Raw genomic sequence first — 288,358 nt, forward strand, 5'->3', positions numbered from 1 at the left:
TTTAAACCTGAGAAAGAAGTGTCTCAAAACACTAAATATTTTAAAAGTGTTGGCGAACACCTCCTGGAGTGCAGAGCGTTGCTCCATGCTTCGCATTTACAGAGCGCTTATGCGCTCTAGACTGGACTATGGCTCAGCTGTTTATGGATCTGCTCGCTCATCTGTTTTGTTAAAACTGGATCCTGTTCACCATCAGGGTTTGCGGATTTGTTCAGGAGCTTTCAGGACTTCTCCTGTACACAGCCTATATGTTGACTCTAACGAACCATCACTTTATCTGAGGCGTGAGCAATTGTCCCTTTTACAATATTTTAATATTTTATCCCAACCTGAACATCCCAATAAGCTGTGCTTACTTGATAATGAATGTAACACACTATTTGAAACACGTCCATCCTCTGTTCCTACTTTTCCTTTAAGAGTTCGCCCTGTCATTGAGACATTTTCCCTCTCTGATATGCACCCCCAAGCAGTACAGGATTTTGAAATTCCACCTTGGGAAAATTCACGGATTCAGCTCCTTGATGTTTTCAAACATCACGTGAAGGCGAGCACTAACGAGATCGTTTACAGAGAACTCTTCGCTGAGCACAGGCACAGATATAGCAGTTATTATCCGATATACACAGACGGATCAAAGTCAAATGATCATGTCGGGATGGCTTTTGTATTTGAAGATTACATTGAGGGCAGATGCCTACACCATGCTTGCTCAGTCCTAACATCTGAACTAACTGCAATATATTATGCTCTTTTGTACATCTCGAAACTCTGCCACAAGAAGTTCATAGTTTATACAGACTCGTATAGTGCTCTTAAATCTTTGGAAGCTTTTCCCAACACTCAGAGTCCTGTGGTAGTGGATGTCCTGAAAATTCATATAAATTTAACGATTCGCGGATATGAAGTCCTGTACTGCTGGGTTCCTGGACATGCTGGAATAAAGGGAAATGAGCTTGCAGATATTGCAGCCAAATCTGCTGATGAACTGACTAGTCGCCTTATCCCTTTTAGAGATATCTGCTGTGTCATCAAGGGAAAAGTCCGGAAAAAATGGCAGCAAACTTGGGATGTTCAGCTTCAAAACAAGTTAAGACATGTAAAACCTAGAATTGAGCATTGGGAATCAACTAAAAATCGTAAGGAGGAAGTTCTTTTGACTCGCCTCAGAATTGGTCACACTAGAGTTACACATAACTATCTTCTCAAAGCTGAAAATGAGCCTGTTTGTTTTAATTGTAATGTTTGTTTATCTGTTCGTCATATTTTAATTGAGTGTCCATGTTTTAATAGTCTTCGCCAGAAATATTTTAATAGCTGTGACTTACCTCTCGACCGTTTAATCGGAAGAGAGGTCAATTGTAATTTATTTTATTATTTGAAAGAAACTGGCTTTTATCACCTAATGTAATTTGTTTTAAAGATTGTATCTTGAATTTTAAATGTGTGGTTTTAACTTGTGTTTATATGACTTCATCCTCTGGATTTGATACATTTGTCTACTTGTTTTTATTTATTGTATTTTAATTTCATCAATTGTACTCACCCCATCACGTGTTTGGCGCACTATAATCATCTTTGGTTTTGCGCCATAATCTCTCACTCACTCACTCACTCACTCTTGGTGAAATGGGATTCGCGATCCTGGAGCCCTGGTGATCTTTCTTCCTTTCTTTTTCGTCTCTGCTTTTCTGTTCTATTTTCGTTTCTTGCACCTTAGTGGGTTTCCTTTTCGGTTGTTGGGACTGAATGTGTGATTCTGTTACATCACTTTCTTTCCAGTTTCTCATGAACAGGAAACCGCTTACGCGTTTGCCGTGCCTTGTCACCCATAAAGCTGGAAAGGAGGATCCTGGTAGTTGAGGGGTGGGGTACTGTCCCCAACACACTACTTTGCCCTCTGCTTCAGATTAAAACAGGAGTCTCTTAGCTGTCCCCTGTAGTGTCAGTCGGTTGGTCACTAGTCCTTGGTATCAGTGGTTTCGGGTGTTTCCGCTTTTTGGAAAGCTTACTGTGGGGCTTCAGATTGCGTATAAAGTCAGTTCACCCTGTCGCAGGAATTTGCATCCCTATGTTGGACTCTGTGGTGGGCTGGGCTGCTGCCGGGGCTGAATCTTTTATTTCACTAAATATGGCTTCTAATACACAAACAAATGAACAAAATGAAAATTGTCCTATTTCTATAAAAGTTAAGACAAATGCAAATTCTGACAAGAATAAAAAATAAACTGTAGTTTCTGATAATTAGTAATCCATCAGGAAATCTTCAGAAAGTGACACCGTTTTTAATGTGTGTGTGTGTGTGTAAGAACGCTAAGTTCTGCAGCCAACAACCTGATAGGCAGATCATCGCCTGCGTACCTGAGACAGACAAGGATAGACACTATGCGAAGGTGGAGGCTATCGACTTCCGATTTTGTTCTGATTCCGTGAGGGCAAGAAGTGACTGTATAAAAAAATGAAAAATTTCCTTGTGTTTATCTAGCGCGAGGAGCCGCTAAACAACTGTTATATCTCTATTTAGTCTGTTAACTTTTATCCGTAATTAAATAAATGCTCTGTGACGTGGAAAACATTCCAATTTTCACTCAAAATTTTTTTAAGGCTAGAAGTTTTCAAGTTAGAATTGGCTCTGTTTTTTTTTTTTTTTTTTTTGTATAACTTTGAACAAGACGAGGTTTGCTCATGGGTGTGTTTTGAGTGTTATCTTAATCACGCTAAAAATAAACCGTATCTTAAAGGAACTTCCTCTTACTGTTTCAGGATAATTGTACATTGACAATCTTCAAGTTACCAAGGGGCAGATATGAGATATGTGGAGAGGCAATTACGGATCACTATTAATAAGATCCAGATATAGTCAAAGAAAAATGGATTTGCGTCTTCAAAACGGAAGGCTGTCACAAGCACTTTTGCAGAAAGGGAAATCTGCATCCTGAGATTTAACTTGAAGGGTCATTAATTCCAACTACGCCCGAAGGGAAATTCCTAGGAGTGATTGTTCAATCGGAAACTTACTTTCCTTCCACGAATGATGTACCTGAGGAAGAAACGTTTCAGAACTTTTACCTTCTCAAAGGTCCTGAGGAACACCTTTTGGGGTGCAGAGGATGGGATCATTGTCCCGCATATATAGGCCATTCATCCGCTCTAGACTGGACTCCCGATAAAACGTGATTAGGTCTTTGTTTGTACCTTACTTCAACCCATATTATTACTCTCAACATATTTTATTATTCTAGTGTTAGCGCATTTATATACTTTGCATATAATTTTCAATCCTCATCGCTAGAATACAGTGTCTTAATCTAGATACTAATCTAAGTCGCGCAAAAGCGTTTATCCTTCTATTTCTAGCCAAAGGCCTCAGAGCACAACGCCAACTAGAGGTCAAAACTCCTAGTGGTTGATGCCTCAAGAGCCACCAGCGATGTCTAGACTGGCTCAGAAGTTAATGATTCGGTAGAGACTTCTGTATTATTGAAACTTGATTCGATTCATCATTGAGCTCTGCGGATTTGCCCTAGAGCCTTTAGAATATCTCCTGTATAAAAACAGTACATTTATTGCTTAGAATCATCGTTTAAATTAAAACGTGAACAATTGACCCTTCATCACTAGTTTCGTATAATGTCGCAACCTAAACATCCTTGTCTGAGTACTCTTGATGACTGCTATAGCTTATTATTTGCAGCACGGCCTCTCTGCATTCCTACGTTCCCTGCAAGAGCTGAGCCTTTGATAGAAAAATATTCAGTGCTTGATGTGAATAACCGTGCCCCGAGCAGAATGACGTGATATCCTACCGTGAGATGGTCCAGAAATTCGGCTCATAGAAACTTTTACGATTATGATAACAGAAACACGAACGAGTTAGCTTACAAATAGCTTTTCTATGAACAAGGAACGAACACTGCAATTACATTCCAATATACATTAATGGCTCAAAAACAGCAGGTCATGTGGAAGCATCATTTGCGTTTCGACGTCACGTAGAGAAAAGAAGGCTGCAATGTGCTTGCTGACTATTTAAAGCTGAAGTAACTTGAATGTATCGGTATTACAATACATTCAAGTTACTTCGTATATTTACTTTGATACTTACGTATCGGTATTACGAACTTAAATAATTCGGTGTATGACGCTGTTAAATATTCATCTAAGCCAAAAAAAGTTTATAAAGTTATTTCTCCGGCCTTTCTATCATTCCTTGGTTTGAGTCCCGGCTAGAGCATTGCTCATTTTTCTTGTCTCTTGCTTCGAAATAACCTAATGTCTGTACAACTTACACCGATTTGTTAAGTGCACAAAAAGCTTTTCAAAGTTTCTCTAGACCCAGAAACCGATGGTGACAGAAGTGTTATTGACTACCTTAAAACTCAATAAGCCGTGAGTACGAGATCCTTTACTGCTGGGTTCTTGGACACATACAGATAACGGGTAACGAACTGGCAGATATCACAGCAAAATCTGCCGTGGGACTGTTTAAATCAGCTTGTTACTTTGAGAAATATTAAAGTGATTATCAAGGGTAAAATCCTGAGTCTATGGCAAGGACCTGCAAGTGAATAATAAAATTAGAAGCATAATGCCTAGAATTAAATATTGGGAATCAGAGTAGGAGGAAGTCATTTGAACCTGTCTGACAAACGGTCACTTCCAAATTACGCACAATTATCTCTTAAAAGCGGATAGTGAACCAGTATATTCCAGTTGTAATATTAATCTGTCCTATATGACTGGCGGGTGGCGATTGGCCTCCCGAGGACAAATGTCCAAAACCGGCTGGAAACCACTGTAGGCGGTGTGAACCGTGCGCTTGAGATCGTCGTAGGCAGTGGCGGAAGGCAGGAGACCTGGCGTTTGATCAATGGGCGGGGACTGTGGGAATGGCTTTAGGCTTGCCTGCTTGCGTCTCCCACAGCTTAGCGTCAGCCTCCTCGTGGTCCCGCTGGAAACTATGCTGTGCCTTGGTCCAAGCCTTTGCTCGTATAGGCTAATGACGCTAAGCAACCAATCCCAGGGGATCGACTGGTGGGAATTTCCGGAACCGACCATTTATGGGAGGAGACCCGGGGTTCTCCCAGACCACTGGCTGGACTTGTGTCCTGCCAGCTTCGATTTGTTGGGTAAATAATCAGACTTCACAGGACTAGAACCACAGGTCCATCCTATGGTAGGCGCGGGCTTGGCAGGGACCGTACTGGTACTGTCGTATCCGTTGCCTTTGCTGTGGGGGCGCTCTCATGTAGATTTTGAGTGCTGTGCCGAGGGGGGGGACGGCTCCCCGCGTAGCCCTCAGTGTGATGGATTATGGCGATGAACATGAGAAGTCCCTGCGGGCTGTTCGTGGGTTGGCGCCCCGCCAGCGCAGTCAACTGGGGAAGGCCTCTGTATCATGTTAAGGCGCTCTAGAAGCAGCCAGGTAATGTTGCCCGAATCGGAGTTAATGTTCTGTATGACAGATTTTGTTAGAAATGCTCACGTTTTGATAGACTTCAGGAAATACTATTTCACTTTTTCAGGTACTTCTCTCGACTTTTAATTGGAAAACCAATCGGGTCTCACGAAAATTTCCTGCCACCGCAAATATCGTTTGAGCAAATAGTTCGCGTTGACGTGTTGAATCATATTTTGTCAAACAATTTTTGGCGTTTGAAAGGAAGAGACTTGCTTTAGAACACTATATTGTGAAATTTGTAAAAAAATATCATTATTATTATGTACAAGATGTCTGAAATGGAACTATCACGCTACGAGATTTAAACTATCATTTACTTCCAGTTTTATCGCAAAAAGTCAGCTACAGAATGTCACCAAATCGTGTGTATAGCTTTAGGTGTGTGTGTGACTATGGCAAAGCCTCGAGGGCTATCTGCCTAAGGGGAGGAATGCCTTCGTGGAGGACTTTCTAAGGGAAACTGTCTCGTAAACATGTTACACATGGGGAAAACCACGAAAACACCCATGCAGCCAGCCCATTCACGGGATTCGAACCTCGTATAGCTTTAGGTACTACTAATGTTTGACATTGTTAAGGTCAGTGCCGGATTTATGTATAAGGTGAACATAGCTTAGGGCCCTCCGAAATATTGTAGCATATCCCATATAAAAAAAATTGACTGATATCCCTCATAAAGGGCCCCATATTTCAAATAGCTTAGGCTCTCGTCAAATCTAAATCTGGTGCTGGTGAAGGTTTGGTATCGAAATTTCAAAAACAAGCATTACGACATTCAAGAGGCAGAGCATTCGAGTCGGCCTGCTGATGTTGATGAGGTCCGCCTGCGAGAGTATGTGGAAGAAGTGCAGTATGCAACCAATTGAGAGCTTGTTAATGAGTTAGTGCCATGTCCATTGGTCGCAGTATGCATCTCATACACTTGACGTTAAAGTTGAATCGCTGGGTGCCACATGAGATGATTCAAGCAGATAAGGACGGACGTGTTTGGGCCTGCACTAATCTGCTCGAATATCAACGCAAGGATAAAATTCTGTACCGGATCATCACTTGTCATGAAAAGTGGACTTCAACAACACAGGCCAAAAAGAGGGGTTGGTCTGCACCCGACGAGCCCATCGGCAGCATCGCAAAGGGCAATTTGGCTAACAAAAAGATAATGTTTTGTATCTGATGGGATTGCCGGGGTATTATCTGCAATATGTATCTGGAAAAAGTTAAAGAGCGAGATGCTAGTCTGTGTTGACGCTGCTATTAAGGGCAAACGTTGAATTGAGTTCCGGAGCAAAGAGGTAATGTTCCATCAAGATAATACAGGACCACATGTGTTTGCTTTCACTGACTGGACTCTGTAAGGACTCGAATGGAATCTTTTGTCACACCCCCCATATAGCCCTGACATTGCTGCTTCGGATTTCTACCTTTTTTCAAATCTGCAGTTACATCTTGCTGGTGCTATCTTCCATTCGGCACAGGACGTCTGAAATGAGGGTAATGTTTTTTGGATTCTTGGCCAACAAGTTTCTATGCCGAAAAACTACCAAAACTTTGGCAGAAAATCATAGATTTGGGAAGTGATTACTGCCCGCACTAAAGGTACTGGTTTCATGTTTTCTCCCTAACTTTAATGAAAACATTAACCAGATATTAATCCATTTAAGTTTTTAAGGGAGACTGGGTTTTATTCCTTAATCTGAAGTGGTTGTAAAGCGTTTTAATGTACTTTAATAATTAGAGATTTTACTTGGCTTTATATTTTATTTGATCTTGTGAATTTTATGCATCCCTTCACATCACGGTTTTACTACGAGGCGTTTCATTATTTTGTTGCTTTTATGTTGTTTTGCATTTTTCTCATTACATAATGCATTTTCAACATGTGTTAGCTGATTTTTATAATTTCATACCATTTCTAAAGGAGAGAATAGATTATCATGCTTTTGACCCATTATAGTCATGTGCCAAAATATCCACCAACTAACCAACAGTATATAGTCATAAACAGACCTAAAATTGTATAAGCTTGGTTTTTTGAGATGAATCATAATTCTAGACGGAGCGCACCGGAGTCCTAAATAAGAACGCTCCGGCACTTCTATGTAACTGAACAATAATTTCAGTAGAAATATGGTCTCGAAAATTTTATTTTTAGCAATAAAATTATATTAAAAATTGCTTATTAAATTTTAATTCATCTCTGTACATTTCAGTGCTGGTTTAAGCTCATTTCCGGCGCTGTGCGCAGAGGATCTAGGGGGCCCCTTGGCACTGGCAGATCCAAGGAGGAGCGATAACATATGAAACAAAATTTTAATTTTTATTGTAAAAATATATATAAAAATAAACAGTATTCTTAAAAAAATAAAATAATTATACCAGCATTTGCTATGACTACACATAAAGCACAAGGACAATCATTCAAAAAAGTGTAGGTATACACTTAGCTGAACCTTTTGTCACATTAAGTAGAGTAAGAAATAGATACAATTTAAAAATCGCATTGCCCGTAGATTCAAAAGAACATATTACAAATGTAGTTTACAAGGAATTATTGTAACCAGATTAAAAGAAGCAATACTTTTATGAAATATATATACTCAAAAAAAACTTTTAAAGATGAATACTATAAAATCCATTCTCAGAACGGGTAGCTCTGCTAGTACTACTACTAATAATTTACCTTATTCACTACTATCTGCTATCTTGCAAACCAGTACAGTAATCTATCGTTTTGTTTTTCTGGCAGTCCACACTCCATTATTTATTTATAATGTTTGTGTCGTGTTACATATTTGGTAAGGTACTGTCTGTAGTCTAATTCATCTGCCTGCTTCCTGATGTAAGACTCATTATAGTTGTCATCCCACTCTTACCACCCGGAGCCGCAAATTTGATATAGACAAATAATATGGACATGGATGTGCAGGTGAGAGGCGTGGATTATTTCCACAAAACTCTTTATAGTTTTTTTATCGAAATTTATAACCAAAAATTCTGGTTGGGTCCAGCTTATCCGGGCTATTTTATATTATTATTATAACTACTTAGGTTTTTAAATTATTAAAGTTTCTCATAGCCATTTTATTTATTTATTTACTTTTGTTCCTCTTTCCTGATGGTCTTGCATAGGGCTTCGGCATTTTAGAAACTAAACCCTGGTCATAAAAGACAAAAAACAAAAACATAGCATTAAAATGTATCAGATTTTGCAGATGAATTAAGGCTGTTTTCCCCAATATTTCAATAAATTATCAGCAGCTGTCTAACTATACTACATTACAAATATGAAAATAATTTGGGAAACTTTTCCTCTGGTGCATCCCAATATATAAAGCCTCAGAAGAATGCAGTTTTGTGAAGCCAATAAAAAAATATTCACGATTTTCAACAAATGATGGAAAACTAACAGTTCTTTCAAAAAATAATAGCATAGGAAAATGAGTAGTTAGTTAAGGCATTTTCTGCTCTAAAAACAAGAAAATTAATTAATTTAGGAGGAAAATTATTCAAAGAGAAAGGAAAGAAATAAAAGGAAAAATTATGTAGCATTTGTGAATGAACAAGACAGATTTTAATGCAAATTGATCAAAAGCATGTATTGTGATTTGCTAGATTATACAGAAAGTATGCCAGACATTTTGAGATTTATTAATTCCTACAAATATTTTCCATTAGATGCTATTTCACTACCTTGTTGTAGAACAGCAATTTGCAACTGGAAAGCAGGGAAATGTGATTAGTTGCAGCTTTTCAGCCACATACCAGCAAGCCATCATTGTACCTTTTACACGAATTAGATGACTGGCTATTAATATCATATTGATCACCAATACGACATTCGACAGTTGCGACAGGATTCACTTTTTCTTCATAACTAGACTCGGACATTGCGACTCTTGTTTAGTACAACAAAAATTATTCCTTACTTAATAATGTCCTGAGCCATTCATTTCATTACACCAAGAATCTTAGCACCTTCACATTAATCCAATCTCTCTTGTCAGAACAGCTGTTACCAAAGGGTTTTCAAAGATCTACAGCAAATCACATCCAAGCAATCTTAAAAAAAACTGTCTTCACTTAAAATGGAATATCTGCAATTCCTTGTCAGAATGTCAAAAAAAAAAAAAAAAAAAGCATTATGTAATTTTCAAAACATATTATAATTATGAAATAAATCTTACCATTTCTTTTATGTCTTGAAATGTAGTGTTTCCCTTGTGCTACTTTAATTGAAAGTAGTGATTACACATTTCCATTTTTTGTTTTCACCCCATGCAAAAACTAACATATTTTTTTGTCTATCATTTGTTAAAATCAATTCCTTCAAAAATTTCGGTACTGTTCTGTTATCAGGATCAGATTCAGAAATGTATGTGTTCATGTATGCATATATATATATATGTACACATGAATGTATGTACATTTCTGAATCCAGTCCCGGTAACAAAACAGTACCAAAATTTCATTATAAAACACAGTTGTTACTAATAAATGCACATGTGTAACTGATGTTTGACAAATATCATTATATTAAAAAAATATTTTTATTTCATATAATAATCAACAGATGATAAAATAACAATCAAGAAAAACTATAATAAAGCAAAACTGAGCATAGGTGAACTTGCTATCCTAAGGAGGGTCCAGACACCAGACATAGAACTAAGATGTCCTAATTTTCACAAAAGGGAAATCTGAAAATATCCTAAAAGCACTTATTTTTTGAAAGCTATCCAAATGTACTACATAGACAATCATAAAAACAAGTGCCATTGGGATTTCATGAAATATGGTCAAAACTATATTGAAATCTACGTAAATTAATTTACATTTATATCTTTAAACAGACACAAAAACATCATGTAAGCTCTTATTTCAATATTAATAATAAAAAAATGTCAGTAGAGATTTTAATGGCTAACAGAGAAAAAGAAATTGATTATAAAAAAAATCCCTCCTGAAACAAAAATTTAAACTAGTTTTAGGAGACTATTTAAAATTATTAACATTAGAAACAGTCCCAACACTGACAGACATCAAGGCCTAAATATGAAATCGAAACAAGATTCATCACAGCAATTTAATTATTAAATTTCAATATATAAAATTTTGAATGTATCAAATTGTATGGTTTTTCTTAATTTGCATAACATATTTATTTTAAGTTTTCCTGTTCTCAACTTCTCAAATTTCCCTTCACATTCTCTCCAGGACATAAATTTAAAATTAAGTGAAGTGCTATTTAAATGTGTGATTATATCAGTTTATTCAGAGCGTGTTTCGCTAGCCTAGCACACGTTTCGTAATTTCGCGGTCACTCGAGTAAGCCTTTTGGCCTCATCCGTTTAGTATCACACCGATTAGAATTCTGTGATTTATAATAACAAAATTATCGAAAAAAAATCAGATTTAAAGTTGTTATGTAAAGCTTTATTATTGCTGTAAGTTCATCTTAAAATCTAATTGTATTGAATCTCATTCTAATCGTCTAATGGTAATAAATATTATTATTATTATTTCATTAAATTAGTCATTACCATTATTTTGTTAACGAAAATATGTTATTAAAAATCACATTCTAGCCTGCAGACTTACAAAGCTAGTTTGTATTTATTATGTTTTGTTAAATTTTTCTCTTGTTTTCTTATTTCTAATACGAAAATACGCGAATATAAATGAAGAGTGAAAACAAAGTTAAAAAATTCACAAATTATTGACGAGATTGATCAGAAATAGTGAGTGAAATATAAACATTGCATACATTTTGTTCTAAATAAATAGTGCACTAGATATGCATCCAGTACTGCATATTTATTTAGAACTTCATTTAAATGAAAGCAAAATAAATATTGAAAAAATCACAAATCTAGCAACTCATCTACTATGGGACAGCGTCTGACAAACATGTAAATTTTACTGTATCCATGGGGGGGGGGACTAACGACTTTTCTCATTAGGAAATTTCAAAGAGGAGGCAAAACTGTTTCGGATCACGCCGGTCTGAAGGCTATATTATGAGAATTTCGGCCCAGTTTTAGAAGGTGAATAAAGGGTTATTTTGCACCCCCTCTACTGTGCTGGTATTTATTTCACACCTGTGACAATTTGCCAGGTTCATTGTAGGATCTAAGTCAGTGTATGTAGAAAAGTAAATAGATCTTACAAAATTTAATATTTAGAAATAGCATAGCATAAAAATACACAGGTTTCCATGCCACTCAGGAGGTACTGTGTCAGCTCGTTACCATAATGGTTCCCCAAAACTTGCATTTTTACATTCAGTTCTACATAATTACTATAATTTAGGTTCTAAAAGTAAAGTTTGTAGCTAGCCAAAGTAAAAATGTTTGTTAAAGGCCTATAATAAATTAACTTCATGAGATGGATTACAGTGAAAGTTTCAGAAAAAAAAATTAAGCTGTTTAAATTTTTTAAAAAGTGTTTACTTATATGATATAAAATACTAATAAAAAAATAAGTTTAGGACATATTAATTATTTTGAATATGAAAAACAGGATAAAATACATCACTTACATAAATTTAATACTACAAGAGAATTAAAATTTTTAAAAAACAAATATACTAAATATATCATTCAAAACCAGACTAGTTAAAACTTTAGCTCTCATTATCTCAGACACATCCATTTACTTGAGTTTTCAATCTTTAAATTTTTTTTATCATTTCCAATGGCTTGGCAAAAAATTACAAAAAATTAAAATTTTATAAACAAAGGTTACAAACAATAGAACTATGGTTAAACAGATTCATGGTTTTTTTATACAGACACAGTATTTTTATACAAATAAAGCAAAAATAAATTTTCTTAAAGCAAACTTTATTACATGAATATTAAATTGTACTAAAAAAAATCATTAAACATTTTAAATCATGACCTGCAGAAGATTTTGGCAAGCTTCAGAAAGCCACTGTTATTTCAACATAATGAAGGTATTAAAAAATGAAACAGATTAAAACTGTGTAAGATGAAACCATATAACCTGACTAATGTACTTTGGTGTAGGAATAAAAACTCAAAAATCTTGGTCTTCTGTTTCTTATCATTAAAACATGCAAAATTATTTCCTGAACTTACTTTCCTTCATTTATCTTCCCACCTAAACTAGTATAAATAAACTTTCTGAAATCATATGTATTAAAAGGCTGATCAATATCCAAATGTCGGCTAAGTTGATGCACAAAATAGCATATAAATACACCACAACTCATACCATCATTTTGAACAGTGTGACTTGGAAATGAAACACACCAACTATCACTAATGTTTAAAATACTATTTATGACTTTTTGCCACAGCTGAATTAATGAAGATACTGAATTTTGAACCGAGTTAAAACCAAGCGGATCATAAAATTGAAACATTTTATCTTTAATTCTTGCTACCAGTAAAACCCAATGATTATTTTTTACAAGAACTGGAATAAAAAAGAAATCAACAGAAGCTAAATCCTCTTTTTGCCATACAGTTTGATCTTTACTACCTGATTGAAAGAAAGGTGTATGATAACACTTGGCTGCTACTGAAGAAGAACCACAAAGACTAATAAAAAGGAAAGCATCAATAACATTGTCACTGAGCCAACCAGGCTGAAAATTTAAAGATGCAGATTTTAATGTTTGAATTTCCTCACATGGAATGTATGGATCCAGAGATTTTACATCCAAAAATGTTAGCGGTGTTTCTCCAACATATAAAATGCATTTCGAAATATCCTCATCAATAAGCTTGGGAGTAAAAGTACTTTTATTAATTGTGCATGCTAAATTAATGCCTAATAAATCTTCTTTAACGGTTTTTTTATTCTGAATATTCAGGTAAGTTGAAATTTTACGCTTTGCACTTTTTGAAGCAGTTGTACGAAACAAAGTCTGACGGGCTAATTTTAAATTTGGGGGAACACTGACAAATGGCATTTTGTCAGGAAATTCTTTCAGATAGTTCGACTCTATTACACCTTTACAATTAGAAACAATTTCTTTCAAATTTTTTGTTATAGTAGGCAACAATATTTTTTTAACTGTTGGATTAGGCAGCATAACCTGTAATTCAGATATTAAAGTCTTACAATTATCAATTTTATGTTCTAAGTTACATGCTACTGCATTCGAAATAACAGACTTTGTACCTGTTTGTATGGCTGATGAACAGCTTTCGCTTTTATAAGTATCTGTTACGAAGAAGGATGGATCTCTTTGTCTGACTGAATGTACTTTATGAATGTGTTTACATAATGGACTGAAATCTGGACAATTACAATTATATAAATGACTACACAAATTAAGGCAAGATAAGCTAATACATTTAGAGTAACAGTGATCAGTTTGAGGACATAACTCATATAAGCATTTAACTGTATACTGAGGTTGTAGGAAAAAATGTCACCCGGAAAAAGGGAAACGGAAAGAATATCCCCGGAAAATAAGGAACGGAAAAAATGTCACCCTTCGTTTGCAATGGGAAATATAAGGTATGTTTAGAAAGATCGCCAAGCTGGGTGATAAAAGTTTTATCTCAACAACCGTAACTTCGGATGACCGGAAACATGTGCGAGTAGAAGCAAGAAGATGTGTTGGCTGCTTGTTTCTTCCATGGAGCCTACCTCCATGGTTTCTTCGTTAAGGTTAAAAATAGAGGGTTGTTTAGAGAGGGAAGCTTCGCGATGGAAGCCAGGGGGGAAGGCGGGTTGTCCAGCGTCGGTCATTGTCAGGTCTTTAGTAATTACTCTCCTGTCACCGCATGTTGTTATAGCCTTAAGCTGCGGTTTAGTGAAACATTTATTGACGCACAACAGAAAACTAATTCATCCAGAGCTTTGGTATAAGAAACAGTTGTAGATGCAATTTCAAGTTACGGTTTGCGATAAGAATAGGACTAAATTTTTTACCTAATTAATTTTTGCATAATTTTTTTTCTCATTTGATTTTAATTAAAAGTAACGCATCTGCACAGGAAACAATTGTTTAATTTTGCACTTAAGTTTGAAAACAAGAATACCACAGTTATTAAAATTAAGAGGTTTATTTCAAAATTATTAGTCCTTGAGGGACTAATGTTTTCATTTTGCGATTTTGCGTCGAATCACTCTGAATGTCCGTTTCACTTTTCAAACTGTTGCCACCAAATATTGTGATAAAACAACGGTACCTAGAGCCATCGAGTTTCGAATGACGTAATCCTACTGCGAATATGGGCAACTGGAAGCCCAAATTTGAAATTTGGAATTTGTTTTATTATCGATTTTATATTTTGTAACGGATTTTTGATTAACAAACTCAAGAAATTCAAAGCGAGCCATGGCAATGTTGTACAGAAAAAACATTTTTATCTCCAGCGCGTGAGCCTGTGAATCGGAAATTCTAAAAATGTGCTCAATTTAAAATTATTTTGCGATACTGCTCTTGAACTGAATTTTATGGTTTAACCCGGCGGAAGGCGCACCAAGAAAAGTTACTAGAGTGGGCGCGTGGGGTATCACATACCCCGATATTTAAAATACGATAAAAATAGTTTTATTTAGTTTTAAAGCTGTTTTTCTTATTCTCGAGTATTATAAATATGAGAAAAATAATTGGGTTTCAAAAAATTAATTTCCAAAAGAGTTAAAATTAAGATAAATGAAAATAATAAAAAATAAACATCATGCCTCTAAGTTTCATTGCATCTCTAATACAGAATGCTTATTTTATTTCTTCACACTTTGAACGAAATAAGTTCACGTGTTCTTGGAACAGAATGTTTTCACATTTTAAAAATTGCATTCACGTTCTTCTGTCCTTGGCGCGAGGGCAAAGAATTTATCTTTCATACTTAGTTGTTTCGAATTTCATGTATTCGTTTTAATTCTTCGTCAAAACTTCTGCATTTGTTTTGCATGCAGTACGTTAGTTTCTCGGTAAAGTATTAATCTCTGATCTTTGTTCAATACTTTTTTCATTAATTGTAATGCTAAGTCCTTCAAAAACAGACTTCTGTTTCTGGTTGGTGGATTAGCAGATGAATGTAATATAATTCAAGCATTTATTACAGCAACATTCAGTGCAGGAAAGAAAATTACAATTGGCCACCTCCTTGTTATTCTGGCAATTGAATACTTTTGCTGACATTTCATCCCCCATATCCACTGCTCCTTTAGTCATAATTATAAAAACATATAATTCCTGACGTTTTATTTTCTCCGATAGTATCATCTATAGTATGATCGTTATATAATGTTGAAAGCATAAGAACGGTTTTTGCTTTTTTAGGAACATCAGGAATTAATGTTTTATCTTTTCGAAACCAAAACACTGTAGAAAATATTCCTAGTTTCATCTTCAGTTTCCGAAATGAAATCTTCATCGCTTTCAAATCTTTCTAATAAATCTCACAGGCGTTGCATCTCCAATTTATAGGGAGTCATTCTTTTCACCATAATGCATTAGAAAATTACCATTGGAAATTTTTAAGAATTTAATGTCAAGTACTTTAAAATCCCTTGGGAGTAGAAATATTTACTGTTACACTCTAGGAATAAATTTCTGAACTAAATATTCAATCAGAAAAACGCTTACGCGGAGAGGCGCGTGGTGTGTGTCATACCCCAGTTCCAACAAAATACCGATAAATCTTTTTCTGAAACACACAGGCAAAGAAAAAGTGGTTCTGAAAGTCAACCACAACCAGAAACTCAGCTACTGAAAGTAGCACAGAATTTCAGTTTCACAAGTTAGGAATATTCCACTTTTATGTAGGGTTGGGGTATGATACACCCCACGCGCCTTCCCGCGGGTTAAGTGCGAAGAATATGATATTTAATAAATAAAGGTAACACACAAAATGTTAAAAAAAAGGCCCCTTCGGACGTAATTTAAAATCTGAAACCTTTCAGATTTTTTATTTTACTAAAATTTTAAAATCTAAGTAAAATGGATCCTATAACCACGCGATCTGGATTTAAACATTTAATATGCAATGAAACCTTTTATGGCAACCTCTTCCAAAATAATTTCTCAGAGTAGAAATTAACACTTGTACCGAGCATTATCTCTTTAAGACGACCACTTCCACCAAAGATCAAAATAATTAGAAACGTGAATGAACGTGGATGAGAGTATTTAATGCATTTTACAATGCACCAATGCGTAACCTATTCAGAGCTGCACCATCTAGTAGCCCATAAACGATTGGCAACCATCTCCTTAAGACGATCACTTTCAAAAGTGACAGGCATTTCTATGGGTATAAACAAACGCTTGCACTGAATATCATCTTTCTAGGGTGGTGATCTTCACAGAATACCAAAAATCAACTAGAAACATGGATGGATTAGGACTATTCAATTATGGCAAAGCGCACGAGGGCTATCTACCTAAAGGGAGGGATGCCTTCGTGGAGAACTTTCTAAGGGAAACTGGCTCGTATACATATTACACATGGGGAAAACCACGAGAGTGCCCATGCAGCCAGCCCATTCGCGGTATTGGAATCTCGAACCAAACTACCAGTGTTCAGCGTCTTTACCGCTCGGCCGCTGATAGGCTGAAATCTGATGGATATCTTAGAAATGATTTTTACTTATAGTAGTTATATTAATTACAATTACGTGTAAAGCTTATGGAAACTTAAAAGCGGCCGAGCGGTTAAGTTGCTGAATACCCTGGTTGTTAGATCTGGGTTCGATTCCTAGCAAAGCAGCTTTTCGTGGTTTTTCCCCTATATAACGTGGTTACGAGCTAGTTTTCCTTAGGAAGCCCTCCACGAAGGCAATCATTCTCTTAGGCAGATACCTTTCGTGCGCTTTGTTATAGTCAAGTAAATCAAACCAAATTAAAGAAGCTTATTCATTCTACTCTCCAAATTGAGCTCCAAATAAGTCATACGTGGGAGCTTTTCGTATTCATAACGTAAAACGTATCAAAACGGAAAATTAAATAAATTTAATTATTTAAATTGGTTATCTAGAATTCCAGTTTTTAATTTATCTCTTGTTTCCAAAAATCTGAGCATGAATAATTGTGTAATAAAGCATAAACTGATAACTTTGAAATTCAGAGAATAACTTAAATGGCCTTTGACCACTAGTAGCCGAGAGGTAAAAATCGTTGAATATTGGTAGTTCGACTGGCGTTCAAACCATGGCGGATGTGCTGCTTACCAGGAAATTTTCGTGTTTTTCTCCATGTGTAACATAAATACGAGTCAGTTTCTATCCGACGTATGAAATAATTTTTGTCAACTACCCGCTATAAACAGTCCTCCATGAAGGCATCCATATTCACTTCGGCAGATAATCTTATGGTACTTTGCCATAACCTAAATAGTCTGATTTGATGATCATGCTAATTTTTTCTCATACTGAAGCCTGTGATGCTTTAATTAATGTTTTATTTATCATAAACTGTGTTAACTGCTTTAAATTAACCAAATCAGGATTTTTTTGTGTTAGATTTCCTTTTTGAAATTTTTGACATCATTTTAGAAGCCTAAATATGTCAGATCGTTTTAGTAAGACGTATTATTTGTAACTGTTTTACATATAAGTACAGAGAATCTCATGACGGCGAACTCTAAAAGTGTTTCCTACAACATAAATAAACAGGCTTTTATACATTTGCCTCTCTAATGCAACCATCTATATAAGTGGCCTAAAAATCGCTTGAAGCGGCCGTTAGTGGTCGCATTAGAAAAGTCTCATTATATTTGCATTTTTGTGGCATTTAATAATTTCATTTACATGTCTGCCTTATAAATTATAATATTGATTTTTCAAGGTCGTGTAACAACTTTCAATATAAATTAGAATAGTAATAATCTTTTACATTCCATTCGGATTATTGTATTCGTATGAAAGCCTTGAATCAATTGTTGATCATTATTTTGTACGTATGCTATTGCAAAAATTTAAAAATTCTTAATTATGATATTTTCCAATATTCGGGCTTTAAATGCCCAAGTTATTTAATTTTATGCCAAGATTTAAACTTTGTGCATTTACAATAAGAAGATCTTAATTATGGAACTTTTTAACATCTTAAGCTGGTTAAAACTGGTTGAAATGTGTTGCAGTCTCAGTTCGTATGCAAAACCATTCTCGCACTGATTTGTTTTATGCTCAATTTATAGCAATTTCCCTAAGTAATCAAATTTTAGATTTATATAATTTTTTTTTTAAATTGTGAAAATAAACAAAAAGAAAGGAGAACATTTTTCTTTCTTACATTATAATTATTTTCAGTTCATCTTTTATGATAAATAGTGTATTTTCCAGTTTTCCTCAACTGTCAAATCTTGTTGTATTTCTAAATATCTTTAGATTATTTACAGTCCCTGCAATTTTAGAGTTTTTACGTTAAACTCTAAAATAGCTATTAGAAGAATTATTAGAAGCATTTGATGTAATTAATGACGCACGTCGCCCATAGTTTCGCAAATTTTGAATTTTCAATATTGTTGAATATTGTGCACTTGAGCAGAAAATTCGTCTTTTCTAGCAAATTGCAAATTTTAAAATTCAAAAAATTCAACTCCATCAATCCAATTAAGGCACTGAAGTTATTTAACATTTAAGAACTCTCGGTGATTTAGAACTCCCCGGAATTGGTACTCAAGAAATGATTTCAAAAATGCTCTTCTACATCTATTAATAATTGTTCTATCCCTTGAATAGCTAGTATCTACTGCATTTTCTCCTCATTTCTTCTTTGGTGGTTATTTGAATCATGGCAAAGCACGGGAACTGTATGTCTAAGAGAAGGGATGCCTTCGTGGAGGACTTAACGAAGTATGAGAAAGGGAAACTTGATTGTATTTACCTTACACATGAAGAAATAACTAAATTATCTTGCAACCAGCTTGTTTGCTGGGATTTGAGCCCCTGTCGAACTATCAGTGTTAAGCGACCGCCAGAGTCGTAGCTAGGGTTTTCAGCGCCCAGGGACAACTGAAGATATCGCGCCCCTTACTGCTTGCCAAGGATGGAAAACATTTAATTCTACACTGTCGTAATATCAATTTGGCGCCCCGTGGATTCTGCGCCCAGGGACAGATGCCCCTCCTTGCCCCCTTCTAGCTACGGCCCTGGCGACCGCTGGAGCGCTGATGAGCTGCATTATGTATTCTGCTTAAGAATATAGAACACAAATTACTGTCAATTTTATTATATCATCAGTGTTTGGTAACTTTCCCTATGAAAATAAAATTGTTAGAAATATGAGTGAAAAGACATGTAAATATTTTGAATTTGGATTCAATTTAATCCCCTTCATGTAACATATAATGCTGTAATTTACGTGATAGCATTTAAAATTTTTGAATATATTAACACAAAAGGCTACGGCAATGCTGTTACGGCATTCGACAAAATAAGTCTCGTTTACGTATATACCAATCTTTGCAGAAGGAAGAAAATTATAGCCAATGCAGAAAATTTCTAAATTCAATTTCGCCAGATAAATTTTACATAAAATGAAAAAACAATTTTCAGTACACATAAATAATTAATTGAATGAATGTAAATTTTTACTGCAGAATACATAAACTTATTTTCAGCTCAATGTAAAACTGTTCCCTCGCAAAATTTATATTATAAGAAAAAGTTAAATGTCTGTTATGTCGAATATTTCTTCACTTAGATTGCAGAGACATTCGATATTTTATGGAAGCAGGAGACTTGAAAAATGAGCAACCCCCTCTCCGGGAATCGAACCGCGGATCTTTGGAATATGCGCCCAGCGTGCAGACCACTACACCACGAAAGCACGTCAAGAAGGCTCAAGTCTAAAATTTATGCATATTTAGTATTAATTCTATATTTTGCATATTAACATTTAAAAAAATACCTGACTAAATTACTCCTGGACGGTTGTGTATAAGCCTATGGTTTGTTTGATCAAGTGCGACTCATTTGTAAAGTATTGAATGGTGTACTCGCTTGCAAAACCTTGTGAATTTTGTGTTTCTTGAAAAATCGGCAATACTAAGTATGATTGCTAAATATTACATTCTTTTTAAGGGAACAGTATAGTATAATAAGAAGAATATTTTCTCCTGGGATATACTTTTATCAATGATATGTTACTGCAGCGCAGTTTTGCTAAATTCCTATAAATCAGTTCTAACTAAAACACAATAACACGCCGAATAAATACTAATTCAGAAGTCAAACAACAAAAATCAGCGTTATATTTACAAAATTTTTCACAGGACTAGTTTCGATGGTTTTACCGAACCACCATCCTCAGCTGCAAAACCGCAATATTTCTTACCATTTGCGGTTTTGCAGCTGAGGATGGTGGTTCGGTAAAACCATCGAAACTAGTCCTGTGAAAAATTTTGTAAATATAACGCTGATTTTTGTTGTTTGACTTCTGAATCAGTTCTAATTATTCTAAGCTGATTTACTAAGACTTGGAATGATGCTCAAGGCCGGCGCTAGACGTTTTGCCGTACGGTGCCTGCTTTACAACTTCAAAATTCTGCTGCCCAGCTCTTTCCAAAGTTCTAAAAATTTTGCGTTCTCTCAATTCTGCCGCCCGGTGCGGCCGCACCGATTGCATATGCTCTGGCACCGGCCCTGATGATACTAGGAATGACTAGGAAACGATAATACTTATTATCTGAGTTGTCATTTCCTCATAAACATGATGCTTATTAAATTACAGACGTTTTAATTAATAACAACCTTTAAAACTGGTTGTTAGTAGCTTTAATTTTGACTCCATACACTTCAACAATTAAAAAAGCCAAAAGATAGGAAGTTTCCTTGTCAGCTCTTTTTGAGTCCTTTTCTAATACTGCTAAAATTCTGCATGATATTTGTTTTAGAACTGCTAAGAAACTGCTAACAAAATTTTAAATACAAAAGTTATACTGCAATTTTAAGTCTGAAAAGTAATTAATTCAGACTTGAAAGCTCTTGAAACATAGAACTTGAGCTCAAAACAATAAGAATAGAATTTTGCATTCATTTTTTTAATTATACGATTGTTGCTTCATTGATAACAATGTTATAAATAGTTCATTTAAAATTACACTACAATTGCTGCATTAGAATCCATATTTCTTACTAATTATTTAAACATGAAAAATGAGAACTATAATGTTTATATGTACTTTTTAATCTCCTAAGTCATAATAAAGTTTTCTCATAAATAGGAAATTGACTGTTTTCAACAGTTTTCACCTCTTCGTCAAGAAACATTTCTTTTACAGTCCTAATTAAAAATTAGAGAACAGCAGAACATAATCTATCTCACGAAATTTGCTAACACAAATTCTTTCGCATTAATTTTGAATTTTATTTAACTCAAATTTATTCAATACTTCAAGTTCTGGATAATCAAATTAACGGTATCATTCTAAAGCTGCAAAATGTAATTAAGAAGCTCAGCTTCGTTTTTAATGATTCATTTTACCACGCCACTGGGGAAAAAAAAAAAATATCTGAGTTTTCAGATTTTCAATTACGTCCAAAGGGCGTTTTTTTAATGTTTTGTGTGTTACCTTTATTTATTAAATATCATGTTCTTTGCACTTAAACCATAAAATTCAATTCAATAGCAATGCCGCAGCATATCTTTAGAATTTCCGATACACAATTCCGCGCGCTGGAATCTTCATTATTTAGTTTTTTTAAATATAATGCATGGCAATAATATTTTTAGCAACAGTTTGAAAAGTGAATCAACGCAGAAAGTGAAACCACGCAAAATGTCGTTTTGAGACTATGTACCGTTGTTTTATCACAATGCGAGAAATATGCATAAATATATGCAGATTTTGCATTATTTAATTTCTTCGAATATAATGCAGGACTCTAACATTTGGTGGCAACAGTTTGAAAAGTGATTCGCCGTTTATAGTTATTCAACGCAAAATTGCAAAACGAAAAGAATAGTCCTCCAGGATCAAAGTCTCTTTGGACTTAATGATAAACCGTTAAAGTGGGAAAAAAAAATGACACTATAAAATATCTGTCGTTTTATAAATTAACTGATGAAAAACCATTAGTGTTTAGAAAATTATATTTCATATTACGGATAGATTAAATAATAACGGAATGTATAATATAATATTATTGCTAGATTCGTTAAACCGTAATAAAAAATAACAGACTATACTATGCCAATAGTTCTGTTTAGCAGCTTTCGTGTGCCGTCTTTACTAACAATTCGTCATTTATCAACACTTTAACGTGAACAAGCTGTTAGCTTCCAGTTAGGGATGGATGAAATTTAGTTTAAAGACCGGCAATCATTATTTAAGAGAGGAGAAACATTTGCTCCCCGTGAATTCTTTCCTTCCGGGTGAGGTGGGTCGGTTTCTTTAAGGAAACGGGTGAAGCAAATCACGGGGGAGAACATACGATTTTCCCGCAAGCAAGTTGGAAAAACCTGCTGTCGAAATGACCTTGCTCAGCTGCAGCCAGCTCAATGTCTTACCCTTAAAACCTCCCTCAAGAGAGCCCGCTATAATCCTGCCCGTTTGGCAGGTTTCCCCATCTCCAATCGGCGACATTATTTGGCGAGATTTTAGAGTTCCTTTTTTTCCGTTCCTTATTTTCCGAGTGACATTTTTTCCGTTCCTTATTTTCAGGGGACATTCTTTCCTTTTCCCTTTTTTCCGGGTGACATTTTTTCCGCACACCGTATACTGAATATTAGAAGTCTGTGATTTTACAATCCACAACAAAAAACCAGCCCCTGTTACATCACTATCTAAAATTTTTATTCCCGAATCATGCCGCTTATTGTATGTTGGCGGACAAGTACTCTGCTTGTAATTAGTTTTAATTTTATAGCTGTGAGCCATGTATGTATCCTCTTCAATTTTTAAAAGTACTTCAATTAATTTATCTAAACGCCTGTTAAATTTTCGTCTAAAATATGTAGTTTTTAATTTATTATGAAACGATTCACAATACATATTGGTATCTGTGAACGCATGAGGGAAGTTTCTATGGGCCATTGACCAAAGAATAGCACGGCTATAGTAATGTTCTTCAAAATATTGTATTAAAGATGGTGCAATAGTTCGAAACTTCTGAAGGAAATTATCCATCATCACTATGAATCGAGCAGAATTGGTTTCTTCAAGTAATACTACCATATTAAAATAGATTTCATCTTTAAGTTTTTGATTAGAAATCATTCGGCACAAATTACGTTGCCAAGCACGATGCACATGCCATTTACATAACAAATGTGTAATACCAGGACCAAATACTTTATCAAATGCAGGATGGGTAGTCTTATCATCATCTGTCATAAGACAATTGACATAAAGTTCCGGTATTACACATTTGATACTAAGGAATAAATTATACATTGTATCCTGGTCTAACTGATTTGTAATGAAATGCGCTACAGGATAACCACTACCAAACTCATCAGGAACGATTAAATTTAATAAATAAAAATCATATTGATTTGTTTTGTGAGTAGAATCAATACATAAAATCCTGGAGCAACCTTTAATCATCATATCTTTCTGCTGTTTAGTCTGCAATCCTAATGCAAAAGACTCATTTGTAGAAGAAAGTTCATCAAGCCCTTTTGGACCGTACAATGTTGGCTTTCCTTGTGGTTTATAAATAAGTACTGGATCATATGATTCTTGCCTGAGTTTTTCAACTATTGTGGCAACTGAAAGTGAATCATCACCAGGAAAGGAACATACTAACCGCTTTTTGTATGTGTTTATCACTCTTCGTGTTACAAATACATCTTTATCATATATGCTCTCCCTATTATCCCGCAGTCCACTTCCATCTCTGATAAATTCTTGAATTTGATCCGTGGATACACCTAACTGTGCATAAGCTTTAATTTTGTTACGGCAACTCTGACTAAGTTGGTGGAACCTGCTATTTTCAAAAGACAATTCATGATTATGATTCGAATAAAATATGGCTGTGACAAGGTGCGATTCTTCACAAACTAAAATTTTTGACGGACACTTAAAGTTGGAAGGTAAAGTATCTTTTAGATTTTTTCTACTGGAAACAGGAACTTTCTTTTTATGCATTACATTAAATTGACAAAAGTAATAATGAAAAGTTTTATCATTCCTACATCTACTTCCAGCACACTTTTTATAAGAACTGAATGTCTGCTTACTATGCGATTCTAACCAGAATTGAAATTCTCCTATTGATGAAAATGTAAGTTCTTGCATAGCCATCTCATAATCATGATATTCAGCCAAATGTTTATTACATTCATTATCAGAACAAAATATTTCCTTACAATCAGGAATAACACATGGCTTAGAATTGTTAGATGTAGGATTTTTAATACTACAGATCTTTTTATGATGAAAAAGGTTACTGCGGCTTTTACAATCTCTCTCACACCGGTCACAAATATATGCCTTTGGAATACATTCAGCTGATGGTGCTTTGCAACATTTTTTATGATTGGAAAATGATTGTCTAGTGGAGTACGACTTCATGCAAACTTCACACACTCTGGGATATTTCATTTCTACAATACCTTTACAGTTACGTTTATGATTAGATAAGGACTGTTTAGAAGAAAAAGGTTTCTTACATTTAGGGCAAATCTTAGATTTTCCATTAGAAGCACAATTTTCTTTATCATAATTACTCACGAGTTCAATTTTATTGTTATTTTCAGATTTATTTGGACTCTTAGCACCCCCAAACTTAAAGTTTGAACATTCATTATCATCTTCAAAAAGTGAAATCGATGAAATGGTTGAAAAACAGCCGAGAGATCGAAGATCAACAACTGTAAGATCTGATGAGATGAAAGAAGCCGAGTCTGAAACAGGAAAACTAGAATAGGTGAGAACCTGAAAAGCAGAAGATTCAGAATTGAGCACAGAAGCAACAGAAAACTGAGGAACAGATGCAATGGCATCAACATTATTTGGACCAATGTTAACAGCACTTTCAAGAAATGGAAAATCTGATAAAGCAGATGAAATGGAATTAATTGCAAGCTCAGAAGCAACTGTAACAGGATACAAAGAACCAGAAAGCTGAGAAACAGATACACTTGGATCAGCAGAAAAATGAGAAACAGATGGAGTACTGGAATTCTGAGAAACTGGTGCAGTGATGTCAAGAATACTCGAAACAGTGTCGGCTATAGGCTCAAGAACTGGAAAATCCGATAACAAGAAACCACTGGGATGATTATCCAAAGACGTGTTGGTAGAACCATATTTTAAAACATCTGAATAAAGAGCTTTAGAAAGAACATCAGGAGAATCCAACAATACTGAAATACTGGGATGGTTATCCAAATCAGTCAAAACACCTGGTAATGCTAAAGCATTAGGGAGACTATCCAATGTAGTACAGACATGCGAAAGTTTCAAAACACTTGAATAAAGTGGTTTCGAAGGAACACTTGAAGGAGCACACAAAACTGAAACACTAGAATCTGATAAGCCTAAAGTATCAGGATGACTATCCAAAGTGCTGCAAACAGAAGAAACCCTTTTCAAAACACTTGAATAAAGAGGTTTAGAGTGAGTACTTGAAGTATCTGAAATGACAGAAGCACGAGGATAATTATCCAAAATCGTGATAGGTACAGAAGGATGTTTTCCTGAAACAGTGGATAAAGCTGGAAACTCAATAGCAGATACAGAGGAAAAAGATGCAGCACTTACCTTTGGAAGGGATTTCACACTCAAAACGCTCTTTATGTCCTTCACAAAAATTCTCCCAAGCTCTGCATTACCCTTACGGTTCAGATGCAATCCGTCTCTTGACAGACAAGTACTCCAATAGTACTCACCAGATCTGCAAAAAGAAAAAGCTTCTCGGCCTTTGAATGCTTCGAAAAGATTAGTGTTTATCCGAGCTAATTTTCTGTTCAGCTTCTTTAAACTGTACGGGTTGAAACCATTCTCGAATAAATTTCGTCCACGCGGGAGGACACATGAAAAGAGAATGATCTTCGGGTTTAAACGCTCAATAACCTCATACAGACAATCATATTTATGATGAATATCATCCAAAGTGTCACAAGAGTTATTGGTACCAACGTGAACCAAAACTAACTCAAATTGATTGTCTATCAAGGTTATCTTGCGTGTCAACCTTTCAATCGTAGCACCCGGAAAACAATGAAAATGAACTTCATAATCCAGTAAATTCAGCAATAAATATTCTTTTAAATATTTTATCATCGAATCTCCGATTATAAGTATTTTCATTTTTCCTGTTTGTTTAGACAAAGACATAATAAAAATAATACAAATAACAAAATCAAATTAAGAATTAGCACGTGCAGAAAAAACACTCACCGACGAAAATGGCGGAATATGATTTCTATTTTTACTAGATTTACGTATTTGGCGCCAGGTCCAGTTTGGCGTGAAAAAGATAACCCTCCAACCAATCACAGCAAAGTACATTTTTCCGTAAACATTTGGCGTTTGGCCAAAGAATCTCTAAAAAGAAGAAGTAAAGGTTCCCCGGGGCAAATGTGGCTCCGTCAAACCGAAGAGACACATTATGTATATCCCTGAAACTTACTTTAAAGGGGCAAACCATTCCAAAGCTATCCACCCTCCGTACCTCACTGCGCATGTGCGAAATAACATCAGGGGGCAACAAAGCAGCATCAAAGAATGCAGCATGCCGTCGGCCATGTTAGCAATCTTTTACCACGTTGTTCGAAAACGTTCTTTGTTGTTGTAGTCAGAGGTACTTGGTTTTTAGCTATGTGAAATTCTTTTAAAGACTTTTTAAATGTAATGCTGTAAGTGAAATGGTTTTGGCTATTGGGTGAAAACTTTGCTCTTGGTTTTTACAATGGTCATTCCAAATAATTGTCTAAACGTTTTCATGGTAATTTGTTTTTAAAGTTGTTGTCGGATAATTATAATGTATTTCAGTGTTTTCAATTTATTTAGGGGTGCCTTTAATTGTCTTTAAATATTTTTTTCTGTTTCAGTTAGTTATTGCAAATTTTGCTTTTAAAATTTCACTGTAAAATTTTAACTATGGATCCATAAAAATTTATTACGTTTTGTATGGCATGTGTTTTGCCCCTTTTTAAGTTTACAGAAGAAAAGAATTAAGAAATTTATTTCATTTAAATTTTGTCTTCGTACGGCTTGCTGTTTAAATTGAAAGTAAAAATTGGACAGGATTTCTATAATTCGCCCCAAAATTGCATCTAACATCCACTCGAACTGCGCTGTTTAAATTTCACCCTGCGCTGGTGTTTCACTGCATAGCCGTGGCTCTTCGATACAGCGGCGCAGAGGCGAAACAGGTTTACATTGCGTCTATGGAAGCTTTCATTCTTCTCCTTAGAGATTCTTTGGTTTGGCTGTACATAATTGTTCAAACTCCCTTTGCGGAGGTCCGCATATAAGTTCTTATCGTGGGTGTGAAATGCACCCTGATAATATAAAAGAGAAGATAGCCCAGCAGAAATCAAGCAGCATCATCATTTTCATTCGAGGGGTGACGCCATAGGAGAAGGTTCGTCGTTGATATTGTGCCTGCCTCCGATCCTGTATCACGTGTACGCCCTGCCCGATCTACGTGTGTTGCGGAGTGCGACCACGTGCAAACTCTTATCCGCATGCATCAGCATTTTTAAATGCTAATCTTCGGTTTGTATTTATTTTTAAAAGCCTGGTTGCTTTTATAATTTTATTATTTTAGGAATTTTCATGTTATTTTGCCTTTTCTTGCGAATTATGCCTAATTCCTGGTACGAGTGATACCGCGCTATTGTTACTGATTTTTCTGCGCTTATTTTTGCGTATTGATTTTGCAATTTAAATTAATTATCAGATTTTAAATTAATTGCGTGCGCGTAATTAAATTTTTCGGATTTTGGTCGTTGTGTCTGCTTAGTTACCCCCAGGCTCACGCTGTCAGGTGTGAGATAGGGGCCTAGTAGACTTTCGTCCGCTCATCCGTCTGCCGGAACACCTTCGAGTGGGTCCGGTTCCGGGGCGCGGGACTCTGGACTGCTGATTGGGCGCAGGATTTCTTAATTATGTATTGCGATTATGGATACGATTTTGGATGCCGTGAGGGTACAGATTAGTGAACTTGATACCATCCGCCAGCAGAATGGTACACTCACTGACACTGAAAATAAGATGTACAATTTCTTACAAAGTATGATTGAAATGCTAGTTGCTGTTAACACACAGTTAACACAACAGGATAAAACTCAGGATAAATCCTCACAAGGTAAAAATCCAGATAATGATAGGGACAGAAGTCCTATTAAATTACACAACAACTTTAATACTCTGAATGAAATACCATTGGATCAGCCCACGAGTTCAGATGATGATTTACCAAAGACTGAAGGTGATCAAACAGTCAGAATTAGATCTCAAAGACAAAATTTTAAGAAAATTAAGCTTAGTAGTTCCCCTAAAAGTACTACACAAAAACAACAAATTCAGGACAGTATCCCAGATACACCAGCTACTGAGGTAGCAGTTAATCAAAATACTCATACACAAATTAATGAGACAATGGATACCACCTCACCAGATAACGAAAACCTCACTGACATGAATACAAATAAGCAAAAACAAAATAATAGGAATTCAAAAATTCCGCCAATTACTCTTAAAGAAAATAAATTGAAATGGAGTGAAATTCGATCTATCTTCCTACAGCGAAAAATCAAATTTCACGGGGAGCATATTCCTTCGGGAAGTATCTCAAAGTCATTACTGAAACACCTGACGATTATCGGACTGTAGTCCAAATACTTAAGGAAAAACAAGTAGAACACCATTCGTACATCCTCCCGGAAGACCGATATTTAAAAGTTGTCCTTCGAGGACTTACTGAACATACTCTGATCGATGATATCAAATCTGAACTTGAACAACTTGATTATCATATCAAAGATGTTAAACAGATGACAAGACGGCGTAACGGAGAGGTTACCAAACTTCCTCTGTTTTTAATTTCGCTACCAAAAAGTGACAAGTCCAAGGAAATATACAATGAGAGATTTCTGTGTCACATGAAAATTAAGATCAAAGAGTATTTAGGTCGACAAGGACCCCTGCAATGTTTTCGTTGCCAGGGGTTTAATCATACACAAGCGGGCTGCAATTATGCACCCAAATGTGTCAGATGTGGCAAAGGACATTTTGTTAATGAATGCCCTGATAAAAATAACAATGACAAGCCTCCAGTCTGTGCCAATTGCGGGGGTTCCCACACTTCCAGTTTCAGGGGGTGTGAGAAATTCCCCAAAACAAAATCTGAGAAACCAATCAATTTCCCCAGTAGGGTGATTGAAAATAAATCCTATTCACAGGCGCTCTCCACAGGCCTATACTCTGATATATTGAGTGAAGCTAAACAAGTTTTCACGGACCTTGCGGAACTTGTTTCCGTAATAAAAAATGCGGGATTTCAGATCTCGCAATAAGTCAAAGAAATAAAAGAAAATAACCAAGAGAAAAATACTTCTACTACTATAGATAATGGGTCAAACTAGACCAACAAAAGTTCCCATCTCTATCATGACTTGGAATGCCCGTAGCATTCATTATAAGCTCACTGAACTGTCAAACTTCATCACGTGTCATAATATAGTCGTGGCGCTCATTACTGAAACCTTCGCTACGCCAAGCACCCCGATGAAGATTCCTAATTATTTATGTTATCGATGCGACCGTCTAAGTCACCGAGGTGGGGGGGTCGCGATTTTTGTACGCAACTCTCTCCAATCTTGTCTGATCTGCGAAGAGCGATATAATGGGCATGAAATTGTGACTGTGTCTGTATTTCTGCCGCATTATGGTAACGTATACTTCACTTCTATGTACAATCCTCCACAGAATATGCTTGATATAAATTATCTCGCAAAAATACTTGACATCAATAAACAAGTCATCCTTGCAGGGGATTTAAATGCCAAAAGTCAGGAATGGAATTGCAGGAGAACAAATAAAAATGGAATCAAGCTTTCCGAATTCATTAATAATCACCCTATTTATTTTCATGTACCAAGCGAGTACACGTATTTGCCGAATAATCCCAATACAGGTGACATTTTGGATATTTTCATTTCGACCATCTCCCTCTCTTTCAATCTAGAGGTGATTCAAGACTTAGATTCAGACCACTGCCCGGTCATTGCGACCCTAGGTACAAACAAAGATATTATGGATGAACAAATTAATTCAACTAACTGGAATGTTTTCAATGAAATTCTCTCAGAATGTAAAACTAACAGTATATTACGCACTCCGGAGGATATTGAGACTGCGACCAAGCATCTTACAAATGACATACAAAGTGCCTACCATGCGGCCACGAGAAAAATTCCTAGAAGACAGGTTACTAATAAGTTACCACAAAGGATTAAAAGTCTCATCAGAGATCGAAATAAGCTCAGGAAAAGGTATCATCTCATTTGCAATCCTGATACCAAAAAAGAGATGAATAGACTTGGTAAGGAAATTAAAAAACAGATAAACTCCCACCGTAAAGAGCTCTGGGATGAGAAAATTGAGAGTTTTAACGAGCCTAGTAGCTCATTCTGGTCGTTTGTAAAACGTCTTAAAAATAAACCCACAGTTAATAGGCCGATTTACCATGAGCATGGCATTGCGCTCACAAATATTGAAAAATGCAATACGCTCGCTGAGCACTTTGAAAAACAATTCATCACAAACACTTATCCATGCAATCAGGATTTTACAACTCATGTGAACTCCACAGTGTCAGAATGGCTTTGCAAAAATAACCTGCAAAATCACTTAGAACTTACCTCGCCACAAGAAATCATGAATATAATTAAAAAGCTCAGGAATAGAAAGGCCCCCGGGCAGGATAATGTTAATAATGTAGCACTGAAATGGCTGCCAATAAATATGATTAATCGACTTACAGGTATTCTGAATGCTTGCCTGTACAATAGTTATTTTCCGAATATATGGAAGTCTGCTAAAATGATAGTGATCCCAAAGCCGGGAAAGAATCTGACGAAAACGGATGGGTACAGGCCCATTAGCCTGCTGCCCAGTATGGGAAAAATACTTGAAAGAATTGTCCTCAGCAGAATACAACCACACCTGGATAAATTACCACTTGAACAGTTTGGATTCAGGAAAGCCCTATCCACGACAAAGCAACTGGTTAGACTTAATGAGTTCATAGGTAGTGCACTGCACAACAAAAGATATGTTGCCTTACTCATGCTAGACGTGGCGAAGGCGTTTGACCGCGTCTGGCATGAGGGGTTAATTTATAAATTAATCAGTTTGCAGTTCAGCACTGAGTTAATCAAAATTATTCACTCGTTTCTTTCAAACAGAACATTCAGTATTCACATTGATGATAGCACCTCAGATAAGAAGCAAGTACAGGCCGGGGTCCCTCAAGGATCTATTTTAGGGCCCGTGCTCTATTTATTCTACGTGGCAGATCTACCTGCAGAACATCTAGATCCAAATTTTTTCATGGGCTGCTACGCAGACGACACAGCTTTTGCTGTCAAGTCTGGGTCGCCAAATTTTGCGATTAAGAAACTTCAAAAATTTATGCCGAAACTTGAAACCTGGTGTGCCAATTGGAAAATTGCAATTAATGCAGATAAATCTAAGCTTATGATTTTTAAAAAGAACAAAATGAATCACCCATTAACTGCACAACTGTTGTTATTTGATACTGTTGTACCAGTTGTAAAAACTGCTACTTACTTAGGTTTAAAATATAGTGCTAATTTCCTTTGGAAAGAGCATGTAAAATGCGTCAGAGGTAAGACTATTGGAGTAATTCAAAGTCTCAAGCCGCTCCTGTCTGCGACCTCCAAATTAGACATCAAGAGGAAGAGACATATTTATAACTCCATTATACGTCCTATTTTTGCGTATACTTCTCCGGCCTGGGCAACAGTTCAGAAAAAGGAGTTGAACACGCTACATATTACTCAAAATAAAGTACTTAGAATGATAACAAATGCTCACTACTATGTCTCGAATCAAACCCTGCACAATGATCTGAAAATGGAATCTGTAGAAACATATCTACACAAAGCAAATAATAAATTCTTCAATAAAGCACAAGAATGCAACCATATGACCGATTTAAATGTATTAGATTATGTTATTCTCGAAGAAGATGTTGCACTTAGACCGCTCGCGGCCCACCTCGCCAGGGACTTAAATTTTCCCACGTAAAATTATCATGATGGGAATGCACAGTGCCTGTATATATTGTATATAGTGTATAGTGTATTTTATTTTATTTTATTTCTCATTTATTATATTGTATGCTTAGTTTGTATGTTCTTTTCACTTGTTTTTATATAATAATGTATGCTTATGTTTAATTGTTATGATATATATTAATTCAGATATCAGGATTGAATCTATTGGATTATGTCTGTGACTTCTTTTATGATACAACGCAAACATATCATACAGACCCTCATGGCTCCTGCTTTGCAAATTTCTTGATGCGCGCGCCACTCTTTGGCCTTGCGACTCATGGTCGCCCCCTGTAGCCACCTTTGACCTCCTTGAAACTTGTCATGAAAAATTCAAAGTCTTGCGCCCTTCGGGCTTAATTTTCAAGAGCCCGATAAGTTGCGCAGCTGCGCGACACTTCGGCAATAACCGTGCAGACTAGACTAGACTAGAAATCAAGAGAAGAAAATCGTAATACCAGAAGAAATAACCCACCCCCACCTCCAAGGCACTTAGAAAATTTTCCGCCGCTTCCTACTCAAAATCAAACCCAAAATGTTGAAAATAATAACAACGAAAATAATACAAGTCAAACCAATCGGAACACAGAAAGTTCAGGAGAAGCACAAAACTCCGCCCCCGGATTCATATTATGGCTAAAAAACTTATTCAACCAAGGCAAATTACTTTTCCAAAAATTTATGACAGCAAAATCACTAATTGACAAAATCCAAATCGGATTTGAAGCATTTGAACTCTTAAGCAATATGAACTATGAATTCTAATCCTTATATTAATGTTACTAGTTATCATATCACTGCCTCGAGTAGTTTAAATGTCGCATATTTTAACGCAGATGGTATAAAAAATAAAAATACCGAGATACTTAATTACATTAATCGCCATGATATTGATATTTTTCTCGCTAACGAAACTCATCTCAGAGCATGTGACAAATTTAAAATACAAGGATTTAGAACTTATCGTTCTGACCGCTCTCATAATAGAGGAGGCGGGACTTTGATTCTTGTTAAAAATTATCTTCGCTCCACTCCATTTAGCCTCAGCGGCAATACCAGCATCGAACACACAGCTATCATTGTGCACTCTCGTACCAACGAACCAGTGGTTTTTATCTCTGCCTACAATCCACCAAGGAACACCATCAGTGGTCACGATCTCATCAGCTTTAGCAACATCGCTTTTCCGGTTGTCATAGCCCGCGACCTTAATGCCAAACATAATTCATGGAACTCAAGAATCAGGAACACTAATGGTAACATACTCTATAATTTCGCACTAAATAACGATCTCAGAATTTAAGGCCCTACTGACCCTACCCGTTACCACCATACAGGTACAGCTGATGTTCTTGACATTGTCATTACGAAAAATATTCTTCAAATTCCATATCTTAAAGTGAATAATGAAATGAGTTCAGATCACCTTCCAGTCAATTTCACATTTTATGGATATGAAAGGTCACTCCCTCTCAAAAGCATCACTAACTGGACTAAATTTAAGGAAATCCTTGAAACACTACCTGCACATCCGGTTTTAGCTGATATTTCACACATCGAAGAACAAATCACTAAAATCAACAGAAGAATTAACACTGCTATTATCAATTCTACTACTTTTAAAGAATATCAGAAGCCCAAATTACCTGACTACTTAATTGATAAAATTAAAGACAAAAATAGGACTGCCAAGCAATGGAGAAGGACGGCCGATCCTACTATTAAAAACGAATTAAATAGAAAAATCCGTGAAATTCAAGAAGCTATCTCTGAATATAGGTCAAATTCTTGGGATGATCTCCTTGATTCCATGGACTTTAACCCAGGAACTGTCTGGAAAATTGCAAAAACACTCCGTAAAAATCAAGACTATAATATTGGTCCTATTAACACTAATTATGGCATCGCCTACTCTGAAAAAGATATTGCAGAAGCTCTTGCCGCCCATCTGGAAAATACTTTTACTAACAACAATTATTACAATGAGGAAATAGAAGAGGATGTTTATAATTTTAATTTTCACCTCTCGAACCGCATTGGTAATGAGGATATTAATCCCACCTCAATGAAATTTATGACATTATCAAAAATCTAAAAATCAGAAAAGCTCCGGGTTTCGAGGGGATTTCAAATAAAATTCTAAAAATTCTGCCTAAAAGCTACATTGTCCTAACAACTAATATCATAAATGCATGTCTCAAGTTAAACTATTTTCCACAGCAGTGGAAACATGCAAATATTGTTACTTTCCTTAAACCAGGGCAAAATCCAAGAGAGCTTAACTCATACCGTCCAATTAGTCTGCTTCCTGGGCTGGGCAAAGTTTACGAAAGGGTCATACAAAGAAGACTTACAAAGCACCTTCAAGATAAAAATTTCATAAATAGTGAACAATTCGGCTTCAGAACTGGACACAGTACTGTTCATCAACTGCTTAATGTAACAGAGTATATCGCTGATTCATTTGTTAAAAAGAATACAATTGCAAGTTGTTTTTTGGACTTAGAAAAAGCATTTGACAAGGTGTGGCATGATGGTTTAATTTACAAGCTACACCTTGCTCATCTGCCAATTAACTTCATTAAACTTCTAAAAAGTTATCTGAGAAACCGTACCTTTCAAGTAAAAATTAACAACACTTATTCTACGAAGAAATATATCAAAAGCGGAATTCCACAAGGAAGTGTTCTTGGACCCAGTCTTTTTTGCATTTATACAAATGACATGCCCGTCCCACTTAATTCAAAAATAGTTAAGTTTGCTGATGATACAGCGAAATTGACCAGATCAATGAAACCACAACTTGCTGTTGATAAGCTTGAAATTGCAGTGAATCATGTTGTGCATTACCTTAAATCATGGAGACTCAGCATTAATCCCTCTAAAAGCAACATTCTACTTTTTCGCCTACATCGAAAATTCACCCCAGTTGAAGTGAACATTAAAATTAATAATCAAGAAGTTCCTGTGGTTAACAGCACTAAATATTTAGGTATCTATTTTGATTCACAATTGCTCTTTAAAGAACATTCCGAATATGCACTCAGAAAAGCGACTGTCGCAAAAATTGCTCTTCAACCCTTGATTGGCAGAAAATTCAAGTTAAATGTGAGAATTAAAAAGAAAATATATATTACACTTATTCGTCCGATACTTCTGTACGCTATCCCTGTTTGGGCCACCGTTTATAAAACCTACAGAAGAAGACTACAAATTTTTCAAAATAAAATTCTACGCGATATCATCAATGCGCCGTGGTTTGTCAGAAACTTACAGATTCATAACGAATTGAAGATCCGGCCCGTTCCTGATGAGATACTCACTACAAGCCACAATTTCTTTCAAAAAATAGCTAACTCAAGATATGACGATATAAGGGAGCTTATTAATTATGATCCTACCCTGGAATGTGCTGCAAAAAGGCCCAGAAGCATCTTCCATAATGTGAAGTGGTGAATTGTAAATAGTGCATATAAACAATTTTATTATATGAGACTGTACAATATCCCACAGCATCGGACTTTGGATTAAAGCTCACTTATTCTTCGTATTTTCAACTACCTCAGATGAACATTGCGACATCCTAATGGATAATGGCATTGCTCTTTGGTAGCTTTTTATATTTTTTATGTTCAATTTGTTTTCTACTACTTATGATTGACTTTGCGACACCCAAATGGGTAATGGCTTAGCTCATAGGTATCTGCTTTTGTGTACATATTGTGTATATAGAGAAATTCACCACTTCGCGTTTTGAGAATAACAGCTACAGAGTACAAGACTAAAACCACTGTCTGTTGGTTGATCAAGTGTTCTCTTGCTGTTTCATTGTGTATACATTTAATTTACTATGCTTTACAAGTATTGTGTGTCTTCAAGCGTGAATTCTTCATTTTCACTTTATTATTTGACTGTGCTTACCTGCAAGTACTGATTTCTTTTTCCACCGGAGTGTGAACTTTCAAGAAACATTGGCCGAGATCAGTTTACGGGAGGGTGACTCCTGTCGTAACTGCCGCCGACCTACGACGTTTCAAGCCACACCCACTGGGTAGAACTCATTGCAATTCAGCCTGGCAAGTGCCATTTGATTTAAATTATGAAATTCAAAGTATTAGTGATTTAATTATGATTGTTCATCACTAGTTTACTACATAACTTAATATATTTTCATATTTTATTGCCAGCTCTAACAGTTTCCCAGATGCACTTGTAAATTCTAAATTTCATTGTGTACTCATGTACTATTCTAGCTCCGCCTATAGAGACGTGGCGATTACCGCCTTATTCTCATTTTTCCAAGCCTTAGGGCAATACCATGACAGGCAGTTAAAGCAGTGGGCTGCTAAATGCTGTCTAAATCAGATAACTGAACTGAACTGAACTCTCTTCTATTGCAGTACGAAGAAAGTGAAGCCAGGGGGAAGGAAATAAGCCACGCCACGTGAGGGCAAGAAAACGATTACCTTACTAAGCGAAGTGAGGTAAAACGTCAGCTGGTTTCAAGTTCTCAGTGTGTTTTCTGATTTTGTATGCGTAGATCTGAAAGGCCTAAAAGGCAATGAATCGTTACAGCGAAATAATGTCTACATTTCCGACTCCATGTCCATGTAAAAGAATGTTTTAGAACGTGCATATACAAGTAGAATAATCGAAACTTGTGTTTCAATGGCCTTCAAGAAAGAGTTTGAGTATTTTCTTTGTGTAAAGTACACGGAGAAACATATATAGTTCTCAGATTTACCTTTTCATAATAATAATAAAAGCGATATTCGTGATTAACTTATAGCAAATCGATAAGTAAACAAGGGCAGGGGGAGTGGCTAGCTCTCCGTGAAAAAGAAAACAGTTTACTTTATTGTCTGATCATAATTACATTACAGGTCTTACTTTTTATGTGTTTAACTACATTTTATTTTGTGCTAAGTAGATATATAATAACTCGATTTGATTTTTAGTCACATTTGTTGTGTGAGTTTTAAAATAAAAACGTAAAGTTTACATATTTCTATCATTGTTTATTCAAATTACGTTTTTTCGAAACATAAGTAATATTTATAACATGAAAAAGTTGAGACTTATATATACATAGAATAAGTAAATTAGAATCAAATAATAGTTACTGTTCTGTGTTCACAATACTTTTAATGCTAGCATTCATTAATTACAGGAATTACATAATGTAGAAATAAAATGAAATGGCGAGAAAAGTGCGGGTAAGAGGACGTGAAGAATCTGCGATCCTTTACGACTGGGTGTGGTTAGAGCACGTCAATCTTTCTAAGCCAGGAGTACTAAGGGCATGCTTCCCCCTTTTTTGGCTTCACTTGGACTGCGTGGAGGGCATCTCCATGAGTTCTAACCTCCTTGAGTCAAACATTTATAAAGATTTTTGCTTAATTGTCTTGCAAAAATGTAGATTGAGCTTAAAGAGCTAATTTAAGCTTAAGGATTATTTATTATATCATTTAAGATCCAGAATCAAAGTATTCAAGATTCAAGACTATTAAAGGTAGTGGTATATTAAAAAATGGAAAATGAGTTCAAGTCCCGCCTACTAAAGGCATGCTTTGCCACTCCCTTTTTGGCTGCACTTCGACTGCAAGGGCTTCTCTGTGTATTCTATCTAACCTCCTGGTTTGAATGGGTTATTCAATTATGGCAAAGCACAGGAAGGCTATCTGCCTAAAGGGAGGAATGCCTTCGTGGAGGACTTCCTAAGGGAAACTGGCTCGTATACACGTTACACATGGGAAAAACCACGAAAACGCCCATGCAACCAGCCCGTTCGCGGGATTCGAACCTCGGACGGAACTACAGTGTTCAGCGTCTTTACCGCTCGGCCGCTGGTGGACCCCTGGTTTGAATGAAATCAGTAGAATGACTCTGTGTGCGTGTATCTGTTGAGAAGGAAACTATGAGAGTAACTAATGTGGAATTCAAAATAACTGCTCTACTTGGTTTCATTATGAAAGCTCTAAGTGAATAATTTCTAATCATTTATTTAATACTTGTTTGCATTTATGATTTAATATACGAAAATGTTGCGGAATCGGTGACATTATTTTACACGATACTACGAAAAAAAAAAAAAAAATCACCGACACCAAGTCTATCCATACTATATTACTTAAATGAGTGTTTTGATTCGATTTTCTTATCGGATGGAAAGTTTGAGGGAAAAATTTTAAGCTTTCGCAGGATGTATGTGAAAAGCATATTTAAGCACATAAAAGAGTTTACCTACACTATTAGGATACAAAATTCGAAATGAAATGAAAAATAAAAATTGTGTTCGCAAAGGAAATTCACTTTTACACTTCTCTATCTGGAGAAGATAGAAATTTTAATAGATTTTTATACCTTACGCAGATGAAAATCAATTCTTTTATGAAGTAATATCCACCAGTTGTTTGAAACTGTATAATTTTAATAGTATTTCAAGTTACGATGATCTTTGTTAATCGTTACAAACGCTTTCTTTAAGTAAAGCTACGTACTGCTATGCAAGAAGCGTAGCTGCTGAATATACAAAGTGGAAACGAACCGAGCTGCTAGAATGATTTGAAATCAACCTCCTTGGATTTGAGCAATTTGGTGAAGCAATTTTAACCGCATTTCTCATAATTAGGTCAGAATCGATTAACAAAACAATGCTAAACCAATGACTCGGTGAACTGTGAGGGATCAGTGAAAACGGGTTCCAGGTTAAAAACCTATCCCAATAGAACAGCATTATTCCATTTTTTTAATGTCCACGAACATAGTACTGGAAAAGCAGGAGGAATGTCCAACATTATCGAGAACATCTAATAAAACCAATGGCGAGTAGCAATAGTCCGAATAATAAAAATGCTAAAATAACCTCTTTATGGCATTTACCTATGAAATTAGCTGCTACACAGCCGTAATGATTGTTACATCCTTGAGTACTCCATTCACTCATTTTATCTCGCTTGTAACTGGTAACTTGATGGTGTAAAGCAAGGATGTCAAACTCGCGGCCCACAACAAATATTTTTGCGGCCCGGCCAATATATCGGCAAATAATAATATATAATAATAAAATAACATATCGACGAAGAAGAAAATGAAATGTTTACTGCTAAGTAATTAACGATAATTTATTCACTGTTGTTAGATTACTCACAGCGAGCTGACACACACACGACTTAAATTACAAATGCGTGTGAGTAGCTTGCGTTCAGCTTTTGGGGGACACGTGCACTCAGAACTTGTACGCATCCCCCGAAAGCCGAATGTGGCCGAACTCATGGTCTTAGTTTTCCAATCATAGTTTTGTACGATATATTGGTGCATGCATTATTATTAATTATTACTTAATTCTTATTGTTACGGATTTCATAGTTATTTATTTATTTAGTTTTTATTATTTTTTTATTTAGAATTGTAATTAGATTTGCTTCATGTTGGGTTAGGAACGCAGACGATTTTTGAAAAGACAGCTGCCTTGGAAGGTTAAAAATAGAACAGCGTGTGCATTTAATACCTAATAAATAAATATCTCGTAATTGCTGTTGCCATCCACAAAAATCCAGATATCCAGACGGTGATTTCATCAAGAAATGCCTAATGAAAACTGGAGAAATTGTTTGTCCTGGAAATGTGAAGGCTTTTCAATCAATTTCATTGTCTCGAAATACAGTTGCGGAAAGAGTTACTGATTTAGCCGCGAATTTAAGTGATCAGATCAAAGCAAAATCATCTAGTTTCGAAAGTTTCTCCATTGCCTGTGACGAGAGCACGGACATTAGTGCCAAAGCTCAATTAGCAGTGTTTCTTCGTTCTTGTGACAAGAACTTTAACATTTTTGAGGAATTACTGGGACTAATACCGATGCCTGGTACTACCACAGGAGAAGATATATTTACTTGTGTTTTTGGACTTCTGCAGAAATACAATCTACCCTTGGCAAAATTAAATTCTGTAGCTACAGATGGCGCTCCATCAATGACCGGGAAAAACAAGGGTTTCGTAGCATTACTAAGGAAAAAATTTAGTGAAATTCACGGTTCAAACATTCATCATATGCATTGTATTTATTATACATCAAGAAGTTCTATGCACAAAAGTAATAAATGTCATATATAAAAAATTCTAAATTTTATAAGATCTCGAGGTTTAAATCAGCGTCAATTCGCTGCTTTCTTAAGTGAGTTAGATAGTGAATATTCGGGTTTGTCCTACTATACCGAGGTACGTTGGTTATCTTGCTCCAAGATTCTCAAACAATTCTGGGATTTGAAAGAAGAAATATGTCAGTTTTTAAAAACGAAAAATCAAGACTTAAGTTTGTTTTACGATCCAATATGGATACAAGATTTATCTTTCTTGGTTGATATAACCAAACACTTAACCGATTTAAATTTATCGTTACAAGGAAAAGATCATATCATTACGAACATGTTTGACATAATTAAAGCATTCAACTTAAAAATGAAGATTTGACGCACTTCCCGACGTGCAGCATGAACAAATCAGGTTTAGATGGTAGTTGTTCGTATCAAAAATACGCAGAAAAAATTGCAAATTTAACAACTGAATTTGAAACGAGGTTTAATGATTTTAGTTCCCTTGAAGACAAATTTTTTTTGTTTTCTTCGATTTTCTCAATAAGTATTGACTCAGTACCCAGCCATATGCAAATGGAGGTGATCGAGATTCAATGCAACTCAAATTTGAAAGCAAAATTCATTGAAGTGAGCGTGCCTGAATTTTACAAATATTTACCAGCCAGGTTTGAAAATACTCGAAAATTCGCATATGAAATTATTTCCATGTTTGGTAGCACTTATCGGTGCGAGCAGTTATTTTCAGTCATGAAAGGTAATAAGTCTCCTATTAGAAACCGTATTAATGATGCTCACCTTGGGTCAGCGTTGAAAGTTATCACTGCAAACAAAATTTCTCCCGAAATAGGAAAGATAATAGCAGAGAAGAGATGTCAAGTATCAGGACGTAAACATTAAATTTTTCTTGTTATTTTCTATATAAATATATATATATGTTTATTATTGTATTATTCGAAATAAATCTACGTTTCTATGAATATTGATTTTTTTTTTTCGGCCCGCCTAAAGTTAAACCTTGTTTGTTTGGCCCAAGTTACCTATGAGTTTGACATCCCTGGTGTAAAGGGTGTGAGCATCTCTGCTTCTACCCATAGTTTTGGAAATATGTCCTGAGGCGCTGGCAGATATAAAAAAATACAAGCTTCGCCGATACGGAGTAATGAAAAGTGTTGACATTGGCGGTCCGAGCTGGTGACCCAAGATGGCGGAAAGGCGTGGCTACGTGGAATTAAAATTGCTAGAAATAAGCACTTCCTCCTCTGCTAGTACTCTTTTAGATGGATTCCGTCCAGCAAGCGGCTGGAGAGAGGAACTTCGGATGATTTGTGTGTAGCATAGCCAATTACTTCAGATGAGCACTTAAAATATTCAGAAAATCCAAATTAAATTTAATGATAAAATTACTGGACTAAATTTGAATTAATTTGGAGTCGAACTTTTGATATAACTTCAATAGTTTTCATTGCAAGGAAAATATTTTGAAGTCCATTTGCATTCACCTCTCACTAGGAGACGGTGTAGACAGCAAGGTACCTCGTCCGAGGGCCCTACCCTTTATCGAACAAAATTGGAATTTTCCTAATATATATGCAAGAAAATAGCTGTAATTATTTATGAACAATTTTGAATAAAGTTAGGAGAAATATAATCTATTAAGATTAAAAATATTCTGCCGAAAAATAAGCGGGTTGATAACAATGTTTTTGAGGGGGGCGAAGAGATTCAATAGACAGAAACAAAATAAACATTCATCTGCTAGCATCATGAATTCTTTAACGAACGATCTCCTTGTAGCATGCATCAGCTACTTGAATATTTCTTTGCGGGAGAAGATTCGTAAAGAGATGTTCCCGTTTTGTCCGTTTGTACATATTTATTAAGTATAACCTCTCAGGAAGTCACGAAGTAGCTTGTCATCAGAAAAATATCAACTGTAAAATGTTTCATGTATCATATGTCTCAAAATGAAAAGAGTACAGGAAGATATCTATAATTATTTATTTTATAAAATTACATAGTATTTCAAAATTGGATTCAAAGAATTTCTGACGAGAAATGCAGAGTGCTATAATTGCTTATCTGTTTGCTATGCATGGTGTTAACTGAATGGACCTTATAAGAAATAGACCAATCCAAGTGGGTTTTCTCCCTTGCCCTGGCGCATTGCCGGCTGTCACCTTGACCATATCCGGAGGAGTAGGGACGACTTGCAGAAACTTAACAATAGTTGGCTATTGCAGCACGCATAATTTTCAAGAAAAAGCTAGTGATAGAGCCTCATTTTACAAATTAGACTTTTTAGATATTTGAAACAGTGACTGATTTTTAAAAAGTTAGCATGTTTATCAAGCATAATTAATATTCTAAGTAATTATAAAGCTGTTGCATGCTTTCAGGTCTTGATTTATTTCAATAATATTTCATAATACATCATAGTGATAAATACTTTTAACACTTTAATAATTTTTACGCATTTATTCTAATGTTAAAAATTGTATTTAACTGTAATAATTAAGTGTGCTAGTATTTTAGAGTGATTATTTTTTAAAATTTATTTCTAGTTCTGCATAAGTTTTCTTATTTATTGGGAATTTATTTTATTAGCACAAAGGGGTGGCAGCTCAGAAAAAGTTATTAGTTTCGAAACGGCATTTTGCTTTGTTTCACTAAGCAAAGTTCCACTTTGCAAACTGTTGCCACCAAATATTATCACTCTGTATTATATCTAAAGAAATTAAATAATGAAGAACCTGCATCAATGCATGTATATACTCTGGAAAATTGGATTCAAAGAATACTCTGGGAAAAAAAAAAAAAAAAAAAAAAAAAAAAAAAAAACGGGATTTAGAGCATCAAATTTTGAATAACATAATCCTGCATCTGAACATGGGCACATGGACGGCCTAATTTCGAATTTGTTTTAATCCACTGCATATTTTGTAACTCTGACGAAGTTTTGATTAACAAACTCAACGAGTTCAAAGCAAGCAATGGCGACCCTGCCATTTTCAAATATTTTAAGATATTCCTCTTGAATCGAATTTTATGTGGTGTACTCGCGAAGAATATGATATTTAATAAAAAATGGTAGTACACAAAACGTTACAAAAAACGTTCCTTTGGGTGTAATATAAAATCAAATCTGAGAGTTTCCAGAGTAATCTTTTTTTCCCCTTATTACACTCAGAAAACTTTATGCTCCGAATTTTATGAATTACTAAAATAAATAATCATCTTGTAATGTTAATAATTAATGATCATATAATTAAATAAAGGATCGTCTTGTTGTGTTATAATAATTTAAAAAACTACTGCCTGAAAATGCTCTTAAAATCAAAGAAAATTAACTGATCTTGTTTAAGTTTACCTTATTTGTTTCAAAGCATCATGTGCTATCAATATTAATTTATTTATTATTTACTTTATTTGTACACAGAAATAAGTTCATAAGTTTTGCGTTTAGAATTTTTACCGTTTTACTACAGTAAAATAATTTGTACAAGAATTAGGGTTGAAAAAAATGCGAAAAACGCAGTAAAAAGTGCTTTTATGAGCTATTTTAAATCTTATTTGCAAAAACTGTAACTTTCATAATTTCATCACTTATACAACGTATCACATTTAATAACTGAAAACAGTTATGTGACACAAACGCCATAGGTTTTCGTGTTAAAGTAAACCAGATCGACCCTACTCTTTCTTGCGGATGTCCGCTGGGTTAGGTCAGTCTATCCAAGGCCAACTTCTACTCAACGCCTGCCAGACTGAACGAAATTCCGGTTCCCAGTTTTCAGTGGCTTTCGCAAAATTCATCACTAGGTGGCGCTCGCATTCTGCTACACGTTCTCTATTTGTAATCTGGCTCGTTATTGACAAAAAGTTCCGCTGTAACTAATAGTAGCGTAGAATGATATATCGTTGCGTGCTATACGGCAAAGTTTTCTTCCTTTTAAAAAAATTATACGATTGTATTTAAATAATTATTCGCAACATATAACTGTTGGAAGCATTTCTATCTGTTTCATGCAATACAGATTTAATACAAATACAAAATTTCTTAAACAAAAGCAATCATCACGTAAAATTTTAAAGCTTTAAAATTCTTTTCTTACGTTTTTTCGCTGCTTTTGAATGTAAACAAGCTTCTTAATATGTGTAAGTACGTGTCTTCAGCTTCATGTTATGTTTTCGTCTTCCTGAAATAAAATTATCATAATATTTTTTTATCATTCTGGAGATAATCTCTGTTTTCTGCATAAATGATATTTTAACCTTTCATATATATATATATATATATATATATATTAATTTAATCCAATTAAAATTTAAGAATGCATCCACGTATATATTTTATAAGAAATGCTAATTGCGTTAGCTTTTTTACGAAATTTATTACTTTTTAGCTCCCATATTCGTTATCTTTGATCCAGAAACATTTGAATGCTGTCTGTACTAGCTTCAAAATTTTAAAGCGCATCTCTGATTTTAATTAGTGTGATGCTGTACATAAATTTCAGTCTACCTGGATGAGTGTTTTGTGGTTGCACTTGAAGTAATAGGGATTCATGTCGAATCCATAGATATATATAATTAATAGATGTAATACTTTTTATTTTAGGGAATATGGTTTTATTTTTTAAAATATGCTGTTAATGATATTGAAATTAGCAGTCTCAAAATTGTTTTTTCCCTTCGTCCCAAACTAGTTGCTACACTTCGGTTGAAAGTTTTGTCTCAAATGCTGCTACATTTCAAGTAGGTGGAGTCATAAAAAACTTTCGATGCAGTTTAGTACATGGACATCAGTAAAATTATAAGGCGTACTACAAGGACTCTAATGCTTGCATACTAGGTTTTCATTCTCAGTTTTTACTTTCCACAAAGGTAGCACTTATTTTAGGACAATTTTGTCCACGCAAATTTAGAGGGTTCGCACGCTCTTAAGCCACGCCCCATTTTGAAAGGACTATACCGCCCGTATTTCAGGAAGATCGTGTTTATGTGATTATGGCCTCGAGTGGTGTCTGCCTATGCTGAGGGATGCCATTGTGGAAGAACTTCTAAGGCGAACTGGCTCGTATAGACAAGACAGATAATTGAATTGACATTTAATTAGCCTGAAGATTTTAAGCGATTACTTATGGAAGAGTCCGTATGAAATGGGGCGTGGCTTAAGGGTGTGCCAAAGCTGGATTTTTGAAATTATTTTGATACTGATTTAAGGAGGAAATGCTTGGTATGTAAAGTTGATGTTGATTGATTACGTACCACCCTGAAATTTCTGGAAAATGTGCAAACAAAATCATAAAATTTTCAGTATCAATAATCAGTACTCAAATGTAGCAACTAATTTGGGACAGAGGGAGTATATGATTCATTGTGATTAATGTCATACATGTTATTATTATATGCTGTAGGTGATATTGAAATGCTTGGTATTATTTCGAATATCAATAGTGTCACGTTTTCTCTTCAGAGCTCTAAATCTGCACTATTTAAAATTTTATTTTTTAATATTTCCGAAAAATGTATTTTATATTAATTAAAAAACAGCAAAATTTTCAGTACGTAAAACCAAATTTCTTTTAGAAATACTTTTTCTCTTATGTATTAACAGATTTACTTCCATCATTTCTTAATTACATATTTAATAGTGGCTCCAAATTATTTTGTTGCACAGCACAACTAATATTAATACGATGAGGAATTTGCGCTGAAATAGTTTATGTTCTCAAGCTACCTCCTAACTTCATACTCTATAAATAATTTTAGTAGTAAACATGTGCTTAAATTAAATAAGTAAAACATGTGCTCTAAATTACTCTTAAATTAGAATACGTAACTCTAAGAAGTACAATTAAAAATAGCGTATATCTAGATGCAAGAAGGAATTAAAACCAGACTCAAGCATCCGACGGTTATATATGAAAAAAGAAAAATGGGATAACTTGAAATTTCATGCTTCCTTTCTAAATAAAAATATTTTTAATAAAAAGAAGTGTATAATTTCTGACTACTACAGATTAATCGTTTTTAAATTTTGCATATAACAAGACAACTATTTGTCTCGGGTACATTCTGCTCATTGGGTACATTGGCCAAACTAAGAGAGCCTTAAAATTTCGCGTCAAAGAACATGAGGCATATGTTAGAAAAAAGGAAACACAGAAGTCTTCTGTTGCTCAACATTGTTGGTCCGAAAATCACACTTTCAATTTTTCTGCTGCCAAAATTATTCAAAAAACATCTTCCATTGGAGAACTGGATTTTCTAGAGGCATTTCACATTCATAAAAATCTTCCTGTTCTAGTTAACGATCCTAATTCCAATCCAAATTTGCCTTCGGCTTTTAGAGAAATTATGTTTTAGTTCTGGTTTCGCCAACAGATGGCGCCACTTGCTTATTCTTGTCCAGGCTTTCTTATCTTATCTAATCATTATTTCCTATCTTGTTCATTTGCGGTTTTGCAGCTGAAGATGATGGTTCGGTAAAACCATCGAAACTAGTCCTTTGAAAATTTTGTAAATATAACGCTGATTTTTGTTGTTTGACTTCTGAATTAGTATTCTGCTCATTGTTAACGTCGCAAAGCGTAGCGGAATTGTAGCGCCCTCCTGCGGTCAGTAGAAATTTCACAGAGGCAACCGAAAACACAAAAGAATATTTTCACACTGGCAGGCCTTGAGTGTAAGTTGGCCTTGGTCTATCTCTCACCACTGGGTTAGTCTATCTCTAGCCATGTCTCTATAAGGTCCATGGTTAACTGCTGCTGACATTTGTAGATGGCAGCACCTACAAGCCAAGACAGTAGACTAACAACACAAAGTGCATATGTACTTAGTGCACTTATTTGGATTAAACGATTCTACAAATTTATGCTTATCATTTGACGTGAAACAGGGAAGTAAAGACCACAAGGTGATATGCTTCACGAAAAGGGACCTCATCCAGTTATCGCACCATACTAACTGTGCAGCTCCTCCCGAATTTTGAGGAAAAACAGCCCGGAAGGTGGTCCGCGAGTTCCCCATCCTCGTCCCGCCCCCCCCCACTACCCGTTTTCTTCTCACCGTATAATTTGAATGCCTTCAGTGCTGCACAGACCTTTTGGACACTTTCGATTCTGATTTGGAGCTGGATTGACGTACATCGCTGTCCTCAAAATTAGAAAGCATATTTTTTTATGGGCATGCCTGGCTTGAGATACTAGTTAGGGTAGCTAGCGACTAACATGGATCTTGATTGGATTCTGCCTTCAGCCTTTGTGGGCGAAGGACGCTGTTTTTGCTTATGGCATCAGCCCATGATCCGACGTCGGCTTGCACCGCTATACCGCCGGACAAACCTACTAGCGACTAGAGTATGCCTAATACTGCTGACCAAGATTCCATGGACACCTCGACCGCATCGGAAACCGAACAATTGGATATTAAACCCGAACTTATTGTTATTATGCAGATAAAGAACCAAATTCACGCACTCGAAGCCAAGATCGAAATGACCAAATCCTTCAAGAAGCAAATGGACGCCGTTCGTGCTGTTTCGGATCCGGACCAGTATACTCCTCTAATGGAACAAATATACGACAGATGAAATTGGAAATGGAGCACCTTAGGGGTAAGTGCGAACATTTTATGTCATTGTGCGCTAGGACCCCCGTAAATAACCCAAATCGTTGTTCACCTGAGGAAAACTTAGATAATTCAAACGCTAATACTTGTAGCATTAATCAAAAAAGAAAACAGCATTACATTTCTGAAAATTCAGATGACTGTAATGAGCAGAATGCAGGATTTGTTAAACCAACCAGAACTAGAACAGACAAAAAAATTTGCCAATTTAAAAGACGCATCAAACTACAGTGCCACCAAAAATAGATTTAGCCCCCTTGATAACAATAATGACAGCACTATTTCCCAAAATGATAACAATCCAGAAATACAAAATGATTCTGACATTCAACAAACAATTACACCCCCACAACACAAATCTGTACCCCCTGTCATGGTGAAACCACCAGATAACATAAAATACAACAACTATTTAAAACAGCTAGCGGACCAATCCAAAGCAAAATTCTTTGGCCGTATCAACGGCGAATTTCTAAAAATACACCCAAATTCACCCGAAGATCACCGAATTCTCACACAATTTCTCAAAGACTACATCACAGAACACTACATCATAAACGCACGACATCTTAAACCTGTGAAGGTTGTAATCAGAGGATTACCCATAGACTTGGACACAGATGAAATTCATGACATTCTCACAGAACAAGGATTCAAAGTACATAAAATTACTCAGATGACAAGAAATCGTACACGACAGCCCATGCCTCTATTTCAAACACAACTAATACCCACACCCAACATTGAAGAAATTTACAACATCACACACATATCACTATTCATAGTACAAATTGAAAAATAGTATGTTAACAAAAATCTCATACCACAATGTCACAACTGCCAGAAAATGGCATCAGTCATCCGAAAACTGCTTTCCTATACCCCGTTGTGTTAAATGTGCAGGGGATCACAAATCTATTGCCTGCCCAAAAAAAGGATTCATTGAAGATCCAGTATGTGCCAATTGCCCAAAATTCACACCCTGCTTTCTACAGAGGATGCGAAAAATTCTCCAAACCACGAAACATTAATTCACAAGGCCCCAGAAAACTTTATTCTGAAACTCTAAATCCAAAAACTCAAAAAACAAAAGAAAATACACAATTTGTCACTTCAACCAATCAGAACTCAGCTCCGGCTGCTCACACCCCCAACAGTAACAAAATTGAACATAATCGCTCAAATAAAACCACAGGACAAATTAAATCCAAAGGAAATCAAAATTTAAACACGTCTGTATTTTTAGAACTTTTTCAAATTATGAAAGAAACTGAATCCATCTTTGGCAAAGGCAAATCACAAAACGAACAAATTTACTCAAGAAAAACCTTAACAACCTCAGATCAGCACAAACACAAATGGAAAAAATGTACATTTTATTTCTCATTATAGAAGAGCTCAACGAACCCGATCATGAATAATCACACCAGAGATACGAGAATAATTACTTGGAACGCGCAAGGCCTCAACACGAAAATTCCAGAATTAAAAGAATTTATAAATGAGTATAACCCTGATGCACTCCTCATACAGGAACACATCCTTGGTCCCAACTTCACTTTTCACGTTGCAAACTATGATTTACATAGATATGACAGACCACGCACGAATCGTACAGCTGGAGGTGTCATCATCTTGATTAAGCGCTCCATCACTCATTACCGAATCACAATTCCACAGCTTTTAGCCACCGAGGCAGTAGCTATCACCATCATACCACCCACCACACCACCATACACTTTAGTCTCCCTCTACGTACCACCATCCAACCTACTGCCGATATCATTGCAGATTTAAGCATGATATTCAAACTCAACAATCGAACCATTATTGGAGGATACTTTAACGCCAGACACCGCGCTTGGAACTGCAGCTCTACTAATTTCTTAGGCACCACACTACGAAAATTTGCTAATACAGCCAACCTTCATATTGCAGCTCCACCCACTCCAACACGCTATGGATCTAATGCTTCTACCCTCGACTTCTTCATTTTAAAAATTATCCAAGCTCTATCTAAAATTCAAACATTAGATGAGCTTTCCTCGGACCACAACCCAGTCGAAATTGAATTAGACATAAGTTGCCATAGCACACCAGACAAAAGAGCCGTTATCACGAATTGGTCAAATTATACCAAAGCTCTAAACAACACCCAGTACTCTACCCCCACAATACACACGAGTGATGAGTTAGACGACTTAGTCAAAAAATTCACTAATGACCTCACCACAGCATACCAGAATAATACCAAAACAATTCCTGTGAGAAACCTCACTCAGAATTCTGACATAAAAAACCTAATAAAAAGAAGAAATCATGCAAGAAAATCCTGGCAAAGAAGTAGACACCCAGATGACAAAAAACTTGTAAATAAATTACATCAGGAAGTCAGAGTTCAAACTCGCTTACACACACAAAAATGCTGGGCTAAATATTTAGAAGGGCTTACATCAGATGATTACTCCATTTGGAAAGCCACTGCTAAATTAAAAAGATGCTACAAAACTATTCCTTCCCTTAAAGGCCAAAACGGGATCGCATACACAGAAACTGAGAAAGCTCAGTCTCTTGCAGATTACTATGCTACTCAGTTTGTCACAAACAACATTTCTGACCCATACACTGAAAACTTAGTCACAAGCACCATTAAACAATTTTTCTCAAAAACACACGCTAACAACAGCATCGCAGTCAATCCATCGGATGTTCTTGGCTATATTGAAAAATTAAAGACGAAAAAGAGCCCTGGATATGATAACATTACCAACATTATGATAAAAAAATGGGACTCCTGATGATTTGTTGCCTCATTAAAATCATTCAACTCATCATCGACTTACGCTACTTTCCTTCATGCTGGAAAATTGCCATTATTTCACCGATCCCAAAGCCTGGAAAATCTCCTCATGAACCTGAATCATATCGGCCAATCAGCCTCCTGCCATCATGTAGCAAAATTGCTGAACATATCATCCTCCTGGAAATAAAGAAATTTGCCGAAAACAGAAGAATTATCATCCCACAGCAATATGGTTTTCGCAGCAAACATTCCACAGTTCATCAATTATTCAGAGTGACTGAATTAATGTCATCTGGATTTCAAAATAAACTCTGCACAGCTTCTATCTTCCTACATATAACCAAGGTATTCGACCGTGTTTGGCTCGATGGCCTTATCTACAAATTAATCATTCTGGGATTCCCAGAATTCATCATAACAACACTTCGCTCCTATCTAACCGATAGATATTTTATCGTTCGTATCAATCAAACACTCTCCACTAAACGAATTATCCACACGGGCACGCCTCAGGGCTCGCTCGTCACTCCTTTTATATTTAATTTATGTACGAACGATATTCCACACATGCATAACACAACACTTGCTATGTACGCGGACGATACAGCGATCCTCGCACAAAATGCATCTCCCAGCTCAGCTATCCAACAGCTACAAACACACATACATGCACTTGAACTCTGGCTCTCTCAGTGGAAAATTAAAGTCAACGTCAATAAAACTGTTGCTGTCATGTTTTCTAAGAAAAGGAAAATCGAAGGAAATCTAGTGTTCTATAATACTCCCATCCCTTGGGCCAAGGAAGTCAAATACCTAGGCGTAGTACTTGATCAGAGACTCACATGGAAGCCCCACATTAAACACATAATTACAAAGTTTCGAGTTAGTAAAATAACACTTCCCCCCCCCCTAATCGCTCAAAACAGCATTTTAGCACTAGACCAAAAACTACTCATTTATAAAGCCATGCTCGTTCCAATAATTACTTATGTTTGCCCAGTTTGGGGCTATGTCTGTAATACTACACTGATAAGACTACAACGACTTCAAAACATCACATTAAGACAAATCACCAATTGCACATATTACATAAGAAACGAAGCCTTACACAGAGAAACAAACACACCTCAACTAGTTGAGACTATGATTAAAATCGCAAAGTGATTCCTTGCAAACATAATTAAAGTTAACAATCCTACCATTCCCTCATTACAGTATAACGTTAATGACCAGTGCAACAGAAGAAGGCTAGGTGCCTTATTAAGAAACTATCACTAATTAATAATAAAATAATAATAATAATAATAAATATATAAATAAAAATAAAATAAACAAATAAATAAAAATAATTAATATATATTAATATATTATAATTATAACTTAAATGCACTGTCAACCAACTACAAATGCTTATGTGATTTCAAAGTAATGCTTAAAGGAAATATTCCTCCTCAGACAAAATGGAAGTTAGAAATTATTTTACAGCCCAAATTATTTTCTAAGTCCAGCACACTTTCTTCAATTTTAACCCCCTCCTCCATTACTTTTTGGCCTTCCCTTCAAAATTTCGTATGGACTGGAATGAGCCTTTGCCCGTCCCCCCTAGCACACGTGACTAACGCACCAGAATCAACGCTCTTCTCCTGGTCTACTCCGATGCTTTCTAGACTTCAACTGATTCAGCTTTCAGCCGCCACCACTGCTGCCTGCGAGCTCCACTAGACCGTCAATCTCGGAACGCCTGCTATTGTTAGCTGGGCGAGTTCAATATACGCAAGTGAGAGGAATAGAAAGGAAAGGTTCCGGAAGGGTAATGGCAGACCACACATTGAGTTGAACAATGTTAAGCAAATTTCGCTTACTGCGCATGCTTGATGGTGTACCTTTGGCACGGGGAGAAATTTTGGCGACTAAGCAACCCTACGCTAGCTTATTCGTGATCACCATGGCTGTCGAGTGTGTTTGAATGATGTTTACAACTGTAATGTTGTGGAACTTTGCTTATTAGTTATTTTAACGTCCATACCGATTGCACTTGCTTATTTTTCTAATATATATTTCACTGTAATTTGTCAATAACAGTGCATTTAAACTTTGTTAACATATGTTCGTAATAATTCGTTATTTAAATGTAATTTGTTTACATGTTATAATTCAATAATTGTAAACTGGAGTATCTCGCTTAGTTTGTTAGCGTATATACGCTATTTATATTATATATATAATTTTCTCATTTCAAAGAATTTATTGCTTAAAAGTATAATGAATAAATTTTCAAGTAATATATCCTAAATTTCAGTCTTTTTCTGAACGAAAATTTGTACAGTTCCAAAGGAATGTGCAGAATTTCATAGGTATTATATTTTACATTTTGAATGCAAACACTGCTTCACATTACTTCGCAATAATTTCAGCTTTATAGTTGTTTGAGCAGTACAGCAAAAAATAGTATTTTAACACAGTAATTAATTTACATTTACATTATACTCTACGAAGATTTAAACGCCAGATTTGTTTACAATCAGATGGCGGTACATCTACCATATACCGTATTTATCTACTTTTCAAATCGCGCCAACATACTAATTACGCCAAATCGTTTTCTGGGCATGCGCAGTATGCGACATTCGTCTAACACTGTTCAACTCAATGTACGGTCTGCCATTACGCGTTCCGGAATAGTTACCAACGGAAATAATTAGATCGTGGAATGGCTTTCAGTGGGTAATAGGGAAAAAAGGGATATGCTCGCTGACTTATTCCCGAACCGTAGAAGGAATTTCACTGCTTATTTTTATGCTCCATGTTTTATTGAACATTTTGTTTAAGGACAGATTAATATTTATCAATTTATGAAACAAAAACAATATTTCGTAGAGAAATACGTGTTTGCAATGTAAAATTGTACGCTTATTTAAAATTTGCTTAAAGGCATAACGTTTTGGCGAAATTACATAATTTTGTTTATTCCAACGAAATTTAATATTTATTAGAACTGTTATTACGGTAAAGTAACAGAGTATTACATGAAGTTACAATACGTAACTGTAAAGTTTTTATTTACTTAAGGTATTGTAGAAAATTGTAATTGTAAAAAAAAAAAAAAAAAAAAAAAAAAGGCGGACAATCAATAAGAATAATAAATAATACACTTACTAACGAAACGCTAGCTACCCTCACAAAGCAGGAGCCCGTTCATAGTAGGCGCTCAATCCCGGAACGAGTTAAATTCCCTATACTCAAAATCCCTTTTCCTTTCTCCTCTTAGCTCATCCCTACTTTCGCGTACCATACCTATAAATCTTGGACTTTTCCAGCAAACAATAGAATTCGTTCTTCTGGGATTGAGTGCCTACTGCGAGCTCCTTCGATCGACACTCTCCGATAGTAATCATCCTAAATCGACGTTCCCGTTGCCATATTGCTTGTTCTGCTTCCCAGACTCGAAATGAATCTCAAGATCTTCTACAACATACATGAAAAGGAACTTATGCCTTACCTCAATGCTTATCTATGTTTCATTCACGATCGACAACGTTCGGAAACAGATCCATGTATTCGACTGGGATGAGAGTTTTCTAACCCAGGAGCCCACAGAAACCTAAAATTCGTTCACGCATCGGGATTAAACGTGATTTGAGTATTCGTTGACCTAATAGCACTTATTATGGCGGTAAATCGTTATTAGCCTGAGTTCATTTTTCATGGTCAATGAAAGGAAACTCCAGAATTATATTTTTCACTTTTGCTGCCCTACATTAATTGGTGTTGCAAATTTTAATATATTAGTTCTTTATTAAAAGTTAAATTTGACGCTCATGAATTCAGTACATGAGTGTAATTTCTTGTTATAATAATGTAAACTTCTAGTTTTTATATATGTATTTCATCTACTCTTGTTTTTTGGCTATTCCTTGTAGAATGTAAAAATAATCCTTAGGTGTTATTATTTTAACTAATGAATAAAATTCTGCTTTTATATGTTCCACAAAACAAGAATTTTTTGGAAAAGATTTCATTTAATTTAAATATCCTGAAAGTGCATAACAGGCTAGTCTAACAATGTGACTTATAATCTTTACATATAATAAAATAAAGAGTCTGTCTGTGTGTGTGTGTGTGTCTTTCGTTCGAGCTGCGCGTAAGCTAATAGACCCACGGCTACGAAATTTGGTACATAGGTGCATCTAGATAAGAGCCATTGCACCTCGAAGCGATTTTTTCGAAATTCAAATTCGTTTTGATTTGCATTATGTTTTGTGACGAAATCGCGTCATTTTGAGACATAATGGGCTATAGGAAAGCGAGATTTTAATCTACGCGCTCCTTTTTCACATCGTCACCAAACGTAGGCACTTAGCTATTTTACGAACTTAAAATAAATTTCGTGTTTCAATAAATCGATTAAATACGAATTTATTTAACAAAGGGAGCTTAACACCTTTTCAACGGGATTTTTCTAAGAAAGTTTGTTTAAAAATGTACAGTTTATTTTTCTTTCATTTTTGGACACGTTAAACTTTCATCCTTGCGACTACTTTTACAAGAAGAATTTTGGAAAAATGATAATATTTTGTATTTTTAAAAAAATTTTTAAATGAATCTTCCGAGTACACTTCTCACATCTTTAAAAATGTGATTTTGGCAACAATTTTCCTTTCTTATTGTTGTTGATAGATTTTTGATAAAATCACATCATTTTGAATAGTTTCATTCTTTTAGAAATGTGGGTTTGGCAACAATTTTTCATCGTATTTCTTATGTCACTGTTTTTAAGAGATTGGCACATTTGACTGTCATATTTACTTTCTTGTACGAACTAAAAAGGAAGTATTGTAGTCGCGAAAAGTTTCAGGCAGCATATTTCAACGAAAATATCCATTTTGACTCCTATCGAATGCAATTTAACGATGTTTTTGCGTGATATCTGTACGTAAGAAAAGAATAAAAGACTCGTTTCCTCCAAAAAAATTATAAAACTGCTTTAAATTGAATCTTGATGAGAAGATTTCGTGGCGTCTGTACGAACGTATGTACGTACGTATCTCGCGTAGCTCAAAAACGAGTAGCCTCAGAAAGTTGAAATTTTGTATATAGGTCTGCTATGACATGTAGATGAGCACCTCGTATTTTGGTTGCAATCGGCCGCAGCAAACGTATATAAATATATTTATATATATATCCACTCTGTTACCCGGCTCAGTGATCTCAGTTTCTTTACTCTTATATGTTTGTAAATTGTACATTTTTTGCTTTAAAAATGATTGAATTATGTTGCTTTTATCTTCCGGTTAAGATTTTTATGCCTTTAGTAAATCTGTATGCAATATGTTTTAGAATTATCAACAATTTTAAAGTTGTTTAAGTGCCGCTAAGCCTTTTCTTGATGGCGGCCATTGATTGTTTACATTTGAAACAGCAGACTGGTAGATTTGTTGCCAATCTAGAGAAACTTAGCTTCGCAACAACAAAGATAACGCCTTCATTTATTATTGCCAATTAAATCATGCTTAATCCTTTCTGGAATTTTTTCGAGGAAATAAGTTTTTAAAATTTACTTCGTAATTTTTAATATAGATATTTTGAGTTTTTATGTATTTTTACCTTCTCGCGAAGTCAGAACTGAATTAATTGAATAAGAAATACTCAATCGTCTGTGAAAAACTGTTACTTTTTTGTTTTGTTTGCTTAATTTCTTTTATACATCATTCTAGCTTTATTATAGTATTTGAATAGAACATGTGGCAACGATTAGATAATTCTATTCTTTAAATTATATAAATTTTGTGCATTATGAGTTATAATATGAACGAAATATAATACTGTTAAGTTAATCTAGCGCCAGAGTGTCGCTATGGTAAACAAATACTAGAGTGAATTTTAAAGATGGCATTTATTCTATTGTGGTTTATGCGCTGTCGGCGAAGTAGATTTAATTCAATCCAATAAGTTTAAATGAAGTGCAAGAAAAAATGCGTATAATTTAATATTCCATACAACGAAGTCATGTGGTGTTCACATCAGATTTTTTTATATATATAATATATTTTTATTGATGGTTTTTATAAAGATGTTCTGCAGAGTAAATTTGTGCGCGGAATTTTTTGTTTTTTGAGTTTCTTTCGTGTTATTTTTTGCTTATTTCACTGTTTGTAAGATATTGAAAAGTTTTGCATGATTTTTTTTCTTCAACAAAAAGTTGGTTAAGTTTTTTATTATGATAATTAATATATTGTTGCGTGCGTACGGATTCGTTACTAAATGAATGCACAAGTCCGATGAAAAATGAACAAAAATTTATTATTATCACAACAAAAATGCTTAAATTTTCTCAAATTATCACGCAGTATTACAATATCTCACAGTAGTTTTCTTTTAACTACTCAAATGTCCAATAGAACGTAATTCAAAACAGCTAAAGAACGCTAATCCGCGAATTCGCTACAATCAACAACAGTAGTTTTCTAAACAACAACAAACTAAGCAACTACTACAAACTGAGATGTTTTCCTCCTTTTATAAGATTTTAAAATCACGCGCTAGAATTTTCCAGTACTTTCTAAAAATCAAAAAGAGATATTTATTTATTTAACGCACGCGCTCTTGTATTTTTAATTTTTCCGGCTTAGCTTTCTTTTAATATTCGTCACGCGCTGCACTGCGCGAGAAATAAAACCATTTAATTTATAATTGAACTAACATTAGCTTTTTAAATACCAAATTCGTAACACTGCCCCCTTCCCAAGGACTGCACGTCCCGGGCAGTACAATCCCTGGACAGGAAGCTAAACTTACAACTGTGACATAAATGCAACTGTGACATAAATGCAACTGAGGCATAAACATTACATTACAATATCAAACAATATAAACAATAAATGCAATAACTAACTTAAGCAAATCAAATGCTATCAAATACTAAATACAAAACAAATACTAAATGCAAATCAAATACACATTTAAAAACAAAAAGGACCATGGTCTGATACTATTTACAATTATTTACATTACGTACTATGGCCATAGTAATAAGCTAACCTGTCGTAAGAGTTCGAAGACTCACGGATCCGAACCACGACGTCATTCGTGTTCAGCACTGTATATGGACCATCCGAAGGTGACTGTAATTTAGGACTCAGTCCTTTTCGTTGAATTGGGTTCCACAACCACACCTTGTCTCCTTTGTTGGATCTCTGTCTAGTAGCTCTTGTGTCGCATCTGATCTTCATTTTCTCCGTCGCCAAGTTGACTCGCTTTCGTGCAGAACGGTGCATCCCCTCAAACCGGGCCTGGGCATCTTGGATGTGTTCCTCAGGCGATGAAGGCGCATCCGTAGGGCGACTAAACAGGCGAGCACAAGGCAGACGAAGGTCTCGACCGAAGAGCTTCTGGGATGGAGAATAGCTGGTAGTCTTGAGTTTCTTTTCGACCCTGGTATGATTTCGGCAGCTTCCCGAGCTCGATCTTTCGGACAAGGCGTCGACATTTCCAGGCGAGGATCCCTTTTGAGGATGGATAGTCATGCCATCAGATGCTGAATGCAGCTTATTGTTTTTGAAATCTAAGGAAAAATTGTATTTCCTTAAAATGTCCAATCCGAGTATGCATGGATCTGTAATATCCGCCACATATGCCGTGTGATGGTAGGCGGCACTTCCAAACGTGATGTTTACGTTTAACTTCCCAGTTATGTCGATCTTGTCACCAGACGCAGTCTGAAGGGTAACACAGGATGGCGTCCAAATAAGTTTATCTTTAAACTGTTCAGCTAAATCTTTCCTAATGATGGTAACATTAGCTCCTGTGTCAATGATCATATTGCAAGGAACTCCATCGATATTCCCATTGATGGACAGTCCGTTATTGTTGCCACTCACTATAGAGATCTTAAGCGCTTTAAAACAGGGTTTTTCATTATCTGGCAACCTCCGTTCCTTGATATGATCATTAATTTGTTTCCTGCGTCGTTGCTCAGAAATTGTCTCAATTTTCGTACCCTGGGGTGTTCTGCAATTCTTTCGTACGTGGCCTTCAGCTCCACAGTTCCAGCACTTTGGTTTCTTGTCAGTCCTTTTCCTTCCCGTGGCATTTAATTGTCTGTTTAAATCGTATGCCTTATTTTCCGTGCTCTGGGGAGTTCTGCAGTTCCTTCGTAGGTGGCCTTCAGCACCGCAATTCCAGCACTTTAGGGTCGGTTTTGTTTCACCACTATTCCGTCTTAAAGCATTCACTGGTCTTATCAACTCATCTGTTTTATTATCCATGCCCTGGGGTGTTCTGCAATGCCGTCGTAGGTGACCTTCAGAACCACATCTCCAGCATCTTACAGCCACTTTGTTCTCACTGCTACTCCGTATCAAAGCATCGACTTGTCTGGATAAATCATCTAAACGAGCCATCAATTGGTCCCCTGGGTCGTGGACTCGCACAGCTCTGACTGGGTAGCTATCCCTAAGAGTTGCTTGCTGGGCTGCCTCAAATTTCATGGCATACACTAAAGCGCTTTTCAGATCTTTAACATCCGCCATTCGCAGTGCTTTCTGTATTTCAGGGTCCCGGATGCCATCGATGAAATATTGCAAGGACAGGATTTCCCTTGTTTCTGTCGGGCACTCCGAAAAGGCGTGATGTGACAGCCTTTCAACATCCGTGGCGAGCTCCTGAAGCGTTTCGGTGAGCTTCTGTTGACGAGATTTTAATTGGAGCCTGCTGTAGTCTTTTAAACATTTCTCGCCAAAGTGCAGCTCCAATGCGCCGGATAGAGCTTCGAAGTCAAGTCTTTGGTTTTCGGGAAGCGTCTGCAGTATATCCGCTGCGTCTGCTCGCAGAGAAGCGGCGAGATGACAGGCCTTAGCTTGGGAATCCCATCCATTCGCATCCGCAACTATAGAAAATTGGGTCTTATACACTTGCCAGGATGTCTTCCCATCATATGTGGATAGCTTCAGAGGTGGACGAGCAGGCATCGGTAAGAATTTAAAATCATCATTCTTGCTCCCTGCCGTCGCTACGAATTTCTTTAACGTTTCCATTTCTTTGGCAACTTCAGAAACTCTCTCATCAATTTGTTGTTCGATTTGGTGTTGGACGGCACAAACTCTTCCTTCAATTCGTTCCTCCACAGCAGAAACTCTCCCTTCTATATGTTCTTTTACAGAAGAAACTCTTTCTTCTATTTCTTCTTTCACCGAAGAAACTCTTTCTTCAATTAGTCCAACTTTATTTTCAACTGTGTCAATTCTGCCTTCCATAGCTTCAAATTTATTTTCTATTATGCAGGTAATCTCTCTTTTCATTTCTTCTTGACCTGCTTCAATCTTTTCTTGACCAGCTTGAACGGCTTTCATTTCGTCCTTAACAGAGTTGACGGCCCCTTCCATCTTTCCTTGGCTAGATTTCATCTCTTCTTTCATTTCTTCTTTAAACGAGGCAAAGGCTGTTATCAATTGCCTTAACTGCTCTTCCATCGCTCTTGTTATTGGCATTCAAACCCCACTTCTGACACCAAAAATTGTTGCGTACGTACGGATTCGTTACTAAATGAATGCACAAGTCCGATGAAAAATGAACAAAAATTTATTATTATCACAACAAAAATGCTTAAATTTTCTCAAATTATCACGCAGTATTACAATATCTCACAGTAGTTTTCTTTTAACTACTCAAATGTCCAATAGAACGTAATTCAAAACAGCTAAAGAACGCTAATCCGCGAATTCGCTACAATCAACAACAGTAGTTTTCTAAACAACAACAAACTAAGCAACTACTACAAACTGAGATGTTTTCCTCCTTTTATAAGATTTTAAAATCACGCGCTAGAATTTTCCAGTACTTTCTAAAAATCAAAAAGAGATATTTATTTATTTAACGCACGCGCTCTTGTATTTTTAATTTTTCCGGCTTAGCTTTCTTTTAATATTCGTCACGCGCTGCACTGCGCGAGAAATAAAACCATTTAATTTATAATTGAACTAACATTAGCTTTTTAAATACCAAATTCGTAACAATATGTATTAAGGGATATAGCTTATTTCATTGTAATTTTTTTTCTTGAAAACATAAGATAAAATATCGTTAATTATACTTTGCTTTTCAGAATTTTTTGTTTTTTGTGTTGTTTTATTTTATTTATTGCTGATTTCACTGTTTTTAAGATATCGAAAATTTTTGAGTGATTTTTTTAGGAAACAAAGTTCTTAACCTCCTTTATACCATTTGAGTTCTTAAGATTTTGCAAAGGGAAGTTGGTTAATTTATTTATTAGGATAATTAATATTTGTATTAACCCTTTGAGGGGCGGTATATAATATAATTTAAACTGTGGTAAAATTTTGCATAACTTTTGGACCCTAAGGACACAAAATTGAGACTTAAAAAAATTCTAGAGCGAAATCCTGAATTTTGAGAGCCGGTATATATTTTATACCGGCGCCCCTCTAGGACATTTTTTTCCAGGTAGTTGCCAACTGTTAATCTTTGTTTTTTACATTAATTTTGGGTACTTTTGATGTGCGTCTATAGTGATGAGTGCTTGAATATAGTTATGTAAGTCTAAAGACAAAATTTTCTTAAATTTCGGCAGAAATTTAAAATTTTAAAAATAAAATTTATGTTTTTATGCACTTTGATGATGCAACCCAGCTGAACATACTTATGGGTAAAAAGCTCTTCAACTTGATTTAAATTCAATATTATTTTATAAAAAAATTAGCAAATATAAAACTGCATGTGTAAATCGTATCATACTGTAACTGAACTAGTATAATATTACAAGCAGATGTAACTTAGAGTAAAATTCTACCCAGTTTTTAAATTGAACGTTTGGTGTTCCCTTCAGCCATTTTTCCGGTACATTTAAAAGCCAGACAAAGGCTGTCACAGTAGAGCGGTGCTTTGATACACCAGGGTACCTGGGCCGAAGGCCCTACCCCTTGTAGATTATTTTAGACATTACGAACAAAATTAAATCAATTAACCTGACTGAAATGATATATATATTTATAAATTTTTCTCTTTTTAATTTTTTAATTTTTTTATACTTTTTTTTAACATTTGAATTATTAATAGCATAGTAATGGACGAAAATTTTAAAAAATTGAAAAATGAAGCACTACGACCGACTCAGCTAAGAAAGTATGTTGCATTTTTGAAGTTGTATTTTATGCTTTAGATAATATGTGGAAAAAACCATGCTTCATACTATGATACGAAGAACTGCCCCCCCCTCCACGCACACACACTTTAGATCACGGAGGACCGTAAGGGTCCCTTTTTTATTTTTTGTAAATATAGGTTGTAATATATCTTTTTGTTCAGGAACAAACACCGTTAAACAATTTTATTATTTGATACACCTCAAAGCTCTTATTCTGATTTTCAACCCCTTTGGCTTCATAGGGGATCCTTTTCAACTTTTGGATAAATTTTAGTTTGCATCTAAAACGGGGCTTAGAAATATTTTTCCTCCTTTCACCAACTGTGAAAATTTATTTCCGAAACAACCTATTTGTATCAACCAGAGCGCAAATTTCTCTTGTGTTCTCTAGTCTTTCATCTGAAATTAACAAAGAATTAAAAAGAATTTCCCTAAAGAATAAAAGCATGCTTTCAAATCAGCAGTTTTTGTGATTACACTTAAGTACATTTCCATTCTAAGTGAGCTTTCCCTTTGTGTGATCTTATCACACTTCACAAAGGGAAGAAGGCCTGGCTCCCGAAAGACAAATTGGTTGTCAATCACCTCTTTTCATTTTCTTACATTCTAGGATTTTGGAAAACAGGAAGCAACAGGTGTCTTTTGGGGGCTAGCATGCAACGTTTAACCCCCACAATTGTGTGAAGTTTTGACCCCAGACGGCAATTTTGAAATCGATAAGTCTTTCTCTTGGGAAAGAGATAAGTGCTGAAATAAAAATTTTAGCTAAACACAGACGAATGAAACTTGAGCTGAGTACGCAAAGAATAAATGAAACTAATCTACTTGTATTCAGTCCTAGCGCAGGGTCCAGGAAACTCCCCATTCCTCCATGAACATAATATTTAATCCTAAACGACTTATAAGTTAATCATGAAATATTATTACATCATAAACTGTTATAATAATAAAGAAATTCTGTCACGTCACAGAGTAGAAAAGGAGAAGACTGGTGCTGCCGTGGTACCCTCAGTGTGGGCGCCGGTATATATTATATACCGGTTTTAAAATCGTATAAATAATCTGCTGTTAATCATCACTTCTGACTGAAATGAAGTAAATATATAAGATTCAGCATGTGTACGTCATATATTTGCAGATTTTGAATTTTTTCTTTACCTCCAATAGAATTTATCAATCTTCCAACATGATACCTTGGAACGACGTATATTAATTTCATAACTGTAAAATACTGAGCATTCATAGGGTGATGTTGCCATTTAGAATCGAAAGAAAATACTAGACACTTACGATTATAGCTTTTGGTGCAGAAAAATTAGCATTTTTTCGGAGGTTAAAAAATTGACAAACAACCGGTATATACTATATACCGGTGCCCTTCAAAGGGTTAAGGGATATTGCTTATTTCATTGTCTGTTTGTTATACGTAATAACTTTTTTTTATGAAGTTTTTCTGCAGAGTAAAATTCTACTTAGTTTTTAAATTGAACGTTTGGTGTTCCCTTCAGCCATTTTTCCGGTACATTTAAAAGCCAGACAAAGGCTGGCACAGTAGAGCGGTGCTTTGGTACACCAGGGTACCTGGGCCGAAGGCCCTACCAATTGTAGATTATTTTAGACATTACGAACAAAATTAAATCAATTAACCTGACTGAAATGATATATATATTTATAAATTTTTTTCTCTTTTTAATTTTTTAATTTTTTTATACTTTTTTTTTAACATTTGAATTATTAATCTAATTCAAACTAATTTCTATTTATAGCTGTAAAGAGCAGAAATCTGCCGAGCTGTGTGTCCTGAAAGACAAGATGTTATTGGCAAAAGGAGTGCAAAAGTGTTACATGTCCTTGATCAATATGGAGAGGTTGCAGGTAAACAAATAAAAGATATATATATAAAAATGCAATACAGTAAATAAAAGATATAATATAAAAATGCAATACAGTAAATAAAAGTAAAAGAAGGTGCTCAATACTAAACATATAAACATGATATCAGAAATGCATTACTATGCTATGCTACAAGCTTACATTATCCATTCGTTGAGAATGGCCAGTGGTCTATTTTTATTCTCAAGATTGTACTGGTCGTAGTCAGGAATCTGAATGGTAGGGTTGTAAATTGCTAGCTGCCTGCTATGAAACCTCTTGGCAATACTATAATAAAAGGATTTGAGGGGGCGTACACCCAGTTCCTCGTGTATCCTGTTATTGCGCACATACCGTGGTGCGTTTACACTTTGACGCAGCATACAATTTGGTGCTACTTGAAGTTTTCCTCTGTATCTGTTACATGAGTAAGCCCAGACAGGGCATGCATAGCATAGTAATGGACGCAAAATGGATTTATAAATGAGTAGCTTATTATCTATTGATAAAACACTGTTTCGAGCAATTAAGGGGAAGAGTTTAGCTTTACGTGCTCGAAACTTCTTAATAATTTCTCTAATGTGTGTGGGTTCCATGACAAAGTTTTACTGAGGGTCACCCCAAGGTAAGGGACTTGCTTGGCCCAGGGAATAGAATTTCCATACATCACCAGGTTTTTCTTGAATTTCTCCTTTCGAGTAAAGAGAATGGCTTGTGTTTTGTTTATATTGACTTTATATTTGTTTATATTGATTTTCCATTATACAAGCCAAGCCTCTAATGCTTGTATGTAATTTTGTAAGTGTTGGATAGCTGAACCAGCAAATGCACATTGTGTGAGGATTGCTGTGTCATCTGCACACATAGCCTGTGTTGTGTTGTGTGTTGTAGGGATGTCGTTCACGTAAATATTAAAGTAGGTGGGCCCTAAAAGGGATCCCTGAGGTACCCCGGCCCTTATGGGATGCACAGTGGAATTTCTTCCAGATACGTGAACGACGTAGTTTCTACCTGTTAGGACTTTGTGATGTTTGTGATGTAATCTGGGAAACCCAGATTGTGTATTTTGTAAACAAGTGCCTCCAGCCAGACTCTATCGAAGGCTTTGGCTATGTCAATAAACAGTCCTCCTGTGACTTTTTTCTCTGAAAATCCTTCAGAGATGATTTCAACTACTCTGTAGAGCTGGTTCGTAGTTCCCAGCCCTTTTCTGAATCCGAATTGACATGGGATAAGGATGTTGTTGCTTTCCATATGACTATTGATTCTTTGTAGTAGGGTGGCCTCAAAGAGCTTGCTGAGTGAAGATAATAGACTTATCAGCCGTTAAGCTTTCGGATCAGATGCAGTTTTCCCCGGTTTTAAGATAGGGATGATTTTTGCCGTTTTCCATGCTGTTGGGAAATATTGCTGTTGCAAAATTTTGGTGAAGAGCTTGGAAAGCATGAAGACTATCTTGATAGGCAGTTTCTTCAATATGGCGTTGGTGATGTTGTCCAGTCCTGGACTCTTCTTCTTTAGTTTATTGACATAGTCAACAACCTCCGAAGGCATAATTGGAGGGATGTTGTTTATGCTTGTTTCTGTTGTGAGACTGTTATGAAAGGTGTAAACAAGATTTACTATGTTGTTTGTGAAAAACTGAGATTCCAGCTGCTGTCTAACAATTCTGCCTTCTCAGTTTCAGTGTAGTGAATCCTCGTAGGGCCTTTAAGGGGCGGAATGTTATTGTAGCATTTAGTATACCTAGAGATTGCTTTCCACAGTGAATTATCATCTGTGGAAAGTGAGTTAAGGTAACTGTTCCAGCTGTGTTGTGCTTGTTCACGTGTAAGAGACTTGACTGCATCAGACAGGCGATTTAGCAGTTGTTTAACCTCTCTATGCTTGGTCCTCTGGAATCTCCTTCTTGCTACATATTCTCTGCTTGACAAGTTGTGCCAACTCTCTGTTACGTACCGTTTTCCCCTTAGGTACTTCTACTTTGGCATCATCTCTTTCCATAATAATTTTTTGAGTAATCTCCTGAATAAAACTTTCAATGTCATCCCCTGACTGTATCGTAGGAAGAGTGTAGTGTATGTTGTTAAGAGCTTTGGCAAATTTTTGCCAGTCGATCCGAAAGGCTCTGGTGTCTGTTGTGTTATACCCACTAATGTCCAGAATCATCTTAACCGGGTTATGATCCGATGATAATTCATCCAGCACGGAAATATCCAGTGGGACACTGGTATTTCCGAGCAGGAAGAAATCGAGGATTCCAGTGGACCTAGTGGTGTACCGTGTTGGGGTTTTTGGAGCTGCTATGTGTAATCCTGCCTTCTGGGCTAAGTTTAGAATTACACGTCCAGTGTCGTTTGAATTATAGCAGTTCCACGCGCGGTGTCGTGCATTTAATTCTCCACCTAGGATAATGTGTTTTCCAAGACTGAGTAAAATTGGTAAGTCAGCCAGGACTGCAGAAACATGACGTCCTGGATGTATGTAAGTGGAGACAAGAGTGTATGTTATGGAAGTGTTTGTTGTGAGTGAAATAACAGAGGCCTCTACGACAGAAAGCTGCGGAATTGTGACAGGAAGATGTGGGATGCAGAGTTTTATCAGGAGTGCAGTGCCAGCCCCCTTGGGCGGGAGATGGTAGGAGATCTGTTTGATCTATGCACTGCATAATTCTGTACATAAATTGGTGAGGCTGGGCCAAGTTTGTGTTCTTGAAGGAACATAACATCAGGAGTGTACTCATTTATAAAATATCTTAATTCATGAATTTTCTGAGATAACCCATTTGCGTTCCATGTAATCACATTCAAAATATTACATACATTATTCATGATTTAAAACATTCACAGAAACAAAAATATCTTCAAATAATTCAAAAAGTAGGAACAATTTATCAATAGTATTTTGAGTTGCCTGTAATTCAGGCATTTTACTAGTGATTTTCTTTAAAACATTAAAAAACGAAATGCCATTAAACATGTTAACAATATCCTTAATTAGTTTGGTTACTTCATAGAGACCAGAGAGGCTTACATCATTACTATTCTTATTATTATTGACCTTATATTCACTATCAGTTTTCTTAATGTTTACAACTTTATCATTTGAGACAGTAGCCTCGAGTTATTTAGTAGTTCGCCCACCAGCGACATTTGCATAGGACACACCTGGTTTAACAGGATTACTATTTATTGTTACAGATTTATTTTCAGAGAGATTAGTTTTTCCTCTGTTAGCCTGGTTTTTCGCACCCTGAAGAACTGGAAATTTGGGACACCCACGATAATTCGCAGGATGCCCCGTTTGCCCGCAATTGCAACACTTGACATTATCAATATATTTACTAGAGCAATCCTCCGTTTTATGAGTGCCAGCACATTTAACACAACGTGGTTTCAGTTTACAGTTGTAAGAAGAGTGATGGAAGTGCTGGCAGTTATGACACTGCACAACACTTCCATTCACTTGGTAGGGCTTAATACTGACATAGAATCCCAAAAGTTTCGTAATATCATAAATTTTTTCGACTTCCGGCATTTTTTCAATCTGAATTTGAAACAAGGGCATAGGGACTCTTGTTCGTATTCTATGCATCTGTGCAACACTTCTGACTTTATATCCCAGCTGCATCAATTTCTCGTGGATATCTTCTACCGGGCAGTCTATGGGCATTCCCCTTAATACCACTTTTAGTGGTTTGTCCAATTTCGATAGAATGATATAGTGGTCTATTTTTTTTTCATCCAAATATCTAGTAATTGCACGATGGTCGTCCTCGGATTCGGGAAAGATCTTCAAGAAGTCCTCCTGCACCTTGCCTGAAAATTCACATTTAACCTCGTTTTTGAGCACCTTCATGAAGTCGTTAAATTTGATATCCGGTTTTACCATAACCGGTTTTCGCTTAACAATTTTTACATTTACATTATCCTCCATATTTACATCATTTACATTATCAATAATTTGAATATCATCATCATTAGTGCTTAATTTTTGGAATTTATTTTCCAATGGTATTTCTACATTACATTTTATCAATTTACTCGGGCGGTATTCTTGGGTAGAATAAACCCGTCCACGTCCCGGTCGTCATTTATGGATCGCTTGGCCACTTTTTTTGAGGGCCGCTTGGGCCTAGGTTTAATTAATACATCATCATTAACATTCGGACCAGCTTTAACAGAAACATTATCATTAGCATTATCATTAGCATTACATATCTCATTTGCAACAGAACACAATCTTTTTAGCAATACATTATTTGGTGCAAATTCATTACTATTTAAATCAAGGGCAAGAACACTTTGGCACTTACCTTGAATTTCATCCTTGAGGGCACTCCCGATACTTCGATGTTTTTCCAGGTTCTTCTTTATTGCTGCAACGCTGGTTTCATCCTTGACGGATTTTACGAGGTTAGCACAGCAATTACCATGTGCAGTCAAAACTTTATCGATCGTGTCCACGAAGGCGAGGGCCCGGTAGACATCATCTTTGGCCCATGGGTCTTTTATTAGAAGATCTTGCCAGTACAGGTCGAGCGTGAGATTTCCGTATTCCAAAACATCAGAACCAAGTCCACAGAACGTTTTCCTGCATGCCGAGATCACTATATCCATATTTGATTTATCCGGTAGCGGGGGAAACTCATTTCCTTCCATGTGGAACAATCACTATCACTACACCGTCGAACACACACTAAAATGCAGAAAAAACACACAAAAGCACTAAAGGTGGAGCACTACACTAGATCCGAGATAATTGCGTATCCAATTTTTCGTAGAATCACCCCACTGTAGGAAAATATCATCGAAAAAACAGATGAAACACAATCACATCCAAGATGGCGGCGAAAATGGCGCACAGAACACGAGGTAACACGGAGCTAATCCAAAATGCGTCCTACACTCACCAAGTCCACCATTCGATTCCAGTCCAAAACCCCACAAACTCCCAGCCAGACAAAGGCTGGCAGCGAAGCTGCTAGTATAATATATGAGATACGTTCCTAATATCCTACCTATCATGCGTCATGATTATTGACTCCTTGAGTGAAGATTAATCTTATGCTTGTTGTAATGAGCAATGTTAAAAAATATTTTTTATCCTGCCAAAATTATTCACTGCAAAAGTACTAAATCTGCTTGTTGAGAACCATTTTTGGAATAAATACTGTAACACCGCCATCGTCTTTATAAATATCTTTTCTCAAATTTTAGTCAAAAAATCATATATATTCGAGTATTTTGATACTTTCCTATCTGTACTATTTTTTCATTCGTATAAAAATACGGAAACGAAGATAAATACTTTTATAATATAAAATGCTGTTGAGCTGCATTTTAAGAATCAAGGATACAGAAGGTACAGTGAGATTATCGCCTCATAGACTCAACCTAATCCAACTGCACGCTGATAGCAACAACAAGTGTAATAACAGTATTATTGCAAAATAAAAATAAGAAATACGTAAAGACTTCATACCATATTCAATTCGGAACGAACCATATGCAAAATCTAAAATACAGAAGCAGAGTTGAAAAACTGCAAGAAACAGGATGCAAAATATGCCAGCACCAGAAATGATAATGGAATTTACATCTTTCCATAAATTATCATCGTCATCAGCCCGATTTATTTTGCATTATATATATGTATATATAATTATATAAGTTCTAGTGTAAGCTATGACTCATAAAAAGAACGTAACATTTATTTTTCTGCTTCAGTTTAAACATAAAGCAATTTTAAAATAATTAATTAATCTCTATATATAAAGAAGAAAGTCTGTGTTGTGGTGTAGTGACCGAAACCTCGACGCAAACCCTGGGTTGTGACACAGGGTTGAAATGAACTTCAAACTCAAATTTTAACAATAACATGAAAACCTTAACAGTTGCATATCTTGACAGTATAGGACTTGGGTACATTTCGCCACGTAATTTCAGAATTTTGTTACAGGAAAAATGCTCTAACGCATTTATACACGAGGAATAATCTTTGTTAGCAGGCCAACATACCCATAGCTCTAAACAGGAAAGATTCTTCTCTTATGCTTATGCTTTATGTTCACTACGGGCATCAACTTCTTAGAGTTTAAACCTGATCATTCTAACTTACCATACGGCCATTCACGTTTGTAGAAAATATTTAGGGCGCTATCACGCCACTCACCCGAAGGCGAAAATAAGAGTCTGAGAGATCAGGCAATCAGAGCTTTAAGGTGGTAAGTCAAGATGGCGTACACTAACATAATAAAATTTCAAATGACTTGATCATCTGAGTCCTGACTGAAGAACATAAAACTGCTTAGTGAGAGATTCGAGAAAATAATATCTAATTCTTGAGAATGCAGGGTGTGTGTATCACGTGACCGGTACTAGCCAATACGGTTGGATCCACAGTGGTAGGCGGGGTGAGTTCAATTAATTACACTTTGTACAAATAACATTAAAACTCTTTGCCTTCCAGGGACTAAGTCCATATTTTTAGTAGTAAACACAAACACAAATTCACAAATATGAAATAAATCTTGGTTAAATACTCGGATAAATACTAGGATTAAATGCTTGATTAAATACTTCAATAAAATGAGATGAGTTCAATAAAATGAGTAAACTATATACATATTTACAAATACCACTTTACATTGTGGTGAATTGACCTAGGTCGTTTCACGACGCTTTTCGCAGTGGGATCATAGTTCGTAAGTTCTCTCAAAGTATTGACTGGTGAATTCTCCATTTTCTCAAAAAAGTTGTGAGCATCCATTAGGATCTGCTGCGGTATTGGTTTAATTTTTAAATCTTCATAAATGATAGTATTTCTAACATACCAAGGCGCATTAACCATCGCTCTTAGTATTTTATTTTGCAGGAGGTTAGCTTTCCTTCGTTCAGTCTTTAACGCCGTGGCCCAGACCGGGGCTGCATAAAGCAAAATTGGTCTAATAAGTGCTAAATACAGAGTACGTTTAATTTTTAAGGGCTAAGATTAGATTTCCGTCCTATGAGATTATATCTCTATTTCCTTTGGTAACTTGGTTAATTACATGGTCTTTAAAGCTAAGTCGTTCCTCAAGAATCACTCCGAGATATTTAGCGGACGAAGAGACTGGGATGATATTTCCAAATTTTATGTCACTATTTGTTCTGTCATTTTTCCCTAATTCTTCTCTTCTCAGGAAAACACCTTATATTGTATCTCCCTGTGTTTACTTGCCGTGAACTGGGGGGGGGGGTTAGGAATGATCCTTTCACTCATACATAACAAAAGGTTCATCTCCTGACTCTGATGAAAAGACTTCTTTTACCTCTTTGTCCCCTGGCGTGAACTTCGAGGCTGCAAACGGAATCTTTTACAAAGGCACATGATTTCATCAATGATAAAAATTATTGCACTCTGAAATCACTTATCCTAGGCAAAGAACCTTTATGCCACCTTATCACAACTTCCTCCCCTCATAGAAGAATTTTTCCTAGACTATGGAAGGGAAAATTCTAAATACATTTCACTACTTTCAACACACAAGTGCTACCCATTTAAGTGATAATAGAGAAGCCAGTTTCATTACCCTGCACTTATTTCTAGATAACATCACCTTGAGCCAGATAAAAATAAAAACAACAAAAATAATTTAAACTACTCCTAATGTCTGCCTCATACAAAGTACATTCCTCAAATTTTACAAAATGCTAATACTTAAGATAAAACATTTAATTCTAACAATTTTAAAAATGAAATAAGCGATGCGATCAATTTTAAATCTACAAAAGTATAATTCCAAAACGCTACAAAAACCTTTTACGACAACTATCATTATCCAAGAATTAGGGCACTGATGATAAGGTTCAATCAAATTCCCTTGACAAATGCTATAACTATTATACTTACCCGGAATCTCTACCGTGTAATTGGTCTCGGAAATTACAGTAGTTACTTTTCTGTTTCCTAAGCACCAAGCCTTCAATACTCTTTTCAGGGTGGAATGCAACCTTTCAACAGAATTGCTTTGAGGGTGACACACAGAAGAATGACACACTTTAATTCCGAACTTACTAAAAAACTTAGATGTAAATTCACTTGTAAGCTATCTACCCAAATCGTACTGAATTTCCTTAGGGTAACCTGATCTAGAAAAGATTTGTATTAAGGCTTGAATCACACTTTTAGAGCTTAAATTCTGTACAGGAATGGCATCTGGATATTTGGAAGCAACACAAATTGGCGTAATTAAGTATTTATTTTCACATAAACTAGGCATCAGAGGTCCTACTGCGTCAATATTTAATCTGCTAAACACTTCTGATATAACGGGCACAATCTTCATTGAGGCTTTCTTTTTATCCCTATTGTCACCTACACGCTGACAAATATCGCCATCCTCAAAATTTTTCAATTTCCTGATATCAATTTGGTCAGAAATAGTGTGTCAAAACTCTATCCTTGGTTTTTGTTACTCCTAAATGACCAGAGATTTCCTCTTGGCATAACTTCAAGATCCCTTTCCTAAAAAAAGAGACACACACAGCTGAAGCTTAGCTTATCTTCCCCTTTTTTTAGAACCTGCCACTCTGAGTAGTCTCTCCTTTACAAACTCTTTTTCATTTTCGATTTCCCCTTTTTTCCAGAGGGCCCCTAAACTAGTGCATGTTTATTGTCCTTCCAAGAATTCTGCTGGCGAAACTTCCGCAAGGATAGACCTTTCTTCTGAACTGATGACTGGAATTTCAATAGATTCTTCCGTACTACTTGTTAACTTCCGTTCTTCCGAAAGCTCATTATCCACAATACTTTCACTTTCTATCTCTTCCTCCTCTTCCAATCTGCAATGTAAGTCTTCTGCGCTCTCTCTAAACTTCTGCACGCATGCGTCTGACTACGGTTTTCCACAGCATTTAACCGGTCGTTTCCTAATTTCCTCTATCAACTGTGCAGTTTTATTTCCTAACAAATAGTACTCTTTAGCTAACTCTACCGAAGTAACCGCTGCTTTTGTGATGACCACACCAAAATCACCTTCAATGGTGACTTTCGCCAAAGGTAAATATTTGTATCCCTTGTACAAAGGCTGTTTCACCCAAACCGTTTCCCCTAATAAGTCACTAGTATTAATCCAAGCACTATTACACAGATCTATTCCAGCTCCAGTATCTCTCAGATATTCTCTCTCTATCCCATTAATTACCGCTTTCTTGAAATACGGCTCAAAACACCTTCCTAAACTCTCCGTTCCAAATTACTCACAAGATTAGCCTTATTCTTTTCCAGCGATGGACAGTTAGGTCGGATATGCCAGTCCTTTCCACATTGGTATGACTTTATTTTCCGCCGTTTTTTTGAAATGTGCTTCCTTGAAAGCTTGCTCTTTTTTAGGAGTCTACACTTTTCTATGCTCCTCTGATTTAATTCTTTGATGACCACTACTTTTCTGATTATAACTAGCATTGGAATTTACATACCGCTCTCTAACTTTCTCAAATGGTTTCTTAAGCCCGCTCTCTGTTCTAACCTCCTCGTATCTCTTCTCAAAGCCGTATACCTGTCGCATTTCTCTGCTAAAATAGAAGCTGTTTTAAATTCTTCCCAATTGTCTAAGTAGCGTTTTCTTATTTCTAGAGGGAGTCGCCGCTTAATTTGCTCGGTGAACATAAGTTCATTAAGACTTTCAAACCCTTGAACTTCCACCAAATCCAACCAATTCTCTAAATACACTCTCAATTGATACACTAAATCCATCCATAACATTCCGTTTTTTCTAGAATGTTCCTCAAATTTTGTTTTTTGAGCCAAAGAACTGAGCTTGAATCTATGCATGAGTAATTTCTTAACATGCTTATAATCATCCCCTTTATCCGCTGGTTCTTTTACTGTTAACTGAGATACATCATGAAGTAATAAAGGAATTAACCAATTAATTGAGAACCAATTAATTTCATTAACGTTCTGTTTTTGAGCCTGTTTCTCTAAAGAATAATGAAATATCTATATTACTGGATTCAAAACGCGGTACTAGATCTTTCAAATTAACCATTTTCTCTCTAAGTTGTTCAACTGTCGAAACCGTGGAAGTTAGGTTATTAATCTCAACCACATTCATTAGTTTTAACTTCTCCAATTCAAAAACTCGCTCACGTTCCCGTTGTTCGCGTATCTTTACTTACTCCCTAGGAAACACAATCCGCGACTAAATTTGGCGATTAATCATGTCTTGGCGAAATTGTGACACCAAGCGCATGCGCAAAAGGAAATAACGCTGTCGGTTTATGTTTCAAATTTGTGATGGCTGAGAGTATGTCAAAGGAAGTGGAAAATGAATTTTATAAAATTTTATTTGATGGATATTCCTACGAAGTAGTGTCTTCCAAGTTCGGAAGAAAAGAGGATTTCGACTTTGAGATCAGATGTGATCTTAATAGTGAAGATAGATGCGAGAATTGGGAAATACATTTTGAAGCTGTTTCCCAAGTGCATTGGATTATATTTTCCAAAACAAAACAATGCAAATCGGAAACAGCAAAGTTTATTTTTAAGAAAGATTATGTGTGTCAACATGCAAGAGTAATTAAGAAAGAGGCTAGTTTGAGAAATAAAGAATGTTTAGCTGCTTTGCATGTCAGAATTAAAAAAAATAATAAGGTCGTAATGAGTATGTAAAAAAGAATCTGTGCACTTTTGATTAAAGTTTTATTTCGGCATACACATCGATGTGATGTTGCTGAAGCGTGGAATTGCTTACGCCCAATTGATTCGGTGAAAGAAGTATTCATCAACCACTTTTGTGCCGGTAAAATAATAATTAATAATATAATCTTTTTAGTCTGCTATACATACACAGAATTCATTGTTAGTAAATACGGTCAAAATGGTGACGATAAAGGCAGTCTCATAAACATGTACAGTAAGACCCCGCTTAACGCTGTTTCGTTTAGCGCTCTTTTATTTCAACCCGGGGATTCTCCAAAATTGTGCGCAGCGCTAGGTTTCCAAATAACATATCCTAAACAGTGTAGTTGTGTTTCTTGCTTGGTGGACGCATTTTTATCATTTGAAACATTTGTTGACATTATTGTAAGTTTAAATTTGTATAATAGTATAACGATTAATACAGTGACAAATATTATTATTTTTAGTTTTTATCATAAGTGAATAAAAAACAAGAAAAGAAAGCAACCAAAAAAAGAATTTCACTAGAAACTCAAATGCAAGTGATTAGAAGATTAGATTCTGGTGAACGTCAATCTCAAATTAGCGCTGCATTGATTTTGGCAACTTCAACAATAAGGACAATTCTTAAGAATAAAGAAAAAATGCTGTCATCGGCAACTGCAACTACGTCAAGCTCTGCAACTAGAATTACCCGTTCTAGAAATAACATTATAGAGGAAATGGAAAAACGACTGTCTATATGGATTGACGACGAAATTGAACGCAATATGCCATTAAGCCAATCTATCATAATGCCTTCTTAACAAAAAGGCAGAAAATTGGAAACCCAGAATAGACTGAATGATCTGACTGAGAATTTTATTTGTTTTTAAAAGTATATGCGTTTATATTGTTTTTATTTTTGTAAGAAATAAATGTTTGATTTTATTTTTATTAAAAAAAACAATATTAAATTTAATGCCTAACCATTTTTTATCCGTCTTCCCCTAACCCCATTATTTACATGTTAAGATAGCCTCGCTTAGTGCTGTTTCGCATTACGCTCTACTTCGATGGAACGTATCCCCCGCGTTAAGCGGGGTCTTACTGTATCTGAAAATAGAATTGTTCTACCTAATGGCCAATATATTTTATACTTTTCGTGATATTCAGTATCTCATTATTCGTACAATGAATTTTACTTAAGATATCGGCATTATTTTAATTGCCCTAGTTAAGAAGCTTTGAAGGCATTTTTTGCAACAGCTGAAAGCATATTAGATTGCAGTTGTTAAGCATATTAATTCATCCATTACATTATGGAATAATGACTAAATTTATAGTTTGTATATGTATATTGAAATGACAGCCTCAGAATATAAAATTATTCAGACACGATAGAAGGAAAAATCACTTAACTAATTGATTATTTAATAATAAATTAATTGAATGTTGAAGCAATTAATAACACACAGTAACTTTTGATTCAGTTAAATTCTAAATATAATCACAGACTCCTTTGATAGTAACATCAAAAAGTCTACGAAATCATTGACCAAGAGCGCACTTGGTTATGTCTGTGATTAGTTTAAACCTTGGACACATTATAGGTGACGATATGAATTTGCCCAGCTCTATCTCATTTTGAAACAATGACCAGGAGACAGATCCAAAGATCATCTACCCCTTTTCTGTTTCCATTAACTCTTGAGAACTTATTGTTCCATGCTATATACCAGGGCTTAATTCCTAAAATTAGAAGTGCCAGAGCCCTATGGAAGACTGTGAGGAAGAAAAGGAAAAAGAAATAAATAATTAAAATAGCTAATATTTAAATAATAAATTAAAATTAATATTAATTAATTTGATTAAATTAACTAATTTAATTAAATTAAGAAAAATGTAAAGATAAAAGGAAATTTAATAAATTATTAAATTAATATTGAATAGTTAAATAGAAAAAAAAGTATCGGACCTCGTCTTATTTGAGGCATTGTCCGAAATTACAATTCCACTTAGATGCTGCGAAGCAGCTCAGCCAATCTCCGTCTCAGTTTAAGCCCTGATTATACGTAAAATGTATTATATCAAGGGATGACAAATATCAGTCTTTTTTTGCAGCCCACCAAGGAAAAAGATAAAACGATTAAAGCTCCACTAAGGAGAAAAGTGAGAATTCTAGAAAGATTATGAGGGTATGGAAAGCAATTTAACTGAAAAGTGTAGCTTTGAAGATAAAGAGGGAAGAGTTCAAGACTACCTGATCGCGATGCCTTGTCTATATAATTCTAACCGTCGACGAGAAGTTTTCCCTGATTAGTTTTCCTTAATACAACGTGAGAATAAACGCAGGACTTCTCGGTACAAGTGGCAGAAGTGGTCCCGCCGTTTGGTTACATCATTCAGAAAGTTCAGCTCTGCAGAAGGAAGTCACTAGCATGGAACGTGCACAACCAGAGTGTCACTTTTAGTTCTTTGGGGAATACAAAATTTACCCGCTCTCATAAATTCATTGCATATCCTGGAGAATAAGTCTTTGACATATAATTGGGGGCTTTTCTTTCCTCAAAAGTCTCAACCTCTGTGCAAGGCTTGAATGCGATGGAAAGACAGGCTTGCATTCAGAAGTTAGAATCCGATTTTTATGACATGTTTACTATTAAAACAAAATTTCTGTGTTAAAATTGTGGTTCACTTGCATAAAAAGAGTGCCTGAACCCTTTAATTTAGGGCTCCGGCTGAAATGATAATTTATCTCGAAAACTAAAAAGTACCGGAGCCGGGTTCCGGCTCTATTTAATGCCACAAAGTGAAGAGAAATTTAAATGCCACCAACCTGCACTCCTTTAAGTCTCATTCTAAACTTATCAAAATAAATACAGATTTATCATATGAATACAGTGCATCAAAACAAAAGTATGTGTGGTACTCAATTTTTTTTTGTTCATTCTTCAAAAATCTATTATGTGACCTCAATAATTTGAAAGAAAAAATGAAATTATACCTGAACAATGGCAAGGTCTGTATTTTTAGTAGAAAGCCCACTCAATCCCTAAATATTAAAAATAAATATTTAGGATTAATAAATATTTTTAATATTTGAAAATTTATTATTCCCGAATTATGTTACTATAATAACTAAATCCTTTATGCCATTTCTCTTTTACAAAGGTCTTAAATTTACTCTCAGAAAGAACTAAGGGTTATAAAAGAAAGCATGGATTTTCATTTTTCAAGAATGAAAAAGTGAAATTATTATTTAATATTTTTATTTAATATAATGACTGCAAAAATGTACGCCTTAATTTTAAGAAAGTATACTGATCTAACACAGTGTTTTCAAAATGCTTTGATCATGTATGAAAACAAATTTTTGTTTCTTGAATATATTAATTTTAATATTTTATGCTAACCATAACTGAATTGCCAGTGCTGTGAGCAAACAGGCATAGAAATCATAGGAATAGTACACACTCAAGCAATGGTTAAGATACTACTAAATGATCCTCGTTCTTCTTTCTGCATAAAAAAATTGCATGTGAGACATCTTTGACAACTCAGGATACCAAAAATAATCACTACTCAATCACCACTAGACCGTCAATCTCGGAACGCCTGCTATTGTTAGCTGGGCGAGTTCAATATACGCAGGTGAGAGGAATAGAAAGGAAAGGTTCCGGAATAGTTACCAACGGATATAATTAGAGCGTGGAATGGCTTTCAGTGGGTAATAGGGAAAAAAAGGATATGCTCGCTGACTTATTCCCGAACCATGGAAGGAATTTCACTGCTTATTTTTATGCTCCATGTTTTATTGAACATTTTGTTTAAGGACAGATTAATTTTTATCAATTTATGAAACAAAAATAATATTTCGCAGAGAAATACGTGTTTGCAATGTAAAATTGTACGCTTATTTAAAATTTGCTTAAAGGCATAACGTTTTGGCGAAATTACATAATTTTGTTTATTCCAACGAAATTTAATATTTATTAGAACTGTTATTACGGTAAAGTAACAGAGTATTACATGAAGTTACAATACGTAACTGTAAAGTTTTTATTTACTTAAGGTATTGTGGAAAATTGTAATTGTAAAAAAGAAGGGGGGGCGGACAATCAATAAGAATAATAAATAATACACTTACTAACGAAACGCTAGCTACCCTCACAAAGCAGGAGCCCGTTCATAGTAGGCGCTCAATCCCGGAACGACTCAAATTCCCTATACTCAAAATCACTTTTCCTTTCTCCTCTTAGCTCATCCCTACTTTCACGTACCATACCTATAAATCTTAGACTCTTCCGGCAAACAATAGAATTCGTTCCGGGATTGAGCGCCTACTCTCAATCACCTGTAATTATAATGCACTTGCTGACCTTTTAAATGCTAATTAATTAGGCTATATATTTATTACATCATTTTATATTATAGTAATTTTAATTTGTTTAAATATAATTTAAAAGGTTTTTTTTTTTTTTTTTTTTTCTAATCCGAGAATCTTCTTCCATTTAAATTAATGGTAAATAGTTCTTTGATATATACCATTTTGTTTATAAAAATGTTCAATGAAAGATTGCATTCATTATGTATTAAAAAATCTGATTTTAATTAAAATTTGAAAATTGTTCTGTAATTATATCAGCTTGACACTATTATTTAAAATAATTGCCATAATTTTCAAAATTTAAATTTCAAGATAGTTATTTCTTGTAAGTGCATATTAATAGCACATAACCTAAAATAGCAACAATATGCCAAACTTATGGTGTATACAATCCTTGCTGTATAATAAGTGGGGGGGAATATTAAAAACAAGTGTCAAAATATTTTCAGGCTTTTAAAATAAGATATATTTCTTGCAAGAGAGGTAGCACATAAAATTGTCATTTTGCCAATGTAATTAATATTTAAACGCTACAATTGTCAAATTACTTAGCTGACACATTAGAAACAATTTTTCTCCTGCAGAAATAATTTTTCTCTTGCTTCTCTATTGTAAATCTGATGTCGATTAAGAATTTTCTTAACCTGTTCAATGTCCATACGATTGCCATTAACTCCTTGCTGGCATGATAAATGCTTCTATATATTTTTTAACAATTTTCATAAAAATTAAAATTTGTAAGAAATAATTTCCAACATTTAGGATTGTGCACTGTTGTAGTTTCAATGAGAAATCAACTAGGATTTGATAGAATAAAATTATTAACAGATTTCAGAAACAAGCATGAGACATACCTAAATGTAAAATGGTTAAAAAAAATTTCCGCACAACTGTATTGCATATTACAAAACTCAACTGAGTCCATGGTGTTAAGTCCCTCTGAAGCCAGATGGCGCTGCCATCGTTACTGTTTACAAAAAGAATGTGAATTACTTTAGAGTTTGCTTCAATGGCGAAGCGGAGAGTGATTGTGGGAGCCTGAGCGTCTCTCAAAAATTAGTATAATAAAGATAAAGATATGTTACAAAGTAGTTTGTAAATTAGTTTAATTGAGAGTTACAGTCCATTTAGAAATCGCCGGACCATTTGAATGGTCCAGTAGAGCCGCAGAGATATCAGCTAAATAAATAATCTAGTGTAAAAGTGAATTTGCCATTTTGTTTCAATGGAATTTGTGTTTGTGGATTATAGCCAGTTGCTGAAAGAAAGGGGTAAGTAAAAAACCCTTGAAACTCTATTCATTGTTAACTGTTTAGTAAATTCTGAATTAAGTTTGTGTGATAATTTATTATTAATAAGTGTAGCGAAAATGGCTACGAAACTGAAAGATGTTCTCACTAAAAAGAGAAAACAAAAAACTATCTTATCAAAGTTGCAAAAGAAACTTTGTGAGCCAGATTTAAGTGTTAGTGATTTAGAATTGTTAAAAACTAAATTTAACAATCTGCAAAATGAATTCGATAATATTTTTGATTCTATTATCAATTTAAGTAGTGAAGAAAATATCGAAAAAATCTTCAGTGAGCAAGATGAAATCAATAGTAGTATTATTGATATAGAATTTGAAATAAATAATAGATTGTCGAACGTTGTTAAAGAAAATAAAGTAGAAAATGCAGTAATTTCTGAAAATACTGTTGTGCGTTTACCTAAGATTTCGTTACCGACATTTTCAGGAGAAATGCATTCTTGGCTTTCCTTTAAGGACATTTTTAAAGCGAGTATTGATCAAAACCCAAATTTATCAGATGCTGTAAAATTGCAATATTTGAAATCAGCACTGAAAGGAGATGCTTGTAGAATTATCCAAACGATAGCTATAACGGATAATAATTATAAGTTAGCGTTCCTTGAAGAAAGATACTCGAATCCTAGAGAACAAATGTATGCTCATCTTAAAAGATTTATGAGTATTCCCGTTATTCAAAACGAGTCAGCTTCTGCGATTCTAAATTTAATTGATGTTACAAGTGAAGTTGTAAGATCGTTAGAATGTTTAGAACAAAAGTTAGATGGGGTTTGATCCGCTATATTTGCCTTTATTCTTAGCCAGAAACTTGATCAGAATACTAAGTTATGGTGGGAAAGGAATTTAAAGAAAGAAAAAATACCGAACATTACAGAGTTATTAGAATTTCTAAAGGATCACGCGAGGACATTAAACGCTTCTAGAATTTCAGTAATGTCTAAATCAAAAGCTTCAGTAAGTCAATCAAAGGTTTCTTCAATGGTTTCATGTGTGACTGAAAAACGTGCTTTAATTTGTAAACTGTGTAATGTGGAACATAAATTATTTAAATGCCCTAAATTTCAAAAATTCAGCTTAAAGGATAGAGTCGAGTATGTTAAAAAGCACAACTTATGTTTCTGCTGTTTTGGAAATCATGGAGTGAGAAATTGCCCTTCAAATTACTCTTGTAGGCTATGCAGAAAAAAGCACAATTCGTTACTGTGTTATGAGCGAGAAAAAGTTTCGATTTCCCAAAATAGAGAGAGTTGCGAAATCGCCTCTCTGTCGGATCAAAAGTCAGACGCCAGTTCGTCTACGGAAGTAGCGAAGCCATTTATAAATAAGGATAACGAGTGTTTTATGACAGCTAATGTAAATAAAAATTGTAATGCAGTTAATAGAGTCCTACTATCGACAGCGATTGTTTATATTAAGGGAAATGGAGGAGAAATATTTCCAGCCAGAACTTTGCTTGACAGTGGAAGTATGATTCATCTTTGTTCATCGGAATTAGCTGAGCAGCTTCATTTGCAGAGAGAAAATGTAAACCTATCAGTAGGATGTTTATCTGGGATTTCAACAACGGTGAAGTCAAAAATAAGTGCGGTTATTTTAAATAAAGGAAACACATACAGTCGTAAACTAGATTTTTTCGTAATTCCGAAAATTACTCATTTGATGCCTAGACAAATTGATGTCTGTAATATTGAGATTCCACAAGGAGTTACGTTAGCTGATCCAGACTTTCACAAACCGGGTAAAATTCAGTTACTTTTAGGATCTCAAATATTTTTCGATTTGATAAGATCCGGGCAAATTTATGTACCAAATACAAATTTAGTGTTACAAAACTCAGCATTTGGGTATTTGGTAAGCGGTAGCATTGAAGATTTACCACATGAGAAACAATTAATGCATTGTGGGTTAATTTATGACAATGTCGAAGCACAGTTGAAGAAGTTTTTTGATTTGGAATCAATTGGTATAAGAGATGATCCCAATTCTTACGATGAAGATAAAGTTTTAGAGATATTCAACAAAACTGTTAGTTTCAAAGATGGTCGTTATATTGTTAGTCTGCCTTGGAAGAAACGTTGGGAACATTTAGGCGACAATTTTGGTGTCGCAGAAAAAAGAATAAAAATCCTGATGAGAAAAATGCAGCATGATAATACATTATACCTGAAATATAGAGAAACTTTAGAAGAGTACCTAAATCAAGGGATAATAGAAAGAGTATTAGATTCTACGAAACCAGTAAACAAGCCAGTTTTTTATATGCCGCATCAGGCAGTTTATAGAGAAGAAAGCATTACAACAAAAATGCGTATTGTATTTGATGCGAGCTCACATGAAATAGGTAGTCTGTCCCTGAATGATTGTTTGTGGCCGGGTATTAATCTGAATCAAAATTTATTTCACTTGCTTAATAGACTTAATAGAGTTGCAATCTTAGGAGATATCGAAAAGGCATTTTTACAGATCGTGTTAGCTGAAAAAGATCGAGATGCAGTTAGATTTTTATTTGTTAAGAATATTGATACACCTTTGCAGAATACCGACGATCAGCTAGAGGTGTATAGATTTAAGCGTGTACTCTTTGGTGTTAATTCCAGTCCTTTTTTGTTAGCGGCAACTATAAAGCTGCATATCCAAAAGTACAGAAATGTGTATCCCGATACCTTTCAAATTCTTGATACATGCATGTATGTTGATGATCTTGTTACAGGAGCAGATGATGTATCAGAAGCCTTAAAAACTTCAAGGGAAGCAAAGGAAATTATGCGTGGAGCTGGGATGAAGCTACGCAAATGGGTGACGAATGATTATCATTTAGCTAAAAAATGGGAAGAAGAAAATTTTGATATTCATCCCCTAAGCTCAAATGAAAGGATACTGAAGGTATTAGGAATCCAATGGAACATTCAGGAAGATAGTTTGAGTATAGAGACTTCTTGTTTGACGAAAATTTCGAGGAGAAAGAAAAGTACCAAACGCTTCATCCTCCAAACAGCTGGAAAAATATATGATCCTCTTGGACTCATCACACCATTCACTGTTAGAATAAAACTTTTACTACAAAAGCTATGGTTACGTAAATTACCATGGGATGAAGAGCTTCCTTCTGATTTGAACGACGAGTGGTCTCAGTGGTGTAGCGAGCTTTCAGAACTTAGTAAACATTAGTGTTCCAAGATTTGCTTTGGATTCATGTGATGAAAATATAGAGAACCATGTTTTTTCTGACGCAAGTCAAAAGTTGTATGGTGCAGCCGTTTACGTAAAGGTACAGAATCAAGAAAAAATTTCTGTGAATTTGCTGGCTTCCAAGAGCAGAGTTTCACCTGTCAAAAAAGTTTCCTTGCCTCGACTTGAATTGCTGGGTGCACTGATTGCTGCAAGATTGGGAACGGAAGTTAAAAAAGTTTTAGATCATAAAGGTTCATCTAATATCTTTTTTTGGAGTGATTCCAAAGTTACACTGTATTGGATCAAAGAATCAAGCAGGAGATGGAAGACTTTCGTTCAAAATCGCGTCGACGAGATTCAGAAGTTGACTAATCCAGATTCATGGTTTTATTGTTCAACCAAAGACAATCCAGCCGATCTTCTAACGCGTGGAGTTAGTGCCTCTTCTCTAGTGAACAATTCTAAGTGGTGGACTTGTGCAGAATTTTTTACAGAGCCGCATCTTCCCTACAAGTGCTTACAACCAATAGTTCCAGAGGTTGAGAACCTAACACCAAATGAAAGGGAGTCCTTTGTGCAAGAAAGCAAAAGTTCTAGTGACATTAATGAGATTTCTGAGAGAACTATGTTGATTGACATGAACTCTAACGTTTTAGATGAACTCTTGAATATTAGTAACAATTATTATAAAATAATTAATGTTCTTTCTTATATTTTTAGGTTTATTTGTAATTGCAGGAAAGGTGAATCAAGAAAAGTATGCCCTCTTCAACTAGAGGAGGTAAGAATAGCTGAGGAAATGCTTATTAAGCATGAGCAGAAGGTTCTATTTTGTAAAAAGGACATAACAGGTAACTTAAAAAATTTACATCCCTTTGTTGATCGTAAAGGAATAATTCGCGTTGGTGGCCGTCTTGAAAAAGCTTCTTTACCATTTTCTCAGAAATATCCTGCAATCCTACCAAAAAATTCTAAGCTAAGTAAGATTTATTTTTCTAGTGTGCACAGAAGATTATTGCATGTTGGCCCCCAAGGATTATTGAATGCAGTACGTTTAAAATTTTGGCCATTAGGTGGTAGAGATTTGGCGCGAAAAACAGTACATCTTTGTGTGACATGCTTTAAATGCAAACCGATTTTGTCTTCACAGATTATGGGCAATTTGCCATACGAGAGAGTTAATAGATCACCCCCATTTAGTGTTTCAGGTTTGGATCTATGCGGTCCCTTTTATGTGACTTACAAGCATCAGAGAAAGGGCGTGCTAAATAAAATTTACATTTGTGTATGTATATGTTTTGTGACACGAGCTATTCATCTTGAGCCTTTGTCAGATTTAACTTCTAGTGCTTTAATTGCCACTCTTAAGCGTTTCATGGCCAGACGTGGCAAATGTGCGAAAATATTCACTGATAATGCCCCTAATTTTGTAGGAGCAAATTATCTGTTGAAGAAATTTTACAATGTAATTAATTTTCCTGATAAAACTTTGGCCTCATATTTCACGTCCGAAAGAATAGACTGGAACTTTATACCTCCCAAGTCCCCTCATTTCGGAGGGCTATGGCAAGCCGGTGTAAAGTCCGTAAAGTATCATTTAAAGAGAACGATAGGAAATTTGCGTTTTACATATGAGGAGTTTGAAACCATAATTGTGCAGTTAGAAGGAATACTAAATTCGAGACCTCTTACACCTATTTCCAATGATTTTGATTGTTATGACGTTTTGACCCCAGGTCATTTTTTAATAGGGAGATCAATACAGACGATTCCGGAGCCAATGATAATAGACGTAAATGAAAATCGGTTAAGCCGGTGGCAGAGAACAATGAAAGTAGTTCAAATTATTTGGAAGAAATGGTCAAATGACTATTTAGGAACTCTGCAGCAGAGAAACAAGTGGATGATAGAGAAGGACAATAGTTCTGTTGGTACTATGGTACTCGTTAAGGAGGATTATCTGCCAATTTGCAAATGGATATTAGGTCGGGTTATTAAAGTCTATTATGGATCTGACAATAAAGTAAGAACGGTTAAAATCAAAACAAAATCAGGAGAATTGAAAAGAGCGATAACAAAGATCGCCGTTCTTCCGATAGAAAACTGAAATGATATTTTTGCATATGTATTGTATTGTTATAGTATTGTAATAGCTGTAGTTATAGTAATAGTTATAGTAATAGTATATTATGTTGTTTATAAGTATATTAACTTTGTCAAGAATGTTTGTATAATTTCTTGAAATTTTGTAATTTCAATCCGGGGGAGTGTTAAGTCCCTCTGAAGCCAGATGGCGCTGCCATCGTTACTGTTTACAAAAAGAATGTGAATTACTTTAGAGTTGGCTTCAATGGTGAAGCGGAGAGTGATTGTGGGAGCCTGAGCGTCTCTCAAAAATTAGTATAATAAAGATAAAGATATGTTACAAAGTAGTTTGTAAATTAGTTTAATTGAGAGTTACAGTCCATTTAGAAATCGCCGGACCACATGGTACCAATGGTACATAAATTTTACAGCTCTAAGGAAATTTAGATGCGATCCCTTCAAACCAAGTGCGAGATCTGAGACATTTTTCTGGGCAAGGTCTAAAATTGAAACGTTATTTTGGTGTATCGTAATTGGTAAAACACATCATTTCAGGATTATTTTTACAAAATTTTCAGCTATGAGAAATCCCTTTTTTCTGTACTAATTTCACTGCTTCTTTCTATTTTTTTTTTATTTTATTTTTTATTTATTTATTTATTTATTTTTTTTTATGTGTGTGTGTAAATCCCAGGCAACTTTGCTATTGAGCAAGAATTTCTATTTATAAAATTAAAGAGAAAGTGTTGGCACAAAAAATTAAACAAGTTACATTGAAATAAATGCTTAATAAAGCAAACAACTAAATATTGAGAGTTTCTTTTTTTGTACATTTTGATTCCCTTTAGGTCATACATACTTTGTTATTTCATAAATCACCATTTCATATTTTTAATTTTATAATTAACATCTTATTGGATTTAAACTTAAGATCTAATATGCAGCAAATCCAATCAAATCTGAAATTGCCAATGCAGTGGCGTAGCGACGGGGGGGGAGGGGTGTATGATGCCCCGGGCGCCGCTCGCAGAGGGGCGCCAAATTGTCTCCAAACAAGATTTTCCGGAAAATTTCAGTTTTTATTTTGATCGATTTTTGGAAAATGTACTTAAAATTAATAATTATTGTAATATAATTAATTATTTATTTTCTTGATTTGTCTGATAAAATGTATAATAAATGTTTATGCTTGCAGTACGTCAATCAAATATCTCCGTATACAAAACTTTTTTTCTGACCACTTTATTCTTCTAAAATAGAGAATTTTTTTTTAAACGAAATGCATGTATAGCTCCCGCTTTTTATTTTAAAACGATAACAAATAGTACAGTCTCATATTATAACCCTTCGACCTTGAACTATTATTTATTCAGAGGCTGAAACTATAGCTATAGAAATTTTTGATATGCATTTTACTTTTTAGCATCAATTTGACGATTCCATTTTTCAGTGAACAGTGTAGTGCGTCTGAAATTGTTATGTGATAACCACGTTCCGCCACGTTCCGGGCACGTTCCTTCCGTGCCCGTTTTTCTCACACCCGCAACGTCGACGGATACTCCACCGTAGCAAATCACGTGGTGTGTGGTGTTGCTGTTAGTGTGTTTATGAAAGAGACCGAAGAATGCATAGGAATTTTTTCCAAGTCCAGAAATCGTTATTGTTGACTTTCAGTTTAAAAATACAAGTGCTTCAAATCTGTTCAATCGAAAACAGCCACGCTAGGCTTATATAGTACACTCATTTACTTTTATTTCTGTCCTAACTACCGTTCTTCAATGTGTAGCGTGGTTTAAATATAATTTTCCAATTAATCTCAATCTCGCTGTTAAAAGTGTCAGCCATGTTTGTTTAGTAAGCATGACAATAACGATAGCATTATAGCCCTTCACTAACTTTTCTTCATTATTATGCACTTAGGCATATTTAATTGACTTCTTCTGTATAATCTTGGGCCCTAGTCTGGACACCGTCGAGATAGAAGAACGGGTCGCTTTTTGCGATCTACTCGACAGAGAGCGAGTCTGGTGTCATCGTCTCGATCATTACAGAGATCGACGCGTCGGAAATTTTTCCGTCAGCTGGACAGCTGCCGTTTAAGTTTCTAACTGTCGTTTTAGAGCTAAACTGAGGACGGCGGAGGTCACGGATTGTTTTTGAAAGTGTACGTAATAGATATTTTAATTTCTTAAGATTTGTGAAAAACTCGAGTATTTCGCTATAGAAATAACGCATTTGATGCTGACGATTCTACATTATTTATTTATTCTACATTACCAATGCCTTAATTAAATTTTAGTGTAAATAATATATTTGGTGTTTTTCTATTTCACATATAAAGAAGGGGTGTATACTTTTAATTTAAAATTGTAATTTTTAAACTAATGTATATATCAATGTACTTAATTTCATGTTTTGATGAGTAATTTATAAATTTTGAAATTTTATGTTTTAAATTATAATGTATTTCCTTCTACTTTTATTTGAATTTGTAGTGTATAAAAATGTAATACATTAGACATGCATTAAAGAATATTCAGTATATAATTCAAACTATGCACATCCTAAATTCAACATTTACATTAAATTGCTTTGAGTTCAAAAATTTATTTAAGTAGTTTTAACTGTACCGATATCGTCAATTTCCAATAGTTTCTAGAATCTCCTGTATAAAACAAGTTAAATTCCTGTATAATTTTCGGTTAAATTTTTGTCAATATTATAATGCAAGATTTATAATTAGTTATCAGATTTTTTAATGTGGTCTACTTTTAGATATTACATCAGTTTTGTGTATATTTATTCAGATCTAAAAGGTGCTTAGTTTTAGTTTCATGTAATTACGGCAAAGCCACAAGGGCTATCTGCCTAAAGTGAGGGTTGCCTTCGTGGAGAACATTCTAAGGGAAACTAGCTCATATACACGTAACACATGGGGAAAACAACGAAAACGTCCATGCAACCAGCCCGTTCGCGGGATTCCAACCTTGGACCGAACTTCTAGTGTTCAGCGATTTTACCGGCCGCTGGTGGGATCGATTTAAAAAGGGTATAAATATATACGTACTGCAATTCCTTTCACTGCATCTGTTAATATATTTATACAGTTATATATATATATATATTTAAAACAGATTTTCTGTGCCTTAAACTTCTATGCTTCTGGAAGTTATCAATGATATATCTGTCTACGCGCATGCGTCCAGCCCGTTCGCGGGATTCGAACCTCGGACCGCATTACCAGTGTTCGGAGATTTTACCGCTCGGCCATTAGTGGGATCAACTTAAAAAGGGCATAAATAAGAATATGTACTGCAATTTCCTTTCACTGCATATATTAATATATTTATAATACATTTATATATTCATATAGTTATTTATTTAAAACAGGTTTTGTATGCCTTAATTTTTTATGCTTTTGGAAATTACGAGAAGTATGTTGGTAATGACAGATATATTGGTTATCAGAGATATGTTGGTAATGCAACAAACCCGTTAAGGGGCTTCTATATCTCTTTAGTATTCGGACCTCGGACCGAACTACCAGTGTTCAGCGATTTTACCACAGGGTCACATATGTATTGAAATTTCCTTTCACTTCATATGTTAATATATTCAGTAATTCAGTTAATATATTCAGTAATATATATATATATATATGTGTATGTGTGCAAGATAATATGTTTTATGATTTAACCTATAGTTATTTATTTTTTTTTTAAATTTTTCTTCCTATTACTTTTGTTAAATGTTTGTTATATTTTTACTCACTACTTATTGGTATCTACGATACATAGTATATTTGTACCTACGTGATAGGTATAATTCCTGAATAAATAAAATTATTGATATAATCATGGGTTGCTAAAAATTAAAATTTTTTTTTTGATTCAAATTCATTAGGAATATTAAAGACGCGTACGCGGTGCTATATTTCAATGATTTGACTTACGACGTTGTTGCATTATCCTTTTCAGACAAAATAATGTATTTTAATCATAAAATTCCTGTTAACAAATAGTTTACAAACATGTAACCTTTTAGAAAATTTCCATTTTGTAAAAGATCATAGTAAATCATTTTGTAAAAGATTGTAAAATTATGTTTACGTTTCTTCACATACCTGAAGTTTTGAAAAGGCCATTTCTTTCTACATTTAAAATATCCATTAACGTTCCCCATTTCTTTTTTCCATACTCTTTACTAAATCCAACAGCGTATTTTTTCAAAAAATTTCACTATTTACTCAAACACGATTTTTTTTCTACCGCCATCCTCAGTAACAAGCACGTACGAAACAGTCCCTTTGACAACAAACTACCTCCTTCCCCTGAGTCTGGAGCAATGTAGAGGTGAGATAGACTGGTTGCTATGCAATAAACGTCACTTCCGCACGGAATTTCCACTTCACTTTCCGCCGACGGAATTTTGAAGGGGCCAGACTCGCTCTCCCTTCTGCTGTCGAGTGGAAAGAGAATCCCAACTGGTTTTCCGATATCGATCTCGATCGATCCTTTATATTATGTTATACTCAGCAACTCTTTATTAGTATTTGTGCTTGTTTGCAAGTTATCTTTGTAATAGTATAATTAATTGGAATTCTGTTAAAGTAGTTGTATTATTGTTTAACAAATAATTATCATAATGTGAATTTAGTACTTAGCTAACATAAAGGGGTCTAGTCTGGACACCTGTCGAGATCGATATCGGAAAACCAGTCGGGATTCTCTTTCCACTCGACAGCAAACGGGAGAGCGAGTCTGACCCCTTCAAATTCCGTCGGCGGAAAATGAAGTGGAGATTCCGTGCGGAAGTGACGTTTATTGCATAGCAACCAGTCTGTCTCACCTCTACATTGCTGGAGGCTCAGGGAAAGAGGGGTAGTTTGTTGTCAAAAGGGCTGCTTCGCACGTGCTTTTCAATGAGGATGGCGGTATAAAAAAAATTACCAATCTGTTGGAGTAAATGATGAAATTTTTCGAAAAACTCTGCAGCTGTTAAGTGATAAACTTGATAGAACATTTAGTAAAGAGCACAGAAAAAAGAAATGGGAAGAGTCAATGGATATTTTACACAAAACTGCAGATATGTGAAGAGAGTAAGCATAATTTTACGTATGATCTTTTGCAAAATGGAAATTTTCTAAAAGGTTACATGTTTGTAAACTATTTGTTAACAGTTTTATGGTTAAAATATTTTTTGTCTTAAAAGTTATGTAACAGTGTCCTAAATCAAATCATTAAAATATAGCATCGTGTACGCGTGTTTAATATTTCTATTGAATTTGAATCAAATTTTTTTTTTTTTTTAAATTTTTAGCAGCCCATGATTGTATCAATAATTTTATTTACTCAGGAATTATACTTATCACGTAGCTACAAATATACCATGTACCGAAAATACCAATAAGCAGAAAACTTTGGATTGATGCAGTAAAAGACGATTTACTAGTAAGTAAAAATATAAGAAATTTTTAACAAAAGTAATGGGAAGGAAAATAAAAAGAATTAAATAACTATAGGTTAAACCACAAAACATATCATCTTGCATATAAATGCACACACATAAACATATATATATTATACAAAATGGAAGGGAAAATTGCATAACAGCTGCATATTGATAATGGAAAGATTTTTCTGTTTATATAAATGAACTCTGGCATTCTTCCGTGTCAGTAGGTGCAATTATAGATACGTGGGTACCAACCTACAGCGCTGATGACACCAGAAAATCCAAACTTTCGATTGAATCGTAATTTGATTTTGTTTTGTTGAAAGCTATGTAAATTTATCTATTTGGTGAAAATACCAGAACAAATAGCATATGTATCCTCTCAAATGCACCAACTTGACATTTATTTCTCAGCCCAATATATCTGTTATTAACAATATATCTCTGGTAACTTCCAGATGCAAAACAATTTAAGGCAAACAATTATAAATATATAATTGTTTAATAATATTGTTTCATAATTTGTATAATATATTATAAATATATCAACATATGCAGTGAAAGGAAATTGTAGTACATATTCCTATTTATGACCTTTTTAAATAGATCTCACCAGCGACCGTGAGGTAAAATCGCTGAACACTGGTAGTTCAGTCCGAGGTCCGAATATCGCGAACGGGTTGGCTGCATTACCAACATATCTCTAATAATCAATATATCAATATATCTGTCATTACTAATATATTTCTCATTACCAACATATTTCTGGTAACTTCCAAAAGCATAAAAATTTAAGGTGTACAAAACCTTTTTTAAATAAATAACTATATACATATGTATAACTGTATTATAAATATATCAGCATATGCAGTGAAAGAAATTGCAGTACATGTTTCTATTTATACCCTTTTTAAATTGATTCCACTAGCGGCCGAGCGGTAAAATCTCTGAACACTGATAGTTCGGACCGAGGTTCGAATCCCGCGATCGGGCTTCCTGCATGGGCTTCATTAAAAACATATTTCTCGTAAATTCCACAAGCATAAAAATTTAAGACATACAAAACCTGTTTTAAATAACTAAGTAACTAAATGTATTATAAATATATTAACATATGCAGTGTAAGGAAATTGCAGTACGCATTCCTATTTATGCCCTTTTTATATCGATCTCACTAGTGGACAAGCAGTAAAATCTCTAAACACTGGTAGTACGGTCCGAGGTTCGAATCCAGCGAACGGACTATCTGCATGGGCCTCATTACCAACATATCATTGGTAACTTCCAGAAGCATAGGAGGTTAAGGCACGCAAAATCTGTTTTAAATATATATATATATATATATATAAAACTGTATGATAAATATATTATCAGATGCAGTGAAAGAAATCGCAGTACATATTCTTATTTATACCCTTTTTAAATCGATCCTACAAACGGCCGAGCGGTAAAATCCCTGAACATTGGAAGTTCGGTGCAAGGTTGGAATCCCGCGAACGGGCTGGCTGCATGGGCGCTTTCGTGGTTTCCCCATGTGTTACGTGTATACGAGCTAGTTTCCTTTAGAAAGTCTTCCACGAAGGCAACCCTCACTTTAGGCAAATAGCCCTCGAGGCTTTGCCGTAATTACATAAAACCAGCACTTTAAGATCTGAATAAAAATACAAAACTGATGTAATATCTAAAAGCAGACCACATTAAAAAATCTGATAACTAATTATAAATCTTGCATTATAATATTTACAAGAATTTAACCGAAAATTATACAGGAATTTAACTTGTTTTATACAGGAGATTTTGGAAACTGACATTCATATCAGTACAGTTAAAACTACGTAAATAATTTTTTTAACCCAAAGCAATTTAATGTTAATATTGAATTTAGGATGTGAATAATTTGAATTATATACTGCATATTCCTTAATGCACGTGTTAATGTATTAAATTTTTATACACTACAAATTAAAATAAAAGTAGAGGAAAATATATTATAATTTAAAACATAAAATTTCAAAATTTATAAATTACTCATCCAAACATGAAATTAAGTACATTGATATATACATTAGTTGAAAAATTAAAATTTTAAATTAAAAGTATGCACTCCTTCTTTATATGTGAAATAGGAAAACACCAAATATATTATTTTCACTAAAATTTAATTAAGGAATTGCTACTGTAGAATACATAAATAATCTAGAATCGTCAGCATCAAATGCGTTATTTCTATAGCGAAATACTCGAGTTTTTCACAAATCTTAAGAAATTAAAATATCCATTAAATACACTTCCAGAAACTATCCGCCGTCCTCACTTTAGCTCTAAAACGACAGTCAGAAACTTAAACGGCAGCTATCCAGCTGACGGACATCAGACTCGCTCTCTGTCGAGTAGATCGCAGAAAACGACCCGTTCTTCCATCTCGACGGTGTCCAGACTAGGGCCCAAAGTTTCTGCATCAGTTGAAAGCCTACCTTCACCCAAACTACCTTATACGCATTATAACGTTTTATTATTATATGCTAGTTGATTATTGAAATTTAAGAACAGTGTATTTATTTTTATGTAGCATATGCAATATATTCTAGTGCTGAAATAGATTTCTTAGAAAAAGATTTCTTAGATCAAATACTTTATAGCAATGGAAAATCAAAGGGATTATTAATACCAGAGGCTTATAAATCCTTTTAAACAGTAATTGACCTAAGCTCCCCAATTTTCTATTTCAAGTCTAGAACCCCCAAATTTCCGCAGTAGCTAGCTTGTAAATATTATGTTAATTTTATTAATAGTTAAATTTTGAGTTAAACTTCCTTTCCTATCGCTTCTTATCTTCAACTTACCACTTCCGGCCAGAACATAGTTTTAGAGTCACGTCTGAATACTAATGAGGAAGAGCGGTATATAACCGCGAAGTTTTACTGTCTGAGGGAGAGAGATACCAGAGATTCTGCTTAGCACGCGTCCGCCTTTTTAGACTACTCTCTCTTAGCTATTGTTACGCTCGGCCGTACTTTAGGCCCTTGATAACTTCGCAGTCAATTAGCGTTAAGGGGCCAATTCCGTTAGAATCTTGATAGCTTCTATATCTCTTTAGTTAAGATTAGTTTAGTTTAATTCTTAGTCTCTTCAGAATTCTTATTCTTTTTCGACGAATCGGTAATGAAGAAGAAGGAACTGAAATAAACCGATCTTGGTTATTATATTCACCAAAAAATAATGCAGCGTACTGCTTTTGTTGTTTACTGTTTGTTACATCAAACTCCGCTACACAGTCATCTTTCGCAACAGCATCTGGTTTTAATAAATGGAGGAAAAATGATAAATTGATTAGCCATGAAAGAAGTCAAATTCATCGAAAAGCGTTTACAACGTGGAAAGAAGCGGAAAGAATATTAATTAATAAAACGGGAATCGATGAATCATCAGAAGCAAATATACAGTCTGAAAAAGAACAGTGGCGAAATATATTGCAACGGATATTAGCTTTTATGAAGTATTTGATTATACAAATTCTTCCTCTACGTGGTCATGTTGAAATTCTAGCGCTTCAAGACGTTACAAATTTCGGAAACTTATTATTTTTATTTAAACTTGTAGCTCAGTTTGATCCACTGCTAGCTACTCATCTAAAAAATGTCACAAATACGCCAAGAGCTGTCTCATACCTATCACCACAAATCCAAGATAAATTTATTCATCTTTTGGCATTCATAGTTCGAAATCAACTAATAAGTGACATCAAAAGAAATAAATATTACTGACTTTTAGTTAATTCGACTCCTGATATTACTCATTGAGAACAAATGTCGCAAGTCTTTAGGTATGTAGATATTGATTTTACAAACAGAAAAGTTTCCATCAAAGAATCTTTTTTAGGATTTATTGAAATACATGCTAAAGATGCAGCCTCTATTGAAAATATAATTTTAGAAAAATTAAATTCCGATCAGATTTCATTAACAAATTGTATATCACAGTGTTATGATAATGCTGTGTGATGTCAGGTCGCATATCTGGCGTTCAACAAACAATTATGGAAAGAAATAATAAAGCATTGTTTGTAAATAGTGATAACCATTCATTAAATTTAGTAGGAGTCACTGCAGCTAAGCAAGATCCAATCGTTATAACATGCTTTGGAATAATTGAAAACATATATCTCTTTTTCTCACGTTCAACATTACGATGGGAATTATTAAAAAATGCTTTAAAGAAAACTGTTAAACGTGAATATGAAACACGATGGAGCGCCAAAGCAGAAGCGGTTAGCGTTATTGTTAGAGAACTGGAAGAATTAGTAGAACTATTAGAAAAATTAGCAGAGGATAGTACTACCACAAGTGACACCAGAAGTGACGCTGAACTTTTATTGCAAAATATTCTGAATTTTAGTTTCATAACTTTAGTCCATTTCTGGCATAAAATCTTGAGGAGAATTGATCGTGTGCAGCTTAGGTTACAAGATCCCAAATTGAAGAGTAGCGTTCCATGATCTTGAGTCCTTAGCGACTGAACTTGCAGAAATTCGAGACGAGATCTGTAAAGATGCAATAGAAAAGGCTAGTCTCTTTGTGAAAAATGGGGTATTGATACAACAATACGTGTTAGAAAACGCCGAATAATGCCCGGAGAATTGTCTAGAGACGTTGGCCTTTCCGCAGAAAGTGAAATTTCTCGTCTTATGAAAAGCGTTTTTGATCGTTTGCAGCAGGAAATAAATAAGCGATTTACACGACTAAGTGGTCTTAACTCCAAATTTGGATTTTTACTGGACGTTGAAAACTTATTAAACAAGGGTAATGTTGATAACGATCTTGAAAAGAAATTTGGGTAAAGTAAATTGTAAAAATTTGGGTGAAGTTTATAATACAGATTTTAATGGAACAGAACTCGAATGTCGAAATATGTGATTGCAAGATGTTACTCCACAGTAGAAAAGAAATTGAATTTAAAACTCCATTACAGCTTCTTACCTTTATAATATCGTATGGAAAAGATGTTTTTCTAAACCTGAGAGTCGCTCTACAAATTCTTCTTACTATTTCAGTATCAATAGCTAGCTGTGAAAGTTCGTTCAGCAAATTAAAATTAATTTTGACACTACGATAAACGATGGGACAAGATCGCCTAAGTGACCTAGCATTTTTAAGTGTAGAAAGAGAAAAATTTGAAATGATCGACTTTGATGAAGTAACTGACAAATTTGCTTCATCCAAGGCAAGAAAAATATATACCTAATAATTAATTCTATTCATTTATTATAATATAATGTTATATTATTATTAAATATAGCGATCTTATATATATTAACGTTTAAATTGTTTAAAAATTGTACGTTTTTTTTAAAATTTAAATAAGTATGTAATAAGGATGTAAAATAAATAACATCTTTAACTTATTCTACACTCATGTCCATAAATTAAGGATAATGCAAAATCAGGCAAAGGAAGAGTTAGAAGAAAAACAAATATAACTTATTTGTAAAGCTTATTTATTAAACAGAAGGTAAAGAGCAAAAAAAGATGCTATATGTTTGATATTATTAAAAAAATTAGCGATTTTTCCTCCCTGGAGCAAATTACAAAAAAAAAAAAAAAAAAAAAAAAAAAAAACCTATTTACAAAAAAACAATATTACATGGTTGGTATGATTGTTAATACATTGTATGTCTCCTAGACAATGAAATACAGTCCGTACAACGCCTAGGCATGCTGAGTATCAAATTATCGATCTGATCTTGGGGAATATTACACCACTCAAAAAGCAATACTCTCCGAAGTTCCGGTAGACATGTAGGGGACGGGCGTTGTCATCCATAAACACAAATTATGCGCCCATGGCGCCCCGAAACAAACGTACATGTTGTTCCAGAATGACTTCCCAATAGATTTGGCTTGTCATGGTTTGAACATGCAGGTCAGTTCTGGAACCCAGAATAATTTCACCCCAAACGAGCACTCCTGCATCACCGTAACGGTGTCGTTCAATGATGTTTTCTTGGTGGTAACGGGTACCTGGAGCTCTCCATAGGAAAGTTCGGCGAGAATCAGACTGCAAGCTAAACCTGGACTCGTCGGAAAACATCACACAATCCCACTATTGCGGTGTCCACAATGCATGCTCTCTACTCAAGGCTAACCGCAGACGACAGTGAGTTGCAGTAAGTGGAACGCATATGACAGGTCTACGAGCTATAGACCAATCTGCCCTAACCGTCTGTACACGGTCTGCCTTGAAATTGTCGTATCAGTGCTGAAGAGAGCTGACGAGACAGGTCTGAGGCTGTGCTCCGCCTGTTTCTTTTGGCAGTAACTGCCAAATACCGGTCCTCATTCGACGTTGTAATTCTGGGGCGACCTGTGCTGTAATGTCTACTCACATTACCATCATCTTGGAATCGTTGCCAGAGCCTGGAGACGACACTCTGGGCAATTCCAAGTTCGTCTGATACTTCCAGTTGTGTACGCCCACATTCCAGACGGACGATAATTCTAACACGTAAAAAATCATCCAAATGCGTCCTTTGTGTCATAACTATTCGGTTATTGCACTGAAATGCTTATAAAGCGCCTGCGAACAATTTTACTTCTATGCCTGTATTCCTTATATATCACTCTCTTACACTCTCGTCATTGTGACGTACCATCGGTGTCATCTGGTTACTTCCTGAAATTTGCATATGATTCTTGAAGATGTGTGTAGTGATTTTACAGGTGATATATTTATTTTACAGTTCGATTTCGGCGTGACTCCGAATTATCCTTAATTTATTATACACTCTAAATTAATAATCAATAATAATAATCAATAATAATAATCCTTAATTTATTTATACACTCATAATTATCCTTAATTATGAGTGTAGACGACCGTATGACCGATTTTTCTACTGACAGACAGATTTCCGAATCCAATTCCAGTCTTAGTTTTTTGACAAGATTCTTTTGTCTCAAATTTAAAGCCTAATCTGAGCCTGTGTTCCTATATATCTCGAAAAACAGTACGGTATTTTGTAGACGAGTACTTGCAGTGACTATTCGTAATATTTTATAGAATATTTTAAGCTAGGTACTGTAATCTTTTATTTTTGTCTTGTCTTATAATTCTTATTACGATTATATTCTATATATTACAGTACTATATGTTTATCGGGGGGGGGCAGAAAGATATCGTGCCCCGGGCGCCAGTTATGCTAGCTACGCCTGTGCCAATGTCACGAATATTCTAGATCTTTGACTTTGTACTATAACAGCAGTCAGTATAAAGCCATTCTATACAGGATATAAAAAATTGCAGTGACAGTTTCTTTTTGAAGGATGTTTATGGTTTGAACAACATTTTGTTGTTTCGGAAATAATGAGAATAAGAAAGTGTAATAAACACATGAATATTTGGCTCAGTTCACCCATAAAACCAAGATGACTTAGCTGATCACATTGTTCCTATCTTCATCAAGTTTCATATATTTTAACACTGTTTTTTGCAGTGCCCATACAAAAGAAAAAGTACCTACATTTCTAATAACAGTTTTTAAATGGAACACTATCATTATGAGTTATAAAATATACTTTTTATGTCTCATTAGGTCAAGTTATTAAATTATAAATTATAGAATTTAAAGTGTGAAAACCAACAGTCTCTTAATGAAGAAAAAGTTACAGAAATGATAATTACTTATAGCAAAGTAAGAAAAGCTATAATTTATTTAAATTTGTTATTAAAGGGATAGTAATAATCAATCACTCAAGTTATATGTTAAAATCTAAAATAAATCTAAATGGTTTGGTTTATTAGATTACGGCAAAGCATTCGAGGGCTATCTGCCTTAAGGGGGGATGCCTTCGTGGAGGACTTTTTAAGGGAAACTGGCTCGTATACACATTCATGGGGAAAACCACGAAAACACCCATAAATTTGTTATTCATGATTTAATTCAATTTCCCGTTCAACATTTTTAACAATTTACATTCAAGTTACTTTAAAACAATTTTCAGAATTAATCTTACTAACTATGGATTCACTCTTTTTAGATAATTCTACTAAAATTAATCTTAGGAGATAATATAATCAATATTTGTTTAGTAAATAATCTATATATATATACATATAAAGGAAAATATATCACACTTGGTAAGTGTTTGTATATGTTACAAACTAGGCAAAGGAAGATGAAATGAGTTAAATAAAAACTGTTAAAAAGAATAAATTATTAACTTTTATACATCCACTTGATATTTTATACGAAACAATACATATCTTAACAGAATTATTTAATAGGTAAATATATACAATACATGTTATAGTTACAGAGTTATTAATACTGAACTATATAGGCTAAACTAAGAATAGTCATTATTAAATCAGAAAGAATTATTATTATTTTATTGTTCACCTTTCAACCAAATATAATCATTATTAAATGTCATGGTTTACTAAATCCCAAAAATTTACAGGAGATGTACTAACACAGGTGCTGAGACATGGTACATACAACTCCAGCATTCCATAAGCAAAAAAAAAAGCACTTCTACCTACATTGCTATCATATCATATGAGCTCATGCTCAGCTAAAGGAGATTTTTTTTTTCCCCATGTATACCTAATATTTATCTTTACTGTAATGCAACCAAGCTAACCATATGCAGTGCTAGTAACTGCCAATAGCTTGACACGTAGTCAGGCTATAAAAAAAAGCACCTTAAGTACATTCTGTTCAAAAAGGAACCTCCATTTTTCTGCATTTAATAATCCCCACTAATCACATATGAAGTTTGCTGCTTCAGTAATTATGTTTGACACATACACAATTACATATAACCCGCCATTAAGAAATATCGGCGATCATCAAGTATCACGGTACAAAATACGACATATCATCACGATAGTTCGTCCATCTATGCGCATGCGCTAGCCACACAATTTCGCCAAATTTAGTCGCGGGTTGCGTTTCCTAAGGAGGAAGTAAAAATACGCTTCCCTTTTTCCTTCTGCTCTCACTTGTTCCCGTTCTGCTCTTTCTTGCTCAGCTATTTCTTCTGCCTTTTTTTGTGCTTAGCCGCAGACCAAATTCTCGCCGCATATTCTTCCGCGCACTTTTTAGTCCTCGGCATTAAGAATAGTCTGCCTAATTTATTGGCCTGAGACACATTTGATGAAAATCCTCCGCTAACTCGAATGGCAGGACTTTAGTAAATTTCCTCATAAACTCACCCATTATGGAAAACTAATGCAAAATAACCTACCCCAAAATTCAAAAAGACCAAAACAACAACAGGTCTATTTCTCCAAACTGAGTAATACCCTAATAATTCTGAACACTAATTGCCTTACAACACTTAATGATCTCTAACTAATTCACCTATGCATATATACAAAACATAAATCACAAATGTTAAATAAGATGCAAATTTTTCCTGCACTATCTCAACTATACAAATATTGTCCTCTATAACCGAACTGATTTAAAAATTAATTTTTTTAAAGCATACCGTTATAATACTTCATACAATTTAAATAGTTACTAGAACAATAGAATAACATTTAAATTCCAATTAGCAAAAATAACCACAAGAATAATTTTCAATAACCACAAGAAAAGTTTTGATCCCCAATAACAGATGATATTAAGATAATTAGGGTACCACTGCACCTCGCCGGGGGCGTGACATTGAAACAAGGTGCAACAAGGGGGGATGATTCTTTCACTCATACATAACAAAGGGTCCATCTCCTGATGAAAAGACTTCTGTTACCTGTTTGTCCCCTGGAGTGACCTTCGAGGCTGCAACTGGAATCATTAACAAAGGTACAGGATTTCACCCCTGATGAGAATTATTGCACTCTGAAATCACTCATCTTAGATAAAGAACCTTTATGCCACCTTATAACAGTGTGTTTGTTTGCTAATAACTCAGTCACTACTATAGGTAGCGTCACCAAACTTTCTACAATTCTCTTCTGGTCCTGGAAAAAAATTGATGTTCACTCCCCCCCCCAAAAAAGCTAAAATCAGATATATTAATTAAAAACGCTTAAAATGCTAACTTGCGCCATAATTTTTCCAAGTGGCAACAGTGCAGATATCAACAGTGATATATCAGCAACAATGGCAACAGTGATATAGTATCTCATTATATCAGCAACAATGTTTGTGTGCCATTGTTGCTGATATAATGAGGGAGAATTAGTTTATTTTTCTGTCGAAATTTTTATGTGGGTTCCATATCGCACCAGACTGAAGAATGTATGACTATGAATCGTACCTTTTGCTCAAAATAACGATGTTTTCGCTTTTATTTTTGCTGACCCAAATGGCAGTTCCATATGTCATATTCCATATACCATATGATGGTGCTACTTTGGTAGACGGTTGCACGGATTTTTGGCGATTTACGTTGGCCGAATTGTTGGCGCGATTTTTACAAACGTCAGCCATCTTGAAAAACGCTGTTTTTACGCATAGTAAAGTATTCGAAACTTAAAAAATAAATAAAAAAATAAAAGTAATGGATTAATTTTTTGTTGAAAATGTCGTTTTTTAAGATGGCAGGCAAGTGTAAATAAATACATTTACTATAAGTATAAAATACTAAAGTAAGGTTATTATTACTTTCATATAGCAAAGAAGAGAATAAAAACACCGCTATAAAAACATTGGGCCAACGTTTAATTAGATTAAAATATTACTGAAATTGAATATCGAATTAAAAACCATCATACCAACATTTAAAAGAATTAGAATATTATTAAATTCAAATACTTTAAAATACGTTATATAGAATATAATTAACATTAAAACATATGGACAATAATTATCTCAGCAATTTCTGAAAATAGTGTATTAATTTTTTTAACAAAAATTGAAGTATACAATTATAAAATAAAAGAAAAATATGTACTTACATTTTTTTGAGTGTTTAACCTGTTGTTTACTGATAAGTACCACAATAAAAAATCAAAATCATAATTTAGATAACATCTTTGAAGACATCTTTGAAGGAATTCGAAGATATAAATTAAATTTTAAAACGGCGCGGAAATGCACAAATTGTCAGTAACCAATCAGGGAGCTGATTACAGCTCGTTAATGCACAAATATTCTATAACCAATCAGAGAGCTTATTACATCACGGCTAGAATTAAAATTATTTAAAAATTCATACATAATAAAATAATTTTTTTAAAAAATGCAAAATTAAATTGTATTTTAATATTTAAAAGCCATAAATAATATTTAAAACATTAGATTAAAATTATACATATTAAAACGAATTACTTTTAAAGTAAGGTGACGTCATTGATTACATCATCCACAACATAAAATTTCATAAAATATGATAAACAATAAAATTTTTATTTCAAATAAAAATGCAAAATTAAATTTATTTTTAATATTTAAAAGCCATAAATAATATTTTAAACACGGAATTTATGCACAATAAAACGCATTATTTTTTAAATAAAATGACAACAAAGTATCGGTTACCATAAATAACTTATCCAGCAATGGGTTTACCATAAGTTGTATTACTCGCCAAAGGAAAATCGCCAAAATCCGGGCAACCGTCTACCAAAGTAGCACCCATATGATTCTATGTTAGTGTGGTACATGTATTGAATATTACTTTGTGTCTTTGGAATTTTTTATGCATTACAGTACGCATCATATTCCTTATGACTTGTAATATGCTAGTATACGAATTTTTAAATATCATCAGTAAAATAATGCATTACTCTCAATCTAACCTAACTGGCATCAGGTACTTCCGCTAGTAATTAAATAAATGTGAGATCAAATTATTTCCTAACAATTGTAATTATTACGGAGTTCTATCATGTTTTCTTCTAAAATATTTCCGGTTTTAATAAAAATCTTAATATCGAGAACATTTATCTTACTTTTTATTAAAGCCATCAAAAGTTTGTTGTTTATTATCGTGTTTAAATATCTGTTCATGTTATTGATATTATTAAAAATCTGCATTTTTGCAATCTATAAATAATTTATATGCAATGAAACGAAATTTATCGATCGAAATTTTAATTTTAATTTCTGAACAAGTATTGTGTTTCTTTATCTTTTACCTTTGATATCAATCAGTTGAAGTGAAATTATCTTTTGTTGCTATGAGTAGTTATTTTCCATTATTGCTGTTTATCAAAAGTTAAGGGTTTAAAAATACAGCTATTAAAGATCAGTCTTCTTTCAGCAGATCAAATGAAACATGAAGTTTTCGCTACTATCATTTGTAGTTTTATTAATTTCACCAAATTCGGTAGCCGGTAAGTATTATAATTTATTCGAAATTTTGTGTCATAAATATTTAACTTATTATGCATGACTTAAGCAAATTAAGGAATAATATTTAAAAAAATGAGCATCATTATGTGTTCCCACTTTTTTTAACATGTATTTCAAAATACCCTTGGATATTTATCCTTTCAAAGGATAGGATACTTATCCTTGGAGATAAAAAGCTTTTAAATTTTATTATGGTATTCACATGTGTCCAAACCTTGAGCATGATCATCAGAATGCAAAATTATTACAGAAAGTTTCCAATAATATCCAACGAAGGAACGTTTGTGATTTGCATAGCTAAAACATATGCAAATATGTGATTTTTGCTTTAAGGGGTCACATGCAATTTAAAAGCAGATAACGAGGAAATTAGGTCATTCGAAGAACTGAGATTGAAAAGAAAGGTCGAGGTGAAAAGTTAATCGACAAGGAAATTATTCTTATGGTCTCCAAAGGTATTATTTGGATGATTACTTGCCATTTTTATATGTTCAATAATTATTTGCTGCTTTTCAGTGAATTAATAGAATCAGCCACTTAACTGCAATGATTAATCAATTTATTTTTTTAAAAGGAAAAAGCAATTCTACGAAAATCTATAGCTTTAAAATTGCTTAAAATTTTGCAATATATTTAAAACTGGACCAATAAAGATAGCTATTGCCTTTTTAGAGACTCTGTACAGGTATCGGCATTCCTGATCGACAGTGAGGATTTTTTAATAATAAGAGAATCATATTTAAAGATTTGCCAATTATATATGTGCAGTAATTATTTGCTGCTTTTCAGTGAATTGATACAATTTGCCACATAACTGCAATGATTAGTATATTCACTTAAAATAAAAAAGAAAACTGCGAAAATCTATAGCTATAAAATTGTTAAAAATTTTGCAATATTTTAAAAATTAGGATAATAAAATATCTATTGCCCTTTAAGAAACTCTGTACAGGCTTCGGCATTCCTGATTGATTGTGAAATTTTTTTTTTTATAATAAGAGAAATCACCCATCATATTTAAAGATTCGCCAGTTCAATATGTGCAGTAATTATTTGCTGCTTTTCAGTAAACTGATGAAATCTGCCATTTATCTGCAATGATTATTCTAAGAAAAGCTATAGCTATAAAATTGTTTAAAATTTTGCAATATTTCTAAAATTAGTATAATAAAGAGAGCAACTGTTTTTTAAGATACACTGTACAGGCATCGACATTCCTGATCGATAATGAGGAGTTTTTAATAATAATCACTCGCCATATTTAAAGGTAGTCTAGCTCTAGGATGGAATATATTTTATTACTAAGATTTGCTAAATGTCACACCAGAGTTAAATCAAAAACCTTAAAATTTCCTTCCGTGCAGTAATTTGAATAGAAATATCAGAGTACGTTAATAATCGCAGGCTGACCTTTCTGTTTAGAAGAGAAAAGTACTCTGGCTTAAATTGTATTGTATAATGCTAAATCAAAATTTCTTCAAGTAATTAAGAAGTGAATTATTAAGAATTTGGGCTGCCTCCCAGTCACATTGTGTACATTCAAACAGCTTCGACGTCTGTCGAAATCGGGATAAAGTTATTACAGATTGCATTAGAAGACTGGAAATGTTGAACATTGTTGACACATCTTAAAACTGAATCCCATTACATGCTTAGATGCTAAATAAAAATTTGAGCAACTGATTTTTATAACTGTGATGAATTTGTCCTATGATATATTACGTCTTATATTTGATTCCGAGAATATAAAATTAAAGTAAAGCACTGTTTCACATTAACTGAGATTTATTAGTGACAGAGGTATTCCTATTTTTAAATTAGCAATTTGGAAAAATATATTGCCTCAAAATAATTAATAAATTAGAAAAAAATCCACGGATATAATCAATTCTAAAACACTCCTTGTTTTAACAATGTTTACATGGGAAAATATGCGCATCTTTACAATCAAAAGATACATCGTATTATTCTTTTTTAAAATTTGCATAGGTGAGTTATGACTAATGAGGTCCCACTAGTCGCCGAGTGTTTAAGATCACTGAGTACTGGTAGCTCAACGTGGCTTCGAAACCAGATCAACGGGTTGATGACATGGTTGTTTTTCGTATTTTTAACTCATATTAATCTGAGTACAAGAGTTTCCCTCAGAAAGCCGCCCAGTCAGGCATTTCTTCTCTTGGGCACTTATACGTCTTTCCATATTCAAATGAGCTGATTTAGAATTAATGGTATTGTTTATTGTATTAACTTAAATCCCTTTTTTGTGCGATATCGCTTAAGGTGCACTAGAGGATCGTTTAAATAATTGCGTAATTTGAATTAAAATAGCTTCAAGCAGTTTTAGAATATGAACATTAGGGAGTGATTTCTTATTGAAACTGCATCATATTTAAAGGCAGTTAATATTTTGTAAAGGATCTAAAAAATAATTCATGCATTTACTAAAATTTACCTATCTTATTTAACGTTACCGGCAGCTTTCAGTTGTAAATGAATTTCAGTTGTATAATCGTTGAATGCTGGTAGTCCGACTTAGATTCAAGCACAGCGTATGGTTGATTTTTGTGGTTTTCTCCATGTGTAAGTGTATTCGAACCAATTTCCTTAGAAAGTCCTCCACGAAGTCATACTTTTCCGTAGGAAGATGCCCTCATATACTTAACCCTCATATTCAAAACAGCTAAAATAACTAAATTCAGAAATAAATACTTTTTGTTTAAAAATTAAGGCAACGATTAAAATAAATAAATAAATAAAAATTATGGCACGGTTTATTTAAAACAGCTTTTTCCAAACGTTTTAGCTTGCAACCCACATGTACGGCGGCGAATTATCACGATCCACTTTCATATAGTTGCCGTGAAGAGTTAAGGGAAGGAGAGAAAGCAAATTCTTGGAAGATACTTCAACTTCAACTTACATACATATTGCCGGAACTATTACATGTTCATGTAGTTTTGCCGGTTCCGTGATGTATAAGCCCAAAGGGACATGATAATAAAAAGTTCATGACGTGATAATCTCGCTAAGGAGACGTACTAGTAACATACATATATATTCCTAATACAGTATTAAAATAGTAATGAATAAATTTTAAAGATTCAAAAATCTAAGGCTAAAAATAGTTTCTGTGCGCATGAACGTATCGCATGGCGCAGCGACAGATAAACCGTGACCTTCGTCTCTTCACTAAGGTCATGGATATTTCTAGGAGTTACAAAACTTAGCACACATGTTTGTTTTAACGGTGAAGTTATTCATCTCTAAGCGAATTTTTTATTTAATATTAAAAAGTTTTATTTTAGTTATTTACGCATTTGTTGTGGCGGAATTTTTACATTGCGTTATGGCTTAGAAAGGAAAAAGAGAAAAAGAAAGATCTTTTAAACGCAGTTTATTCTGAATCGCTGCCGTAGACTATCGATTTTCGAATTTTTACATGCTCGTATTTTAAAATTGCAAGTGCTAAATGTATTCCTAACAAAATTTTCAAAATTATAAAATAAATTATTTATCATGTTTTAAAATCAGAATATTGAAAAAATGTGCTGATTTTTCTGTCCCCCCTCCCACAAATATGAAATATTAAGAGTATTTAATTAGAGAAAAAGTTTTTCTTCCGTTAGGAACCTCGTGATCTCGTTTGGATACTATCTTTATCAGCAAGTTTGCGTGACTTACAATCACTATTAATCCGCATATAAATAAAAAGCAGGGCGAAGACGGGAAGAAAGCTACCTATATTGCAGTTCGCACAAAAATATTGTTAGCAATTTTACTTATGCCTGTGAGCAGTTTAACTCAGAAGTACATTTATTAAATCAGTATTAAAAAAAAATCTTTCTTATGCGCGAGCGACACTCTTACTTTTTAATATCTCTCTCTTTTCCCTCCCCCACGCCTTTCACTTTCCGGTGCAGCTGCTGTTTATCTTTGTTTATGCTACTCTCGTATTTCGGAGAAGTCGATAGTGAAACAAAGAATTTATTTTTTAAGATTGTGCGATTCCGTTTCTTAGATTGAAGAATTTATTTTTAGCGAATTATTTAGCAATTTAATTTATACATTCCGTATTGCGTAAAATTAAATTATGTGCACTATGGTCGGGGAGGGGGAACTTTTAAATTCTGTAGCATTCCATACTATTACTGCTGTTTTCCTAGTTGCATGCAGTATTCTTTTTTTTTTTTCCTTCATCTTGCACAGACAACTTTATTTTAAACAAGTAGTTTATGATAATAATTTCTCTATCGTTCCACAATAAACAAATTCATTTTTTCCATAGGCCGTGGTTAATCAAATCTCAGTTAGTTAGGAGTTGATTGTATGTAACAAGAGTTTTCTTCCTTTTTATTTTCGAGATAAGTGTCACATTTAATTCTTGCTTAGTTTTGTTGCTTTCATTTCTTTCTTTGATGTAATTTTATTTACAACTTAGATGTACACTGCGCAAAAAAAAGGGGGGAACAGTTCTATATCTCCCGTTCTACTGGGCCGATTGACGAAATTCAAACTGCGTTTTTCATGTCTCGAAAGCACGACTTAGTATATATATATATATATTAGATTTATACATAGCATCATTCTAACATAGATATTTTGACACAAAATTGGACTTTTTCTGAAATGGCATGCCAATTTTTTCCTATATTTCGATTCTAGAACTCAAATTATAGCAAACTGTCCAGTTTTGTGAAAAATGGCACGAGCAGTTTTTAAAAACATATCGGAATATGGTGCAGTGGTGATTGGGTTTTTCCCTTAGGCTTGTAGTGTTCCAAAACAACACTTCATTCTTCCCAAAAGAGAATCAGCATAACATTTCCTGCACAACTTTTCCCCGGAATTTCTTGAATTTATTTTGGTATTTTAGAGATTTTTTATCTTTCAATCTCAGTTGGTTTTACTTCATTTAAATGTACAAATGTACATTTATTAAAATTTTGGCTAGTTTTACACTTGCATTCCTCATAAGAATTTTATTCAGCTTCTCAACATAACATTATTGAATTTTCTGTTACTTATTTTAATTCATTTCATTTTTGATGTTGTACATCTTTTTCTTTATTTGCATTATTTAACACATATTCATCATGATAAAATTAATAAATGCTTTGTAAGTTTGTTTTAATACCTGTTAAATATTACCATTTTTAAAATCTATTTTTCATAAAATTCACCTTCTGTGACCTACCATGTAAACGTTCATTGTTAATAGCACAATAACTTTTTTCTGTTAGGTGGCGGACTTCCTACGCGCAAAAACCTTTCACGCGTAGGGCTCTGGAGGGGCCGAGGGTTTGGCTACTGTTCCGACTCCAAAGCAGACGTGACGGATTCGTTCATATGCTTCTCTGAACTTCTTCAGGGGAGAGGTGCGTTCGTTTCTTCTCATGATCTGACTTTTACGAACGGCATTCAGCTTCACGAACGGCCCTAAGCTATATGTATAGTAGTTTTGTTCAGCCCGCCGTTCCATCGCAACGTCAGGCTAGTGGGCAAGGGACAAGATACTGGACGGCGGTTGAGAAATGGCTACCGTTGCTGGTCCGGACTTGTCTTTGACCGGTTTCACACAAACTCGTCGTTCTTGGATCTTGGATCTTCGTACACATAAGTAGTTTTCAATCTTTAAAAAGACTTTTACTACTATATGTCTCATCGGTTAGCGTAATGGCAGACCGCACATTGAGTTGAACAGTGTTAAACGAATGTCGCATACTGCGCATGCCCAGAAAAGAATTTGGCGTAATTACTATGTTGGCGCGATTTGAAAAGTAGATAAATGCGGTATATGGTAGATGTACCGCCATCTGATTGTAAACAAATCTGGCGTTTAAATCTTCGTAGAGTATAATGTAAATGTAAATTAATTACTGTGTTAAAATACTATTTTTTGCTGTACTGCTCAAACAACTAGAAAGCTGAAATTATTGCGAAGTAATGTGAAGCAGTGTTTGCATTCAAAATGTAAAACATAATACCTATGAAATTCTGCACATTCCTTTGGAACTGTACAAATTTTCGTTCAGAAAAAGACTGAAATTTAGGATATATTAGTTGAAAATTTATTCATTATACTTTTAAGCAATAAAAACAATTCAGGATTTACCATACGTTCCATTCGTACATACATAAAGAAACACTGAGGAATATAACAAGTGCTTGCAAATAACACTGAAGAAATTTTACAATTCCTTAATGCTAGTTATTAAATTCTTTGAAATGAGAAAATAAAAGCGCAAATATACGCTAACAAACTAAGCGAGATACTCCAGTTTACAATTACTGAATTATAACATGTAAACAAATTACATTTAAATAACGAATTATTACGAACATATGTTAACAAATATTAAATGCACTGTTATTGACAAATTACAATGAAATATATATTAGAAAAATAAGCAAGTGCAATCGGTATGGACGTTAAAATAACTAATAAGCAAAGTTCCACAACATTACAGTTGTAAACATCATTCGAACACACTCGACAGCCATGGTGCCATGGTGATCACGAATAAGCTAGCGTAGGGTTGCTTAGTCGCCAATATTTCTCCCCGCGCCAAAGGTACACCATCAAGCATGCGCAGTAAGTGAAATTTGCTTAACATTGTTTAACTCAATGTGCAGTCTGCCATTACGCCATCGGTTACTTCATGGGGAACTTCGGTGTAGAAGTTTTTCACCGAAGTTTTTATAAAAAATTGCTTAGACGTTTTTAAAAACGTCTAAGCAATTTTTGAAACGTAAGTTACTGAGAGTCCAACAGTAGCACAGTTCAGATTTTAAGTTCAAAAATTTCTGCAAAGGTAAATATTAGACATAAAAATATACTGTGATATTAAAAAAAAATAAGAAAAATCTGGATTATATGAAGAAGTTGAAAAATATGTACAAGTCCCATTTGAATTTTTTTTTTTTTTTTTTCTTTTTCTGGTTCGTTTGGGATTGAAACCACAATCTCTCGAAGCAAAAGTCTCGGGGTCAAGCCCGCTCGGCTACGTCTTCATCTGTTAGTTGTGCGCTTAAGTGAACTTAAGCAAAAAGTTCTAGCACCTGTAAAGCAAAATCTAATTTTTCGTTCTCTTTTGTGACTTTAGTAAGTTTGTGATAGAGGTCTTTTAGCTTGAATATTAGGGATTTAAATTCATCTAGATTTTTTACTTCGGAAATTTTGTTTTTTCATTTTCGGTTTCTTTGTTTAATGTGGCATTTGCGTAAGTTTTCTTTACTGGTTTTGGATCTTCAGGTTTTTGTTCACCTGGATTTCTTTTAGTAAAATTAGGGAAATCTTTAATGGGAATTTTCTGCTTTTGTAGGAATTTTTTGCTAGGATGCTCAAAACAACTCCACAAGTGGGATTCGAACTCGCCATCTCTTGCATTGGAAAAAAGAGCGTTACCTCTCAGTTACCCTTCGTCTCAACGAACTTCGTCGAACTTTGTTTGACCCTTTTTATGATAGAGGAATGTGTTACCCTCCTGCGGACCGGACGAGCTTGTTAGTTCGCTTGTCCCTAGAGCCCCCTCGTCTTCTCAAGGCAAGATTGACAACTAAAAACTTCCACAGCACGTCTGCTAAAAGAAACTTAAATGAATAAAATGTAAATTTATGCCATCGGATGGATTCAATAAACATCACATGGAAAAAAAAATGTGGTGACACCCGTATTTTATTGCTGTGCTGATTAGAAATAATGGTCTTTTCTCTGCTTTCCCATTGTATAAACTAAAAGCGTAAAATAACTAAAATATATTAATTTTTTTTAATCACACAGTTTTCGTTGAAGCACTGAAAATTTGAATATTGAAAAATTCATATTTAAATTATTTTTGCTTGAAGCTTAATTGATTATTATAAATCTAGAAATACTTGTTTTCTAACGATTTTTATGAATTGCCAAAATACTTATGTAGACACGCAAATATATCGCACTGTTTGCCATAATCTGTAAAACATGGGTTCACAATCTTTTTTACTAAGTGTTTTAGAAATGCAAGTTCGGCGATTACAATAATAATAAAAATAACTAATTAATAATAAAGATAAATACATAATTATATCAAAATATAGTTCAATTATGTGAACTGTAAAAATTGCAACGTTTTAGCAGTTTGCTTCGTTTTTGTGAAAACGTTTATGAAAAAAACCTGATGTTGACACCACATGACTTCCTTATATGGCCTACTAAATTATACACATTTTGGCTGCACTTCATTTACGTATTTCCTCGAATTTCATTAGAGATACATTTCCCATTCATTCAATCAATTCAGTTGTCGCTTCACGGCAAGGCAAAAATACATAAAATTTCAAAAGATCTTCATTAAAAATTGTAAAATACAGAAAAACCTAAAACATTAAATACAGATTAATTTTTTTTTTCAATTTAAGTTAGCGTGTCTCCGCAAAAACAAGCAATCCGGGCAACGTGCAAGAAGACCAAATTTTTGGTGCACAAAATTGGAAGTTAAGTTTTGGTACCACTGAGCAAAAAGACACTGCAATTGCTGCACCAACTGACTTCACTCTTCTACTAAGAGTTTAAAATGTAAACGAATGGCGGTCTCGTTAGACCTAGCGCCACCTAAAATTTTAAACTTTTGATAATTATCTAACTATTGCATGCAGATTAACTAAAAGCATAAAACCCTCAGCTGGAACATAAGAAAAAGTAATTTAATCACTTTTAAAGCAAAAATAAACAATTTGACAACATATAAGAATGAAAAGACAGAGGTCACACAGCCGGGAAGGAGAGTGAATATGTATGTATATAGATATAGATAGATAGATTTACTGCTTTAATCGAAGGAAATAAATTAATATCTTCTTGCTTGGTAATCCCACTTCTGATAATTTTTAGACTTGTATATCCTATTTCTGATAATTTTTAGAATCCACGTGGGCGGAACAAGTAAAATGTATGGAGCTTCTTAATTTAGAAAAATATTTTAATGGAACTGAACACACAGCAAATACACATACGACACTAAAAATACAAAATGCAAGATACTAAATACAAAATACTAATAGAAAGTTGCTGACGTCTTACATCTACGTTTTTAAATTTTAATTCTTGTTGCCAACTCTAAGAAAGCATTCCTAATAAGTGTAAATGTATTAAAATTACATATTACTCTGATTTATACACTAAGCCAATTATTTAATTCTTTGTCAGTTTCTACATATATGTAATGTAAACAAACTTAGAAGTGAATGACCAACAGGAATTTTGATGGCGTAGAAATGTTGACCCATAATGAATACGAAATTTGAGACGAAGGCAGATTAAATCTTCATTTTTTATTTCAGTAACATGTTGCGGCCACAATCAAGCTGCCACATTAATTGTACCTATTACAAAAAGCTTTATTTTAGATAAATTTGCAGCAAGATAGACGGAGCAGACAAGCAGTAGTCTATCTAGGCTACTACTAATTTTAGCTAATTTTTCGCAATTATAATACTTGTTTTACTTCGTACAAGGAAGTAAAAATGTTGCTATCGTACGCTCTTCATAAATGTTGGTAGCGAAACAGGAAGACTGTAAATTACCGTTTTCGTGCAGTTGAAATAAGTTGTTAACAGAAAACAGTGCTTTAACAGCAATTTTTCTCGACCCCGAACGGCACAGCTCTTTATTTGTGCCTAACAGAACTATTCGTAAGCAGATTTTAGTTACTTGTTCCATTATTGTTTCTTACTTTTGCGAATAAATTGCGCTGTGATGTAGCACTGCGTTTTAACTTTCCAGTTTCAGCCATTTTTCATGTCCTGCGAATTTCGAATATTCAATCAAGTACTCCGTTTGATTATGACGACATATATTTTATTTATTTATTTATTTATTTTGCGCAGCTGGTATGTCATCAGAAAATAAACATAGAATTTTATCATTTCATTCTGTAAACAAATAATTCACACTGCATTCTACTTTAAAACCCCAGACTTCGAATAGGAATACGGTATTTTTATGCTGGTCTATTGTGCGAAGCGTAATTTTAACAACTCAGATGAAATTTCGGCCCTTCATCGCTTGAGCAAAGAATATGTATTGTTAAGAAGGAAAACTTCTTCGCAACAGGAGTGGCTCCTCCCCAACGTAGAGGGAAAGCACATGCGCGAAATATCTGTCGCCAAAGCACCAAACCTCGAAGCCGGCGTCGAAGTTCGAAGGTCACGTTTATCAAGGGTTCATAAAACGAATATCATTTTAAATTTCTTTCAATTTTAAAAGAAAAGAAAATATTTTTTGCGCAAGTAAATTAGTTAATAGCCTACCGTACGACAAACCAAGTTTAAATTATTGCCAAAAGTCAAAGAAGAAACGTTCTTTGACAAAACGCACGTGCAATATGTTGCATACATCGCGAAGGGCAATTTCTCGTCCGTCAGGTTCCGTCGCCAAATCCCTTGGCGACTTTTCCCTCCGCTTTCTAGCGGTGTAATAGCAAACTGGGTTGCATTACGTCTATGGAGCCTTTCTTTCTTTACATAGACGTTATTTGGCTTGATACTGAATGTTACAGGCAGGGATAAATAGAAGGGCTAGGTCATTCGTTTGTTCGACTCCTCGCCGACGCGAGCCTGATGGAGGGGGTTAACTGAAAGTAATCTGACGTGTCTGTGTTGCACCTGTTTGATTTCGCGCGTTTAAAACTGTAGTTTCATTCAGTTGCGAGACGATTTTCTGGAGGTCGCATATTCCAAATTAATTGGCACTTTTCCGTTTTGCCGGCGCAAGCGATAAAGTCGCCAATAATGGTACAACCGATGCCAAACGGAATATTCTCGCTGGTAACCTTTTACGCCTCATTTCCAAAACAAGTCGCAGCTTTTTCTTATCAGATTGATTCTTTTAATACTGGCATATAATTACATAGAATTTTTATCAGATAGTACAGTTTTATGTCTAAGGTCGTTTTCGGTAATTAAGTCAATTAGGATGCAATCCCGCTTACCCGAAGCCGAAAATATAGAAAAGGTATTTTTTTAACATTTTTTATGTGTATACTGTATGTTGTCGCCAATAAAGTCTGCTTGGCGAGATTTGCGCCAGCGAAACGGAAAAGTACCAATTAATTTGAATCATACATATTTGTTTTCTAATAATAAAAATATTTAATAATTTGTGTATATATAGTTTTAGTTAGTTTTCCTTTTAAATTGTATATTTAAAGTATCCTTTATGTAATATGGCTTCTTGTGCTATAGCAACGTGCCGTAACACTTATAGAAATGCGAAAGGAAGGGATATTGTGTTTCATGCTTTCCTAAAGGACAATTTGCTTTTGTCGAAAGAATGGATACATAAATGTCGAAGACAGGATTCTATTAATGTGAAAAACGAAAGAATTTGCGGCGAACATTTTCTGTGCAGTGATTATGAAGATGACATGAGAAATCGCTTGTTTGGATTGCCGCAAAAGAAACTGTTGAAATGCAATACTGTGCCGAAAACAAATTTATCGTGTGCAGTAAACGAAATAACACCAAGAAATCAGAGACATTTGAAAAGAAAACTAATGTAGAGGGCTTTTGAAAGACTACATGAATTAAGCCCAAAGAAAATTTATTTTGAGGCCGAAAACGAAATTGAAGCTGACAATAATAAATCAAATGTGAATGATTTTGAAATAAAACTCACAAGTGGCAATACCCTAAGTGACAATATCCCTGAATGGCCTAAGTGTAAAGATAAACAAGAATGTATTGATAATTGAAGAATAAAATTATATCCTTAGAAAATTGTAATAAAATATTGAAAAATAGAGAGAAGAAAAATTTTAGAATGTTTGCTTAGTGACAAAGAAGGTGGACGACATCTAGAAAGAAATTTGTATCGGAAATTCAGAAATTAAAATCCCAAACAGCGAAATTTAAGAAAAAACAGCGCAGATCGGAGAATTTGGAAAAACGTCTAAAGCATGTTTTTACAAAGACGCAGATTAATGCATTGCTAGAAAAGAAGGAAAAAGTCAGGTGGACTAGTGAAGATATTTCACGTTGCATTGTCATAAGAGCTCTGTAGAATACGTTTCTTAAATAGAAATGCATATGTTTTTTCCCAAAGAAAAGCAACCCAAAAGGCAAAAAAGTAGATTGCTTCAAATGTGGTAGCCAATAAATAATATTTCAACAACTTGTAGTTGCATCGTGACTGTACAAGTAAGCATATATACTAATATATTTTTATTTGAAATATTTCTAGATGACATTTTAGAAGTTAATAGCGTAAAGCATATTTCAAATGAGAACTAATTCTGTTAAGATATTGTTAAAGTTATTTTTACTAATTCAGAAGTCAAACAACAAAAATCAGCGTTATATTTAAAAAATATATATAATAATAATATTTAAAAAATATATATAATAATAATATATATAATAATAATATAAATATATATAATAATAAAAAATATATATAAAATATAACGCTGATTTTTGTTGTTTGACTTCTGAATTAGTATTTATTCGGCGTGTTATTGTGTCTTAAAGTTATTTTTATTGTATCCTGTGTTATTATTAATTCGATTTTGTGCTAGCTTAGCATTCTAGATAAAATATAATAGTATAACATTAAAGTAATTGGCATAAGAAAACCTGCCTCCTTAACCCCCACTTTTGAAAAATTAAATAATTTATTTAGGTACTGTGAGTAAAGTTGTTTTGTCTAAATTAAGATAACAATCTTAATGCATTTATTTAAATGTAATATTGATGTAAGCCTAAGTTACAAAATTATTAAAAATTATTATATTGAATTGGGAGAAAAATATGCCAATTTAAAATTTACAATTAGGCTGAAACTCAAAGTTAGATTAACAAAAATTTTGAAAACTATGCCAATTTAAGGTTGTTTCTTGATTAATTTTCAGTAGCTGTTATTATAGTTATCTTAGAAGCAGTAGTACAGTTCTCTTAGTTAACATGCAGATAAAAGAAATGATTATAAATAAACAGGCACTTAAAGAAAAAAAATCCCTGCGAATTAAAAAAAAGGAACTTTATGCTAAGAGTAGCGCATTTTATACGTTATTTTAAAATTGAGGAAGTACTATTAAATTTTTGGTACTTTTCCGTTTTGCCGGCGCAAGCGATAAAGTTGCCAATAATGGTACAACCGATGCCAAACGGAATATTCTCTCTGGTAACCTTTTACGCCTCATTTTCAAAACAAGTCGCAGCTTTTTCTTATCAGATTGTTTCTTTCAATACTGGCATATAATTACATAGAATTTTTATCAGATCCTTTATGTAATATGACGCGGTTTATCAGTTTTATGTCTAAGGCCATTTTCGGTAATTAAGTCAATTAGGATGCAATCACAGCGCTTACCCGAAGCCGAAAATATAGAAAAGGTAAAGTCAAGGGTTAAATTCATCAATTCTAATAAGAATGCATTAGCGAAGTAAAGCACTGCAGTTTTACAAAATTTCTGAGTAAGCTATTCGTACGAATTGAAATATTTCTTGCATTTAAATTTGTGTTCCAAATTAAGATTTAACTTGAAATTGGTGTAGATAATTACTGAGAGCATTAGATTTTTGTAGAATAGTTTGCGTGAGATGAGATCGCTTGGGGTCACGTGATATGAACCGGCGAATCAGGATGTTGAACCATGAAAGCATAGTAAATTCTTAAATTAGTGTCTTTTTATAAACGTATTGTCTTTATTTATTGGCTTTTTATAAAATTTTAAGCGATATTAAAATGTTTATGCCTTCAAAATAAAAAATTCTTAGAACTAAATTTTTTTAAATATTTTTTATGTGTATACTGTATGTTGTCGCCAATAAAGTCTGCTTGGCGAGATTTGCGCCGGCGAAACGGAAAAGTACTAAATTTTTTAATGTTCAGTGTAAAATGCATACTGCAGTAACATTGTTTCTCCTAAATTATAGCTATCTTTCACGCACAGCTCATTTTAAACGCTGGTTCTTCAGATTTAAAATGCTAATTTCTATGTTGTCAGTTCCATCTCCGCGCTCTGTGTCATCATGCCACGTCATCACTCCCCACTGCCTGTTTCATGGGGAAAAGCTCTATGAGCTAGCCCTTCTCTTTTAAGTCCTGACTTACACGTACCTTCGGTAGAAACGGAAGCTTGACTAGGTGTCTTGTTATCCGGTCTTGAGAAGGATATGGCAACGGTGACAATAAATAAAATGAAAAGAGCAAAACATTAAATCGCGGGGTGGGTTAAAACAGGCGGCGGACCCTAGTTGCCGGCTCCTGCCTTAAAATACCTTAACTCATTTCATTGCAAAATCTTAAGAGACTGATTATAACTTAAATCTTTTTTGTAATAATTATATGTAAATATATTTTATGTAGTAATTATATATATATTTACAGGTGACTTGAATTTTACCTCTGCATGCGATGCCGAACATCCTTGTGAAAATGGTGGAACCTGTACTGGAGATCCTATTAAATACTGCACATGTCCGCCTTATACTTATGGAGATCGTTGCAGCGTTATTTTACTTTGCGAGTTCGATTTATGTAAAGCTTTTGGTGAAGGTTGTGCACTTTCCAATGAAACCCAGTGTGTGTACGACATCGACGAAGAATTAGCAGGTTATCAGTGTAAAGACCCGAATAAAATAATTAAGGGCAATAAATGCGTGGGTAACGTACTTTTCGTTTCTTCTTTTCTTATGTAATCCATAACCATGATAAGCGTTTTTGTGGCTGTTCTCTTATGAAATTAAGGCATTTGCCAAGCTTTCGTGTAACAGTTTACTTGCTACATTATGACCTTGACAAAGGTTTGCTTGAAAGGTGATGTATATATATGTAAATGTATTAAATATGTAAGTAAAAACAAAATGTTTGAAAAATACTGTACAGCTAAACATATCATAAAGGCCTGGTCTCATATACATAATTGTAGAGTGAGAAGTGATAGGAAAAAATAGATTTTCAGATTATCAAGGTTTTGGGTAAGTGATGCCATTTCGTGAACTATTAAATTTGAATGAAAAAACATTTTTTGGAGTAAAACACATTTTCTATTTTTATGTTATTTCGTTTTTCTATATTTTTCTTTACATTGAAACAAAACAAAACAAACTAGAACGAAAAACTGTTTTTTGTACAACAAGAATTACCTGAGTTAAGTTTCATTGAAAGAATGGGAACGTAAAGCTATGTGATAATGAGAATTCAAAAAATAAATTATCAGATTCAAACTTCTAAAATGCATACCTTTTTTTTCTAAATCAGAGAACAGAAAAGACGTAAGTGCGAATTGCATGTTTCCAATTCCCCTGCTTATGGTTACTAAATTTTAATTTTTATTATTGAACGAAATTCAGTTTTACTACGCTGTTGAAATCGATATTTTTCTCATTTTAAGTACTGTGTCGCGTAATTTTGATAATTTTTAAGGTCCACTCTTGCTAAGTATAAAATTAGCTATTTTTAATAGTTAATGAACTTGAAATCAGAAAGTTATCTATACACAACTCGTATCAAAAATACTCATATGATACTTCGTGCATAGTACAATATTAATTATCTCAGAATTAAGGCAGACATGACAGGAAAATAAGAGCGGGATACAGTGCTTCACCAGTACTCCAGATCTAGTCTCACCGTCATTGCTATAGAGTTCCATATTAATTTTGATGCAGAATATTTCCGGGAGACGGATCCGAGAGTCTCCAACTCTTCTTCTTTTACCAGGAAATTACACAAGAGGACATTCAGCATTTTAAGTGCCTTCATGCCGCACATATACTATACACTTAAGCACGCAAGCTTTATCAACGACACGAATTGTATACTACTATGAGTGTACTGGGGTTATATCGCATTAAGGCGGCACTTGCCCGCAACCTAAGTGAAATCCCCGAAGGGCTTGATGATGAAGAGGCATGAGATAAACCCCGGTACAGGGGCACATCAATAAAACGACACGACAAGTACCGTTGCTAACAATTAAACCAATCAGGGCAATGCCAAAATTAGTAAATAATTTCGTAAATTTGGGGATAATTAATGTTTTCTGTAAAATTATTTTGCATAACTGCATCGTGCTCAAAAATGCCTGCCCACTGCAGTTGTACGCATTAGTGCTATGCTATAAAAATGAAAATCTATCTCTGCACTGTTGGGGTAAATTAAGGCGATGGTAAAAAAAAAAAAAAAAAAAAAAAAAAACTGAAATGTTTCAGATTTTAAATTACGTCCAAAGGGGCGTTTTTTAACATTTTGTGTGTTACCTTTCTTTATTAAATATCATGTTCCTCGCACTTAAACCATAAGATCCAGTGCAACAGCAATATCGCAAAATAGTTTTAAAACGAGCATATCTTTAGAATTTCCGATACAGAGACTCACGCGCTGGAGATAAAAATGTTTTTTCTGCACAACGTTGCCATTGCTCGCTTTGAAATCCTTGAGTTTGTTAATCAAAAATTCGTCAAAGTTTTAAAAAATAGGAAATCGATCATAAAACAAATTTCAAATTTCAAATTTGGTCTTCCACATGCTCATATTCGTTGGAGGATTACGTTATTCAAAATTCGATGACTCTATGTACCGTTATTTTATGACAATGTGAGAAATATACATACATTTATGCAGATTTTTCATTATTTAATTTCTTCAAATATAATGCAGAACTCTAACATTTTGTGGCAACAGTTTGAAAAGTGAACCGACATTTATGAGTCCGACGCAAAATGCCAATACGAAACTAATAGTCCTTCGGGATTCAAATCCCTTTGGACTAAAAAAAAAAAAAAAAAAAAAAAAAAAAAAAATTAGATCCGTTCAAAACAGTAAGCAATAAATGTAGCTAAGTTGCGATAAATTCACAATTAAGTTTTAAAAACTACCGAACTAACGTATGTCACGAATTAGCTTTGCCGAAATGGTGCTAATTGGTTGAATCTCATCACTTTCTTAATAAGAAGCCTGAAATTACTCGAAAAATAAACAAATATTTTCTGGATCCTCATCATGTTGACCTTATTTGGGGTTTCAATTTGCTAATGCCTCTTAAACTCATGCGCTCTCAGCGGCATTACCTATGAGTTATCTTATTACAGCTCTGATTAGGCAATTTAAGCATTTTCGTTGTATCAAGGTGTTCTTCTGAATATCAGAAAAATCTTGCAAAAAGAACATTCGTATGAACAAAACCTCGTTTTCCATACAAGTAACTAGAATAAGTATCAAGTGTAAGTAAACGGAATCACATTACGCTTGGTTTGCTGCGAGTTAATTGGACATATTTAATAATGTTCATAAAATAGACGAATTTCCAGTTCCTAGTGTTGGCGTTAAATGTTTCACATGCGTGCAACATGTTTCACGTAATCTTCAACAAAATCAATTTCAAATCCAGAATGTCAGATCCAAGAATAGATCTCTTATAGAATAGTGCATCAATAAATCAGTATTAGAATTTTATCTGGCATAATCTGTGTCTTCCTGTCAACTTTTTTAATAACAGCCCTACTAATTGAAATGCTTCCTATTTGATAGTAATAATGCCCTGACACAATTAATGTAATTATTATATAATTATATAGCTATGACCAAAAAATGTTATGTTACATTCTTTATGTGAATTCATTGAAAAGCATTAAGTTGAATTTTATAAAATATGGCTAGAAGCTGTAATTCATATATAAGATTTTTTCCGATTTATCTATTCTCTTAATTTATTACAATAAAAAATAAGACACTCATTTTTTAAGCTATGTGTCTTTCATTTCTTTGTATTTCTCAGATTGCACTTGCGAAAATGGAAAATGTGTTAAAGACAAGACAGGCAGATCATTCTGCAAATGTGAACCGCCTTTCGCACTGTATAGTTCTGGAATATGCAAAGGTAAGCCATCTTCTTGTAAATCATTTTGAATAAATTCGTTTTATTCCCGAGTGTTTTGATTGATATTTATCAAGAACTTATTGAGTCACAGTAAACTCCTGATTAACTAGGGTTTATGAACTGACTGTTTGTCCTGGGTTAACGCGAAATTATGGTTAATTCGAAGGTATAATTAACCATGAAAAAGGAATGTCCAGTATTATAATTAATCGAAAATGCCTCTGAATGTTGCCTGCAGTTTACTGCAATGCAACTGTGTCATGTCAGTCTCAAAACAATGAAGAATATTCTTTTGTACAATCTTTGGACAGCAGGATTCAAACATCTTTGCAATTTCTCCTACAATACTGAATGGAAAGTTATTAAGCTCTAAAGTAGTTCTATTCAAGGTGTTTTCTCCGCGGCAAAGATAGTCTGTCTCTCTTTGAATAGATATCTGAGTTTTCGCTCGTCTTTTTACGTTATTTTTCAACTTTTTTTTTTAATCTCTCTCTATTTACTCCAGAATTTTTTATTATTTACTCGGATTTTCATGTATTTTATTCTTGTCTTTTGCTGTATCATTTTATCAAGTTTATCTGCATTTACGTGTCAATTTATATTTTTTCTTGTTATTTGTACATATTTATATAGTCAATTACTTATCTTAAGATTTACTACATTCTCAAGGCTTTTTAATTTAATCTCGCCTTTTAAGTGGCACTTTGTGCTTCATCTCTCTTACCCAATGTTTCACTTTCAAAGTAGCTGTTTTTAAATCCGCTAGGCTGACGCTAGCAAAACACACTACGACTTCGGATGCAATACAATTGCCATCCTTTATTCTATCTTTCTGGACTTACTGTGCGGTAATCGTGTTGCTTGAAGCCCAATTCTAAGAAACCAGAAGCTAAGACAGCCGAAACCGAAAGAATTCTAAACCAGAAGTTAAGACAGCCGGAACACAGCACGAAATCTTCGTGCTAATCGTGGCATACAACGAAAGTTGGAGTTGGCGTTGCAGTGCAACTACTTTATGATTCTCTCTTGAGTATTTTATATATGATTTCTGTTTACTTACAGCGCCAGTCAAGCACATTTACTTAACCTGACACGGAACATAGGTAACAGATGTGCTAGCTAATCGCGGCGTTCAGCGTCAGTCGGAATTCGATACAATCGAATACTAATTTCCTCATCTGTAAGGAATACCGATTTAATACAGTGGGTAAAAAAAGTATTTGCACACCTACATTTTTGTTGAAATTCATAAAAAGAAGCATTAAGGAATAAAAAAATTGGTATTGCCAAATCAGAATAAGTTTAATCATCCAAAACAAACAGAAAAATTACAATAATATAAATAACAATGCTTTTTTGTAACAAAATTAAAATATCTCGTATCAAAAAAGTATTTGCATACCTGCATGAATACAAAAGAAATAAAATATATAAGCAAATTTCAAATAACTAATATTTAGTATGCATGCCTTTAGCATCTATTACTGCTTGTAATCTTGCTGGCATTGATTTAATTAAATTTTCTGTAACAGTAGGCTCAGTATTCGGTCACCCTTCAATAAGGGTTTTTTAAGGGCAGATTTGCTTGAAATCTTCCTTTTTCTTATTTTTAAATCCAAAGAATTCCACAGATTTTCCAAAGGATTTAAGTCTGGTGATTGTGGTGGAGCGGCAAGTTTTCTGGGTACATTATAAAGCAACCACATACGAGTTATACCGGTAGTGTGCTTGGGATCATTGTCTTGCTGAAAATAGTACGAATTACTGATACCCAATTTTATTGCACTTTGTGGCAAGTTATCTCGCAACACATCAATATAGGTTCGAGCTGTCATATTCCCATCAATGAAACACAAATTACCAATTCCTTTGCTAGCCATGCACCCCCAAATCATAACAGAACCTCCTCCATGTTTAACTGTAGGTAACACATTTTTGGTATGAAAAGCAGCACAAGGTTTTCTCCAAACTAATTTTCTGCCATCTGATTTAAAGATATTGAACTCACTCTCGTCGGAGAATATGACATTTTTCCAGAAATCGATTGGCTTATTGATATATTCCTTAGCGAATTCAAGTCTCTTCAGTCTGTTTCGTTCAGTTAGGAGAGGTTTTTTTCCTTGGTGATCTCCCATAAATGTGTGCATAGTGCAGGACATTTCGAACACTTTGGGCACAGATTTGAACTCCAGATGTTGAAGCGACATCATTGGCTAAAGTAATTGCACTAACAAATGGATTTTTTGATGCTTCTCTTATGATTTTTCGCTTCATTCGCAGTGAAAGTTTCTTTGGGCGTCCAGAGCGCAAGTTATTTGATGCAGATCCTCTTTCTTTATAACATACCAAATAGTAGAGAAGCAAACATTTACTTTTTTACCTATTTCTTGATAACTTAGGCCATTTTCACGTAGAGAAAAAAAAATTTCTCGCAATGAAATCGACAATTCAGATTTCTTAGGTGCCATTACAATTTGAATCGGCAATCAACTGATAACGTTTCGACAACACCTCCTTTTATAGTCGTCTTACATATATTATTTACTGCGGGATGACTGTCAAATAATAGCATAAAATGCAAATTTGCTAGAGTTGAGTTGAGTGTGCAAATACGTTTTTTGACATAAGCTATTTTAATATTGTTGCAAAATATGTTTTTTATTAATATTATTGTATTTTTTGTAATTAATTTAAATGAATAGGCTTATTCTATTTTTTAAATGCCAATTTTTGTATTTATTAATGCATTTTCTTATAAATTGTGAACAAAAATGTATGTGTGCAAATACTTTTTGTACCCACTGTATACGGTATTCCATCATGTAATACAATTGCATTAAGTTGCGTATCGGTATTCATTAGAAATAAGGAAATTAAATTTTCAGTTGCATTAAAGAGCAATATTTCTAATGGAATTTGTATACTACTACTGAGTTCAAATTCATATAAAACGGTGTTTTTCCCCCCACCCCAGAACTTCCTTTTTATTAAGATCAGTGATTTTATCCTGTTGTTTATTGGCGGTTAAGTAAAATACCAATCAAAAAATGACTGCGAAGTTTCGTTGTACATGTAAAAAATTCAAATAACGTATACTTTACACAAATCTCAAACCGTAAATACGCAATAAGGTATCATTATAAAACGCGTCTAATAATATAATCCAATAACATAATGGATTTAATATATAAATATTAACACAGTTGAAGGTCAGCTACGTTCTAGCGATCAAATTCCCTGGCTACAACAACGCTAACTCGTGTTCCCAACGTACAGCAATGAATAAATGTAAATATTGCGTTAACATGAACACTTGTGAAACTTCGTGTTATCACTCAGCAGATTCTCATCTTTCCGTTTCAAGTAATCGAAAAGGATTTAACAATAAGAAATTAAAATCAGTAGATTTATTTTCATTACTGAACAATTAAGCTTTAAGGAATGGTATAATAACGTTTATGCATTCAGTAGTGGATTACAAACAGGCTGTAGATGAAAACAACTCCCAAATATTATAACTATCATCTGTTATCACTGCTCTTACTCCAAGCTTTCTTCGTTGCCTTTTTCTGTATTTCGTGAACAATTCTTTTTTTACTCCGATGGTTTGTGACCGTAATGTTTCTATCGTTCCTCAAAAAACAAACTTATTTTTTAGATGGAACACGTGTAATCCTTCCCGGTTTGTCGGGAGTTTACTAAATAGATTACCATTATTCTGCTCTAAATGGCAAATATAGTTCATAAAGCTAGGAAATTCTTTTGCGTACTTAAGATAAGGCTTTTGTTTTCAAAGCTGCATGTACATTGCTTGTGTATATCATTTTACATTATATTAATTATTTGTTTATGGTAAAGATTATTTCGGCTGTCTGCCCGTAGAGAAACATACTTGAGTGTGGACGACTTTCTAGCACTGGTGTTCCCTTTGGATGTGGGGTAAGGCCTTATACGAGGCTGAATCATCCGCCATTCGGAAGCCCAAGTGGGAATATTAATGGCGGCTGCATAGTTAGTGGTGAAACAATTTCTTGTGCTTTCTTGCATAAAATGGGTAGTTATTTCTTTATGGTAAAGATTATTTCGGCTGTCTGCCCGTAGAGAAACATAGTTGAATGTGGACGACTTTCTAGCACTAGTGTTCCCTTCGCATGTGGGGTAAGGCCTTATACGAGGCTGAATCATCCGCCATTCAGAAGCCCAAGTGGGAATATTGATGGCGGCTGCATAATTAGTGGTGAAACAATTTCTTGGGCTTTTTTGCATAAAATGGGTAATTATTTGTTTATGGTAAAGATTATTTCGGCTGTCTCCCCGTAGAGAAACATACTTGAGTGTGGACGACTTTCTAGCACTAGTGTTTCTTTTGCATGTGGGGTAAGGCCTTTTACGAGGCTGAATCATCTGCCATTCGGAAGCCCAAGTGGGAATATTAATGGCGGCTGCATAGTTAGTGGTGAAACAATCTCTTGTGCTTTTTTGCATAAAATGGGTAATTATTTGTTTATGGTAAAGATTATTTCGGCTGTCTGCCCGTAGAGAAACATAGTTGAGTGTGGACGACTAGTGTTCCCTTCGCATGTGGGGTAAGTCCTTATACGAGGCTGAATCATCCGCCATTCGGAAGCCCAAGTGGGAATATTAACGGCGGCTGCATAGTTAGTGGTGAAACAATTTTTTGTGCTTTTTTGCATAAAATAGGAGGTTGTGCAGTTATTAATTGCTCAAACTATTCGCGAAAAGGTCATAGATTGGTAAAATTTCCTAAAAATGAAGAAAAAATGAAAAAAATTAGGTAAATAATTGTCGAAGAGATAATTGGGAACCTGGTTGCAGATGCTCAACTTTACCTAGTAACTATAATTTAAACTTCATTTAGAGGTTAAATCTTCTCAAATGTTTATAATGTGCAAGCAAAGTGAAATTCTTGTGAATAATAACCTAAGTATCTGCTAATTTTTGTCTTAATAGCTATAATTAAATTGGCCTAGGATTAATGTGCCCATCACCAACTTAAATTATTTAAAATTAAAAAAGTTAATTATAAAACTTAAACTATTTTAAATAATTTCGTCTTAAAATTATTTTCCTCTTCTGTGTAGGACTGGTGTCATTATTTCTATTAATGTTACACAATTTCTGAGCATTATTAATAAATTATTGCATATTTTTATGTGATTGCATCAAATATGTTACATATGTTATTTATCATTAAAATGTTTTTGAATTTGATTAATAATTAAAGACAAAACAAGAAGAAAAAGCATAAATGCAGAAGACAATAGATTTCAAGGAGTTTATTTAGTAGAAAAACGTAAGAAAATATTTTCGATAAGTGCTACATAATATTATAATTTAAGCATTATCAAACTTTCACATGCAGATCCGTAACAAGACTGCTCTTGAGTATTGCATTTTATTTAAATAGCTAACTTCGGTTTCTTAAAATATTAATTTTTTCTTTCAGAATGCAATTGTGGCAGTGGCTCAAACTGCACTTTCCTTTCATCTCTTTTTGGACCGTCAAAAACTTGCAGTTGCAAAAACGGGTATAAAGAAGTGTCCGGCATTTGTACCGGTAAGTTATTTCATTAATTTTAGCTAAAACACATTCTCTAAAGCTGCATGAAGGAACTTTCTTATTATAAATATTAGCGAATAGGACTTAATTATTACTAAAAAGAGCGTATAAAGTAGGCAAATCGTAATAAAATGAAGTGATTTGAAATATTCTCCAAATCGAGCAGAAGATTTAAAAAAAAAAATCAAGGAGAAATAATCAAAATGATTGTCAGAATAATAATAGTAACAATAATAATAATAATTACTGAAGTACAAAAAGAATAGTTATGGCAATGTCCCTCGCCATCTAATATTCTGATCTTCTGAAATGGTAATTTTCTTATCACATTTTAGTTGAATGTTTTCTTCCAAAGCTTATCTTTAAGGATATTTTAACTCCCCTCTCATTACATTTTAATTGTCGCTGTATGTGAGAAAAAATGTTAATCTTAAAATTCATAAAAAACATAGTATTTTAAACTTTCATCTGATGTTTTTATAGCAAATGTGATCATTCAAAGCAGTTTTATTATATATTAAGTTATTTTAGTTACATGATTTTACTGTTTTTATTTTAAATGATAGAAATATGACACATTTCATTTATCTACTAATATCTATGTTTTATATAGTTTTTGATTTTTATTTTGGTTAGGAATTTGTGCTACTCTTGCCTATACCGTACTTTTAATCATCAAAATTTTAGGAATTTCATATCATTTATTAAATTTTACACTTGTGAAGAGTATTTTACATTTTAGTAGTTTAACATCAAAATATTAGACGGCTCGTAATCTTTTATTAAGCAAGGCATTTTAAATAATCTTCTAACTGTCCTTAATTTGATTGGTTAAATGCAAAAGCAATGTTAAAAATATTCATCTTATACTTAAAAACATTCACTTTATTTAACAGTTCAGTTCATACACCCGTTAGAGTTTAGAAACTGGCTTACACACACGTTACTCATGGGGGATGGGTAACCACGAAAACTCTCATGCATGCAGCTCATTCACCAGAATTCGAATCCCTGACCGTACTACAGCGACTTTACCGCTCCTTCTCTGTTAGGCTGTATCAAATGGAAGTTTAAGAATAAATTAAAAACCACACAGAATATATCGCTATGTACCGATTATAACCATAGAGATCAAACATATATTCTATACGATTTTCTTTACATTTACGAACATGCTTTTGTCTACATTATTACTTCCTTGTGTGTAATAAAGGAAGTATTGTATTTACGAAAAAGTTTGGATATAACATTTCAATGAAAATATCCAATTTAATCACTCTCGAATCCATCTGAGCGATGTTTTTGCGTGACATCTGCACGTATGGACATAATATAGGGCCTTTTTTACCCCAAAATGGATTGTAAACTGGATTTAGAAAAGATCTTTTTCGTGACGTTTGTACGTATATCTGTGTGCACTTAATCTCGCATAAAGCAAAGAAGTTAACCTCAGAAAGTTGAATTTTTGTACATGGGAGTCCTCTAACATGTAGTTTTGCACCTTCCTTTTTGGTTGCAATCGGTCGCACCAAAAGTATATGTATATAATAATACCTTCTTGGGGAAAAAAAAAAAAAAAATCTACGAAACTACTATATGAAGAAGCATAACGGAGCAGCCATTTGTTTACACTTGAAACTGAGTAGAAGGGGGAATTAAGTCAGTGTCTTGCGCCTCCAAAGTTTGTTTGCCCAGTGGGACTAAAAGTAAACTTTCAGTTCTGTGCACCGAAAAATCTGCTTTTTATGCCCGCTGGCCAAAATGCTTTATTTTGCGTAGAAACTCTAATTTTAATTGTAAATTTTTTTAACTGCTTAAATGCTATTTGGCGTTTTATGTTTTTCTGTATTTTACAATTTTCAATGAAGATGTTTTGAGTTTTTTTGTATTTTTGCCTTACCGCGAAGTGAGAACTGAATTAATTGAATGAGAAATATATCTCTAAGGAAATTCGAGGAACTAAGTTCAACTGAAATGCAGTAAAAATTGAGTCTAATTTAATAGGCCGTACAAAGAAGTCACGTAGGTCCACATCAGAATTTTTTATTAAATACTTATATGATAACATTGTTATACAATACCTTTAATAAATGGCACAACAGACCAGGGGCACACTTAAGAAATACCAGCATATATTAAATTTCTTTTCTGAAAGTAATACTTAGTACTCTAATTTATAGTCTAAATTACTGTTCAAGAATCTGAAACATTTTCTATTTGACTTCGACAAAACTTATTATATTAGAGCTCATTACATTTTGAAGTATTATCGTTTATGTTATAACATTTTGTCTGTTAACTTACCTAGTGGATATATATGTATATATATATATCAAAAGCGTTTTATTTGATATAATAGCATAAAGTAGCACGTTTCTAGCATGACTATTTTGCCACATTTTACTATTTTTTCTGTTTACTTTGCATTTAAAATTACGCAGTAAATATAGTAAATTTCTTCAAAACTTCAAGCACTTTTAAAATATGCATTTTAATATTTATTCCTAGTGTGTATTTTGACGTTCTTTGTTTTATGCACAATAAATACTTATGGTACCTTGAATCTTTCTTCTTTCAGACCCATGCACTAAGAATCCTTGTCGTAACGGTGGGACGTGCAAGGACACCTATACGTGCTCTTGCCCACCGAAATACGCAGGTGCTAAATGTGAAAAGAAAAAAGGTAAGAATACGTGTTACATTTTCGAACGGAAGTTGTTTTGCAAGTTTTAAAAGTAATAAGCATTTTAAGCAAAATTATTTTTACATTTTGTTTTCAACTGGATGGAATTGCCTCCTAGAGGGGAATTGCATAGTTTCGGGGAGGAAATGACGTCAGCCGTTTATTTAGCTGTTAAGCCTTTAGTTTTAGTTTATGAGTATAGAAACTACTCTTATACAACGCGTACGTTACAAACACGTACGCACGCAACAATGGCATGCAGCCAACGCCCTCACCGTCAGTTTTCGGGAGTGCGTTTATAGCCATCTAAAACACTTCCAAGAAAATGGCATGAAAATGCTTCCAGAACGGAAGGGGAAATTCTGGAGAGGAGTGCATTTCTCGGTCATATTTGTACCACCTTGTCTATCTATACTATTAAAATCTGTGTGCCTCTGTCTGTTTGTGTGTTTGTAACATCATCTCCTCGGGAACGGCTGGGTGTAGAGCTTAGCGGAAGGTACCGTTGGATTCAGAATTCCCGTGGCTCGCCATATTGACCATCGGCATCTTCGTGCGACTTTAATTAGCCGAGATATTAATTAAAAACTGATTTTCTCCCTACATTTCCCTACGTTTTGCACTTTCTTTCACGGGTTTCCCCTATTTTAGGGATTTGGCCGAGTGCCAAATTCGTTTTTCTCGAATATCTGCGGAACGGCTCCGAGTTGCGATTCGAAACGCATATCCCCGTATTCGAAAAAAATCAACGAATCCATCGATACCGGTCCCATCTTCGTACGACAATAATCGGCGGAGTTATTAATTAAAAACTGCGAAAACGTTATTTCATTTTTCGGAGTGGCAACCGTCTCGGAATTAGCTGAGATAAAATTGCTTTTTCGAAAGCGCCGGGGGGATGACAATTGCTTCCGCTCGAGATTTGTGCTGGCGAAAGGTCACGTGTCAAATTCTTTTTTCTTAAATATCTATGGAACGGCGCTCAGTTGGAATTCGAGGCAGGTGTCTGCGGATTCCAAAAAATTCTACGAATCCAATGATACCATTCTCATCTTCGTAGGACGTTAATCAGCTGAGATATTAATTAAAAACTGTGAAAACGCTAATTTTCGGGCTCATTTTTCCGATTGCAACAGTTTCTTGAATCGCCGCAGATACAAATCAAGGTTATATTCTAAAGTTGAATAAAGCACGCGATTGCATGTTGCCTAACTGTATTTTAAAAATATTTCGTTAATGTAGGCATTTTAAATAAACAGCTGCTTTTCACAATTTTTTTTTAATTTCAGGTTAGGATGATTGTCACGTTAATTCTTTTATTGATATTGAATAAAAGTTATTATATTACATTAAATTTAAATGATGACGTTCTTGAAGTTGTACAACTTTAATCAGCTGGGATATTAATTAAAAAACCTGAAAAAGCTATTTTTTAAAAATATGTTGTTATTTTTTTAATAATAAATTTGATTTTTTGGAATAATATATTTTTTTATGTTATTAGATACGTGCACTTAATTTAGATATTATCTTTTAATGCAAATGATATTTTAAATAAGTTCGCACCAATAAAAATTAAATTCACACTTTTTTTTTTAGATTAAAGATTTTTCTTTGCTCCTTTGAGATGGTATACGGTAACTTTCGAATCCCGGTGAGCAGGCAGGCTACACTCATGTTTTTTGTGATTTTACGCATATCTGTTGTGTATGCAGTGTCTTTTGGATGCATAAATGAATAAAGCTGAACTCTGGTAGTTCGGTCCTAATTTCGAATCCCGGCGAACGGGCTGGGTCCATGGGTGTTTGCGTGATTTTACGCATGTGCCTCGTGTACGCAGCATCTTCTGGATGCATAAGTGAATAAAGCGGCCGAAATTCGCTCAAAACCTCTGATTACTGGTAGTTCGGTCCAACTTTCGAATCCAAGCGACCGTGTTGGCTCAATGTGTGTTTTCGGGATTTTTCGCATGTGTAACGTGTATGCGGTATCTTCTGCATGCATACTTGAATAAAGCGGGAGCAGCCCGCGCGAAACTACAGAACACTGGTAGTTCGGTCCAACTTTTGAATTCCGGGGTACTGTACATAAAATTTGGTCGCATACGTGAATACAGCGCGCGGATACCGGGTAAAACCGCTGAACACTGGTAGTTCGGTCAAACATTCGTATCTCTGCGAGCGGGCTGGCTGCATGGGTGTTTTCCTGATTTTCCGCATGTGTATAGTGTATAAAGTGATTTCTGGATGCATATGTGATAAAAGTGGGCGCAGCCTGCTCAAAACCTCTTAACGCTGGTAGTTCGATCCAACTTTCGGTGTCGGCGAACGAGCTGGCTCCCCGGGTGTTTTCTTGCTTTAACTCATGTGTATCGTTTATGCAGTATCCTCTCCATGCTTATGTGTATAAAGCGGGCGCAGCCCGCTCCACAAAATCGCTGAACACTGGTATTTCGGTCCTACTTTCGAATTCCGGGGTACTGTATATAAAATTTGGATGCATACGTGAATACAGCGCGCGGATACCGGGTAAAACCGCTGAACACTGGTAGTTCGCTCAAACTTTCGAATCTCGGCGAGCGGGCTGGCTGCATGGGTGTTTTCGTGATTGTTCGCATGTGTATCGTTTATAAAGTATCTCATGGATGCATACGTGAATAAAGCGGGCACAGAATACTGGTAATGCGGTTCTGGTAATGCGGTAATTTCGAATCCCGACGAACTGGCTGGCTCCATGGGTGTTTTCGTGATTTTACGCATGTGTATAGTGTATGGAGTATCTTCTGGGTGTATATGTGAATAAAGCGGGCAGAGCCCGCGCAAAGCCACATAACACTGGTAATTCGGTCCAACTTTCGAATACCGGCGAACAGGCAGGCTCCATGTTTGTTTTCGTGATTTTACGCATGTGTATCGTTTATGCACCATCTTCAGCATGCATACGTGAATAAAGCGGGCACAGCACGCGCAAAATCGCTGAAAAATTGTATTTCGGTCCAACTTTCGAATCGGCAGCGGGCTGGCTGGAGGGGTGTTTTCGTGATTTTACGCATGTGTACGGTGTACGCAGTATCTTTTGCATGCACACGTGAACACTGTTTTGGGCGGGCTCCCGCCCAAAAGCGCTGAACACTGGTATTTCGGTCCAAATTTCGAATACCCGCGAAAGGGCTGGAAGCATGGGTGTTTTCGTGATTTTCCGCATATGTATAGTGTATGCGGTAACTTCTGGATGCATAGGTGAAAAAAGCGGGGGAAGCCCGCGGAATGCCGCTAAAAAATGGTAGTTCGGTTCAACTTTTCAATACCGGCCAAATTTAACATAGGATATCTTTTAAAAACGAACAATGATAAGCGGGCTTCAGCCCGCTCAGCTGGCGGGCTTGCCCGTTAGTCTATACTATTAAAATCTGTGTGCCTCTGTCTGTTTGTGTGTTTGTAACATCATCTCCTCGGGAACGGCTGGGTGTAGAGCTTAGCGGAAGGTACCGTTGGATTCAGAATGCCCGTGGCTCGCCGGATTGACCATCGGCATCTTCGTGCGACTTTAATTAGCCGAGATATTAATTAAAAACTGATTTTCTCCCTACATTTCCCTACGTTTTGCACTTTCTTTCACGGGTTTCCCCTATTTTAGGGATTTGGCCGAGTGCCAAATTCGTTTTTCTCGAATATCTGCGGAACGGCTCCGAGTTGCGATTCGAAACGCATATCCCCGTATTCGAAAAAAATCAACGAATCCATCGATACCGGTCCCATCTTCGTACGACAATAATCGGCGGAGTTATTAATTAAAAACTGCGAAAACGTTATTTCATTTTTCGGAGTGGCAACCGTCTCGGAATTAGCTGAGATAAAATTGCTTTTTCGAAAGCGCCGGGGGGATGACAATTGCTTCCGCTCGAGATTTGTGCTGGCGAAAGGTCACGTGTCAAATTCTTTTTTCTTAAATATCTATGGAACGGCGCTCAGTTGGAATTCGAGGCAGGTGTCTGCGGATTCCAAAAAATTCTACGAATCCAATGATACCATTCTCATCTTCGTAGGACGTTAATCAGCTGAGATATTAATTAAAAACTGTGAAAACGCTAATTTTCGGGCTCATTTTTCCGATTGCAACAGTTTCTTGAATCGCCGCAGATACAAATCAAGGTTATATTCTAAAGTTGAATAAAGCACGCGATTGCATGTTGCCTAACTGTATTTTAAAAATATTTCGTCAATGTAGGCATTTTAAATAAACAGCTGCTTTTCACAATTTTTTTTTAATTTCAGGTTAGGATGATTGTCACGTTAATTCTTTTATTGATATTGAATAAAAGTTATTATATTACATTAAATTTAAATGATGACGTTCTTGAAGTTGTACAACTTTAATCAGCTGGGATATTAATTAAAAAACCTGAAAAAGCTATTTTTTAAAAATATGTTGTTATTTTTTTAATAATAAATTTGATTTTTTGGAATAATATATTTTTTTATGTTATTAGATACGTGCACTTAATTTAGATATTATCTTTTAATGCAAATGATATTTTAAATAAGTTCGCACCAATAAAAATTAAATTCACACTTTTTTTTTTAGATTAAAGATTTTTCTTTGCTCCTTTGAGATGGTATACGGTAACTTTCGAATCCCGGTGAGCAGGCAGGCTACACTCATGTTTTTTGTGATTTTACGCATATCTGTTGTGTATGCAGTGTCTTCTGGATGCATAAATGAATAAAGCTGAACTCTGGTAGTTCGGTCCTAATTTCAAATCCCGGCGAACGGGCTGGGTCCATGGGTGTTTGCGTGATTTTACGCATGTGCCTCGTGTACGCAGCATCTTCTGGATGCATAAGTTAATAAAGCGGCCGAAATTCGCTCAAAACCTCTGATTACTGGTAGTTCGGTCCAACTTTCGAATCCAAGCGACCGTGTTGGCTCAATGTGTGTTTTCGGGATTTTTCGCATGTGTAACGTGTATGCGGTATCTTCTGCATGCATACTTGAATAAAGCGGGAGCAGCCCGCGCAAAACTGCAGAACACTGGTAGTTCGGTCCAACTTTCGAATTCCGGGGTACTGTACATAAAATTTGGTCGCATACGTGAATACAGCGCGCGGATACCGGGTAAAACCGCTGAACACTGGTAGTTCGGTCAAACATTCGAATCTCTGCGAGCGGGCTGGCTGCATGGGTGTTTTCCTGATTTTCCGCATGTGTATAGTGTATAAAGTGATTTCTGAATGCATATGTGATAAAAGTGGGCGCAGCCTGCTCAAAACCTCTTAACGCTGGTAGTTCGATCCAACTTTCGGTGTCGGCGAACGAGCTGGCTCCCCGGGTGTTTTCTTGCTTTAACTCATGTGTATCGTTTATGCAGTATCCTCTCCATGCTTATGTGTATAAAGCGGGCGCAGCCCGCTCCACAAAATCGCTGAACACTGGTATTTCGGTCCTACTTTCGAATTCCGGGGTACTGTATATAAAATTTGGATGCATACGTGAATACAGCGCGCGGATACCGGGTAAAACCGCTGAACACTGGTAGTTCGCTCAAACTTTCGAATCTCGGCGAGCGGGCTGGCTGCATGGGTGTTTTCGTGATTGTTCGCATGTGTATCGTTTATAAAGTATCTCATGGATGCATACGTGAATAAAGCGGGCACAGAATACTGGTAATGCGGTTCTGGTAATGCGGTAATTTCGAATCCCGACGAACTGGCTGGCTCCATGGGTGTTTTCGTGATTTTACGCATGTGTATAGTGTATGGAGTATCTTCTGGGTGTATATGTGAATAAAGCGGGCAGAGCCCGCGCAAAGCCACATAACACTGGTAATTCGGTCCAACTTTCGAATACCGGCGAACAGGCAGGCTCCATGTTTGTTTTCGTGATTTTACGCATGTGTATCGTTTATGCACCATCTTCAGCATGCATACGTGAATAAAGCGGGCACAGCACGCGCAAAATCGCTGAAAAATTGTATTTCGGTCCAACTTTCGAATCGGCAGCGGGCTGGCTGGAGGGGTGTTTTCGTGATTTTACGCATGTGTACGGTGTACGCAGTATCTTTTGCATGCACACGTGAACACTGTTTTGGGCGGGCTCCCGCCCAAAAGCGCTGAACACTGGTATTTCGGTCCAAATTTCGAATACCCGCGAAAGGGCTGGAAGCATGGGTGTTTTCGTGATTTTCCGCATATGTATAGTGTATGCGGTAACTTCTGGATGCATAGGTGAAAAAAGCGGGGGAAGCCCGCGGAATGCCGCTAAAAAATGGTAGTTCGGTTCAACTTTTCAATACCGGCCAAATTTAACATAGGATATCTTTTAAAAACGAACAATGATAAGCGGGCTTCAGCCCGCTCAGCTGGCGGGCTTGCCCGTTAGTCTATACTATTAAAATCTGTGTGCCTCTGTCTGTTTGTGTGTTTGTAACATCATCTCCTCGGGAACGGCTGGGTGTAGAGCTTAGCGGAAGGTACCGTTGGATTCAGAATGCCCGTGGCTCGCCGGATTGACCATCGGCATCTTCGTGCGACTTTAATTAGCCGAGATATTAATTAAAAACTGATTTTCTCCCTACATTTCCCTACGTTTTGCACTTTCTTTCACGGGTTTCCCCTATTTTAGGGATTTGGCCGAGTGCCAAATTCGTTTTTCTCGAATATCTGCGGAACGGCTCCGAGTTGCGATTCGAAACGCATATCCCCGTATTCGAAAAAAATCAACGAATCCATCGATACCGGTCCCATCTTCGTACGACAATAATCGGCGGAGTTATTAATTAAAAACTGCGAAAACGTTATTTCATTTTTCGGAGTGGCAACCGTCTCGGAATTAGCTGAGATAAAATTGCTTTTTCGAAAGCGCCGGGGGGATGACAATTGCTTCCGCTCGAGATTTGTGCTGGCGAAAGGTCACGTGTCAAATTCTTTTTTCTTAAATATCTATGGAACGGCGCTCAGTTGGAATTCGAGGCAGGTGTCTGCGGATTCCAAAAAATTCTACGAATCCAATGATACCATTCTCATCTTCGTAGGACGTTAATCAGCTGAGATATTAATTAAAAACTGTGAAAACGCTAATTTTCGGGCTCATTTTTCCGATTGCAACAGTTTCTTGAATCGCCGCAGATACAAATCAAGGTTATATTCTAAAGTTGAATAAAGCACGCGATTGCATGTTGCCTAACTGTATTTTAAAAATATTTCGTCAATGTAGGCATTTTAAATAAACAGCTGCTTTTCACAATTTTTTTTTAATTTCAGGTTAGGATGATTGTCACGTTAATTCTTTTATTGATATTGAATAAAAGTTATTATATTACATTAAATTTAAATGATGACGTTCTTGAAGTTGTACAACTTTAATCAGCTGGGATATTAATTAAAAAATCTGAAAAAGCTATTTTTTAAAAATATGTTGTTATTTTTTTAATAATAAATTTGATTTTTTGGAATAATATATTTTTTTATGTTATTAGATACGTGCATTTAATTTAGATATTATCTTTTAATGCAAATGATATTTTAAATAAGTTCGCACCAATAAAAATTAAATTCACACTTTTTTTTTTTTTAGATTAAAGATTTTTCTTTGCTCCTTTGAGATGGTATACGGTAACTTTCGAATCCCGGTGAGCAGGCAGGCTACACTCATGTTTTTTGTGATTTTACGCATATCTGTTGTGTATGCAGTGTCTTCTGGATGCATAAATGAATAAAGCTGAACTCTGGTAGTTCGGTCCTAATTTCAAATCCCGGCGAACGGGCTGGGTCCATGGGTGTTTGCGTGATTTTACGCATGTGCCTCGTGTACGCAGCATCTTCTGGATGCATAAGTTAATAAAGCGGCCGAAATTCGCTCAAAACCTCTGATTACTGGTAGTTCGGTCCAACTTTCGAATCCAAGCGACCGTGTTGGCTCAATGTGTGTTTTCGGGATTTTTCGCATGTGTAACGTGTATGCGGTATCTTCTGCATGCATACTTGAATAAAGCGGGAGCAGCCCGCGCAAAACTGCAGAACACTGGTAGTTCGGTCCAACTTTCGAATTCCGGGGTACTGTACATAAAATTTGGTCGCATACGTGAATACAGCGCGCGGATACCGGGTAAAACCGCTGAACACTGGTAGTTCGGTCAAACATTCGAATCTCTGCGAGCGGGCTGGCTGCATGGGTGTTTTCCTGATTTTCCGCATGTGTATAGTGTATAAAGTGATTTCTGAATGCATATGTGATAAAAGTGGGCGCAGCCTGCTCAAAACCTCTTAACGCTGGTAGTTCGATCCAACTTTCGGTGTCGGCGAACGAGCTGGCTCCCCGGGTGTTTTCTTGCTTTAACTCATGTGTATCGTTTATGCAGTATCCTCTCCATGCTTATGTGTATAAAGCGGGCGCAGCCCGCTCCACAAAATCGCTGAACACTGGTATTTCGGTCCTACTTTCGAATTCCGGGGTACTGTATATAAAATTTGGATGCATACGTGAATACAGCGCGCGGATACCGGGTAAAACCGCTGAACACTGGTAGTTCGCTCAAACTTTCGAATCTCGGCGAGCGGGCTGGCTGCATGGGTGTTTTCGTGATTGTTCGCATGTGTATCGTTTATAAAGTATCTCATGGATGCATACGTGAATAAAGCGGGCACAGAATACTGGTAATGCGGTTCTGGTAATGCGGTAATTTCGAATCCCGACGAACTGGCTGGCTCCATGGGTGTTTTCGTGATTTTACGCATGTGTATAGTGTATGGAGTATCTTCTGGGTGTATATGTGAATAAAGCGGGCAGAGCCCGCGCAAAGCCACATAACACTGGTAATTCGGTCCAACTTTCGAATACCGGCGAACAGGCAGGCTCCATGTTTGTTTTCGTGATTTTACGCATGTGTATCGTTTATGCACCATCTTCAGCATGCATACGTGAATAAAGCGGGCACAGCACGCGCAAAATCGCTGAAAAATTGTATTTCGGTCCAACTTTCGAATCGGCAGCGGGCTGGCTGGAGGGGTGTTTTCGTGATTTTACGCATGTGTACGGTGTACGCAGTATCTTTTGCATGCACACGTGAACACTGTTTTGGGCGGGCTCCCGCCCAAAAGCGCTGAACACTGGTATTTCGGTCCAAATTTCGAATACCCGCGAAAGGGCTGGAAGCATGGGTGTTTTCGTGATTTTCCGCATATGTATAGTGTATGCGGTAACTTCTGGATGCATAGGTGAAAAAAGCGGGGGAAGCCCGCGGAATGCCGCTAAAAAATGGTAGTTCGGTTCAACTTTTCAATACCGGCCAAATTTAACATAGGATATCTTTTAAAAACGAACAATGATAAGCGGGCTTCAGCCCGCTCAGCTGGCGGGCTTGCCGTTAGTCTATACTATTAAAATCTGTGTGCCTCTGTCTGTTTGTGTGTTTGTAACATCATCTCCTCGGGAACGGCTGGGTGTAGAGCTTAGCGGAAGGTACCGTTGGATTCAGAATGCCCGTGGCTCGCCGGATTGACCATCGGCATCTTCGTGCGACTTTAATTAGCCGAGATATTAATTAAAAACTGATTTTCTCCCTACATTTCCCTACGTTTTGCACTTTCTTTCACGGGTTTCCCCTATTTTAGGGATTTGGCCGAGTGCCAAATTTGTTTTTCTCGAATATCTGCGGAACGGCTCCGAGTTGCGATTCGAAACGCATATCCCCGTATTCGAAAAAAATCAACGAATTCATCGATACCGGTCCCATCTTCGTACGACAATAATCGGCGGAGTTATTAATTAAAAACTGCGAAAACGTTATTTCATTTTTCGGAGTGGCAACCGTCTCGGAATTAGCTGAGATAAAATTGCTTTTTCGAAAGCGCCGGGGGGATGACAATTGCTTCCGCTCGAGATTTCTGCTGGCGAAAGGTCACGTGTCAATTTCTTTTTTCTTAAATATCTATGGAACGGCGCTGAGTTGGAATTCGAGGCAGGTGTCTGCGGATTCCAAAAAATTCTACGAATCCAATGATACCATTCTCATCTTCGTAGGACGTTAATCAGCTGAGATATTAATTAAAAACTGTGAAAACGCTAATTTTCGGGCTCATTTTTCCGATTGCAACAGTTTCTTGAATCGCCGCAGATACAAATCAAGGTTATATTCTAAAGTTGAATAAAGCACGCGATTGCATGTTACCTAACTGTATTTTAAAAATATTTCGTTAATGTAGGCATTTTAAATAAACAGCTGCTTTTCACAATTTTTTTTTAATTTCAGGTTAGGATGATTGTCACGTTAATTCTTTTATTGATATTGAATAAAAGTTATTATATTACATTAAATTTAAATGATGACGTTCTTGAAGTTGTACAACTTTAATCAGCTGGGATATTAATTAAAAAATCTGAAAAAGCTATTTTTTAAAAATATGTTGTTATTTTTTTAATAATAAATTTGATTTTTTGGAATAATATATTTTTTTATGTTATTAGATACGTGCACTTAATTTAGATATTATCTTTTAATGCAAATGATATTTTAAATAAGTTCGCACCAATAAAAATTAAATTCACACTTTTTTTTTTTTTTTTTAGATTAAAGATTTTAATTTGCTCCTTTGAGATGGTATACGGTAACTTTCGAATCCCGGTGAGCAGGCAGGCTACACTCATGTTTTTTGTGATTTTACGCATATCTGTTGTGTATGCAGTGTCTTCTGGATGCATAAATGAATAAAGCTGAACTCTGGTAGTTCGGTCCTAATTTCGAATCCCGGCGAACGGGCTGGGTCCATGGGTGTTTGCGTGATTTTACGCATGTGCCCCGTGTACGCAGCATCTTCTGGATGCATAAGTGAATAAAGCGGCCGAAATTCGCTCAAAACCTCTGATTACTGGTAGTTCGGTCCAACTTTCGAATCCAAGCGACCGTGTTGGCTCAATGTGTGTTTTCGGGATTTTTCGCATGTGTAACGTGTATGCGGTATCTTCTGCATGCATACTTGAATAAAGCGGGAGCAGCCCGCGCGAAACTACAGAACACTGGTAGTTCGGTCCAACTTTCGAATTCCGGGGTACTGTACATAAAATTTGGTCGCATACGTGAATACAGCGCGCGGATACCGGGTAAAACCGCTGAACACTGGTAGTTCGGTCAAACATTCGAATCTCTGCGAGCGGGCTGGCTGCATGGGTGTTTTCCTGATTTTCCGCATGTGTATAGTGTATAAAGTGATTTCTGGATGCATATGTGATAAAAGTGGGCGCAGCCTGCTCAAAACCTCTTAACGCTGGTAGTTCGATCCAACTTTCGGTGTCGGCGAACGAGCTGGCTCCCCGGGTGTTTTCTTGCTTTAACTCATGTGTATCGTTTATGCAGTATCCTCTCCATGCTTATGTGTATAAAGCGGGCGCAGCCCGCTCCACAAAATCGCTGAACACTGGTATTTCGGTCCTACTTTCGAATTCCGGGGTACTGTATATAAAATTTGGATGCATACGTGAATACAGCGCGCGGATACCGGGTAAAACCGCTGAACACTGGTAGTTCGCTCAAACTTTCGAATCTCGGCGAGCGGGCTGGCTGCATGGGTGTTTTCGTGATTGTTCGCATGTGTATCGTTTATAAAGTATCTCATGGATGCATACGTGAATAAAGCGGGCACAGAATACTGGTAATGCGGTTCTGGTAATGCGGTAATTTCGAATCCCGACGAACTGGCTGGCTCCATGGTTGTTTCGTGATTTTACGCATGTGTATAGTGTATGGAGTATCTTCTGGGTGTATATGTGAATAAAGCGGGCAGAGCCCGCGCAAAGCCACATAACACTGGTAATTCGGTCCAACTTTCGAATACCGGCGAACAGGCAGGTTCCATGTTTGTTTTCGTGATTTTACGCATGTGTATCGTTTATGCACCATCTTCAGCATGCATACGTGAATAAAGCGGGCACAGCACGCGCAAAATCGCTGAAAAATTGTATTTCGGTCCAACTTTCGAATCGGCAGCGGGCTGGCTGGAGGGGTGTTTTCGTGATTTTACGCATGTGTACGGTGTACGCAGTATCTTTTGCATGCACACGTGAACACTGTTTTGGGCGGGCTCCCGCCCAAAAGCGCTGAACACTGGTATTTCGGTCCAAATTTCGAATACCCGCGAAAGGGCTGGAAGCATGGGTGTTTTCGTGATTTTCCGCATATGTATAGTGTATGCGGTAACTTCTGGATGCATAGGTGAAAAAAGCGGGGGAAGCCCGCGGAATGCCGCTAAAAAATGGTAGTTCGGTTCAACTTTTCAATACCGGCCAAATTTAACATAGGATATCTTTTAAAAACGAACAATGATAAGCGGGCTTCAGCCCGCTCAGCTGGCGGGCTTGCCGTTAGTCTATACTATTAAAATCTGTGTGCCTCTGTCTGTTTGTGTGTTTGTAACATCATCTCCTCGGGAACGGCTGGGTGTAGAGCTTAGCGGAAGGTACCGTTGGATTCAGAATGCCCGTGGCTCGCCGGATTGACCATCGGCATCTTCGTGCGACTTTAATTAGCCGAGATATTAATTAAAAACTGATTTTCTCCCTACATTTCCCTACGTTTTGCACTTTCTTTCACGGGTTTCCCCTATTTTAGGGATTTGGCCGAGTGCCAAATTCGTTTTTCTCGAATATCTGCGGAACGGCTCCGAGTTGCGATTCGAAACGCATATCCCCGTATTCGAAAAAAATCAACGAATCCATCGATACCGGTCCCATCTTCGTACGACAATAATCGGCGGAGTTATTAATTAAAAACTGCGAAAACGTTATTTCATTTTTCGGAGTGGCAACCGTCTCGGAATTAGCTGAGTAAAATTGCTTTTTCGAAAGCGCCGGGGGGATGACAATTGCTTCCGCTCGAGATTTGTGCTGGCGAAAGGTCACGTGTCAATTTCTTTTTTCTTAAATATCTATGGAACGGCGCTGAGTTGGAATTCGAGGCAGGTGTCTGCGGATTCCAAAAAATTCTACGAATCCAATGATACCATTCTCATCTTCGTAGGACGTTAATCAGCTGAGATATTAATTAAAAACTGTGAAAACGCTAATTTTCGGGCTCATTTTTCCGATTGCAACAGTTTCTTGAATCGCCGCAGATACAAATCAAGGTTATATTCTAAAGTTGAATAAAGCACGCGATTGCATGTTGCCTAACTGTATTTTAAAAATATTTCGTTAATGTAGGCATTTTAAATAAACAGCTGCTTTTCACAATTTTTTTTTAATTTCAGGTTAGGATGATTGTCACGTTAATTCTTTTGTTGATATTGAATAAAAGTTATTATATTACATTAAATTTAAATGATGACGTTCTTGAAGTTGTACAACTTTAATCAGCTGGGATATTAATTAAAAAATCTGAAAAAGCTATTTTTTAAAAATATGTTGTTATTTTTTTAATAATAAATTTGATTTTTTGGAATAATATATTTTTTTATGTTATTAGATACGTGCATTTAATTTAGATATTATCTTTTAATGCAAATGATATTTTAAATAAATTCGCACCAATAAAAATTAAATTCACACTTTTTTTTTTTTTTAAAGATTTTTCTTTGCTCCTTTGAGATGGTATACGGTAACTTTCGAATCCCGGTGAGCAGGCAGGCTACACTCATGTTTTTTGTGATTTTACGCATATCTGTTGTGTATGCAGTGTCTTCTGGATGCATAAATGAATAAAGCTGAACTCTGGTAGTTCGGTCCTAATTTCGAATCCCGGCGAACGGGCTGGGTCCATGGGTGTTTGCGTGATTTTACGCATGTGCCTCGTGTACGCAGCATCTTCTGGATGCATAAGTGAATAAAGCGGCCGAAATTCGCTCAAAACCTCTGATTACTGGTAGTTCGGTCCAACTTTCGAATCCAAGCGACCGTGTTGGCTCAATGTGTGTTTTCGGGATTTTTCGCATGTGTAACGTGTATGCGGTATCTTCTGCATGCATACTTGAATAAAGCGGGAGCAGCCCGCGCAAAACTACAGAACACTGGTAGTTCGGTCCAACTTTCGAATTCCGGGGTACTGTACATAAAATTTGGTCGCATACGTGAATACAGCGCGCGGATACCGGGTAAAACCGCTGAACACTGGTAGTTCGGTCAAACATTCGAATCTCTGCGAGCGGGCTGGCTGCATGGGTATTTTCCTGATTTTCCGCATGTGTATAGTGTATAAAGTGATTTCTGGATGCATATGTGATAAAAGTGGGCGCAGCCTGCTCAAAACCTCTTAACGCTGGTAGTTCGATCCAACTTTCGGTGTCGGCGAACGAGCTGGCTCCCCGGGTGTTTTCTTGCTTTAACTCATGTGTATCGTTTATGCAGTATCCTCTCCATGCTTATGTGTATAAAGCGGGCGCAGCCCGCTCCACAAAATCGCTGAACACTGGTATTTCGGTCTTACTTTCGAATTCCGGGGTACTGTATATAAAATTTGGATGCATACGTGAATACAGCGCGCGGATACCGGGTAAAACCGCTGAACACTGGTAGTTCGCTCAAACTTTCGAATCTCGGCGAGCGGGCTGGCTGCATGGGTGTTTTCGTGATTGTTCGCATGTGTATCGTTTATAAAGTATCTCATGGATGCATACGTGAATAAAGCGGGCACAGAATACTGGTAATGCGGTTCTGGTAATGCGGTAATTTCGAATCCCGACGAACTGGCTGGCTCCATGGGTGTTTTCGTGATTTTACGCATGTGTATAGTGCATGGAGTATCTTCTGGGTGTATATGTGAATAAAGCGGGCAGAGCCCGCGCAAAGCCACATAACACTGGTAATTCGGTCCAACTTTCGAATACCGGCGAACAGGCAGGCTCCATGTTTGTTTTCGTGATTTTACGCATGTGTATCGTTTATGCACCATCTTCAGCATGCATACGTGAATAAAGCGGGCACAGCACGCGCAAAATCGCTGAAAAATTGTATTTCGGTCCAACTTTCGAATCGGCAGCGGGCTGGCTGGAGGGGTGTTTTCGTGATTTTACGCATGTGTACGGTGTACGCAGTATCTTTTGCATGCACACGTGAACACTGTTTTGGGCGGGCTCCCGCCCAAAAGCGCTGAATACTGGTATTTCGGTCCAAATTTCGAATACCCGCGAAAGGGCTGGAAGCATGGGTGTTTTCGTGATTTTCCGCATATGTATAGTGTATGCGGTAACTTCTGGATGCATAGGTGAAAAAAGCGGGGGAAGCCCGCGGAATGCCGCTAAAAATGGTAGTTCGGTTCAACTTTTCAATACCGGCCAAATTTAACATAGGATATCTTTTAAAAACGAACAATGATAAGCGGGCTTCAGCCCGCTCAGCTGGCGGGCTTGCCCGCTAGTCTCTATACTATTAAAATCTGTGCGCGTCTGTTTGTTTGTTTTTAACCTCATCTTCTCCGAAACGGCTGGATGTAGGGCTTAGCGGAGCATACCGTTGGATTCAGGACGTCCGTGGCTCGCCATTTTGGCCATTCGCATCTTCGTGCGACTTTAATTAGCAAAGATGGTAATTAGTCCGAAAAATGCACAAAAAATCGGTATCTCCGGAACTTACCGGCCGATTTCTTTGAAATTTTGAATTTTAAACCCGCGAGATGATGAAACGACGGATGGAATTGATTCTGCACTGATTTGCGAATTAGGAGCCTAATTAACAGGGTAATTAGAAACGCCCTAATACCCTTTTTCTGTCCTTCCAATATCTTTGTGGACAGGCTGGGATTCGAAGGCGACGGGTTTTGAGGGGTTGCAGCTGTATCCGTTTTCCAGCTGGAATCGTCAAGGCCATTAGCAGGGGACGAAATTAACGTAGTGGAGAATTTTTATTCATTATGCTAATTAATATTCTAATTTGCCAATCTGTCTAGAACAAAGAGCATCCTTCATTTGACTATCTATGAGTTGTAAATTTCTAAATTTGGAGCCGATCGCATTATTTGTTTCCAACATATTAATTTTTCTTAATTAGAGAAATTGAGCCCAAAAATGCACAAAAAATCGGTAAATCTGGAACTTACCGGCCGATTTCTTTGAAATTTTGAATTTTAAACCCGCCAGATGATAAAACGACTGATGGAATTGATTCCGCACTGATTTGCGAATTAGGAGCCTAATTAACGGGGTAATTAAAAACGCCCTAATACTGCTTTTTCTTTCCTTCCGATATCTTTGTGGACAGGCTGAGATTCGAAGGCGACGGGTTTTGAGGGGTTGCAGCTGTATCCGTTTTCCAGTTGGAATCGTCAAGGCCATTAGCGGGGGACGAAATTAACGTAGTGGAGAATTTTTATTCATTATGCTAATTAATCTTCTAATTTGCCAATCTCTCTGGAATAAAGACCAAACCTCTTTTCAAAATTTGGCAATTATAAGATTGTAAATTGTGAGCCGATCGGACTGTCGGTTGCTGAGATACGTGTTTTTTGTGCATTTTTCTTAATTAGAGAAATTCAGCCGGAAAAATGCACAAAAATATGTAACTCTTGAAAGAATTAACCGAATTCGTTCAAATTTTGAATTTTGCACTTCCCGGATGCTCAAATAAAGGTTAGTGTTCGTTGTAAACTGTTTTGCTAATTAGGATCCTAATTAGAAGATTCATTAAAAAAGCGCTACTACCTTATCTCCCCTTGCTAACTCTTGGTTGACGGCCTTCGATTCGAAAGCGACGGGTGTCGGAGAGGGGGAGATGGTTTCCGCACGACTTTTGGAATCGTCAAGGCCATTCCCCAGGGATGAAATTAAAGTAGTGGAGGATTTTTATTCATTATGGCTAATTAATCTTCTAATTTGCCAATCTGTCTGGAACAAAGACCAAACCTCTTTTCAAAATTTGGCAATTATAAGATTGTAAATTGCGAGCCGATCGGACTGTCGGTTGCCGAGATACGTATTTTTTGTGCATTTTTCGAATAATTCGTGATTTTTGGATCTGAATAAGAAAAGCAACTTTGAGTAATACAAATTAATATGTCTAACAGCTTAAATCAGTGTGCTCATTTGTGTTACTGAGCTACGTAATCATTCACTGCTTTTGTTATTATATATAAATGCATTAATATAATGTCATAAAGCTAATATTAAATTAAATTTTAATTAAGACATTTTAATTGCAAAAAATAATAATTAAACTATTTATTTAAATTCTGATTAAATTTTTTTTCGTTCAGGGTTTTAAATTGAATTTCTGTTGCTCGGATATGGTATATAGAAAGTTTTCTTATTATAAATAATTATGATTGATTACTTACATTAATATATATATTGATGCACCTTTGTGTGCGATTATGTTAAAGTTTATCAAAAGGAATTTTAATAACGAATCTACTGTTTGAATATAATACCCGAAAATTTTTGCGATTACACTTGGCAAAAAGCCTGAGCTGTAAAATCGCTGAACACTGGTAATTCAGTCCAATTTTCGAATCTCGGCGAACGGGCTGGCTCCATAGGTGCTTTCGTAATCTTCCGTATGTGTAACGTGTATGCAGTATATTGTGGATGCAAACGTAAATAAAGCGGGCGCAGCCCGCGCAAACTGCTAAACACTGGTAGTTCGGTCCAGCTTTCGAATAAAGGCGATCGGGCTGGCTGCATGGGTGTTTTTGTGATTTATCATGTATGCAGCATTTTCTGGACGTATACGCGAATAATGGGTGTTTTCGTGAATTTACACATGTGTATCCTGTATGCAGAATCTTCTGGAAGCCTACGTGAATAAAGCGGGCGCAGCCCGAGCAAAAGCGCTGAACTCTGGTAGTTCGGTCTAACTTTCGAATACCCGCGAAAGGGCTGGCTGCATGGGTGTTTTGTGATTTTAGGCATGTGTATTGTGTATGCAGTATCTAATAGACGGATACGTAAATAAAGCGGGCGCAGCGAAGTGAACCGCTGGAAATTTGAAATTGGTATTGCTAGTAAAAGAATATATCCCGGAGAAAATATTTACAAATTTACATAATTACAAATCCATAAATTTAGAAGTTACATATCCATTTCTCTTCAGCTTTCGATAAAGGGCGTAATATAATGACGCCTAATATATTGCTAGTAATTAATGCCAAGTTTTTAAAACAGCAATTAATGAAATTTCTAGGTATTTCATTATTTTGTAGTGTGAATCTAAGGAGTAAAATTTCTCTTGTAGGTCAGAAACTTGTGCACAAGTATTCTTAATTCCGATAGCTTGATTAAGAAGAAAATTACCTATTACTCTTTCAGAAATATTAGAATGCAAGTTGGTTAATTGATTATTGTTAAAATTAAAGTTTCCTTTTATCAAAAAGCTGAATTTTCTTTTAATTATGTATCTAATATAAATTTGGGAAGTCAGTATTTCACTTTCACATACTTATTAATATTATTTGTTTGCAGCTGGATAATCTCGAATTTTTAAGAATGATCTAAAATAAATATTTTTTTAAACTGATGTCCTGGGAAGTAGTGATTTATTTTCTTAATTTATGCATATTATATTTAATAACTATAAATATGGAAATCCTTTTACTGATTTCACTGCGCTTGCGTGATATCCAAATTTTAACTTGTTCAGGTTTTTATGGGTCACATGATTTCAATCACACCTTAACTACCCTTTCCTATGAGACTTTTGTCACAGTTTGATTTTTTAGATCAGGGATCGGAAAAGTAAGCCTCATACGCCATTTACGGCAGTTGGCTTAAGATTTTTTTTTACATGAAAAAAAAAATTAATCAGATTAAACATGATTTACAGAGATTTTTAATTAGAACCCAACTGCCTGTAATCGAATTGAGAAGTAGTGAATAATGACCGCACATGAGGGTTATTGGCGTCACATATTCGCATTTTACCTGCCGTTACCGTAGAGAAAGCATTGCTAGTTCTCACAATTTTGATTTAACGGTGCACGTGATATACATTGTCTGTCATCTCAATCAGTTCTTTGCGATAATTCCTTCTTTTCATTTCATTTATCAACACCATTACAAGGTCACTTCAGAACCAGATAAGAAGAGCAATATGGACTTCGAATGTTGTACTTTGAAAGCAGAATCGAGTTTAAATTATTTTTTCATAGAATTAATTGACAAAGTATTACTATAATTAAGACACAATAACACGCCGAATAAATACTAATTCAGAAGTCAAACAACAAAAATCAGCGTTATATTTACAAAATTTTCACAGGACTAGTTTCGGACAGGGACTCATTTGCGGTTTTGCAGCTGAAGATGATGGTTCGGTTAAACCATCGAAACTAGTCCTGTGAAAATTTTGTAAATATAACGCTGATTTTTGTTGTTTGACTTCTGAAAAAGTATTACTATATTTATGAAGTAAAAGCACGATATCTCTAAGAAATGAGCATAATTTACCTCACGCAATACAATGTTAAAAACTTGCAGAAATTAAACAATCGCTTCAAGTATAAAATGTTAACAAAATAATAACTAAAGTCCGCTTATTAACAACTAAAGCCAGCTTATTAGCTCATTTATTGCCTTCGAAAGGGAAACCATTTTCCGATGATGATTTAATTACATCATATTGGGTTGTTTGGAAAGTAATTTCATTTTTTCCCAACAGAGGGCTTAATTGTATTTTTCAGAGCCAACTTCATATATAAGCCTATTAGTCATTACATATTTTGATAGCTGATATAGCAAGGCTTGTTTGGTGAAAAAGTTCGATTGATTCCACGCACTAGTTTATGGTTGGTGCCCTTTCAAATATGAATACTGAAAAGCAGCATTTACAGCATATTTTATTTTTATACCTATAGGTAAAAATACTCTTCAATGGGGGAGGGGAATAACCGATATGCCTGGAGAAGATGTATTAAAAGAACGCCAGTGCCAAAACTGGTTTGCAAAATTTCGATCCGGCAGTTTAGACCTTGAAGATAAGCCACGTTCTGGAAGATCAGTTGAAGGTAACGGAGAGCCCGTATGTCGAGCATAAGGAACCCGTATGTCGAGCTTTGAGATTAAACCTAATCATTTGAAATGATCATGAACGTAGAATTCGATAAATTTAACCTCTCAGGGATCTCACGAGTGGTTATTCGCCGGTTTGCATCAATTAATGCCTTTATTATGTCTTCATTAGCTTCAACTGGCTTTCCAGAACATGGTGCATCTTCATGATCAAAATTGCCGGATCGAAATTTTGCAAACTAGTTTCAGCATTGGCGTTCTGTGAATACATCTGCTTCATACACGTCGGATAAAATTTTTCCTGCTTGAACATTATTTTTACCGTTTCGATAGTAAAAAAGTAAAATGGGTCCAAAATACTGCTTTTTCAGTTTTCATATTTGAAAGGGCACCAACCAAACACAAATGTTAGTACAAAATCTAATTTCTTCTATATTTGTTGTTGTTTATCGAGTTTAAAATACTTACTATCTGCCCTTCCCAAAAAAATGCTTGCCGACCCCTGCTTTAGAACTAAATCTCAGCCTTATAACCCAACTTCCTACTCATAACTTATTCAGATTCACCTGCTAATAGATGCTCGTAAAAGAAAAAAAAAACTCTTAGAAAAAAGTAATACAATTATGAATTCATTTTGAATGCTAATGAGTAGACTATCGCAAACGATCTCTTGACTCAAAGCTGCAACATCACCCACATTTTATGTACCATTGAAAACTTGCGTTTTATATCGTTAGGTTTAGAGTGTCTAAAACACAAATTATGTCCCTAAGATTTCAACTCAAATCTTACTAGCATTTTTTTAATTTGCCAGTGTTACATACTTTAATGCTTTTCTCTTTAGGATGTGAGTGTGAAAATGGTGAATGTGTTAAGGAATTTTCAGAAGAAGTCTGCCGTTGTCCAACGGAAGCTGTTAAAGTTAGTGACACAAGATGCAGAAGTACGTATAAATATTTTACTAACGATCTAAAATCACTCTGACATTTCAAAATCTCTCTAACCGTCTTTACTGTGTAATTCTGTGTAATTTTGTGATGTTAGTTTATCTAAACTGGTTTCTAAAGATGGTACATAAATGTCATATGAAGTTATGCTTTGTAAAATTGTGAAATTTAATCACATTCATGTTTCATTATAGGTTTCCTTTTTGTTTCAAAACGTAATGAAAATTGATAAGACTTCACTGACAAGGTTCTGATTATAATTCATTTCTAAGTATATTCTATATTAAATATAAAATTTGTTAATCCGTAGTTAAAACTGTATCAAGACGGTAACCTAAATAAAGAAATTTATAATGTTTTCTAAAAGCAAAATATAAAACGCTTTTAGCTGCAATTATAATTAGCAGTGATTTTTCTCATTTATACTGTTGGCAGCTATGGATTCGTGAACGTCTCTTCAATAGCTATTCCATATGTTGCTAACTAGGTGACAAAATTGTCTCCAAGGGCCATCATAATGGTGTCTGCCTATGTATCAGCTTCAAACTGAGCTAGTTTCACAATTTAAACAATTTTAAAATTATTCAATTCAAAATCACATTGTCTGTAGTTCTGCACAAGAACTAAAAGCCTACAAATACAATTTTACAAAACTACGGTGTAAAGTATTAAATACAATGCAGCAATGAAATAAAAAACTTAATAAAACACTACAGAACATTATAACAATACACAAAATACAGTAATAGAGTCTCTAGTATTTACAGAAACTGACAACATAGCCCCCACCTTAAGGTTCTTGTGTTGCTGTATTGTTAATTTTATATATAACGAACTGCAAGTCAGTATGTTAATGTTGTCAGAGAACTTCACGTCAGAGACACTGCAGTCTCCAACAGAAGTTACAATTTCTTCTCATTACCATTTAAGACGTACACTTATCGTAAGGTACTACTTACGATAGGTTTGAACTAAGTTTGAATGTGGAGCTATTTGCTTATACACCACCACGTCATCCAGCTCCTCGATGCCATGGAAGAGCCTTTCCAGAATGTCTGCAATTGAGTGAAATGCTTTGGCGGCACTTGGGATGCCACAACCAAACGTGATCTTCTTTTTTGGAGTTTTCTCCAGGTTGGTGTGATGTGATGTAGGGTTCAGCCCGACCCTCCTGGCAGACTTTATTTCTCCCCATGGTCTATTTATGGAACCTGTCATGGCATTTTATCTTAATCTTCTTATTCGCTGTGTTGATCCTTTCCCTGGCGAATCGATGAAATTCTTCTGAATAAACTCTCTAATCTACCACGTACTGTTCAGGTGGAAAAGGCATGTCTGGCAGTCATTCAAAGACCAGGTTACATGGGTTGCAAACATCACGGCTAAAAGTCATTTGGGATAGAGAAATTCCAGTGCTGTTATTAATTGCACTCCGATAGACCAGAGGAATAAAGGCATTTTGTGGTTCCATATCTGTTGACTCCTGAGTGCAAATTTGAGACGCTGTCCGACAGTACATGTAAAGGAGTGTTTTGGATCTTTTTCACACAAAGAACTATACGCAGCCATGGCAGATGTAAAATTTGTTTTCATTAGAGAAAATGAAAAAAAAAAAAACTATTTATTTAAATTTGAGAAATCTTATTTTCAGCTAGAATTTCTTCAACGGCATAAGTGTCTTGATCAGGGACTGCATGAGCTTTTGCCCAATTACTAATTTAGACCATAGCAAATAAGATGTTTGTAATTTCTCTCGTCTAAGTGTTTGCGAGCTCCACTTTACGAGCTCCACACGCATCGAAAAATTTGCAGCATGTTAGTTCATCTGCTTTGGCCTTGTCCCAAATAAAATATTCACGAACATTTTGTAGTTTCTTGGTTGCACCAAAATGATCTCCTTGTTGCCTCTCTGCTGTGAAATTCTGCCTATAATCACTCGAGCTGTTGATAAGAACGAGACGCCATCTAAAACGTTTTCTTGACTCTGGACAAAATCTTTTTCTTTACGCTAGAAGAAATCTCTCTATTTACGTGAATACTGTAGAGAATAATATTTTTTAGTTCTTCCATTACAAAACTTTTTCTCCAGCTGTGTTTTCATTTCATTGTTTCCAGCGACAGTGCTGGAGTTACAGTTCCGCTGATTTGCCTTTGGAATAATTTCATACTGTATTTTGCATATATTTCATAATAAGTTCACTTCATATGATGAAAGTTTAATTAGCGGACGAAAAAACTGAATGGTTTGGTTTACTTGATTTCGGCAAAGTACATTAGAGCTATTTTCCTAAAGGAAGGGATTCCTTCTTGTTGGATGTTTTAAGGGAAATTGGCTCGTATACACGTTACACATAAGAAAGCCACGAAAACGCCTATGCAGCCAGGCCATTCGTCTGAGATCGAGCATATATCGGTACTACCAGGGTTCAGCTACATAACTCTCAGATGCTGGTGAACGATGATTGAATGAAGATGACAACTGCTCATAGCAGGATGAGCTGAAGCGTTAATCACTGAAGGCCGAGACTGTACTTTGTTTGCAGATGGAGGCTGTTTGAGAAATTTCTTCTTTAATCTTTGTATTTGGAGCACTAGGTGCGGAATGGTAAAAATGACTAAAAATTGGTAGTTGGTAGTTTGGTCCGGGGTTCAATTATTGGCGAATGGGCTTTAGATACATTGGCATTTTCGTGGTTTTTCTCTATGTTTCATGGGATACGAACCAGTTTCTCTTAGAAAGTCCCCCACAGGGCATCCCTCTTTTTCCTGTGTAGTGCCTAATGGCGGAGCATGTAATAAAATAAAAAACTTTGTACTTCTCATTCGAGTCTCTCGTTAACAACGGAAATTTCTTCAGGAAGGCTAGCAGTTTTTTCATAAACGGTTTTGATTTATGGTCACTTGTTCATCATCTCTGTCTCAAGCTCTTCCTTTAGAGAAGCCACTTTCTTGTACATAGCAATACAAATGTTCCTTTCAATAGCGATAATGCTTTCTTTTATGTCTGCGATAGCGTTAGAAGTAATTCAATATTCCATTTGATGCATTCTTTAATTGAGAGAGTTTCGAAAAGGTAGTTTCTTTCACTTTTCTTGAAGTCGCTTACGTGGAGTTTTCCACTTTCATCTTCATTTCAGCGACATTCACTTCTGGTCTCATCCTTATCACAGAAGCATTTGCTTTGATTGCGCTGATCCACAAGCAGATTCTGTGCAAATACATGGCTTTCATATGACGATCTGAGTTATACTATCTACTGCCTCTTCTGCACTGGCAGGAATTAATTTCGTAACAGCTTTATATTGCTCTTTCGCCTACCTGGATGAAAACATTCAAAGAGATTCGCAATTCTATCACCGAACTGTGGGATCTGCGAGCTACGAGTGCTTAAATATCCCTTCAATAACTACAGCAAAGTCGCCAAATTTTTCCAATGCTTGTCAGCAGAGTTTTTACCTATATCTGAGCTTCTATTGAGCAGTTTCCATAATTTGAACATTGATTAATTCAGAATCACAGGATCTGCACTTCAACACTTCTGTGCAAATACTGTGCTTATATATAATATGTAAGTTACAGTAGGCGCAACCTAACGTAATCATATTTGTCCATTACTATTTTGATAAGATTAACCGAATGATAACAGTAAACAATGAGAAAAACATCCTTTATAATACCAAAGGAGTATAACTGATTTCAATAATGTAACTAGAAATACTTAAATACTTACTTTCACAAAGTTTTAATTAGGGTAAACAGGCATTAATAGTTGATTGTCTGCAAAAGTTTCTCTAAAGTTTATTTAGGAACTCTTCGTATTTATATTTCTGGAAGTTATTTAATTTATGATGTCTTTCTAATCGTATTAATCGTAGTGTATCCTTCATTATCAGTACCTATAGGAGATTCCCTGATTTCATTCCCTTCTCTTACAGAAAATTTATTACATAATGTGCTTGAATTTGTTTCAGAAAGCAGCTGGTAGTTACCTTCCGTCATTGATGCTGCGAGGTTTTTTTCCTATCAGGATCTGACCAAGTACTAAATTTCTCAAAATTGATGTTATTTAATTTAGGCGTGTTTTAATCCATTCTCATAAGTTTGTTATGTATCAATTTCTGTACTTTATATCAACTTTATTTGACTTTAATTCTATAATATTCTTATAACGTTAATCACCATGCTGAACACATTACGCGATATATTCTCCACGTTTTCTTGTAAAAATTGGTGGAATTTCAAAAATTTGATATTAAAGTCCGAATGATAACCTTAAACGCGATTATATTATGCGATGTCTGTCGTGTAAGGTTATTTCTGGAATAATAGATAAAAATAAAGAAATATTAGGAAATTAAATAACTTCTTTTAAATGCGAAACAAGCTTATGGAAATAAACAAATTTATATCGCCATATTAAAGTGTAAAATAAGAAAGGAAATGAAATAAAATAAAGCACAACAAGTAATTTTTTAAAAAATAGATATTTTAAATGTAATGATTGTGATAATATACTATATTACCGTTTAAATTTTTGTCCGAAAAGCTCTGCGAAACATTTCAAATTTCAATCGAACTTTGTTCTTGGTGTATCTTTTTATTGCCTGCGTTATGCAATATATACACCATTTCTTTTCATTTTTAGAATATTTCTTCATAATGAGGCTTTGTTTGACTTATTGATATTAGTTCTGAAAGAATTATTCAGTTCGTAATTACATATAAGGAGTTTTCCCTTCGTCTTACTTGAGCAGCCTGACGTTATAATGTTATATTAATATGTAATGTATACGTAATAATGTTATATTTTATAGCAGAATGTATGGTTTATATGAATACGATTCTAATGTCTACCAGATTATCTAGTAAAACAACACCCACTGCATATGATCATTAAAGAATAACTAGGTTCTGCCTAAAAACAGCTGTAAATTTAAATGAAGTAGAAACTGAAAACAGAATAAAATCACTGACAGTTGAACTGGACAATATTTAACAACTAGCGGCCTGGTTACGAGTCGGTTATGAAAAAACTGTTAGCAACATGACTAGAGGAAGCCGATGTTAAAAATTCTAATAAGAATGATTCCCAGTATTTTAAAAATTGGAGAAGTAATGATCATAGTTAGAAATACTTGTAAATTCTTGAAGCTTTAAAGTTTTCTTCGAATTGAAGCAGGTATTTGACAATCTAATTCACAGTTGATAATCGGGAGATTTAATCCTTGATGAATAGTGCTGTTCTTTAACAATCAAGTTACACTGAAAGAAAAATAGTTCTTTAAATGACAATCCGAAGCGAATATGCATGGCTGGGGTTTACGCTTAAAGCTTTAAAATGATCCATTTTTATTATTTCGCTTGTATTTGTGTTTGCAATCATGATTTTGTTTGTTTGTTTATGTGATTATGGGAAAGTATGAAAGGCTATTTGCCGAAACGGACGGATGGTTTCGTGGAGGACTTTCTAAGGGAAACAGTCTCGTATATACGGTACACATGGCGAAAACCACGAAAACACCCATGCAGCCAGTTCATTCGCGGGATTCTAACCTCGAACCGAACTACCAGTGTTAAGTGACTTTACCGTTCGGCCGTTTGCAATAATGATGTGTGGCAACAGGTCTCGCCAAATGGTGATGTGTGTAGTACAGAAACCGCGGCAAGAATATGCTAATGAAACCTATCATATACTTAACATGTATTTAATTAAACTCAGCCAACGCTAGCATGGCATATCCCAAAAGGCTTTGCAGGGGGTGGAAAGCAAATGCATTAAATCCGCCCACTAATTAAATTTATAGTTTTTACAATACATTGTTTCAGTTTCAAAAATGAAATTAGATTTGTTATTTATATCTAACGAAAGATTCATAAATTAGCAATCGAAAAATAAAGCATAAGCATAATCGAAGCATAATCGAAAAATAAAGCATTTCATAAGATTTTTGTAATGAATTAGTCACGATATGAATTATTTCAAATAAAATACGGTTATCAGTAGAATCTGTTCTAAAGTTAAATTAACCAAAAAGTAGATATATAATAGAACGGAAACTGCATCCAGCTGATCACATACAAATTTTGCTGATTAGTTTATCTGCAGTTTTAATTTATTTATGACGTATTTGTGGGAGTATTTATGTACCAGTTTCATTTTTCCTTGTACTTCCATATTAGCTTTTCCTTGAATATAGTAGAATAAAACTTCGGCAAAGCTTTTATTAGTTGTGGTTACAGTAAAACGACGAAAGTACATTTTTAAATAACAGCCGGATTTCTTTTATCGTTTTGCTATACATACCAGTAACTCTTTCTGTTCCAGACTGCGACTGTGGTAAAGGTTTTGGTTGCATATTTTCTTGGTTCGGGTTAAAAAAGGAATGCCTATGTGGAACGACTCATGGAGATTTTGACGGGACTTGTGTAGGTAAGTCTGCTTTTATTTATTATTTTTGAATATTGAGCAGTATTCAGAAAAATCATGTTTATCTGTTAATTATTTGCTTCAATTGTTTTTATAATTATCGAGGTTATTTGTTTTGAGCTGCTTAGAATCTCCCTGTCAGTTGCCAAGGTCTTAACAACAGAGCTATTTAGCAAGAAGAAGAAATCAATTTCCTCTTTTAGAAATTAGAGTTAAGCTATTCTTAAGTTAAGTTCGATGGAATCTATTGTTCTGAACAGATGAACTAGAAAAGATGAAAGATGCTAATAAATGCTAATAAATTAGAGTTAAGCTATTCTTAAGAATTCGTTCGATGGAATCTATTGTTCTGAACAGATGAACTAGAAAAGATGAAAGATGCTAATAAATGCTAATAAATTAGAGTTAAGCTATTCTTAAGAATTCGTTCGATGGAATCTATTGTTCTGAACAGATGAACTAGAAAAGATGAAAGATGCTAATAAATGCTAATAAATTAGAGTTAAGCTATTCTTAAGAATTCGTTCGATGGAATCTATTGTTCTGAACAGATGAACTAGAAAAGATGAAAGATGCTAATAAATTAGAGTTAAGCTATTCTTAAGAATTCGTTCGATGGAATCTATTGTTCTGAACAGATGAACTAGAAAAGATGAAAGATGCTAATAAATGCTAATAAATTAGAGTTAAGCTATTCTTAAGAATTCGTTCGATGGAATCTATTGTTCTGAACAGATGAACTAGAAAAGATGAAAGATGCTAATAAATGCTAATAAATTAGAGTTAAGCTATTCTTAAGAATTCGTTCGATGGAATCTATTGTTCTGAACAGATGAACTAGAAAAGATGAAAGATGCTAATAAATGCTAATAAATTAGAGTTAAGCTATTCTTAAGAATTCGTTCGATGGAATCTATTGTTCTGAACAGATGAACTAGAAAAGATGAAAGATGCTAATAAATGCTAATAAATTAGAATTAAGCTATTCTTAAGAATTCGTTCGATGGAATCTATTGTTCTGAACAGATGAACTAGAAAAGATGAAAGATGCTAATAAATGCTAATAAATTAGAGTTAAGCTATTCTTAAGAATTCGTTCGATGGAATCTATTGTTCTGAACAGATGAACTAGAAAAGATGAAAGATGCTAATAAATGCTAATAAATTAGAGTTAAGCTATTCTTAAGAATTCGTTCGATGGAATCTATTGTTCTGAACAGATGAACTAGAAAAGATGAAAGATGCTAATAAATGCTAATAAATTAGAGTTAAGCTATTCTTAAGAATTCGTTCGATGGAATCTATTGTTCTGAACAGATGAACTAGAAAAGATGAAAGATGCTAATAAATGCTAATAAATTAGAGTTAAGCTATTCTTAAGAATTCGTTCGATGGAATCTATTGTTCTGAACAGATGAACTAGAAAAGATGAAAGATGCTAATAAATGCTAATAAATTAGAGTTAAGCTATTCTTAAGAATTCGTTCGATGGAATCTATTGTTCTGAACAGATGAACTAGAAAAGATGAAAGATGCTAATAAATGCTAATAAATTAGAGTTAAGCTATTCTTAAGAATTCGTTCGATGGAATCTATTGTTCTGAACAGATGAACTAGAAAAGATGAAAGATGCTAATAAATGCTAATAAATTAGAGTTAAGCTATTCTTAAGAATTCGTTCGATGGAATCTATTGTTCTGAACAGATGAACTAGAAAAGATGAAAGATGCTAATAAATGCTAATAAATTAGAGTTAAGCTATTCTTAAGAATTCGTTCGATGGAATCTATTGTTCTGAACAGATGAACTAGAAAAGATGAAAGATGCTAATAAATGCTAATAAATTAGAGTTAAGCTATTCTTAAGAATTCGTTCGATGGAATCTATTGTTCTGAACAGATGAACTAGAAAAGATGAAAGATGCTAATAAATGCTAATAAATTAGAGTTAAGCTATTCTTAAGAATTCGTTCGATGGAATCTATTGTTCTGAACAGATGAACTAGAAAAGATGAAAGATGCTAATAAATGCTAATAAATTAGAGTTAAGCTATTCTTAAGAATTCGTTCGATGGAATCTATTGTTCTGAACAGATGAACTAGAAAAGATGAAAGATGCTAATAAATGGGTGTTTCATAATTTTTCATATTTCAGTATACTTAACAGTCAGCTTTCTTTACCTCGTTGGCTAATCTTTGGAATATGGTAACAGGTAGTTTGGCGACATTTTGGTAAGGCGATAAAGGTTACTAGCTAGGATTTTAGCAGTGTACATGGATAAAGTCAAGAGTGTGCGCAATGCCACTTTTGTGCAATTCTGGGATGTTTTTTCAAGTGAAAATAGGTCAACGTTTACATAGATACCGTGTATGTGCAATTCTTAAAAACGCGGCAAGCAGTGGCCAATTCTAGCAAGTTGCTGTAGCAGGGTTGGTCGCCAAATTTTCGCCAAAAAATCGCCAAGTTACCATAATCCGAAGATTAACCACCTCGTTTTTTACGAACGCATTCCTTCGAAGGCAGGCATTAATCCTTATTTTTTACGATAATGTATCCCCCTTCTAATTACTGTTTGCATCCTCCAGGAAATTCCATCTGTTTTTAAACATTTTTATACTTTTTCCTGAAATATTGTAGCTTCTGTTTTTAATCCAAAGTTTGTCATTATATTTTTCGTTTTGAATCTGGGAATCTAGAATTACTTTATGCTAGAGGAAGTTTTCAACATGATTCATAGACGGTTTCTGAAAAAGTGCGTGTGAAAATTACAGTGTCTTCTTAACACAAAAAGGCATAAATATAGAAAGTTTTAATTTTATCTATTTATTCACTGTCTTCTTAGTTTTATATATGCATTCTCTTAATCAATGCCAAGTTGGATAATTTTTAATTTCCAGATTTTTTTGAAGGAAAAAATTGAATTGCTACTCTAGCTAAGAATCTGAGCATCATAAAAACCCGAATATTGGCATAAATTTTATCAGTATTTAAATTTATTGCTTGTGTTTTGGTTACCAGTTATTTTTACAGTACCTTGCATTGTTTTTATTTATTAATTTATTTATTTATACATTTTATACAGTAATTTTATCATGCATTTTTGCTTAATCAAATTACCTGTCGCTTATTGTGCTTGTAAGCGTTTATTTCGAGCATTATTGAAGTTAGAATTGTAAAAAACAACTCATTTAGAACTAAGCATATGGGCAGACAATATCCTAACATTCCTTGGCGATAACTATTTTAGCCAAATCGGCAGTAATCGGCGATTTCTCAGTGATTTGGCGATATTTTTGAATTTTTCGGCGCATTTTTCAGGCCCTAAAAAATGTTTTTCCTCTACCTTTCGAGAAATAGTTTGACACCCTTGACATTCCAGGGGTAAAAAAGAAAGATAACTTAATTTTTAATTAAGAGTCATGCGATTATAATGAGATGCTGCTCGCTCATACTTGCTTTAGACTTCGCTGAGTGACTTTGATAATCCACGATAATTTTCGCGTGTTAAGAATTTGCTTTTTCTATGTTCTCCTCCTGTGAATTATTTATAGCTGTTTAACGGTTTTTTTTTTATTATTATTGTTGTCGTTTTTACGTGATTATGGCAAAGCCTCAAGATATGTTTGCCTAAGCGGATATATGCTTTCGTGGAGCACATTCTAAGGGACACTGGCTCGTATGCACCTTACACATCGGGAAAACCACAACAAGGCCCATGCAGCCAGCCATTTCGCGGGATTCGACTCTTGAATCCAACTATCGGGGTTCGGCGACTTTACTGCTCGGTCGCTGGTAGGCCTATAGCTGTTTAATAGTACTTTTTTTAATAATGTATCACTTTCTTCTTGTTCATCTGGATCAGTTATTGATAATATCTCCACAGTATCGTAGTACGCAAAAATTTATTTTCGTATTCTCTGCATTAATTAAATGCTGATTTTTCTGCTTTTTTAAATTTTCTCATGTCGTGATGTACAGCCACCGAAGAATGACCTCGTGAGCAATCATGGATAGACTTCATATAAAACATGAGTCGTGAATGCAAACCTTCAGAACTTGTAGAGCTTAGAGTTTCAGCAAGTGTAAAAGCGCAAAAATTTTGTCTAGTTCCACCGAGTTTTAATCAGGATGTTGGGGCGTAATGATGTTGAGCTTGATGAATCTGTCTTTAGCTACGTTATTTACTCGAGAGGACGTTATGTCTATCAGTACGATTTGCAAAAGAGAACAGGATGGTCTCGGATCCAGTCTGATATTACTATATATGATGTTAAGCTTATAACGCACTAATTTATAATCCATTTCCGAATTACTTATATCTTTAGTCATTGGAAAAGATGCATTACATATTTGTTTATTTACAGAGCTTTGTAAGACGAGTCCTTGTAAAAATGGAGGGACATGTGTAGATGATCGTTATTGTAAATGCCCATCCGGATTCAGAGGTTTGAAGTGCGAGTGGGAAGGTAAGAAAACAGATTACAGTTATTCCTTAAATTATCTTTAGCTCTTCTAGTTGCTCAAAAAGATATAAATGTTAAGACATTAACATGATAGAAATTACATCAGATATCAGATTAATTTATAAATTGTTCGAGTTTGTAAAGAAAATTTGCCATTTTGGGGCATAATATTTATGGGTATCAATATATTTAAATATTTTGTAAAGGGTAAAAACTATTAAATAAAGAAGGAGAAGTGTTTAGTTATATTACGTCCATGCTGTAAAAGAAGAGAAAAGCAAAGACCACAAACACATCCCTAAAAGGATTCATACTACTTTTTACTGCTTTCTTGAGTGGATTTAACTAGAGGTTGAGTCGGAAATATGGCAACATTTTTGAAGTAAATGTAACTGTCTGTATATAATGTGGGGAGAAATGAGTATTAGTGTATTAACTTTGAAAGTTCATTTTTTTTTCATTTCAAATATGAATCATATACCCGAACTTATTTATATAATTTATCAAGATGATACTTTGGGAAGGCAACAGCAAATTACAGTTGTACCAAGAATGATTTTATGGCACACTAGTCATGAGCTGTGATACTGGAAAATCATGATATTAATGTAGCAGCATTTTCCTCAGGGATTGGTTATTACCAAAAAAAATAATAATAACTACTTGCAATGGTAATCATTCAAAAAAGCAAACCTCGATAAAGCATTCACAGCAGCACCAATGAATTTTGTAAATTTGTAATATGTGGACCCAGGCAATTTCCACAGTGTGGAGGCTCGTCCTTAGCTTATCCACAAAAGGGAGATTCTTGGCCATCGCCATAATTCACAAATTTGGGCTTGTAGTTGTATCTCGCCTGCGAATGATGAAACGGCTGACATCTGAAGAATTGAGTTGGGTCCCGTCAGCAGATATATATTCCACGCTCATTTCAAGACACATAACGTAACTCAGATGATAAATGCCTTGCAAAGTCTGTTTTCTGAAGCGTTATGAGAAACAATGGGAATTTAGTGCATTCAGGGCGCCTACCTCTGGTGAATTGACTGTGATGACTTCGCCAGAGGATTTTCTAAGGAAAACTGGCTCGTATAGACGTTACACAAGGGGAAAACCAGGAAAACGCCCATGCAGCTAACCCGTTCGCCAAGATTCGAACCTCGGACAAACTGCAGTGAGAGTTCGGCCGCTGGTAGGCTGAGATTCAGAACAGTGAATCCACGCTGATTATCACCAATTAGCGTACAGAAAGGTAAGCTCCTTATCATAACTTTTAATTTCTGTTTCCCGAGAATAACTAGTAATGATGCGATATCCTCGTTTTTTCTTCTAAAATATCCGCTTTCCGTTACCATTGAAGAATTTGATTTAAATCTGAAAGTGAGACTTCATTTTAGCTTTGTACTATTCGAGATTGAATCCTTGAGAAGATCTGTAAGGTGTTTCTATTTGAATATTGAATCTTTGTTAATGGTGGAAGGCATCTTTGAATTTCGTCTGGGATAACCAAAGTCTCCTTCATTTCTCAGAAGTCACTTGACTTTGATTAGCTGAGCAAAGAAGTTATCCGGGTATTTCGCTGGTGACTGGCTGCTGCTGTTCACTTGGTTCTGGCAATTATGAGTTTTATCACATGGAGGTGGAGTCTTCCCGGAGTCGCTGGCTGCAGGAAAATCCTTTGTCTGTTTCTTAGTTTCAGGTGCAGCTGTTTTCTTCTTTTCCCTGATTTTGTTAAGCGAAATTTTGCTGGGAGTCTGAAATTGCTGGGAGTCTACTTGGAAAGGGAATTACAGAGCGTTGTCCTCATAGTGTTCTTCCAGACTGGAGTATTTATTGTACGTTTCGGTATCAAGGCTCTGAGGTCTCTTGCCATGTGAAACACTGGCAACGACATTCAAATCTATGTCAGTGGCGTTTGAAATCTGCTGAGCGGCAACACTGCAACGTTGGGAACTGCACTGAAGGCTGGATTCCTCCGAAAAAGCAAATCTCTCGGTTCTCAGTTCAGTTCTAAGTCTGTGAGAGCTGCTCACAGGCATAAAGCTTGCCAAGGGTTTGAAGTCCGTTGATTTCAAATTGAATTTGCTGTAGTATTATAATCAAAGCTGTATCCATAATGTCAGAATTTAAAAAATGAGAATAAGTACGAAAGGTGTAGATAGTTCGAAATATCAGAGAGCAGTGGTTTTCGAATCTACAAGCACAGCGTCCCGGAATCTCCCGTAGAGGGTGATTTTGCTCTTATTTTAGATTAAGATTGTCCAAAATTTTACAAGCCCACCAGCGGCCGAGCGGTAAAGTCGCTGAACACTGGTAGTTCGGTCCGAGGTTCGAATCCCGCGAACGGGCTGGCTGCATGGGTGTTTTCGTGGTTTTCCCCATGTGTAACGTGTATACGAGCCAGTTTCCCTTAGAAAGTCCTCCACGAAAGGCATCCCTCCTCTTAGGCAGATAGCCCTAGTGTGCTTTGCCATAATTAAATACACCACACCAAAATTTTACAAAGCTCGGAAAAATACTTAAGAAGTGTGGAATATATACGGCATCATAGTTTTAGAAAGAAATTATTGCTTGTTTTGCTAAAAGTTATGTCATTTTTCGGATATGAGTTTTCGGAAATTCATCATCTTTCATTCGATTTCGAAATATTAATACTGAGCACACTTAATTTCTGCTCTAAAGGTTCTACACTCTTCTGGAAAGCTCTATGCACTTAAAAAGAATAAATGAACCTGGCACCACCTAACGATTTTTATAAGAATTGATACTGAGAACACAACAACGGCAAGGGAAAGCTAAGATGAGTGACGTGTACCCAAGATGGGAGTCGTTAGCGCAATGTTTAAATGCCTTGAGTGTAGACTTCTGGAATGGGTTTTTCGCAATTTTAAGTAAACAGAAACCTTCATCTTTTTAAAGGTCAAGAGGGCAAATAAAAATGTAAATTTCGATGAATTACAAACAGACGGACACTCTTCGTTATATCTATATATGATTTTAATGAATCCAGCTATTGTTACTTTTCCAGTTTCAGCAAGTAATTAATAATTAACTGAAAAGAATCTGCGTTTCTTACTTTTGAATAACCTACTTTGTGTATTAGTAACAGAATAAATTTGAAAGAAAAATTAAATATCTTACTTTTTATCAAAGATGTTCGGAATCACTGGTAATTTTCATAAATTTGTTGTATTGGTTTAAGGGTTTGACTAGAAAGCCTTATTTTCCAGTTACTGTTTTCATTCCTGCAGCTTAATAAGGTTCTTTAGTGAAACCTTTGAAACTAATATGGCAAGTTTACGGAAATTACTGCTGATTCGTGTTACTGAAAGCTCTAATAATTATTATTCGACATGTTATTTTTGGTTTAATCTTACACTTTGCTGAGAAAATACTGCCGCATGGAAAATAAAGATATTTTAGCAATAGATTTCTTTTAAATCACTGAAAGTCAAATAGATATATTGTATTTTCCGAGTGGCAATGCACTTCTTTAATATCTTCGCGTTTTCAGATTAAATCTGAAACAAATATCTTACTTGCTGCAGAGTAGCAAAGTTTTTAAATCGCTGAGTTTTTATCAACAGTACATTAAATTTACACAGATTCTATATATGCGTAGAGTGTGGACTCAATGGAGTGGCGTATGACCTTTCTCTTATGTTGAAAGTCAAGTGTGCAAAATTTCAATCAGGATCGGAATAAAATTGTAGATTTATATGAATATAAGACTTACCGTTGTCTTTTGTAACGAGAGAACTGAAAAAAAAAGTATTGATTTGATTACGTGTATCTTTTGTTTCTTTGTGGAAACATGAAATAATGATGTCGGTTGATATAGTTTTCGTTTGCGTTTCATAAATAAATTTGTAAGAACTTAATATCTAAAATCTTCTATTATTTAAGACTTTACTAACTCTCCATGCGGTGTAGACGGTAGGATTTCGTTTGTCGTATGCCACAAGATCAAGTCTTCGACACTGGGCACTCACTGCAAAATTCTGCCTATATCTTTTAGGCCCTAAGTTTCAGTTTATCACAGGCAACTACACAGCCGCATATGTTGTCGCGAAATCCGCAATTAATGGCAAATTCGAGCGGCGTTTGGTAGATTTAGCTAAATTTGACTTGCATCGACAACTATGCATCGACTTGACAAGCAAAATCTTATTGCTGATCATCTTTTTCGTTTTCCAACACCACTGGATCGTTTAATGGTTACTAAGAACTATGAATAAAAAATTTGTGCAAAATAGAAGTGGGATGGCTTTCGTCAATGCATTTTTAGTTTGATTAAAGACAAAATCCATAATAAGAAGGCAGTGTTAGTCAAACGCAATTACAATATAGATAACAATACCTACAATGAATCAGTATCTGTAGTAGTGATTCCAAAGGCAATGCGAGAACAAACTTTGATAGCATGTCATGATGATATCGGACATTATGGACACCAAAAATTCCCTTCACAATTTACAGCAATGCTATAGGTGGCCAAATATGTGAAAGGACTGTAAACTACATGTCGGAAGTTGTCACAAATGTCAAATTGTCAAAAACCGAACTGCTAATGCTATGGCTTATTGCACCAACTGCCAATTCAAACAACACCGTGGGAAATTGATCCACTGATCATCTGGTAAACCCTGGATCCACTGGCAAACACTAACATACTTGTCCGGATTGACTATGCCACACGCTATGTGGCTGTATCGCCTTCTTCAACTCTTGTCGCATATACATTGACTAATGCCCTGTATCACAACATCATTATCGCTTCAAACTAAAATTTATTCTGGCTGTCTAAATTTCATTTTGAGAGGGGCCGGATGTAAGGCTCACGTCTTTGTTTTATATTGTGAGAATTGAATGAATGTGTGTGTGTGTGTGAGTATGGCAAAGCCTCGAGGGCTATCTGCCTAAGAGGAGGGATGCCTTTGTGGAGGACTTTCTAAGGGAAACTGGCTCGTATACACGTTACACATGGGGAAAACCACGAAAACGCCCATGCAGCCAGCCCGTTCGCGGGATTCGAACCTCGGACCGAACTACCAGTGTTCAGCGACTTTACCGCTCGGCCGCTGGTGGGCCAGAGAATTGAATGAAAGAAATATATATTTGAATATATGTGGCAATAGCAGTGTGTCGTTCATTTGTGGCTAGAAAAATAAAATAATGTTTTCGGTTCATATAGTCTTCACTTGGTTTTTAATAAATGAATTCTAAAGAACTTCGTACCTAACGTCCATTATTATTTCAGATCTTTACCAATCTCTTGTATGAAATACGCGCACGCACACACAAACAAATGGACTAGAACGGTAATGCGACGGAGCAAATCCTGTAAATCCACAGGCGAGGTTCTTCTGCTCCGTCCACTTTTTACTGTCCCGTTGTATAAGACACATCTAATTTTTTGACACGAAATTTTTGATGAAAAAATGCGCCATATACACTGGAAATACAAACATTTTTGTTAATCAAGATGTTGCTCATATGCTCACAAAATATTAATTGGATATAGTTGAAGTTAAATTTATTAATTAGATATATTTTTAGCCCAACTGGGTTTTAGACCAGACGGGCTGTTAATTTCGTTTTGCCATTTTGCGTTGGTTTGCTATAAAAGTCTGTATCGCTTTTCAACTTGTTACCACCAAATATTAGAGCCCTGTATTTTATTTAAAGAAATTAATTAATGAAAAATCTGCATAAATGTATGTGTATTTCTCGCATTGTGAAAACACAACGGTACCTAGATAAAGACATCCAATTTTGAATAACGTAATCCTCCGTTCTAAGATAGATATCTGTAAGGCCAAATTTTGGAATTTGTTTTATTATCTATTTCACATTTTATAAAACTTTAACAAAATTTTTATTAATAAACTCAACGATTTTAAAGCTTTCAATTAACATCAACATGGCTTGCATTTTCAAGCACGGAAATTTTATGCGCGAGATTTCTTTACATTTCTTACTGGTATTATGCTGGTATCGTAGCAACGCAAAGACGTTACAACTTCGAACAGTTTTTGGCGTCGAATGACTTTGAATGTCTGTTTCACTTTTAAAATCTCATTTTGAAACCCTCGTGAAAAAAAGTCCCTTTCGGCGTAATACAAAATATGAAATCTTTCAGATTCTTTTGGATTTAAATTATTAAGAAATACGTCGATTTTGGATTGCTAAGTGTGTTAAGCGATACAATTATAATTAAAAAATTATCAAATTAAAGATTTAAGATGCCACATAAAAAGGCAGTTGTTTGGAAATTATTTGTTAGACTGGTTACGTGGAAGAAGAATTGTGTACGTGCCCCCGTCTTAGACATTGCACGTCTGGTACCACGTCTGGTACCCCATATCAGGCAAGGGGCTGGATCCCAGAAATTTGGTTTCCCAACAATAGAATATACGCTAATCATGCTACCACCCCGGGGTTCCAATCCTGGGTGGCAGACTTTAAAAATGGTCTCTATAACCACGGTTACAGCCTGGGCCCGCGGGGTCACCACTGTCGTTTCTCAGGTTTCACCGAGGCGGGAAACTATCACCTTGGAGATCTGACTGGTCGTTTTAAAAGGCTACCCACCAGTACTACACGGGCTGCAATTCACAATAGGTCATTACCTAGCAAACTACGGTGCCGCCCCACACCGAAGTGTGATCATCACACCGAGCTATAGAGCCTACTGCTCCGTGACTTATGCCGACCCACCCAGGCAGGCTAACAGAGTTAGTCCTGAGGTATCTCCTCCTGGGCACGTGGAACCGCCAAGTTTAATGGTATTATACACCCGTGACCGAGACTGCCCAGGTACAGATCCTAGCCAGTAGCCTCACAGAGTTCTCTGCGTCGACCCTCGGGGGGTACTGGTTACTTGAAAGACAAATTTAAGAACGTATGGCCGGCCAACTGGTATAGTATCGGTAATTGCCGTGCCGAAGGCCCGGGTTCGAATCCCGCAGAGGGCAGGGATGTTTGTAAATGTATAGTGTCGGTGCTGGCAGGGAGGCACTCACTCAACGAGCCGAAATTCCTGTCGCCTGGTTTGGTGGAAGGGGAGAGGGGTGGGAGACCTCCCAGACCCGTCCCCCCGGTATGTTCTCCATCAAAATTGAAGGGGGGCGCAACTGAGCTAAATCGCACTGTCAACTGTAAGGTGCTCAAAGCTGTTGCGAACGACAGGCGTAATCTTGCGCTTTTTGCCACGAGGAATTTCGAGGGCTTCGGCTGATGTTACTGTCAGATATGTCAGCGGTGGAAAAACTGTCAAAGACTACATTAAAATATTTCCATATATGATCAAAATTCTCTGAGATATCATTAATTGAAATAATTTATATAATTAATGCTAAAGATTAGTGGAGTGTTTTTAAACAGAAACTGGTACTCTTCTGTTATTGGGGCCGGATTCAGAAATGTATGTATGCACAAGTATATGTATGTACAGGGGTTGGACAGAAATATGGAAACACCTTTAAAAAAACATGTTTCTTTGCTTAATGGGGTGTAGGAAACCCGTTGGCATCCAAAACAGCTTGCAGTCTTCTCGGAATGGATAAATACAGTTCCTGTATGTTTGCCAAGGAAATATTATACCATTCTTCCTGCAAAACGGTGCCAAATTCAGATAACGATGTTGGCGGTGGATAACGAGAACGCACTTTCCGTTCCAATGTAGACCACAAAGGTTCGATAATATTCAGGTCTGGTGACTGTGGTGGCCAGGGGAGATGGGACAACTCATCCTCGTGCTCAGAAAACCAGTCCTGGATAATGTGAGCTGTGTGAACAGGGGCTTTGTCGTCTTGGAAGACACCATCACCATCGGGGAACAAAGTTTGTACCATGGGATGAACTTGATTGGCCAAAATGTTCACATAAGTCTTGGCAGTCATGTGCCCTGACACAGTTATCATGGGGCTAGCAGAGAACCACGATATGCCTGCCCAAACCATAACAGAACCCCCGCCATGTTTCACTCTTGGCAACAAGCAGTCTGTATTATAGGATTGAGATGGCGTTCACCAGACGTAAACTCGGCCAGAAGTGGGAAACAATGAGAAAGAAGACTCGTCAGACCATATTACTCGCTTCCACTGCTCTATAGTCCAGGCTTTATGACTTAAACACCACCTTTTCCTGTTACGGGCATTAGCATCACTGATGAGTGGCTTCTCAATTGCAGCACGGCCAGCAATTCCCTGTTTATGAAGCTCCCTTCTAATTGTTTTGATACTCACAGGGTTCGGTAACACAACATTCATTTCAGCAGTAACTTTTGCAGCTGTGGTCTTCTTATTTTTCGTCACAATTGCCCTCAATGATCGTCTGTCACGATCACTCAGGACACACTTTCGTCCGCGCTGTGATTTAGCAGATGATGTTTTTCCGCTTTTCAAATATGCGGAATAAATCTTCGATACAGTACCTCTTGAAACACTAAACACCTCGGCTACCTTGCTTACGTAAGCACCTACCATATGTGCTCCAACAATTTGCCTACGTTCGAAGTCTGTTAACTCCTACATAATGCAATGACGATCTCACATAACAGTACTCCGACAACAACTGAACTGTTTAGCACATTTACGAAATTGTATAGGTGGCGTCAGTAGTCAAAAACGCCAGCGCCACCTACATATTCCATTAAAATCAATCTTTCTTTTCAAACATGCATTTCACAAGGTGTTTCCATATTTTTGTCCATCCACTGTATGTGCGCATATATGTGTAACATACATATATAACAAGTATTTATATATATCTATATCTATATCTATATATATATACATTACATACATGAACACATCGATCCGCACATACAATTCTGAATCCGGTCCCAATAACAGAAGAGTGACCAGGAATTTCTAGCACACTTTTCATGGGAAAATAATTTTGGTACTATTCGGTTTCGAGGGCCGTAAAATATTTGCAGCGAAAATGTCCGCGCAAAAGCGCCAAATCTAGCAAACGCGCCCATTTAACAGCGCGCCAAATCTAGCGCACGCTCTGATTTCAGATTGCGTAAGTTTATATAGTTCTATATTTCTTTAGACGCCATTGAAAAACTAGTTTAATTTTTAAATCTTTTTTTAATTATTATTTTAAATCCTTTTTTGATATCCTATGGATTCAACAATTTGAGACTTGCCCATGACGAAAAGTCTGGAATAGAATTTTGGGTAAAGTGCAGAATCATCCACTGCTTGGCGCGTTTTTAAGAATTGCACATACTCGGTATCCATGTGCGCATCGACCTATTTTCACTTCAAAAGAAAAATTCCTAGAATTGCACAAAAATGGCACTGCGCACACCCTTGACTTCATCTATGTACACATCGACCTATTTTCACTTAAAAAGTAAAAGAAAATTGACAAAAATTCAATTGTTTTTACCCTTGTAAAAAGCGGCAAAGAAATAAGTGAGCGATTCTGCACTTTACCAAGAATATTTTCAAATAAAAGTCATCATTCATTATAGAAAATTACGTTTGAACAAACAACGAGATGAAATTATGCTTTAGCGATAAGTTGGTAGCGAAATAGCGATGCAAGCATCCATTCAGTCATGTTTAGCCTTTTTCATATAAATTATAATAATAAAAAAGTATTATATGAAATTAACATTTCATCTAAATTAAAACATCAATCTTAAATAGTTATTTTTTATTATACTTCCTTTCTTGCCGCAATTTTTTTGGCAGCATTGGCATCAACAATAGTTTGGCTATTTTTTACTGCCCTCGAAACCGAGTAGTACCATGATTTTTAATATAGCCTCTAATAAAACGACATTTTCACTGACAGTGAAACTCAAATGTAATTTCAGCTATGAAATTTTGAAAACTATTTTCAGGGTTAATTTCACGTGTTGAAGCCTGGATATTTAACCAAAGGCGTGACTTGCTAATTGGAAGTTCCTTCATAGACGGCGCGTTTTAAAATTTTAAATTTGGTACATTATTAATGAAAAGTATCACATAACATTTCGATAGTCTGAAGGATTATTTTTTTTAATTATTTCTCCAAGTGGATACATATAATTCTACCACCGAACAAGTTTCCCTGAAACATTCTATACTACATGTTTACGTATTGCATTCTTAAAATTCCGTGTTTCAACTTTTTATTGTTGTTTGACATAATTTAATTTTGTTCCTTCAACCGAGTTGATGAACTTAATCTTCAATTTTCAGATTCTTGTTTATCCAATCCTTGCCATAATAATGGGACATGTATATATTCGAAGAATGACTTCTACTGCCAGTGCAAGTCTCCATTTGATGGAAAGACATGTGAAAAAATAAGTATGGAATATTTCTTGAAACGTTAAACTATATAAATTAATGTAGTAATTCCTCTTTATAAAAACAGAGTATGCATTTTATGTATTTCAATTAAACTATTACCTTTTAAGTAACTCACTGAACTTTGACGTGCATTATTCAAAACGTAACTTTTTTAGTTTAGTTGATTATGCAAAGCACACTAGGGTTATCTGTCTAAAGGAAGGATGTCTTCGTGAGACTTTCTATCGAACACTGGCTCGTATACCCGTTACACATAGGAAGAACCCGAAAATGGGCATGCAGCCAGCCCGTTCGCCTGTTATCGAGCCCGTGTCGGAATTAGCAGTGTTCAGCGGTTTTACCGCTCGGCCGCTAGTTGGCCAGAATATATGTATTTTCTATATTTATTTAAATCAAAATAAGTTATTGAATAGCAAATAGCAAAAGTTTTATTTAATAACACTAGAGGATTTTTTGGGGGACAATCATTCGGAAACAGCTAGAACTATGTGCATCAGAATAAAGAGGAAAGGAAACGAAATCACAATTCTGGAGCCTTGACTAACTTCCCTCTTTTCATTTTCCGCCATTTGTATATATTAGATTAGATTTCCATTTTTTTTCTGTGTGATTTTTCTATTCGGAGACTGAAACTGAAAGTGAAACGCCGTTATATCTCTCTGTTCCTAGTCTCTCGTAAAGAGAAAACCGCCTAAGCGTCTATCGTGCATGGAGAACGGTAAGATTGGAATGCAGGGCACGGTAATTGTAAGGAGATATTATATTCTCTCCAGCACATTTCTTTGGCCTCTTCTTGAGATTAAAACCGCAGGCATTTAGCTATCCTTGTGAGTGTTAATCTGCTGATCACTTGTTCTTAGTATTATAGACTTGGGAATACACTTTCTGGAGTTTCTGTTTTCGGGAAAGCTTAATGTGGGGCTTCAATTTGCGTAAAAATACGGTTAGCCCTTGCATAGGAATCTGTGTTCCCTTCTTGAACTCCCTGGTGGTTGGGGCCACCGGGTTGTCTAATTTCAATTATGGATTCTTTAGATAAACTTTGCATTTCAAACAGCACGATGAATACTTCCAGTACACATAAACAAGTGTAAATGCCGATGTATGTTATAACAAATGTTTTGACCTCGTTTCCTAATTATCAGCAATACAACAGCGTAACTTTAAAAACTCCGTTGTTCAGTTGTTCTTAGAAAAGCGTATAAAAGTGAACACGACTGGCCAAAGAACAATCAAACAACAGGAAACGACTATTCAGGCAGCCTGTTAATTGAAACCATTTATCCTGGCAAGTTTGCAATCCTTCTCGGATTTAATAAACTCGGACATGCAAGTGCCTCAGAACATAAAACTTTCTCTGGGGATTGATCTCAAAGTTCAGTCTCGTTTTTCACTTCTGACAAATTCGTGTCTGAACAGCTCCGGGATCAGAAAGCCTGTGTTGGTAGGCAGATCAAGATGTGTAGAGAAGGTAAGTTGATTAATATTGTTACGTTTTTTCTGACACCAGTTGTTACGTTATTTTCTTCCTTCACTTTCGTACGGGGTTTGTGAGGATTTGGAGTGAATAATGACAATACTACTTGATGAGGTATCGAAACGCACTTTATTAGCCAGTATTGTCAGGACAGCTCCAAAACACGTTTTTACAAACACGTTGATGAACTACTATAAACACGCTGACACGATCAGCGACACAGCCTCCAGGCTATCACGGTGGAGATAGTTTCACGGCAAAGTACTAGAGTACAGCTCCCGACTCTGCTTAGTCCTTCTCGGAACTGCACGTACTCTCGAGACTTTCCACGCTACAACTCGCGATGCACTCGACGACACGCAGAGCACAGTTCCTGACTCCTTCGGTGCACTCGACGACACACTCGGCACTCGCTGCCCGGCTGTCAACTCGATCGACTCCTTACGGACTGATTCACTAGACGAGGCACACACACTCGCACTCTATGGGAAGCATACCCTGACTTCGGACCAGCGGGGTTTATATATCTTCCGGCTTGTGTTCGAGAACATTCTGGGCTGAACCGGTAAGAATTCGTTCCAGAAGGTTCTCCATCCGTCCATGGCATATCGCCAATTTTGTCGCCAAATGGGCGATTTCTCGCGAAATGTGGCAGCCTTGCCATTTTATGGCAACCCTAAATCTGCTTTGCGGGAAAGCTATCTTACCGCGCCTGGACATTTCGTAACAATATGTTATTTTGACACACATTCCTGCCTTTCAATTCACCCGATGTGCCAAAATGTGGACAGGCCGGTTATTTAAGGTACCCCGTTAGACCATAAAATATGTTTCCCATGTGGCGTTTACAGTGTCAGTGTTTTAGCCACTCATATGCACCGCTATGCAGCTGTGTGTAAAGTGCAAAGAGGAACTCAAACGTTTTCTGTCATACCTGCCCCAAGTGGGAAAATGAGCAGGCTATCAAGGTTATGAAAAAAAAAATTTAACCAGGCCGTATTACACTACATAAACATGGTTCCAAGAAGTAGTTGTTAATTTGCTGTGAGAATTAACAGCTTAAATAAAGTTAGGTAAACTGCGTTTTAGTGTTCTGTGAGTAGTTTTGAGAATTTACGATATTTCTCATGTGATAACTGCTCTTAAGCTTTTTAATTTGCTTTACAACTTTATTATTTATAAATATTGTCAATTTCTTCCTGTTCAATTGGAGTGATTATTTAAACAGACAACTACGAAACGTAGCTTGAGACATTATTATTATTTGCTGATAGTCCTCTTCTTTTCAGTTAAATTATTTAATAAATGGCTGTTTTTGAATATGCATATCTAAATACACTGGAAATTATTTGTATGCAATTCATTAGGGGTATAATGAAATGGATATCTATAATAAAACTAATTGGTATTTATAAATGGACACCTAGAACGAATTTTTTTAAATTTTATTTATTTATTTATTTATTTGCTTTTAGGTCCCTGTGAATCTAACCCGTGTCAGCATGGAGGAACTTGTACTAGCTCAGGGGACAATTTCACTTGCAAGTGTGAGTTACCGTACTACGGGAAGACTTGCCAAGAAAGTATGAAGTGATTTCCATGTGTTGTGTCTTTTAAATGGATAAATATACAAACATATGGACTACACAACAAATTTAACGAAAACTGTGCAAATTATCTTAATTTTAAAATTGCACAAATTTTTCTGGAAGGATAAGCGACTTATACTATTGTTGTATATGCTACATTGCAAACACGGGACACATATCGACTGCATTTCCAGAAACATAAAGTTACTGGATTGATAAGCTATGTGACTCATTTACAATGAAAACAACAAGATAATTCAGAATGGAAATTTTCTTTTCTATTCCCTTTACTTTCAGTTTAAATTTGTTGCTTAACTGTTGTAATTTTAATATAATTCTGAATAGTTATGGTGTAAGAAATATATCTTTCGTCTACAATGCTGACTCAATATTCTTCAACCAGGGCCCTCAAAATACGAAACTAGCTCCTTAGAAATAGAGAAATCAGCTTTTAGAATTCGTGAGATCATGTCTCGAGATATTATTATTTTTCTCTGGCAGTATTACTCTGATCAGTCAGTGTAAGTTAATACACAAGAAAAATCAATGAAATTGAAATGAAGTTTATAATTAACTTATGTTGAGGCTGAAATACAACTATTTTCCTGGATATAATAAATGTAAAAGACGTCTAATGCCATGCCTTTCCTGTTTTTTTTTTTTTTTTTTTTTTTTTTTTTTTTTTTTTTTTGTATCATGCTACGTTACGATAGGTTACTCTAATAACAGTTTTATGTTAAGTTACACTAACAAGCACGTAGTTTGGCTCTAAAAAACTACGTGGCTGATTAACGTCCTTGTAGGGACTATATGGGTACAATGATTTTTCAAAGGCTGTTTCAAAAGGACAGACAGTTTGCTAGTTTGACAAGCGTAGTTATTCCGCAAGATGCTGAAGTTGTATTCTAAATCAAGAATATGTATTTCTTAACAAACTGAGCGATTTAAAATCTACAAATTAAATTAGTTACAACTTTTTTGTATCTATATCTAATTAAGGTAATTAAGGTAATTTGTAATTACCTTAATTAGATATATATATCTGCGTGCAGGGCGCAATAAAAAATTTGTTTTCATTTCTAAACTATAATTCTAAACTATAATTTCTAAACTATAATTCTCACTATAGACTATAATTCTCACTATAGACTATAATTCTCACTATAGACTATATTTATTTCTAAACTATAATTCTCACTATAGACTATATTTATTTCTAAACTATAATTCTCACTATAGACGCGCTTAAACCTCAGTTTCGGCAGCCTTTATACGGAATTCCAATTTTTTTTCCAAGAATTTAAAAATTCTTCCCGCACGGAATCTCAGTATCTACACATAAATGAATTCCTTATTTTGAAATTTAAAGTTTAATGCAAAATTGAATCATATTTTCTATATATACATCCGCATGTTGGGAAAAAGAAGCATTTCGGGAAAAGTAATACATGCGTGAGTTTGGAGCTCTCTTTTCCCCTTAGCGATGAAATGAGCATTGCCTAGAAACGGAAGGATATTGGTGTTTCCATTAATAGTGTTCAACTGTTATATGACGGCTGCATTATGCAACTACTCTCGAGCTTATTAATAGGCAAAACGTACCGTTGCTAAAGACAGGCGGAGTTATCATTTGAAAACTTTAGGATGTTTATCAAAAAATGCTGTTCAGCATTCCTTGATGCTAGCTGTTATCGAGGAATGCTGTATTATTTGCATAAAAGAGTCAAACTTCTCGGAATTTCTCTAGTGCTATTTGAGCAACTGATAATATTTGCCTAGGGTGCAGTCACGCTTGGAATGCTTTAGTTCGAGAAATATTTATAATAGTCATAAAAATAAGCTAAGCAAAACAAGCAAATAAAATCGGAAAATCAAAATTCTTTAATATTTTGAAAACGAAGCAACTTAAAATGATAGAATTTTGATTTTATGTATTTACTTTAACACAAAATTCACTACGAATGACAGAAGTTCAAACCTGCCATAGAAAAGATAAGGTAAAATGATGTGACATAGTAGGAATAAAGAGCTTAGAATTTAAAAAATAAATAAAAAATTTCATAAATTATAGTAAACCTTTACCAGAAAATCAAAAGAAAGCTAATCATGACAAAAAAAAAAATTAGTGTTGATTTTGCGATAGTTCTAATGGTACCGGAAACGATTTTGTCCGAAGTCAGATCATTCTTCCGTAAAATGATTTCGTAAGAAACACACATAACGGAAAATGTACGCCGATAGAAGTCTAAAGAATATGTAGTTGAATATGACTTACGAAGCTAGAATACTCAAGGTCAACGGCCATTGCTGTAGAATTTCCAGTGGCATTGTTTCTGATGATATTTCACAGAGTCGTAGCTAGTGTTTTCAGCGCTCAGGGACAACTGGAAATTTCGCGCCCCCTACTGCTTGCCAAGATGGAAAACATTTAATTCTAAAATGTCGTAACATCAGTTTGGTGCCCCTCGGATTCTGCGCCCGGAAACAGATGTCCCCCTCTAGCTACGCCCCTGATATTGCAGATGCGTGTGAGAGATGCGTTTTCTATCTTTACTTTGAACTGAGAACAATCTAGTTTCAAAGTAAGACTCATTTGGAGAAAACTATATTTATAATCTTATGCAAACATTCAACGTTTCCACTTGCTTGAAATTGTAGCCAGGAATTCAACATGGAAATGGGCGATTGGTATTCACTAATCAGACGTTTTATACGTTGATGGTATCTTCACAATTGGTATGTACGATATACCCCAGAATATTTTTGTCTGGCATTGTCCTTGTGCAAAGCTGTTACGCTGTGAGGGAAGATATGAGGCTGCAAACTAGTTCACTATATCAATGAAAAGCGTGTTGCTAAAAGCTCCAGCAAAGTTTAAACTGTTTCTGCAAGCCAGTCCGCTTTCTGTTTCCTAACAGCCTATCGATAAGATACAATAACACGCCGAACAAATATTAATTTAGAAGTCAAACAACAAAAATCAGCTTTTATATTTTCAAATTTTCACAGGAGTAATCTATTCTTCCCATCAATAAAATTCCAAGTTCCATGCTCAAGGACCGAATTCGGATATGATTTCCTCGGGTATTTACAGGATTCCTTGGCAGTGTGGTTTAATTTACGTTGGCCAAACTAAGAGAGTCTTAAAATTTCGCATTAAGTAACATGAGGCATATGTTAGAAAAAAAGAAACCCAGAAGTCTCTTGCCCAGAATTGTTGGCCCGAAAATCCCACTTTCAATTTTTCTGCAGCCAAAATTATTCAAAAAACATCTTGGTGATTTGGATTTTCTAGAGTAATTTCACATTCAAAAAAATCTTTCTCTTCTAATTAACGACCCTAATTTCAATCCATCTTTGCCTTCAGCCTTATTATGGTTTAGTTATTATTTATTTAAATTATGCTTTAGTTCTCGTTTCATCAATAGAGGGCGCCAGTAGATTAACTTCTGTCCAGTCTTTCTTATCTAATCGCTATATCTTATCTCGTTCATTTTCGCTTTTGCAGCTGAGGATGATGGTTCGGTAAAGCCTATCGTTGTCAGGATCTGTGTTATGATATTCTCTTGCCAGAACTTTGCCAAAATCAAAGATGTCATTATACAAATTGAAACGGATAGTAGTGCAGCAACTACAAAAGTCAAGAGACTGTGAGTTGCAAACTTCTGGAAAAAGAGTTGTATGGAGCGTTTATAGATATCACTATGAAGTTTGAAGAATGGTCTCTAGGAAAGCAAAAACAGTATGAGATCAATAACGAAATGGAAAAAAAAAAAAAAAAAATCTGGATGAATTCTTATACTCAATACATAAGAATATTATTAGAAGAATCAGATCTAGTCGCTTCGTTAGGAAGAACCAACATCTTGCCGTCCGAATAAAGACCAAGTTTGTTTCTCTCTAATATGTTCGGAGCTGGCAATATTTTTCTCTCAGTACGGAGAATTCTTTCATAGAAAAGCGACAAAACGTGTTTTTCTAAATACTAAAAACCGTAGATGGTGTGACAGAATTATTTTCTATTGCAACTGAAGAGAATAAAGGAGAATTGTTGGATATTGTATTTATCGCATTAAAGTATTGAAAAAATTGTAACATGTTGCATTACGAATATGTGTGCAATTCGCACACAATGAAAAAGAAACTCTGCGTGCAAAAATCCTGATTTTGTTTCCTGATTACAACTTGTACGTTGTCTTCAACACAGATTTTGCACAAACTTTGAAGCTGTTAATGTAATTGATCAAATATGATCCTAGCTTTAAACGTTAACTGATTTGATAATAGTCGTACATGTTTTGCGTAATAGTAATAAATAGCCGCTTGTTAAATATTTTTACAAGAAAAAAAATGACCTAAGTGAAAGTTGCATGCAAAAATACTGTGTTTAGGAGCATATTTAGGAGTAAAATACCACCTAAGAAATTATTTTGAAGTTTCTAAATTCAAATTGAAATAAGTCAAGTAAATTCGCTTTGTATTAAACGAATGCTATGAACATTAGAGCCTGAAAACATATACGATTCTGAAAGGAATAAATATATTTTAAAAAAAAATCGCAGTATATCCTCGGGAAGTTTTTGTCAGCTCGGTGAGGAAGTTTATCAGTGGCCGACCATTCAAGTTAATTGATTTGGTTCGGTTTATTTGATTATAGCAAAGCACTTGAGGGCTAACTGCCTAGGATTATGCCTTCGTGGAGGACGTTCTGAGAGAAACATGCTCGTATACACGTTGCACGTGGAGAAACCACGAAAATGGTCATGCAGCCAGCCCGTCCGTGGGATTGGAACCTCGGACCGAACTACCAGTATTCAGCGATTTTACCGCTCAACAGCTGGTGAGCCTCAAGTTAACTGTATTAAAACACTAAATACGTATGTAGTAAGTAAAATAAATAATTTTGTTTAAATGTTTGTGAACAGAATATAATTTAAATTAAGGACTTAGTTCTGCTTAAGAAGTAAAAATGGCGTACAGTTTTCCTTTTATAAACGGAGAAAAGTGGAAGGAAAATTTAATTACGTATGTTACCTAGCATTTGTAATAACTAGCGAGTAGTGTAATTTTTTTTACATTAGGTGATAAATGTAATAACTATATGTCAGAATAAATATTTATGATTATAATATAATTACACCGCAGTAATAATATAAGGGTGACAACTAACAGTGTTCATTAATATATCTTAATGATTAATGTAACTATTGTACGAAAGCAATGATATATTAATGAATAATTTATTATAGCTAAATATAATGTAATTAATATTGCTTATGTATAATAATTAATGCTGTTCAATAATCGTTTATTCACTAATATCTGTTAATCTCTACAACAATAATAATGTCATAGTAATACATTTCCTAGGATCTTAATTCAAGATTTTTATCATTGCATTTAAAGCGTGATTATCACCTTGACGTATAAGGTCTGAGGCTTATACCTTACGTCTTACACAATTTCCAAATCTTAAATCCTCGTAATCCTGCTTTTCAAAGACAAAAACAAGGCACCGTTGCCTCTGCAAAATGTCTGTGTCTAGGGTCACTGACTATTCCAGTCGAGCGTTACTATAAGAAATTTCTTATTCCATGTCTCGTAAAACTATTCGGATCTTTAGAGAATCTTAAATAACAAGGCAATGTTTCGACTATTTAAAATATTTTACCTCAGCATTTATTTTATATATAGGTAATAGTGAATACGTTTTCTTCTTTTTCTAAATCTAATTCCAATATTCATTATTTCGCCGTACCAGACAAGATCAATATCTGTAAAATTTCGCAAGTATTGTAATATACACTGCTCGACATTGAAAATGCAACACCAAGAAGGAGTGGTCAGAAATTTATGCAAATTTTAGAGTAGATACACGTCACTAAGTTATGCGAATGATGTGAAATGCGCAGCTCTCCGACGCACGTAAAGTAAGATATAAGGAAAAGAACGTGCAGAATGGGCAATATTCGTGTCGTTATTTCTGCCAGACGAATTATCGAAGAAAGTTGGTTTTTGCCCCGGAGGATACGTGTAATAGGAGAGAATGCCAGACTGCCGTCAACGAAGGCAATTCCAGCAGATAGACGATTTTGCGATGCGTATGGTGATCGGACTGAGAAGGGCGGGTTGGTCCTTACGTCAAATCGGAGCTGATACCTACTTGGATGCGAGCACGGTGCATCGGCTATGGCGAACATGATTGGAACAAGGAAATGTGGGAAGAAGGAGGAGTGCAGGTGCAGCCAGAGTGACGTGAGCACGCGTGGATAGACGCATCCGCCGACAAGCTCTGGCGGTCCCGCAAGTCACTTGTACCGCGATTCTGCAGCATATGCAAGATAATCTGGATGTTCCCGTGTCGACCAGAACCATTTCCCGTCGATTGGTTGAACGTGGCCTGCACTCACGGCGTCCGTTAAGAAGACTGCCATTGACCCCACAGCATAGACGCCAACGTTTAGAATGGTGCCGGACTGGAGCGATGTGGATGACAGAATGGCGAAACGTCGTGCTCTCAGATGAGTCACGCTTCTGTTTATCAAGTGACAGTCGCCGCATACGTGTGTGGCGTCGACGTGGAAACAGATCTAATCCTGAAGTAACTGTGGAACACCCCACCTCGCGACAACGTGGCATAATGGTTTGGGGCGCTATTGCCTACGATTCCAGGTCACCTCTAGTTCGTATGCAGGGCACTATGACGACCCAACGATACTTGGATAATGTACTGCGGCCGGTGGCAATCCCCTACCTTCAGGGGCTGCCTAATGCAATTTTTCAGCACGATAACGCCCGACCACACAGTGTTCTCATCTGCAACATGCTCTGCAAGGTATACAGATGCTTCCCTTGCCACCGTACTCTCCTGACCTGTCACCAATCGAACGTGTGTAGGATGTGATTGGACGCCGTTCGCAGACTCTGCCCCTGCCTCGTTCAGAAGACGAACGGTGGCAAATGGTTGAAAGGGAATGAAGAGCCATCCATCCCTCAGGACACACACCATCCGCACTCTTATTGGTTCTATGCCTAGACGTGTTTCTTCGTGCTTCACTATCCGGTGGTCCTACATCCTACTGAGCCGACGCCGTTCTCGCTCTGTATTCTGACTATCATTTTGAAGTAAAGATCACTTATTGCTGCTTGCTGTCTCTGTCTTTTTTCCAAATTTCATCACTTTCTAACCACTCCTTCTTGGTGTTGCATTTTTAATGTCGAGCAGTGTATATGTCAAAACCAATGATTTGTTCTCTTTGGAATTGCATTATTTCACGATTTGATGAATTATCAATGGCAAATTTTTCATTCAAGTTTAAGATATTTATTTCTTTAGGAATGTAATTGATTAAGCCTCTATGTGGATGTAGAGATTTATCAGTTTTTGTCTCCTTCTGTGTAATTGATCAGATGACTTCAAATGTTTAAACAACAATAAATATTTATTTATCTATCTTTTATATCCTCAGGTATTCAGGATTTAAATGTCTGTAGAAATTCTGGTATGATGATGCACGAAATGAGGACAAGCCGTAGCCCCAACTCTGATATTTACGGAAATATTGTGGCTAAGTTAATTGATCATGTCATTAAGTGCAATTGCTCGTATCCATACAGCGGGAGGTTTTGCGAAAAACGTGAGTTTTCTATATATAAAATAATGCCTTTGTTATTTATTTATTTACTAAAAAAAAGTGTTTATTGTTTAATTGAATATTTATTTATCTTCAGCGCCAAGTAAATGTGACTCCCCCGACCGTTGTCAGAATAATGGTCTATGTGTCCACAGAGAGTCAAGTGTTGATTGTATATGCCGATCTCCGTATGCAGGAAATAAATGTGAAATAGGTAATTAATTTAAATAAAAGTTTTCCTAATAGTGTTTCGAGGAATCTAAAGGTTCCGCGCGATAAAATTATGCATACTTGTAATTTAACTAATCGTAATAAATAATTGTACTTGCAATTTAATCTAGTACATAGGTGATGGCGATTGTATGCGACTGCAGCTCATCTTAGGAAACAACACGCATATTGCTGCGATTGGTTAAAATCTCATTATATGAACAGTTCATATACATATTTTAGGTATCAATATCGTATTACAAGTAGCAGCACAAGTTTCGTAAGAATACGATTATTCTGGATTTAATTTTAAGAAGAAATTTTTTTGATTCAATGTATTTATTTCCCTACATATTCCTCTGCAGCCACGGCAAAATTTACAAAATTTATTGCACCATGTTAGAACCATCTTTATCCTCTTCAGTATAGGAAATCATGAAATGAATTTAAACACCAGTGCACTGCAAACTCCTGAATATAATGTACAGAGGTTGGACAAAAATATGGAAACACCTTTAAAAAAAATATTTTTTTTTGCTTAATATGGTGTAGGAAACCCGTTGGCATCCAAAACAGCTTGCAGTCTTCTCGGAATGGATAAATACAGTTCCTTATGTTTGCCAAGGGAATATTATACCATTCTTCCTGCAAAACGGTGGCAAGTTCAGATAACGATGTTGGCGGTGGATAACGAGAACGCACTTTCCGTTCCAATGTAGACCACAAAGGTTCGATAATATTCAGGTCTGGTGACTGTGGTGGCCAGGGGAGATGGGACAACTCATCCTCGTGGTCAGAAAACCAGTCCTGGACAATGTGAGCTGTGTGAACAGGGGCTTGGTCGTCTTGGAAGACACTATCACCATCGGGGAACAAAGTTTGTACCATGGGATGAACTTGATCGGCCAAAATGTTCACATAAGTCTTGGCAGTCATGTGCCCTGACACAGTTATCATGGGGCTAGCAGAGAACCACGATATGGCTGCCCAAACCATAAAAGAACCCCCGCCATGTTTCACTCTTGGCAATAAGCAGTCTGTATTATAGGCTTGAGATGGCGTTCACCAGACGTTAACTCGGCCAGAAGTGGGAAACAATGTGAAAGAAGACTCGTCAGACCATATTACTCGCTTCCACTGCTCTATAGTCCAGGCTTTATGACTTAAACACCACCTTTTCCTGTTACGGGCATTAGCATCACTGATGAGTGGCTTCTCAATTGCAGCACGGCCAGCAATTCCCTGTTTATGAAGCTCTCTTCTAATTGTTTTGGTACTCACAGGGTTCGGTAACACAACATTCATTTCAGCAGTAACTTTTGCAGCTGTGGTCTTCTTATTTTTCGTCACAATTGCCCTTAATGATCGTCTGTCACGATCATTCAGGACACACTTTCGTCCGCGCTGTGATTTAGCAGATGATGTTTTTTCCTCTTTTCAAATATGCGGAATAAATCTTCGATACAGTACCTCTTGAAACACTAAACACCTCGGCTACCTTGCTTACGGAAGCACCTACCGTACGTGCTCCAACAATTTGCCCACGTAAGTCTGTTAACTCTGACATAATGCAATGACAACCTCACATAACAGTACTCCGACAACAACTGAACTGTTCAGCACATTTACAAAATTGCATAGGTAGCGTCAATAGTCAAAAACGCCAGCGCCACCTACATATTTCATTAAAATCAATCTTTCTTTTCAAACATGCATTTCACAAGGTGTTTCCATATTTTTGTCCATCCACTGTATGTGAATGTGATTGCATGAAAGTGATTATTGTTTTGGTGTTTGAAGATTTATGGAAGATGTGCAAGTAGAATCCCCGATAAGCAAACTTCAGTTTTTTTTTTTTTTTTTCGGTTATATGATTATATGAGATGGTAACACGCCTTTGTCACACAAAAGGAAAGTAGTTTTTCAAGGAAGCAAATCAGATTTATCTTACTAAATTACGTTTAGCTCTACCCCTCATTGTGTTTTCGTCCATTATTTTTGTGCGACAATCGTTTGGAAAACATAAACAATGCAATTCTTATATTACAGTGATATTTTCAATTGAATAAGGCGAAGGCTATTTGCCTAAGTGTGTTCAGAGAGAAAAATGCCTCGTATTCAGCCCAAACAGAAGACAAACCAAAAATGAACATGGAGCCAACATGTTTTCCAGTATGAATAACGATCAAATGGTTCTAGAATGGCAACTATTTCATTCGTTTTATTTAAAAATAACAAAATATTATTGTTATAATATAATAATTATAATTATTATTATTAACAATATTAATAATATATTAATATTGTTAATAATAATAATTACCATTAAGACAGAGGTTCCCAGACTATGCTCTGATGAAATTAAAAAGTTAAGAAACAAAACCTAGGATAAAAATGGAGGGGAAAAAACTATAAATTACATTCCGAAAAGGGATTATGTGAAATTAAATTTCATCTCTTCTCTAGCAGACAACACGTCGTTTTCTAGAGGACATGCACATTGTTTATAGTACGAAACATATGAAAACAAATGTTTTGGAGGTACTGCTCTGGTAGTAGTAGTAGTAGTAGTAACAACGTACTGTTCTAGCATCAGAACAGGATCCAAAACTGTAAAAAATGTACGTATGCATGTATATATGTATTTATATATTCTTGTATGCATGTATATATGTATTTGTATATTCTTGTATGCATGTTTATATGTAAGCACTAATGTATGTATGTGTACATATACGCATATATTACACTCGCGTGTGTAATGATTATACACACGCGCATACATTCATACAAATCCAATCCGATAACCGAACAGTGCTGTTCTGGAAGCCGTAACACATTAAACAGTTGAAATTTTTAGTTTGTGAAGTTTAGCTGCCGCGACTTTCCTAATGTGTATAATAGTCAGCGATGCAGGTTCTTGCATAGTTGGGATCGGTTTCGAATTTCGGAAGAGTATGGATGGTTTTTAAGTGTACAGTGTCTGTGCGGCATGGGAGTGCTTAAAATATTGACAAGCCGAAAGTTCTTTCAAGGGGGTCTGATGGTAAGGAAACAGAGGTAAAGGATTCTCTAATCTGTGTCCTGCGAACTGTCCATCAAAATTTGGGCGAGCTGCACAGTTAGCATGGTGGGTCTGTATCTGTATCACCGATAGTGAAGTTCTGGTATAACGCGCAATTATATACCTAAATCTGTTGTGCTAGAATTCAAAGTCGAATTTTGATTGCTGATTGGTATTTTTTTTATTCTGATTAATTTTCATGGATAGGTCAAATAGGAGATGGATCCAGTTTAATGGGATGGATATTTTAACAAAGTACATTAATATATTTGATATATATTAATATCAGTTCCGCAACGAGAAGGAAAAAAGGTCGCGTAGTGTAATAATCTAAAAATTATTCTTTTTATATCCGCAAATTATTAAAAAATAATTATAACCGACATACATTGAAAATTATATTTACATAAAAATGATGACTCTTTAAAAATTCTTTGCAGATATGTGTAGTCCAAATCCTTGCAAGAATGGTGGCACGTGCAATACACATGGATGGAATTCAATATATATTCAGAAGAATGCATCAACGTACTGCGAGTGTAAATCACCATTCTTTGGAGAGTTCTGTGAGCTAGGTAACTAGAAATAAAACTGATAAGATTTGTTAAATTTCTATTTTCTTTAGTCGTTGTTAAGTTACAAAATAATTAACATTTTTATTCCAGATCCATGCAGTTCAAATCCTTGCATGAACGGAGGTAAATGCAACATAGTTGGTAACAATTCCACTTGTGACTGTAAGAAACCATTTTTTGGAGAGCATTGTGAGAATGGTCAGATATGGTTTAAATTTCAAATATTCAACAAATTCTTTTAAATCTCGACGTGAAATATAGTTCCAGATTTTTTCATTCTTGATTTTGAATTGCATTTTAGATCCTTGCACATCAAATCCATGCATGAATAATGGAAAATGCAAAGTTATTGGAGAAAATTCAACGTGCGAATGTAAGAAACCATTCTTTGGAGATTTTTGTGAAATAGGTACGAAATAGATCGTAAAATGTCTTGCAATGCAGTAATGTTTTTCCCCACAATATTTCGTTTTATTGCAGCAGATTAAATATGAAATTTTTTAGATCCTTGTACATCAAATCCATGCATGAATGGTGGGCAATGTAAAGTTGTTGCAGAAAATGCAACATGCGATTGCCAAGGACCATTCTTTGGAGATCTTTGCGAACTGGGTAAGTTAGGTATCATTAAGTTTCACATGCTTAATTCAGAAACAATATTGCTCTTTAAATATATTTCAGTGTAGAAGTGAACCTCAAATATCTTTTCAGATCCTTGCACATCAAATCCTTGTATGAATGGAGGAAAATGCAAAATTGTTGGAGTAAATTCGATATGTGAATGCAAGAAACCATTTTTCGGAAAGTTCTGCCAAATAAGTAAGCAATGCGTTGCAATATTTGAAATATTTATTACAAAAGGTGGTTTGAAAGTCTGAAATGTTTTTAAAAAGTTGTACTTCGAAGGAATTTGCACGTATAATAGTGCAATTAGATAGTATACAATTCGACAGTGGCTGTTAGACAACCCTAGAGCAATTAGTAGGGATATACATGAAATTGCCTGGTTTTATTCTGAACATAATTTTATTATGTAAATTTGGAACTGCAGTTTTGTGCGCATACCTACGATGGTACTTATCCTCCTCCGAAGCACTCATCCCTATATAGTACTTATCCTTCTATGTAGGTAGTACGTATAACTCCTATGTAGGTAGTATATAACTCTTCCTAATGAGTAAAAGAAATTCTGCAAGGCAGGATTTTTGGATTCTGAGATAGAATTATATGTATCTTGCAAGTGATAATAAAGCATTGCACGATATGAAGAAGATCATGAAGCACTGGACGCTGTAAAGAACCTACATAGTTTCGTATCGGGTTCGCTGTAGGATACATTTGATACTTTATTTGTGATATATGCAAACTTTGTCAAAGAGATATCTTTGAAATCTTTAGTTGAGAAAAATTGTAAGCATAGTAGAAACGTTTTATAGTAGCTTTAGAAATAGAGGTTCATCTGGTGATTTGCCTATGTACAAATGATTACCAGTGCTAATATTTCTATTAAGTTGGGGGCTTAAAATTGAAAATAATTCTCTTTCGACAGAGGAGTGGAATTTATGCTTGCACCTGACGTCTCCGTTTCTCTTTCATTGCATTTTTCGTTGCCTCGAATACCTAACAATAAAGAAATCCAGTGAAAGGAATTCATGGGATCTCTATTATTGCAATGTGCTAATCGGTCAAAAGTTGCCTCTAATATCTAACAATAAAGAAATCCAGTGAAAGGAATTCATGGCATCTCGATTATACGTCATTCTATCTGGGAATTCTGAATGCGTGATTCTGCCTTTGAAGTAAAATTACCAACATGTTCCTAACTCTTACTTGCCTTACTCTTCTTTTTCTATATAACGTTGACTCTGCCTGGACGAGATACAGGCATTAAACTGTATAATATTCATATGTGATGAAGCTTCTCTCTATACTGCTTTATTCTTACTTTGGTTAAAGCAAGTTATAAGCCATTATATTTATTAAACTTAATCCCCCCCATATCCCATTTATTCTTCCACCGCCAAGTGGTAAAGTGGGTGAACACTGGAGTTCGATTTCGAATCGCGTCAAACAGGCTGGCAGCATGGGCGTTTTCGTGCTTTTCCCTTGTGTATACGAGCGAAAGTCCTTCACTTAGGCAGACAGCCCTCATGTGTTTTGAATTAATTAAATAAACCAAACCATGCACCATTATTTTTCCGGTTTAGTCATAAGTCCGTCCTTCGGACGGTTAGGTAGGCAGGTCCGTTCCCAGTTGCCGCACCCAATTAAATTAAAAATTCTTAACCTGTTTTTAATTCCTTTAATTATTTTCCGATTGCCATGTTTTTCAATATTTAACTCTGGATTTTACATTACGATGCTTTAAAACGTCATTTAACTTTTACTTAAACTGCTTTTAATTAAATATTAGTTTATGAAAAACACTTTTTTTAGCTTAAACTTAATATGGATACCAATATAGTTTACATCTCTTTACAAGAATTATTCATTTCTATGTAATAAAAATCTTTCAATCTAATAAAGTGAATGTTTAAACTTTTTTCAGGTCCTTGCACCTCAAATCCTTGCATGAATGGCGGAAACTGTAAAGTTATTGATGAAACTGTAGCATGCGAGTGTAAGAAACCATTCTTTGGCCGACGTTGCGAAATAAGTAAGAATGGAATTAAATATTTAATAGAATTTTCTCTCTCTTTTCACTACCTAAAATCAGTTATATTTCCTTTTCGTTCACTGAATGTGTTTTCTTTTTATTCGCTTTTAAGGTCCTTGCACATCAAATCCTTGTATGAATGACGGAAATTGCAAAATTCTTGGGAAAGGTTCAATATGCGAATGCATAAAGCCGTTTTCTGGAAAGCGTTGCGAGATAGGTAAGACAAAGAAAACTTTTATCTATTTAATGTAAGGAACTTTACTTTTGCTGGCATATATATTACATCTGCAGTGAATACCTCCGCAATAAAAAAGTAAAAGAGGAAGGATTTTATCGTTACTTGCTTCTTAACTAAAAACGCAGAAGACAAAACTGACCAGCACAATTTTTTTCCTGCATTTCTTTTAATTTACTTTCTAAACTTTTTTTGAAGGCATGTTGGTTGTAATGATATTAATTGCTTCAAACGTCGGTAGTTTCATTGTTTTTCCCTCTATTGGAAACTCGTTTGTGTCTATTGTGTCGTCTATATTATCACAATAAATAAAAATAAAAATAAAAAAAAATCTGAAACTTTCAGATTTTAAATTACCCCCAAATGGGCGTTTTTTAACTTTTCGTGTGTTACTTTTATTTGTTAAATATTAATTAATCAAAGGTCGCTTTTAATTACATCAAAGGTCACTCTTATCTATCTAAATCACATAAAATTCAATTCAACACAGCAAATAACACAAAATATTTAAAAATAGCATATCTACAGTATTTCCAACAGAGAGCCTTGCACGCAAGAGATACTTTTTTTTTTTTTTTCTATACAGTGTATTGCCACTGCTCGCTTTAAAATCGTTGGATTTTTTAATCAAAAATTCGTTAAAATTTTAAAAAATGTGAAATAGATTCGAATATAATAAAACAAATTCGAAATTCAAAATTCGGACTTCCAGGTGCCCATGTTCGAGTGGAGGATTACGTTAATAAAACTTTGGTGGCTCCAGGTACCGTAGTTTTTACACAATGCGAGAAACATACCTACATTCATGCACATTCTTCTTTATCTAATTTCTTTTAAAATAATACAAGGCGATAATATTTGGTGACAACGATTTGAAAAGTGATTCAGATATTTAAAGTGATTCAACACAAGATGCCGTTTTGAGATTAACAGCCCTGCTGGGTTAAAGCCCATTTGAGGTAAAAAGAAAAAAAGAATAAAGCGTGTGAAAGAGGTGAATATAGATCTTCAAAGAGGTATGAAAGTGCAGTAAATAATCTCTCTCATTTTGGGGCGCATGTGATTTATTGTTCTTTTGCAAAACCTATTTGTTCGAACAAGAAATTTCTTCCTTGTTATATCTGGAAAATAAATACATAACATAATTAAATGTGGATCCTACTTTACGGTTAACACTGAGTGAAATAAGACCAGACAAAAAAAATTGATTTGTTTTAAACAGGCCTAAATTTCACACTAAATTTTAAAAACAAAATATTATATATGAAATTTTAATAATTAAGATCGTACTCAATTTTTAATCTAATATTTTGTATGGGTGCATATTTAATACAAATTCCCAATATATTTTGCAAGTACAAATTTCCCGTTTTTTAATACTTTTTCGTTTTCCAAATGAACATTTTTTGATTTCAAGTTTGTAATTTTCTTTAATTTACGTTTTATCAGTTTATTTTGTTACACGGAGAAAATAGGTTTAACTTTCAAATATTTAATGCGGTATTTCCTTTTTCGTTCGGATTTTGGAGATTTTAATTTATTATATATACACATACAAACATTTAGTGATTCAGCTTTTTATACTAATTCAACACAAAATCCTGCTTCTAGACTAATAGATCTTCTGAGGCAAGCTCATTTAGGCTACGGAAGCGTGAAGAAGGTGTATACTCAACTCAAACACACAAACTGAAACTTATCGGAAGGAATTTCTTTTTGGGGGCCAACTAATCTTTTTAGCATTTATTTCAATGGATTCGACTAAATGCATATTTGAAAAAGAAAATACGTTCTCAAAGATTTGGGGACTTTTATAGGGATAAATAATAGGAGTATGCTGAAATTTTATATATTTTGGGTACCTATGTATTTTGCTGTCGAGTATTTTGTGCAAACACAAACTGTCGTCAGATGGTTCAGTTTAGTGCCATTAGTGAATAAATATGTCCTCACACCACACTCGTAATATCAGTCAAACTTTTATTGAAAAATAAGGCGACTGTTTATTATTCAATCGAGGAAAGAATTTGCCGAAATATTTATTTGGTGCCTATTACATAGGAGATAATTGGTAAAACATGGTAGCTCATTTCAATATTAAAAGAGGAAATAGATCGAGAATACTGTCCATAACGATGCAAATTTTCGTCGAAACCAAACGATACTCTCATTTGTATACATAATGGTTACATAAAAATTACCATGAAAAAAAAAAAAAAAAAAAAACACCTCCAAATTTCTTTTAAAAAATGTCATTTTTGCTTGCAAAAAATTGATATTAATTAATATTATTGTCTCCCATTATAATTCCTAGTGTTTTTATTCATGCTGAAATAATTTTCGTTCCAATTTCTCTTTTAAAATTGGTAATTGCCTTTTAAATTCCTTTAGTATCAGAATTCTTAATCTAGACCTTCAAACTCATTTTCCACTTTGTCATCAAAGGCCTAAAAATACATTTTCTTTTCACTGTTACTTCGAATTACTATAAATATGTTTTCTGAATGTTAACTTTTTTCTTTTATTTTTGTTTCTTCAATTCCCGTATGAACTCTCTGTTTTCAAGTTGCCGGTTCAGAAATTTACCCTTGTAAAGACATTCGCACTTTTATCCATACTGTTCCCAAAAAAACACAAATCTTTGTAAATGTGCCCGCAGCGTTATTCAAATTAGCTTCAGGTTTGAAAAAAAGCAGCCTTCATACAGGTGCGGAAACTTTCATACCGATGTACTACTATACAATTTGAGTTTTAACTTGCATTTTTTATTAGAAAGATAAATAGAAATTCTATTTGCATGCTGCGCACCTCAGCATAATCGTGCCAACATATTTACTATAGTTCTCCATTATGAAAACATCCACTTATTGCATATCGGTTTAGATTTATGTAAATCAGTTAATTTATTGCAATCATTTATAAACCATTCAGGACACTATTTCAAAACTGCATTTTCATAGAATTCAAAGCAACTTAAAGCATTTAAGAAGCCGTTATGATACTCCTATATTTTCAATAATATACTGGAGCGGAAACGAAATAAATATTCATTGATTAAAGTAGAATGTAGAACCCACCTTACTGGAAGGATCGCACAACCTATTTAGGACCAGCGAAAAGAGAAAGAGCGCTCCGAATCTAAACCACATGGGTTGTTTAGGTTTAGTTGATTATGGCAAAGCACACTAAGGCTATCTGCCTAACTGAAGGGTGCCTTAGCCTTCGTGGAGGACTTTCTAAGGGAAACTGACGCGCATACATGTTACACATGGGAAAACCATGAAAGCGTTCATGCAGTTCACCTCGAATCGAACCCAAGTCGGAACAACCACTGTTCAGCGATTTTACCGCTCGGACATTGGTGGGCCACGTTCCCACGTAACCAAGTGATATTCTTTGTTAAGTCTAATTTCATTTAAAATCATTTCTGCAATTAAATACTCTGAAATTATAGTTTAGTATTATTGATTATACCTGAATATGTTGAAATAAAATTTTCATGATATTTAAAAAGAAATAATTACGATTTTTAAAGAAAATGGTTTTATTTTAATAAAAAATAACTTGTATGTATACCTGTACATATGATGCAAAGAAAAAAATAGACACTTTAAAGAATTAAACAAATTATTAGTAAAACTACATGTTATGTCCAAACAAATTCCATAAGTATAAGGAAATGAATGAATTATTCTCATTTATAATTAGTCCTATTAGCGTTTATCCCCCCGAAAGAATCGAACACATGCAATAGTTCACATGTTTCAAAAAAAAAAAAAAAAAAAAAAAAAAAAAGGAAAGAAAGGGGGGAAAAAAACTCGGAACTGAAAGCGCGTATTGAAGGTAACTGCTCTGGAGAACAGTATACGAACATATAAACGGACTTCAGCAGTCGTCTAATGTCCTTTACAAACTTAAACAAAACATTCCAACTCGAAATCACATCGATGGGACCACGGACCTCAAGACTCGAAAAAGCTAGTCACATATGTGAAATCATGGGCCACGAAGGAGAATTTCGTGCTCACACATATGTGATCACGGTCCTGAATAAAGCGTATGGTGAGCTTTGCAATACGCTTTAAGTAAGTGATGTTATTCCCAGCCGGAAAGCTTACCAGCAGCTGAGTGGTAAAGTCGCTGAACTCCGGTATTTAGAACTAGGTTCGATTCCAAGGAAACAGGCTAACTGCATTGGCGTTTTTGTTGTTTTCCCATATGTAACGTGACTACCAACCGGACATCCATGGAAAGTTTTCCACGAAGGCATCGCGAGCCGTCGTGAGCATCGCCTGATCAAATAAGCCAAACCCAAAAACCAATCCTACTTTAATCAACAAAATATTTGTCTTGTTTTTACTGTAGTGTTTTGCTTCCGGAAATATGAGAGGAGCTTTATCACTTTTTAAAAGCTTAAACTTGCTCCATGTAAAAACTCCATTTTGACTATAGTAAATCTTTTCTTGGTACTATTCCGTTTTGAGGGCCGTAAAAAAATTGCTGCGAAAATGTATGCGCAAAAGCGCCAAATCTAGCGTACGCGCTGATTTCAGATTGCGTAAGTTTATGTAGTTCTATATTTCTTTAGACGCCATTGAAATACTAGTTTAATTTTTAAATATTTTCTATTACTTTTTTATTTTAAATCTTTTTTTGATATCCTATGGATTCAACAATTTGAGACTTGCCCATGACGAAAAGTCTGCAATAGAATTTTGGGTAAAGTGCAGAATCACTCACTGCTTGACGCGTTTTTAAGAATTGCACATACTCGGTATCCATATACACATCGGCCTATTTTCACTTAAAAAGTAAAAGAAAATTGACAAAAATCCAATTGTTTTTACCCTTGTAAAAAGCGGCAAACAAATAAGTGGGCGATTCTGCACTTTCCCGAGAATTTTTTCAAAGAAAAGACATCATTCATTATAGAAAATTATGTCTGAACAACCAACGAGATGAAATTATGCTTTAGCGATAACTCGGTACCGAAATGGCGATGCAGGCATCCATTCAGTTATGTTTCGGAAATTTTATATAAATTATAATAATGATCTGAAGTAGTTATTTACTCTTATGCTTCCATTCAGTCATGTTTAGCCTTTTTTTATATAAATTATAATAATAAAAATGTATTATATGAAATTAACTTTTCATCTAAATTAAAACATCAATCTTAGATTGTTATTTACTATTATACTTACTTTCTTGCGTTAGGGTTGCCGCAATTATTTTTGGCAGCACTGGCATCAACAACAGTTTGGCGATTTTTTACGGCCCTCAAAACCGAATAGTACCCTTAGACCGTGTGAGAAATTTAACGGCTTCCTGAGTGACCTTAAAGCGTATTTTCATGATGATAAATTCAATCTCAAATTCTGCTTTTTATCAAACTAATAAAAAATCTATAACTTTCTTTTTCTCTCTCTTTTTACTTTCCAGTGCTTTCGAAATGGGAAATTTTTCATTTCTGAAGCGTATGTTCAGCTGTACACACAAGGCTAAATAGGTTTTAATTGCAATTTCTAATGCTTACGCAATTCACAAATTGTAAATGTATACAGTTATTCATAATTTCACAAAGCATTTCAAAAATTTATAAAATATAAATTCAGTAAACCTATATAAAAATTATATGTTATTTTATCAAATGTTTGGCGAAAAATTGCATGTTTCAACATACTCGTTTTTTTCTTCTTTTACTTTTTTTTTTTTTTTTTTTTCAATGAATACGCACCACAAGGGAACAAGCTCATTAAATTAGTGACTGCAGTGACCAATAAATTAGAGGATTTTTTCATTTGTAAAATAAACAGAGGTCAAGTAAATAATACTTTTTTAATATGTTTTACTTATACGTTGGTAATATTTTTTCATGCAGAAGAATCAAAAGAACCAGGCATTATTCTTCCTGCTGTTCTTGGAAGTATCGTATGCACGATGTTGATTATGCTGTGTTTAATTGCTTGTGTAATAAATAGAAAGTGAGTATCTAATTATTTCCTAAGCCTTTATTAAGACTGTTTATATTACATGATATTTTGAATATTATTACAGTAGTCCAATATTCCAAGAATCGAATGATTATGCTTATGTGGTCAAGAAATATTGCCCCTTATAGAGACATTAGGATTTTTTCGAAGCAGGAAAGATGATAAATGAGCAACGCCTTCTCTAGAAATCGAACCACGGACCTTTGGAATCTGCACCCAGCGTGCAGACCATTACACCACGAAGGCATGCTAAGAAGACGGGAGAAATACCTTATAAGCTAAGCTAATTCAGCTAATATTTCCTAGGCGTGAACAAAAATTAATTGAAGTTTCTTGGTGGGCAGGAGGAATGTAGGAAATATTATTATTAAAAGAGTATAACCATAAAATGCAAGGTAAAACTATTCAATCCATGCTTATTAATCTTTCAAAAGATATGTATTTATTATATGATGTATAATTATTAATTGTATAATTATAATTATTAATTGAAGCTTTCACGCTTTAACTACTTAAAATTGGTTAATACAAAACAAAGCACACATTGCAACCTTTCTGGTTATTTATGTTTTAAATAATAAAACAGCATATATCAAGTGAGGAAAGATCCGAAGACCTTACGAAAACAGTCCTACCGTTACAAAAAGTTAAATAATTCATTGGATTCCTGAATAAATTATACTCATTTTTCAGTTACTATCATAGATTGCACAGCTGCTAACGTATGTCAGATTGACACTCATATGGAAAAAAATTACAGTATATTTCTGCCCTTGAATTTACCGCAATCGATAGCGTTTATGTTCAAGTTAACAGTTTACTGTAATTTGTGTACGAATTGAACAGTAGTAAGAGTTGTAAAGTAATTTGTGTGCGAATGGAGATATTATTATGTTCTGAGAGCTAAAAACGTGAAACATCAGCTAAGCTATCACCGCTAAGCTAGCACGGACCTTCGAATTACTAGCTGGACGTGTTATCACTTACACCGCAAGAACAAGCATGGAAAATTCGATTATTCCTTATAACCATCTGAAAAGCATTCTTGAACGAATAACCATTGCACATAATTCTGAGGTGTGGAATTCGGAGTTCTTTAGTTCATCTGAGACTGATATAGAAATTAGAATAATAGAGTTTAAGAGAATTCTGCTAGAAGAACTAATTAATATCCTGGCTGTAATACGATAGTGCAGCGATTATATTGGATTTCGGTTGCTTACATAACATTTTCCACTAAATTTAAGATAGCTCTAAGTGGAGTATGTGATTACGTCTTACAAAAAGATGTTTCCGGGGAAGCGTAATGGCAAACCGCACATTGAGTTCATCAATATTAACGAATTTCATATCCTGCGCATGCTCAGTGGTTTACCGTTGGCGTGGGAGGAAATGCTGGCGCCTAAGTCTGCGTTCAGACAGCGGCGTAAAGGGCATAGAGACGTAGTCATGAGGACATAAAATACGGGAATTCCGTTCACACCTGCGAGAACGGGGTGTAAGCCGTGGTCAATGAGAGAAGTTAAATTTGCGCATGCGTAGATGTGTCTACATTTTTCCCGCGCTGTTCTCATTCTCGATTGATTTCCCGCGTTCGCTCTGCTTGTTTTGTAACAGCGAAATCTTCTGTAGAACACTGCTTCGTTTTAGCTTCGTTTTGATTGGTCGACGCTTATCCCAAACTCGGCGTAAAGTTAAAAACTTTGAACCCTATGCCACGAGCCCTAAACCAGATTTTGTGAAGTAGCAGAGACTGGTTGTCTTGGCAACGGAGCTCGGCTTTAACCACTTATGGCCTTTACGCCCCCGTCTGAACGAAGCTTAATAAGGGGGCATAAGCAACCCTACACAAGACTGCGCGTCATGTAGGTCTTATCAACTGTTTACAATTGGAATACTAACGAAATTTGTTTGTGCTTAATGCATTTGCTTCTGTTTCATTTCATTTTGGTTTATTTTGTTCATAAACGTTATGTTTAATATCGGTCATTTATAATAATTTCCTTGACTTTAATTCAGTAATTTAAACTGGATGTATTCTTTAATTTGTTAAAGTATATACGACTGGAACGTATGATATACGCAATTGCTTTTATTCCTCAATATAATCAATAAAGATTCAGCTAATATACTACCTTGTAATGTTCCCTGTTTTGTAATCATTCTTAAACGAAAATTTGCGTAATTTACGATCAATATTTACACTCTAAGTAATGAAGCAACTTACAGCATAAGTTTCAAAATCTCGAACTGTTTATGCCCGGATAACAGAATATCAACCACACACCGTATTTATCTTCCTTTAAAATTGTACCAAAATCCTAATTGCGCCAAACTCTCATCTGGGCATGCGCAGTAAGTGAAATTCATTTAACATTGATCAACCGAATGTGCAGTTTGCCATTACGCTTCTGCCGGGGCGACAAGACAACGTTGGAATGAGAGCAAACCTTTTTAGACACTTTATATAATTCAGGAATTTTATGTATGTCTGGAAATGAGGTGGCTGAACCGGCTTTAGAGTCCTAGCAAGGGCTGTTTGACTCTTGACAAAACTTCGAAAATTTGCAAACAAGTTAAAGAACTGGGTGCTGGTAAAAAAAAAATAAGATGGCTAATTTACTTTCAGCTCAGATCGACATAGAAAGAGATCTATTTAAAGAAAAGACAAAATCAATACATGACCTCAATAAGCAGTAAACGTATTTAGAATAATATAGTATTTAGAAGTATTACACATAATTTACATTGTAATGATTTAATTTTTAAATTTTAGTTTGCTCTTTTTTAATTTTTTAAACGTAATATCCGTTTTCTGCTTTTAAAAGTTATTCAATGACAGTAATACAGAAGAGCAACTGCAAAATTATTTTTTTCTAAAATTTCGTTTTATTGCTATACTTGTTGTTGCTTGTAGTTAATTAATAGTTACTATTAGTACCATTACCAAACCCCAAAACCGTCTTAAATTGCGGATGTTAGTCTTAGAGAGGGTTTTCTATACATACACGACTTTTCAACCTGATTTGCAGCCTATAAATTCCGTTTTACATATTTGCTCTGACTGGACAGACATTCGTTTATCCAGGTTTTTCTAAGGTAGGCTGTTAATTAGTCATTATTTTAACTATCTTAAATTGCATTGGATTAACAAGCTTTGGCAGTATCTGATCTAAAGCAGTTCTAATTAGTCAGTTACTCATTTACCCTGTCAAAGCTGGACCTCCTTAATTAGCAGTTTTTATCCAACCTAAAGTCTATCTTGTCATACAGCCATTGGTTTATCAAGCACACCCATACCGATAGAATAATCAGGCTTTTTTCGGATATTCTTTAGCGTAAAACTATAGTTTAATTTAGTGATTATATTTTCGAGTCGCGGTAAAGTGAAGCTTGTTGTACTTGTAACCTTACGATGGTATAAGTTGCTCAGTTGTCAAAATGACAGAACCTGTATTACATACAGGCTACAGGTGTTGTTTTTAGCATTTTCATATAAAACATTATCCATTAACATATCAAAACGTAACTGTGAAACTAATGTATAAATGATTCGTAATCGTTTCAAAAACCTAAAAATTAAAAGCACATGTATTAGGCTTTCTTCTAGAGCTGCAGAAGAAGCGAAATCTTTAGCTCGCAGTTTATCCGTAGGAGCTCCAGATGAATCCATTTCGAACCACAGAATGATTCACAAGAATAGTGTACAAAGAACGGAACTCTGAAGGTTATAAAGAAACTTTGTTATCAGGTTTGTATTATTGTTTGTTATCAGGTTGTATACCAGAATTTCTTAAACTGTGGGTCGCGACCCCAGTTGGGGTAGATGGATCTGCAGTAGTGGGTCACCAAAAATTTTAGCAGTTTTGATACTTCTTTAACTTATTATAATAATTTTACAATTACCACATATTTTTTCATAATGCATCTGAAAATGGATATAGATAGATAAGATAATACAAACAAAGAAAAATAGAAAAACTTTTCGACGCATTTTTTATAATAGAAATGTTCATTTTATTTTAAAGATTAAATGACCTAAAACTGCAATAGTGTATTACAGTACAAGTGAAGAAACTGACAGTTTCACTCACGCGTGTGTGAATTTGCGCAATGCTTATGGGATCCCACAAAATTTTAGTAAATATTATTATGGGATCCGCACACCAAAAAGTTTAAGAAACCCTGATTTATACAATCTTAGATGAAATCCATTTCTTACTTAAATTAAATCTCTTCTCTATTGTCTATTACTTACGAAAAGATTATTTTACACAGACATTTCATCGGTAATAACATTGTTTTTCTGGTATGCAAATTTCGTGAAAAATATTATTATGATAAAATATTTGAAATTGCTGTACAGGAAACCAGGTAGTTAAAATAGAAAGAGGAAAGCGCTTTCCATCTTTTCCCACTGCCTATAACTAAAATCCATCTGACAAAAGGTGCCTATGGTTCTGTATGAAATCGTGTTCATAAAAGCTGGTAAAAGTTGCTTACTTCTGTGATGTTGTGTAAGTGTATTTCCCAGTATTAATTTTTACATATCCTATAAAATTTACATTGAAATAAAAACACTTTGTTTTTGCTCTAATTTCTAATATTAAAAACAATGGCATGGTATAAGTTGCTCAGTTCATCATGCAGTACCAACAAAGTCACCGCACATCATGCAGTACCAACAAAGTCATAAAGAAAAACTGTGAATTTTGAATGCAATATAATTATACAATAGATTTTTGAATTGGTATTTGTACATATATCAATTCTTTACTTTGACAACTTTATTTACTTTGACTTCATTTCCTGACATTTATGAGACTGTTTTAATAAATTCTTTGAAAAAAACCATCTGTAAAGAGACAAAAGTATTTTTTGACAGAAAAAATAATGTGGCTATTATTTATTTACAAATGCTTGGTGTTTGGCTCTTAATGCACTTATTGTTTTGCAAGACCTTAGATTCCAAACCCTTTACGATGCTTTCATACCAGCGGTTCAGTCTCTGGAAGATTTCTTGTGGCAAACTCACATGTGAGCGTTGCTTTAATGAAGGCTACAATTAGCAGCGGAGACGCAGCTACTTATTTCAGACCAATGACACAAAATCAGTCAAATCATTAGGTACATAAACAGCAGTAAGTACACACAAGAAATAATCAACTAAATTCCTATTCAATTCCTGTACACAAACCCACAGAAAAAATACAAAATAAAAAAGGCATAACGAACACACAAATAGTAAGTAAAATGAAAAAAATTCAGAACTTCCCATTAATTGAAGGGTGAGCACCTTGGAGAGCATTAGTTTGAGTCATCTACATTTTGAGGTGAATGTGAAAGAGCGATTGGATATCTCAAAATATCATCTGCCAGTCAAACCCAAAAAACATCAGTGAAGGAACAACCAGCATGCTTAATAGCCTCCCGAGTTTCAATGAAATGCCGTTGCTTAATAGCCTCTTTAGTTTCAATGAAATGTCGGTACTTAATAGCCTCCCTAGTTTCAATGAAATGTCGTTGCTTAATAGCCTCCCTAGTTCCAATGAAATGTCATTGCTTAATAGCCTCCCTAGTTTCAATGAAATGTCGTTGCTTAATAGCCTCCCTAGTTTCAATGAAATGTCGTTGCTTAATAGCCTCCCTAGTTTCAATGAAATGCCGTTGCTTAATAGCCTCCCTAGTTTCAATGAAATGCCGTTGCTTAATAGCCTCCCTAGTTTCAATGAAATGTCGTTGCTTAATAGCCTCCCTAGTTTCAATGAAATGTCGTTGCTTAATAGCCTCCCTAGTTTCAATGAAATGCCGTTGCTTAATAGCCTCCCTAGTTTCAATGAAATGCCGTTGCTTAATAGCCTCCCTAGTTTCAATGAAATGTCGTTGCTTAATAGCCTCCCTAGTTTCAATGAAATGCCGTTGCTTAATAGCCTCCCTAGTTTCAATGAAATGTCATTGCTTCCCCCAGACTGTCACTGACACCAAAGATGTAATTAAATTTCTGGTGCGCTCCACAGTGCAGAAACTATACTAGGAACATCAAGCTAAGGATCCGAGGTATTATTTACAAGGAAAGGTGACATTCTAAAAATGGAAAAATGTTTTGGCCCTTTGTTGGTGTAGGTGTCCTTATTTCACTTGACTGTCCGTTAAATACTCTAAGGGACATATACAATTCAGAAATGTTTTCGTTTTCTCAGTTAAAAAATCTATTGAAATTATATATTTTCCTGTAGCAAATGTTACCATTTTTATAAAAGACAATTTTTTTTTTTACATTTTAAAAAGGTGCTCTTTTAAGTGTTTAATTTTTTTAAGATATTCTAAAGAAACTTAATACTGGGATAAAATGAAAGTTATAAGTAGGAGAAACAGGGGTATGGTAGTAAGATTGCAGTTGTATAGTTAAATTATCACGTCTTTCACCAATATTGCGATTTCTCTTTCATTTTATTTTCATAGCTTAATGTAGCAGAAATTTATACGTACGATTATTATTAATACGCTTTGTTTTCATTACAGGTTCAGTTACCAAAAATCAATTGAAAAAGGCGGCTCTTCAGTTGTTAAAGCAAAAGAGCACATGAGGAACTCCCCCATATTTTTCCACCAACTAAAAATTGCTTTTTGGCGGACATACAGAATTTGGAATCATAAAATCCATTTAAAAGTGTACATTTTCCTGCATTCCATATCATTGCTTTTAAAAAGATGTTAAAAAAAAAGGACATTTATATTAAAGTATAAATTTTGCATCCTGTTGCTTAGTCATTTCAATTGTAAATCGCGTTTTTAAAATTTTAGAAGCATACAAGTTTATGAATCTGTGCCAATGAAACAAGTAATTACATTAATTTTCAGAATTTTAATAAAAAATATGGTCAAATAAATGTACATAAAAGTGTTAGTAAACGTTCAAAAAGAATTTCATTTTTAGGAATGCGCGGTATATGTGAATGCAGTTAGCTCAGAAATGCCAGAAAATCCTTATAAATGCCAGAAATGCCTTATAAAAGGATATTTGTAGATATACCGTTTTACCTTGTAATAGTGAATGCATGATTCAGCTTTACAGTTAACACGCGAACCGCGGAGTTTGTCTGTAACTAAACGTACGATACAGGCCATTTCACGAAATGGAATTTTATGAAGTTTTAAGAAGAAAATTTAAGTATGCGACAATAAAACTGTGTCATGATTTCCTTTCGTAACATTAAAATCAGAGGTATGCGTGTCACACATTTTTATGAGCATAAATTTTAAATATAAACTGAGCATATAAAACATACACTGTAAATACATTTGGGCAATATTGTAAATACAATTAATATTGTTTTAAAATCAGATATAAAAACATATGCGAGAAATGCATTATACAAGATCCGTCAGGAAATTTTGTTCAACAGATAGTATCTGTGTACTGGTTTCAAAGATGATATCTTCACAGTATGTAATATGGTATTTTCTCAACACATTTCGGCACTCTCATAATTGTAATATGGGATGTATGACGTTTGATGGGGAATCAAGTGGCCTTGGTGGTCCTTGAAAGACGTGATGCAGCGCGCCAGGAAAGTCCTCGACGAAGGCGTCCCTTCACTTAAGTAGATAGCCTTCGCCTGCTTTGCCATAATTAAATAAGCCAAACCAAACTAAAGCGTAATGTAGCGCAGTAAAAGGTTGCGCTGGATATTCTCTGTCAAGGGATTACAGTAACATGTGCACATGCAGTAGCTGCGGACACGTTAATCAACATTATTAGGGCTGGTTGGCATTATGTTATACTAGGAACAGGGGCGTAGCTACAGGGGGGCAATGGGGGCATCTGTCCCCGGGCGCAGAATCCAAGGGGCGCCAAACTGATGTTACGACATTTTAGAATTAAATGTTTTCCATCCTTGGCAAGCAGTAGGGGGCGCGAAATCTTCAGTTGTCCCTGAGCGCTGAAAACCCTATCTACGATTCTGACTAGGAAGCCCCGCAATCATACGAAATGATCGCTGTTCTAGATATTATAAGTTGTAATTAAAATGATTTGTGCAAAGGTGTCTGCTAATTCAAACTGAATTACCCAGGGCAGGCGGCGAGGACGCCCCTTTGCTTACTGCCCCACGGGGTTTCCCCTTTCTACTTGCTTAATTGTTCAAATTAGAGTGCAACCACTGGCGGTACATTTCTTAAGAGCCCATCGCTAGCTCAATAAATAAAGGTGATTTAAATAATAAAATGTTAATTCGCATGTCAAAGATCTCTTTGTACACAACATTTCTAGTGTAGATCTTTCCATCATTTTTAAGCGCGCTTTGCAGACGACCATCCATTATTTTTAATTTTACGTCTGTTCATTCACGAACTCTTGAACAGGCAACATATTTGGCATTAACAGGCATTTTGACCGTGTCCAAATCCAGGCTCAGGTAAAAAATTGCCAACACGCTTAAGCGTTTGGCTCTGAGACTTATTGATGGTCATAGCAAAGGCAAGTTTTACAGGAAATTGTCTACGTCTCAATTGAAAAGGCAACCCTGTGCCGTGGCAACTTCACCCCATTGGCTAGTGCAGTTACGCAAGCAACCAATAAACTATCGGCGACAAACAGACACTTAAGCCGCATATATGGGGTGAAGTAACATCATCTCCCCCGAAACGCCTGGTTCCCGGGCTTGGCGACGCACACGGTTGGATTCCGCAGGTCCGTGGCACGCCATTTTGACCAATCGCGTCTTTGTGGTACTTTAATTAGCCGAGATATTAATTAAAAACTAATTTCCCCCTGCTTTTCCCTACATTTTCTACTTTCTTTCTTGGGTTTTCCCTATTAAAGGGATTTGTCTACGTGCCAAATTCTTTTTTCTCGAATATCTAAGGAACGGCGCCGATTTGAAATTCGAGACGCGTATCCTCGGATTCCAAACGATTCTCCAAATCCATCGATACCGTTCTCATCTTCGTACGACTTTAATAAGCCGAGATATTAATTAAAAACTGCAGAGACATTAATTTGCGTACTCATTTTTTCCGAGTGGCAGCAATAAACTATCGGCGACACACACTTTAGCCGCTTATATAAAAATCTATAAAGGTATTTCTACAGTTTGCTTACATGTGCAACTGTATAAGTAAACTGTCTAGGATGATTGTAACTAAATCTAGTTGCAGAATTTCAAATAAAGAAAAATTCTTGAAGTAAATTAGATCTACGCTCCTACAAATTATGGACCTTCTAGAAGATATGATTGAATAAAGCATTTCTACACACCATCCGAACAACTTTTGATGCCTTCTCAGCAATTTCTTTCAGAGAAACCGTTGCGTAGTGGTACTGCGCTACGCCACTCTTTTCATATTGCGTCCTATCTGCGTCAATTGATAAGTGGATTTTTTCAAAATTTAAGCTTTCCTCTTTATACTTTAGCCTTAGCTGGCGGTAAAGTATTTCTTGGTATTATCATTTATTTTAAATAGCATCACTTTATTTTTATTGTGTCATTTTATTTTTACAGTAAAACTGTTATCTTAATTATGTCCCCCTCCAAATGAAGTGCTAACTTATAGTCATTATAGGTTGTTTTGAAATTTTTAAAACTTTTCTGGTTTTTCCCCTTAATTTAAATACCTGGCAATACAGTCAAAAGTAGTTAATTCGGACACCCATAATCCGGAATGATCTATAATGCGGACCTCAAAGCTAAAATCTTTCTGCGCATGCGCCGCGTTGACGCATGCGCATAGGCGTTTTACGCGTGCGCGCAAAACATTTACGACTGCGCATATGCGTTTGCGCAAGCGCAGAATACGTTTTCGCGTGCGCGTTTAATGAATAACGGACGGTATAAGCTCTAATTGTCTATTTCAGTTAATGTTGATGATTGCGTTGTTCCTTAATCTTCGAACTGGATCCAGCCTATTATTTTTTGCAGACTGTAAGAGCAATTTTATAAAAGTAAGCTTGAACTTTCGATTATGTCAAATAGAATTTCCGATGCTGGAGCTCCCAAAGGATCTAGAAAACGAAAGTATGTTTCGATGTCCATCAAACAAAAAACGAATTGCTACAAAAATTGGATAAAGCCATATCCTTTGTTTATCTAAGCGTTCCGAAATCTGTTTATCAATTTCACGCTGCTCTGCGCGGGTGGGGGGACGTCGCGCCGCGCATTGAACTGGAAGTTGATCTGTCAGCACTATCGTTATCTTCAGGGCAGATGTTTTTATTTTATTCGGCTTATAATTCCTTACTAAATGTAGTATTTAATCTCGATGTACTCGTCTTTGATATGATTTAAATCAAATTCCTCGTCATTATAAATATCACGAATACAAATCAAATAGTTTTCTGGTTGCAATTTTCTAATTTCGGCTATGCGTAAGGTATGTTTTACGCATGCGCGCGTTGAAAGAAATGTTTAGTAAAGTAAACAAATAAATATTAAGCTTCTTTTTTTGTAAATTTTGATACCCTTTAGATCATAATTGCTCATTATTTTATAAATTACGATTTCATATTTTTAATTTTATAATTTCTGCATGCCATCTTACCAGATTTATACTGATGATCTATAATCCGGAAAAATCGATAATCCGGAATCGCCGAAGTCCTGACGAGTCCGGATTAAAGACTTTTGACTGTAACTGTTAATTCTAATGAATGTCCTTAAATTAAATGCAATCGAGGGCACTGCTTTTTCTCACCTGTTAATATTAAATTAACGGCGCGCATTGCTCTTAATTTTTAAATCCCGCCATCGGCCTATGAGCAAACTACTATTTTACAGGCTACAACCAGGCTCCCTGCATGTTTGAAGCCAGAGAAGCCACCAAAGCATCAAACATCATGAATTCAGGATGGCTGTATTAAGTCGAACCAAATCTATGATATGTGTAATCATAATGACTTATAAATAAACTGGGTACTAACACTCAATAAAGAATTTCATTCATTAAAGTTCATATAGAATTTTCTGTCAGACCCTGTAATTAAGAAAGAGGATTGATATCTTTTAACTCACTCTCCTATTTTTAATCAGCACCTGCTAACAGAAATCTATAATTTTATATATAATAAATTTACTGCAACATAACAAAATAAGTTTTCCTCTTAGGTTATGTACTTTTATACTAACTAAACGTAAATTATGTATACTATACAAAAAGCCTTAAGAAAATTAAATAAATAACTGTAATGTTTCTCTTCAATACAAGGATATAATTCTCTAGAATGAACATGATTAAAACTAAAGGTATCTTTATCTTATCAAATATATCATCTTGGAAGCTTAAAATTAATCAAAGAAATCAATATGTAATAAGAAATTGTGAATTGAAAGCAAGTGAGCAATGCATGTTAAATATGCATGGGAAAACTTGAGCAGCTGAGGAAGTAAATCTTCTTTGTCAAATTGCAAAACCAACCGGAAGACGAATTTCAACATCTCAGCGATGAGACTGCTAAGTGGCTGATTGCACACTTCCTAATGCGTAAGAATTAAGCAATCCGATCATTTGAAAATGAAACAGAGAGAAAAAAACATAGCTGCTGCCTTATGCTTTATAATTATTAACTTAATAATCCTTCTTTTGTTTAATTATTTCACTTAAAACTTTCGACTTCTTATTTACTTACTTCCAAGTTATCATTAATTTACATGTTTTCCTTTAATTTTTACGATATTTTTATTCATTATTTATTTAATTATTATTAACGTAAATTATAAATATTTTATATCTATATATTTTAAATGATTTTTCGTTATTTGTTGATTTTTATATTATTTCATTTAATCGTTTTTGTGTGTGTGTGTGTGTGATTATGGCAAAGCCTCGAGGGCTATCTGCCTAAGGGGAGGGATGCCTTCGTGGAGGACTTTCTAAGGGAAACTGGCTCGTATACACGTTACACATGGGGAAAACCACGAAAACGCCCATGCAGCCAGCCCGTTCACGGGATTCGAAACTTAATCGTTTTTGCTCCCGTTCGGAATTTCATGCTTTAGATTTCCAGCATTTCTAATTTTAGAAAATAAACCGTGGTTGTAGCACAGAGCGGCACAGGATTTTAGATCCTTCATGAAGACCTGTATTTAAACAGCATTTATTAATTGAGTTTGTATAATTACTTATTTTAGTACGTATTTTCATAAACTTACATACATTACGATGCTATTTACATTATTAAAGAAAGTAAGAAAGCAAAACATCTTAAATTATAAGCCAATATATGCCAAGTAGCAAAACTTCTGATGACCGGATAAAGCCGGTCATAACGCTCAGCGGATTAAGACAAAGTTAGTGATTTTCACGAACGGGCGATGATGAAGTGATGTTCAATAAATTATAAAATGAAAATATCTGTAAAATTTTATAAAAATGCGATAAAAAAGCAACAAAATATCAAATCGATTTATAAATTATAGACATGTCTTTAATCAGTTTGCAGGTTCCCCAAATAGATAAAATTATTAAAATTAATAAATTAAAGCGAGAGTAAATAAATATCGGCACAATTTTAGCAGACATATTTCCTATTGCTCGGAAAGATTTTATAAATTTCATTTAAAAAAGTCACATGAATGCCACGTGAAGGAAATACAGATTTTTGAGTTTATTTAAATCAAAAAGCACAGTCGCGTGTCACAAAGCCAATACACAGGAGAAGCAAAAATCTTGCTTTCGCTGAAAATAGAACTTAAATTTAGAGAAATAGTTAATTTATATGATGGGACAAAGAGGTTGTGAACACAACCAGTGGAAATATCTTCGATATTGTCAATATCAAATTACTTCAAATGGACTTATCCGGAATCAAACTACTTCAAATGCCCGTAGGGGCGACTGACTACATTCGAAAGTCAGTCGACGTTCACACGTCGTGCAGAACGCAACGATAATCGTGCCTTCAGCGGAAGCTAGAGAAACTACAAAAAGATCTCCTGTAGTGGAAAAAAAAATTTAAATTCCCTCTGCAGATTGGATGAAAGATAGCAAAATTCAAGATTTTCTCAACAATGCTTTTAGCTGTACATCAAATACGAGAAGCAAAAATTATCTCTGATAAGTTTACAGCATGCTTCGGAGCTCCTGAAAGGTAGCGCTCAGGCAGAGTGCAAGTCTGTAACTGCTTTTTGGTCGTGGCTCAGGAAGTGATCTTCCTGACGGAAAATTTTTTTCTTTTCACTTCCATGCACCAGAGTTTACTCTAATTTTTTTTTTTTTTTTTTTTTTTTTAAATTCTTAACATAAAACCCTTTTGTGGCATATGTTGACAAAAACAATGGCCTACCTAAAACCAGTACTTTCCCTTAAATTATGACCTGATCTGAGCACTCCGTAGCTACTCCTTCTACTAAAACCCTCATAAAGCCCATCCTATTAAATAAATGTATGTCGAAGGAAAGAGCGTGTTTTGAATTTTTACCCACATTCTGCACAAACGTATATATTTGCACAATTCAGAAGAAATGCACAAAGTTTCGAAAATCACTTACTTTCTGTGTGCTAATTTTGTATGCAACTATTGTTTTTAAGATTTACCAACGTTCTATATCTGCGGATTTTGGATTTTCATCAGTGAAGGTTGCTCTGCTTGATGCTCTTCTTGGATTATTCCATGTTCTATTGGCGTTTTTGCTGTTGTGCTTTTCGTGCCTTGTATTCATCATGACCACCACTTTTCCTGAAAAGATGTTGAATTCGCCAGCAAGAAAATTATCCGATGAATAATAATAAAGAACCAGTTCAATTGATGTTAGCACTTTGAGAATTTGGAGATCTTCAAATTGCTTTAAAGAATGGTAAACCGGTTGAGGATAAGCGACAGCTGCTTTCGCCAAACTCAAAAAGATGTTAAAAAATGAAGGTCTGGACATTTTCAGCTCGTGGATACTGATAATAAGAAGATGGAAAATTCTAAGTCTTTAGAATGTTCCTTTTCTTCTTCCAGAAAAGGAAAGAAGCACAAGAAATCTCATAAGCCTGCAAGTTTAGCTTATCATTATTATTAGTTATCATATTTATTAGTTAACAAATCACAATGATTCAAGAGAGGAAAAAAGTTGGACTATTTCTACTAAATGTGCTAAAAAGACTGTTCTCCCACATTTTCTGAATCTGAAACGAATTCTACCTACACCTTCACCGGTGTATAACGTGCATCTATAATTTAAAGCTATACTTTTTTAAATTTTAGGTACATTCGCTGTATAGCGTGCACCCAATTCTTCACGAAGTAACTTAAAAGACACATGTGCAATGCTCTTATCTTCTGAAATCATTTGGTCAAATACTTGTCCTTGCCTTTCAAATTCTTTTAAAGAATAGTATGCCGAACTGAGAAGCGATAAGGGGAATAGTATATGCTTAGGTTAAATACTTGAAGGAGTAAACATTCCTGCAAGGAAGGTTAATTGTATTCAATGCAACCGTCGAGAAGAATGTTATTATAGGATTTCGAGAAAAGGAGGATGTAATTTGGAGTAAGAATGCATTTCCAACCTGAATGAAATTCGTGGAATTAGGAATTAGATGTTTTCTCTTTCTGTAGCCTTTCGAAAGTGAAAAATTGTAGGCTTTAGTAAATCGCATTTGCTTTAGTTGAAATCCGTTGATCTAGTGTTCCTTTCAATAGTAAATATGGCTTCAGCGAAGAGAAACAACTCAATGTTGGTTTCAAATTTAAAGCATTTATTTTGCGAAAGAAAATGGAAATTGAGCTTGAAGCAAGGATGTTTGGGGTATGTAAAAGCTCCATACGTGAGTGGAAGATAAATGAAGTCACAATAATTGATATGCCAAAGAATAAATGTGCTTTGCGTAAAGGTGTAACGAAATGGGCTTTTCCTAGAAGAAAATGTTGGGAACTGGGTCCCAGGATAGCACCAGAATGAATTAAGAAGCAGTATTATTAGCTTTAAAAATGGGTCAAACAGAGGGAAACCGAAAACTTTAAAGTTAGTTTTTAGTAGATTGATGGTACGGAATAATTTAGTTCTATGAGAAAGCTTCCGAAAGATTTGGATAATAAATTGATTATTTTCCAGAAGCATGTTACTGACCTACAAAAGCAAAAAAAAAAAAAAAAAAGTATTATGTAAAAGGGGCAAAAACGTTTCACTTATAAACACCAGGTCACGAATGATCTCACTTAACCGTAGTGTTTTCCTGCTTAACGGACGGTTCAAAATTAAAACCGTCTTTATTTTTAAAAGAAAGACGATGTCAAATATGCAATTTCCCAAATGTTGTTTTCATTCATGTTCACGAGAAAGGATGGATGGGCGAAAACTGTGTAAAACTATGGCTAAGAAGGTAAAAGCCCTCCTTTTGCCTTAAAGAATCCAGAAATCTTTTAGTCTGGGACATGTCCAGATCTCATCTAATGAATAAAATGAAGAAATTGTTGAAAGAATGTGATACAGACATGGCAGTTATTCCAGGCGGATTAATCACATTAGTTCAGCCTTTAGATGTGTGTATTTAAGAAACCATTCAAAGGAAATTTAAACCGACAGTGCAATACGTGGATATTAGAAAGTGAAAAAACATTTACAAAATAAGGCCAAATGCGTCATGCCACTTTAGAAAGAGTGTGTGAGTGGTTAATAAAAGCATAGAATGAAAGTAAAGCCGACATAATTAAAAAGTTAATTAAAAAGTGCAGTATATCTAACAATCTATATAGAATGGAAGATGATTATCTGTTTACGGATCAGAATAACAATGATTGGTGAATATGAAACAGAATTCGATGATGTGCCTGAAGATATAACAGACGACGAATATAAAGAACTTTTCATGTTATCCAATAATGGAAATTCTGCCTAACTATAACTTTAGTATAATGTATTAGAAAATGCAATGGACCTGTTTTCGGCAATAGGATTTCGACATTCCTTTAGATAATGCTGTGTTAGCATGTGTTAACAGAATCCGAGATATTCACTGCATTTTTTAATTCCACTTAAAGTCTAAATTCCCCTCTTTTACATGCATTTCTTTCCTTTTAAAAAAATATATTTGTTTAATTTTATAGCGCTTTTAAATATTACAGAAAATTAGAGTATTTTTCTTTTATATATGTTTGTTGTATTTCTTGTTTATGTTTGTTGTATTATGTTTATGTCTTTATTTATGTTTGTTGTATTTCTTGTTTATGTTTGTTGTATTATGTTTATATTTTTATTTATGTTTGTTGTATTATGTTTATATTTTTATTTATGTTTGTTGTATTTCTTGTTTATGTTTGTTGTATTGTGTTTATGTCTTTATTTATGTTTGCTGCATTTCTTCTTGTTGTATGTGCAAATTGTATTTCTAGCATTTGAGCTGAGGAGCGGCGCTAACGCAAATTTGTTAGGGATTTTAAGCATGTGTTTGGAGCTTCAGGGTGGTGGCTGCGAGTTGCTGGATTTTGAACGACGCAGATGATCTTTTGAGATCCACCAATAAAGCAAGAGGATTGCCGTGTTCTTGAGTCGCCGTTACTCAGCCAAAGTGATGTTTGAAAAGCTTAGAAAGAGATTCGGTCAAGATTTATGAATTTGAAGTTTCTTGAGTTCTATTGAAGGTAATCGCAGGACAACATTAAAAAGTCCACTAATCGTTAACGATTGCACACAATTTATATTATTCAAACTATATATTTTTAATGCTGTATTAATGAAAAATTCCTCATCTCATTTATTTACGCTGATTTTAATGTTCTTGATAATGATAACTTTAATTTCAAAGAGGGGAGGGAAATTTATAAATAGTAATAATTCTAAATTGTCAAACAAAAACAGGGAAGGCTGGATAATTTGATATCTTTATTGCCTCTGTAAGTCTGTCAGTTCCTAAATTTGCTAGTGAGTATTATTAATTTAAAACTTGAATTTCATCTTAAAAATTTGTTGGTAAAAGTATGTACCTATATTAAAAGTTATGCAAATATATTTCAAACATTTTTTTAAGCATTAAACTGAAATTTCTTCTATAAACTTTATATTACAATATGCTGTGGTAATTCCTATAAAGTTAGTTTCTCCACAGAGGCAGTCTGTCCATTGTCCCTTTATCTAAGGCGGCCTAACGAGTTTCCCAATCCCTCTCTTCCCAGAGCCAAGTCGCTTAAAAAGTCAAGTTATTGACCTTTGCGAGTGGTTGCTTTTTTCGTGTCTTTAACACCACAAAGACCACTGATGTAGGAAAGAATAATGTCTATTCAAAAACCAATTATGTAACCTTTCCAAATTTTACTCTGCCCATTTATGCTATCAGAACTTAATTTAGAAGTCCTTCAGTGCTTTTAACTTTTTTTCACTAAAGGCAATTCTCTCATGTTTTTTTGACTTTTCGTCACTAAGCTTTGGGAATCCCTCTTTTGATGATAATTAAAATATTTGGATGATGAGGGGATAAGAGTTAATTGCCTAAGTGCTGTGTAAATGAACCCTTCCTTGGTACTTCCTGATTGGAGGAGGTTTGCTATTGGGTGTTTAAACATTTCTTAAGAAGTTCCAGAAGAAACCATCCTCCAAATTTAAGTTATTAATCTTGGCATTCCAATTCTAGTTACGATGTTCTGTAATAAGCTCATTAATTTTCCTTGTGAGTCTATTGATTTTTTTGCTTGCTGGCAGAATCTCTTCTGTTGAATTCTTTGCGCAATCTGTAATTCTTTGCGTAATCTATAAATTGGATTATTCTCCAAACATTTGTGTATCATGTGGCCATTTGGATTACTGAAATTACAGCCCCAGTCAACATGTTTCAAGTTAAAGTGTTCACCGATAACTGTAAGGATGTGACTATTGAGAAAGAAATCCAAGCCGAATTCTTTCATTTATCAGGTGGATAATAAAGGACACAGAACCAGATGCTTCCGATCTTAGGTAAATTCATATTCACATACGCAGTACCGAAACCTTCGCTTTTATCAGTCGTGGTGATGCATGAATTAATAGAATGTTTACTCTACCGCCTCTGTGTAAGAGGCGATCAGAACAGTTAGAGCTGTTGTGTTTTCATGATAAGACACAAATATACGTTGTGTACACGTAGAAAGTCATCAAGTTCAACCAGTTTTGTCCTGAGATTTTGCGCGTTCCATTGCGCAATAGTAACTGGCGCAAATGGTCTGACAAATTATTCATGTTGTGAGTTAATTATCGTCACTGGATTTTGGATGATGCTTTCCATCATATTTCAAAGTTGCATGTTTGAATCTTTGAACCAGTCATTGTTCCTGTGAGCTGCGCAATGACTTGTTCAACTTCAGTCAACTTTGCGGTGAGCTCGTTGAGTTCAGGAGATTTTTTTTTCGATGGTTGGCGTTTGGGTACTCGTCGTTATTACTATGGAGAGTGAGTAGAAAGTTCCTTTTTGGGTTGAGTTTGGGGAAATAGGAATATCCACGAGATTACAGCAAAGCCTCGAGGATTATTTGCCTAACAGGAGAGATGCCTTCATGGAGAACATTCCAATGAAAACTGGATCGTATACACTTTGCACATGGGAAAAACCACGACAACGCCCATGCAGCCAGCTGTTCGAGGGAAATGAACCTTGAATCAAACTATCAGTGTTCAGCTACTTTACAGCTCAGCCGCCGGTGAGCGCTACTTGGTCTATCAGAAAATCCACAATTCGCACAGATGGGGGGACATATCTTCATGCAGTCACTGGACTCATGATGCTCCCCATATTTCAAATACTTTGGCTGCAAGCTGGATTGCGCTTGTGTGTGAAACTTTAAATCATAAGATACAACTGTAAATATAAGAGTATGATCAAACAGAAACAAGCCAATGGCAGTTTTAAAAACCAGCATTGTGATAGAAAAGAAATGTATTATGTGTTACCCCTGAATGTATTATAGTTTTGGTGTTGCATTAATGCAGTATTTATATTTCTATTGATATTTATTATATGATTTGTGTAAACATGTTATTAGTCGCTGGCATCGGATAAATAGGATTTACCTTATAAATTATGCTCCAGCTTTCGTTTTCTCCTCCTCTCAGTTTTAATATTCTAAATTCAATAAAAAATAGTATTAATATTTAGTCATTATTTAACATAATTGGTCTAAGTTGTTGGCCGAATTTAGTTGGTAACCTCTAATTAAATTTAATTAGCCGTACAGTCTCGCGCAAAGGTACCCTGGTGTTTGACACCGTTAAAAGGAGTATGCTATCATCTTGAATATCAAATGCTTAATCTAAAATTCATTGCGCACTAAGTACATCTACATAAAGAAGAAAGTATGTTTGTTTGTCCTTTAATTACTCAAACACTACTACAGCTATCGTCGGCAAAGGTTCTACGATTCTTTTCTGAGTCCTGGAAAAGGTCGGCGTCCACTTTCTTCCGAAATAAAATCGCTAAAATCAGAGATATTAACGAAAAACGATAATTTTCGTTCCAATTTTTCCGAGTGACAACAGTTTCGCAAGCTGCAGATGAAAATCTGTTTTATTTCGAAAGTTGTTATCACTGCTCGCTTTCAAATTCTGGAGTTAATAAATTTGCAAGTTTTACAAAATCTACACACATAAAGAAGAATGTCTGTTTGTGTGTTCGCGTTATTGATTTCTGATCAATTATGATAAATTTCTTGCCACATTTAATGGACTAAAATTGAATATAGGTGAAATATTTGATGGAACTTGAGCTAAGACCATTTAATTAGAAAAACGAAAGTCATTAAAAACTGCGTAACATTGTTGCTGATATAACGACTGAGAATTAGCTTGTTTTTATATCGAAATTTCTTATGTGGCTTCCATATCCAAACTATTTCAAATTCAGTTATGTTATTTCATACTTACAAATTACTTGGCTGAAGAAATTATCTTAGCATCAAGCTTGAAGTTTTAAACAGGTTTAGATTTATCGTTTACAATTATTGCGCTCAACTCAGTACGTGTTCGATAGTGGGCGGGGTTTGTTAAAAAAGTAGGAGGAGCCATAATTTGATGTCCTATCCTCCTTGAGAGTGAAATTTAATTTATTAAGAAATTTTAAATTTTCCTTTTTTTTCCAAGTTCCAAATTAATTTTTTATAACAGTGTTGTTAGTTTAATATTAACTTTTTTTGTAATATCTTGAGCGAGAGGGGTGGTAACAAAATGGCGAATTCAACATTTTGAAGACTTAGGTGTCACGTATGGTCAGGCTCCTGGGCGTTAGGCTCAAATATCGCATAACTTTTATTACGCATAACGTAAGTAACACACAGAGCTGAGGGTAAAATCTCATTTCATCCGATGAGTAAGTCTTCGCATATGCTTTTGGAGTTACTCCGAAAACAAAGTCCATTTTGTAAAGGAGTCGATAAAATGGCAAAGATGTTGTGTGCCAGTGCACATCATGGTCTCGAGAAGTCTAGAAGCAAGAGTAACAAATGGGAAGACGTCCGAACCAGGCCGTAGGGTGGAGCTAATTGGTTATGTGTGCACAATCTAATGAGCGACCTTGGAAAGTAAGCACAAATTCCTGGCAGATCAGGCGTTGGTGGGGGCGGGGCCTAGTAAGACTGCATAACTTAGCTGATATTACTGAACAGGATAAGATAAAATTATGTTAAAAATTTGGTTTTCCACTTAAAATAGATCACGAACTAAGATAAATTATGTCCTAAAAAAATATTGAAAAATTAAGGAAGCTAGAAAATACTTTTTTTTTTTTACATGAGAGAAATATGCAAAAGTTATCTGTTTAAATAGAGCAACACTGTACCTGGTCGACCGGGATTGATACATTATTTACTTTCTCGATGTTTCTGAAAAACTTTTTTGCAATACATACACTTATTTTATTAACACTTAATTCCCTATGTATTGCCTCATTTCTAATAAACCATTGGCAATTTGCCATTTGCCTAAGTGTAAGATTTTGTGCTTGCTGTATTTTTAACATTCGAGTATCACAAATATAGCCCCAGACAGGACAGGCTTATGTTATGATGGGACGCAAAATGGATTTATACACCAAAACTTTATTGATAAACCAGAATTTCGGGAAATTAAGGGGTTGAGTAAAGATTTAGTACCCCAAAATTTTTTCAAAATATATGTAACGTGGGGGGCCTAAGGGAGTTTTTGGTCTAAAATAACACCAACAACAACCCTGAAAATGAATATAACCCTGAAAATTTATATCATTTAAAGAATAGAATTATCTAATCATTGCCGCATGTTCTATTCAAATATTATAATAAAATTCAGTTCTCACTTTGCGACAAGGCAAAAATACATAAAATTTCAAAATATCTGTATTAAAAATTACGAAGTAAATCTTGAACACATATTTCCTCGAAAAAATTCCAGAACGGAATCCTAGAAATTTTTTCCTAGAAAAAATTCCAGAATCAGAAAATTCCATGATTTAATTCGCAATAATAAATGAAGGCGTTATCTTTGTTGTTGCGAAGCTAAGTTTCTCTAGATTGGCAACAAATCCACTACTCTGCTGTTTCAAACGTAAACAAGCAATGGCCGCCATTAAAAAAAGGCTTATCGGCACTTAGACAACTTTAAATTGTTGATAATTCTAAAAATATTGCATACAGATTTACTAAAGGCATAAAAATTTTAACCGAAAGATAAGAACAACATAATTCAATCCTTTTTAAAGCAAAAAATGTACAATTTACAAACATATAAGAGTAAAGAAACTGTGATCACTGAGTCGGGTAACAGAGTGGATATATATATAAATATATTTATGTACGTTTGGCGCAGCCGATTGCAACCAAAATACGAGATGCACATCTACATGTTATAGTATTCCTATAGACAAAATTCCAACGGTCTGAGTCTACTTGTTTTTGAGTTATGTGAGATACGTACGTACGTGCGTACATACGTTCGTACGGACGCCACGAAAAATTCTCTTCAGAATTCATTTTAAAGCAGTTTTATAATTTTTTTGGAGGAAAAGAGTCTTTTATGCTGTCCTTACGTACAGATATCACGCAAATACATCGTTAAATTGCATACGATAGCAGACAAAATGGATATTTTCGTTGAAATATGCTGTCTGAATCTTTTCGCGATTAGGACGTTAAAAGGAGACCAATTTCACCAATTCCAACGCGATTGCATTTAATGCAAATCTGGGAAGTGTTTAAAAGAAATGTATTCAATGAAGTTTATCAGTTTTAATGTATTGTAAAAATAAAATCATTATAAGATACATTACTAGTATATAGAAGGAGGGTTAGTGGATCATAGATTCTTAAGGGAGAAGTTGGGCTGCCTTGTCCGTGACACTTAGCCGACAACCACTTAGCCGGCGGGACACTTAACCGACACCAGTTAGCCGACAGGACATTTAGCCGACACAGACAGTTAGCCGACACAGGCAGTTAACTGACAGGACATTTAGCCGACAAGGACACTTAGCTGACAGGACATTTTGCGGACACAGACAGTGAGCCGACAGGGCAGTTAGCCGAAAAGACAGTTAGCCAACAGGACATTTAGTCGACACACAGAATTCGCCGTCAGGATATTTAGCTACGGGACAGTTAACTGTCAAGACATTTAGTCCACAGGACACTAAGCCGACAGTTACGTTTAGCTGACGCGTACCCAATAATTATTTAAACGTACTATCAATTACAAAATTTCTCGACTTCTCCATAAGTTCAATATTAAGTTATTTTTTCACCTATCAGTAAAATTCAGGGTACTTTTCCGTTTCGCCGGCGCAAATCTCGCCAAGCAGACTTTGTTGGCGACAACATACAGTATACACATAAAATATGTTAATGTTAGTTCTAAGCATTTGTTATTTTGAAGGCATAAACATTTTAATATGGTTTAAAATTTTTTAAAAAGCCAATAAATAAAGACAATAAATTCGTAAAAAGACATTAATTTAAGAATTTACTATGCTTTCATAGTTCAACATCCCGATTCGCCAGTTCTTATCACGTGACCCCCAAGTGATCTCATCTCACGTAAACTACGCTACAAAAATCTAATTCTCCCATTAATGATTTACATTAATTTCAAGTTAAATCTTGATTTGGAATACAAGTTAGTTTAAATGCAAGAATTATTTCAATTCGTACGAATAGCTTACTCGGAAATTATGTAAAACCGCACTGCTTTACTTCGCTAGTGCATTCTCATTAGAATGGATGAATTTAAACCTTGATTTTGCCTTTTTTATATTTTCTCCTTCCGATGAGCGGTGTGATTGCATCCTAATTGACTTAATTACCGGGAATGGTCTTAGGTCATAAAATTGAACCATCTTCCAAAAATTCTATGTAATTGTATGGCAGTATTGAAAGAATGGCTGCAACTTGTTTTGAAAATGAAGCGTAAAAGGTTGCCAGCGAAGGTATTCCGTTTGCCATCGGTTGTACCATTATTGGCGACTTTATCGTTTGCGCCGGCAAAACGGAAAAGTACCAAATTCAGTTTTCGATTCTTGAAGATCTCATACGTGCTTTTAATTATTGTGTTAATTTAGCATTGTTTGATATGTATCGTGCTGTTTGGTGTATATTAGTTAAATTGAAAAAGCGATGAAATTTCTCGTCAAGGCATATGAATTAAATTTCGAAAGGAAAATGAATTTGTTTAGCTAAGTACGGACGTCACTTTATTACATTTTAACATGGGATCTTCAAAAATTATCCGTAAAGCTTCTTCATTTAATCAACTTTAACATCATTAATAATTTTTTTTGTTTATTTAATGATATTAATTTTCCAATCTCGCTCTTCCAAATGCTTTCAAATTTATAATATCTTTTACATTACATTACTATTTTGCTTATCACATCGTCTTACGTTCCTTCCCTTAAAAAATCGTTTGGCTCCTCCCACTAATGAAATTTCCTTTCCCTGTCATGAAAAATCTGAAAAATGAAATAAAAATTATTCTTATTCTTGAATTATACTTTTTTATAGAAACATATGGCAGTGAGGGTTAGTTTAGCAAATATATTTTATTTTGTTATTAAACACAATTTAGAAAAGTGAAAAAGACCAGCAAAGACCAGCCAAAGTATAAATCATTTTTGAGCTCTATAATTTGCAGTTCATGCCACCATCCTCACAACTCTACCACATCAGACTTACTATTGCCTTTAGGTATCTCTTCATGAGCTGGAAACAGCGCGGTTCGCGCGCTATCCCAGCAATAATTGTTCGGATCGGATGGACACCATGCTTGAGATAAAAATTCTCTAGCATTTTATTGACCACTCTTCTCACTTAAAATACTTACTTAGGTTAATGTTTATAGCCCTAAACTAGTGCTTAATGTTGAATTTAGAAGTAAAATATTCTTTAAGGTTTTGTTTTAATTATAACTAAAGCTGCAGAAGGAGGCGGTCACAAAACAAGTAGAGCTTAGCAAAGCGTGCCAGATCGTGTCAATCATTACGGTCAGAAAGTCACCGTAATGTGGTGCCATCTATCGATGCAAGATTTAACTAGATCCGTCATGTCAAGGCCAACTTACACTGAAGGCCTGCCAGTGTGAAAATATTCTTTTGTGTTTTCGGTTGCCTCCGTGAAATTTCTACTGACCGCAGGAGGGCGCTACAATTCCGCTACGCTTTGCGACGTTAGCAATGAAGCAGAATGGTACCCGAGACAAATAATTGTCTTGTTATATGCAAAATTTAAAAACGATTAATATGTAGTAGTCAGAAATTATACATTTCTTTTTATTAAAAATATTTTTATTTAGAAAGGAAGCATGAAATTTCAAGTTATCCCATTTTTCTTTTTTCACATATAACCGTCGGATGCTTGATTCTGATTTTAATTCCTTCCTGCATCTAGATATACGCTATTTTTAATTGTACTTAATAGAGTTACCTATTCTAATTTAAGTGTCATTTAGAGCACATGTTTTACTTTAAAATTATTTATAGAGTATGAAGTTAGCAGGTAGCTTCAGAACATAAACTATTTCAGCGCAAATTTTTCATCGTATTAATATCAGTTGTGCTTTTCTACAAAATAATTTGGAGCCACTATTAAATATGTAATTAAAAAATGATGAAAGTAAATTTGTTAATACATAAGAGAAAAAGTATTTCTAAAAGAAATTTGCTTTAGGTACTGAAAATTTTGCTGTGTTTTAATTAATATAAAATACATCTTTCGGAAATATTAAAAAATAAAATTTTAAATAATGCAGATTTAGAGCTCTGAAGAGAAAACGTAACACTATTGATATTCGAAATAATACCAAGCATTTCAATATCACCTACAGCATATAATAATAACATGTATGATATTAATCACAACGAATCATATACTCCCTTTGTCCCAAATTAGTTGCTACATTTGGGTACTGATTATTGATACTGAAAATTTTATGATTTTGTTTGCACATTTTCCAGAAATTTCAGGGTGGTACGTAATCAATCAACATCAACTTTACATACCAAGCATTTCCCCTTAAATCAGTATCAAATTAATTTCAAAAATCCAGCTTTGGCACACCCTTAAGCCACGCCCCATTTCATAAATACTCTTCCATAAGTAATCGCTTAAAATCTTCAGGCTAATTAAATGTCAATTCAATTATCTGTCTTGTCTATACGAGCCAGTTCGCCTTAGAATTTCTTCCACTTAGAAAATTATAGCATTCCTCAGCATAGGCAGACAGCCCTCGAGGCCATAATCACATAAACACGATCTTTCTGAAATACGGGCCTTTCAAAATGGGGCGTGGCTTAAGAGCGTGCGAACCCTCTAAATTTGCTTGGATAAAATTGTCCTAAAATAAGTGCTACATTTGTGGAAAGTAAAAACTGAGAATGAAAACCTAGTATGCAAGCAATACAGTCCTTGTAGTACACCTTATAATTTTACTGATGTCCATGTACTAAACTGCATCGAAAGTTTTTTATGACTCCACCTACTTGAAATGTAGCAGCATTTGAGACAAAACTTTCAACCGAAGTGTAGCAACTAGTTTGGGGCGAAGGGAAAAAACAATTTTGAGACTGCTAATTTCAATATCATTAACAGCATATTTAAAAAAATAAAACCATATTCCCTAAATCAAAAAGTATTACATCTATTAATTACACATACCTATGGATTCGACATGAATCCCTATTACTTCAAGTTCAACTACAAAACACTCAACCAGGTAGACAGAAATTTATGTACAGCATCACACTAATTAAAATGAGATTTGCGCTTTAAAATTCTGAAGCTAGTGCAGACAGCATTCAAATGTTTCTGGATCAAAGATAACGAATATGGGAGCTAAAAAGTGATAAATTTCGTAAAAAAGCTAACGCAATTAGCATTTCTTATAAAATAGATACGTGGATGCATTCTTAAATTTTAATTGCATTAAACTAATATATATATATATGAAAGGTTAAAATATCATTTATGCAGAAAACAGAGATTATCTCCAGAATGATAAAAAAATATTATGATAATTTTATTTCAGGAAGACGAAAACATAACATGAAGCTGAACACACGTACTTACACATATTAAGAAGCTTATGTATATTCAAAAGCAGCGAAAAAACGTAAGAAAAGAATTTTAAAGCTTTAAAATTTTACGTGATGATTGCTTTTGTTTAAAAAATTTTGTATTTGTATTAAATCTGTATTGCATGAAACAGATGGAAATGCTTCCAACAGTTATATGTTGCGAATAATTATTTAAATACAATCGTAAAATTTTTTTAAAAGGAAGAAAACTTTGCCGTATAGCACACAACAATACACCATTCTACGTTACTATTAGTTACAGCGGAACTTTTTGTCAATAACTAGCCACAATACAAATAGAGAACGTGTAGCAGAATGCGAGCGCAACCTAGTGATAAATTTCGCGAAAGCCACTGAAAAACTGGGAACCGGAATTTCGTTCAGTCTGGCAGGCCTTGAGTAGAAGTTCAAGGCCAACTTATACTCAAGGCCTGCCAGACTGAACGAAATTCCGGTTTTCAGTAGCTTTCAGTGGCTTTTTCGTCACTAGGTGGCGCTCGCATGCTGCTACACTTTTGCTATACGTTCTCTATTTGTAATGTGGCTCGTTATTGACAAAAAGTGTATTTTATTAAAACGTGCCTCTGTAACTAATAGTAACGTAGAATGGTATATTGTTGCGTGTTATAAGGCATTCTTCCTTTTAAAAAAATTTCACGATTGTATTTAAATAATTATTCACAACACATAACTGTTGGAAGCATTTCCATCTGTTTCATGCAATACAGATTTAATAAAAATACATAATACAAAATTTCTGAAACAAAAGCAATCATCACGTAAAATTTTAAAGCTTTAAAATTCTTTTCAAATGTTTCTTTCGCTCAGCTTTTGAATATAAACAAGCTTCTTAATATGTGTGTGTACGTGTGTTCAGCTTCACGATATGTTTTCCTCTTCCTGAAATAAAAATATCATAATATTTTTTTTATCATTCTGGAGATAATCTCTGTTTTCTGCATAAATGATATTTTAACCTTTCATATATATATTAATTAAAAGTAAAGTTGTAAAGTTGATGTTGATTGAATATGCAGCACCTTGCGATTTCTGAAAAAATGTGCAAACAAAATCATAAAATCTTCAGTATCGAAAATCAGTACTCAAATGTAGCAATTAATTTGCGACAGAGGGAGTATATGATTCATTGTGATTAATGTCATAGATGTTATTATTATATGATGTAGGTGATATTGAAATACTTGGTATTCATCACTAACAGTCTTAAAATTTTATATAAGATTTATTGTGATTAATGTCATGTATGTCATTATTATATACTGTCGGTGATATTGAAATGCTTGGTATTATTTCGAATATCAAAAGTGTTACGTTTTCCCTTCAGAGCTCTAAATCTGCATTATTTAAAATTATATTTTTTAATATTTCCTAAAAATGTATTTTATATTAATTAAAAAAGAGAAAAATTTCAGTAACTAAAGCAAAATTTCTTTTAGAAATACTTTTTCTCTTATGTATTAACAAATTTACATTCATCTTTTCCTAATTACATATTTAATAGTGGCTTCAAATTATTATGTTGCACAGCACAACTGATATTAGTACGATGAAAAATTTGCACTGAAATAGTTTATGTTCTGAAGCTACCTGCCAACTTCATACTCTATAAGTAATTTTAAAGTAAAACATGTGCTTTAAATTACCTTTAAATTAGAATAGGTAACTCTAATAAGTACAATTAAAAATAGCGTATATCTACACTCATGTCCATAAATTAAGGATAATGCAAAATCAGGCAAAGGAAGAGTTAGAAGCAAAACAAATTTGACTTATTTGTAAAGCTTATTTATTAAACAAAAGGTTGAGAGCAAAAAAAGATGCTATATGTTTGATATTATTAAAAAAATAGCGATTTTTCTCCCTGAAGCCAATTACAAAAAAAAAAAAAAAAAAAAAAAAAAAAAAAAAAAAAAAAAAAAAAACCTATTTACAAAAAAGCAGTATTATATGGTTGGTATGATTGTTAATACATTGTATGTCTCCCAGACGATGCAATACAGACCGTACAATGCCTAGGCATGCTGAGTATCAAATTATCGATCTGATCTTGGGGGATATTGCACCACTCAAAAAGCAATGCTCTCCGAAGTTCCGGTAGGCATGTAGGAGAAGGTTGACGGGCTGCAACTCGTCAGCCAAGCATGTCCCACACGTGTTCTACTGGATTCAAGTCCGGTGAGAATGCTGGCTAGTCCATACGGGTGATATCCTCCGATTGCAGGCATTCGCTTACGATGTTAGCACGGTGAGGACGGGCGTTGTCATCCATAAACACAAACTGTGCGCACATGGCGCCCCGAAACAAACGTACATGTTGTTCCAGAATGACGTCCCGATAGATTTGGCTTGTCATAGTTCCAATTTGAACATGCAGATCAGTTCTGGAACCCAGAATAATTCCACTCCAAACGAGCACTGATGCACCACCGTAACGGTGTCGTTTAATGATGTTTTTTTGATGGTAACGGGTACCCGGAGCTCTCCATATGAAAGTCCGGCGAGAATCAGACTGTAAGCTAAACCTGGACTCATTGGAAAACATCACACAAGCCCACTGTTGCGGTGTCCACAATGCATGCTCTCTTCTCCAGTATAACCTCAGGCGACACTGAGTTCCAGTAAGTGGAATGCATCTGACAGGTCTATGAGCATATAGACCAATCTGCCCTAAGCATCTGTACACGGTCTGCCTTGAAATTGTCGTACCAGTGGCTGAAGAGAGCTGACGAGACAGGTCTGAGGCTGTGCTCCGCCTGTTTCTTTTGGCAGTAACTGCCAAATACCGGTCCTCATTCGACGTTGTAACTCTGTGGCGACCTGTGCTGTAACGTCTACTCACATTACCATCATCTTGGAATCGTTGCCAAAGCCTGGAGATGACACTCTGGGCAATTCCAAATTCGTCTGATACTTCCAGTTGGGTACGCCCACATTCCAGATGGTCTATAATTCTACCACGTAAAAAAATCATCCAAATGCGTCCTTTGTGTCATAACTATTCGGTTATTACACTGAAATGCTGATAAAACGCCTGTGAACAATTTTACTTATTTGCCTGTATTCCTTATATATCACTCTCTTACACTCTCGTCATTGTGACGTACCATCAGTGTCATATGGTTACTTCCTGAAATTTGCATATGATTCTTGAAGATGTGTGTACTGATTTTACAGGTGATATATTTATTTTAGAGTTCGATTTCCGCGTGACTCCGAATTATCCTTAATTTATGGACATGAGTGTAGATGGAAGCAGGAATTAAAATCAGAATCAAGCATCCGACGGTTATATATGAAAAAAGAAAAATGGGATAACTTGAAATTTCATGCTTCCTTTCTAAATAAAAATATTTTTAATAAAAAGAAATGTATAATTTCTGACTACTACATATTAATCGTTTTTAAATTTTGCATATAACAAGACAATTATTTGTCTCGGGTACCATTCTGCTCATTGTTAACGTCGCAAAGCGTAGAGGAATAGTGGCGCCCTCTTGCGGTCAGTAGAAATTTCACGGAGGCAACCGAAAACACAAAATAATATTTTCACACTGGCAGGCCTTGAGTATAAGTTGGCCTTGGTCATGTCAATAGATGATATTATGTACTAGGATCTGAAAGTTGCGATGTGTAATTTTAAGCAGACTTTATTGACGACGACATACACATAAAAAGTTTTAGCGAATGTTAGTTCTAAGAATTTTTTATTTTGAAGGCATAAACATTTTAATATTGTTTAAAATTCTCTAAAAGGCCAATAAATAAAGACAATAAATTTGTAAAAAGTCATTAATTTAAGAATTTATTATGCTTTCATATTTCACCATTCTGATTCGCCGGTTCATATCACGTGACCCCAAATGATCTCATCTCACTCAAACTACACTGTAAAAATATAATTCTCTCTAATTATCTACATTAATTTCAACTTAACTCTTAATTTGGAATACAAGTTTAAATGCAAAAATTACTTCAATTCATACGAATAGCTTATTCAGAAATTATGTAAAACCGCAGTGCTTTACTTCGCTAGTGCATTCTCAATTAGAATTGATGAATGACTTTGCTTTTTATATATTTTCGCCTTCGGTTCAGCGGTGTGATTGCATTCTAATTGACTTAATTACCATAAATGGCCTTGGGGCATAAAATTGTACTATCTGATAAAAATTTTATGAAATCGTTTTCCAGTATTAAAAGTAACAATCAATCTCATAAGAAATAGCTGCTACTTGTTTTGAAAATGAACAGTAAAAGTTTTCCAGCGAGTATATTCCGTTTGGCATCGGTCGTACCATTATTGGCGACTTTACAGTCTGCGCCGGCAAAACGGAAAAGTACCATATGTTATATTAATATTTTTCTTATAAAATATAACTTTTCTCAATATCTGTTAAAAATGTATAAATTTTCATCTCATTTTTCATTCATTTTATTATTTGTTGGTTGTGCATTAGCACTGAAGGCGTAATGAGTACGTTTCCTCAAGCACAGAATTAAAGAATCATAAGTCAAAAGATTTTAACTACGAAATCTTTAATAAAATAGGATAATTCTGCTTAACTTAAGCATAACAAAAAAGTAATAATGTTCACGGACATTAAAATTGAAGTATTCAAAAGAATAACTTACATAGAATCATCATCAGTACTAAATATCATCAGGCTTACCTATATTAGGCAATAAGAAAAATAAGCAGGAATATTCTTTGCCATCGTACCTGAAAGAGAAGAAAGTACTACTGGATTAGACCTTTGGCCAGGTACAAGTAGCTAGGGTGAAAATCAAATATACTGCACTGCACACGAGCTTTACTTTCTCTCGCCAATATATACCTTGGCGCACGTTCGTTTCGTATGCCTTTCGAGTTTCACTATGCAAAATACCTAAATTTATGCTAACATTATTATTATTATTATTATTATTATTATTATTATTTTCTCTCTCATTCCTTCTCTTTCTCGTTTTCGGTTTAGCTACATTGTAATGGGAAAATTTTTGGTGCCCATTTTCCTGAATGTTCTAGCCTAAAAAGGCAGTTTTCATTGGAAGAGACTGGTTATGTATTAAGTAAAACGGTCACTCTATTTCTGTTAGACTCAGCGGTTGCCGAGCGGTAAAGTTACTGAACACTGGCAGTTCAGTCCGAATTTGAATCCCGTGAACAGACAGGCTGTTTTCGTGGTTTTTCCCATGTGTAACATGTATACGAGGCAGTTTTCCTTAGAAAGTTCTTCACAAAGGCATCCCTCCCCTTAGGCAAATAGTACATAAACCAATTGTCGTAATTACATAAACCAAACTTACTTCTGTTAGGTGGCCGCTAAACCAAAAACGAGAAAGAGAAGGAATGAAAGATGAAAAAAAAATTAAATTAATGAGAAACGAAATGAAAATTTATACATTTTAACAGATATTGAGAAAAGTTATATTTTATAAGAAAATCATTAATATAACATATCATATTGCAAATTACACATTGCGACTTTCAAAGCATAGTAAATAATATTATCTGTTTACATGACAGATATAGTTAAATCCAGCATCGTTAGATGGCACTACATTACGGTGACTTTTCCATGGATCTTATAAGAAATAGACCAACCTAAGGAGGTTACAAGGATTCTAACCTCCTTGGGAGGTTAGATTGGAAGGAGGGAGGGTTCGCCGTTTCCTCCACTATCGGGGAATGAAACCTCCGCCGAACAAGCGGCGTCCATGTTTGTGACTTCAAAACATTGCATTACGTCAGTGACATGTACGCATTTCTAAGCTGTTCCGTGCATGTATTTTCCAGTAAAAATATGTTAAATTTATAATGAAATGCTTCGCTATTGTCGAATTTTTGTTTTAAAGTAATAAAGATGATATCCATAATTTACTATGTACAGAAAATTATTAAGACAGTTCGAAATCTAAATGCATGCGCATAACATTAAAACCTTTAAAAAATGATGTTTCTGCATATTTCACGTATTTGTTTAGGTTTCATTAGCAACCTGTTGGGTGTAATTCCCAATTTTTCCTTTAAAAAGTGATATTTCTGATTTATTCACAATATTATAATTTATTAAAGAATCATTTCATATACAAAGTTTAAGGTATAGGAAAGAAAGTTATTTTATTTTACTATGCTTAAATACTTCAGCTTTTTTTAGTTATACACTAAAACAGAAATTCACATATTATTTATTGGCTATAGCAGTTGTAATAGCTAATTTCGGGAGACTGGTACTTGATGCAAATAGTATTTCATTTTTTTCAAGCACTTATTGGCATACTTTAAAAATTTAAATAATTCTTAATTTCAATTAGAAAACACTATATTTATTAATCATATTATTAATCTCAAAGAAACTACCTTTAATTCAGCTGAATTACAGAAATATACCTATATAAGTTTTGGATACATCTTTTCACATGTTCAATTGTGTAAATATTTTACTTAATTTTATCACTATACTGCCCAGAAATTTGTAAGTTTATGCAAAAAATTTTTATCAACAGAACAGTTTATCTTAACTTAAAAAAATGAATAATTATTTATATATAAAGAAAAGCATTGCTTTATTTAGCACCTTTACAATTAATAAAAATAGTAACAATTGATTTCTTACTTTTCATGAAAGTTATAAAACAAATTACCTAAAACGTTCAAATTATACAATTTAAATCCTACCATATATCATTGTATCTTAAGGAACGAAGATAAACAGAAACATTAAAATGCATTTAACATTTTTTGATTATAGTTATATTACATAACATGTTTTGATTATTTAAGCCCTTTTTTTTTCACATCTGGAAAGAAAACAACATGACATTGTGATATTTTTTAACATAGTTGTCATATTACATAAAAAAAGAAAATCAATACTTACCTGTGAAAAGTAATGCCCGGAATTTTTTTCGAGAATCTGTTTGTGCATCCATATGCAACACAAGCTGACATGCTTCAAAAAGAAAAGAAAAAATGTTGCAATGTCAGACTTCTTTGCACAAGTCACGGTGATTAACAGGAAGATGGCCACGAAGCTTCATCCCTCTTTTTATTCTAACCTCTTGGACCAACCCAAATGGCTTTTCTCCCTCTTCTGATGCATTCCCGGTTGTCACCTTCATCACGCCTGGAGGAGTAGGGACGACTTGCAGAAACTTACAATAGTTGACAATTGCAGTGTGTATAATTGTCAAGAAAAAATTGGTTGTAGCGCCTCATTTCACAAATTAGAATTTCTACATATTTTTATTTTTGAAACTCAGATCGATTTAAAACAATTTAGCATATTTATCAAGCATAATTAACGTTGCAAATAATTATAAAGCTGTTGCATGCTTTTAGGGCTGGACATTTTTTCTTCGCTATAAGGAAATTTGTAACTACTTCTTTTAGAAAATAATATTTTAAATCTGAACTAATAGAAAATTTCAAATAAGCAATTTTCTCTAGCAATTTTTATGCTTTTAATTGGTATAAATAAGTAAAAAATACTAAAATATTTTAAACAAATTTTTTAAAGTTTTATTTAAAATTCTAAATTGTGCTGCTTTTTTAAAATTATAGATGAGTATTGTAGCGCAATTTCTATAAAGGAATTTTATTTCAATTATATTTCATAATACATCATGGTGAAAAAACTTTTGACTCCTACATTCAATTCTAATACTAAAATTGTATTTTAACCGTAATAATTAATTTGGTTGTATTTTATAGTGATTATTTTTTAAATTTATTTTTAGTTCTGCACAAGATTTTGTTTTTATTTACTGTTAATTTAATTTATTAGCCCAAAGGGGCAGTAGCCTAGAAAGGCTGTTAGTTTCAAAGCAGCATTTTGTGCTGTTTCACTTTAAATGTCCGTGTCTCCTTGCAAATTGTTTTTACCAAATATTATCGCCCTGTATTATATTTAAAGAAATTAAATAATGAAGAATCCACATGAATACATGTATGTTTCTCGCACTGTGACAAAAACGACGGTATCTAGAGCTTTCAAATTTTGAATAACGTAATCCTCTACCTGAACATGGGCATCTGGACGGTCGAATTTGTTTTCATCTATTTCATATTTTGTAAAACTTTAACGAATTTTTAATATAGGGAACACACAAAATGTTAAAAAAGGTCCCTTTTGGGCGTAATATAAAATCTGAGTGCTTGTAGATTTTATTTTATCTTTTTATTCCCCCTTCGTTACACTCAGAAAATTTTATGCTCGGAATTTTATGAATTATTAAAACAAATAATTCACTTTAATGTTAATAATTTAATGATCATAAAATCAAATAATGGGTTTTTTGTAATGTTTTTATAGTTTGGAAAATCACTGCCTGAAAATGTTCATTAAATTGAAAAAATTATCAGATATTGTTTAATTTTACCTTATTTATTTCAAAGCATCACGTACTATCAATCTTATTTAATTTTATTTTATTTGTACGCAAAATTAAGTTCATAAATTTTGTGCTTAGACTTTTTACCATTTTACCAAAGTAAAGATGTGCGTACAAGAATTACGCGTGAAAAAAATGCGCGAAATGCAGTAAAAAGTGCTTTAATGAGATATATTAAATCCTATTTGAAAAAAACTGTGACTTTCATAATCTCATCACTATATAACGTATCACATTTAATAATTAAAATCAGTTATGTGGTACAAACGCCATGGGTTTCAGTGTTAAAGTAAACCAGATCGTCCCTAGTCTTTCTTGTGGACATGTCGGTGACGTGCGCCCCGCCCACTGGGTTAGTATATCTCTTATATCTTCACGATGTGTCACTTTGCTCCGCCCTACTTTGTCCTCCCCCCTTATGCAGCTTCAGTTATGAAAAAAATCAAAACCTTAAAGAATATTTTACTTCTAAATTAAACATTATGAAATATTTTAGGGCAATAAACATTAACCTAAGTAAGTATTTTAAGCGATAGACGGGGTCAATAAAATGTCACAATATTTTTATCTCAAGAATGGTGACATGAACTGCAAATTATTAGAGGTGACAAATAATTTATACCTTTACTTGTCTTAGAAATTCACTTTTTTTAATTGTTTCTAATAACAAAATAAAATATATTTGCTAAACTAAGCCTCACCACCACCATATATATATATATATATAATGTAATTCAGGAATGACAGTAATTTTTATCATTTCATAGTCAGTTGGGTGGACTTCAAATATCTCCTTGATAATAATATTAATGCTACTACCAAAATGACTACCAACAACTTAATAGAAGAAGCCACAGAAAAACTTAATAATAAAATTATAGAAGCCATCAATAAAGCTACCCTAAATGCAGAGAAACAAGACTACTCACTTCCTCATAATATCAAGGAAGAAATCAAAAATAAAAATAGGCTCAGAAAAATTTGGCAGAGAACCAGAAATCCTAGAGATAACATCAACTATAAACGAGCATATTATAGGGTACAAAAGCTCTGTCATGATCATAAAGAAGACAGATGGAATAGCTATGTCGAACATCTCTCTCACTCTGTATGGAAACTTGCAAGAAAGTTAAGACATCCTTATAATAAAATTGGTCCTATAGAACACAACAATAAATCTATTCATCATCCTGCAGATATAGCAAATGCCTTTGCTGATACCTTTGAAGAGCAATTCCAAATTAATAATATCCCACACCCTACTGATGATAATATTGAAGAGCAAGTTAAAAACTTCATTCATTCCAATAGGAGTAAAGCCAACATACCTACCAGCCCCACTGAAGTTAATCAAATTATTAAATCTCTCAATAGCAAGAAAGCCGGTGGCTATGATAACATTACTAACAATGCAATTAAAAATCTTCCTAAAAAAGCTGTCATATATCTTGTCAACTTATTCAATGCTTGCCTTCGCAATAACTATATTCCTCAGACCTGGAAGATTGCCACAATCATTGTCATCAAAAAACCTGGAAAAGAAAACAAATTTACTTCCAGCTATAGACCTATTTCTCTTCTTCCCTCCATTTCAAAAATTTTCGAAAAAATCATACAAAAAAGGTTACGTCAGTATGCACAAGATAATAGTATCCTCTCACCATATCAATTTGGCTTTCGTATAAAATACTCTACCATTCATCAGATCTCCCGCATTGTGGAAAAGATTGGAGAAGCCTTCAATAAAAAAGAAACTGTTGCTGCTCTATTCCTGGATGTTGAAAAGGCTTTTGATAAAGTCTGGCATATTGGATTAATATACAAATTAATTCACTACAATTTTCCTCCTGAAATCATCAGTCTTATTTATAGCTATTTGAGCAATAGGTTTTTTCAAGTTAAAATCAATAATGAATACTCTACTCGCAGAAAAATTATGGCGGGGGTACCTCAAGGAGGAAATTTGGCTCCCTTCCTCTACTTAATATATGTCAATGTCCAAAAAATGATAAATCAAAGGAAATCTACAATGAGAGATTTCTATGTCATATGAAAATTAAAATTAAAGAGTATTTAGGTAGACAAGGACCCCTGCAATGTTTTCGTTGCCAGGGGTTTAATCATACACAAGCGGGTTACAATTATGCCCCAAAATGTGTCAGATGTGGCAGATAGCCGTCGTGTGCTTTGCCATAATTAAATACACCAACACCTAAACTGCACCAATGTAAGCAGTATGTCAATATGTTCTTCTTAAAATAGATTTATAGGGAATTTATCACTTTCAAAATATCTTTCTGCAGATGGACTTTTAACTTTCCAAAATGTCATTCAATTCAAATCATTCATGAACTACTTATGACATGACATGCAGCTGTAAACACTAGTAAATGATTTGTTGTTTCATTGGCATTACACTTCCTCTTAATTGTATGTTTGTGCTATGCTACAAAATAAAATTTTTGAGCACTAAGTGGTTTTTCTGGTGCTTATGTATCAATAAAAGTGTCCATTCCAAATTCTTTTGAAAAATTGTTCATTTTCTCTATCATTGAAAGCTCTTTCTTAAGCTTGGCAGTATAGCACATAAGGCAAAGCAAAGAAATAAATCAAACTGAGAGAAGAAATTTTGACAGAACCTAGTCATCACTCTGGCATTCATTCGTCAACAATAACCTTCCTGAAAAGGAGCATTTCATCCATTTATTTTTTTAGGTAATATCTAATTATCACACCCCACCACCACCAAAAATTATAAATTTGTTGCCAACTTTGGAGAGAGATGTTTATTTGAGTACTTTTGTGTCTATTTTAATAATGCATCCAGTGCCACCTATTTCTTTTTTTCTACAATACATACATACTCCTTTTTTTTTTTTTTTTTTTTTTTTTTTTTTTTTTTTTTGTGCTACTGTTTGATTTTTTGGACACAGCACTGAAATCAAAATTTTAAAATAAGAAGTTAAAAAGAAAGAGGTCCATAAAGCCTTTAACCCTTTGATGGGCGGCGGGATGGCTTTTTTATCAGTTTTTATCTCCAAGATGACAGCTGCAAAATTCTGTTTAAAATACATACAATAATACCTTTCAGTTTCCTAAATATATAACAGATGGTGGCACTAGTAATTCATAGAAATCATGTAGGAAAAAATTCTTTGCAGGTCTAATTTTGAAGCATTTTTTTTTTTAATTTCTTATGCAATTTAAATCATTTGGACAACTTTTGGTATTAGAATGAATATTTTTTTTCTTGCAGATAAAAAGTATTATTTGAATTCATATATATATATATTAATTAAAAATGGTTGAAATGAAAAGGTGGGACAAATTTGTCCCATCACGCATGTAGGAAATACTGCTACTAGGGGACAGGACTATTGAAAATGTTTTCCGAACATTTGTTCCATTGTGATTTTGTACTTTCGGTTTAATATTCTGAAATTTTTTTGGTAGGTTTATGGTTATTTCTAAGGTATCACAAACTATAATAATCATATGAGATATGTTGATTAATTTGACCACTTAAAAATGTCTATATCAGACTGAGAGAAAAAGTGTCAAATGGTGGCACAGAATTTTTTTTTTCATTTCCTTGATGTTTGTGTAGTTAATTCATTCATATTGTGTAAATAGTTACCCGCAGAGTGAGAACATTTAAAATCTAAAAAAATACCAGAGTCCTGTACATGTAAAGTAATAGTAAAATTAATATAAGTTAATTTTACTAAGACATAGGTCATCAAATGAATTTTCAATATAATGTAATTTTTAAACAATGAAAATTTTAAGAAGAATGTTGCCCCTGAATTTGTCTTGTTATTTATCATAACTGTGAGAGGAAAATTTTGTACAGATTTCCGAATTAAATTTTTCATTATTTTTCTTCTTTTTGTTTGTTTAAAGGTTCTTTGCTGTACAATTTTTTTATTAGCTGGTATGTTTACAGTTGGAGGTTCAAAGTGTGGTATACTCGTATTTATTGCAGATTTATAAATTTTCTCCATTTTAGTTAGTTCATTAGGTGTTGTTATTTAGTAAGCTTGTAAATTTATTCAGCAGTGCTATTTTTCTTTCTGTTAATGTCAAAGTTTGTGATGTACTTTGCATTAATTCATTTACTATTACTATATCATTTGTGTCGTCTATTATCAATGAAGGATCATTACAGGAATCATGAACTGTATCTGCTGGACTGTTTTTCTGCATCTGGCATAAATAATGAATATGCTTACACATACTTCATTTAAATGAGATACTTAACTTAAATGTATATAATGTATATAGATAATGTATATAGATACTTCACTTAATGTATATAGATACTTCACTTAAATGGAATATGCTTACACATATTCCATTTAAGTGAAGTATCTATACATGTGCACATATATGTGTGTATGCATACATTACATTCAGTACACTTCAATTCACAGTTTTGTATGGTATACAAATCTAAATTGTTTTCTGATGAAATAATCCAGCCACTTTCATTTTGTATAATCTGTAATGACAGTGTTATACAAATCTAAATTGTTTTCTGATGAAATAATCCAGCCACTTTTATTTTGTATAATTTGTAATGACAGTGTTATACAAATCTAAATTGTTTTCTGATGAAATAATCCAGCCACTTTCATTTTGCATAATTTGTAATGACAGTGTTAAGCTGGTTTTATATCTGTTTCTCAAGTCTCTAATTTTACTTGTCAATTTTTCTTTATTTGATGTAATGATTCTATCAAACATTTTATCCCTAATAAATTTCATAATTGCATGCACAACCTTATCAAATCTTTTAACATTTTTTCCATGTAAATAAATATATGTACTTTAATGTTCGATGCATTCTTTGTATATTTGTATTTAATCCACAATGAACTCTGTGACAATCAGCCCAAGTAGTTGCATCTTTTAAATAATGTGTCAAAAAATAATTAGCAAAATCAAGTGTATCGGGATCAGTTTTCAAGTAATTTAACGCAGCTTCTGCTGCAATATTAAAACTCTGTATACACATTCTTGTAAAGAAGTGCGGAGAACTTGATACTCTTGGGCTTGTTTTTCTCTACCACTGATTTTTTTAAAATTCTTTCGTCATGCACGGTCAACATGCCATGCACAAAAGAGGCGTTTTTCACGTGTGCCCATCTCTGAAACCTATACATTAAAAAAAGAATCAGCCATATCTGACATGAAAACTTTTGGTTGTAATGTGCAAATGCTTTGCTTGATTATTGAGAAGAATATAGACAAAACTGGTTGGTCACTTCGATTCGAAATTAAAAATGCACAAGGAAATCCTTCTCTTAAATTGTTGACAGTTAATAAAATTATAAGCTCAAAGCCATATGCATTCATGCCATGAGTGCCATCTATACATACAGTTAGTCAATAAAGTCTGCGTACATCAAGAAAAGTAATATCAAATCCAAACTTATGGTGAGAAAAGGGTAGTTTCTTAAAGTTTTTTTTAAATATTTAGTTTCAATAAGGGACTTTGAAATTATTTAACTGTAATATTTTCATATCTAATAATTTATGCAGACGAAATTTTAAAAGATAAGTGGTCAGAAATCAAAGCCAATAAAGTTTGCGTACAACGCGAAGGAGGCGGGGTATTTCTTATCTAACTTTTAAACTTCAAACTTGAGAATGCAAAGAAGGTTACACTTTCAAGGTCATTGACTACCGAAGCAAATTTCACGTTGATTGGAAGTTGTTATTTCTCTTTTCTTTGACGAAAATGACAACCAATAAAGAAATTCCTTTAGTTACGAGACAACTAATTATCAAATTGAGAGATGAAGATAAAACTCTTCGTTATATTGGTAAAACCATTGGAAAACCATTTTCTAGTGGGCAAAGAGTTATTCAAAACTATCTTGACACTGATAGTCTTGCTGTAAAACCAAGATGTGGGAGACCGAAGAAGCTAACGCAGAGGGAAAAAAGAAAAATTCTTTTACGAATTAAACAAAATCCTAAACTTTCTGCTGCAAGCATTGCAAAAGACATTTTTTTAACTAGCAACAAGGAAATTTCTCCTGAAACTGTACGAAAAGTGCTGCGAAAGGCCGTTATCATGGACGCAAACCTAGGTCTAAGCCATACATTTCCGAGACAAATAGAAAGAATTGCTTTTGCCAAAACATATTTAAACTCTTCGCAGGACTTCTAGAACAATGTAATTTGGTCAGATGAAAGTAAATTTACAATATTTAAAGTTAATGGCCACCCTATTGTATGGAGAAAACCAGGAACAGAACTGAATCTGAGAAATTTAAATCCAACTGTCAAACATGGAGCTGGCGGTGTAATGGTATGGGGGTGTATGTCGTCGAAAGGAGATGGAAATTTTCACATTATTGATAAAGTCATGGACAAGTATGCTTATCTGGATATTCTGAAGAAAAATCTACGAGACAGTGCCCGAAATTTAAACCTTTCTAATACCTTTATTTTCCAACAAGACAACGACCCGAAACATAGAGCTAAAATTGTGAAGGAATATCTCCTCTATCACACTCCAAGACAATTGCGTACTCCTCCACAGTCACCAGACCTCAATCCAATCGAACATTTGTGGGCAAAATTGGAGAAACGAATTCGAAAACACAATATTACATCGCGAAATGATCTAAGTAGTAAATTGCAGAAAGAATGGGCGAAATTTATGTCGGATGACACTTAAAAACTAGTTCAGTCAATGCCCAGACGTCTGCAGGCTGTTTTGAAGAATAAAGGATATCCTACAAAGTATTGAAGTAATGTAAAAAACTTATATTTTACTTTTTTTTTGAAAGTGCACGCAGACTTATTGGATGGAATTTCTGAGTTTTTTGAAAAAATTTAAAAAGTATTACACTGATATTATTTACTTTTTATTTAAGCTTACAATTTTAGCTAATAGAAGAAAAATATGCAATGATTAAAAAACATTTTTCTATGCTTTAAGTGTTTTTTTTTAATTTAAAATTTAGTCTGTACACAGACTTTTGTAGCTAACTGTATGCAGTCTGAACTAAATTTTTTTAGCATTTCACTTTGCGATTATTGTCATCATATTTGTCATTATGATGAGAATAAAATCTTCATCGTTAAGGAATGTATGTGTTGGGGATATTACACCTTGTGCCTTATAATATAACACGCATGAAATCTGTGAACTAAGCATTTCATTCACCCACATGTCAACCCTCATATAGTCATTACTGTGCTTTAGCCGACCAGCGGTCGGGCAGTAAAGGTTGTTCGGTACTGGTAGTTCACTAGTACACTGGTAGTTCGGTCCGAGGTTCGAATCCCGCGAATGAGCTGGCTGCATGGGCATTTTCGTGGTTTTCCTCATGTGTAACGTGTATACGAGCCAGTTCCCTTAGAAAGTCCTCCACAAAGGCACCCCTTCCCTTAGGCAGATAGCCCTCGTGTGCTTTGCCGTAATTAAATACACCAACACCATTACTATGCTTTACTGCACTGGAAGCTAACTCAAAACTTCGTTCAATGTTTTGCAGATCTTTTTTTGTTATTAGATGCAATCGTTCGAGGCCAGAATCAGATATGGAATCGTGAATTTCATCCAAAATTGCATTAAATGGTACTTTAGCAGCTATTTTTGATGCAATAAAGGTTCTATCCTTACTTGAAAGGAAAAGATGACCCATATCATTTTCATGGCCTACATGTGTTTTCTGGAAATATGCACAGTATTCCTCTCGTTTTGATTTGACCAATTTTATTTTCGCAGGACAATAAGCATTAATTTTTTTACTGCCCAGTAGCTTTATGTGTCGCTTTCCAGAACTCTGTGAATGAAAATGCCCTGAACGGTGACATGTAAAATATGTAACTGTACCAGTGACATTTGGTTTTCAGATACATGTATTATAAATTTCGACTTCATTTTCTAAATCATCTTTCCATTCAAGAAAACGTTCATAGGATTCAAATTTTAATTCTGATGTTTCAAGTTTTACATCATGAACTTGTAAAAAGTGTTCATTTATCAACTCATTTTCAAAATCCCCTTTACACAAAGGACATTTATACTGTCTCTTAGTTGAAATGTGATCACCATTACAACTAGAGTCACATATTTTGAGTTTGGATGTTTCACATACTTTTAAATTTAGAGACTGCAATATGTGTTCATCCGTTGGATGGCATTTTATTACATGCCTTTTCAAATTAAATTTGGAAAAAAAGAATTTCCCACGTCCGCATGGAAACTTGTTTGATGTAATCATATCCGTAGAAATATCCGAATTAGTTTGATTTTTTTCATCAGATTGAACATTTGGCTCTGAAAAGGGCCCTTTATTAAAGTGATCATTTGGTCCTGAAAAGGACCGTTTTGTTTTAAAATGATCAGAGATATTTGATCAAATTAGCTTGTAAACACTCGACTACGAAAATTGCAATACGAGGATTTCCGTTCACTGGCTATTCTATCATTTGAGATCCCTCCCCACAACCGGAAATGAGATACTGCGAGCGAAGAGAGTGTGGAACTCTGGGATAGATGAGAACCCAATATCTAGGCGTTTGTGAGGACAGCAGCCAGTCAGTTCAGTTCCTCATTTCGAGCTTTGGATCTTTACCGAGTAGGGTGTACTTCACAGCTCTTCTTGACTCTCCGTAAGTATTTCGACTTTTATGAATTCATGATTGACATGCCAGACTAGTATCACGCTTTTTTTACGTAATGGAACCGTACGACTTCATACGGAATCCTGATGCTATCGAAAATCTCATCAAAAAAGGCACTCGTGAGGAGATTGATGCGCAAATCACTCATCTCGCTATCCAAAAAAATCTGATCTTAAACCAAACGGTTCAGGTCACTCCTGATATCTTCAACAATCTTTGTGACACCTATGATCGGCTGGTTGCCAAGAAAATCCTTTTAGATGGCCAATACGAGCAGGCTATTACCGAAAATAATCCCAATAAAGACAACAATGAAAATAGTAACTCTCAAAACTCCAACCTACCTACAAATGATAACACAAATAATTGGTGCATTCCTAGGAAAACACATAAAAGAACGCTGAGTGACGGAAGTAATTCCTCACTAACATCTGTTAAAAATCGTTACACAGCCCTAAGACTTGAAGATGAAATGGAAACAACAGACAATACGCAAATTTTGAACTCACAGATCACCGATGAAGACGGATTTATCAAACCTTACAAAACAACAAAGAGAATCCCGCCTATAATCATATCAGACGTTATTGAATGGAAACCCATAAGGGACGAGCTCAAAAAACTCGTCGAAAAATTTGATAGTAATTTAAAAGGAGGAGACATCCACATCAAAGTCCGAGACTCCGATGACTACAGATCAATAACCAAATTCCTTGATACTAAAGCCATACCCTACCATACTTTTCCACTTCCCCACGAAAAACCAATCAGAGCTGTCATCAAAAAACTACCGGGACATACCAGCACCGAAGATATCATACAAGAGTTAAAAGAATTAGGGATCCCTGTCACTAACGTCAGACAAATCACCAAAAAAGTAGAAAACGAAATAATCAAACTACCCACATACGTTGCAGAAGTCGCCAGAAACAACAATGGCAAAAAAATTTTCGAAATCACCCACATATTAGACTTAGGTGTGCAAATTTGCCCCTTCAGACCCACACCAGGGCACAAACAGTGCCATAAATGTCAACGTTACGGACACAGTAAGGCACACTGTAAACATAATCCTAGATGCCTTAAATGCGGAGACAAACATTTCACATATCTTTGTAAGAAGGACAAGAACCTTCCTGGAAAATGCTGTCTCTGCGGGGGACCTCACGTCTCGTCATATCGAGGATGTGAAAAACATCCAGACAACATAAAAAAGTCCATAGAACAACAGAGAATACAAAAATCTAATTCTACAGCAGCACCTGTACCCATCAACAATACTGTTAATTTCCCACCATTGCCTAGCAGACACTCCACCCCATCCAGTAACAGCGAAACCACAAATAATAATAATAATAGTCAAACTACCAACACTAACGAAGAAAACTCCAACACATCCACCTCTGACATGCTTATGTGGATTAAAAATCTGTTCCATAAAGGAAAAAAACTCCTAGAGAGATTTTTCAATGCCAAAACAATTATGGACAAGATCCAAATAGGCTTGGAAGCCTTTGAACTTTTAGTCAGCTGTAATAATTAATTACAATAGCAACATCAATAATATTCACACTGCTGCCCCCAGCAGCCTAAATATAGCATTTTTTAATGCTAATGGAGTTGCGCACCAGCGCACAGAAATCGAAGACTTCTTATCAAAACATAATATTGACATATTTTTAATTAATGAAACTCACTTACGTGCCGCGAATAAATTCAAACTTCAAGGATATAACACCTTCAGATCAGACAGAAGACACAACCGAGGAGGGGGCACCCTCATCCTCACTAAAAAACACCTGCAAGCTACCAGCTACAATATTAATGGCATAAACAGCTTGGAATACTGTGCAGTTATTGTGCACTCGCACATAGACGAGCCTACCATCTTCATTTCCATTTACAGTGCACCCAACAATATTATTACATATAACGACCTCTATCAACTCACCAACAGCAACAAGCCCATCATCATTGCAGGAGACCTAAACGCAAAACACAGATCTTGGAACTCAAGCATCAATAACCCAAATGGAAACTTTCTCTACAATTTTGCCATCAATAATGACCTAAAAATCCAAGGACCGAATGAACCTACTAGGTACCACCACACCGGCACTTCTGAAGTTCTTGATATCCTCATAACCAATAATATCCACCAAACACCTTACCTAGAAGTCATCCACGAACTTACCTCTGACCACCTCCCAGTGCGATTCATCTACTATGGCTTTGACAATAGAATCCCAATGAAAAAAATAATTAACTGGGACATATTCAATAATTACTTAGAAAAACTTCCAGCCAGACCTGCTCTTTCCAACTCCGCTGACATAGAATATAATATCACCAAAATCAATAGAAGCATCAATACTGCACTGCATCAAGCTACCTGGTATGAAGAATATAAAAAACCTAAATTACCCGAAGATATCCGCAATAAAATTAAAGATAAAAATAGAACTGCAAAACTTTGGAGACTCACAGCTGATCCTAGAATTAAAAACATACTTAATAGAAAAATTAGAAACATCAAAAACCTCATGAACGAATATAAATCCAATAATTGGGAGCTCCTACTTGATTCAATGGATACAAATCAGGACACTGTCTGGAAAATCGCCCAAACTCTCAGGAATAGTAATAGCAGCTTTGGTCCCATCAACACCGTAACCGGAACGGCTTACACAGACAGTGATATGGCAGAAGCGTTAGCTGACCACTTTGAAAATACCTTTACCACCAATAATTATCAAGATGAAGACACTGAAACCGAAGTCAATAATTTTATCAACCAACTCAACTATTATACTGACACTGAAAGCATGCCCTTTACTACTCCAAATGAAATCAAAATTATAATTAACAACCTTAAAAAACACAAAGCCCCTGGTTTTGACGGTATCACCAACAAAATACTGGATATTCTCCCCCATAGTTACATTGTCCTGCTAACAAATATAATTAACGCCTGCATTCGTCTTAACTACTTCCCAGGGCAATGGAAACATGCCATTATCACTGTCTTAGTCAAGCCAGGAAAAAATCCAGCAGAATTAAACTCATACAGACCTATTAGCCTGCTACCATGTATGGGCAAAGTCTTCGAACGGGTTATGAAAAAGCATCTCTCCTACCACCTTGAAAACAATAATATTATTAAAAAAGAGCAATTTGGATTTAGAAAAGATCATAGCACCACCCATCAACTACTTAATATCACAGAATATATGGCAGAGGCCATCACCAAAAAAAATACTATTGCAAGCTGCTTTATTGATCTTGAAAAGGCTTTCGACAAGGTATGGCATGAGGGTTTACTCTACAAGCTATACCTTGCCCGTCTGCCTATCAATTTCATTAAATTAATCTACTCATACCTTAAAGGGAGATGTTTCCAAGTCCGAATCAATAATCGCATATCCAAAAAGAAAAAAATCAAAAGTGGAGTGGTACAAGGAAGTGTTCTTGGCCCTATACTTTTCAACATCTACACCAATGACATGCCCATTCCCTTAAATTCGGAAATCTTCAAATTTGCAGATGATACAGCTATAGTCACCAAATCCCTGAAGCCGCAACTTGCAGCTGATAAACTAGAAATTGCAGTTAATCAAATCGCCCACTACTTCAATATCTGGAAGCTCAAAATTAATCCTACTAAAAGCCAAGTAATTTTCATCAGAAGACACCATAAAAACACTCCCATTCATAATAATATCAAAATTAACAAACAACAAGTCAATGAAATTACCACCATCAAATACCTAGGAGTTTACTTCGACCAGCAACTACAATTTAAAACCCATGTTGACTACTCCATTAGGAAAGCCACCGCTGCTAAAATGGCATTACGACCACTCCTTAATAGAAAATCCAACCTTAGCATTAATCTAAAAAGAAGAATTTACCTCACTCTTATCAGGCCAATGCTCCTGTATGCTGTTCCAGTCTGGGCCACCGTATGTAAATCTTACAGGAAGAAAATTCAAATATATCAAAATAAAATTATAAGAGAAATCCTAAATGCTCCTTGGTTTACAAGAAACATCCAACTCCACAAAGATATAAAAATAAATGCCATTGAAGACGAAATTTTAAAAACAAGCCATAATCTTTACTCTAAAATTACGCATTCAAGTTATGAACACATCAGAAAACTTACAGATTACGACCCAACAGTCATCGCACCAACTAAAAGACCGAGGAACATTTTCCACAATACCAAGTGGTAACTGTAAATAGTGTATATAAAGACTTTATAAAATGGACTTGGTCCGGTACCCGACCGTACATTACTATTGTTATCTTACTCTTATCAACTATATAATCAAGTTTTATTTTCAAATTTTCATTTTATCATATACTATTTAACCAAGATTTTTACTAGTGTATTATATTTACAATATATTGTAAATAGTGTTTATAGTGTAAATACCCCAGTGAAAACTACTAACGGACTTAGTTTACTGCGTAATGACTTTTTACTATTTACTCAAACTCTCTGTGTACCGAGATAGCTTCTCCCTCATTCACGAGTGCCTTTTCACCGCGAGAACATTCATAGGAACCAGTTTCACAAAAGAGCGTTCAAAGACGCTACGTATGGGGTCAATGACCGATCCCGCCATTCACGCATCACCGAACAGCTTTCTTGCCTTTCCAGATTAGCGTTGTCACGCAATGGAGCTTCGCCCTTAACGGCGCGGCGATTGTTTCGCCTTCTCCTTTTAACTCCATCGCCTTAGGGCAAACAACTACAAAAGAATCAGTTAAAGTCGGGATCGACTAACACTGCTACGTTCATGAAACGATTTGATTTGACAGCAGCCAGTTCAGTCTAGCCTACGATGTCTCTCAAGTAACTGCGTGCCTAACACGAAGTGAATGATCCCACCTCACTGCAGATTCTTGCACGATATTCCTACAACCAAGTTTTGCCTAAACAGTATCTGTCAGATAACTATAATTGCTCCCTACGAATATAATCGCTCATCCCCTCCTACTTCGCTAAAATAGTCGCTTCGCATTCAAATCTCCTGAACTTAATGCTAGCACAGAAAAACTTATGCTCATTAATTTCACTTGCTATATACAGAGTAAGGCAATGGCTGGATAATTACATCTGCGATTGCGTGGCTTCATAAGACAGGGAAAGGAAATTTCAATAGTGGGAGGAGCCAAACCATTTTGTAAGGGAAAGAATGTAACATGATGTGATGAGTAAAATATAAATAAAATGTAAAGATATTAGAAATTTGGAAGAGCGAGATTGGAAAATTATTATTATTAAGTAAACAACGGAAATTGATAATCATGTGAAAGTGTTCAAAAATACCCAGTTGATTAAATGAAAAAGCATTACGTTTAATTTTTGAAGATCCCATATCAAAATGTAAATAAGTGACCATCCTAGTTAGCTAAAAAAATTCTTTTTTCCTTTCGAATTTTAATACACATTCCCTGACGAGAAATTTCAGCGCTTTTTCAATTTGGCCAATATACACCAAACAGCACGATACATATAAAACAATGCTAAATTAACACAATAATTAAAAGCACGTATGAGAACTTCAAAAATCAAAACCTGAATTTTACTGATAAGTGAAAACAATAACTTAAATATTAAATTTATGGAGAAGTCAAGAAATTTTGTAATTGATTGTAAATTTAAATGATTTTTGGGTACGCGTCAGCTAAACGTCACTCTCGGCTTAGTGTCCTTTTGACTAAATGTCTTGACAGTTAACTGTCCCGTAGCTAAATTCCCTGACGGCGAATTCTGTGCGTCGGCTAAATATCCTGTCGGCTAACTGTCCGTGTCGGCTAAATGTCCCTGTCGGCTAAATGTCTTGTCGGCTAACTGTCCGTGTCGGCTAAATGTCCTGTCGGCTAAGTGTTTGTGATATCTGGCGACTGTTTCGCGATCAACAGAGCGTGCTTGGCGCAGGTAGTTCTTCTCCGAGAAGGGTTAATGTATTTTTTAGGAGTTGCATGTTAGCCTCGGAAGAGGAAGGTAGTAGATTGTACTATGCGGTAGGAGCGACGTACTGCTCTGAGTCACTATTATATTATGCTTTGAATCATATATTTAATAAATGTTTGTTTCATCTTGCTAAATGGTGCCTTGTTAAACCACGAAGTCATCACAACACGCTCTCTTACGAGATAACCAGAGAGGTTAGAAGCTTAGAGCGTTGAAAACGGAAGAGGCGTAAAGGTAAGCCTAACTAACGAAAGAAGTGCGCATTTGCAAAAGGGAGTAGAAACGTGAGAATTATTTAATCGAGAGTTCGAAAAGCTTGATTCTAAAGGAAAATAGAAGAAAATGTTCAAAAGCGCAAAGAAAGAGGATTTAGTAACAGTTCTATTGGAAATTGGCGAAGAAGCATCCCCAGATTTGAAGCTGGTAGAACTGAAACACAAACTCCAGAATAGCAAGGAATACATCGAAGATGCTGATTTCGTGAAAGAAATTCTGATTACTACAGTGGAGAATAGAAAAAGAAAAGATGAAATGGAAAGAATGCAAATGGAAGAAGAAAGAATAAGAACAGAAAGAGAACACGAAATAGAACTAGCGAAGATTCGAGCAACTCAAAATGAAGGAAGTAGAAGTCCAACACCTTTAATCCAAAACACAGAACGAGAAACCGAAATTTCCCTGGACAAGCTGATCAAAGGAGTAGAAACACTGACTATACCAGTACCGAAGAGAGCAGAAGAATGGAATATATTTTTCGATTCTATCGAAAGAGCATTTAAGCACAAGAAGGTTCCCGAAGAATACAAATCAGAAATATTATTGAAATTAATTGGAGAAAAAGCTTCAAATGTTCTTGTTTATATAAAGGAGGAAGATCTGCAAAATTACGAAAAAGTGAAAACTCTTGTTCTGAAGGAATATCAACCTACTCCTCAAACCTGTTTAGAAAACTTCAGAAAAACTAAACGTTATTCCGGCGAAACGCATATCCAGTTCGCTTCAAGACTAACAGCTACATGGGACTATTACTGCAAGTCAAGAGAAGTAAAGAATTTCGAAACACTCAAGGAATTAATTATTTCGGATAAATTATTCCAAGCTTTAGATGAAGAAACAGCTGCACACGTCGCAATACGCCAAGGAAATAAATGGCTGAAGCCTCAAGAATTAGCTACAGAATGTGATATTTATTTCACGGCCAAAGGAAAATCTTTCGGCGAAGTTCGAAATGGAATTGAGCAATCACCGAGATTCCTGGATACAACATGTGCACAAGACAAATATATTCCGCCACCCATGAGAAAAGAATATCCAAAACACGAAAGATCTCACGCGAGAAGAAAAGAATGTTATATTTGTGGAAATTATCAACACATCGCAAGAGATTGCCCAGGCAAAAGAAGAAAGAACGAAACTGCAGTAAATAAGAAGGGAAAGGATGATTCCAAAACTAAAAAAAATTCAAACAGAACATTAAAAGAAGAAGCCATCGTAGCTAAAGTAGACTCATCCCATCTACGATCCGAATTCGCAGAACGCATCGTTCAACCACTGCAAAAAGTAGATATTTTTATTAACTCTGAGAAAATCGAAGCTATCGTAGACTCTGGAACGCAGATAACAATCGTACATTCATCGCTCATTCCAAATTTAGAGGAGAGAGAAGGAGGTAAAATATTGCTAACACCTGCTTTCGGACAACCAATTGAAGCAAAAGTTTGCCGTGTACCTATTTACCATAAAGATCATGGAAGCAATATATTTAATTTTGTGGATACATTAATTGCAGTGACTGATAAGCTAAATGTGCCTTGCCTAATAACTCCAGATATATAAAAAGTGTTGATTAATCCTGCGGCAGAAGAACCAAACGCAGAAAGAAATAATTACGGAAGCGAAAACGCTCGAAGTTTATTCGCCAATGCACAGTCAAACGACAGCGATTCCCCTCCCCCGCTAACCCTTATGGAGGAGAAAAACGAAGAGGAGGAAGGGGTGAAGGCGAGTGTTTATGTAAACTCAGACTTGTCGTCTGCTGAACGCCTACGCGAAGAGCAAGCTAACTGTCCCTCGCTGAGAGAAGCATGGAAGCTAGCAATAGAAAAAAAAAAGGAAATTAATTTACTTATTGATCATCTTTTACATCACGAAGAAAAAATATTAGGACAGACTGTTTTTCAGTTAGTGCTTCCGCTTAGTAGAAGAGCACAAGTGTTGGAATTAGCACATAGTTCCATTTTCGGTGCATATCTTGGAATAAGAAAAACAAAAGAGCGAATACAATATTCATTTTATTGGCCTGGATTAGCACAAGATGTCGAAACCTTTTGTAAAACGTGCAAAGATTGTCAGTTGAAAAGTCCAGAAAAGCGATCTGACAAGATTCCCATCGCACCGGTCAGAAGGCCAGGATTACCTTTCGAAACAGTTAACATCGTCGTTATTGGACCTATTGAACCTCCCTCTGCTAGGAAACATAAATATGTGAAATGTCTGGTAGATCAACATTCCCGATGGCCAGAAGCCATTCCACTGAGAAGTTTGACAGCAAAAGCCACTTGCGACGCGCTTTTGGAGATTTTCATGAGAGCAGGAATCCCTAATACAATAGCTAGTGACAACGGAAGTAACTTTGTTTCAAAATTAACTAAAGAATTCCAGAAAAGACTAGGTTCTCACCCTAGGTTCGCTACACCTGCTTACAGTGCTTCAAATGGATTAGTAGAAAGATGGAAAAGTCCTTCAAGCAAATGTTACATCGTGTCATCAGAACTGATCCTTCGAATTGGGATAAGTACATCCCATACCTGCTCTTTGCATACAGAGAAGTACCAAACTGCACCACGGGTGTCTCACCATTTCAGCTGATGTATGGAAGACAACCAAAAGGTCCTTTAGCAGTACTGAAGTCTTCATGGTCAGGAGAAATACCTATACCACCTAATCTAAGTGAGTCGGCAGTGGCTTACTTACAGCTTTTAAAAATAAGGTTAGAACAAGCAGCCGAACAAGCCAATTTAATTGCAAGTGATAAACAACAAAAATATGCTGACTACTTTAATCGGAGATCAATACCAAAAAATTTCAAAATCGGAGAACAAGTTTATTTACTCATACCAGATTCAAATAACAAACTCTATGCACGATGGACTGGTCTAGGAGAAATCGTGAATCATTGCCCACCTCATTCCTATAAAGTAAAACTACCTGATGGAAAGATCAAACATGTTCATGCAAATAAAATTAGAAAATTCCAAGCTAGTGTCAATGCAGTTGGAGTGATATTTGAAAATGAAGAAGAATTTGGAGAAATTATAACTTTGCCAGGAAAAGATCTCTTGACCCCCCTGGAAGATTTTAAAATAGATGCAAATCTGAATTTAGAAAATTTGAATCCGCAGCAGAGAAGAAAATTGATAGCTCTTATCAACAAACACCGAGCACTATTCACCGGAAAGCTGAAAATAGCTAAAGTTGAAGCTCATAAAATTAGATTAATACCCAATATGGAGAAGAAGAAACCTTACATTTATAGGATTTTTGAAGCATTGAAACCCAAGGTCGATGAAGAAGTAGAAGAATTATTGTGTGTGTGTATTTAATTATGGCAAAGCACACTAGGGCTATCTGCCTAAGGGGAGGGATGCCTTTCGTGGAGGACTTTCTAAGGGAAACTGGCTCGTATACACGTTTCACATGGGGAAAACCACGAAAACGCCCATGCAGCCAGCCCGTTTGCGGGATTCGAACCTCGGACCGAACTACCAGTGTTCAGCGACTTTACCGCTCGACCGCTGGTGGGCCGAAGAATTATTGAAATCGGGACTAATAGAAGAAAGTAATGCAGAAATAGCTCATCCAGTAGTTTGTGTAAGCAAAAAAAAAAAAAAAAAAATGGAGATATCAGATTGTGCTTAGATTATCGAGCTTTGAATGCAGTGACGAAGCCAGATGACTTTCCTATGCAAAACGCCATTGATTTAATGTACAGTTTAGGAAGAGCTAACGTCATAACAATTTTAGATTTGCTGAAAGGATATTGGGCAATTCCTTTCAGCAAATCTATATGAAAGGATATTGGGCAATTGCTGAAAGGATATTGGCTATGGAGGAACAAAGTAAAGAGTACACATCGTTCAAAACTCATCGAGTTCAATATCAGTTTAAAGTGCTACCCTTTGGATTAAGGAACGCAGCAGCAACTTTTCAGAGTGTAATGAATAACGCGCTGAAAGAATTTCAACAATTTTCAAGAGCCTATATTGATGACATAGCTATATTTTCCACGGATTTCGACACTCATCTCCAACATCTGGATAAAATTTTCACCAAATTAGAGTCACTTGGATTTACTATCAATTCGAAGATGTGTTCGTTTGTAAATCCTCAAATTAAATATTTAGGACACATTATTGGATCAGGAAAACATCAACCAGATCCCGAGAAAATAGAGGCAATCAAGAAGCTGGAAACGCCGAAAACGAAGAGATCTTAAAGGTCTGTTAGGATTATGTAATTATTATCGCGATTATATCCCAGGGTATGCAGAGATCGCCTACCCACTCACAGAACTCACGAAAAATAAACAACCGGAAATACTCGAATGGAAAGAAATTTATGAGTCAACATTTCAACAACTGAAAGAACGATTAGCGATGTCAATGGAGCTGATCACCCCAACACTGCACGATCCGTTTGTCATTCATTCTGATGCATCCCAAATCGGAATAGGTGCATGTTTATCACAGCAAAGGGGAGAGAAGCAATTTCCCATCTGCTACGCGAGCAAGAAATTATCGAAACCTCAACAGAGCTGGGCGACTATAGAGCGTGAAGCTTATGCTATAGTATGGGCTTTGAAGAAGTTTGAACCTTGGATATTCGGTTCATCGGTAAAAATTGTGACTGATCATAATCCTCTAGCCTTTACAGTCAGAAATGCTCCGCAATCGTCCAAATTACAACGATGGGCCATAGCTTTGCAGAAATATAATCTCGAAATAGAACATTGGCCTGGAAAAAAACTGTCAAACGCGGATGCATTATCCAGACTTCCCACCTGTGAGCTTTGAACATTAATTTACTGTTCATCTTCACGAACATTTTGTATAGTTAATAATTAGATAGTTTTTCTTTGCTTTTCATAATCATTTTACAATTTTGTGCAAATAAGATGTTTATGTAATTTGAAATAGATAGAGAAATGATTGGATAACAAATATTCGAGGTAAGTGGTAAATTTAGATATTTATCTCCCAAGGATTTAAATCATGCTGCAGCATCATTAAGTAAAAAGAATGTTAAGAATATAATTTTATATATATATATATAAGAAACTTAATAATTTTACTGTCATCATTGGAATAATACTAGGGTATATTTTAACATGTTTATAAAAGAAAATATCAAGTTGGTTTCTTTGAATTAAGAATTGATAAATTGTTACAATAATAATAAGGTTCGGAACAAGTGAAGTTAAAAATGAGTTATCTATGTTTATATATAAAAATGTGTTATTTATGTTTATATATGTTTATGTAGTAAATTGAGGTGCAATTGTAGGTATTATATTGCAAATGTCTATAGTAATTGAGATTTGAAAATTAGGATAGAATGTATAAAAGTATATGTAGTTTTTTTTTTTCTTTTTCACGTTGATCGCAAACAGTTGCTAGATTTTAGTTTCCAGATCGCTGATTGATTTGTAAATAATATCAACAACAATCTTACGATGGGGGTGTGATATCTGGCGACTGTTTGGCGATCAACAGAGCGTGCTTGGCGCAGGTAGCTCTTCTCCGAGAAGGGTTAATGTATTTTTTAGGAGTTGCATGTTAGCCTCGGAAGAGGAAGGTAGTAGATTGTACTATGCGGTAGGAGCGACGTACTGCTCTGAGTCACTATTATATTATGCTTTGAATCATATATTTAATAAATGTTTGTTTCATCTTGCTAAATGGTGCCTTGTTAAACCACGAAGTCATCACAACACGCTCTCTTACGAGATAACCAGAGAGGTTAGAAGCTTAGAGCGTTGAAAACGGAAGAGGCGTAAAGGTAAGCCTAACTAACGAAAGAAGTGCGCATTTGCAAAAGGGAGTAGAAACGTGAGAATTATTTAATCGAGAGTTCGAAAAGCTTGATTCTAAAGGAAAATAGAAGAAAATGTTCAAAAGCGCAAAGAAAGAGGATTTAGTAACAGTTCTATTGGAAATTGGCGAAGAAGCATCCCCAGATTTGAAGCTGGTAGAACTAAAACACAAACTCCAGAATAGCAAGGAATACATCGAAGATGCTGATTTCGTGAAAGAAATTCTGATTACTACAGTGGAGAATAGAAAAAGAAAAGAAGAAATGGAAAGAATGCAAATGGAAGAAGAAAGAATAAAAACAGAAAGAGAACACGAAATAGAACTAGCGAAGATTCGAGCAATTCAAAATGAAGGAAGTAGAAGTCCAACCCCTTTAATCCAAAACACAGAACGAGAAACCGAAATTTCCCTGGACAAGCTGATCAATACTGATGAATACTGAGTACGTCGCTCCTACCGCATAGTACAATCTACTACCTTCCTCTTCCGAGGCTAACATGCAGCTCCTAATAAATACATTAACCCTTCTCGGAGAAGAGCTACCTGTGCCAAGCACGCTCTGTTGATCGCCAAACAGTCGCCAGATATCACAGTGTTCATGTCGGCTAAGTGTCCTTGTTGGCTAAATGTCTTGTCGGTTAAGTGTCCCGTCGGCAAGTGTCCGCGTCTGCTTTATAATAACAGTCATGTGGAGGTAGGAATCTGCTTGACTCATTAAGGTGCCAATCACATTATGTTTCGCCTCGCGGGACCTCGAAAGGGACAATTCTCAGAACCCGCACAATTCCAGGAAGCGCATGTAGCTAGATTACCATTTTCACTTACTACAAAGACTTGAACGCCAGTCATCGATTATCGCTCAGGGCCCACCAGCGGCCGAGCTTACCGCTCGAAATCGCTGAACACTGGTAGTTCGGTCCGAGGTTCGAATTCCGCGAACGGGCTGACTGCATGGGCGTTTTCGTGGTTTTCCCCATGTGTAACGTGTATACGAGCCAGTTTCCCTTAGAAAGTCCTCCACGAAGGCATCCCTCCTCTTAGGCAGATAGCCCTCGAGGCTTTGCCATAATCACACACACACACGATTATCGCTCAGATTTGGATCACGTGATCCTTCAGAAGCATAACTTTCATCTGATTGGTTGACTCTACCCAGGACGGAGCTCCAGCTGAGGCATTTTAGGTGAAGTTTGAAAAATTCCCGGGTAGCCGGATCATCGTTCCGTAGCTAGGCGGGACTTCGCTTCCAGCCGTGCTCCATTCTCTAGGAATCCTCCCGTTTAAACCAGTGCTACCAGAATCTTGTTTCTTAGAAAGTTCCGTCTAGCAGGGACTGTCCAATAGAAGTGATAACCCGTTAAGAGGTACACGAAGTAAGTAAATCTTTTTAAGGGTTACGCGAAAGAAAAAAGAATGGGAATTGTTGTCCTATGCTATTTGAATTAGGAATAAAACAAAGACAAAAATCTTACAATTGTGAAGTCGCTTTGTCATCACTATTAGTAGATCGATATGCGTACTATTCCAAGAGCAGAGAGAATACTTTCGTATGAGGTTGGGTAGAAAATGGAGAAACTAACAGATTTAGAACAAAGATTTATTGACATAAGTACAAAATTCTATGTAACATTTATCAAAATTTTGTTGACACGGAATTTTATTAACATCAGTATCATATAATTAAATACTAAATTGCATTAAGATACAAATAATCTGAAAAGTGAGAGCGAGAGATAAATGAAATTTTAAAATTTACCAAATACGCATTTGGTATTACTAATATCCATATGAATCTTTTGCATAAGAGAGAAAGATAAGGAAAAAAATGACACTTGAAATTAGAACTGCGGTCCGTAAATCAAAGAGCCGTAAGTTATATTTTATAATTGGGATGGTATTTAATGAACACAATGGAATGTGTCGTTAACAGAATAACATCTCACAAACTTGAAGATTTTTATGGTTATATACAGCTAATCTATCACTGTCATAATCAGATAAACACATAAATGGTTCTTCCTGTCCTTCTCCATTGTTTCCTTTCAGCGCCTGTAAATGTTTGTGTTCGAGATGGCGAAACTTGCCGCTATTGAAAATGTCACAGCAAATTTAAAGCGCTTAGAGCATATTTTTTAATCCGAATTTTTACGTACGACTACCAGTTTTTACGTAAGATTCTATGTTACCGGTATATGAATTTTTTAGAACAATTATAGATTTTTCCTTATCGTTGCATCGGTATATCATGTAGAAACCACCTTGTACGTAGATACGAGGTGTTTATGAACAGTAGGAGGAATAGACAAAACAAATGGGTTTTCACCCGCGCCCGTGGCGTTCCGGCTGTCACCTTGATCGCATCCGGAAGAGTAGGGAAACCAAGATTGATTTTTAAAAGTTTAGCATATTTATCAAACATAATTAATGTTTTAAATAATTATAAAGCTGTTGCATGCTTTCAGGGCTGGATATATTTTTAGCTTTTCCTATGATGTAAGGAAATTTGCAACTACTTCTTTTAGAAAGTAATATTTTAAATCTGAACTAATAAAAAATTTCAAACAACCAATTTTCTCTTGCAATTTTTAATACTGAATACTAATATATATATAAACGAATCTTTGAAAGTTTTGTTTAAAATTCTAAATTGTGTTGCTTTTTTAAAATTATAGATGAGTATTACAGCACAATTTATATAAAGGAATTTTATTTCAATTATATTTCATAGCACATCATAGTGATAAACACTTTTGACTCCTTAAATTTTATAAATTTAATTCTAATTTTAAAATTGTATTTAACCATAATAATTAATTTTGCTTGTATTTTATACTGATTATTTTTTAAATTTATTTTTAGTTCCGCATAAGATTTTCTTTATTTACTGTTAATTTAATTTATTAGCCCAAAGGCGTGCATGAATACATGTATGTTTCTCGCACTGTGACAAAAACGACAGTATCTAGAGCCATCAAATTTTGAATAATGTAATCCTCCACCCGAACATGGGCATCAGGACGGCCGAATTTCGAATTTGTTTTAATCTATTTCATATTTTGTAAAACTTAACGAATTTCTGATTAACAAACTCAACGAGTTCAGAGCGAGCAATGTACGGAAAATAACAGTTTTATCTCCAGTGCGGAAATTCTAAAGATATTTTCAAATGTATGTGGTTTACGGACGAAGAACATGATATTCAATAAATATAGGTAACACACAAAACGTTAAAAAAAAGGTTCCTTTTGAGCGTAATATAAAATCTGAATGCTTCTAGATTTTATTTTACTTTTTTCCCTCCTTCATTACACTCAGAAAATTTTATGCTCGGAAAATTATAAATTACTAAAATAAATATTCCACTTTATGTTAATAAGTTAATGATGATATAATCAAGTAAACGATTGTTTTGTTATATTATTATAGTTTTGAAAGTCACTGCCTGAAAATGGTCATTAAATTAAAAAAAAATTATCAGATCTTGTTTAATTTTACCTTATTTATTTCAAAGCATCATGTACTATTAATCTTATTTAATTTTACGTTATTTGTACACAAAATTAAGTTCATAAATTTTGTGCTTAGAGTTTTTATCGTTTTACCAAAGTAAAGATGTTTGTACAAGAATTACGCGTGAAAAAAATGCGCGAAATGCAGTAAAAAGTGCTTTAATGAGATATATTAAAATCTTATTTAAAAAAATCTGATGTGCACACCACATGACTTCCTTGTATTGGAATATTAAATTATACGCATTTTCCCTTGCATTTCATTTAAACTTATTGGATTGAATTAAATCTACTTCGCTGACAGCGCATAAACCACAATAGAATAAATGCATTCTTTAAAATTCACTCTAGTATTTGTTTACCATAGCGAAACTCTGGCGCTAGATTCACTTAACAGTATAAATAATTATATAACAGTTAACTTATCTAATAATTATATAACATAAACAAAGTTAACTCTTATATAATCCAATAATTATATAACAGTTAACTTATATATTTCTTTCATATCACTCATAATCCACAAAATTTATATCATTTAAAGAATACAACTATCTAATAGTTGCCACATGTTCTATTCAAATACTATAATAAAATTCAGTTCTCACTTCGCGACAAGGCAAAAGTACATAAAATTTCAAAATATCTGTATTAAAAATTACGAAGTAAATCTTGAACACATATTTCCTCGAAAAAATTCCAGAACGGATTAAGCATGATTTAATTCGCAATAATAAATGAAGGCGTTATCTTTGTTGTTGCGAAGCTAAGTTTCTCTAGATTGGCAACAAATCCATTACTCTGCTGTTTCAAATATAAACAAGTAATGGCCGCCATTAAAAAAAGGCTTAGCGGCACTTAGACAACTTTAAAATTGTAGATAATTCTAAAAATATTGCATACAGATTTACTAAAGGCAGAAAAACCTTAACTGGAAGATAAAAACAACATAATACAATCATTTTTAGAGCAAAAAATGTACAATTTACAAACATATAAGAGTAAAGAAATTGAGATCACTGAGCTGGGTAACATAGTGGATAAATATATAAATATATTTATATACGTTTGGTGCGGCCGATTGAAACCAAAATACGAGGTGCACATCTACATGTTATAGCAGTCCTATATACAAAATTTCAACGTTCTGAGGCTGCTCGTTTTTGAGTTAAGCGAGGTACGTACGTTCGTACGCACGTACGTGAATACGTTCGTACAGACGCCACGAAAAATTCTCTTCAGAATTAATTTTAAAGCAGTTTTATAATTTTTTTTGAAGGAAAAGAGTATTTTATTCTGTCCTTACGTACAGATATCACGCAAATACATCGTTAAATTGCATTCGATAGCGGTCAAAACGGATATTTTCGTTGAAATATGCTGCCTGAAACTTTTCGCGATTACAATACTTCCTTTTTACTTCGAGGACAAGGAAGTAAAAACTGTGACTTTCATAATCTCATCACTATACAACGCATCACATTTAATAATTAAAAAGAGTTATGTGATGCAAACGCCATAGGTTTCAGTAATCCGTATTGTCCCTACTCTTTCTTGCCGATATGTTGGTGACGCGCGCCCCGCCCACTGGGTTTGTCTATCTCTTCTAAGGTCCGTGGAGGTGGTTTAGGATAAGTAAGGAATGAAACCGATCCAGGCGTGAGTACGTTACTTTAGTCGGTCTAATCTATACCTTCGTGCCTGAATAAATAATTTGTGCGTTTTCATCGCCTTTCGCAGCAACTACTGTCTCAAATCCCAACCATATCCTTTTGATGTTTGCCGTCTGGTACAGTCCACTAAAAAGAGCGAGTGTGTAGAAGAAATATTGCCGAGGTGGGTAGTGATGGGCAAGGCCAACTTATACTCAAGGCTTTCCAGACTGAACGAAATTCCAGTTCCCAGTTTTAAGTGGCTTTCGCGAAATTCATCACTAGGTGGCGCTCGCATTCTGCTATAACGTTCTCTATTGGTAATGTGGCTTCTTATTAACAAAAAGTGATTTTATTAAAACGTGCCGCTGTAACTAATAGTAACATAGGATGGTATATTGTTGCGTGCTATACTGCAGTGTTTTTTCCCTTTTAAAAATTTTTTTACGATTGTATTTCAATAATTATTGCCAACGTATAACAGTTTGACGGATAGCATTTCCATCAGTTTTATGTATTAATATAAATACATAATACAAAATTTCTTAAACAAAAGCCATCATCACGTAAAATTTTAAAGCTTTAACATTCGTTTGATATGTTTCTTTCTCTCAACTTTTGTATGTAAACAAGCTTCTGAATATGTGTTTGTACATGTGTTCAGCTTCATGTCATTTTTTTTGTCTTTCTGAAATAAAAATATAATTTTTTTTTATCATACTGGAGATAATCTGTTTTCTGCATAAATGATATTTTAAGCATTTCGAAATTACTGAAATGTCGTATAAAATATATACGTAAATGCATTCTTAAATTTTAATTGCATTAAACTCCTATATATCCTATATAACAGTTTGACGGATAGCATTTCCATCAGTTTTATGTATTAATATAAATACATAATACAAAATTTCTTAAACAAAAGCCATCATCACGTAAAATTTTAAAGCTTTAACATTCGTTTGATATGTTTCTTTCTCTCAACTTTTGTATGTAAGCAAGCTTCTGAATATGTGTTTGTATGTGTGTTCAGCTTCATGTCATTTTTTTTTGTCTTTCTGAAATAAAAATATAATTTTTTTTATCATACTGGAGATAATCTGTTTTCTGCATAAATGATATTTTAAGCATTTCGAAATTACTGAAATGTCGTATAAAATATATACGTAAATGCATTCTTAAATTTTAATTGCATTAAACTCCTATATATCCTATATAACAGTTTGACGGATAGCATTTCCATCAGTTTTATGTATTAATATAAATACATAATACAAAATTTCTTAAACAAAAGCCATCATCACGTAAAATTTTAAAGCTTTAACATTCGTTTGATATGTTTCTTTCTCTCAACTTTTGTATGTAAGCAAGCTTCTGAATATGTGTTTGTATGTGTGTTCAGCTTCATGTCATTTTTTTTTGTCTTTCTGAAATAAAAATATAATTTTTTTTATCATACTGGAGATAATCTGTTTTCTGCATAAATGATATTTTAAGCATTTCGAAATTACTGAAATGTCGTATAAAATATATACGTAATATTAAATTTTAATTATATTAAACTCCTATATATCTATATACATATGAATTTAAATGCATTAAATAAATATATTAAATGCAATAATATATATATGTATGAATATATATATTATTATTTTTTAGCTCTTGTATTTGTTATCTTTCATCCAGAAACATCTGAATGCTGTCTGTACTAGCTTCAAATTCTTAAAGCACATTTCTCATTTTAATTAGTCTGATGTATCAATATGCTGTGCATGAATTTGTGTCTACCTGGTTGAGTGTTTTGTGGTTGCACTTGAAGTAATAAAGATTCATGTTGACTCCTCGTATATATATATATATATATATATATGAGGAAATATTTTTTGTTTTAGGGATATGGCGTTATTTTTAAAATATGCGGTCAATAATATTGAAATACTTGGTATTCAACACTAGCAGTCTCAAAATATTATATTCCCTCCTTCCCAAAGTAGTTGCTGCACTTAGGTCGAAAGTTTTGTTTTAATTTATTTGCTACATTTCAAGTAGGTGGAGTCAAAATAAATTTCGATGCAGTTTAGCAGATCAACATCAGTAAAATTACACAGTGTGCTACAACGAATGTAACGCTGCATACTAGACTTTCATTCTCAGTTTTTACTTTCCACAAGTATAGCACTTATTTTGGAATTTTATAAACGCAATATTGCACTTATTTTTATAAACGCAAATGTAGAGGGTTCGCATGCTATTAAGCCACGCCCCATTTTGTAAGGACTATACCGCCCGTATTTCAGAAAGATGGTGTTTATGTGATTAAGGCAAAGCCTCGACAAGGTGAAGGATGCCTTCGTGGAAAAATTTCTGAGGCAAGCTGTCTCATATAGATGAGGAATATAACTGAATATAAATTTAATTAGCCTGAAGATTTTAAGCAATTACTGATGGATGTGTCTTGACAAAATAGGGCGGGGCTTAAGGGTGTGCGAAAGCTGGATTTTTGAAACTAATTTGGTACTGGAAAAAAAAAAAAAAAAAATCTCTTTTAGCAATGCTTTTTCTCTTATGTATTAACACACTTTAGATCATCATTTATTAATTACTTAATTACATATTTAATAGTTGCTCCAAATTATTTGGTTGCACAGGACAACTGATATTCATATGATGAAAATTTTGCTCTGAAATAGTTTATGTTCTGAAGCTACCTGCTAACTTCGTACTATATAAATAATTTAAAAGTGAAACATGTGCTCTAACTTACCCTTAAATTAGAATAGGTAACTCAAATAAGTACAATTAAAAGTAGCGTATATCTAGATGCCAGCAGGAATTAGGATACTTATCAGAATCAAGTAGCTGAGGTTATAAACGAAAAAAAAAGGTGGGGGGGTAACTTGAAATTTCATGCTTTCTAAATAAAAATGTTTTAATTAAAAAGAAATGTATAATATCTGACTACTACAGATTAATCGTTTCTGCATTTTGCATATAATAAGACAATTATTTGTCTGGGGTACCATTTTGCTCATTGTTAACGTCTTGTCCTCTTGCGGTCAGTAGAGATTTCATGAAGGCCACCGAAAACACGAAAGAATATTTTCACACTAGTAGGATTTGAGTATGAGTTGGCCTTGTATAAGCCAAGGCCAACTTTTATACTCAAGGCCTGCCAGACTGAACGGAGTTCCGGTTCCCAGTGGCTTTCGCGAAATTCATCACTAGGTAGCTCTCGCATTCTGCTACACTTTTGCTATAAGTTCTCTATTTGTAATATGGCTTGTTATTAACAAAACGTGTATTTTATTAAAACGTGCTGCCGTAACTAATAGTAATTGCTAGATGCTATACGTGGTATATTGCTACGTGCTATACTGCAAAGTTTTTTTTCCTTTAAAATAATTTTTACAATTGTATTTCAATAATTATTGCCAACATATAACTGTTGGACGGATAGTATTTCCATCAGTTTCATGTAATACAGATTTAATATAAGTACATAATACAAAATTTCTTAAACAAAAGCCATGATAAGTTAGCCTTGCTTTTACCTAAGTAACTCTGTACCATTAGCAAAAGCCTGCGGCACCTTGCAGGCTTTTGCTAATTCAAGAATTCTCATTTTTGCGCCCTTTTTAGGGCCATTCAATAACTGATGGCGACAAAATCGCCTACCCTCTTCTTCATATGGAAGATACTATGCTCCTTTATGGATTCATTTATGCTTACTAAGACTGCCCAACAGGGAAAATAATTGTGGAGTAAAGACCTTCGTGTCGAAGACTCGTCACGACCGTAATTCACTTCAATTCAATGGTTTTCAATGAAAATGTGGAGGCAATTAAAACTGCAGTGAAAGAATTATTGGATTTAAACAATAGATCTGGAAAGTGGATTTGCTCTTGATATGTTCAGTTCTTGATATGCTGTTGATATGTTCATCCAACACAGTTCAGGCGTTTGAGTACACTATCCTCTATTAAGCACAAATTTATTAAAGAATCGTAAGTTAGCATAACTATAAGATCTTTATTTAACAAGTTAGAGAACTTGCTTAACTCAAATAGAACACAAATCAAAGCTAACAGTCTTTAAAAAAATTTAATTTGAAGTGTGAAACAAAGAATTTACAGGATACTCATTTGTAAGTTTTAAATATCTTCACGCTTACTTTTTAGGCAATATTATCAAGAGTATACTTCATAAAAGAAGGTAACATGCTGAAAAGAAGAACCACAAGTATAACGCATGTATAAAATCTTTTTAAAACTTCTGCATTTATAAAAAACATTGGTAGAATCCTCTCTCGCGAATATATCGACTTAGACTCTATTTTATACAGAGCTATTGTTGGATGCAACTTTGTTGGTTCTTGAATTAAAGCCCGAATTATACATGACTCACAAGTTCCAAAAAGTGGGAAAAACTCTGAACTCAGAAAAGTGAAATCTGAGGTAACAGGAGAAGGACCACAAATCTGATGGGCGGAGCAAAACAAGACATCAAGAAAACTTAAAAGTAAATGTAATGTTGGGTCATCTGTTGGGCTTAGAAGTAACTAGATCAAAAATGAATTATCAATCAACAACATTTACTTACCAAGCGTTAAATCCAAGGCCAACTTAGACTCAAGGGTAAAATCCTAGTATACCGTGCAGCCTTGGCGCGATTTTGAAAATTATCACCAACACCAAAAATGATCCAAAGAACGTCTATATATATACTATACCCTATATACTATGTGTGTATATACATAGTATATGTATAACTATACATATTCTTTGAATGACCCCTTTACTACTCATCCTATGTGTCCCGTTTTTACTGCTCATCATAAAGTCGCCAAAAGTAGCCAAATTCCGTGTGCACCGGATACTAGGATTAAACCCAAATTTGTTGTTACATTTCCAGTATGTGGAGTCATAAATAACTTTGGATCGTCATAAATAACAGTTTAGTAGATCGACATCTGTAAAGTTATAAAATGTACTAGAAAATCCTCAATTTTTACTTTCCACAATTGTAGCACTTATTTGGGGACAATTTTATTGAAGCAAATTTAAAGGGTTTGCAAGGTCTAAGCGACGCCCCATTTGGTAAGAACTGTTCCACCTGTAAATCAGAACGATGACGTTTCTGTGATTAAGGCAAAGCTTGGAAAGGTTGTCTGTTTTGATTTTGCATCCTGTCCTCCGGACACACGCATACGTTTGCTATACCTGCAGTGCACTTATTAATTTATGACAGCCAGTATTTGCAAGCTACCATGCACCTTATAAGAAATATACCAACAGAAATGAGTTTTGTCCCTCGTCTGACGTGTTCCCGACTGTCACCTTACTGCGATATACTGTATTCTACTGGGTTTCTATTGTCGGAGCAATACTTCCCAGTCATGCAAAGAGTTCCATACGGAGCCTGGTATTAGAAAATTCCTGATTGAGTTTCCTCTGAGGGGAGAAATAACAGGAAGAAAAGGGAATTACGGCCCAATTTTCGCCTGGGCTCAGGAGCTGACGGGAGCTATTTGCAACACTGGTCCAACCAAGAACAAGTCCAAAGTAATTACTCCAAAGTCCGTAAGATGGTCGTAGCATGCAGGCATTAACTGTGATTGGTCGAAATCTAGCTTGAAATCCTTGTCAGTAGAGATGATGTGGAAAGATGCACACGGAGCTTCAGCACTGACGAGTAACAATTAATTATTGGCTTGCCTAATTGAGTGTGCAGCATAAGGTCGGGTGAGCAAATCGTCCGGGATGATTTCATAGCGCTCAGAATATACTCAAAGTTAGCTGTACTGTTGGTCTTTGCTTTCCTGAAAAAGTTTCCATTTATCTTGGATAAGTAGTCTTTGATATAATCAATATGAAGGTCCCGATGTAAAACTTCATTTCGAATATAGTATGGGGGCGTTCGTGATGGTTCTCAGGATATTATTTCGCAGAACTTGCACCCGGTGAATTTCACTTGCATTAGCACTTGCGCAGGCCGGGAGGCATATGTGATAACAGGCCTGACAATTGCAGTATGAAGCCTTCTTTTGCGTGCAAGATTTAATATACCAACAGAGTCTTCAGAAACTAGTGGGTAAAGCTTTTTCAAAATGCCGTACGCTTTTCTACACACACTGTTTATGTGTGCATTCCAGGTAAACGATCGATTTAAAATGACTCTTAGGTATTTTGCCTTACTTACATTAGGACTGTTTTCCCGAAGAGCGTAACATTACAGGTGAGGGGGGTCTGTGGTCTTGAATTTTCTAATAACTAAAACTTTTGACTTCTCCGGGTTGATCAGAATTTTCCATCGTTGATACCATGCTTCAATATTAGGAATAATCTGCTGAATCTTTTCCAAGACGTGGTTTGGTCGTCTGGACTTCGCGATGATGGCGGTGCCATCCGCGTAGCATGTAACATAATATTAAGGTCTCGTTTGAATTTCGGGAAGTCATTTACGTACGACTGTCACCTTGATCACATCCGGAGGAGTAGGGACGACTTGCAGAAATTTAACAGTGGTTGCCTATTGCAGCGTGTGTAATTGTCAAGAAAAAGCTGGTTGTAGCGCCTCATTTCGGAAATTAGAATTTTTACATATTTTTATTTTTGAAACTGCGATTGATTTTTAACAATTTAGCATATTTATCAAGCATCTAGGATCGTATCTTTTCTTCTGGCATCAACTTCTAGGAATTCTAACCAGTAGTTAAACATTTTACCAAAGACTTTTAGTAATCATAATAAAAGGTGTATTGAAAAGTACACCACACCCGAAGGCTTAATCGAAGTCATGAGATAAACTCAGTAAATAGTAATTTTTAAATACAATTAAATGGCATGTCATTAACAGTGGTCGGTGCAAAATAAGTCCTAAGTTTCATAAAATTGCTTAATAAAACGTAAAATAAGGCTGTAAAAGTAACAGCACGTGATGCGAGATGGCCGGTAGCGAGTGAAGGAGTCATAAGACCGCGAACTAAAATTTTTCACTGTAAGCAAAGTCTTTGCTATAAAACACTGTAAAGTACTAAATAAATTCTTGGTAAAATAGAAATAATAAGTAAAATAAGTAAGTAATATAAGTTGCAATCATAAGCTTTGTCAGAGCATAGTCTATAAGCTTTGTCAGAGCATAGTCCAAAACATAAGCAAAACCTGATTAAATGAAGGGTATTAAAATACGTGAAATAAGTAGAATAAAATATATATGTACACTACTACCATAATGCATTATGATGGATAGTTCGCGGTCTTTTTACTACATGCTCCTCTGTAGTTTGTGAGTTCTTTAATAGCCGGGTATTGCAAGTTTTTCATTTTTTCAAAGAAGTTGTGTGCAGTAGTTAGTATTTGATCGTGAATTAGCAGAATCTTTAAATCCTTATGAATTTGCGCGTTACGCACAAAAGGTGCTTTGGTAATGCTTCGAAGAATCTTATTCTGTAAGACGTTTATTTTCTGGCGTTCAGTTTTTTCAGCAGTCGCCCAATTTATCAAGCATCATCATCATCAATATTGCCGGGATATTGCTGTTTTGACGCAACGTTTCCGGCTCTTGACACTTTGGCCCGGAGGGTGCATGACGGTAGTTGGCATTGACAATTGAAAGGAGGCATCAGTAGGGAGAAGAGGGGGTAACTGCAAGACGTCACAAGTGTAGAGAAACACGCAGACGAAGCCAGACCAGGAGAGGCGATGACAGGGTGAAAATCTGACTTGTTCAGTTGTTCCTGATAGGTACATGTCATAATAAAAGTTATACAAATAGGATTATACAATACAATTTATTAGAGTAATATAAATACATACGAATAAAAATCGAAAATGAATACATAAATTATATATGGCTAAATAAGGTCAATATACATATTTACAGCGACGTTGCACTAGGGATAAATTTACGTAGGGAAATTCGAGTCTCGGGTGAGAAAGGCCGTGCGTCTTCTGCAAAGATCTGATAATCGAACAATTTGAAGTGTTGCATATGTGAACATTTTCGCGCCTTTTCAAAAAACTTTCTATTGGGCTTATGAAGGAACTCTTCGACTCTGTCGATACGTAGGTCTCTGTGCAAGGTCTCATTAGAAACATAAAAATGCGCATTAGTAATAACTCTGAGAAGCTTGTTCTGCGTATCTTGAAGTTTTTTCATGTCACTCTGAGTGTAGGTAACCCAAGCAGGAGAAGCGTAACAGAAAATTGGCCTGATAATTTTGCCGTATAGATGTGTCTCTTTCTTCTTAAGATCATGTCTGGAGTTTTTACCTATTAGTGGGAGGAGATTTTTGATAGTATAAGAGGTCTTCCATTTAATAATGTGGATGTGTTCTTTCCAGGTAAATCTGTGGTTTAAGACTACCCCAAGATATGTAGCCTTCTTGACTAGTGGTACTTCTTCATTAAAGATTCTAATTTTCCTGTCCATAGGGATTCTAGAGTGTTTTCTGCCAATGATAATTAACTGGGATTTTTGTCCGTTAATCGCTATTCTCCATTTAATACACCATTCCTCAATGGCTGGAATTTTTTCTTGAAGTTTTACCAATGCGTGCTCTTGACTATGTGACTTCACGGCAAGGACGGTGTCATCAGCATAACATCCGAGGTAAGTATTGAGGACGGCACTGGTGTTGGGTAAATCATAAACGTAAGAAAAGATACAAAATAGGACCAAGAATAGAACCTTGTGCTACTCCGGCCTTCAGATACTTTGTCTCAGAGTGTTCATTTCCAAAATTTACAAAAAATTTGCGGTCCGTATGAAGGAATTGATTAGTAATATGAGATCTCTGCTGAAATCAAGTGTGATGAGCTTGAAAATGAGTCCCTCATGCCAGACGCGGTCGAAAGCTTTCGCCACGTCTGGCATGAGTAAGGCAACACTTTGATGTCTGAAGAAGATCCAATGAATTCGCATAGACGAACAAGTTGTTTTGTCGTTGATAGATTTCTACGGAAACCAAATTGTTCCATTGGGAGCTTATCCATATACGGCTCAATTCTTTTATAGATGACCCGTTGGAATATCTTTCCTAGTCCTATGAGTAGACTAATCGGTCGGTATCCCTCTGGTTTGGTAGCATCTTTTCCCGGCTTTGGCAGAAGATTGACTTTCGCCTTTTCTATTTTTCGGGAAAATAGTTATTTTTCAGGCAGGTATTGAGGATGCTAACATATTTTGTGACCGTGTTAAGAGGCATATTCTTAATTGCGACATTCGTAATTTCATCATATCCAGCGGATTTCCGGTTTTTCATCTTTCTTATAATATTCCTAACCTCCATCGGAGAAGTATATTCAGTGCGGTTTTTGGCCCCGGGACCTTCCAGCCAGTCTTTGATAAATTGCCTTCTATTATAGGAGAAAAGTGGGTCACAAGGGTCTTGATTCGGCACGAATTGTTGTTCTAAGTGCTCTGCCATAAGGGCGGCCTTTTCCTTGTATGTAAGCGCGATTCGGCTGTTGCTATAAATTGGTTTATTGCAGGGGTACTTGCGTCTAAGGTTTCCTGCGAAAGACCAGAAATCATTTCCAGATTCGTTGAAACTCTCAATTTTATTATTCCAGGCCTCATCCTGATGTTTCCGAATCTTGCTTCTCATTTTATTATTAAGTCTGTTAAGTTCTTTCTTGACCCCTGGGTCCCAAGAGATATGCCACCTCTTTCTTAATCGGTTTCTCTGTTTAATCATATCTCTGATTTCTCTGGGTAACCTTAAATCATCTCTATCTACTGGGATTTTCTTGGTAGCAATGTTGTATGCACCGAGGATACTATTCTTGAGAATTTCAATTGCCATTTCAATGTCATCTTTATTCTTAAGTGAGCTGTTAATTGGGGGGTTCTCTAACAATTGGGTGTAATATTGCTGCCAGTCGGTGGCTCTTTTAAACTTGTTATCTTCACATCTGTTAGTACCTAAAATAGCAATAACCGGCACATGGTCTCAGGTTAATTCAACTTTAAAGTCTAAATACATTGGTATGGCGGTATTCGTGAGCACAATGTCTAAAATGTCTCCTCTTCTAGGATTATCTGGGAGGTAGGTATAGTTTGAAGGCGCATAAAAATAAATAGGTTAGTTATTAATAAATTCGAGCAGGACTTCGCCATTGTTGTTGATTCTTCGACAGCCCCATTCTGTATTTTTTAAGTTCAGATCTCCAGCCAGGATGATATGTTTATTATTTGGGAGAAGCTCAGCTAGTTTGTCTATGTCAAGTAGATTATTCGAAGGATTATACAGTGCAATAAAATAGACAACTCCATAATATGGAAGTAGAACTGCAGCTGTAACTGCTTCATAGCCGTTATCGCGATCCTCGCTGATGAAGCAAGATTGTAGGGAGCTTTTCACAAAAATCGCGACCCCCCACCTCTATGACTCAGTCTGGCACATCTGTAACACCTATAGTTTGTGATATTCATATTGTAACAGGGAGTCGCAAACGTTTCTGTGATGAGTGCAACGTCAATATCATACACAAGTAAAAAGTTATGGAGTTCCGTAATTCTATTCTGGACGCTATGCGCGTTCCAGGTCATGAACTGAATAGCGGTCCGACTATTCCTGTATTGACCCATGATCTAAAGTCTGTGTTTTAGTAGCTTCTAGATCGGTTTGAATAGTCTGTTTTGTTTGTTGTGGTAATTGCAAGAAGCCAGCGCCTTTAATGATTTTTACTAGCTCTGCTAGATTAGCAAAAACTGTTTTTGCTTCATTGATTGTTTCCGAATAGAGTCCTGATGATATGCCCTGTGCATAACTTTTACCTTCTATGATACGGTTTGAGTATGTTTTGTTTTTGGCAGTATTATTTGTGCTGCTATTGTTCTTGGGATACTTTTCACAACCGTTAAAGCTAGATGTGTGAGGTCCCCCGCAGTTCGCACAGACTAGGGGCTTATCAGGATTTTTTCTGTCAGGGCATTCTTTAATTGAATGGCCTCCGCCACATCGGACACATTTCGGAGCATAATTGCATCCGGCTTGGGTGTGATTGAAACCCTGACAGCGAAAACACTGTATGGGCCCCTGTCTGCCTTTATACTCCTCTACCTTGATTTTTATGTCGCAGAGTTTGTATTCATTATAGATTCGTTTCGAGGCGTCGTTCTTTGGTAATGTTACAAGAAACAATTGGAGTGGGATGACTTCCCCGCCTCGTCGTCTTGACATTTGTTTGATTTCAATAATTTTGTAATTTAATTCCTCTAATTCAGTTTGAACTTCCTCTATATCTGAAGTAGTAGTGAGTCCATTTATGACCACTTTAAAGTTTTTATCTTGAGGCAATATGTAGGAGTGGTGCTCAACTTTGAGCTCTTTGAGTACTTTAACTATGGCTCTATAACTTTCATCGTCTCCTGCAATGACTTTTATGTCATCGTTCCTCAAGTTTTGTCCAATAAATGAGAATTTTTTGGTATGAAATACTTTTTTTGATATTTCCCCAAGTCATGACGCCCACCAGCGGCCGAGCGGTAAAGTCGCTGAACACTGGTAGTTCGGTCCGAGGTTCGAATCCTGCGAACGGGCTGGCTGCATGGGCGTTTTCGTGGTTTTCGCCATGTGTAACGCGTATACGAGCCAGTTTCCCTCAGAAAATCCTCCATGAAGGCATCCCTCCCCTTAGGCAGATAGCCCTAGTGTGCTTTGCCGTAATTAAATACACCACCACCCAAGTCATGACATTTTCTTTAAGAATTAGTGGTGGGAGTTTTCTTTGCGTGTTACTCTCTGAATTTTGCGTATTACCTTCATTGCGTTCATTATTTGTTATCGTCTGATTATTTGGGTTATCTTGATTTTCTGTTTCGCATACATTGGTATCCATGTCATTATCTGTTTCATTATCCTGACTAGAATCTGCATGTGTTTGCACACTATTAATCGACTCTTGATCATTTGTGCTGTTACAAGCTTGATTAGCCATAACGATCGGTGAGATTATTTATGTGTGCGTACTGAGTTTTACTTTTTTAGCATTAGGTTTGTGAGTTTTTGTTCTAACGATCTGGTTGCCTCTGCGGCGTTTAAATGGTTCTTCATCAGAACTTGTGTCTTGATCAAGTGTTTTTTCCTCGGTACTGTTAGTGGGATCATCATGTAAGTTTATTGGACTTCTGGCCCTGCTGTTTTCATCAAAGTTTTTACCTGTGTTAGCTGTAGGTGTGTTATCATTGACATTATTACTTTGTTCTTTTAAAGCATTTACAATCTCAAGGGAGCTAAGCAGAAAATTGTAAAATGTTTTTTCAATATCAGATAATTTCCCATCATTTTTGTCTCTGATTTTATCTAACTCCTTAAGATGATTTGTGTAAATTTCCACGAGCCTCTCCATGGTCCGCTACGCAGAAATAAACGCAACAAAATCCAAAATCCAGCGCCCATAAAAATGGAGTCCTGCACCCCGGAATGGAGCCCTGGCTCGACAGCCTTCTCCACAGACGGATGTGCAGGCGAAGAACACACGAGGCCCCTGACAGTCACCTGAAGTGAGAGCTTGGGGGTAACTACGTGTGTTATCCGATCCAAATATCCAAAGTCAAACGCGCAAAATATTTTTAATTTTATCCAATTAAATATTCAAAACGCGCAGTTAATCTTAATGATAAGCAATATGGCAGTATTAGTCGCAATACCAGCAATCAGGCAATTTGGCAAGATACGTGGTAGTGAAAATCAAAATTTTTCGAAATAATCTTAAAATAATAAAATAGTGAAAGCATATAAGTCAGCTACCTTTTTTTAAAAAAAATTTATAATATAGCAACTTATTCTAACTCCACCCTCCTACAACTGATTGGCTTCCGCTCGCTTCTGGCTCCGCCTCGAAGTGGACACGTGACCTGATTTTCGATTTTTGTATTTCTTTCCGAAAATCAGCTCAACAGCTACTGCAAGTCTACCAGCGGCCGAGCGATAAAAGCCGCTGAACACTGGTAGTTCGATAAGGGGTTCGAATCCCGGCTAATGGGCTGGCTGCATGGCCGTTTTCGTGGTTTTCCCCATGTGTAAAGTGGATTTTTTTTGGATACTTTTATGCCGGGCAGTCGCTATAAAGCACGCGACGTAACCGGCTCGATGATACTTATCCCAGAATGGGCACATGACGTTGAAATGTCTGGACGGGTAAGTGGGCGGAGTCGGAGATGGAAAGAGGGAGGTGACAGCTGGACGTCACAGGTAGAGGTGGGACTTCAGACTTGATCATAAGGCGCATCCAGCAGAAGAGCCCACGCCATCGGAATCTATGAAACTAGAATATAAAACTAGTAAAACCATCTTACCGAGAAAAAGGAGAAATTACAAGTCCATTTTCAGCATTTGCTCTACCATTCCCAGACCAAGTAGAACTTTTTCTTGCGGAGATTCAATTTTCTTGCGTTTTTGCACAAATTCTAAGAATTTGAGAGCAATTAACTGTAGACTTTCATCCATCGTAATATCCGTCTTTGCAGAGCTAGCATCTGAGTGGGATTTTGATGGTAAATTTTCATCTTTCGAAGCAGGGAATTCAGACAACGGCGGCGATATAGCTGATAAAGCTTTCCGCGCAGGATTCAGTTTCTTCGTAGTAGCTGCTTCTTCACGAATTTTCGGCCGAAATTCGCACATTTTCAACGTCGCAATACGTTCCTTTTTGCAGTTCGGGCAAGTAGGTTTCTGATCTTTAGGAAGTTTGCAGGTGTAGGTCAGGTGACCTTGTCCATACTTGAGACATCTTGGTGCATTATTGCAGAAAATTTGGCCATGGCCATAAGGCTGGCATCTAAAGCATATCATCGTGCTTCGGTTACCTCGGAATCTTCGGAACTTGACCCGGAGATCAAGCAGTGTTTTCTTTCTGTAAATGCTCCTGCCTTCATCATTCCTCTTGAATGAAGCAAAGAAAACTGGGAGCTTTACTTCCTTTCTCTCGATTTTCCTTGTGAACTGCGAGACGCTAAGTACAGGAAATCCATCTCTCATAAGTTCAGCCTTAATTTCTTCAACAGCTGAGTCTTCAGGAAGGCCACGGATAACAACTTTAAGAGGTGTTTCCTTCTTCTGCCTAAATGCGCTAAATTGCACCTCATCCTTCATGAGCACAGCTAATGCTCTGTCTCTTTGATCGATTGAGTTAAAAATCAGAGAAATTTTGCTTCTAGTCAGGACACGACGTAATCCATAATGCTGTGTTTGTTGAACTTTCCTCTCAAATCACTCCATTTCACCTCTGGTCTAGCACAGATAATCGGAGGAGGTCTTACATTTTTTCCATCAGTCTTATTCGTCATATCATGCGAACTATCGGTAACTTCTTTTTCTGCATCTCAACACAGTCGATGGGTACAGGAGCAGGAGCTGTAGTAAGAACTTTGAAACTATTCTTCGTGACTACCTTGGAAGTCGAGGCAGCAACAGGAGTTGTTTTGGTATTGGATTTCATCGGTTCCGGGGCCGGAGCGGTGATTTTCTTCGCTGCTTTGGTCGGAGTTTTCCTCTCGTCATCTTTAGGCTTATCAGGTTTGAGAAACTGCTTTCTCTTCCTTTCAGCTTGCCTTCTATTAAATTCCATCACTACCGGATTACTCTTCGGAGAATCCTTAAAGTAATCTTTTTCATAAAATTGATCCGCACCATAATGTTCCCTTAACATTATGGCGTAGAAAGACTTTTCAGCTTTGCGCCGCGCCGATTGCACAGGCTTGCCATTTCTTAATTCCTCTTGCAAAACATCTACTTTATGCTGAGCTTCAAAAATCTCTTTGCTGTCAGGATCATCAATTTCATGACCAAACGACTTAAGAATAGCATAAGCTTGGTCGAGAATGACCGAGCGATGTTCATTAGGCATAGTGAAAATGCGAGACATGGGACGTACGTCTATAAAAATAGCACATGGTAAAAACCAGATTGCAGCGTAGAAGCAGACAACCTTCACTTGTAAAGGCCTTCCATCGAAAAAAAAAAAAAAAAAAACCGTAACGTGGAATCTGAATCTGAATCTTCATTTTCATTTTTAGTTTCAACTACTGAGAGTTTTTACTAATATTTCAGGTGTGCCTAAGGCCTTTCGTTTATTTATTAAAAACTCAAAGGTGCATGAGCACCGCGCCCGAAGGCGAAAAAATGGTCGGAGTGGCAAGTCATATGGGAAGGCAATTGTTGGAACCAATCCAAAATCTACTTGTATTTTTTCAATCAAGATTTTACATACATATCCCTAACATCGCGGCAGATACGAGAGAAGTCACATGATCTTGCGTTGCTTCCTCATTGGTTGGAATTTGTTTGAACATAAAATTACTTTTTTGATGATTAATCGAATTTCTTCAAGTGATTGAGTCCTAAAATAATATTCTATGAGTACTGAGGCAGTTCGCTTTATGTAGAAATTTAGTTTTCAGGCTAGTAATTAACTATAATTTTCTATTTCTTCCTATAGTTGTAAAAGGGGCGAGAAGTCACATGATCCAATTGAAATTTTCCGTGAAGTCAAAACGATTCACTATACATAAGTTAAACATTTGCACAAGTCCTTTCGTTAAATAGTCAATAACGTGCAAAAGTAACAATTAACATGAAGAGAACAAACTAGAAAAAAATATACACTATTTACACTATATACACATTCACCATTTTGAATTATGGTGAATGGAGCGTGGTCGCTTGACTTTACTTTCAATTGTAGGATCGTAGTTTGTAAGACTTTTGATGACTTCATTTTGAGAATTATTTATTTTATTAAAGAAGTTATGTGCTGTGATAAGGATTTGCTCTTGAATTTCTTGAATTTTTAAATCATCGTAGAGAATTGTGTTCCTTACAAACCAAGGAGCATTTGTTATTGAACGCAAAATTTTATTTTGCAGAACACTGATTTTCTTTCGGCTTGTTTTATTTGCAGTAGCCCAGGTCGGAACGGCATACAGAAGAATCGGACGTTCAGATAGAGTGTTCGTTTCGTACTTAAATTCAGTTTGGAATGTCGTCCAATTAATGCGTAAATTGCCATAAATGCGGCATTTGCTTTATTTGTAATATAGTCGATATGTTCTTTAAACGTGAGTTGATTATCAATATGAACGCCCAGATATTTGTACGAGTTTGCAGTAGGAATGGGAATATTGTTGATTTGAATATCAATTTCTACCGGGAGGAATTTTTTGTATCTTCTATACAGAACAATGCAACATTTTTCTGGATTTAATTTAATTTTCCAGGTTTTACACCAATTTTCTATAATTTTAACTTGCTGCTTCAATTTATCTATTGCGTGCTGTGGGTTGAGAGAGTTAGTTAGGATAACAGTATCATCTGCATATTTAAGAATTTTTGAATTATCTGGGTTTGGAATGTCATAAGCATAAATGTTGAAATTTCTCGGAGAAAGAACAGAACCTTGAGGTAGTCCTCTTTGAATAAATTTCTTAGATGATAAGGTATCCCCGCATCTAACTTGGAATGATCTTTCTTCAAGGTAAGAGATGATGAGTTTGAGGAAGCTATTAGGAAGTGAGAATTTGGCCAATTTATAAATCAGTCCTGCATGCCACACTCGATCGAAAGCTTTCTCGACATCGAGGTAGCACGCAGCAACTCCATTTTTCTTGCCAATGCCAATGATTTAAAAATTTCGGAGTGCCTATGGTTCAAAACCATCTACCTCCACATCAAAATTACTAAAAGAAATTCTCCAGCAATAAATTCAACTAGATTTGATGGGTGGTGGAATGACCAAATTGTTGATTATCAATTTTGTTTATTTCAGCAATGTACGGGTTAAGCCTTTCGCTTATAATTCTTTCGAAAACTTTACTAATAGCCGGTAATAAGCTTATCGGACGATAAGAAGAAATTTCTTTAGGGTTTTTTCCAGGTTTGATGAGCATTATTACTATTGAGTGTTTCCATTGTTTGGGAAAATAAGTTAATCTAATGCAAGCATTAAAGAGATTTCTTAGTATGATGATACAGTTAATCGTAAGGGCTTGAAGAGCTTCATTGTTGATTTTGTCGTAACCTTTCGCTTTTTTCTTTTTCAGGTTCTTGATAATATTTTTAATTTCAGTATTAGAGGTGAAATTAATAAAATTGGAGTTTCTTTTTAAGCGAATTTCTTCGACTGTGTTGTTAATTGTATATTCTAAATCTTCATTTTCTTCTGTGTGTCTTTCATAGATTTTTGCTAAATTCGAAGCCATAGCCTCGGCGATCTCTTCTTCAGAATTTTTTAGTTGTCCTTCATAGTTAACGGGATAAGTTTGATTAGTTCTTGAGGTGCGGAGAGACCGAGCAATTTTCCAAACAAGGTGTGGTTGTAAATCCATGTTTTCCATAAGGGAGTCCCATTTATTTGAACGGAAATTAATAATTTCTTGAGAGATTTTTCTATTTAAGTAATTAACTTGAGCTTTAATTCTAGGACAGCGGGTGAGCTGCCAGCGTTTTCTTTGTCTGTTCCTTTCTTTAATAATATTAAGAATATTTTGAGGGAGCTTCTGCATGCTATTGTCTTTTATGGTGTAGGTAGCAGTGGAAATTGCATTTTGGATATTCTTATTAAGTTTACTGATTTCCTTTTCAATGTCTTCAGGGTTATTTATGCTTTTATTGCATGGAACTTTAATTAGTTCATTTTTAAAAATTTCCTAATTTACTTGAACTCTTGGTTTGATTAGCGGTGGGTAAAACCCATAAAAGTCAAATTTGATCGGATAATGATTGGAATTAAGTTGTTCGATCACTTGCAGATGTGGAGTGATGTTGATATTTTTTAAAATAACAATATCAATAATAGAAGTTCTTCCATCATAGTGATATCTTGTAGGGATGTCTGGGCCAATAATCCGGATATCCGAGTTATTTGCATAGTTGTATAATCTTCTACCATTTCTGTTGTTAGAGCGGCAATTCCAATTTGTATTTCTTGCGTTTAGATCACCCGCAATAATAGTGGGGTAAGTAAAATTTGTTAAGGCGTTTAGATCATTATTATTGAGAATATTGCTTGGAGGATTATAAACAGAAATGAAAAGAAAGGGTTCATTGAAACTTGTATATATGAGAGCAGCTGTATTTTCAATATTTCCTGTGTTTTGCACATCGAATTTGGTATTTTTAATGTGGTTTTTGATGAGTATTGCAGTGCCTCCTCCTCTGTTATGTTGTCTGTCCGTCCTGTGAGTGCTATATCCTGGGATTCTAAATTTATTACTTGGAATTAAATGGGTTTCATTAATCATCATTACATCAATGTCGTGTGAATTAAGGTAGTTGATTAATTCATCTTTTTGTCTGATTATGCCGTTTGCATTAAAATAAGAGACTTTAAGAAAACTTGTAGTAGTTGCGATCAAATTTGGGTTATAGTTATGAGGCCTAGAATTCATAATTGAGGTTTGTAAAGTATTCTATTGCTGTCATTCCGACTTCAATTTTTTCCATTATCGTTTTTGCGGCTTTGAATTTCCGGAAAATTCTTTAATTTGCGTGAATTGATTTTTGATCCTATCGAAAAAATTAGGTTCGTTTTGATTGGTGTTTATCCACGAGGGCGTATTTGAGATTTCCTGCGGTTTTTTACTAGGAAGTTTTGGAAAATCTTCTGCCTTTAGTTTAAATTCTTTTCTTTTTGTGTTTTGTTCAGTTTCTTTACGAGTTTTTTCCTCTTCTATTTTTCTTTTAATATTCTCCGGGTTTTTACTACAACCACGGTAAGAAGATACGTGGTCGAGTCCGCAAAGGACGCAAATTGGAGGATCTTTTCCTTTAGTAGATTTACATAAGTAAGTTTCATGTGTCTGGGCGCATTTAAGGCATCTAGGAGTATAGTGACATAAGTCCCTGGTATGGCCGTACCTTTGGCACTTATGACATTGTACGCGTCCGGGCCTTGATTTATAATTAGTTATAGTGATATCTAATCCACGTAATTTTTTCAATTCGAATATTCTTTTTCCAGTTTCATTTCTTTGTACTTCAACTACAAATACAGGTAAATTAATTTTTTCTCCGTCCCGTATTGCGGTGTAACGTGGATATGAGCCAGTTTTCCTTAAAAAGACCTCCACGGGGCATGCCTCCCTTTCCGTGTAGTGCCTAAGGGCGGAGCACATAATAAGTAAAAAACAGCTACTGCAAGAAAACATGACTGGCAGATGGCGCCACACCTACGGTTTACTTCATGATTTCTCTGACATTGAACTCTTACTGAGACAAAGTGTCTCAAATTTCTCGCATACACATTCGCGTTTCGAGCGCTTTACTAAGGAATTTTCATCACAAGGCCCATGGTGGAGAAAATTAATAGAACAGGAAAGTACTGTCTAATGCAGTAGAATGCCTGTATAAAAACACATAAGTATCCAAGTATCCGGATCAGTGACGGTCCCTGGACAAGCGAATGAGGTTCCCTTATCTACCATACCTGAAGCGCTACTTGTCAACCTCTTCTTGTCTTCATGGGGCAACAACTGAAATAATCGGAATTCATATCGTTCGAAAGAACATCTCTACAAACAGGTTTTGAACAGTTTGCTTCTGATTGTGGCCAAAGGACAAAACCATATTTCAAATAGTCTGAGATATAGTGCCTTACAAAGATTTTTCTTTTTTGGGCAGATTGAGGACTATGTTCACCTTCATATGTGTTCGAAGGGGCGAACGACGTACTTGGTTTTGGGGAATCCTTTCTTTGCACAAAACTGAGTAAGGTGCCTTTCGCTTCCTTTTTACTCATCCGGTTTTTAATTTTAATCTAACTAAAGTTAAAGAAATAGTAGTTATAGCACAGTATTAAATTCAGTGGTTATTAAAAACTTACGCTGATGTATAGTTTTCAGTTGTCCATGCGTGCAGAAGAATGTAAGCAAGATAAAAAGCGAAGCCTAACCTAACAAGCCTTAAACACTAAGCTAGATATTTAGCGTTCAAGTAATCAGCGATACTCGAGTAAGACATGGATACACTAACTAGTGTACTAAGTGCACCACGGGAATTTATTGAAAGGTGATTAGGTACACAGTTGCCAGTTTGTTATATTTTTCATCATCATATTATTCGATCATATTATTTTCTAAACTAGTAAACTATTGTTATTTTAGTGTAGGTATTATTGTAATATCCGTTGTCGGCCGATGACACTTTGGGTTTTGGACAAATAGATGGATATTTCGCGGGCTGGCAAATATTTCTTGCGCACCGGCGGTTGAAAAACACTGATTTAGAACATGAACTAAAAGAAATCATATGAGTAGTGTTCTGTAGTAGTAAAGTTATGAGAAATTGTGTACCCGTTATGTATTCGTTGCTAAATTTTTTACTCAAATCAACTGTATTCAAAAGTATATTCAGGACTTTACTAATTTTGACATTTGCGCAGTAGGATTCAAATGACTATTCACTTGCTCCTAATTGGACTTAGCTGATCCCATTCTTGCCGCCAGTGAGCCTGCAGAGACAACGTGTCTCATTTTATTAATCTCAAGTGTTGACATTTTTACGGTGAAACAATTAGGAAGAGCCGTTATGTGTGATGGGATTCCGTGAGGATAAATTCCTGCTGAACACCAGAATAAGCACTCAAAAGCTACAAATTTAATATTTTTATCAACGACATAGCTAAACCCTTAGGAGAAAAAATTCGAAAATATGCTGATGATACTTTACTATCTTAACTTACACAATCAACCCTATTCCTGTTTTCAGCAAATACAAACTGCAGTATGTTTTCAGTTATGTTTGTAAATTTTACAGGACCAGTTTCGATAGTTTGATTACAGAACGAACAGCCTCAGCTGCAAAAGTGGAAATGCCTGGAAAATTTGCATATATAACGCTGATTGTTGTTTGGCTTTTTCAATAATCATTATTTGGCTTGTTATTTTAATCTAAATTAAGGCCAATTTGTTGAGAAATTATTTGAAAATAAGTATATATTTTCATTAGAAATGGCGAGGATTTTTCTTGCTTTTAAAAGCTACTCTATAACGCTTTTTATGCAAGTGCGCCCACTTAAGCGGTTAATCTGGTTCTCATATCATATTTCTGAGGGTTTGGAAAGTGCACGAAAAAAGTTGCTATGTTTATATATTTTTAACATTTATAATAATTTTTGCCTCATTCTCTTGCTAAAAACAGTTTAGAAACTTGAGGATTAAGGGCATTTAAATTTATATAATTTAACATTCAGAATCAAAATATTCAAGATTAAATGAGAATTAAAGTTAGAGGTATTTTAAAAATGATGAAGCAGGCTAGAAAAATGTTTTACTAAAATGCTATTAAAAAAGTCATTTTAATTTATTGTCATTACAACATTGTTATGTAAGACAAAATTTTCTTAAAAATAGTAAAATACATTTTGACAAGTAGAGAGACCTTTTAATAGGAAAACACATTTAGCTTAGAAAATTCACTCGGTTTAGTAAGAATTAAGCACATTTCCCTACTCTTTCTAAGTCCCACATACTGAGGCCATACTTCTTCCCCTCCGTTTTGTCTTCACTTCGACTGCAACGAGGGCATCTCCATGTATTCTAACCTCCTTGGGGTGTGCGGAAGTTTCGAAATTCTTAAATAAGTGTTTCAGTAAATATTTTCAACTCTCTAAAAAAGTTTAATGCACCTTTCCTCTGCAATTTCTCATCCATGAAATTGGAAAAGGAAATTTCGCTTCTTCGAAACTTCAAATATCTTGTTCTCTGTTCACTGTCAACAGGAGAAATGCAAAAGAAACCCTCACACGGAATATTCAGATAAGTAACATTCTGTTCGCTATACAAAATCTTATTCTTTACCACCAAAAGTGCCATTACATTTCTTTATTTATTATTTTCATAAGATTCTAGCATTATACAATAGTTAGTAATTAGTAGTAAGTCATGTGGTATTTTTTTTTTTTCGTAACTATTCCAAAGAGACACCACATTCCTTATCAGTAGTTCGCACACCCTTCGGCAATTCACACCCTTCGGAGGCGCCCCCCTTTTCATGCTTAGGAATTTCTTGAGCGGGAAAAATGGGATTGTCTTGAACATCGATGAAAATCGATTCTGATTTTTGTAACTAAGATCTCCGACTTTTTTCAGGTCTCAAACTTAAATTTATGAGCAAATATAAATACAGGATGACGGAATTTCTTAAACTTGTACTATAATAAATTACAACGGTTAAATTAATAAATAAATTTTATATTTAACTAATATTTAAGAAAAATAAAGTCTATAATTAATTTATTTATTTTTGCTGATATGTTCTCACGCTGTGTATGGATTTATTATTTTGTCAATTACTGTTTTTCTGAAATATACATGAATTTTTTGCGAACGGTAGTAGTTAATGTTACTTTAGTTAAAATAATATGTACATCTCTGTGATGATGTGTGTCTTTTGTTGTTAGGTTTCAAGATAATGGCATACACATTGCCATGTAAGAACTTATTATTTTTTTTAACTTAGCTAAAATTTGCTTTTTAATGCTCGTATACTAATTTTTGCAAATGAACACTGCTTCCTCCCCTTTTGTTTACACTCATGGACACAATCGTATTGTAGGAAATTTTCTACTTCCTTTCCTTTTCTCTCTATAAGGCAGAGTCATAGCTAGGGTTTTCAGCGCCCGGGGACAACCGAAGATTTCGCGCCCCCTACTGCTTGGCAAGGATGGAAAACATTTAATTCTAAAATGTCGTAACATCAGTTTGGCGCATCTTGGATTCTGCGCCCGGGGACAGATGCCCCTTTGCCCCCCTCTAGCTACGCCCCTGCTATAAGGCCCCCTTTTTTCCTCTATTACATTTGGGCCATTTATTTTTATTTTCTTTTGTCCCATCTTTTCGTCTTGGCCTTTCGAACTCGTATAATATGTACGAAGTTCTTTTTTACTCTCCTCTGAAATACCGAAACTGCCCTTTTTCTATATACCTTTCCTTCGCACCTAAGCTTGATTTTTCACCCATCGGAACAGAAAGGCTTAGCGGGTGCAAAACAAGACATCTGTCTACTTTGTAATGTTCTCTCTGCGTTTTGATAAAGAATTTTTGTTTTGTTGTTTGACAAGATAATGTGCAAGAAATTATAAACACTACTGAATCCTTTGAATACTTTTACTTTGGCAGGTAAATATAAATTCAATGAAAATGTGGAGGCCATTAAAACTGCAGTGAAAGAATTATTGGATTTAAATAATAGATCTAGAAAGTGGATTTGCTCTTAATATGTCATGCATCCAACACAGTTCAGGCGTTTGAGTATATTATCCTCTATTAAGCAGAGATTTATTAAAGAATCATAAGTTAGCATAACTATAAAATCTTAATAAAGTTAACAGTCTTTACAAACATTTAATTCAAAGTGTTGAAATAAAGAATTTACAGGGTACTCATTTGTAAGTTTTAAGTATCTTCCCGCTTACCTTTTAGGCAATATTATCAAGACTATATTCCATAAAAGAAGGTAACATGCTGAAAAGAAGAACCACAAGTATAATGCAAGTACAAAACCTTTTTAAAGCTTCTGCATCTAAAAAACATAGGTAGAATCCTCTCTCGTGAATATATCATTTGGCGCTCGTCTGTTTCTGACGTTGCCGAGTTTTGTTATGAAAAGTGACACTAGTTTATTCTAACAGCTCTCCCATTTACAGGAGTAATATAAGCCATTAGCGGAAAAGACCTTGTAGAGTCATTGGGATTTTTGAAGCAGGAGACGTGAAAAATGTGCGATGCCCTCTCCAGGACTCGAACTCTGGATCTCTAGATTACGAATTGAGTATGCTTCCAATTACACCACGAAGGGAAGAAAGAAAGGAGAAAATACCTCCTAACCTTTTTACATAGATGTAAACTTTCCATAAACCAGTCATGAATTCCCAGGCATCCTGTATTTTTGAAAATGGCCAAATGATTTTCTTACATAAAAGGATTTATAATTGTTACAATAAATCCCTTATAATTCGAATGAAAATAAGCACATTTGCAGGATAGAATCAAAACAAAATGAAGGATCTGTGAGTGTCTTGAGGATATTCACGACAGCCCAACGATGTCAAACTGCGGTCCATATAAAACTATTGAGGATCTTACTGCCTGGGAAAGCACTTCCATGGCACTGATGTTTATAGCCCATCATAACGTTCTTTTTTCAGTGTAATGGAACATAATAGAGCTCACATGGCATCGATACTAGACTTTTCAAGGTATTTTCAAGATAGTATGAGGTTTTTTTCGAGATAGAACTTGAGAGCTACAGAACTTTTGAGGCAATGACTACAATAACATATTAACTCTATTATTATTTACATCTGCTATTTATGATATTTCAATTTTATAACGTATTTTGCTTTTGGTAGTTAAAAAATATTGATAAAATAAGTAAGCACATACAAGTTTGCATTATTTTATCCAGTTAATATTTTTAGCTGTTCATACGGTTTCCAAATGCATTAATTATATTAGAGGCAAAAATTCATGATACATAAAATTTACAATCTTTGAATAGCACCCTTCAGTTTAAAGAAGAAACACATTCACTTCAAAACCAGTAATATAGCAGAAAGAGAACTCTCTTCTTTAAATATTTTTTATGCCTGTTTAAAAATAAAATTAATTTCAAGGGCAATAAATGTGTTGTAGACTCAGTTTGATTTCCTGGAATACGTAGGGAAATTCAGTCATATGCCTTTATTTTGTCTACTATAGTATTTCCCCACTTTCCAACTGCATTCACTGTTGATTTCCTGCAACAGAAAAAAGATATTAACGACAAATTATGTTTCTGAAATGATATATATTATTCATCTCAAAAAAATTTTTTTTTTGCAAATATTAAATACACTTCAATGTGATAAAAGTTTTAACAGGTAGGAAACAAAGCACATCCAAATAAAATTACAATATTTTTTAGTTTGATTTAAAAAAATTAGTATGTGTAATATAATCTATTCATTGCAATATACTAAGCATCCCATCATTCTGCATTATTTCATTACATTAAAATAATCATTTCATCACTCTATCTTTTCCCCAGCTCGCATGCGTTATATTAGTACTGCATTGAAATGATTGTAATAATATTCTTGCATGCATGTTGAAGTCATTTTAAAATTAATAATCTGGCAAAATATTTCGAATAGACATGAGAAAGAAATCTCAACCGGAAATTAAGTAATGAAATACGTTACTTGCAATAAACTTACAAATTAGCCAATGAATTTATATGAATCACCTTTTAAGAAATGCAGTAATAAGTGACTACAAAAATTGAATCGTCTTTTAAGAAATGCAGTAATAAGTAACTACAAAAGTTGAATCGCCTTTTAAGAAATGCAGTAATAAGTAACGAAGTAAATCGATTACTTATAAAATTCTCAAAAAATTTTAAATAATGATTTTAATTGAATGTAATTCTCAATTCCATTAAATTAGATATTCAGAGTTTCATAGTATTACAGTCAAAAGTCTTTAATCCGGACGACCATAATCCGGACCTCAAAGCTACAAATTTTCTGCTCATGCGTGCGCTTACGCATGCATAATATCTTTTACACATGCGCGTTTAATGAATAACGGACGGTATAAGCTAAGCTAAAATTATCTAATTATCTATTTCAGTTAATGTTGCAGATAGTATTGTTCCTTAATCTTCTAATTGGATTCGGCTTATTATTTTTTGTAGACTGTTAGAGCAGTTTTATAAAAGTAAGCTTGAACTGTCGATTATCTCAAAAAGAATTTCCGATTCTGAAGCTGCCAAAGGATCTAACAAAGCTTGACGTTTATCAATTTCAAGCTACTCTGTGGGGGAGGGGGAAGGTCGCGGCGCACAATGAACTGGAAGTTGATCTGTCAGCACTATCCTTATCTTCAGGGTAGATGTTTTTATTTTATTCGGCTTATACAGTCAAAAGTCATTAATCCGGACTCGTCGGGACTTCGGCGATTCCGGATTATCGATTTTTCCGGATTATAGATCATCAGTTTAAATCTGGTAAGATGGCATGCAGAAATTATAAAATTAAAAATATGAAATAAAGAACAATTATGATCTAAAGGGTATCAAAATTTACACACACACACACAAAAAAGCTTAATATTTATTTGTTTACTTTATTAAACATTTCTTTCAATGTAAGTTGTTTAAGTTGCTTCGTTTTATATGCTAATGCTTTCTCTTTAATTCTATAAACAGACATAATTTCTTGCTCAGTTATAAAGTTCCGCTGTTCAAGTCCTGTAATTGCTGTGCCGAGAATACCGACTAACTTGTCAATTGAAATTTTTTCGTTTTCACTAACCTCTCTATCATTTTCTTCATGCCTTTATCCATTTTTTTTTTTTTTTTTTTTTTTTGCAGCAATTCCACTTTTTCTTTGATGGACATCGAAACATGCTTTCGCTTTGTAGATCCTTTGGCAGCTCCAGAATCGGAGACTTTTTTTGAAATAATCGAAAGTTCAAGCTTACTTTTTATAAAATTGCTCTATCAGTCTACAAAAAGTAATAAGCTGAATCCAATTAGAAGATTAAGGAACAACGCAATCTGCAACATTAACTGAAATAGATAATTTTATAATTTTAGCCTAGCTTATGCCGTCCGTTATACATTAAACGTGCATGCATAAACGTATTACGCGCATGCGTAAACGCATATGTGCATGCGTAAAGGTATTATGCGCATGCATAAACGCTACGCATGTGCAGAAAGTTTGTAGCTTTGAGGTCCGGATTATAGATCATTCCGGATTATGGACGTCCGGATTAAAGACTAGCTGAGTAGCTACGGAACGAAAAAATTAATATACTTCATTTTTTGTTATTGAAAATGGAACAAGTATGTAAGTGGTTTGCTGATTTTTCTTGTCTGGATTAAGATTAGTGACCCATGATTCTTAAGACGTTTTTCACGAAGGTAACCTTTATAAAAAAAAAAAAGTGCCTTGTTATTAGAAAATAGCCTACTTCTTCTACATTGCTTATGAAATGAATTAGCCTACATTTTAATATTTCATTCCATTTATTGAATAATAACATGAAAGTAAATTGTGCCATGCATTTTACATTTATAACAGAACAAAAGAAAGTAGACACCTACCTCTTGCACAATAAGCAAACGATCAAAAGCAGCACAAGCAGGATCAAGCAAACCAAACTTCCAAGAAGGATAGGGAGAATCATATTTTCTTGCTTTATTTCTGTGTGACGAAAAATGGTTTATTAATATGGTAAAAGTTGCATAATATTTGTTCACAGTTGTTCAGATAGCATTAGCCAAATTTCATTAAACAACGAAAAATTTAATAGTTCTAAAAATTTCAAAGCGATTTAAATAATAAATACAAATGTGAAAGAAATATGCGTTTATACATAAATATAGGCATTAATAGGATTTTAATTAAAATGAAAGCGTAAATAATGCTAAATCACAAATAATGAAGCGCTTGTCTGTCATACCTAAATATTTGTTCACAAACTATTCATGCTCATAATGTTTCTGAAAATTATTTGAATGATATTTAACCTTGGTACCAATAACATGAGAGTGCACCTCGTTTCCGTTCTAAGAACGAATTCCTGTCAGAAACCTAAGAAAGAATTTCCTTTTCCACTTCTTTAGAAAGCTTTTATGAGTTGCGTCTAGATATATTTCATAACGCATCAGCTCAATCATCAGTGTTTAATAGTTTGAACTGTTTCTTCAGTGTCTAACCACTCTTAATTTTTTTTTAATAACTTACAGTAGTTATGGATGTTATGTTTTGTTTTGTGCATCTTCTGCATCATCATTTACTTAACAGACTTGTTATTTAGCAGCACTCTTTAGTTTTTGAATACGTATGCCAATATCAGTTATAGTTTCACAGTATTGAGGACAATGTCCATTAGCATTCCCGAATGGGCAAAATGGTGAAGATTTTGTTAAACTATTTTGAGTTTTAGAGTAAATATTTAGAGCTGTTGTAGAACAATTTAGTATATACAGCACAAAGTCTGAAATCCGGACGTCCATTATCCGGAATGATCTAAAATCCAGACATCAGAACCAGCAATAACGTTTTTCTCATAGGCTTTTATGCATATGCATTTGATTCCCCCTCCATGCATAATAAAACATCCGGAGAGTCCCGATTCTTAATTTGACTTGGACACTAAATAAAATACCATGTTATTGAAGAAAAAATCATTTTAGCATAAATTTGTACAATCAGTAATTCGGCTTCGTTGGTGCGTATCTGCTCGGCACACATCTCAAACCGGAATATTCCACATAGATACATCGTTGATCAGACGCCAACCTGGCGAATTATTATTTATTATACCTTGCTTTCATCACCGCATGTTTATCAGCACATGATAATTTGAGTAATGACTGATGTAGCGATACCTAAAAAATTTTTTAAGTTAGTAATTGAATAACAAAGGAATGGGTCCGTGACACTTAGCCGACAGGACACTTAACCGATACCAGTTAGCTGACAGGACATTTAGCCGAAAGATCATTTAGTCGACATGGACAGTTAGCTGACAAGACATTGAGCCGACAAGGACACTTAGCCGACAGGACATTTAGTCGACACGGACAGCTAGCCGACACGGACAGTTAGCCGACACAAACAGTTAACTGACAGGACATTTAGACGACAAGGATACTTAGCCGACAGGACATTTGGCCGACACAGAGAGTTAGCCGTCAGGACATTTAGCTACGGGACACTGTCAAGACATTTAGTCAACAGATACTAAGTCGACATTGACGTTTAACTGGCACGTACCCAATAATTATTTAAACTTACTATAAATTACAAAATTTCTTGACTTCTCCATAAGTTCAATATTTAAGTTATTTTTTCACCAATCAGTAAAATTCATTTTTCCATTCTTATAATCTCATATGTACTTTTAATTTGTGTTAATTTAGCATTGTTTGATATGTATCGTGCTATCCGGTATATATTGGCCAAACTGAACAAGCGCTGAAATTTCTTGTCAGGTAATATGAATTAAATTTCGAAAGGAAGAAAGAATTTTCTTAGCTAAGTAGGGCGTTACTTAATTACATTTGGGATCTTCAAAAATTATCCGTAAAGCTTCTTCATTTAATCAACTGGGTTCTTTTGAACACTTTCACATCATTAATAATTTTTCTTTGTTTACTTAACAATATTTATTTTCCAATCTTGCTCTTCCAAATGCTTTCAAATTTCTAATACCTTTACGTACGTCATGTTACATTCTTTTCTTTACAAATCGTTTCGCTCTTCCCACAAATAAAATTTCCTTTCCCTGTCATGAAAAATCTAAATAATGTTATAAAAATTGTTATTCTTGAATTATACATTATACTTTTTATAGAAACATATGGTGGTGAAGGGTTAGTTTCGATATATATATTATTTTGTCATTAGAAACAATAAAAAAAAAGTGCATCAAGACAAACAAAAACAAAGGTATAAATTATTGACCTCTATAATGGGCTGTTCATGCCAACATACATGAGATAAAATTCTGTAACATTTTATTGACCACGCCTACATGCATTAAGATGCACCTTTGATTTACTAAAAAACCCGTGAGCGGCCAATGGCTACTTGAATTATTGGTAAAAACTCCTAGTAGTTGATACCATATAAGGTCCATGATGTGAAATTGACGATTCAAGATTGACCACGCCTCTTTCTTAAAATACTTAGGTTAATGCATGGAGGTAGGAAGTCCTTTCCATGGCTTATTGCTTATAGCACTAAACTGGTGCAGTATGTTTAATTTAGAAGTAACGTATTCTTTAAGGTTTTATTTCATTCATAACTGAATTCTATTCTTAAAAACTACATTTTTCACTCTTCATATATCGAAAACGTTGCTGATATGAAATTCCGGGCGTTGAAAAAATCTCCGAAGAGAAATCGGAGAAATCTGCAGAAGGAGGAGCACCAAGCAAGGAAACCCTTAACGGTTTTCACTCCTCACTTTAGCTATGCTTAATCTTAATTATTCAATATTTTCTTAACGAAGTTGTGGAGGTTATTGCATTTATTTGCAAAGGTACTCCGGAAGCAAAACGCCTTGGGCCAAGCAAGGCGGAGGAAAGCGAGACATCCTGAAAAGTCACCGTGATGTGGTGCCATCTATCAAAGCTAGATTTAACTAGATCAGTCATGTAACTAGATAATATTATGTACTCTGTTTTAAAAGTCGTGATGTGTAATTTTCAATATATGTTATATTGTGTCATGTTTTTCTCATAAAATGTAACTTTCTCAATAACTGTTCTGTTAAAAATGTATAAATTTTCATTTCACTTTTCATTAACTTAACTATTTTTTCCCTCTTTTATGCCTTCTCTTTCTCGTTTCTGTTGTAGCTACATTAACGTTAACTTTTTTTTTTTTTTTTTTTTTTGCGTGTCTTTCATTCCTTCTCTTTCTCGTTTCTGTTGTAGCTACATGGTAATAGGGAAATTTTTGGTGTCCTTTTTCCTGAATGCATTTATAAACTTCCAGCCTAAAAAGGCAATTTTATTGGAAGAGACTGGTTATATATTAAGTAAAACGGTTACTATATTTCTGTTAGGCCCAGCAGCGGCCGAGCGGTAAAGTCACTGAACACTGGCAGTTCGGTCCGAACTTCGAATCCCACGAACGGACAGGCTGCATGGGTATTTTCCCCATGCGTAACATTTATGCGAGCCAGTTTTCCTTAGAAAGTCCTCCATGAAGGTATCCCTCCCATTAGGCAGATAGCCCTCTGGCTTTGCCATAATTACATAAACCAAACCTACTTCTGGCCGCAGTCGACGAGCGATGCCTGTAATTAATGCCTAACCTGAAATATGCGATGCCTAACCTGTAATTGTAGTTACCTGTAATAAATATGCGATGCCTAACGTGTAATTATATAGGGTGTAAATAGCATTTTAGATAAAAAAAAAAAGTAGTTCCAGTGTGGTGAGGAGTAGTGTGAATCCCTCTACTTCCTGACAGGAAAAGGAAATTTTGTTACTGGGAGGAGTGAAACGACTTTATACGGGAATGAATGTAGTGTGATGTGTTGAGCAAAGTAGTAATGAAATGTGAAAGTATTTGAAATTTAAAACCATTGGGAAGAGCGAGATTCACTGCGGCTTAATGTGAGGTCGGCTAACTGTCCGTGTCGGCTAAGTGCCCTGTCGGCTAAATGTCCTGTTGGATAACTTTCCTTGTCGGCTAAACGTCCTATTGGCTAAGTGTCCCTATCGGCTAAGTGTACATGTCGGCTAAGTGTCTTGTCGGTTAAGTGTCCTGTCGGCTAAGTGTCCGTGACCGCAAAGGAATATGGTAACTATTATGTTGATGACGCTAATTACAGATTTAAGTTTGTTGATTATTACAGATTTACCTTTGTTGGAACACAGAAACCTTACAGCCTTTTGATTACAAAATACACTACAGCTTTTTGAGCACCCAGAACTACAAATAATAGAACAAAAACAACAATGACAAATAATCTTCTCCGTTATGCAACGAATCCTTCGTAAAAGGAGCCTGAAAAGAATGTTGTTATGCTTGTGTTATCTTCTACTATTTTCCTTTCTTATAACTATAAATAAATATGCCTCAACCATTTAATTAAGTTGAGAACATGTTTACTTTATTCGAACACAAAATGCATCGGCATAAACAATTATGAAAAAGAAAACAGAAGAATCTATCATAAATTTCCACTGGATAATCGACAAAAGACAGCCGAGCCAACTTTCGAAAAGCGAAACTCAACTAATATAGTTTGTGCCCTGAGTACTTGAAAATGGAAGCAAAAATGGCTTCAAGGTTGCTAAGATAAGTATTCAATTAGGAAATTAAATAATTATAATTATCAGCAATAGACCTGAAAAAATACTTCAGATTCTTACATGTAAGTAAGTAAACAACAAAAGTGAAACAGATGAGGCATGAAGGAAAAATATTCAAATCACTTATCAATATAAATGATCAGTTTCCTCCTCATTTCATAATTTTTTGATTTTCACAGCGCTGTCCAGAGAAAATTTTCTTGAATTTGTATAACAAATTTTCTCAAACGACACTCAATCTTTGTCATTTCTACTATCTAAAAGAATCTGATGTGTACAAAACATGACTTCCATTTACAGAAGATTAAATTATATGCGTTTATTCTTGCATTTCATTGAAAATTATTGAATTAAATCTACTTTGTCGATAGCGCATAAACCACTATAGAATAAATGCATTCTTTAAAGTTCACTATATTAGTTTACCATATCACAGTGACACTTTGGCGCTAGGTTCACTTAACAGCCTTACATTTCATTCATGTTATAATCAGAATGCACAAAATTAATATCATTTGAAGAATTATCAAATCGTTGCCGCATGTTCTATTCA

At 35.1% G+C, this 288,358-nt stretch overlaps 1 protein-coding gene across 3 annotated transcripts; it reads left to right on the top strand.

Annotated features, from left to right (window-relative positions):
* The first annotated feature begins 90,272 nt into the window (after positions 1–90,272).
* Positions 90,273–201,957, top strand: LOC118204937 (uncharacterized). Of its 3 annotated transcripts, none has more exons than XM_085827219.1 (23): positions 90,273–90,912; positions 103,481–103,553; positions 117,938–118,213; positions 121,329–121,430; positions 126,898–127,008; positions 129,590–129,694; positions 150,455–150,553; positions 156,883–156,987; positions 161,349–161,450; positions 171,653–171,763; positions 174,719–174,826; positions 182,302–182,469; positions 182,564–182,680; positions 186,181–186,315; positions 186,406–186,513; positions 186,617–186,724; positions 186,820–186,927; positions 187,027–187,134; positions 188,864–188,971; positions 189,084–189,191; positions 195,091–195,193; positions 198,801–198,953; positions 201,725–201,957. In XM_085827219.1, exons 2-22 carry the CDS (start codon positions 103,496–103,498, stop codon positions 198,925–198,927), a joined length of 2,475 nt encoding a protein of 824 aa, XP_085683345.1. In that variant the 5' UTR covers positions 90,273–90,912; positions 103,481–103,495; the 3' UTR covers positions 198,928–198,953; positions 201,725–201,957. The 3 variants fall into 3 exon arrangements, with proteins under 3 accessions (XP_085683345.1, XP_085683348.1, XP_085683347.1); XM_085827222.1 differs by having other exon boundaries at positions 186,617–186,688; XM_085827221.1 differs by having other exon boundaries at positions 103,484–103,553.
* Positions 201,958–288,358: the final 86,401 nt, after the last annotated feature.

The sequence above is a fragment of the Stegodyphus dumicola genome, chromosome 11, assembly GCF_044657685.1.
Source record: "Stegodyphus dumicola isolate Sdum_Otavi_A_Nest chromosome 11, ASM4465768v1".
Lineage (NCBI taxonomy): Eukaryota > Metazoa > Arthropoda > Arachnida > Araneae > Eresidae > Stegodyphus > Stegodyphus dumicola.

What these genes read in the sequence shown, in the direction of transcription:
- LOC118204937 (XM_085827219.1), top strand. Translation starts at nt 103,496, where the DNA reads ATGAAGTTTTCGCTACTATCATTTGTAGTTTTATTAATTTCACCAAAT. An exon ending in TTTGAAGTGCGAGTGGGAAG is followed by an intron (nt 161,451 to 171,652) that starts GTAAGAAAACAG and finishes TTCAATTTTCAG; the next exon opens with ATTCTTGTTTATCCAATCCT. An exon ending in TGGAGATCTTTGCGAACTGG is followed by an intron (nt 186,928 to 187,026) that starts GTAAGTTAGGTA and finishes ATATCTTTTCAG; the next exon opens with ATCCTTGCACATCAAATCCT.